The 254,718-nt window shown below is 39.0% G+C and overlaps 6 protein-coding genes across 19 annotated transcripts in view; 3 read left to right on the plus strand and 3 right to left on the minus strand.

Annotated features, from left to right (window-relative positions):
• Positions 1-16,739: 16,739 nt before the first annotated feature.
• Positions 16,740-21,308, minus strand: cmtm8b (CKLF-like MARVEL transmembrane domain containing 8b). The gene is made up of 4 exons (XM_027023210.2): positions 21,084-21,308; positions 19,840-20,013; positions 19,541-19,660; positions 16,740-18,982 (listed from the first exon to the last, which is right to left on the minus strand). The coding sequence occupies exons 1-4, from the start codon at positions 21,234-21,236 to the stop codon at positions 18,896-18,898; spliced, it is 534 nt and encodes a 177-aa protein (XP_026879011.1). The 5' UTR covers positions 21,237-21,308; the 3' UTR covers positions 16,740-18,895.
• Positions 21,309-66,349: 45,041 nt separating this feature from the next.
• Positions 66,350-77,649, plus strand: ctnnb1 (catenin (cadherin-associated protein), beta 1). Of its 3 annotated transcripts, XM_027023232.2 has the most exons (17): positions 66,350-66,516; positions 70,727-70,777; positions 71,163-71,387; positions 71,601-71,854; positions 72,070-72,308; positions 72,632-72,833; positions 72,943-73,087; positions 73,207-73,310; positions 73,421-73,450; positions 73,787-74,125; positions 74,753-74,911; positions 74,998-75,117; positions 75,371-75,521; positions 75,782-75,903; positions 76,144-76,204; positions 76,466-76,687; positions 76,897-77,649. In XM_027023232.2, exons 2-16 carry the CDS (start codon positions 70,765-70,767, stop codon positions 76,672-76,674), a joined length of 2,373 nt encoding a protein of 790 aa, XP_026879033.1. In that variant the 5' UTR covers positions 66,350-66,516; positions 70,727-70,764; the 3' UTR covers positions 76,675-76,687; positions 76,897-77,649. The 3 variants fall into 3 exon arrangements, with proteins under 3 accessions (XP_026879033.1, XP_026879035.1, XP_026879034.1); XM_027023234.2 differs by lacking the exon at positions 76,466-76,687; XM_027023233.2 differs by lacking the exon at positions 73,421-73,450.
• ulk4 (unc-51 like kinase 4) lies at positions 76,895-169,905 on the minus strand. Of its 3 annotated transcripts, XM_027023228.2 has the most exons (38): positions 169,613-169,646; positions 169,194-169,345; positions 168,927-169,026; positions 168,566-168,705; positions 168,101-168,263; positions 167,614-167,715; positions 167,157-167,240; positions 166,991-167,066; positions 166,516-166,617; positions 164,941-165,038; positions 163,885-163,954; positions 163,526-163,592; positions 162,937-163,044; positions 162,041-162,101; positions 161,648-161,841; positions 158,978-159,024; positions 158,238-158,316; positions 154,816-154,923; positions 152,503-152,586; positions 146,590-146,751; positions 146,261-146,443; positions 142,461-142,588; positions 134,296-134,429; positions 133,633-133,754; positions 131,571-131,627; positions 131,353-131,404; positions 131,010-131,104; positions 124,334-124,385; positions 123,062-123,230; positions 122,796-122,888; positions 117,867-117,915; positions 112,985-113,090; positions 107,908-108,074; positions 105,468-105,557; positions 98,785-98,970; positions 95,665-95,850; positions 79,349-79,434; positions 76,895-78,267 (listed from the first exon to the last, which is right to left on the minus strand). In XM_027023228.2, exons 2-38 carry the CDS (start codon positions 169,329-169,331, stop codon positions 78,183-78,185), a joined length of 4,023 nt encoding a protein of 1,340 aa, XP_026879029.2. In that variant the 5' UTR covers positions 169,332-169,345; positions 169,613-169,646; the 3' UTR covers positions 76,895-78,182. The 3 variants fall into 3 exon arrangements, with proteins under 3 accessions (XP_026879029.2, XP_026879028.2, XP_035386823.1); XM_027023227.2 differs by lacking the exons at positions 95,665-95,850; positions 169,613-169,646 and adding an exon at positions 169,797-169,905; XM_035530930.1 differs by lacking the exons at positions 76,895-78,267; positions 79,349-79,434; positions 95,665-95,850; positions 169,613-169,646 and adding an exon at positions 169,797-169,905 and having other exon boundaries at positions 98,770-98,970.
• A 9,289-nt stretch (positions 169,906-179,194) lies between these two features.
• On the plus strand, positions 179,195-215,765 carry trak1a (trafficking protein, kinesin binding 1a). 7 transcript variants are annotated; one of them, XM_027023218.2, is made up of 19 exons: positions 188,186-188,318; positions 188,907-189,019; positions 191,600-191,794; positions 200,116-200,192; positions 200,871-200,987; positions 201,495-201,595; positions 202,241-202,349; positions 203,110-203,188; positions 203,388-203,518; positions 203,626-203,700; positions 205,913-206,050; positions 206,400-206,476; positions 206,697-206,930; positions 207,426-207,721; positions 208,709-208,810; positions 209,399-209,746; positions 212,079-212,181; positions 212,511-212,641; positions 213,170-213,258. In XM_027023218.2, exons 2-18 carry the CDS (start codon positions 188,983-188,985, stop codon positions 212,623-212,625), a joined length of 2,334 nt encoding a protein of 777 aa, XP_026879019.2. In that variant the 5' UTR covers positions 188,186-188,318; positions 188,907-188,982; the 3' UTR covers positions 212,626-212,641; positions 213,170-213,258. The 7 variants fall into 7 exon arrangements, with proteins under 7 accessions (XP_026879018.2, XP_026879019.2, XP_026879014.2 ...); XM_027023213.2 differs by lacking the exon at positions 212,511-212,641 and having other exon boundaries at positions 213,170-215,765; XM_027023217.2 differs by lacking the exons at positions 188,186-188,318; positions 188,907-189,019; positions 212,511-212,641 and adding an exon at positions 179,195-179,381 and having other exon boundaries at positions 213,170-215,765.
• A 5,262-nt stretch (positions 215,766-221,027) lies between these two features.
• ccka (cholecystokinin a) lies at positions 221,028-222,569 on the minus strand. The gene is made up of 3 exons (XM_027023238.1): positions 222,475-222,569; positions 221,492-221,743; positions 221,028-221,291 (listed from the first exon to the last, which is right to left on the minus strand). The coding sequence occupies exons 2-3, from the start codon at positions 221,739-221,741 to the stop codon at positions 221,164-221,166; spliced, it is 378 nt and encodes a 125-aa protein (XP_026879039.1). The 5' UTR covers positions 221,742-221,743; positions 222,475-222,569; the 3' UTR covers positions 221,028-221,163.
• A 30,974-nt stretch (positions 222,570-253,543) lies between these two features.
• cnot10 (CCR4-NOT transcription complex, subunit 10) overlaps positions 253,544-254,718 on the plus strand; it is an 18,227-nt gene continuing 17,052 nt past the window's right edge. For 3 of the 4 annotated variants that reach the window (XM_035531008.1, XM_035531010.1, XM_035531009.1), the window contains exons 1-2: positions 253,544-253,733; positions 254,463-254,557. In XM_035531008.1, the coding sequence (XP_035386901.1) occupies positions 253,715-253,733; positions 254,463-254,557 (114 nt within the window). In that variant the 5' untranslated portion in view covers positions 253,544-253,714. The remainder of the gene's footprint in view (positions 253,734-254,462; positions 254,558-254,718) is intronic. The other variant, XM_035531011.1, reaches the window with a different exon arrangement.

Consider the following 254,718-nt stretch of genomic DNA (forward strand, 5'->3'; position numbering starts at 1 on the left):
TCATCATCAAACATGTCTTCAGAGGTTAGAACCAGGATGTATGCCTGACTTTGTAGGCTTCGCTGCTGCCTATTGAATTTTGCTCTGTTCTCTTTTTTATCTTTTCATATTTTGATCTTTTCATATTGCAGTATATTGTTTTTTACACATGACTCTACACCAGCTCTTTCGCTGACTGATCGTTTCATAATGAATGATGGACAAGTTAACTTGGAGATAATTGAACTTAATTAACCATTCATTACTAATGAACTGTTATACAAATGAATTAATACAAATGTTAGCTATGCCCATACTTTTTTGTGCTTTTCACACACTTGACAATTGTTGAGAATGGTGGTAACAACACAACTATGATAGCTATCTATACATAGAAGAAAACCTTTCAGGCAAAACTGATACAAAGAGAGCTGGAAGCGTTTAACCCCCATTGTGTATCTTGTTGAGAGTGAGATCAGGACTTCTGAATGCACTGAAAGGGCACATTGTGGAAACGGGAATCTGCTGCTCTCCATTAGGCTGCAGTTTGCCTTGCTGCCACTCTGGGTCAGACTCTTCCCCAGCAGGGCCCAGTCCTGTTGACATTTCTAGCCAACCCAAATGGGGAAAAGCAGGGGTGACTTTTCAGCTTTCAAGTTTTAACAGACTGCATTCTAATCTAAAAAGAACCAAATGTAAGTTTTAAACTCCAACAGCACTGCTGCATCTACATTATGATGTGACACGTGTCAGTGTAGATGAGCAAGAACAAAGTGCCTAATTGTGCTGGTGGGAAGCTGATTGTACACAGCCTGTTATGTGGTGCTTGAGAGGTTTTTCACCCGCTTATCTTGGCAGTGATAGAAAGGGCCATGGAGCCTCAGAGAAAGTGAGAGCAACACTATAAAAAATTCAGTCTTGTATGCTTTATTGGCCTTGGTGCACACTTCACAAGAGACTTTTTTTATCAGTAAGCCACATTTCCTTTAATGCCATTTGCAAAGCACATAGTCCCTCTATAATGTGTGGTATATTAAGAGCCAAAATTACATTTATCTGACACTTTTGTACAAAGCAACTTACAATTACAACTGAATACAACTTGAGCAATTGAGGGTTAAGGGCCTTGCTCAGGGGCCCCAACAGTGGCAACTTGAACTAGTAACCTTACAATTACAAGTCAAGTAACTTAACCACTGCCCTGCCATATTATATTATAATAGTCTTTTCATCCAGCTATAGTCTATAAGGTCATCTTTGTTCAAGAATAATAATTATATGTCAGAGTACTTCCATGTTGAGTAGAGGCCTAACTAAAGCCAAACAAAGTGGTGGTGTTATGAAAGTAGGAAAAGTTGAAAAATTGTCCCTTACAGTTACACTCCCGCTTCAACCCATCTCCAGGGCCGGTATGTGATTTCTGTTGTTCTTCCTGGGAAATTACAATTGTTTAAGGAAAATAATGTGTTGCATTCATTTTTCCCCAAGATCTTGTATTGATGATGCGAGATTTGGACCACTGCGCAAAGTCTTCTCCAGCACATCCCAAAGATTCTCAATGGGGTTCAGGTCTGGACTCTGTGGTGGCCAATCCATGTGTGAAAATTATGTCTTCATTTACAACTCTTTTACAATTTGATCCCAATGAATCCTGGCATTGTCATCTTGGAATATGCCTGTGCCATCAGGGAAGAAAAATCCATTGATGGAATAACTTGGTCGTTCAGTTCAAATGAGAAGCTACTCACTGCATCAGTTAGGGTTAAATAACTTGTTGCCAGCAGAAACTTAATTACCCACACAGTAATTATCCAATGGGAGGCTCTTACCTGTTTGCTTAGTTAAATCCAGGTGGTGGCCTTTTTTTTGGCCAGGCAGTATATCTGCAGTATTAATGTTTTGATGTGGTAGAATGGGAGAGAAACATAAAAGATTAGTCAAGTTACGCAGCTTAGACTAAATGTGTTAATGCCACATATCAAAGTTTCAAATGATACTTATAAAATTAGACAGTGCAGGTGAACATGAAAGCTGAAAATGCAGAATGTATTATTATTTTAAATTGATTTATTTTTTTTGTCAGGGACCATGCTTGTACAAAATGCATTCATCTCAAATGAGAAAGCTAGCTAGTTAATTTGTGTCTGAACTCTGTAGACCATAGAAATCAATTGCTATGTTTTTATTTCAGTCAACAGTCAACGTCCTGAGTCAGAATTCACAAGTAGTTTAGAAGTGATAAAAATCCACTCAATGATTATTATTAGATTTTCAGAAAAAGAAGATTAAATATTTTATTATTGCAGACAGATCACTATTTGCATGTATCCAAGGATGGTGTATCTGTTAATTATTCTGTAACTCTTCTTAATTTGAATACAACTACTGACAGTGTATAAAATTTCCATATGTCTTAAATGATTGTTTCCTACATTTTACTAAAAGTCTGAAATTCTATTGTGTGCAGATGATTTCCACTGATCTTGTAGTCATTTAGTGTTTTTTTCTTGTATATGTCAGTATATGATTCAGGGAAACTGGACAGTTTCTATTGGGTGTTTCAGCTGGTTTTCAGAGTCCTTCCAATATATATGATACATTAAAAATATCACTGACAAATTCAGTGACACATTATAAAGGCTTGCAATAAAAAATATACAAATTTGCAAGTTTTTTTCCCCACCAATTTTCTAAGCTGGAATGATTCTCTGCAGCAGAAAATGTGATACAGTCTGTTTTTCCCAAGATGGTAGAGGTGAAGGCTACACCACTGAAATGCAAAATGCGATGATGCAACTCACTGCAATTCTGAGACGACTGCAGCTCTGTATACTTTTAATAACTAATGTATTTAATCAGAGGCTGTTTCAAAACATCTGAACAAAGAAAGGTGGAGCTTAAATAAATCTCAAATGTAGAGTTCACTTTCATTACTTGTGTTGACATGGTTTACCAAGTTGCAAAGAGGGAGCAATCTAGAGTGAAATGTATTTTATGTGTTAGTGCTTCACTTCCCTCCCTGGAATATTTTCATCTTACTGAGGTGCTGAGTGGCCTAGATCCTGCAGCATACAACTAATTCACCTACATGTGTTCAACACCTGTCTATTAATCTGATTCACCTACAAGAGTTCATCAGTTTAAACTAATTTAAAACTCTTTAAAACTAATTCACTTACAAGAGTGCAGTAAATTCAGCATTTTGTTTACTTACAGTCTGTGGTACTCCCTAAATGACAAGGACATTTGAGCACTGTGTGTGCGCGTGTGTGCATGAGAGAGAGAGAGAGAGAGAGAGAGAGAGAGAGAGAGAGAGAGAGAGAGAGATTTGTGTGAGTCAGACCCGTGTGATGGGAAAAGCTTAGGAGTATGCTGCTTTCACAGTATTTTCCCACTCCTTCTCATGCCCACGCAGATTGAGACAGGGCCTTAGGATGGGCAGTTCTTATTTGACACATTTTAGGAGGCTAAACACTAAAGCTTTTTTGGACATCCTTAAAATATGTTGCTGCAAATTCTTTCTTATTTGCTTGCCTTATTGAAATAGCTATGCAATTTCTCAGTCTGTAAAGTTTACATTTTATAGTAATGCACGCTACAGCAGTTTATACTCAGACTGAAAAGGCAAACATTCAGGTCCCTGGAAGTGCTTTGGGAATGAAACTGACATACTATCTATGTGAATTTCCCACATTCATGTGGAATTAACATCCATCATTTTGTGTAATCCATAGACTAGGTGTTCTCAACTCTAAAAGTCTTATAATATATGTGGTTTCCATCCAACCATTCCTGTGTATTTAAGAAATGTAATTCTAGTAGCCTGAATAACCTACTCACTGTATACAAACAGGAAAGACCTACAGTACTGAGAATAGGCTACAGTGAGTGCTGGGATATAGTGGGCTAAATAAATAAATACATATTTTTAAAAAGCCACTTTGCCTTTAAATGATTTTATGCTGCTTGATATCACATTTTCAACAGTACTTTTCTCCCCAAATTCCGGATACACTCTTTTTTCTTCCCTTTTCCTCAATTTTTCCATTTTCCATCTAGCACATTTGTGAAAGATTGCCGAATCTCAGTTCTTCTGTCATTGTAAAATGCCAAGTTAGCTGTTCTTTATGATATAGCTCCCATATCCATTTCTCATAGATTATTTCCTCTTACTCACATAGCCCATATACTTCCAGAGGCTGTGCTGATCACCTTGCCTTCACTGAACTTGTGATGTCACATAATGGATTCTAGTAATGGCATGTAAATGATGTTTGTGTTGTATCAGGTCCAGGGAATGAGGTTCATGGTGTGGCTGGAATGTGCGTGATGGAGCGTACATTTATTTACCCAAGGCTGCATTTCAGTGTTCAAACCACAAGTAAGCATATAGTCTACAACACTCAGGAGGGCTCATAGACTGGGTCTCATTACAGAAGTCTTAGTACAGGGCCTGTGCCAGATTTAATCAAAGATGCTACAACTTTACAGCCAGCTTGTGTTTATTCCAAGATAGGGCAGTCTAAAATAATATTTATGCAACAGCACAATGCCTTCATTTCCCTATTGCTTTAATGTCTACATCCAGTGCCTGAGATAAACTAAACTGTAGACAGTCTATTCTTTTCTGTGCTCAGAAAACTGTGGGTGGGAACTACTTCTCTACTGGCAGGTAGCTGTCCCAGAACCTGCAAACGTAGCTTACTGTGTAGTATGCAGAGCAAATTGGAAATAAAACCAAGAAAACACACACCCCACACAAAGGCTCACAGCAATAATGCATTAAATATAGATGAGTTCTTTTAGGTCTCTCATTAGAAACTGATAACCCAGAGTACAGTGTGGTTAGATACTTATATAAGACCACAGAGCATAGAAACACCAATGCATTTATCTTATAGTGTGTACTTTGCAGATTTATTCAGAGTGAAAATTAGGCATTAGAGAAAAGCTGCAAACCTATGAATTTATAATGTGTGTGTGTCTAAAGTTGCTTTAGTGAGAAGTTTTTTTCATAAAATCCATATGCATTGTGTTTGCATTCTAAACCTATATTTAACTAATGCCATCCAAGTGTGGATGATGAAGTGATTCACAAATACATACTAACCTGTACTCCAACAAATCCCTATTTTTTATCTCTATATATTTTTCTGTAATTGTAACAAGTTTAAGAAATTTGTTATGCATTTACTGTTCTGCATCACATTAGCATGTAACTTCTGTACACCTTTTGTGAGCTTCTTTCCTGAGTGCTGGAAGCCTTTTCATGCTCAGTGATATTTTGAGGTTAGGTGTAAGCATTGTCTTACACTACATAACTTGTTTAATGCCTGTACTTAAAAACAATCTCTAGTTCTATGCTATAGCAACTGAATCCAGAACTGCTATACTGGTACATGATCAGTTTGGTGGACTCTGGTTAGTCCTACATTAACATTAACAGTTACCCATATATTTTCTCTCTTTAAGTCCAAGATTGCAGTTAATTTGGAAATGGACAATTGATCTTTTGTCATATGTTCACTGGGAAAAGAAGAGACCTAAATCAATAAGTACATATTTAAAAATCTAATGAAAATGAATGTAAAAAAAAAAAAAAGCTGTTCACTGCTGATTGTTATGATGATTTGTTGTCATAACCAGTGATGCAGAGGTAATAAAATAAACACCTCAGCAAAATTAGAGGAAACTGGTATACTTGTCACAGGACTTGTGAAGATATCTGACTGAATTACTAGAAACATGATATGTTTGTTGCTGCTTTTTATTCTGAGCCTCACTGTCTTTATTCCATACAGCCCATACTGCTCTCCCCCCCCCAGCTCTCTGTACATCAGAGTACACCAACACATGCTAATTAGTGTTCTCATTTTGTTCAAAGTCCAAACAGAACCTTTTGCGTGCTACATTTTTGTAACTATGTGGAATATATTGAGTAAAGAACCAGAGAGAGAGTCCACCTGGAGCAGGTGAAAGGGTTTTTGCTGGGGGTCTCTTAAATTTCCCCAGTTTCCTATTTCTTCAGTGTCACTCAGTAATGTCCTCATTAGCCTGCCTCAAGCTGCTGAACATCTCCTGATCTCACTACATTCAGCATTTCTCTGCCATACTCTCCCACATAAAGCATTGCACTGATATATGCTAATATAAGATGATTTCCCAAGCCTTTTCAGCAGAAGCTTTTTATATGGAAATGTGTTCTGAATCATCTCATATTTCCTTGTAAGTGCTTTCATTTAGCTAGGTGTAATATTCACCAATTCACAAAGACCCTCTTTTTACAAAGGTTTTATTGGGTGGGTGAAAGTGGGGGTGGGCTCTGTGAAGGTCTTTATTCACAGTGTAACACAGTTTGATCTTTTACTTATAAGTTACCAACTCTTACAGTTCTTGTTGAGGGCTTTCTTTTGGGCCCGAGATCCTGCCTGTTGACTTGGCTCACCATCTGCATTTGTATATGCAGCAGTGCCCTCTTGTGGAGCTGTGGTGTCTCATGCTGTTCATGTGCTTAATCTAATGAAAATAATAAATAGTAGGCCAACTTGCTTATTTGAAAGTAGCATTAGGCTCTGAGAATGTCATGCATTTGACTACAAGTATTCCAAGTTATCTTAAGGTATATATCTCCAATTGACTACTGAGAGTTAAACATCTCAAAAGCTGCAAAAGAGCTAAAAAATCATTTCAAAAGAACTCTGTCAGAAATTTAGGTTCTGTAAGAAAACCTGTCACAAGAAGAAAAAGTTATTGTGATTTTGCTTTTCCTCCAGTAGATGGCATTTAGCAGCAAATTGCACACCCGTATAAATATTTTGTTTTGACTGATGTTTAAATTAAACAGGAAAAACCTCAACTTGCCTCTTTTCATCTGAGACTTTTCATCTGTCTGGTTCTCCTGTCTGAACTGTTGTGAAACCAGAGCTTTTTTTTTTTTACAGTCTATTAGAACTTTGGAGTAATTTTTTTTGTTGTTACAATGAATATACAGTTCTCTGTACCATTAAATATTCTATTTTAACTACTGTAACATTATAACATCCTTTTTTCATATCATAGGCAATATGTGAGACCTAGGATGGTCAATTACCCACCTAAAAATATCTTGGATTCCACATCTGTTGGATGTATTCTACAATATCCAGTTCATCCAGTTCATTTTGATAATTGTTCTATATTCATTATGGAATACCTGTTACATATGATGTGTTCTGTTCTTAATTAGATCACATTCACATAACAACAACAACAACAACAATAATAATAATATGTTTCATTTATATATTCCTTTCTCATACTCAAAGTTGCTTCACAAAAACAAAACTGGAGGAGGGTGATGAAACTACTGAGAAAAGAGGTATGTTTTAAGTTCAGTTTTATAGAAATGGCGAGATTGTGGTAACGTGTACCATAGATTGGGGGTCATGACACTGAAGGATCTGCCCTTTGCAAAGACCAATCTGAATTTAGGAATCTAGAGAAGATCAACATCAGAGGACCTAAGTATACAGGTATGGGTGTAAACGTTCAGCTAAGACGGGGGTGTGAGACCATGTAGAGATTAGTAAAACAAAGTCATTGGTAAGAAAAAAACTCAGTGTAGATGTGGGAGCCTCAGTTCCTCCAGTGGGTCTATGGTGGGTGGGCTGTTTGTCAGCATCGGTTCCTCTACTGGCAGCTTTGGTTCCTCAACTGGCAGCTTTAATTTATCTTCTGGCAGCTTTGATTCATCTAATGGCAGCATTGATTCATGTACAGGTGGGACTGGGACATTTTCTGAGATGGTTTGTTACCAGTGAACACGTCTAGTCCAGTGTTGGCATCATCTCTGCAGTAGCATGCAAACAAAACAAAGATGTAGGTTAGATCTGTAAAGATGAACACCACAATTACAGTCCATATACAGTACATGTACCAGTGATTAACATGTAGCTTGGGTACTTTTATCTGTAGCAGTATAACTAAAAGGGAGGGCTAGATGGTGACCACAGTCTTGAGGGCTCTCTGAGACACTACATTCCACCCTTATCAGTGTCCCAAACCTAAAATGAGTGCATGAAGTGACCACCAAATAAACCACCACTGCCATAAATGAAGGCTCTACCCCCAGCTGAAATCTAACTAATTCTAGGAATTAAGAGAAGCCCTGCATTTTGAGAGGGCAGTAGGTGAGGTGCGTTATAATATGCAATGAGTTCAATCAGATACTGTGGGGTCAGACCATTTAGTGCTTTATAAGTCAACAAAAGAATTTTAAATTGGATTAAAATTTTAAATGGGAAGCAGTGCAGAACTGAAAGAAAGGACTAATGTGGTTGAACTTTCTAGTCCTCTTTAGGACTCTGTCTGCTGCATTCTGAGTTTATTTAGTGAGAAAAACATTACATTAATCCAAGATTGATGAGATAAAAGTGCGGACCAATTTCTTATGAGGAAATTATATGTCTCAGTTTAGCAATATTACATAAATGGAAAAGGCAGATTTAGTAACATTATATATATGAGTGTCAAATGTGAGATCGGCATAGTAGTAAGTCCTACGTTGTTTACAACAGTTTTGGGTGTTACTTTGTTATGTGAGCAGGAAATGTTTAAACTGAATGCATAGCTCAGTGGTTAAAGGTACTCAACTTGTAATCAGAAGGTTGCCAGTTCATGACTGTTGGGCCCCTGAACAAGGCCTTTAACCCTCAATTGCTCAAGTTGTATTCAGTCATAATTGTAAGTTGCTTTGGGTAAAAGTGGGCATATTTTATTAGAATGTGAGAGAATACTAGCAGCTGAATTTTGAACATACTGAAATGAGCAGATGGTTTTGCCGATGAAGAGAGAGTTACAATAATCTGGGATGATATGAAAGCATGAAGCAGAGTTTTAGCATCTTGTTTGGTGAGCATGGGCCAAATATGAGTAGTGTTGTGGAGGTGTAAAAAAAACCCATCACATGGTGAAGTTCACATGGTTTTTAGTGAAATGATCACACATCCTGTGGTTGACATGGAATTCCAATAATACCAACAGTTCAAATATCAGCTCTGTAGCATTTTCTTCTGGTCAGTTATATGGCATCTGAAAGTAGAAGGAATGGTGCCTCTCCCTAACTGCAAAGGCACGGTCTCCAAGCCAAATCTGTGAAGGGGCACACAGCTAACACATCATGACAAAACAACAGTTCAGGCTTCAAGAGGCTCCACATTTTAGTTTACCACTTTTAGATTGTATTTTAAAGTTTATTTTGTTTTTGAATGTTGCAGTATTTGAATTGGATCACCACATTTCCCTAAATCTCCTGCTATTGTTTCTGTAGCAACATAAAAGTTCAAATGCTTTATGAAAAGTTCAACAAATGTGCCACATTATTTGTTTCAAAATGTTGCAAGCACACAAAAAGGTCATGCATTTGTAATTTCTCAGATTTTAATGTATTTGTGCATTTTTCATCCAGTACTGAGGACCAAGTGCACTTTTGTCGTGTGTAGAGGACTATTACATAATTGAGTTATATTGACTAGAACCATACCTTTTATACATGAAAAACATTTCATGGTATAGGAGGAACCTATATCAAATATTTTGAATACTGTTACTGTTAAATGTCCAATATTCATTGAATATTGCCAGAGCAATATAGCACAAGACTAGACTTAATCCATGTTCAAGTGTGACGCTGGCAGCACAGAGGGAGCAAGAGGCGTGGTTGCTAGAAGGTGCTCTTTATTTTCCATAACTAAAGGCACTAGCATATAGCAAGAAAAATTAAACAAAAGGTAAGTGAGCTTGTCGTGGTTTTCCATTTCGGTTCTCCAACAAGTAATCCGCTAATGCACAGCGCCGTTCCTGCTGACCTGCGGGTTGAAATAGTGGAAAGGAGAAACAAGGGACAGGTGCACATGGTTAGTAGGCTGGTGATTGGGAGGGGGGTAGGTGTGTACTGTGGTCCTCCCAGCGAGTGGGCGTGTTCCCCCTGCTGGGAGACCAGCCACCCGTGACATCAGGAAACTGGACTTAGCTGTTTAGTTATCCACAAAATCCAGGACAGAAAATTAGATTTGAGGTCTGATGCATTATTCTGAATTACAATTATACAAGATAACCTTTTCAGCATCTTCTGTTACTGTTAACAATGCAGAAAGTTTAAAACACCCCATTTTTTAATGGATATGAAATCCTATTGGTTGAATGGTTGAAATAATTGCATATTTTAAGTGTTTAGGTTTACATTTTTCAGTGACAGCAAAACTTAAAATTATTTTGTAATTTTGAAATTAAGCTCAGTCATTACAGCACAACAGGCATGCCAGATAAAACAAAACCTTTCTGGACTTATAGGGTTTTTACTTTACAGCAACAGAGGTGCAGTGGGAAACATAATAGACTTATTCACATAGGTTGTGACCAATAAACTGTCTTAAGTAAGCCAATAAAGATCAAATTTGTTTGTTTAAACGCTGAATGCAATGAATAGTGTCATTTGTTAGCATGCAGGTATTAGAAATGGCTTGTCTAGCCTATGAAGAGCAAAGGAACCGAAGAGGTATTTAACTCCAATGATACCATTTTCCAAGATAGCTAGCTAGCTAGTTATATGATAATAATACTATCTCACCTCTAAAGGATCCTCATGCAGACCCAAATCTGTGCTCACATTGCCTCTTTATATGTGGTGTCTGCAAGATGCTCAAAAGGTGCTGCAGACAACTGCGTTTTGAAGCAGAGCTGGTCACTTACAAAGTCAAATCATCTTAAACCACAGAGGGTTAAGTTTAACGTTCGTGCAGGCAAGGGCACCAAGCATAAGTTAATTTAATGCTGGCATACCTTTGTGTTATTAAATACTCTAATCACCCCTCATAAAGTTTAACAGTGTGCATATCACTGTGCCAATTTCATTCATAAACTGAAAATTGTTCTTTAGACAGCACCTTTTCTGCTCAGATTGCCATGTGTGAACATACTCTAAAGAATGTTTTGAACATTCTGTGTGATGCTCAAGGACTTATCCTCGTGCTATTCATCAAGGCATGGCAAATAGGCAAGAGATCTTTGCTGCTAACCTCCTTATGCACCTCAGACTTAGCTAGACACTTAGAAACCCACTGCACAGATGTGCTGAAAAGACAGGGGAGACCACCATATGTTTTATTGAGTATGAGGTTAAACTTCAGTAGCTTATAAGGTCAAAATAAGAAACAGGCTCAAAGATTTGCATAATTGTAGAATTACTAAAAATTAGTCATAACAACACGCATTTGAAAACATTCCTAAAATGTGTTATTTAGCTACATCTTGATCATGGCACCACTAACCTGATGTTACTTATTTTTATTGACATTACAATTGTTTACGCCTAAAAGACGACATTTTTCAGGCATACTCCAAATTTGGTTGTCCAAAATTTGGTTCATTGTTGCCCTTACTATTACCCTGTGTAGGGTTCTATACTGAACAGTCCATATATATATATACAAATTCAGACACATCCACTAACACAAAGCAGACAAGCCAAATAATGTCTGGGTTTGCAACAGTGCTCATTTCAACAAACAACTGTGCCTCTAATAGGCAGTATGGCAACAATAAGAAGAAACATTGCTTAGTAGATATGCTAGGTTTTTAACTCTTTGAGTAAGATCCTATGGAATCTTAAGCTGTGGGTCTTTAAATTTTATCCAACTTCATGCACGCGCACACACACACACACACACACACACACACACACACACACACACACACACACACACACACACACACACACACACACACACACATCATTCCGTCCTCTTGTGCCTGTCTTTATAGGAGGCATGAGCAGCAAGCAGTGTACTTTTACTCTTCTGTGCAGTGCAGCTCTTGTCTTCAGCTCTTTTACAAGGAAGAGAGAGAGCCAGAGCAGGCTTCCACACAGTTTGCACCGTCATTATGCACAGACGCCCTATCTGCAGAACTCCTTCACTGTTGCACTCAGACACACAGCATATATCACGTCTACTCAGAGGTCTCTGCCAGCACCACAAAGCTGGAAAAGTCAATACAACTGAAGACAGCTGGGGAAGGAATGTGCTTACATGTAATTTACCTGAATGGAGTGATTTGATGGAATAGTGTCTTTGGATAGGTTTACCTTATATAAGGCTTGTGGGGTGGAAACTAGTTATACAGGCCTTACTCTACCTTGATTCCCAGAGCTCATTTACATCAGATCCATTTACTCATACTTTTTTCTTATAGTTGCATGCAGTCAGAATGATGAGCAGTGTATTGTCAAATTGCACTCTGTTTCTGACAAGGATGCTGAGGGACAGACTCCCTCTGTCCCTCCGGAACTGAGTCACCAGGTAGCTGTAGCATCTGGGGCAGCTACGGTTGCTAGCAGAGCATGTTCAGCATGGACAGTGCATCTACACCCTCGTCCTGCCAGAGAACGTGTCAGAGCAGGGTGGATGCTGGCTTCCAGAAAACCTTGGTAGAGATGAGGGTAACAGGATTCAAGGAGAGGATCTACTCTGTTTCACTAGCCTAACAGAGACTACAACACCTGGAGGTGGCAGTGGACAACTACACTCAGTGGCTGTAGCGGGTAAGTAATCAAGTAGGTGGATAGGCTATAGCTGATGTTTGTCAGGATTGCAAAATACATGAGAGAGTAATGTCAAGAAAGGTTACTTGAATAGGTATTATGTAACATATTTACAAGGTTTATTATAACTGGATGGCTCCTTTTGACCTATTTGCCAATCCATTTGTGTAGATCTCATTTGGTGACATACAAATTAATAAAAGGTTTTACTTCGGATGCTGTTGGCAATCTAAGGTAGCATGGGAATTGGAATACTGTGTACTGGTACTGATGTGACCTATGGAGGCAAATGTTAAAAACATGAATTTCAGGTAAAATCTATTCATTCTGTCTTTCTATAATTCATTCTATCTTTCTGTTTGCCCTTCTCTTGTCTTACAACTTAATGCAGTGCCCCACATCAGAGTTGAGGAGATGTTGCAAGTCTATTTTTGTATACTTTTTATGTCCATATTGAAATCCACTTTGGCATATCTATATCAGCTTTCTTTCTATTCCTCCCTTTTAAGTGCTGGATAAAAAACACTAAGCCCACTATCAAAACTGGAACATGGCTGAATGCAATGGGAACAGGCTATTCTCTTTACCATTCATACTTAAGCTCCCCAAATAGACATAACTTCCATAACAAGCTCACTGGCAGTGTTATATACACTTTTTAGATAAAGGAGGCCAGTTTACATAAATAAGAGATGAACCCATCTGGATTGCTTCAGCCTTTTGGATCTATAATTTCAGTAGAGACCCTTATTTGCTAGTGACCTTTGAGAGAAGTTTTTTTCCATTTTTCATTGTTTCAATGAACTTAAAATGAGTTTAAAGGGATTTTTGTATGTCAATTAGTGTGGAATTTCTAGAATTCCAGAGGTCTACTTATAAACAGATTTGATAAGATGTGTTTAAGCAAGTGTTTCTTTACTTATGATTGTCCCTCTTACATCTATTTAACCCAAATCCCTGTGAAATCAGACTACAGCCAGACAACATTAAGCATTGCTTAATTTTCAGTAACAGAGGAGAATTTCCACTGAACTGTGTAGTGTTCTAGTGTGAGAAGCCGTGCTGGATAAAGATTAGCCCAGGCTGAAGGGCTTGAAATGGAGACCAGTTGTGTGCTTGCCTCTGATCACCTATGGCTCCTGGCCATAAAAGAAGGGCTTCAAGTCTAGTCTCACATACCCGCCACTGCCAAAGTGACTGTATTTGTGTGGGTGTATGTGTGTGTTACCTAGTTAGTTTCTGCTCTTTTTATTTCACTGTTGGCTCTGCCAGTGTTGAGTTATTGCAGTTTTTGTGCCGTTATTGTGCTGACCGAATGCTTTCGGCCCATTGCTAATTGTCACCCTGACCTTAAAGTGCTACAACAATATTCAAGAAATGAGTGGAAGACCTGGGAGAACATTGGACTGTGTGTGTACTCATTCAGAACCATCTTGGTGTGGCCATGCTGGAACTGTCAGACATATAAGACACAGATTATGGAGGCATTACTGTGTGAGACTGCTTTAAAACAAGCCTACTATTGTATTTTATCTTGATAGTGATGATTCCTGAATGAATAAGTTATACATTTCTCCCCATCTTGTATATGAACATGAGATCAAATGCACCATTACCGTGAAGTAATGTATTGCTTTTATGCATTACATAATCACAAAATGCTGAAGAACTGCTGTGACACCGTAAGGAAACACCACTGGTTTTGGAGGTCTGCACTGGAGTAATATTAAAATAGAGTTTTAGTGTGCTGTTGGATGGTAAGTTGTGGCCATTGTGGTTAATCTGACCTTGAAAAAAGTGAATGGCTGTGATGGAGCCATTAGGAAGGTTAAATGGGTGCTCTGGCTACTATGGCAGGCAGCTGGCTCTTTGGTCCAGTGGTCAGAGCTCATGTTTACCTCCTGTCTGGGTAGGGTGGCTGCCTTCAGCTTTTACAATGGCATGAGCGATTCACAAGGGCAGAATCTGGATGAAACTCCCTGACTGCAAAGGAGCTGAGCATGTACTAAAAGACTTGCTTTGTAAACTTTTGATTTTTTAAAATGATTTCCTTTATTTATTTATTAATGTTATTATTTATTTATGATTTCTCATGCAAGTTTAAATTAAACTGATAATGTGTGTGTGTGTGTGTGTGTGTGTGTGTGTGTGTGTGTGTGTGTGTGTGTGTGTGTGTGTGTGTCCAGTCTGAGGATTATGTTAAGGGCAGCATAAAGAAGCTCATGAACCAGCTGGACCTCGGCAGCAGTTTGCTTTACCAGACTGTTCATTACACAACGCGACTGACAAACATGAAAACACAGGCACAATGATACAATACAAGTCATGTCTGTTCAAACATTAAACCAGCAGTTTACTGCTTGTCTGTGCAAAATCCTAGAGGAGCGGGTCCTGGGCATGGAGGCTTGCCACTGCACTGAGCTGGGCTGAAGAACAGCTGAGTAGGACAGGTTTTGGAGGATCCTCACCTCCCAGAGCTCCACAATTGACAGCCTGGACTTCACTCTGGAACAGGCCACCACCAACAACGCTACACTCTACAGCCAACAGCTATGGGATTCTGTCAGCATAGTGCACCATTTTTATTCTCTGGATAACGATATGCAAACAACACAGGGAATACAAATCTTTTCTGTAATAGTGAATGTGGAATTATGGAATATTAAATAGAGTTTGTAAGACATGAGACTTGAGACTTTGTAACAAAGTCTCACTGTTGAGAGTTTTGGGATGGTTAAATCCTGGAAAAATCAGTATTCTCTTCAGCTTCGATATACATTAAACCTGCAGATGAGAGACAACCTCATCCTCAGATCTTGGCATTTGCTTTTGCAGTGTCTTGAAATCATTTTATTTTGACCATTTGCAATTTGGCACTACTAGATATTTACTATGGCAGGCAGCTGGCTGTTTGGTCCAGTCGTCAGAGCTCATGTTTACCTCCTGTCAGCCTGGGTAGGGTGGCTGCCTTCAGCCTTTACAATGGCATGAGCAATAAGATTTTCACAAGGGCAGAAGCTGGATGAAACTCCCTGTTTGCAAAGGAGCTGAGCATGTACTAAAAGACTTGCTTTATAAACTTAATTTTATTAACTGCCTTAATTAATTTGTAATTTTGCTCCCCAGTAATTGATTTTTTAAAATGATTTCCTTTGTTTATTTATTAATTTATTTCTAATGCAAGTTTAAATCAAACTGATAATGTGTGTGTGTGTGTGTGTGTGTGTGTGTGTGTGTGTGTGTGTGTGTGTGTGTGTGTGTGTGTGTGTGTGTGTGTCTGTGTCTGTGTGTCTGTGTGTGATTGTGATTGTGTGTGTCAAGTCTGAGGATTATGTTAAAGTCAGCATAAAGAAGCTCATGACCCAGCTGGACCTCGATGAAACTATATTTCCTCAGGATGTGGAACAGATTATAAGATTGTGAATTCAGTGAAACAGCATGCCTCAATATCATGAAATTCATTGATCATTTAGTGCATTGCAACAGATAAAATGTTTCTTATTTTCTTCTGGTTTAAAGATTAAATAATGAAGAATATTGTTTATGCATTGTTTCTTTACTTATGACACCTTCACATTCATTAAGCTTTTTGGACTGTAAGTACTGAAGCTTCTTGTAACATTTATTGTTAATTAAAATATCAAATGCTGTCTAGTGCAATGCTGCTTTCATGCCAATGTCATGTAAAGCCTCATATATGTTTATTCAAATGTAAATACTGTGCAGTTTATATATATATGCTTTCTTTTTCCCCTCCCCTTGTTTTTGCTTAATATATGTTTGTTCATGTGCAATTATGTGTCTTGCTACTGTAATGCTGCAATTTCCTTTGGGATCAGTAAAGTTCTTGTCTATCTACTTGTTTTATAGCAGTTATTAAAAACATACAACCATAATAAAAAGTTTAGGATTTTGTCTGGTCTTGTTGGCAGTGCTGAGTGAGCTGTATCATGTCCAAGGAAGTGTAGATCAGTAGTTTTTGATAAACCATATTGTGGTAGGCAACACTGTGCACCTCCCTGCAGCTGTAAATTAGCTTTAAAGCAATGCTTATTTCATATTGTATGTAGTCATTAATAGTCATTAATGCTTGATTTGTGCATTGTGTTGATTCAGCTTGGTCACATCTATTTCTTGTTTGTGAAGGTGTGAGTGTTACAAATCACAAGGATAGGAGAGTATCCAAATGCAAGGTGTAGTTTAATACACAGCAGATGCACAGAAAAACAGTCCCCAAAACACAAAAACAGAAAACAGGCAAAAGGTAAATAAATTAATCAATAAATAAATACTGGAGTTCAGAACAACAGGCAGTAGTACAAAATCAGAAGGCACAAATGGTCAATGGACAAAAAATGATCAAGGCAAACAATTTTTGACAAAGAGAGTGAGGATGACCTGTCAGAGATGCTGGGCTGGACAATCTGGACCACTGTGGGGATGTGACAGTAAGGACAGTCTTTGTGAGTGTCTACATTTTTGGTTAACCTACCCATTTCCCCCATTAAGTGTATTCTAGTTCTGTTTATTGTGTTTGCTCAATAAAGTGTGTGTTAATGAGCAGAAATGATGTCTTTCAAGCCTTTTGCATGATGATTTTCCTCTCATATGTTGGTGTTTGTTTGTTGCTCTGCAAGTTTTATTGCAGGTATTTGGTTCTCTGTCTGGAGAGCATTGTGTTCCAGCCAACAGGTCAGCAGCAATATGCTCTGAGAGTGGAGCTCACAGATGGGGAGGGACAGCAAGCCACTTTGCTCTATATCAGGTTCCAGCTAGTCAGTGAGAAACACAACTACAGGTAAAAAAAAAAAAAAAACTACGACTACTGGGACCAACACATACCAGTTGTGCATGAAAGTGTGGTGCTGGTATTGTGTAGGAGGCCACTATGGACATTGTCTAGGGAATGTTAGTATTGAAGTGTTTCCCTCAAACTCTGCTCCAGATTTCTACTCCACCATTACAAGCCCATCTTTCTGGTTCTACATGTCTCTTTGCTGAGGCATGCTTGTTTCATCAGTCTGGGACAGTTTTTATTTTGCCTTTAAATCATCCCTCCTTTTGTTGTGCTTTGTTGCTTTTATAAAGGTTGGTGATTTGATGCTTGTGGGCCATTGAATCTGAATAGTAGCTATTACTTCTAATGGCAAAACACTGTCAAATATATTGGCATCAAATAGCACCATTTTAAATGATCCAACTACTCCCTGCATGCCACAACCATGATGATTTTACCTGTAGACATCTGAGGCAGCAGGACCACACATCAACCAATGACTATTCATTATTACTTATCCAAGAAACTCATGGCTTGGAATGGTGATACTGCAACTTGTTTTGCAGTAAGGAACTACAGAGTAAGGATGCCTTTACTGATGATTGCCTGTTAAATTAGTTTTACAAAGACTGTGTAAAACCTTTTTGGAGGAGAAAGAAATAATGTGTTCTCATCTGCTTCCTTTGCAATGGAAATGCATACAACTGGATTAGGACAGCACATGGCCCTGCTGGGGCTGAGCTGCAGTTTCCTATATACACTACACTGGGAACTTTACTATTTATGGGATTATGTAGGATGTTGCATAGAGTCAGTGTTTGTTTGTTTTTAAGTTTTCTTTATTTCTTTAAACTATTTTGATTGATAAATACCATTTGTTTTCTTTCTTTTGTTTTGGTATAGACTGAGCTATATGTCTTACTTCCTTCTCAGTCTTCCTAATCTCATTAGACTTATAAAGGCCTGATGTATAAAAAAGAACAGACATAAAATTCATGTCAAGACACCACTGGCTGGCATTGCTCAATATATTTTCTTCAAGACTGTGGATAACTATTTGTGGTTATTATTCACTGTGATTATACCTTTTCTCATTTTGAAATACTTCATTTAGAGATGGTACACTGTATCACTTTAAAATATCAGTATACATAATACACAACCAGCATACTCTCTCTTTCACTCACACCCACACACACACACACACACACACACACACACACACACACACACCCATTTATATATATAGATGTTATATACATCCCATTTTCAACACAGCTGTGCCATTTACAAAAATAGAGTACTATTATTAAAATCGTAAGAAAATTTGCATCTAAAGTGAAAAACAATTGAAAATCTATCAGTCTCTGAACAAAAACCGTGAAATTCTTCACACTTGACAAACTGCACAAGAATGTGGATGTCCTGGATTCTTGCATAAGGTTTATACGATTACAGTTGTAAAGAGACATAAAAAAATATTAAAAAAGAAAGTTACTCTTTGCAAATGAGACTGCAAATGGACTCGTAGTCACTGCATTTGTTCCCCAAGAATATTTGGTTTAGGCATCATCACTTTTGGATCTCCAGGATTTGTAGCATAAATATGCATTTACTGCATAACAAAGCACCACCAAGAATGCAAACACCTGAAAAAAAGAGAAAGTTGTTTTTAATTCAGTTATTGTTATATTCATTTGAAGGAAGCTGTGTAAGGAATCAGCATTTTCTGATTAGAAAGAAGTGTAAGAACAATATGTACAACTACATGCATAATCATTAGCAGAAAAATGACATGTATAAAATGTTTTTATATCCTTGTGTGTAGACCTACATTTCTGCATAACTGGTCCTAAACATTAAACATTACCTTAACCCCAACCTCTAATGCGTTGACCTTGATCTTTAACCTGTTCCAAACTCAAACCTTCACTTTCATCTTAACCTCAATTACAGATAAAAATAGTTATTTCTATTTCTTGTGGGATCAGGATAACTTTTACAATGAATGTTTTTTGCATGATGCTATTCACAAATACGCACACACAGGCACACACACGTCATCTCTTGTAGTTTCTCACATCTAACTTTATCTGTGAAAGCATTAGGAAAGAAAAGAAGGAGAATATTTTACAGTAAATGTGGCCATTGTGTTCAAGTGTGGAAATATAACTTGTGCTGAATAAGTGAAGTGACCCTCCTCTTACCGTGGAAGCCATCCAGCTAGTGTAGTAATAGCGCCCCCTAATGGCAGATGTTACAGATGCAGCATTAATCACTGCAGCTGTCATGTAAAGAACAGTGGCACTGCTGTTGAAGCACAGTCCCTGTGGACAGCAGTAAAGTGGAACATTGCAGTTAAAGCTTCATCAACATTTTAGTTTCTGCTAAATTCTTTTCAATGGCTAAAAATAAGAGCTGAGTTCCACGGCATGGATGCTGACCAAACCCTTTTCCTGGAGTATACAGCCATATGTCTCTTGTTATTTGATGTGAAACTACTTACAAGAAGTGTCCATGGGACTTGGGGCATCTTTACATGGGTTGTGGTCAGGTACAGTAGAAGGTGGCAGACAGTTAGCACCCAGCAAACCACTGACACAAACATTACCCAGCCCAGTGCAGGGACACGAACATACTCGGTCCCACCTAGAAGAGTCCACACCAGGAGGCCACATACCTGGTGAGAAACATGAACAGAATAATATATTACAATAAATAAATAAATAAATCTGATCCTCATATGTGAAATACATGGTGTATTGTGTGTGGTGTATTAAAGTACATTTGTGCAATTACAATAATAAGATACACTTATTCTTGAAATAATTAATGGTATGAAGGAAAAAAATCACAAATATTTAACAAGATCAGTTCGCGCAGATCTAGTTTTGTTATTCACTATGAACTGTGTGAATTCTTAGTAATAAGTCCTAAGTGATAAGTTTCTGTATTACACTATATACACACGGCCTTTCTTCCTGTTATAAGAAACAAAAGAATTTGTCCCTGAAAGCTTGGTGTCACAGGAAAAGCTGTCAGATAGACCTAGCTGGAGATTAAACCAAGTCAACACTTGGATGTGATTCAGAATGGATTGTGGAAGGAAAACGAACAATAAGGGAGAGAGGAAGAGTCTGTTTGCCAAGCTGTTCTGGTTTGTTCTCTTCCTGTCATCTGTGGAATCTAGATACCCCTCCTTTTCATTAAATCCAAGTTGGAAACTTGATTTGGTACAGATTGAACTAATTCTGTTATCCAGTCTTAAATAACCAAGTGTGCTAAAATGCTTACTGCCATTAAAAAGGCCTACACTTTCTATGTCTGTAACTATAATACATAAACACAATGATTATATACAGTTTTTGATTTCTTTGTCAGTTTCAGTATTTGCAAGACAAGGGCAAAGCCAGTGAGTTGTCACTTTAGCCAGACTACTTCTAATTGTGGCCTCGTTTAATGCCATTTAAAATATATATATCACAGCAGATTATTTTTGTCATTGCGATTGTTGCTACGTTTATTATCGCAACAAATAAATAAATAACAAGGAAAAGTCAATCACAAATCACGTGACAGTTCAAATAGTCCACATACCTGACCTACTGTCTAGCCCTACGTACGGAGACTCATTACACAGATTAGTTCAGTTTGCTTATCTTGTTAACATGTTTATTAATTGCAAGACACATTTCTTTTACAAACTGGCTACGCTGCCTGCAAGGCTAAACATTCACAAAATGTACTTACTATTTCTCCAAGCATAAGCACTCCTGACGGAGAACAAACAAAATTCTTGTCATAAGACAGAGAAGAACGTGATAGGCCTAAACTGTCCAAGTTCGAACTTTTACTCGTCCTGTTTACTCTGTTAAGTGTGCTGGCCTCCGGGTCTTCCTCCATTGTAATCGACTGATACAGTGCGTATGTGTCTGATGGGGTATTATGCTTGTGATGATGGCTATGGGTGGAAGTTATCCTTTTGCGGACTTCAGGACTAGCGCCCCCTATCGCAAACCAAATCGAAACTATCGGAGAAAGTGGTTGCAGATCCACATAAACGTTCCACCATCAACACAGCGTACAATTCTTTTCATCTAACGAAGAGACGTGCGTCCTCCGTCGACGAATGTGGTAAGACATTGTTTAGTCCATTTAAAGCTGGCATTGAGTCTAAACCATAAAATAGCATCAAAAAGACAAAACGAGACTTAAACTTGAGAATCTAAAGCCGAAAAGACGTTTTTTTCCTGCGCGGCTTTTATAAGCCGTCGTCATTCTTTCACTTGTGAGAAAATACATTTACCACAAGGGGGCAGCAAATCATTACCACTAATCTCTCCGAAACCGAACTCACTTCGTCTCAAATAGCCATAATCCTGTTGCATTAGAACGCGACATGGGACTATAGCATGCTGAAATAGAGAAGAATAAATGTTATTATATTTAGTACATTTAGTCAAATATGCAGGTTAGATATTAGTGCATCTTTTATTGTCATATAGCTAAGTAGCCTATTCAATTTAACTAGGTGATTTTTAAATATAAAATATATTAACTAATACTTTTTGTTCTATTGTTCCTTAATCTTTATATTGTATTACTTTCTCTCCAGATAACAATTTTTATCTGATTCAACTGTTAAAAATAAAACAGGATAAAAAAAACTCCCGCTTACGAAAAGGCTATTATCAGACGCCACAATGGTGTATAATTTGATGAGACATAATTGTACATAAAAGATAGAGAACGATATTGTTCTACATAATTATACTGTTTTGTGGTCTGGACAGTATAGTGGTGTACGGAGTGTCGAGATACAAAATTGATAACGTCGTATTATGCTATTAGAATGTTTTAATTTGCACTCTACTCACATAACTATCAACTAACTACGACAGTTTCCGTTTCTTCTGTTAGAAAACAAAGTTTATGAATATTTTACACATTAGCATTTCTTCACGTAAATGTAAGATGTATTTCTATGTGTTCAATCTGCTTATTTCACACACACACACACACACACACACACACACACACACACACACACACATATATCATTTTAATTTAAGGGCCTTCCCCCTGTTATACCATATACCCATGCCTGTTCATTTTCATCTAATGAACACACGTAATTTGTACACTCATCTTCTCTTGGACAGGTTTTCCGTGTAGTCTGAGTTGGAGACCAACAGTCCACTACGTTTCTCCATTACAGTCTTTAAAACTATGTTTCACTTTGTGGCTCTGTATTTATGAGAAAACAAGCCACAAATACTCTTGCATGGTTGACTAGCTCTGCACAGCCATTACAATGTAATAGACATGAAGAGAGTGGCATGAGTTATTAAATTAATTGCTTTTGCCTTTTACAAATCATCTAGTTAAGGGAAAAAGCAAGTTTTGTGGGAAGAATTACTGCAGAAATAAAACTGCATAAAAGAAAATGTAAATTGATGTAGGAAATTAGTATTAGGAAATTACAAATGTGTGTATTAATAATGACAACAAAATTGTTAAGAAATGGAAAACATTATGGTTTCATCACTTTATTTCTGTTTGGACCATTGTTGACAAATATAACCTGTGGAACAATGTGAGCCCTCCAGAATAAGATGTTTGTGTCTCGTTGCCCTTCATGCACCCTGCTGGTCTGGTGTTCACAGCTTACTAATAACAGTTCACAGCGGTTGCCTTGTTCTCATTTGTAAAGGCTTCTAATGAATGCATTGTTGCATAAAATGTAATTAAGTCATCCAGTTATGAACACGTGCTGTGACACCAGTCTAGGGACATAGTCTGTTTAGCATGTGCAAGTTACACTTTCAGTGAATGATGTCAAATATACAATTCATATTGTAAATAAATCTTCTAAATACTGCTCTTTAGCACGTAGAAAAATTGACTCGCCACAAGTAACTGAAGCAGAAATTGACTAATTCTCACATATTGATGTAGTGTTATTGGCTTTTATAGACCTCTTTAATCAGGGACTGTTTTTGCAAAGGTTTGATTGCTTCCACTGAAGATTCTGTCACTTATACAACAAGAGAACATCTACTGGAGTAATGAGTGAATAGCAAGGTCATACATTCAGTGTCATATACTACTTCCTTTCTGCAGTGTTATTGTACCTTATGGCAAATTGAAGACTTAGTCAATCTGGAGACCATTAGTTGACCTTGCTTACATTATTACAGACATAAGTAAGATATATATATATATATATATATATTTAAGTGTAAGTAATTTTTATCTCATTAGCTGAAAAATGTAAAATTAATAAAATGTGAAAGAAAATACAACTGTAAATGTATCACAACCAACAAAATATTTTGTATGTAAATATACATATTTATATAAATACTTATTTGTCTAAATGCAAATTAATATGTGTAGTATAACAATATATGAAATACTTAAGAAAAACCTTTCTTAAATCACTGTTGTAAATTATTTCTATTTCTGAAATTCTTTGGAGTAGTCTTCACTCTGATAAAGAGAGATATTAGAGATTATATTTTGGCATTTTAAGGGAGGCATATTCATAAACAACCGTCCCAGATCTGAGATTAATATTAGGACTATAGAAAAGACATCTTAGCAAGGAGCAAGCACAGCCTTTACCAGGAGGATTACTTTACATTCCCCATTTTTACTGTCGTCAGTTCAAAGCCATGACGTGGAATCCAAGCCCATTTTCTTTGTAATCATGGACTAGCCTCTTTAGTCTCTGTGTATTTTCAAGATCTAGGGTACCTGAATTATTTTAGATCTAAGAGACATATCAGATTGGAATTTTCCATATTGAATAACACTTTCCAGTTATGCAAAAGTATTTTTAAAAGTGTCACATAACAAAAGATTTATTTATAAGTAATGGAATACCATAGGGACAGGATATGCAACAATATGTAAAATATAATTTTTAATAGATTTGCACACACTTGTGATATTTACAGACATTTTAAATATAGTAGTACTAAAATATCTAAATAATGTTTAACCATTTAATTAATATGAGTTCTATTCTGTAGAAGTACTTACTAGTACTAGTACTTACTAGATTATTTTTGATTATGAATTCAGTTATAAAATATGTTATCAAACATTTAAAATCAGAGTTATATTGAGTATTGTTAATAATGAAATTTGGTAATGGCAGGTGCATGTCCTCTAATAGTTCAGGAGCTGGTCATTCCCAACCATATTCTCTGTGACTCTAAATGCTCATTTTGCACTATTCCAACTATAAAAATGGTAATTGTGGCACAACAAAGTCCATGCAGCATAATTGAAAAAGGAAATGAAACCAGCCAAATTATCTTTTCTTTATCATGAATGAGGGCTAAGTCTTTCATGCTCTCCAGAGCATGGGGGGGGTTGGATTTGAAGGGGGGATGGAGGGAGCGAGTCCGCATTAAGACGTCCTCATCCCTGATGAATCTCTCCCTGCCTTTTATTTTCTCGGCTCTCCTTCCAGGCTCCGGCAGGCTGGTAAGCCGCTCCGAGAATCACTGAAAGGGTGAAAGAAGAGTCAACACCGAGGGGATTAATTATTCCAGTGTCTAGGACCGAGCTGGATTTTCCAAACTACTCCGAGACACAGGCAAATCCACTCACCTTTGTATGAGGGAAACATACATGAAAACATTTTAATCAGTTCAGCAGTGGACCGAGGATGAGGGCAGAGGACTATGGGAAAAAACATTGGGGAACTTGTACCTCAGAAGTCTGAATGATCTCTGAATATACAAGTCAAACAATGTTAATCTTTATGTCAGGAGTAGAGAAAAGTGAAAACTATTCAGTCCTACCACAGAGAGGAATGAGACCAATATATAAGCCAACAGCCAATCAAAATCACAACAATACTACAAAAATGCATCCAGTAAAAGCCTATAAGGACTATTGATTAAGCAGCGATATACTTTAGATTAACTCTTTGAACACCTCTTCCATGATGGGAAATGTTACAACAATGTTTCACAGTTACTGCAGCTTTCAGAGTGATGCGCTATCACATAGAATACAACTGAATGAATAAGAAAGAATAGACAACAATGTAAATACTCCAGAAAAAGAATGCTACTTATTGAGGCACACAAACACACACACACACACACACACACACAGTGTATATCTCAGCTGATTTAAGCATTTGCTCTCACTATAGGAGACCATTTCACAGTACTAAGTAAGAGCCTCACAACCCCAGTGATTTCACGCCACTCACCTCCCACATACCACACTGTCACCAAGAACCAATCAAGCTGCCATAACACCACCGTACTGTATGACATCATAGGGTTAATGAAAACAAAGCCCTCTGTACCACAAAATGTACTGCCATACACCATATGTTTTATTGTATATAACAGCCTGATGAAAGGGTCAAAGCTATATTAATGTTACATGCCAAAACTGCTCCTCCTTTAGAGCACATGTAAAGGTTGGTTATTTTGTGCATTTGCATTTATAAAATAATGAGTAAAAGATTACTAAAGTGAATCCATGATGATATTGATCTGTTTGACTAATTATTATGTGTATGTCTGTGTGTAAGTATTGTTCTGTATATGATGCAATGATTGTATGTGTGATTGTATGTTTACTTGTGTCAACACTGACCTCAGCCGAGCCCCTGCCCTGCTGTGAATTCAGAGCCCAAATGTGTTCTCCTAAATGCCTCTCTGCTGCCAGAACACAACACACACACACACACACACACACACACACACACACACACACACACACACACATTTTGCCCTCATCCACAGTGAGTTGTCAGCTAACCCAGATGTCGCCTCGTAATTGGCTGATGTGGGCACCCACAAAAGCGAACACATTATTACAGTCTCACTCTCCTCCTCACACACACCTCCCCACCAACCTTACCAAGACACCACTGCACCCCGCCCCATATCCCAGCATGCCTTACTCCTCCCCCACTGCTCACACCAAACCTCCAAAGCTGCCACGCTGCCAATTATTTATTGGTGTACATTCATCTATCATGAATGTTAGGAAAGATTAAATGAATGACAAGGGATAAAAACCACAAAAGGATGAAAGCCATCCAACCAATGAAGCACAAATGAAAAGACAAAGATGGCGGTGCATGGTGGATGAGAAACAGGAGAGGCGGTCAGGTTTGTGACCGCGTTGGTGGATTACTCCCTGACACAGCCGATATGTCAGAGCATATCTAATCAGCATTGCTGAGACTGAGCTGGGCTGAGAGAACAGATCCCAGTCTTACGACGCCGGCCCCCTGCTGCACTACCTGTCAAAGCCAATATTTCCCCTCCAGCTGCCCACAACAAGATTGCACTTCTCCCTCCTCATATATTACTTATCACCATTCCCAAGCCTGCCTTGGATATATACATTTGAAGCACGAATGTAGCGTCTTTGCTTGCATTTTAATAGGTGCGCTTATAAGAGCAAGCAAAAGGACACATGACAGATGAAACATCTCTCTTTTCATTCATAAGGCTGTGGCAAAAATAATTAATGCTGCTACCAAGAGTTGATCAGTAACATTGACCAAAAACAAGGATATAGCAAAAGAATGTGGTTATGGTATATTTATTCAATGAATTCAGTAAAAATAATAAAAAAAGAAGACGGTAAGGACCAATCTGGAAAAATGTGTGGACCGTTGCCCCCCCCTCAGACCCCCCCTCTCCCCCACCAACCACCCCTACAAAAAAACGCATGGGTTCTGGGTAGTGGTGGCTATATTTTATGTTGTTTTGGCAGGAGATTTCTATCACTTGCAGGGGATATATTCTCTCCATGTTATGCAGTGAAAAAATCATTTGCATTTTTTTTCTGCGAGTGTGAAGTATCAAAGGCGGGCCCCTGCTGAGCAGCGAATAGACAGAGCTGGCAGAGGCATGAATTTTTCAGCAGATATGGCCCTCCCTTTCTCTCTTCTCCTGTCGGTTCAGTCGATACGCTGCCTGGACGAGGGCCTGAGCCTGCATGAGAACTAGCCGCGCTGCGTCTCCACAATTTCACCAACCTCACAAACTGGCACCTGAATTAGAAAAATTATAAATAAATCTTGCGAGCATTTGTCAATTTCTCATAGTGATTATCCTTGGCAACAGATGCTCTATGTCTGGAAAAATCTTACATTTCTTTTTCAGCACTGCCTCTGGAGACACTCTAGAGTGTGTATGTGCTTGTTGGGGGGGGGGGGGGGGTGCATGCGTGTGTGTGTGTGTGTGTTTGTGTGTGAAATGTGGTGTTGTTGCATGTTATGTTGTGTGCTTAGTGGCTTTCTCTACCAATGATTCAAATTAATTAGGCTGAATTTATCAGGGAAAAATAACCTCATGTGTAAACACAGTGTTAATGACGTTTGGACTGTTGCATAGAAATGTGGGCTTTATAGTTTTTTAAGTTAGGCTTCCAAGGATTTGATGAAGGGACAATAAATATAGACTTTTGGGAACAAGCAGACTCTCTCCTAAACCAGGTGGCACAAAGCAACACAGATACTCTGAAAGGGCCCAACAACAGCAGGAAAAGCTGTGACTGCCTCACAGCATTTCAACTTGTTAAGGAGTAAATGTCAGTGGTAGGCAGGTACAGGTCTCAAGGGCAGAAAATAGTAATGAATAGTAAATCAAGAGTTCAATAAATATTTAAGAAAGACATTAGGATGAAATGGGAGATTCGTTATAATGAATGGATGAATGACTGAGACAATAAACAAATAAAGCTTTTTAAGAAAAACAGCTCTGCAAAAAGCTTGTAATATTGAAATATTTCTGACCAAAGTATAAACTGCTGTATTAAGGATCTTAAAGTATATCAAACCAATACACATTTAATAATTTAATAATACCACCTTGTAATTTCATCAGAATTCACCCATAATAGTCATCAATGCTTTCGTTACTTTCATCATTTGCCAAATTTCATGTTCATGTATGTGCAAGACAATGTGACAGAAACAAACTGCTGCATGGAATAGGGAGGCAAAGGGAGCACAGCTTTAAAATATAAACTTTCAAAATACTTTCCTTACTAATTTTGTCAATACAGTTCTTTGTACTATATAGTTTATTCTGCAAACATTCAAATATTCCATGGCATGGCCAATTAGGCATATACTCGGCATTCTTCAACATTTTGAAATAACAGTAAATAACAACATTTTGAAATAACAGTGCATTGCATTTTTTGAATCTTAAATGAGTTTTTGGTTTTGACTTTTCTTTTCTTTTTTCTTCTAGAAAAGCACCCAGATCCTAAAAGTAATAATATAAAAACAATGCAATGCAATAAACACAAATGTTGGCCTACTACCACAGTAGGTTGCAAAGCATTATTATTAGTAGTAGTAGTATTATTAGTATTATTATTAGTAGTAGTAGTATTATTATTATTGCTGTTTTTGTTGTTGTTGTTGTCATAAGCATCATTATCATTGTTGTTGTTGTTGTTCAGCCAAAAACCTGAAGTTGGAACAGGATGTTTCAGCAAAGTGCTTTCTTTCAAGAAAAGAACAGTGCAGTAAAACTAAATCCACTTGGCTTAAATTATTAAAAAAAAAACACTGACTGTATAGGGCCCAACAAAAGTGCTGCCAAATATTTCAGCCTTCACATGGTGAACTGCACTCTGCTGTTATTCTACCATTAAGGTGAATGTTAAGAAAATGTTTAATGTTTCACGTCTGTCATTCAATTACTATTATTTATAGTCTGAAAGTTAACCAGGCATTTATTGATCCGAGAATCAGCATGTTAATATAACCATGGGGTCACAAACACTGTAAAAGATGTATTCCTAGGTGACAAGCATGAATCCTGCATCCCTGGGGTAGAACCTATCACTGGACTGCTAACCTGTCCTGGGTATTAAGTAATGGTTTATTACATCTCAAATGTCCAGCTTGCCATGCAAAATGCTCATATAAGGACTATATACCAATTTCAGCAGAGTATAGAAAGCACAGCCACAGGCACATGGTTTCAGATAGCATTTGGCATATGTGACAGTGTCTGTAAACTCCCCAAGATTGAGAGATGGTGAGTGAAAGTGAAGCACATACGATATAGATCATCCACACAGTTAACCATCCATATCTGCTATAATCACCTTCTGAGAAAGCCATAAACATTATCTCAGTTAGTGAAAATGTTATTTAGATGTGTTCAGAATCCCATTAGTGAGGTTAGTAGAGGTTTTGACTAGTGGGAATGTACTCAGAGACCCAGAACACAGTTCTGCTTTGACTTGGGCCAGACTGCTTCACCACTGCATTCAGAGCTTCTTTAAAGTCTAATGGCTGGCTTCACTGTTTCATGGGTGTAATGGGCTGTTCTTCTCTATCAGACAGCCCACTGGGGTTGCTGAACCTGCTCGCCACTGATAGGCACATCAAATATTTCTGCAGAAAACCTCAGGACCTTGTCTTTTTCTAAACACAAAACTCTCCATTTTACATCAAGGCCAAATAAATCCTAAATTCAACTGCTCTCATTGTCAGAGGTTTTGCTGCCCCCTGTCCCCAGGGGATAATCTATTTTTATACTAGAATAGTTCAGTTTTTCAGGTTTTGAGAGAAATTGATCAAAACACCATACAAAAAAAAGCAATTTTGTTTACAAAACTGGAGCAAGCATGACCTTTAAAAAAAGTCACAGTGCGATTATGATTATGAAACTAAATAGTGGAACACTAATGCTGTCGTTATTTCTGCAAAATTCTGTGATTTGTCCTGAGAAAGACCTTCTGCCTGAATGTCACACTAATCCAGGAGTAGAACTCCACTGGCCTTTTCACTGCTAAAAAATGTCAAGTGGCAGCCAAGATTGTCTCAGAGATGATGAGTGCATGGTGCTTGTGTACCTGTGTGTGTGTGTGTGTGTGTGTGTGTGTGTGTGTGTGTGTGTGTGTATGTGCAGGAAACACAGCGGAGAGGAATCTCATCATGCCATATTGACCCACTGGGATTTGGCTGTATTTACATTGCACTGCTGGGCTGTGTATTACATTGCAGCATATTGATTGCTTGCCTCCTTTATACCCACCCTGGCAAAGTTCTTTTTCCTTTTTTGCATATTTATGGGACTTTCCTAAATGTTTACAGAATTATTATTTATCAATGTTCCAATCAGTTTAGCTAGACTAAATAGATGCAGCATTATTTTAAGTAGTTCTCATGAACCTTCAATTTTTTTAAATGTCTCACTGTTGCTTAGACATTTCTTCAGGCAAGATGTGTCTGTGTAAACACAATCAACTTGCCTTTGATTATTAATTACAATAAAATGACCTTTGCCTTGACTTTAATTACTAATTCTAATAAAATTGCACTAAAATTTACTAATAAAAACAAACACAATCTGAAAGTGCATTCATTGCTCAATACATTTGACACTGACCTTAGCAGGCCTTCTGAGAACATCTTGGTCATTGTGTGAAGTTATTTCCAGTCATCTTCGAGGGCAGTCATCCTCCCAAACAATGACCATTTTGTCTCATTTGACATGGAAGCCAAAAGGAGACTAAACTAGGAAAACATTCCAAAAGATCTTATGATCCAGCAGAACAAAGCAGAGTGTGATCAAAATACTGTCATTCTGGGCCTTGAAATTAATGGATAGAAATACACATGCTATAAGCTTAACTAAAAACATTACCTAGAAAACAAGTAGGCTAACCAGAGATAGAGCAGATTTTGAACTGATACATTTATGTATTATTATTATTTTTGAATTAGTTGTTACTAGCAGAGGTAAATGTGTAGAAATTATGAGGAGATACACATGAAACATGGCTAATATGTATTTAGCCTTTATTTTGCATTTATTTTTGTCCACCCTTTGTCAATGATATAGCCAAAGGCAGTGCACACAAACACTAATTCTAGGTGCAGACCTAAGTGTACAATTACCTGTACAATAAAGTGTACAATCAGCTTTCCATTTGCCACATATATTTCCACATGCCACATATATTTGTTCAAGAGCTTCAAGCGCACAAATAGGATATATATTTGGTCTTACAAAACTGGCAGAGACAATACTACTACAATTATGAAATTTCAACAATGCTAAATCAGTGGGTTTTATCTATCTCCCTCACCACAGTGGGAATTGAGCAAGATTCACCTTGAATTCAGAGAGAGAGAAGGGGAAGATTGAGCTAGAATTACAATGGCAGTCACCTTCAATGCAATCAGCTAACCCTGCACAACAAACAAGAAACTGGGCAGAGTCCATCAAGGGCCAGTAAGCATTGATTTCCAATGATGATGTACAGGCAAATTTAGCAGTTCACAACATTGAAAGTTTTAGGGTGGAACTTTAAAGTCACAATCAATGGTTTGTACACATGGCGTGTACTGAGTTATGGTGACATGGGGAAATCTGTTCTTTGTTGGTTTCTCTGGTCTATCTATAGATGTTACTCTGTGTCAAAAATAACAAAACATTTTTTCATGGTTCATGGTATTGAAATAATATTAATATACCAAAACTGAACAGTACTATGTCTGTATCATAGCTATGTTTTAAATAAATGAAAAGCACCTAAGAGAATGGATAGAGGATAATACTGATGTACTAGTAAAAGTGTTGACAAAGCTTGTTGCTATGCTACGAGATGTTTGGTTATATATTTCTTTGAATACCAGGTAATGCAAAAGCTAATGTAGTTAAAACACTAACCTAAATGTCGACATGTGAAGTCTTTAGCTGTTAGAAGTTCGCTTTGTATATCTCCTAATGGAGGCATTTGGAGCTGCCAGGTGTTGTTTACGGCAGTTAACAGTAATTTGCAGCTATCTCGAGCAATCAGGCAGTTGGGGGAGCACCCTGCTGAGAGTGAGCACTGTGTGCCAGGACCTCAGAGTGTCTGTTCTCTACTGCACAGATAACAGCATCTTCCACTCGCTCTCCCTCTTACACACACATACACACACACACACACACACAGACATACACACAAACACGCACACACACACGACAGGGACGGGATGCGAAGAACTGTATTCCTTTTGCATAGATAAGACAGCTTGCTGATCAACCTGTCACCACCTATTTGTCTGGGACTGCCAATATTCTGTATCGCACTGGTCATCTTACAGTGCTAAACCATTAGGCTGTGGTTTCAGTGACTCTTCCATTGTCACTTTTTGTTGCCTGACCTATTAAAGGATGCCAGCTCAATTTCTGAATTAGAAAATTAGAATAGACGCAAGCAGCTGATAACTCACAGTTTAAATTCCCTACAGCCAATCAGGCCCTTTCTGCAACAACATGAGTGCAGTTCCCACTGCAGTATCATTATCCACTGGAGCACTGGTTAACAAGGAAAGGCTTCTTGGCAGCCTCCGTGATCTTTATCTGGTCTTGATATGCATCAGTACGCTAACATATATAGGAAGGCGCTACAGCAGATCTAAGAGTTGCACACTGAGGGAAAGAACATGAACTTCTTTGTTTCTTTCAGAGCTCTCAGTGCTCTATAGTGTCCATGTAATGGAACTTAGACACATTTGTCAATGAGCTCATGGGCTTAGACCCTTCTACAGATCTGTGGGTAGTCTGTGTGATTTGCTGTGTCACTAAAGAGTGAAAACACTTTGGTTTTAAAGAGAACGAAACCATGTAAAAATATATTTTTAACATTGTTGTGTATATTGTTGTTGTAAATCACAACAACTACTTACAAAAGAGAGGAACCGAATGAAAATGAGAAAATGAGATATAAAGCTATTAGTTTGAGTCCAAGGTTAAGGCTAAGGATCTGTCATGAAGCAGATGAAGCAGAAAAGCCATCCATTTGGTGTTCTCATAAGTGTTACAGAACATAAATACATTCAGCAGAGGCCCCAGCAGTCTCTACCTTTTCCAGTATCAGCTGTGCATAGTGGCAGCTAAGCATGTTGTCAACTGTGACTTATGCGTCTCCATAATTGTACTCTCAGTCTCTCCCTCTTGCAATAATAATGTTTGTTAAACACTAGCCCTGCTCAAGTTTGAACTGTGTGCAATCTGTAAAGCTATTTGGCTTACTGACTGCTAGCTCAAGTTCATGTTAAGGAATTTTAAATTTTCAAAATGTTGTAGGGATCAGCATCTTGCCCAGAAACACTTGTGCATCTATACAAACACTGCCAGGGCTTCCCCTCAGGGCTGTGCACTCTCAGGCTCCACAGAGCCGTGGTTCAGGGCTGTCTGACATATGCGGGAGCCAATCACAGAGAGAGCTGGAGACGAGGCGAGGCGGAGGTCAGCTCGTGCCTGCAGGCACGCTCATTTGCATGCGTTTAGGGGCGGGACCTGATGGTGCTCTGTTGCAGGCACACTCAGCAGGACCTCGTTTACATAATTGATGAAATATGATAATAATGCAATCTGGCGTTGGCGTGGTGGGTTGAAGCAGCATCCTGGGAGATGGGCCCAGGCCTTCCAGCTTTGGCAGGGAGAGACAGAAACAGAGAGAGAGAGAAGAGAAGAGACAGAAACAGAACTAGAAAGAAACAGTCACAGAAAGAAAGATGGAGGGGGAAACCCTGGAGCAGAGTTAGATGGAAAGTCTTCTTTTCTGAGACTGACATTCCTTCAAAGATGTCGGTGACAGGTCCAGCAGTGGTTTTTCTAGCTTTGTGATTAGTGTGATGAATATGGAACAGATGAAGCACTATTTTATTATACACCATTGTGATTTGTGATTAGTGTGATGAATATGGAACAGATGAAAAACTATTATACACCATTGTGAGTGATCCATAGGCTACACACCAAAAGACATGGACTAGATGAAGATATGACATTTATGTTTTTAGCAATGTCAGTTCTACATGAGTCACCCAGTATGGACAAATTAAAGCTGACAACCTGCAAATCAAATATGATGAAGTACAGAGCCAAAACAACCAAAATTGTGTCACTGTGAAATGATTTACAGATTATGCGCAATGCCTAATCCTCAATATTTTTCAAGTTCAAACTCATACCTGACAAAAAATACAGATACACAGTCTCTCTTTCTCTTTCTCTCTCTCTCTCTCTCTCACACACACACACACACACACACACACACACACACACACACACACACACACACACACACACACACACACACACACACACACACACACATACTTCCTCTTGAACCCAAGTTTTCTCCACCCTGTTCTCTCCACACCCTGGCATATGTTGTAGGAGAGGCTGGATCATTGCCACATGCTAGCCTGCTGCCCTGCGCTCCTCTCCCAGCTCTCAGCCACCTGTGCTCCTTCCCCAAGCACAGGGCTCCAGGGCCTGTGGTCCCGAAGCACACCTGTGACTGGGAGGGAAGCTGCAACCCTGCGCCCTCCGTCCACCCCAGAGCTGTCACTAATCCAGCTCATCCCTCCCCCACATGACAACCCCACACAACATCATAACCACCACACACCACTTCATATGTTAGGCATCATGAGCCTTGCTCTCTGCTCTTCTGTCCTTCCTCGCACATAGACATGGACCCAGCGGTGGAATGTGTGCACAAGATCTAATCTATATTTTTAAAGAACAAAATATTTGCAAACCAACCAACTTTTTTGTTATCTGTATTGATTCAGATAATTTATATAATGGTTAACTGAAATGGCAACTGAAACACTATGTACTGTTCATGTGCTGTTCATTTGCAACTTACATTTGCTACTTACTGAATTTGTGTTTTAGTGGTTTCCTTATATAGAGAGAGGTCTGCTTTAGCAAACCTTCAGAAAAAGCAGTGCAGCAGTATTTTGAAAGTGATCAGGTTTATTACATTTTTAATTGCTCTTTATATTACAAAGTCATAATGTTGATGTTAAATTTACATTTGTCATAATTCTTATGTTTAGAAACTTGTGGTTTTCTTGTAAAAGTAAAAGCTACAAAGGATGTCAAGTCAATTATCCACAGGGGCATGGTGATAGACAAGAAGGCCGAAGAGACAGTGTGATAATCCTCAGTCGCGGTGACTGACTGGAACCAGAGAGATTTCAGTGCAGCTCCTGTGTGTTGATCTTTTCTTTAATGCACCGTACCACATTATCATTCAGAGGATAGTACAAACGAGACGCAGACAGAGCACAGGGGATTAACGATGACCTTATAGAATGACTGCTTGATGAATTTACACACACTGAAAATGCCCATGAGCAGTGCTTTACACCAATAACGTACGCGGGTCCTAGATACCAGTCCAACGCATTTAATCACCCATCAGATTGATTCACAGGACAAACACCAACTGGCTATCTCTTGACTCAAAAACCTAGTGCTACTTAGAAAGGTTAAATAACAGACATATGTGAGACACGTCAACTGTCTTGTTTGTGGATATAGCACAAAGCACCACTTTCTCCATATAATCTGGCTCATTAAGAAAGTAAAGGCCAAAAGGGACTGTCATCGATACACTTAAGCCCTTGGTACACTGATCCGGCATTGCCCACAATGATCATCATCATTTTAATGTTAGCTAATGGCTTAAGAATGTTTGCAAAAATAACAAGTGTATATCATGTGAATTACTTTGAATAAGAAGGACCCTTTAAACCCTACTTAAAGGCAAGATGCATCAGATCAGTATTAGAGTTATTGGTGTTTGTTGGACAGCTTTATACAAAGAAATGACACAATACCAGCCTCTAAGGGTAAATGGTTTGTTTATAACTCTAATGAACTCCTAATATAACCTTATAAACTGCACATTAACCAGAAATTCAAGGAAAAAAACTTTTATTTGAAAAAGATCACTTTGAGATTTAAGAAATAGTGGTATGTTGTCTCAATACCTTGTCAGAATACACAATACACAAATACACAACAATATCTTGAACAATGATGCTGGGTGTGAGTAATCCTTTTTGTTCACATGATAACATTTGAGCAACTACATCTGAGGTACTTCAGGGAGAGAAAATGTTCACATTTATTCTTAATGTTTACAGGCCAGCACTAGACTGGTAAGGCACATGAACACCTGGTGATCTCATTCCAGGCTACCACCTGTGGCTTTAGTTAATGAGTATACACTAAAAGGGCAACATCTGTGCTATTCTGGCATAATGAGATCTGATGCTATTCATAGAGTAAAATAAATATTTTCAGAATGTCTTTCTTTATGTCAATGAATAGTTGGCTTTGTATAGTCATACTGTGAAATTCCCCTGCTGTCAGTACAATACAATGTTTTGCTACGTTGGTTTGATTTAAACACATTTGTCACATTTATTATGTTGCCTTAGTCATTGCTTAATCTTTTATCAATACTCCTCAAGCCAAAATAACTATTCAGATATTACTATCGCCAAGATTTTTGGAGGTTACTGTATATGTATGGTTTTTACCATACAATATTGCCAGTGGCTTGACCAAATAATTGGAATTGTGAAAATATACAAATTCTAACATGACAGTTTGAGATTTAAAATAAGTTTGGCTATGGCAAATGTCCCAAAGACTACCTTTAGTTCTGTTCTCCATTCTCTAGATTTTATTATCATCTAAACTTTTAATTATTTGTTAAATCTTACTAATGGAAAAATAGGACCAAATAGTGGCTAGACAACATGAAGAAGTTTCGATGGAGCATTGTTCGTTGTTGTAGACCAATATTTCTCTAATCTCATCTCAAAATGTGAATTTGGGTTGTTTGTTTGGGTTAGGGTTATTATGCATCATGAAACTTTGAATATTGAGCCACAATAGCACAGTATTGTTATATTCAACTAAATAATCTAAAGAATACTAAAAATACTAAAATGTTACTAAACACAGATAAGACTGCAAATGTACCCACAAATTAACTGTTGGTTTAAAAAAAAAAAAACACAAACTAACAAACAAAAAACAAAACAAAACTGTGATTATGGTGTTGTGTGGGGTTGTTCGGTTAGTGCTGAGTCTGGTTCATGTAATCTGTGGTATTTCATTATCAGGCATTTCCATCTGCTGCTCTGTAGATCCAGACTGCAGAATTGCGTGCAAGCCACACAGCTAAACAGCAGGCAGGAGACAAGCTTCACTGATTGTTACCCTACTGTTTTCCACATATGAGGCTGGGAACAAAGGAAATGCTACTATATACTGACTGCCACTGGCTAGTACTGCCTAGTTCTGTTCTGGCTGACACAATCTGGAGCAAATGTTGTTCTCAACACAACTAGATATTACATTGAAGGGCATAAAGTAAAACTGACATTAAGATTGTGAGGCTATATTGGCTGTATCACTAATAACGTAAAGTGTTACTTACAATATCTGGTTTGACTTGGGCAGTGGTTAATCAGTCCTCATATCAGGTTGCCCTTATGTCTCTGGATTCCCTAATCTGCAGCACTGATGTCAGTGTGTAGGCACCACATCCTGGCATAGCCACCCTCACTATCAGTTCATGAGTAGCGCTAGTCTGACTATGAGTTTCAGAGTCAGTTATGTTCTCAATTCGACATTAGCCAGAAAAAAACCCCCACACAAATAGGTTAGTTACAAGATTCGAACTGGTTAAAAAGAGGCATATTAATCTCATGTTCCATCAACTTTAATTCCAGAAATTCCTCCAAATCACTGCAAGATCATCCTCTTATGTTATCCTTGCTGTTCATCTAAACCAACCAAAATAGCAATTTGTCCAGACACACCTGACCACTTAACACAGATGAGCCTCCTCCCTATTTCTTTTTTTGTCACACTTCTGTGCCGACAGTTTAAACAGTGTTCAGCTGTCCAAACAAGAGAATAAGAATGGCTGAGACATGGGGCCTCTGGCCCTGGCTCAGATGTTACATCTCATCCTGACCATGGCAGGCCTCCATTAACTGATCTGGAAGTAGCCAAAAAGGCCCTGACTGAATATGGCCATTAGTTGGTTTGGGAGCAGCAGTGGAGGGACAGCTTGGGGTTGAAGTGTTGTCAGTGGCCATGTGTTAGCAGCGTGCGTGCGGCTTGTGACCCATCTGCTGAGATGACAGGGTAGGTCCCTTAACGCAGACATGCTGCTGGAGCCAACAGACTGCCCTCACCTAGTTCATGACATACATTTACACAAAAACGCGATCGGTTCATGAGGAGTGGGGACATATGGGAAACATTCCTTATGCCTCTTCTTTCGATGGTTTAAATATACAGTGGGCCTTGTAATATCACAGCTGATATGTACAATACAAAAATATATATGTATAAGATATATTTTATGTATTTAATAAAGGTCAACATTTTGTTACAACCAGCTATAATTGTAGATGCCCGAAAGGCTTTGAGATTTTGAGTGTCCTGTCACTCAGTGAATTTTAATTAATTTCAAATTTTGAAATTGTAATTATATTGTAATTATTTTCTATAAGGATCCCTTGGTAATTTGAGTGGTTAGTATGTCTCCCACTATGATAAGCATGGCCTTAATTTTCCTCCCAGGGGATGTCCTTGTTTGCACAAGCATAGCAGCAGCTTACCAGGTCCAAGAATATGAAACAAGCCCTCTGGCATGGAATGACCAATGTCTCATTACGCTAAAAAGGTTCTAGAATCACATGGATATTACAGTCTGTCACATTTGCCCTATCTCTTTAGCAAAAATAGTGAAAATAATGGACAGATATATTGGCAATTAATCAAAAAAATACTCTGACAATCCATTTTATTGTGACACAATAAAGAGCTAGAACTAGCATCATATTTATGTCATTTTAGACTATTTACACTGGGATGATATGTGGCTATGAGTGATAAGCCAGACACTATATGATATTATAAAAGAAAACAAAGTGTATTACAGTTCTAACTAGCAACAGAAGAACATTCCTGAGTTCAATTTTACACACACTTACTGATGTACTGCTTGCTGATCTACAGTTGTCCATGCTCCACTGAGCTCATTGAGCTCATATAAACCAGGCTCTCCGGTGGACTCATGGGGTCCAGTGCTTGTTTATTTTTTCCTCAGGGTCAGGAGATGCTTGTGCTTCAGCAGGCTAGCTGCCAGCAGGAGCTTCTCCAGGGCCACTGTATTTTTTGCCCTGATTGGAGGAGCATCACCAGGGGCCTGGCCCTCACCAACCCTGACATCTGTGCCCCCTCTGCAGCTGAGCTGCGGTCGCTAGGCCTGTATAAAGGACTTACAGCAAATGATGGGTTTGTACGGAATCATGGCAGTGACGAATAGTGTGTGGCTAAACAAATTCTCATAATTATAGGCCCAGGCTAAGGTTTCAGGGCCCAGCCGAGTTTCTGGGAAATCATACACATATGGGGCCATAAAGGAAACATTAGGAATACCAGCAAGTCAAGTCCCAAACTATTACAGTTCAATGTAAAAGTACACCGTCTTTGTTAAGAGTCCATTTTTAGATCATGTTGAACTGGTCATTACAGGATGTTGATGGGTTCCTCCTTCTTCTTCCTCTCTCAAGAACACTGACATCTTTCCATAAGGCCAAACACTTCAAGGCAAGTAAAACAAGGTATAGAAAGATTTAGAAAGAGGCTCAGATGGGTGTAAGTGAAACTTTTACATTCAGCAATGAATAATGGAATGCGCTTTGGGAAAAAAAAAGATTTTGTAATTCTTTTCAAGAGTTTTAGGAGATTCAGTAGACTGATTTCCAGCAGGATCCTACTTCTTAAGGTCATTAAACATTAAACACTCACCACAAATTCAAATTAACATTGAATTTATACTTCAGAAACCTTTCCACAATAAAGATAAGTGGCCCTTTATAAATATGCAAGAAATGACTTGCCTGAAAACTTTCCTTTGGATATTTTCACTCTGTAATAATAATTCAATGTTTCAAACATGAGATCTCCACAAGAACTGCCAGAGCTCTGAAGTCACATATCTGCCAGAGCTCTAAAGGTTAGAACAAAGCAGACAGAGTTGCAGGAATGTGGCTTAACATTACACCCAATTTACACCATTTACCGAGTGGTTAAAAGAAGATTAGAAAGAGCAGCTGAACTAAACTGAAGTTTCTGCATCATTGCAGAATTCTGGAATTCTGAAAAAAACAAATGACCCAACCATTTTTTGACTCAACTAGCCCACAAACTGGGTCCCTGCCATTGCCTTGTGTCTATAAGGATATAAACCATTAATTTTTATTAGATAGAAAAATACAATTGATTGTTGTTGATAGAATTGAATTACCTTTGATAAACGTATCTAGTTCTAGCTCTTACAATCAGAATAGCAGCCTCTCAAGCAAGAAGAACTACCACAGCATTCCAAAGTAGTAGTCGATTTAAAGATATAGCTAATGAGAAGAATAAATTAAAGGCTGGCAGTGTTGTGACTTTCTGAACTTCTCATGTAATGAACCAAATGTATTTTGGAATTTGTTCTGTACAGAGTCAATAAGATCTCTGGCAAAGTTGCCTTCTAGTATGGTGAAGCTTACAAAAGATTCAAAAAGCACCAAAATCATCAGTAATAAAATACTAACCAGCAAAAGGGATGGGTATATTATAGTTTGCAGATGCTTTACTGACAAGGAGCTGAGCAATTCGCCCTTGCTGAAGGAGCATGAATTGTGCTCTATGGCAAGAAACGTCAAGGGAACGTAAAATGATCTGTCTATGAGTTAAGATGCACAAAGGTCAAAGGGCTCCACCATTTGTGCATGTATTTGTGGACAATAAGTTCTGCACAGCTGTTTGAAAGACTGATCAGTGAATACATGATGGATGTGGGATGATGGTATCAGTACACTTGATTAGAATAACCAGTTACTGAGAAATGACACCAACATTCACATCTAGTATTTGTCTAATAGGTGTGAAAACTAACATTAGTGTTATTAAAAGATGCTGGTGTTTAAATGCTGTAGTTTTTGTAGCTGTATGCCATTGGACAGAGAAGCTTATTTCAAAATCTTGCTTGACTTATGGGTTGAAAACTATGTATTAGTCTTGGTCAATGCTTTGAAATTTCTGTTCGTCAGCTAATGGAGTCAGTGAGGTGTTGTGGAAAGCTGAAGCCCTGCCATCCCCTTTACTACTCTGGCAGCTAGGGAGCACTTATGTGTGAAACACTGAATTATTAATATAATGAGAATACCATCCAGTGCAACTTCTGCTTTTTCATAATGATTTGAGTTTTCTCACGAATGTTTCATTATCATTTACAAAAGTGTTTATATGTATGCTGGGCATGGAAGTAGGGGGGAAAAAAAATCAATTTATATTATTACCAATTCAGAATTTTCCAATGCTGTATGAAATTATAATAATTAAGTGCGGACTTAAAAATTCAACTGTAATGTTGAACTGATATGAAATATTGATTTCATGTAACAAATTGTGAACTTTAGACAATGAGGACGTCCAATGAGGTCAAAATTTAAATTTAATGTCTTTGCCCAGTAGCTATATTTTTAATAAGTATCTCTACGTTTTGATTCCTGTAGATCACTGTACTAATGAACCATTACTTTCAAATTATTTATAAGCCGTGACCTTAAACCTTTAGTAAACATAACCTTAATGCTGACTCTCTTTCAGTGACTGACCTAAAAAAAAACTTTATCTTCATCCCAATAATCAAAATTTTGCTATAAAAAATTGATTATTGTAAAGTCTGTACTGTACAAAATTTCAAATATCCGACATCCAAAGAAGTTTCAGTGTAGCTTTGCGTCTTAAGTTCAGACATGCAACATTCTACAAAACACCCTCCGTGTCCCTCTGTAGAGGCATCTGTCCCCTTGGGGAGGTTAGATTTACACTCCCTTCCGACTCCACTAGGCTCCTTCACACTCCACCAGCAGTCATTTCCACTGCAGAAGTTTCCTGCACCGTTCCAGCTCTCTGAGACGCTATTCAATTAAGAGCTTCTGTCCCCCATGTTCTTGATTTATCAACCTATTGCACACACACACACACACACACACACACATACACACACACAGACTCACACACACGCACTCGCACACACACTCACAAAAGACAACAGTAAACTCATAAATTAGAATTTGCTCCCAAACCAATTAAGCCAGCTCCCCTGTGCACCATGGAATTAGAGAATAAGAATGGACAGTAAACTATAGCAAATCTCACTTGAACAACAGTACACAAATGTGTTTATATCTCACCCTCACATTATGTGCCAAAAAGGCCTAAAAAAACCCAAACAAAGCCAAACAAATATAAATCATGAACTCAAGGGGACCCTGCGAGAAAACAGTAGTTAATTCTGTTGATATGACAGATGTGTGTGTTTGAGTAAACATAGAGATGACAAACATTGTGAATCGCTTGAGTAGATTTTATTTTTTATAAAACTATACCATTACTTAAGTGGGGTGCAATATTCAGACACTACTAAAATGTGGTGTGCTGTCTTATGCTCAGGAAGTTTAACAGCATGGTGTTTGTACATATATTTCTGAGAGGTTGCCAGAGGGGTAAAATCGGGATATCAGGAAAGAGTGGCCACAGGTCACCTCATTTGCACAATGTAATTTACATACAGGAGGAAAAGAGACTGATAAGGAAATGGGCCCCAGTCCAAATTAAGCCTGCAACATTTTCACTAAATCATAAAAGATCAGTTTCTTGAACCCAGATAGAGCTAATCCTAGACATTCAACTGCGGATCCCTATTTAAAATGCTTTGATTACAATTCATAACATTCAGAGTTGTATTCCTCTCAAAATCTATATTTAACCTAGCTGTCTAAAAATGGCTAAAAGCAATGAATGCTAAAATAAATGTGTCTTAAACAGGCATACCACCTGAGTTTAGCCAGCTGAGTATAATAAAACTATTAGATGTATTATCAGGTATTACCTGTAATTCCCATATACAGTTTGTTATCCAAACTATTTTTTCCAGATCATGCCAGAGGTTTTTTTTGACTGACTGACTGACTGAACCCCTTTGTTGAAACATACACACACAATGCATGTGTGCACATGCACATTTGTCTGGTAGCTAGCTAGTTAGCGGTACACACAAAGTGGGTAGCAGTGATCACTTTTCTCCCATTAATCATGTAATTAGCTATATGGTAAGTAGCTATATGGGTGAATTACAACAAATAATTATTTTCATTAAGGTCAACTAATAGCTTCCTTGGAGATACCTTAGGTTATCTAACATTCTCGCTCGCTGTTAACGTGGGCTGTGTTTGGATGACGTTACAGGTGATTACTGTTATTATAGATGACACCATCTTCTGCTTTACCTGCTTCTCAGGACTTGCAAACACTATTGACAAGCCAACAGGCATATTCATTAGCTATACAATATGAAATAACCACTTTTTAACTTGTCCTGGAATACTGCAGTTAGGTATTTTTGAGCGAAGGGGGTTCATGCTGGAGTCTTTTTTATGAGTGACCCCAGTGCTGAAATATGCATAAATAAGAACCGCAAGGGTCTACCATTTATTGCTAGCTGTGGCTATATAACATCTGCAAAGCACAGAGTGGATTAGCTTTTTTTTTTTTGGCACACTGTGCAGCAAATTAGCTTTAAACATAGCATAGCAGGCCTCTAGGAGCCAAGGCATGCTTTCTCAGCAGCAAGTCACAGAAGACACTCAAATACTGTGTTTCAAATATTGTACTTATGATGCTGGCAGAGAAAATGCAATCCAGTGAAACTAAGCATTGAGGCAGTGCTGTGGCTGTGATCTGGTCAGATCTTTTGTTGATATTCAGCATAACAGCACGGCCTCTAACGTGATATTACTTGTACAAAAGGACAAAAGCCTGAGTATGTGGATATTAGGTAAGTGATGTACAAATGAATCAAAACTGTTGCAAAATGCTGTAAACTTCACATTTTAGTGGAAATATGTATTACTTACATTTGTTTGTCCCACCTAAAGTATTCTTTAATTTCATACAATATCTTACTGCCTAAATTGTAGGTTTAGCTAGCTACTGCAATAGTATTAAAACAAGTGAGTAAGAATGATTTCTTAGTAGAAGAATTATGTCTGAATTAGCATTTGTAGCTTAGGGTTTGCTCCAGTCCACACTGTGCTGGTTCACACTCTACTGGCAGCTTGGTCATGTTTAAAACCTCCTGTAATCTCTGAAGGTTCCTAGGCATCTCAGTGTAGTTATAAATCATTAACATAGCAGAATACATTACATGATATTAAACTCTCTTTCAGCAAAATAGAGGACAAAATGCATTATGTAAAAAGAGTAGGAGATTATATTATACTCGTATTTTAATCAGTGACAGTGTCTGTGTGTTTGTGTGTGTGTATATATATATATATATATATATATATATATATATATATATATATATATATATATATATATATTTGAGAAATTCCCTAATGGTAAGAAGTCTAAGCATAAAATGCTTAAACAAAGATTATACATTTACATTTACAGCATTAGGCAGACACTTTTATCCTTATGCTAGTAGAACTAAAACACCTGGTCACTTGAGCCTGTGCTGAACTTGTCAATATTAAGCTCCTTTACTTCTAATACCTCCCCCTTTCACTTATTGCAACTCTTACATGTTTACTCAACACGACAACTTAAGCACAACTTAGGACAAGTTAATACTTTCTTAATAACAGTTATCAGCCAACTGTAAACACGTTGTAAAATAATCAAATGTTATAATGCAATTCAAAAATGTCTATGACTTCTGCACATTCTGCACATTATCCTTTCTTTTATAATTGCGAATTAACAGTGAATAATGAGGGGGGAAAACATCACTGTATTGATCCAGTAAACTCCTTATGTCCGCTTGATACTCTGTGACAATGATCATTTCTCCTAAATGGGTGTAATTGTATTGTTTCTGTTTGTGCTAGGGTAACTTTAAACAATAGAATAAACAGATCAGCATGGATTTGACAGATGTCAAGTGAACCTCACTGCAGAGTCTTAACTAACCCAGGTCAGTTTCTCCCAAAGACAAACTACGGTGACTAAGCCTATCATAAACATACAGTGGCTGCATGTGTGAGGTGTGGGTGAGACACAAGAGATGGTCCCCAGAGCCAACTGAAAGAGCCAAGAGTCAGAGGCCCACCTGTCAGAAATAAGCTGCAGAGTGTGTGTGTATGTGTGTGTGTGTGTGTACACACACAGGCAATGTGTGTGGCAGGTTTTAAATTGGTCCCTTTGGTGGGCTGCACAGTGTTTCTGAATACAGAGTCTGTCCCATATATGGAGCAGAGTGCTAAAGCTAATACTGACTCCTGTCTCTCAGTGCCGCAGGAACACCTTTGTTGTATGCAAGTTAGTTTTGCGCAAAGATGTCATAGTCTTTGCTGCTGAACTTGTCATGGATCTTGGAGTTTTACTTTTGGACACAGACTAATTATGTAATGTAACAATTTCAAGCACATGTAGCTATAACATTTAGAATATGTCAGTTAATATTTTGCTTCGAAACTAACACCTATCAACAGTAATATTGAGATATTCAGTACACTAAATAAATCTTAAAATTACATGGTAACTGGATATCATATTTTCAGACTCTCCACAGGTCATCAGTGCCTGAGTTCCAGTTAACTTATGTCAGAGTATCAAGATTCACTGGCATTCTGGAAGCAGTCAATCAGTTCATCCAGCAGATATCAGCAAGTGAGAGCTGTTGGTGTAGAGGTCCTCTGAAGAGGTATGGTATGGTATGGTAGAAACAGGCTCTTGCTCTTGCTCTCAGCACTGCACTCATAGGAGACATCACTGTGTTTTAAATGCTGTTTTGGTTGTTAGTGCCGCACCAACCTGGATGAGTAATTTGTTTAAATATTGCCTGTCTACAGCAAAATAAAATAAATGGGATAATCATTTAGACAGTTTATGTCTGGGAGGGCTGTACGAAAAAAATCTAGACCCTTTTTGGCTCTATCCTTTCTAGAAACTACAGTCCAGCTTGTGCTATGAACTACAGTTTTGGCCAAAACATTAGAACCAGACAAGTCAATCATGCAATCATACAGTTCAGAGAGACACAAAAATAGTGATCCCTTTAGGGCATTATTTATTTATCAGTTGCTTCAATAATCTGTGAGCTTCCTAAACTGATCACAGCTATTGAGTATTGTCAGCATCACAGCCCAAACAGGGATCAATATTAAGCTTTTTGCTACTTGAGTAAAGGAGAAAGAATACATCAGTGTCCTAAATAATGAATGGGTGCATTTCTAATAGCAAATTGCAGGGGTTTTTGTATTGGTGTTTTAGACTGGAAACCAAAAGGGATAAACATGCCACCTATATAAGCATTAGTTAATCTAATATACTAATAGCACATGTAATGAAGGTGAAAAACGAGGCAAAGGCTGTTAAAAGTCATATATGGTGATACTTTGTATTCCACACACATAAATTAGTGATGTAATCATAAAGGTAAGAAGACAGATAAACATCTTCACATATATATTACTCCCATGGTAACCACTAAACTTGGCATTGTCCCTCCAGTTCCTGCATGTCCGTTTTCTGTGGACAGTGTTAGAAATTCAGCAATGAAGATTCCTTCAGTAGTCATGGAAAAACAGGGTATAGAGCAGGAGATCACAGGGTATAGAGCAGGAGATCAGGGGGTATAGAGCAGGAGAACAGAGGGTATAGAGCAGGAGATCAGAGGGTATAGAGCAGGAGATCAGAGGGTATAGAGCAGGAGAACAGAGGGTATAGAGCAGGAGATCACAGGGTATAGAGCAGGAGAACAGAGGATATAGAGCAGGAGATCAGAGGGTATAGAGAGGCCATTATGCTGCCAGCATCACTGAGATACTAGAGTCCTTCTCTTGATCAATTTATCACCTCAAAAGTCAGCTAGATTTTAAAAATGACTATTTTTGTTTTTACTGCTGCACAGAATGCTAAAAATGTTAACAATAAGATGTGGATAATGCAGACAGGTTATAGGTTAATGTTCAGTTGGAGCTTGTAGTGGAAATGGCTCATCAATGAACATATCAGTAATAATATTAATTGACAATAATATAATGAGTTGAATTTTTTTGTAATAAGGTTACATGGGAAAAGGGGAAAATATGCATATAACAGTGTAAGCTATATTCCTGATAGGCCTGACAACAATAATAGAATATTACTCAATTACACTATTTTCATTATTTAAACAAAAGGTCTTTTCTTACTGAAATAAAACTGGAAAAGAATACTTCAATGTGATGCCATGTTTATTATCTAATATTCAATAAAAACTTTAGAACCTTCAGGCATTTATGTACCATTTCATATTACTTGCCGACAACACTCAATACACAATTCGGTAATTCTCTAGACATTGATTTTCAAGCTTTAATTATATTAAAAATTTTACAAAACAATATATTTATTGATTCTCTTCTTCACAGTGTATGTAAGTGCTTAAAAATGGAATATGATCAGAGGACACAGATAAATGGAGAACAGATTTCTGGCACTGCAACAAATCGATTTGGCAGCTGACAGTGTCTATACATAAATGTACAGAAAAAAAATCAATGAAGAAAAAAATAAGCAAGAGGTCAGGATGCAGAAACGATGAAAACTCAGCTGTCAAATAATGTTGGTCTCCCTGACTTTTATGTATATAACTGTTAATATATTTGTTAATTGTTATATATATATATATATATATATATATATATATATATATATATATATATATATATATATATATATATATATATACACCCACACACACACACACACACACACACACACGCACACATACACACACATACACACACACACACACACACACACACACACAAATGAAGTGTATTGCTTTTTTGAATATATGATAACCAAATTAGATCTGAGTTGTGGACTTGTGTCCAAGGAGATGCAACACATCAGAATTTGCCTAATCCTCTGGTAATGGAGGTTATCAAAGCCACAAGCCCAAAACTACTGCAGCCGGCCCCTCAACTAAAGACCATTTGCATAACATTACACCAGCCCAACAATGTGCATTATGCTTGTATTGGTTTAGGTTCTCACAAGGTCTGCTGGCACTTTGGTAGCATTCAGGGGGGAAAAAGCAGCAAAATGTCAGTGTGCTTGTTGGTTTTTGTTTTCTGAGAGACCGAACATTCCCTACAAGAGCAGTGAAGTCAGGAAGAGGTTGTGTAAATTTTTCTCTTCTCTTAATGTCTACAGCAAGGGTAGACAGTCTGAAAATGTACAAAATGTCTTGTTTAGATTGAGCTTTCTCTGTCTTTACCCATGAAATAGCTCCACTAAATTAACAATGAACATATTCCTTACTCTTACTGTTTATTTGTAATATTTAACCTGGTTTATTTGAATTGATTGTCCAAATAAAATTATTTATGTATGCATTTTCATTGTCAGTACGTAAAAATAGCTATATACTTTCAGTGATTCTGTTACCTGTCAATAGAACTGCTAAAATTAATAGTCAAAAACAGTGTTATGGATGTTCAAACCCAAATAATGTTCTTAACAGGTTATTTACACAAAAAACCTTCGGAGTCAAGCACATATAGTCCAGTCAAGCACATATATTTCTTTCAATCGACTAAGTATAATTAAAGGCAATCAAGAACTCATAAATGAATATAATAATTTAATATTGAAACTTGTTTTAAATAATAGTATGACCAGGATATAGTACTGGAAAATAGTGTTTCTCTGACATAGCTCACTATTATGTTTGGGAGTGGAATGAAAGACCCATCAAAATCTATCATGCTCAGTGCATCTAAAATAGAACAAGGCACCCAAAAAAGATGAATGCAGACAATGGAATTTGTGTCGAGCAGTAGGTTCCCTCTGCTTTTATCCATTTTTTTTTTAAATCTGTGAATTTCTTCCCTGGTTCAAAGACCATACTGTGCACAGTTGGGGGGCTTCAAAGCTCCAAGTCCACAGAATTAGGGAAGAGAAAGGCGGCTTCTTCAATGCTCAGGGCTCAGAAATATCACAAGGCAAGCAACTAGAAAACCAAACTTTCCTCCCCTGAATCGCTCACAAGAAGAGCAGTGTGTTTTACCTGTCGCTTCAACATTTATGATGCTGAAGATTTGGACACTGCTTTCTCCTTAGGATGACTTTAAAGTGGACATTTTGGACAGAGACAGATGGCCTATGTATTTGCTACATATTATATTCTCATTGAGATGAAATTCAGCTCTAGGTAGGTTGGATTACACTGTGTTACATGTCAGTAACGAATTTATTTGTTTTGTCTTTTAACACTGGAGAATGTCATTGTAATGTTCTGCAAAAAACAAAATACTTTAAAGGTTCGAGTGCTGTTTGAGTTGGTGCTTAAGTTAATGTGTAGGGAAATATCCCAACTAGAAATACACAAATAGATCACTGGGGGTGAGCTATATATGTTCAGTAAGGCACAGTGGACTGCACTAATTCTACACAATAAAAATATCGTATAACCATGAAGGTGTAGAACAGCTACAGCTTGCTGCAAAACGCTTCTGCTTCAAAATGTTTTCTGTAACTCTCTGAAGTGCTTTGGTACATCACTGTGATTATTCTGTGCTACCTAGTTGGTGACATTGACCTTCTCAGTTAACTCGTAGGCACTGTCAGTGCACATGCTAAAGTTGGGCGTGGAGAGGACTGTTCACTCAGTTCTCTCAAAAAGAGCTGCAGTACCATCCAATACATTGCCCAGCCCCAAGCCCTCTCCGCGCTCATAATTATGCATCGCTGGTCACATTTGTAGGGTGAAAAATACTGTGACTGATGTAAAATAATTAGTGCACTATGCATGGGGCTTCCTTGCCAGCAGCATATCAGTGCTAGCTAATGGGGTGTGAAAGGGGATTGCTACCTGGTTGTGTCGTGTCTTTCTCTCCTAAATAATGCAATATGTATGTGCACTGTGTGGTGGAGCACTCATAGAGTGCTGCCGCACCACCAAATAATATCAACGTCATGACAATTTTACCTGCCAAGGTGACACGCCACCTAATGCTAATGGTGCCTCATTACTTTTCATTTCCCTTCATTCTGTCTCATTTTTATTGTAGTCAGAGGTAGACTCTGCATTAGCTGAGAAGAAGCTTATTCAAAAACAAGATGAGGCAATGTCATATCCACTCATCAACAGGTGGAGGCAAAGAGAAAACATATAGAAGAAATGTATATATATATATATATAACTTATGTAAAACAATGCAGATCCTGAGTGTTTCAACCAGTGCTAATCATTATGTGTAACTACAAGCAAGCCAGACAACAAATGAGAAGTCCACATATTCAGTAACCAGTAAATGCCATGCAGAAAATATCTGAATGTATGCGCATACTGCAATATGCACCTCTCATCCTAATTATATATGCCGAAGTGATAGCAAACATTTTTAGAAGGAATAAATACTTACAATTCATTTTGTAGAACATTTTAGGCAAGAAGCCAAATTAATTTGCCTCGCATTATGGCAAGTTTCACTCTACCTACTGCTTTTCTTTCAACTACATTAGTGGTGAATCTCTACAGAATATACATTCAATACTGCTTCAATTATTTATAGTTTTATTTTTACAAAATTATTATGTATATTCTGACTTTTGACATTATAACCATCTTTTTGCATTTTATATGAGCTATCTCTACCACTATGGTCATTGGTTTCAATATTAGTATTCCGGCACATATGTCAGCAAGCAGTCCTGATCTCTATACTCGTAAATATCTTAGAAATTATATTTTCTTCAACATTCATTTGTATTCATTGTATGATTTGGTCTGACATCCTGCTCAACATCCTGCTTATTTATCTGCCCAGTGTACATTCCCTAGCCATGCTGGGCCCTTGAGCACACAACATGCATAGAAACATCTTCTGAACATTTGCTGCTAAAGGGGCCAAAGTCATATCCCCTGCCATCGGAATCCCACAGCTTGGTGCCACAAACTGCCTCCTCACCCTTAAGGAAATAATGTACATAACGTCAAAAGCCTATCACACTCTTCAAAACAAGGGAAAAGAAGCCAAGGAGCAAAACTGAAATGCTTTGTCCATGTTGCTTAATTCACATATATACCAAAAAATTGGTAACCAATGTTAACAATGTTAACAAATATATATATATATATATATATATATATATATATATATATATATATATATATATATATATATGCAAGATTATAAACACAATATACAAAAAGGAAGTAATATATCAGTAATATTCTGAACAGAATTGTTGTATTGTGTCTTTTTAAAGCTCAGTAGTCCTCAGATGTATGTAGTATGAATTTCCCTCCTACTGTACAAGGACAAATTCATTGCTTTTTTTCTGTACAGCAAATATATTTAATCCTAGCCTGAACTAAACCTCACCATGACATTAAACCAGTACTTCATGCTCATGTCAAATATTCTTTATTCACAGTTTTAGTGATGACAGTAGTGACAGGCTCCCTATTCGAAATATAACCCAATACCAAATTACTCATGCAGATTTGGTTTAGCTGGAATTGACTTAATGTGTCACAGTGCTCATATGTTAATGCTACTGCATTACAATGAAAGCAGCTAGAATGAATGTTAGTTTTGTAATCTGCAGCTAAGGTTAAACTGCAATTCAATCTAGTGTTTTCAACTAGACTTATACTGCAGCTAAAGCCATAATTAGAGAATATAAAATCTTTACTGTAATGTCTTAATTTACAAAGGTCTAATGATTGTACTTGCATGATTTGATTGCACAATTTTACACATACACATTAATAATAGTCTCTTCCTTACACCTGTAAGAGAGTGACATATTATAGAAAGAATTCAGCATCTATATAATTCTCTGCTCAGAAACAAAATACAATTTTAAATTGGTATTTAGAATAGATAGGCTTTGAGAAATCCAACTATTTAAATGATCTAATATTGCCATAAAGATTTCAACAGTGTTGCTAAGAATTTTGCAGTCTGTTACACTGACAGATATGGATCCCACTAACAGGCTGTTAAGCTCAGACTTCTACAAAGGAAAACAAAACAACTAATTCTAAGTGAACTGAATAGGTAACTTATATAGTAAAATCCATTTTGAAAACTGAAAATTTCCAAAATGATACATCCTACATTCACATAGAAAATAGAATTTTAAAGTATTCTGGATGAATAAGACTGCAGATCCACAATGATAAAATGGTGATTGACCAATTATAGTTTACAACATGTTCATAAAAGCAATTTTAGTTTTAATTTTCCTTGTCATTAATTCAATATGCCAGTCTGTATAGATGTTCAGGATACTCAGGATTCCTATAACAATAATGTTCTTAAAGAATTATACTGTGACAAAACTGAAATATGAAGTATATTAGATAATGTCATACAAAAGGTTGGCACACTGTAATAAACTGAATGGTGTAAGGAAAGCTTTAAACTAAATGGCCTAATTTATGTCTCTTATAACATGTTATACTTGCTTCAGTTTTCACCACACATGAAGTCCAATAGAACCTTCCTATCTCCGTATCACACTAAATTAAATCCTAACTGCATAAATGCAACATTTAATCCTAGTGAGGAACTTAAAATCTTTATTTTTATAACAACATCAACCTGTACTCTGCCAAAAACAAAGTGAGCTTTTTAAAGCTGATAATTGGTATTATATGGACAAGAAGAAATTATTTTTATTGGTGTCCCAAATATGCAAATATAAACTGATGTAATACTAACCTAAACAAATAGGCTTTATTTTTTTAATCATCCATCATTACAGATTTAGGATACTTATGTCCCATTTGTAGAAAATGTTTAAGTGCAAAAAGGCTAGGATAGAATCTCTAACCTGCAAAACATGTTTTATTTATTTATAAATGAGTATATAATAAGTATAGAAGTATTAGTATATAATATAGGCACTCTCTGTATATAAAACTCTGTCTGCCTTGATATTACATGGAATTCTTTTATATATTGTTGGTTCACACACCCCCATTAAAAGCCCAGTCTCAAATCTTTTATAGTATAAAATGTGTTATGAATGTTACAATTCATAGAGGAGTTGGATGAGAGGACTGTATTCTTAGAGGAGTAAACTAAGGGGAGAGTATTTAGCCTAGAGGTAGAAGAACCTTAATTACAATGGCAAATATAATAATTTTATACTTATTTTTTGTAGGAAATGATAAGTATGAAGAATGGAAGTCTATGGGACTATTCCAACATAAGCGTTTTTTTGCCTTAATATATGAGAACCTCAACTGCACCTCTGAGCTAAATGGGACTTAAAAGGCAATTAGATGGAAAGTTGCACATTTTTATACTAGTTATTTGTGAAGGTTATGTAAACATTCTAATTTATGCATTCTCCTTTGTTTAGCACTATTAGCGCTATTTTGCAACTACACAATGTGGATGCAAAAAGTAAGATAATGGGTAAATGAAAACCACAAAAATCTTACATATCCAAGAGCAAGTGTCATAATGATGTATGTTTTATCTTGTGTCGGAACATCAGGCCTATTCACACATCACCCTTCAGTAGGAACATATTACAGGTTACTACTGATCACATATCTAATCTAACCTCATTGTTGCTGGATCTTTTAGCAAATGCATAGTAGCTTCCAAAAGTCCAGAACAACAACAATTTTATTCAGCTGAAACTTGTTATTCAAGAATTATTTAAAATTTTGACAAAACAAATCCAAACTGAGAAATCCTTGTATGAAAATGAAATATATCAGAATATACCATTCACACACCATTTGCTCCACCATTTAAATGGTTGTGATGTATTACATTCAAACTATAATATTTATGATAATTCTTGTTGTTTCATAATGACTAAACCCTGATACTGTCTCAATTACCATGGTTGTCTCTGTATTATCATTGCTATTGCTATGATTTTGAAAAACAATATTTTCCAGATGTTTGTAATTAGCTTAGTAGAGCAGTTTGAGGCCAAATTGCTCTGAAAACCAAGCCAGTGTCAAAACTGTTTTGTAGTGGACCCACTTTTTTGCATTCACCCCTAGTGAAGTTCTCTGGATAGTGATTACTACTTTGTTTCATCTGGAACTGGTAGAATTGGTCCTTCTCAAACTACTGTTTATGTGCAATACAGTTATTAACTCATTCCTTTACCTAATGAAAATTTAATGACAAATGCGATTAGCATCCTGATTAGTATTCAGTAAAACTAATGATTATAGCGCAACACTGGTGCAAACACTACTTCAATAAGTATATGAATAAATGATGGAAATAGATAGTGTTGGGAAGAAAAAGGTTATTAAAATTATAGATGCCACTATTTTAGTCAAATATGTGCACTTAAAGAATAGAATTCACCTTCATCCAAGCCAGGCATGTACATTAGTGTAATGGAGCCACAAGTAATAAGAAAAGATAAAATGCTTGTAAAAGGGAAAAGTAGCAGATTTTCAGTATGCTAATGATGAAATTTACACAATCTGAAAAACTTTATTTGTATGACCAAGATTAACGTATAAAAAGAATTTCAAATTTCAGATTTACACCAAGAAGTAGATTGTTAATTAAAATGTCATATACAATATTTTCTACCTTACTTTTTCAACTTTAATTTCCTAGATGTTCTGACTTGGGCTAACAAAGCGGATTTGGGGAAATTAAAATATTGTTGACTGATGTCTATTCGCAACTGACATTGGCTACATATGCACATTTGAAAGGCTGGACTTTGGTCTACCTTGTTCTACTTAATTTAAAGATTTCAGTTTTATATTCGACAGCAAGCTCCGTCAGTTTGCACACTGCACAAACTAGAACGAACCTAATGAAATACAAAACAAAAGCACCACTCCCCTCCTTCCCATTTTTTCTTGCGCTATGCCAACATTATGCAGCACCAAAGTGCAATCAGACTTATAAAAATGACAAAGGGGTCTAGCACACACAGACACACACACACACACATACACACACACAAACACATGCACACAAACAAACACAGAACATTACAGTGAGGGTGACCAGTTTCTGGCATACTAATTCTGCTGATTAAAAACGGCAGGGGGTCCAGTGGCTGAAAGCTTGAGATACTCTTCACCTCAGTGTAAAGTCACATACACAAATGTACACAGAAATGAAATTCTGTTTGGGGATGCTGGTAATATACCTCTCTAAACTGGCCTGCAGGTCTATGATAGAAATAATGTCAGAATGTTTATTTAGCCTGAATTTTAATTTCCTGTTTCATTGCCTTTGGTTATTTATGTGTGGGTTATCACATTTGCATCAAACCATTGATAAATTGGTACCTTCGCATCTGAAATTACTTTAGTGGAAAATAGTGTGAGCTATTGACTGATTAAGGGAAGGAGATGACCTGGGAACATACCTAATCATGCAGAAACAAGAGCAACATTTAGAGACAAATGTTCCTGAATGAAAAGAGATCCTGAGTGGCCTAACAGAGGTAATTGCTTAGGTGAAAAGATAAATGAAAATGGTCTGACTCCTTGCTCCATATTTATTTAATTCCTCTCTGAAATTCAGAGTGCCCTGGATGTGACCACATGGAAGAGTCACGTCTCTAATGATATAGAAGTGAATACTATGATAGCAATCAGGAATCATATAAACCACTAGCATATGAAAACGAAGTACCTGACGTGTATGAAAGCACACGATATCTTTAAATCCAAGTGGAGAATGACTGCTTCAGATTGGAGATACTTTAGACAGAGAGACGATATGTGGTAAAAGCACCCATTGTATAAAGCCAAAGCATATATATTAAACAAGTGATATTGCAAATCGGTATATGTGACCTATTTTAGAAGGAACTGCTAGTCAGTTCAAGTGATGATCAGCTGGTAATGAACTAGGCAGCTATGGTGCTGTATCATACCACCAGCACATACTTAAAGTACAGCCTCTGTATATCCTCAAATGTCATTTTTATTAAAAATTTCTTTCTGCACTGTTTTGAGCTGAATAAATGAAATGTATGTAAGATTATATCTTTATATTGCTATTTATAGTCTAACCATTTATATAACCCTTTTAACCTAAAAATGTCTAGGTTTCCTCACATATTTCTGCTACACCATGCATGTGTGAGGGACTAGAGGAAGGGTCCACACTGTAAGCTCCTGGAGGGCTGGCTGACCAGCTCACTTTGAGGCTCTCGCTCAGCCCAGTACAAACAGCAGGGAGTCCTCGACAAAACCCAGGAACAAATGTCACCAGTCACCACCCCCCAGCCTACCCATCCTCCCTTGTTCTCTCTCTCTTTCTTTCTTTCTTTCTTTCTCTCTCTCTCTCTCTCTCTCTCTCTCTCTCTTTCTCTCTCTCTCACTCACACACACACACACAGAATTGGCCTTCAAAAGAGTCTTATCAGGGGCCAGGGACCAGAGAGAAACGAAGGCAGCACAGCCAGCAGGAAAAACAAACGAGATCGAGGAGAGTTTGTCTGTTTTGTTGCTGTCAAATAGATAAGTACGAGATTCAAAAATTAATTTGAAAGTGATAAGAGATGGCGCAGTTGCTGTGTTTATCTAGAAATGTGCTTTACTCTCTCTTCTAGCTTTCTTGTTATCTAAAAACAAGATGGCGGCAACAGGTAGAGAAAGCTGTCGGGCAAAGCTGTTCTCTGCATGAGATTCTTCAAAACAACCACCGCCACTAGGGAAAAATAGATTGAGGGATAGCGATGGTCTTGTTTTTCAGTCTCCATAACTTGCTTTTTATGTCAGCGATGGAAAAAAAGCAGTTCTCTTCAGTGAAAAGCCAATTAGGTTTTTCCGCGTGAGAGTATCTTAATCAGCAGCATAATTGGGAACCCCCTGCTGAGCCTGTGGTTGGGGACAGCGCAGGGTCCCAAGCAGCACACACCCAGCCATACTGAGCTTCAAACCCCTCATGTCCAAAAAGAACCTCTATAAACAATTAAATCACTGTATGCCTAAACCAACAGCGAGAGTCAGAGTAACTTGGCATCATTAAAATGTGTAAGGGCTAAGTAATGAGCTTCACAGGGAATGGTTGGTTATTTTTAGGGACATTTCTCTAGCAGGGTTTATGTTGTAGGATCCCCAATAGTGGACCTATCCTCCGAATCATAAGCATCTGTATCATGAGCATATAGGACTAGGCTGGTGTTTTTCTTGGGTTTGGCTATGTCTGTGAAAGAGTATGGTTAATCAGGTTAGACCTGAAGCAGGTCTTTCTTATTTAAAATGATCAGCTATCTCCCTCAGCACTTACATTTTCTATTGCTGGACTATATATGACTTGTGTACTTTCAGTTTGATACAAACGCACCCTACTATTTGTCTTCTTTGTTTAGCTGTCATGATGTTTTTTAATTAAGCAAGATGGTAATTTTTAATAGTTTCTACTGGATATCTATTGAATTCAGATATTGAGACTTCATCTCAGAATGTGCCCCTTTTGACATGCCATGTTATACATTGTCTACCTACTGTTAACATTTTTAATGTAATTTGAGCACGTATAATTAAGTGTGAATGACCTTGACTCCATGAGCTTCACAAGACATTGGAAGAAGCGACTGTGTGATTGTCAACTTTACATTAATTGACAATGCATCTGTAACAGTCTACAGCCCAGTGTAACACAGTAGACAATTCAAATAATTTACATACTGTGTAATCGAATCTGTAAAATTCACAAGTGCAATTCTAGGGCAGACTCATGTTGTATTTGTTTCATTTAGTTGTACAACTTAAATTAGGAAATACACAAATACAAGAAAACATTTTTAGATGAAAGTGCTAAATGGAGTAAATGCACAAAACTCATTTTCCTAAGATCATTCAGGGAAAAAAATCTGAGCCGTTATTCAACATATTTAAGTGGGGTACGTTCTTGGGATTACACTTAGAATATTCCCAGATATGCATTTCCCTGATAGCAACATGTTTTAAATTAAGGTTACTGTTTGATTTTACACAAGCAGTTTAGTGAACACAGAGCTATAAAAATGTCTTAGAATTCTAAGTTTATAAGTAAAATGCCAAAACATCTTAAATATTCAGCATTTTTGGCAGCAAGCAGGGTAGAATAGTACTTGGAAAATAGGGCATCTTAAAGGGGCTCTCACTTAATAACATACAGGGAACTTCAAGAATCATTTGAACACAACAGATTCTATGTAGTCAATGTGTAACATATGCATAACTGAGCCTTTACCTTTTGCTACATTTATTCATGAAGTCAATCAATGCATTAACTCATAAATTCGTCCGGGCTTAATAGAAAGTTCCAGTGTTCCAGTATATGACTGATTTCCAGCAACAGCTATTACAGCTATTATAAAAACAATTATGTTTGTTTGGCACTTTGCTGGAAGCAGAGCCATAATTTTTGAAGTGATGATATGGTACAGCATAGCTATAAAGAACTCAATTCAGCACTGAGAGAGAATGTGCATTTACTGTGTTTGCCAGAATTAACCACATGGCTATGACATGCTGTATTAAAATGTATTACATGTGCTTCATATGAAACATATCAGATCACTTTGCTTTGTGGGGAGTCTTAATTATGCACCAATCACAACAAAAATGGAAAGAGATAAAATAAAGTGACAGGTTGAAAACAAATTCCCATATCCTTGTACTAAGTCACCATAATTATTTATGGCAGCACAACACGCACACCAGTGGCTGTGTTTTTAGACATTAGTCACTATATGACAGTTCTTCCAAAGCTAGCAGCAGCAGTAGCCTCAGTGGCTGCCTGCAGGAGGCTGAGGCAGTGCAAGTTTTGGGGCCTTTTCCCTCCCTTCTCTTGCGGGAGCTCTTGAACTCTTTTTAAGTCGGCCACCACACCATGTCTAATGGCCCCCGCTGAGTCCACAGTCTTGCTCCCACCGCTTCCCGGCATCAAGCCCATCGTCCCTAAATCAAACCATAGAAAATTGGGCTTAAAATATCAGGGAGAGGCCCCCAAAAAACCCAAAGGCTGCATCTGTCGCTGGTATACATGAAAGTTGAGCACTCAAGGGACAGCATATATCAGTGTTCAGTCAACATATATGGAAAATTACTAAATTTATTTGGGTTAGTGTTAATTTTTTCATAGATGTTGATTATTTTTAAATGATCAGGATGCAATCACATGGAATATGGGGAAGAAGCGATGTGAGTCTACATATAGCCTGCTAACAGCGGATTTGACATACCTATGGTCCTTAACAGTCTAAGAGAGGTGAGCTCCATATTAATTATTACTGATTTATATGAAGAGCATAATCATAGAGTTGCCATGGCAGGTTAAACATTACATTATCCATCATTGCAGCATGCTAATTACTACAGTGCATCCCACAGCAATATGTTCATTATTCAACATGGCTGAAATCTGTTAAAATGTGGAATATAAATATAAATATATTTGGATTTAGATGTCATTGGAGGCAGCATGTGTATTGTTTCCAGATATTTTTTCAAGCTATAAGGCGAAGCCTCTGAATTTGGTTTTACTCAATTCAGTACCTTTTTATATGTTGCTATTAAAGCTGAGCTGCCAAACAACACAGCCAACATTTGCAATTCTAACCAGAGCACAGACATCAAGTTGTCCAAAAATTACAAGTGCAAGCATTTTTCCATGCTGTCAGCCCCTCTGTGCGTGAATGTTTGCCTACATCGTCAGAATTGAGCGGCTACTGTTGGGTTGAGGACTCAGAACAATGCGTCTGACTCAGACAGGGCTGCCTCCACTCCAAACACTCATGCGTGCATGCGCGCACACACACACACACACACACACAAACACACACACACACACACAATCTCATTTTATCTATATACATGTACACACACACACACACACACAATCACACACATGCTCTCATTCTATGTATGTGCACACACACACACACACACACACACACACACAAACATACACACACACACACACACACGCACACACAAGAAAACACAATAATAGGTGAGCAGCTGTCAGTCAACCAATGCTCTCTGCACTCTGTCAGTCTGTGTGAAAAATGCATGCCATGCCCTTCTGAAAAATTCAGGATTTCCAGAATGCAAATCCCTGATAGTGGTGAAGATGCTGTAAATGTAAAGGTTCAGCTAAGTTTGGCTGAGACAAAAGGAAAAGGCTATGTATGTCGAGGGGGATGGGGGACAGCTGTAAGCCATTTTTGTGTCTTTCTGTGTGAAAAGAACAGGGTCGATCATCATGTATTGTTCAATCAGCTAAAGCTATTCTTTTTTTTCCTCAGACAGACAGGGAATCAGACAGACAGACAAGATGGAAACACAGACAGAAAAACAGGCAAACAGACAAGCAGGAGGCAAAAGTATGCTGCAGACCTTTTTTTATTTTTATTTTACCCCTGTAAAATCTAAAACTGAATAATACATTACAAGGTAAAATGACAATAATAATAAACTAGAATAGTTTGTTGCAGCTGTAAATGGAACATCAAACAGGGTGAGAGAGAAAGACTCAGCCTGAAAAAAAAGAGCATGCAAACAGGTGATGAGAAAAACACTGAAAATTCTATAAGATTTGAAATATCCTAAATATTGAAGAGCAGGAGATGTGGCTGGGGTGGGGGTCCACATTTTTCAGACAATCATAAAAGAATGGGAAGGGGGGGCAGTGATGCCATACAAAGAGAAGGTTTTTCATTGTGTAAAAATATAAACACAGATGAGCTGTGTCTTTGATTTGTTCATGCTTTTCACTCTGCACAGCAGGGATGTTCAGGAGGACGTGCCCTCTTTGCATTCGATGTAAATAGGGACCATGGACACTGTGATGAGATTATATTCCCGCCGTTTCTGCTTTCTCTTTTTTCCTTTTTCTCTCTCCCCCTCTCTCTCATCCTCTGTCAAAAAGCACATTTTTCCACAACCATTATAGTCTTTTTGCCTGCTTTGATTGCTTTTTTTTTTTTTCAATTTCTCTGCAAAGCAAGTGTTTTTTTTAATTGAATAGATGTGTAATGTGTTTTGGATGTTACAGTGCAGATGAAGGATACTTATTGTCTGTAGACCATCTAAATGCCTGCCAGTCAGAGTCCTGACTACCAGTTTATTATGCTACAATAGGTTTATTATCATATTATTATACAGGCACTACAGCACAAAACTAAAACTATTACTATTACCTTTAAGTGTCACATCCGAATGTACATTACAGCTAAAGAAATTTAAATTGTATTTATTCATTCAAGCATTTGATTTGACCACAGGACACAACCATCTACCATTACACAACACTCCACTTTGTTAAAATAACTCCACAGGACTATTATATCTACAGTGGTGGAAATGACTGTTAGCAGATAAAACAGAAATAATTCTGAACCATTTTTTGCTGTCAGCTTACCTATTGACGATATTTTTTCAGAACTACCAAACCATGCCGATATATTTATTATTTGGGATATATTATTTAGGATCTCAAACAATAAATAAGAATTCATTAACGTCAACAAATGAATTTTAATTAATAATCTAGTAATTAATCTAGATAATTTAGTTCCCTACTTGTATTTAATAATTTATAATAAATAAATAACAATTTAGTGTAAGAGCAAATGAATTTGCTTTCATGTTACCAGAGAGCTATACTAGCTCATCTTCATACTTACAATAGTTTTACATATACAACTCCAGTTACAAAAAATCTCTCTGATTTTTTCACTGCATTACATTTTACTGGCATTTATATTACCTGTAGAAATCCTTATCTTGCTGAACTTTTACCAAATCTTTGATTTTTTTCATCTTAGGAGGGTGTAACAGTCACTGCTAAATAATAATAATAATAATAATTATTATTATTATTATATATAATATATTATATTATATAATATATATAATAATTATAATTTACTGACAAAATTGAGCAATGTTTTGGGTAATGGACTGTTGTGCATAAGTTAACTATTATTGCTAAAAAAAATTTTCCTTGTCTATGCAGGAACTATATTTAAAAAGAAAAAAAAATGTCTTTGAATACCTATCCCTAGATGATTTGCAGATATTCAGTTTTTACAAACTAATTTATTTATTTTTTTGTATGTGACAAGATTATTAAGCAATTTGGTTAAATAGAAAAATATATCATCAGTCTGACTGGCCTATATTGTCTTTAGAAGGTGGTTTCTCTTTTAGAATGATTCATAGCACTGCTTTGAGTTGGGAAGCTCAAACTTTTATTCGGTATTAAGGATTTCTATGGCATCAATTGGGATAACAGCAGAGCCGATGAATGTGGAGGGGGTGGCTGACCAACTCTTTAATCTGTGTTTTTGAACCCTACAATGAAATGGAACACAAAGGGGGCTGACCTGCGGTCGGATATTGTTGCCTGTGCATCCTTACAAAGCAGGAGAGAAAACTGAAGAGAATTCTGAGTCGAGGTTCTCAAAAGAGGTTTTTGTATTTGTTTTTGTGAGTGAGATTACACTGCAATGTCTGAGAATGGCCAAGTATTTGGAGTACTATGATATGAGTTAAATAGCAACACCTCTTGTATGCTTGCATGTTTGAAAAAAGTTGTAGAACATGACAAATTAATCAGTGAATTTTGATGAAAGCCTTTTTTCTTTGCTGCTGTATTTTTTTTTTTAACAAGGTCTGTTATTCTAAATTTATCATTAATAATAAAATTTATTACAAGGTAATTCTGTTTAATACTTTTATACAATATTATAATATTAGGCCATAAATGTCATACCATCTCTTATGTTGATTGTGTCACACTTTTTTCAACAATCTGTATGAACTTATGAATGACTGGACATCTATTATCCTCTATGTGATTTACAAACATTTTATACATCACATCAGACAATGTTTTTGTTCTGATGTGCATAGGACAAATGTGTGTAAAGAGCATGTTTCCACTGAGGAAGAAATTAGTAGGCTATTGTTGGGAACCATATTCTGCCTAAGCAAAATGAAACAAGTCTATTACTTTGATTCCCCTTCATCATCTGAATTACCTCAATTATCAAATGACTTGTATTTGTTTAGAATTTGCATGTATACATGTCTGATTCTTCCACATTTTTTCAAATTTCAACAAAGCATATTTTATGTTAATACACACACCAGTACCTATATTTTTTCCCTAATTTTAGATTTAACTATTTTATGTCAGCAGGGGTGGGATAAAGATAATGTCAATAATTTGAGCACATTGTTTTTCCTACCTTCATGTTCATTCTGCATCTTATGTGCTAGTGTGCTGTGCCACTTCAAAGTGGTTCAATCATCTTTCTACTGTGCACTGCAATATCAAACATTATAATAAGATCTATTTATAAACACCGCAATTCCATTAAAATATACACTAACAATCTTCCAGCCTATCTGTACCAAGTCCAAGGAGCCCAGTGCTAATGTGTGTATCTGGTCTACATGTTGGCACTATGGAGTCATTAAGTGTCAGGGTCTTGCTTAACGTTATTGTGGATGCCAGGATGTAAGTTCGGGACCTTTAGCTAAGTTGGGGTCACGGTATACAATCGTGTGAGCACACAAGTGGGTTTTAGCTCGCCCCCTCCTTTCACGCGCAGAGAAAGGTGCCCCTCCCCTCTGTATACCGCATCAATTCCTCCAGCTTCCCAAGGGAAAAGTCTGCTTTTTCTCACAAAAACCCACCTCCATCACCTTTCTCCCCATCTCTCTTGGTCAAACACAAGCAAGAAGTTCAATGCATCCCATGGCAGCCTGATGGGATGTGACCTTGGCTCTACTTAGCACTCCTGGCTATGCACAAGACCTATGACTTCTATAGTCCTCCTGAGACTACTGAGAGGAAGCGGGCAGTGCATATGTAATCCTGTTTTGTCTGTACGTACAAGTATGTGTGCATATGGCTGTGAGCTTGCATCCTTTTTTCTTAGTTTTAATTCACGTGATGATTTTTCCAACTATGTTGTGGGAGGGACATAGAAAATAGAGCTTTTGCAAATACCATTTTCCCCTCAACCTCTATTTACCCAATTTATAAGGTTTACCATATACCAACATTCCAAAAATGTTACTTGGGTTAAGGACTGGAATAAATACATTTCATGTCAGGCAGGACAACGGAGACAAGCATTACAAGAATCACACACTCATGATGTGTATGGTCTTTCTTATATTATTCACATGTATAAAACATATCACTTTGATGTTAATAAACAAGTTAATAAGTCACAGTGTCATTATGAATAAGTGTATGTCTACTAGCATTCAAAATAAAAAGTAAACAAATAAACTCATGTGTTGTCACTGTTTTAGTTTGTGCTTCATTTTACTACAGCACATTTAAAGGAAAAACTGCTTCACTTTATTAATGTATTTGAAATTACACTAAACTACAAAGAAACTTTGTGTGAAAACCACATTTAAAATTTATACATATCAAAATGCATAATTATGCCTATACTAAAATTAACTCATTGCAACCATCACTGATTCCAATTACTTCTAATGTATACTATTGGCATCCACTACATATTGTATCTTTGATTTTATATATAAATACAATACTGATCATTGATATTGTGATTGTCCGGGATTTATTACGACTGCACCGTACGGAGCATTAGTGTTTACAACCACTTGTAATGGGTACAGCCTACTAAGGAATACCCATATAGCACGTTGAAGATAGTAAGCAATTAGCGTCGTTATATCACTGGAGGAGGTGAATCAAACTGGAGCTAGAAAAATGTGAAAAAACAGGGCAGACATATAGCTAGCTAGCTATTTTGTATGTACTGAAATCGTGACAATTGTGTTTTACATGCGCTGCCTTGCTGATTAAAAACGGACCTAAGGCAGCAAAAAAATAAACTGACATGCACGATAGCGGTTTGCCTTAATAACGCTAGTACTAATCATAGTAGGAATTTCTTCATTAATTTAACACATGATCAACATATAGTTTTTAATTTAATAACAGCATATATACTATCTTGCCTTTCCCCTGATGTGGTCGTTGAACGGAATTCAGCAGAGAAAATAAATCAAGTTGCTTAAAGATATGTGTATGCCTTAGTTAATTGTTATGATATAGGTTAGCTAGCTAGAGTTAGGAATGTTTATACCTTAAGCCTACTTGTGAGTACATTTTATAGCCTATTGTAAATCATTAGGTCAATATACACTATAACTAAGAATTTTGTCTACATTTGTTACCGCAAAATAACTGAACTAGTAAGATAACATACCAGTTTCTACCTATTTTGCGAAGAAGCAACAAGAGTATTCATCCAATTCTGAGAGTGGAGAAACAGCTATAGGTTAGCTAACGAGCCCAGCGAGCTAGCTTGATGGCGTTAACTTACCTAGGGTTAGCTAGCTAGGTTATGTATCTTAGGTTGCTAGCTATAGAGGCTAACACAAGGCACAATAACCTGAGCTTCATCTTGTTACTATTAGTAAACGGAACAGAAAACATCACTTCCCAAAGGAAACGATGTCGGGTTTTAAGCAGTCTCACTCTATCCAGCTAGCTATTTGTTTATCTCAATTCAGAATGTGAAATTTAACCAGACATGCCGCTGAATTTCCAGCTAAAACTAAGATAATACAGGTTTTAAGTAGCCTGTTGTATTGTTTAACGGAAAATTGACATTTTAAAAAGTTCCCTCACCGTCCCCACAACTAACCTCTCTGATCTGAATATATAGCTACTTAACTAAAAATATATCTGGCGAAGAGAAATTCCTTGTCGCAAACACCCAGCTACCTACCAAATCAAACCCCTTCATTCGGAAACAAGCACCACCGTTAACGCTGTAACAGTCATAAAACTTAATGAGTAGGTGCGTCCTGTGGTCACACTACAGCTGTATAACAGATATATTCTTACGCCAGTGTAAAACACAAACGAGCAATCGAGCGATAGTTTGTGTGTCAGTGTTTCTATGAAAAATCACATAATGAGCACAGATTATATTTGTTTTTGTATTCGTGATTTTCGGCCATTTAAATGTGTTGAAATCTCATCTATGCATGCCAAGGATCTACTTTAATCAAGGCGACGGGATACAGTGGTCGCAGGAGTTTTTATAATGGCTTGCTCTAATGGTTTGACGCCATCTTACTTTGCTTGGTTCTGGAGAAGGGCTAGGGAGTGGATATTCCCATCTTTTCCTTGGAGGAGGTGGAGTGTGTTGCGGGTGATTTGTACACGTTTTATCCGGATTGTCCTCTGAATTATTCACTTTAAACTGCCTACAAAGAAAGGAATATCCACCTTTTATCACAGGTAACTATTGTTTTTAGATGTTAAATAATTATTTTCAAGCAATATTTTCGGTAGCGAACTATCTGTTTTAGGTAGGTTAATCCTGCTTTTTGCTCATGCCAGTACCGTGTGTGTTCTTGCAGCAGTTGGTTAGCTGGCTAGCTCACTAGCTAAGCGGCTAATTGACTCGCTTTCCAGCTGAACAACTTGCACGTCGTCCAAGACAAACCTTTAACAATGTCTAAGTACCTATAGATAGTCGTACATATTTCGACGAGATTTGCGTCTTGGAGTCATATTGTTTTGTCTTAATTTCTGTGACTTCCGAGCTCTGCGCACAGGTTTAGTGCTAGTCGGCTAACCTTGTTTGCTAGCCAGGTTGGCTATCTTGCGAGCTTTTGAAGCGCCTATGCTACTGTTTTGGCATCAAGATGCGCATTTTGCTAGTAGCAAACAAGGTAACTAACCAGTTATGATAGTTAGACTATCAGCATGTTCAGTATGTTAAGTTAGTGTTGGCTGTGGTGTGTGTACTGAATTTACGAAGCAGTATTTCATAGCAAAGATAATTACAACTTGACTTTGGGGGCTGGGTGCTCAAAAGTTAAGATTAATATCGCTAGCCAAGTTAGCTAACCTAGCTAGGTTACAGAAGTTGGATAACTTCTTGTTGCCTTCGATTAGTTTTTGTTCCGGTAGCTTTCTGTTTGGCTGATCAGTTCAAGTAACTAGCTTTGAATTCAATAGCTGGAAAACAAGTTAAGTTTTCTTCCTAGGCGACGTTGGTGAGCTATCTCGGGCAGGGTAAACTTGGCTAATTGAGTGAATTCGCATAATAGCCGGCGCTGGATGCGTTTTGTCGTTTGGTGTATGTCAATTATTTTTAACACGTTCGTTTTGGCTTTGGTTTACTTCGAGGTTGGCACTGTTGAGATAGGATTACATAGTGTTTGGAGGTGCTGGTCAGTGTTGGTTCGTGTAAAATTGTATCGCATTAAAATATACCCTGAAAAATAACCACCCTAAGGCCTCCCCCGTCTCAAACAAAGGTTTTAAAGTGTAGTTTAGCAGTTGTAGTTAGAGAGGAAGTCGAGGAGGAGCTTGAGTGAAATTTGACTCTGCCTATACTGGCAGCAGAGGTCGTGATCGGGTCTGGTTTATGGGGGTGGGGGTCTGGTTAAATATGCGCTCTACGGTTGATTTACAGTCCTTGGACCACAGCGCACTAGTTTGGGAATTCTACCAAACTGTCATCTGGGGCAGCATGGGCTCTGTCGTTCTACAGACTTCATCTTGGACTTAATCCCTCATATCAGTTTCATCACGGCATTTATTCGGAAAATGCACCTTTTTAATTGATGGTCGCATAACAGTGAATTTTGCTTGGTTTCCCACCTTTATATTATGAGCGGATCTCTGACACTACAGATTAGCTGTGGCATCCTTTCCTTATTTGAATTAGCGTTTCTCTCGGTTTGAGTCTTCCAGCATTTGGCACTTGCACAGACGTGCTAAAAACGGGTTTTACTCACCATTTCGTCTGACCAGCCAAAGGAATTTGTATTTTCATTTTACTTTAAAACACACGTTTTATTTCCAATCGTTAATTCTCAAATTTGCTTAATCTTTAAATGGCATAGTCTACAAATAACCTGCTGCATAAAGTCCAACACAGTTCCACAACCTTTTCTTTAGTGCTTGAGAAGGACCATCTATCTGGCTAATAACCTTATTGTTAAGTCTAAACACTACAACACCTTAAGCAGAGTAGACCTTGCCTGAACTTTCCCTTTCAAAACCTCAATTTATTTCATGCGCATTCCTTAAAAAGTCTTACGTGAGTAGGCCAGTGTTCTTTTTTTCAACTGTTGGGAGCCCATGTTGTAGTGTGCCCGTTGTAATGGTTGATATTCAGACACTGAAACATGCAAGAGCACACAGAAAATGTCAGGTTTGCTTGGTGAGCTTGTGAATATTTTAAAGACTTTAGTAGGGTGATTTGTTTTTAGAGTAGTGCTTGTTAAGGTAGCAAGCAATTTGCATGCTTTGCAAAATGCGTCTCGTCAATTTGGCAGAATGAATTCAATGAATTGGGAGTTTGTACTATGACTGTAATTTTGTCAACTTGTACTGTGAAGTTAGTATTTGCTGAAGTTTTTTCTGCCCCTTTTGGCTGTTTAGTGGTCCTCCTGTATGCCTTCATCTGGTCTTCACTGAACTTAACGCAAGCTACAACAATTGAATATTATCCAGACAGCTGGCTGACACACAATAACACAGGGTGTAGAACCCAGGCAGCCCTCTGAGCGAAGGCTGGCCAGGTCTTTGAATGCTGACTCCAGCATTCCACTGGTGTTACAGATGCATCACAGTACCTTGTGTGCTTGGTGCAGGGTCAGTATGTTTAGTGAGAGTACTGAATCCAGTGCAAGATACAAATAATGCACTTTATGTACCTCATTCTTTTCTTTTTTTATTGAAAACTGAAACATGTGATTGTAAACATCTAAAGTTTAGTTTGTGCTGGCTGACCAAACAGTAGAAAATGGGGATTACAACTCATGTTTTAGTTTAGTTTTTCCCTTGATGGCTAACTATTAGAATCAAAGAATTGGCATTTAAGAACCAGTTTTCTGACCCAGCATAACCTGCACTTGTGAAAGTATTTGACTTGATTAAGATGTTTTAACAATTGCACTATTTTGCATGCTGTAACTTCATCGTAATTTGAGTGAATAGTCATGCTGCAGCAGTGGATAGGGCCTCTGTGCTGCTCCTTTTATCTCCACAATTGATTCCAGATGCTGGAACCCTAAGGCTGAGCCACTTGCTGGCTGCTGTGGCCTCTCAACAGCCCCAGGCAGAGGCTCGCAGAAATGCTGTTATGCACGATGCTCCATCAAATGCAGTTCAAATGCTCTGCATTCTAAGGATGGAGAACTACATGAAGGAAGATTGGTAATGCAGGTCTTTATTGTAATACTTGTAGTCTGAATAATGTTCTAGCTGGACTATGAGATAGTGAGGTCACTTGCTGCATATCTGGTAATATAGAGCTGTTTGTGTTGGTGTACTAGCTTGATATTAGACTAGCGTTTTTGATTTAATGTCACTCCCCCCATTTCAAAAACTTAATTTCTGTGGAAGATTGCTTTAAAAATGGATCAAAGCAATGTGAATGGATAGTCTAAAAATTCTAGCCTGTTAAAAATATTAAATTTCTAATTTCAGCTGTGCTGTCCGGTTTCACTTTTGACTCAGTCAGGTGTTGAACATTTGTCAATTTTTTTACCCTGATATGCTTTAAACATAGTCATTGCAGTTTAACATGCAATGTGCCTATTTACTTGGATAATGTTTTTTGAGCTATATAGCTGCTGCTGTTTTCCGCACAAAAGTAACATTGGGAATGCTTAATATAGCCTGTGCAGTAGTCAGATTTTAAGTTAAATAAGGTAAATAATGTATGTAATGTAGTAAAGACGTGCGTACATGCTTTAAATTGTCCAGCACCCCAGTGAGCCTTCATGTGAATGTGGATATCTTTATGGGAAAGGGGGCATTTTGCTCATTCACTTGGAAAGGGCTTATGCATTTGCATTGAGTAGATGGGCTTAGGGCTTATGTTATGGTAATTTCAATTGTGCAATAAAGGAGGAGGGAAACAAAATTGGGCTGTGATGGAGTAAGTAACTGAATGCCATCATGCTTCGGTAGGTGTTAACTGCTTTTTATGGGCAATAGGCACTGAATAGCTAGAACATGTTGACTCAGGTTTGTAAGAGTTGAATGTTGTAACAGGCACTTAATAGAGGTTTCGTTAATTCTTACTGCCTATGTAATTAACGTTTGAGAATGGGGTTTACTTGAAGAGCATGGGAAAAGAATATTCAGAATAAGATGGTTGACAAGTTTTATTTATTTATTTTTTTTCAAATGAGAGCATGCATGGCATTGGTGCCAAGCATTTCAGTAGAGTACTTATTTATCCCCATGGGGAAATTTCAGAATAAATACTGAATACACAAACTAAATATTCTTAATGTGTTCTGGTGTCCATATTAGTAGTAATTGCCTATCTGTGCAAAGGAATCAGAAATTCATTATGGATCTACCCCTGGATATTTAAAAATTTCTGCAAACTTTATTATACAGACATGATGTTTGAGCTCAGTGGGAGATGTTCATGCATCAGTGTGGAGTTCAAATTAAAAATACCTGTTTGTTTCAGATTAGGAAGCTGTGCTGGCAGCAGGCTGAGTGAGGAACATGGCGACCCAGTGTAAGTTCATATTTTGTCTTGGCCAACACTGTCCAACTCTTTCAATGTACTGTGTTCTTCAACTTCCTGTAGTGAAGCCAGATCCCCATTTGTAAACGTTCAATTCCTGATTACATTTCTCTTAATTATGTGGCCTAACTTGACTGGGCACTTTCAGCATGGAGGAAAAAAATTCAAAATGGTCATAAGTGTCTGTATTACTTTGTTCCTACAAAATGCACAATAGTTAATTGCTGATTGCAAGATTAAAGTACTGGAAAGTACTGTAAACTAGCCAAGTAATGTCACTGCAGTGTAGTAACAGGCAAGTTTTAGGTCAACCCTATATTAAAAAAGTAGAGATAGCACCTTAAAACTGGCCTTATCTGCTTCTCTCCATACACAGCTGATCTGATGGAGCTTGACATGGCAATGGAGCCAGACCGTAAAGCTGCAGTCAGCAACTGGCAACAGCAGTCCTACTTGGACTCAGGTATCCACTCTGGAGCCACCACCACTGCACCCTCCCTCAGTGGCAAGGGCAATCCTGAGGATGAAGATGTGGATAACCAGGTGCTGTATGAGTGGGAGCAGGGGTTCAACCAGAACTTCAGCCAGGACCAAGTGGCAGGTAAACATTGTCCTGTTGACATTTGCGTCGCAGGAATACATGTGTCAGGGGAAGATGTCCATAATTTAGATTTTCTAGCATTACAGATTTAAGTCCCGTGAATTAATTGGCCAAGCCTGAGTTATTTGCGTGGTAATGTTGAGATGTTGAAAACCACCAGCAGAGGTTTTGTTCTACTCTGGTGTGGAGCTGAAGTTTTTCTCACTTCCTTAGATATTGATGGCCAGTATGCCATGACCAGAGCCCAGAGAGTGCGGGCTGCCATGTTCCCAGAAACACTGGATGAGGGCATGCAGATTCCCTCCACACAGTTTGATGGAGCTCAGCCTACCAATGTGCAGCGGTTGGCTGAACCCTCACAGATGCTCAAACATGCAGTGGTCAATCTCATTAACTACCAGGATGATGCAGAGCTGGCTACTCGTGCCATCCCAGAACTCACAAAGCTGCTTAATGATGAGGATCAGGTAAGGTTTTTTTGGTGTTGCATCTGGTCTTTTGGGTTTGTTTCCCAATATATAATGATTAAATTTAATGGATTGGAAAATGTCGTAATGGAATCATCCTCTTTTCCAGACACACTACCTAATTCCTAGCCCACAAGATGTCCATGGGAAGAGACCAGTCTAAACTATGGAGCAAGTACTGAATGTTCCTCTGTGGCTTTTTTGTTCTCTTCCAGGTTGTAGTGAATAAAGCAGCAGTTATGGTGCATCAGCTTTCTAAGAAGGAGGCTTCGCGCCATGCTATTATGCGCTCTCCTCAGATGGTGTCAGCCATCGTAAGGACCATGCAGAACACCAGTGATGTGGAGACAGCCCGATGCACGGCCGGCACACTTCACAACCTCTCCCATCACAGAGAGGGCCTGCTTGCCATCTTCAAATCAGGAGGCATCCCTGCTCTTGTTAAAATGCTGGGGTTAGTCCAATAAGCCCTGTGTAATGACTGCATATTCAAAGATCATATTTTCATTCATATTTAGTAGACATATGTCTTAGAGCTTGTATAAATGCATATGCTGATTCAGCTCTAGTATAATGAAATCTGTTGACATTAGATTGTACCCCTTAAAGATGGGGTACTGAACAGTCCAGAGGTTAAGTAATAGTGTTCCCATTGATCAAACTAAAGAATCGAGGTGATTTGATCAATTTAATGTGCAAGACAATGTCTCATCCTGATGTCACTGTGAAAGGGTTTTCCCACTGTAGTACTTGGTCTCATTGTTGTTGTTTCTCCAGTTCTCCAGTGGACTCGGTACTGTTTTATGCCATCACAACTCTCCATAACCTGCTGCTGCATCAGGAGGGAGCCAAGATGGCTGTGCGTCTGGCTGGAGGCTTGCAGAAGATGGTGGCCTTGTTGAACAAAACAAATGTGAAATTCCTTGCCATCACAACAGACTGCCTTCAGATCCTTGCTTATGGCAATCAAGAAAGCAAAGTAAGAGTAAAACCAGTCTAGACAACTGTAGTGCTGTAGTTGGTTAGTAAATTACTAGCTATTGTAGAAATTTTGCACTTGTTAGAGCATCTTATGCTTTGCTTGCCAGCTCATTATCCTGGCCAGTGGAGGCCCTCAGGCTCTGGTTAACATCATGAGGACATACACATACGAGAAGTTGCTGTGGACCACTAGCCGTGTCCTGAAAGTGTTGTCTGTCTGTTCCAGTAACAAGCCTGCCATTGTTGAGGCTGGTGAGTCGGCAAACATTCTCAATACACTGTAAACACTGATGGCTCAGTAAAGGCCCAGATCAGGATTAGGTTTCATTTGAATTTGACATTGTAGTCAGATTGTTTCCTTGTGTGTTCAGGTGGTATGCAGGCACTGGGTCTCCACCTTACAGACCCCAGCCAGCGACTGGTTCAGAACTGTCTGTGGACGCTCAGGAACTTGTCAGATGCTGCCACCAAACAGGTAATTGCCTGACTCTCTTGTTTCCTCCTTCCTCCACCTCTTTTAAACTTTGCTCTGTTCTTCCTACATGAGCGCTCTCTCTCTGTCTCCCCACTTTTTCCATGGAGAAGACGTCCTTAGCTGAAGTAGATGTGCTGCAGGTAACAGTCATTCCTGCCTTTATCTGTGCAGGGGAGGGGGCTGGCAGCCCCTGCCCTAACAGTTAGGACGTTATTCATTAAAGGAAAGCCATAAGATGAAGCATGAACATATGCTACATATGATTATGCTGGCCATTTTATTCTCATTGGCATGGTGGCAGAATGTTGTGGCGTAATTGTCCTTATCTTGTGGTGGTTGTGGTAGGATTACACTTCATGCAGCAAAATGTCAGATGCTTTGGTCATTCAAATGTTTATTGGAACTGAGTTGTCCTTAACATCAGCGTTTCTTGGATTGGGATCGCATTAAGGTTTCCTGTTGCTTTCCACTTGTAGGAGGGCATGGAAGGTCTGCTGGGCACTCTGGTTCAGCTCCTGGGTTCTGATGATATTAACGTCGTGACCTGTGCTGCTGGTATCCTGTCCAACCTCACCTGCAACAACTACAAGAATAAGATGATGGTGTGTCAGGTGGGCGGCATCGAGGCACTGGTGCGTACGGTCCTGCGTGCTGGAGACCGGGAGGACATTACTGAGCCAGCTATTTGTGCCCTTCGCCACCTCACCTCCAGACACCAGGATGCAGAAATGGCACAAAATGCAGTGCGGCTGCACTATGGGCTGCCAGTGGTGGTCAAACTCCTCCACCCTCCTTCACATTGGCCTCTTATTAAGGTAAGTAATGATCCTTTGTAGCCAATAGTTTAATTTACTCAGGCTCTTAAATGACAATCCCAGCAGTTTGTAACTTGATCTCTTGTTTCTTACTCTATCTAGTGCTCAGCCACCACAAGTGGGTTTGAGGCATTCATCCCTGTAAAGAACAGTAATTTGACACTTGTAGCTTAAGGGCAGATAGACTTCTATTATAACTTTCAAGTTTAAGTTTCTTTGAACAGGTAAATGCGTTGAAATTGTCTGTGGTAATCAGCCACATGGCAGAGAGGCAGCAAATAGAGATTTCATGGAAAAATATTCCATATTATCCAAAGGATATTCCTTTAAACAGTCAGCATCTAAATGAGAAGTCCACTTGCTCTTAAGGTTTATAAACATGGTCCAGCTTATGAATGTGGTCTTTGTCTTAGTTTAGACTTATGGTTCTGGGCAAGATTAATGTCTAGCTAATTAGTCCTCAGAATATTTCATAAAATGTCTGTGGGGTTCCACTGTTATCTTGGCAGCCTTAAGATCTAAGTGGGTACAGTTGGGTCTTTAGGGTTGGGCTTTGATGGCTCCCCTTAAATATATACATTTCTCTTGAAAGGGGTAATGTGTTCATTCATTCGTCTTCTCTTCCAGGCTACAGTTGGGTTGATCCGTAACTTGGCTTTGTGCCCTGCCAATCATGCACCTCTTAGGGAACAGGGTGCAATTCCTCGATTGGTCCAGTTGCTTGTAAGAGCCCATCAAGATACCCAAAGACGTACATCCATGGGAGGTACACAACAACAGTTTGTGGTGAGTTCTGTGCTTTTAAATTTCAGTAGATGTAAAATATTGACTTGTGAGGAAAAGTTTTGCTTACTGTCTGGTTTGCTTTGCAGGAGGGAGTTCGTATGGAAGAGATTGTGGAGGGCTGCACTGGTGCACTGCACATTCTAGCCAGAGACATTCACAACAGGATTGTTATCAGAGGACTCAACACCATTCCACTTTTTGTCCAGGTTAGTTCAGTTTCGTGGTTACTGCATGCTATCACTTTAACCAAACTGCATCTTATTTGAATTCATGTTTGTATGCCTAGATCTGATATTTGACCTGATACTGGGATATCGGGCTTTAAGTTTTTGTAGAATTAGAGTAAAACAGAACGTAGTCCTAAAGTAATGAGAAACAAAACCTAAAATTCAGTGGAGCTATGGGTTAACATCTCCAGCAGTGTTCCTGACCTCCCTGCATTTTCTCTCTTCTCACTAGCTGCTGTACTCCCCCATTGAGAACATCCAGCGTGTAGCTGCAGGAGTTCTGTGCGAGTTAGCCCAGGATAAGGAGGCTGCTGAAGCCATTGAGGCAGAGGGAGCCACTGCTCCCCTCACAGAGCTGCTTCATTCCAGAAATGAGGGTGTTGGTGAGGACCCAACTGATTCTTTGATTACCAGTTTTAGCAGGAGTAGGTATATTAAACGGAGGTTTGGACCAAATTCAAAAATTTGGTTGAGTTGCTGAGCTTTTGGTAGATGTCACCAGACAGCAAAGTATTCACCAAGTGACATTTTTGTTTATTTTTAAGTGAGCTTGTCCCTTCCAGTGCCTCCCACTAGAGTCTAGGTACTGGTTGTGTTGAGCTGTGTGTCTGCTTGTACTGATGGCACTATCTAACTCCCCCAGCCACATATGCTGCAGCAGTACTGTTCCGCATGTCAGAGGATAAACCCCAGGACTACAAGAAGAGGCTGTCTGTGGAGCTCACCAGCTCTCTGTTCAGGACTGAGCCTATGACCTGGAACGAGGTAGAGCAGCTCATCCCAGCTAAACCATGTCCTAATCCCCATGCAAGATTATTGCCATAAAATGAATCTTGGCTCAGAACTACACACTGTATTACCATAAATTCAGACGGACATTAAAACAGCATAAAATTTCAAAATGAAATTTAGAAATTTGCTAAAGCTCAGAGTAATTTATGAAGTGTTTTGAATGCTGCTGCAAAGTCAAGTGCTGAGCTTATTCATCTTTTTTTTCTTTTAAAGACTGGAGACTTGGGACTGGATATTGGTGCTCAGGGAGAGCCTCTTGGCTACAGACAGGATGGTGAGTTTACAGCCATTTTCCTCAATTTACTGTTCTCTCAGCATGGGTGTTCGCATGCTCTAATTCGTTGCCTTGAGTGTGGCACATGCTAAACATCTCTTTGATTAGAGAGCACAGTGAAGCATCCCCTTCTCAAGCTGTGTGTGGCTGAAAGACTTAAATACTGAGTTTGCTGTTATGAGCTGCTTGTTTAATATGCTTCTTCTAACGTACGTGTGCGCTATACCTCTCCCTCCACTCCCTCTCCACACTTCCTCACAGACCCCAGCTACCGCTCCTACCATTCTGGAGGGTATGGGCAAGATGCCATGGGTATGGACCCCATGATGGATCACGATATGGGTGGGCACCACCCTGGCCCGGACTACCCAGTGGATGGCCTACCTGACCTTGGTCACACCCAGGACCTGATTGATGGGCTCCCCCCAGGCGACAGCAATCAGTTGGCTTGGTTTGATACTGACCTGTAAATAAACTTTTTAGGTGAGCTACTAAAGTGCTCAGACGTGCTCTTTATACGAATGGCAGTGTTTGGGTTTGCACAGTGCTTAAGCACCCTGTGTGTGGGTAGTTCACAAGATATATAATGCATGCTGTTACCAGAACTAATCTGTTGTGCATTATGAATGTGAATGGAATTGTCCTAGTCCTACGTGGTTCCCAACACTGATACTATTGTTGTTCCTTCACAGCTGTACCGTCTGATCCGAATGAATCTGCATTGTGATTTGGCCTGTAAAGTTGCTAAGCGGTCTCAAGAAAGTGGGCTAGTTTCTCTGGAAGTGCCTGACACACTAATACAAGCTGAGTTTCCTATGGGAACACGAGCAAGTAAAACTTTTTGTTGTGGTCCTTGTTGGTCGGAGTTTTAACCGCAAAGGAGTTTCGGTGGGGTAGCTGACTCAAAGAAAGCTCAAGAGGTGGATCATATATTGGAATTTTCAACCTTATCCTTGCCTGAAATTTCTTTTTACATTTTAATTTTTATTTTTTTATTCTTCAGTATAATGGTACTTATCTAGCTTGCTTTGATACTTGTCCTTTATTTTGCAGTAATTTGTATTCTTTTCAAATCTCTCATAGTGTTAAATTATAGTGGTAATGCTCCATCAATTAAGATTTTATCAAGTTTATGGTGTAGAACACTAATCAGTTGAATTGTATTCTGATCAAGTGTAATATTGTGTAGCTTTTGTATAAAACCAAGAATGGGAGAAATGGTCCAAATATCGGCTTTCTTGCTTTAATGAGATCACTGTTTCTGGTGTCACAGATGTTCCAAAGGGGTCTGCAATCAGAGGGGGCCAGTTCTTTATTTTTAATTTTTCTTCCTTTTTTCTGATGGTAGCTATAGAAGGTTTTGAAAAGAACCCCTAATTATTGTAGCCTGCTGTTTATTGGAGACATGATTATGACATGGCTAAATAAAAATAATGGACATTAAACTTGTATTCATGTTTTGCTTCAGGGTATCTGTTTAGTCTCAATGCTAAAGCTTTTGGTTTAGAAATGTAGTCTACAGGAATATTTTCTGTAGCAGCTGATTTTATAACCAGCAAGACACATTTGTGTAATTCACTTGACATTGGAACAATTACCAGTCATCTGCAATTTCACAAATCGATGAATTGAATGGCATACTTCCTAAGATTACCTTAAAAACTACCACTGTGGACCTGGTCATTTAATTAAATTCTTGTAGCTCATTTAATGTTTTTAACCATTACAATTTTAAATGGGATATTCAAAGTAAACAGCTTGTACATAACAGTTAACAATTTGACTTGGATCTGCTGCCTTGAGTGTAGCTCTAGATGTACAAGTCTGGGATTTTGTATTACATTTGTATTAACCTTTGGGCACACGTCACACACAATGGATATAGATTACTACTGTTTTTAATGTACACATTCAACAGAACAAATACATCCTTATTACTAACATCACAAAGTTAAAAAGTATTAGAAGCTTTACTGGTTCAAAGTATCCTGGCTCCATCAAAGTATCCAAACCCTTTTAGAATCTCAGCAGCTAGAGACCTTACTGTGGTATCTGGGTAGGACCTGGAAAACAGTAGCACTGAATTTAAAGATTTGAGTAGACATCACACAAGTATTATGAATAACATTCAGACTAAGTTAGACATGACTGGAGGTTAGGTCAAAGATTGTACAGTAAGCTTTTCAATGTCTCCTTAAATGCTCATTCTAAATTAAGAGAACATTTTAAATGGCAAAAAAACTGCATGATTAGAACTGGCTGAAATTTTGTACGATGGTTGTTTACTCATGAATATGCTAATATGATAATTTGAACACAGTGCCAAGTACAGGCTGGCTTGAAAAAGATAACAGTTTATACCATATGTATTATTGATGCTCTCTATAGTGCATGAACTTTTTAACTGTACTGCATAAAGTTATTCTGCTCTCAAAACTAATCACTACAGGCCAGATTAGCTCCTCCTATTAATTCAATTAATGCTAATAGTGATATATTTTAGCAATACATTCACTACAATAAATCTATCTATGCTATTAACACAGCAGGTAAAGATGAATGATTTATGGACATAGCCTAGTGACAATGCAACTAAAGGTACTACAGATTTCCATTGAGCATATTGGCTGGATCATTATAAGAGACTGCCTTGGCAGTGCATTGTACACTGCTGCAAAATAACAGTTAAGTGTGTGAAGATTTCTGCACTAAAAGCATTTTCCAAAACAATTTTATATTAATATTGCATGAATGAAAAAAAAAAATCTTTCTGCATTATGAGGACATTGTCTGTGACAAAGCCTAGCAATAATGCACTGCTTGCAGCACAGGTTGCTGCCACTTTGCCAGAAATACAATAATGCTGAAGGTTTGCTTCCAAAGCATGTATGGGCAACTTCAAAGGAATGCCTTCTCATTTTAGCAAAGGAAAGGGAGGGGGACCGAAGGAGACATGAGCTCCCCAACAAAAGGCCCGTATCAATCTCTGGAAGAGGCAACAGCTCAAGGAAGCTCTCAACATGATGGTGCCCTGGCCTCATCCAAAAATGGATCAAAGCACAGGGTCTCACTGAGAAAGTGTAACAGAGGGGCTGAGGGTTCCACTGGAGGCTGAATAGAGCTTGTTTTTCTGAGTTAACTCACCTGCTATCATGGGCCAGTTTCTGGAGCACGAGTGCCAAGCTCTGACCTTCTTCTGAACTCCAGCAAGAAATGTCTACTGTACCCATCTGTGTAGGGAAAACATGCAATGAGGGCACACTGTGAATTACAAACACTAATTTGATACCAAGAAAACATACATTACAGACATTGAGAATAGACAGATATATTATCTTTGAGAATTCACATGGATAATGTCCAATGTGACTATCTCTTCTGACAGAAATAAAAATCTAATAATGCAAAACCTAAATGTTTACAATCACAGAAGGCTCACAAGTCAGCAGTAGCATGGAAATATCTAAAACTACTAAAGGCATCATAAATGGAATAGACAATCACGGAGCAGATAAAGTCAATACAAAAAAATCAACAGTAAAACATGCACATTAATAACTAGGAAGAGTAACTTTAGCAGGAGTTTCTGAGGAATGAGAGCTTATGAGGGGTACAGGGGTACTCTGTGGCAATCTCTGATGTCATCAACTCAGCCTGCTGCTCCTTCGTCTGGCTGCCTGCCTCATGAAGCGCCTGTTACTAAGCAACAGTGTTATGCACCTGGGGAGACACTCAGCTTCGACTTCTTCCTGTTCTCAGTACCACTCCTGAAATCAATTCCTTTCTAATATAGTACACAAACCTTTGAATTTTCACACATCTGGCATTGTCTGCAATACAAAAAACCCCAGATATTGTCAACCCTATTGTCATTTTACAAACACATTTTCACGCATGCAAACATGCGGCTCAAATGATTTTTCAAATCAAGCAAATAAACTGGACCCAATTTTAAAGCTATATTGTGTTGATAATGCAATAGACTTAACCTGTCTGACAGTATTTTCCATACACACCATAATAACATAATACTGTTAACAGGGCTTATATAAACATTGGCAAGTAAAATCCATAGAAAGGCTGCTTAGTGATTTTTTTTCAATCAATGCTATCCATTTAAAGAAGCAAAAGTGATTCAGGGACACACTCTTAGTTTTATGCTGTAAACATACTCAGACAAAAATGTAATTTATTTTAGAATATACTAAGAGACTCATTACACAACAATTACATATAGCAAACATGCTGAAGATATAGGGGGAAAAAAATCACATTACAAAAAAATCCCTATAGAGCTCTGGTAGCTGTTAGAATGAAAGACAAGGAACTGCTAAAAATAGCAGGTAGAAGGTCTTAAAGAAAGCTTTCCAGCACCTGAGTGGCTCTCAGTTCTTAACTGTTTACAGGACATCAGCCCTGACTACTGACTAGGGAAAGTTGTCCAACAAGGTGATGTGGAAAAAACAAATCTGAGCTGGGGACTGCGTTTGGTTGCAGACAGAAAAAACAGTTGTTCCACCATGAGCTCAGTACTTGTCTTTATACACCTTAGAACAAGACAGAGACAGAGACAGAGAAATAGGGATGGGTTAGGGTAGACAGGGGGTGGGGTGCATGGTCCAGCTTTATACAAAGAGAAAGTAGAGACATGAGGAGATAAATATGAACCTAGTCAGGAAAAAGAAAGTTTTAGCTCAGAGTTGAAGGTTATTTCGTTTATCCAGACGACAATAGTGAGTTATTCAATCGAATCCTGTATACCTCACAACTAAATATTTTTTTCATAGCCTTGCAATACAGTAATGCAGTGTTATAGCTGATGGGGACAACAAACTATCTGTCAGTGCTTAGATAAGTAACACCTAATCAGACCTTGAACCTAATAGTGAGTTTTCAAAACTAATAATAAAAACTAAAATATTTTAGAGAAGGCTTACAGAAGAAAATGTATGTTAACATTGTTGAACAGATATTAAATCAAGGAGAGCTATGTTTGACTCCTGAACTTGGTTTAAAGAAAGTGACTTGGTCACTTATAAGCCTGTCGTCCTCCTCCTTCTGCACTCTCCCACACTTGTGTTCATCAGAGTGGAACACTATAGATGAGTACAAATAAATGAGACTCATAAGGAGCCTGAACATTCAATTACAAGAAGATTCTCTTCTATTCAGCCACTAGTGACCTCAACTCTATTAATGTACCAAACAGAAAAAGTGTGTAATGATTTTTCAGACCCTCTGAGACCAAATGAATTTGAAGTGAGGGCAGTGGCCATAGGATAAGACTTCATACAGCACATAATTACTGCCAAGCTTCAACTAAGGGAAAGAAGACTGACACTTTGATTTTACTAAAATAATAGAAACTGATGAAAGCCTTTAGTGCTGGTTTTCAGAGCCACATCCCAGTAAACACTGCAAAATATAGAACATACAAAAGAGACCGCCCTCAAAATGGCAACAGGAGAGAGTATTGTTGAGCCAGTGCCATCTGCTTTTACAGAAGGGATGATGACATTTAATTAACTTGTTGACATTTATGTTGGTGTTTACACAAACAGAATGGCATGGATACAAACACAACTCGATTTTGAGTGCTCAACAGGTGCACAAACACTTGGTTCTGTTGTAATGTAAAAAAAAAAAAAAAGCATTTTGAAGACATTTAGAATTTCTCAGAAAAGCTAAATTATTACATGAAAAAGAGTTTTGTTCCCAAAGTAAATGTCTTGGCTCCAGATTAAAGGTTTTTCTGTATAAAACAAGTTTAGCTAAGTTTTCAACCGTGAGGAAAGCTCTCTGAAAGTCACAATGGTAAATGCAAAATGCTAAAACCCCATGGCAATCACATAAGTGTGCTGGTATGGAGTCCTGCTCTGTTGTGGACTGTGCTTAGAAACATGGTGTACCATCATACCATTTACAATAATGCCACAGCATGATGTTCCCATCCTAAATGAAGGTTTTGTTGCAACCTGGACTTCAACCCCACTCTCTCTGCTTGCTTTGAACTACTGTTTGAAAACAGCTTCAACATGTGTTGTATCTATTTCTGATATTATGAGGCAATTAGTGATCTCTTTGATGCCTTGATAAAAACAGGCATACATAGATTTTACAGCAGCAATTAATGAATAATTAAAAGGGCTTTGTTGTTGGCTGAGTTGAGAGGAAGATGAGTGAGTCTGGTTTTAGATGGCTTAATTAAAACCCATTGTCACTTGCCCACTCGCGTGTGGATAAGTGCTCCATGTCATTTAGGGGAAAGGGGGGAAAAAAATACAGTAATTTGCATGATTTGCATAAATGTAATGCTAATTTGCATAGTTTGTGACAGCTGCCAGATACATACACCCCAAGGAACCACTTCTTCGAAGTTCAATACCCATCACTCAAAAGTCCATCTGTTTGTCCAGTCCCAGTTCAATGTATTTTTTAACTTCTCACACACAGGGACAACAATCCAGTGCTTCTAATTAATGCATTATGAAGATGGAAGTATGTGAAAACAATGAAATACCTTTTCCACAATTTGGAAATATCAAAAACTCTGTTTATATACCTGGTCATTTCTGATCTTGAATATCAGGATACTATGTGGAGAGAGATCAACAACATAAACAACGGTAAATGCAACCAAGAAGCATTTATAATTATTACAATTGTATATGCAACTTTCTCTCAGAGTCATATTTGACCACTAAAACCCCACACAATACATTACATAAAATAATGTAGTTAGATTAACATAATGTAATAGTTATATAATGTAATGTAATAGTTAATGGTTAGTTAATGTAATGTAAACAAAATAGTTAACATTAACATGATATAATAGTTACATTAACATAATGTAGTCTGGGATTCATCTCAAAGTAGAAATGTCATGTACAGTTACATTTTCCAAAGTAGTTTCTAGTAATCAGAAGGTTGCCCCACCACCACCATGTTGACACTGCTGGGCCCCTGAGCAAGGCCCTTAGCCCAAACTGTGTTGAGTCATGACTGTAAATCACTTTGGATAAAAGTGTCAGCTAAATGCCAAACATGTAAATGTAGCTACCAAAATCTAAATAATGAACAGGACAACAGGAACAATACTGGAGTTTGGTTGTAAGGTGGTATGAGCAGATTTGCATTTTACACACAATATAGCAGGTGAACTTCAGTGTTGCTAAAAGGAAACACATTTGACTAAAAGGTGTGGTTAAAGTCTTATTAGTAAACAATCCACATACAAGTCACATGAAATAAACAGTACAGTACCATTTTGGCTGTGAATGTTGAGAAAATGCACAACTGCTCTATGAAAAGATGTATATACATATACATACTTTCATCTACTGAAAATAATGTAAGGGGCTCATGTGAGTGAATGCAGACACAAATATATAACTAGAAATATATAAATAGACAATTATTTGGTTCATCAACAAAGATGTATTGTGCAAAAAATAAGTTTGCTAAGTGTGCTGTTTTAGCAAATCCCAGAAGTACACAGTATATAGCTGCAGCTTCATGTGGTGCAAAAAGTAAAATGATGGACTGAATAGGCTACAGAAAACAGTAGTCATATTTCAGTATAAAATAAAAGCACATGAACAAATGACAAGATACTGTCTCTATTTGGGAAAATGAATGAGATACTACAGCAGATGCAGTCTAGATGATGTCAAGAATGACAAGTAGTTCTGGCGATGACAACAGCAATTTACTGTGTTCTATATATGGACAAAGATTGAATCAAAGCTATAAATCAACATCTATTTGTAATGTGTTTTAATTTATTGAATGTTTTTAATTTCTTGGCTCTCATTACATCTTACATAGATTATAAGTAACTTTATTAATTCCAAAAATGAAATTATTTTAATGAAAACATAGAAAAATACAATTTAGAAATCACAATATCATAAACAATGAACATAAAAACATTAAAAATAGTTCTAAAAATAGATGCACAAAGACACCATTATAAATTAGTTATATGTACCAGGGTTATTTGTGTAATGTTGATTCCATTACTGAACCCTAGGTATACAATCCAACACCAGGTTAAACATGCATTAACAAATTAATTTCAACATGGTAGCATTGCTCAAGAAGATCCCACCCCCACCCCTCAACATGTCCCAGGATAAAATGCCCACACAAGGCCAGCAGCTGTCCTTCAAGCTTCAGCATGTTGAAGTGACCTCTTTCATCTTCTACCAGAGAAGACTGATGCCAGCTTGATGGCAGATGATACAATTACATTTAAATTGGGACTATTTCCTGCCTGAGCCAGCATTTAGTGGTAATTTTCTTCGATAAAGAGCTTAGGTAGTTACTGCCAGAAACTGAGTGGGTGAGCTGTTTCTGAGTACTGATAAGCAGTTGGGTTGAACACTAATGCAGATACGTGGAGATAGCAATGTTTCCCACATCAACACAATGCAGAGCAGATCAGGCTGATGGGATGAAGGAGAGATAAGACTGGCATGAGGTGGAAAGAACAGTGTTGTATCAGCTTTGCTGTTGTTGCTGTTGAGGTAGAGAAAGCAACAGAACTAAGGTAGTTGTGTGCCAATATCTAATATGCACAAGGTCTGAGCGGAAAGCACGGAGCAGTAATACCAAATATTTCCATAATGCACATTGAACAAATTCAGTTTTTTGCTGCTTAGTCAGGATTTATCTTTAGTGTAAAGTGAACTTCAGAGTTTTACTCATTTTAAATGGACCATTAATGGCCTTAGCATATTTATTTGCATAGTTCATTTGATTTTAGGAGAGAAAAGCACTTTGAAATAGTAAGGAAATGATGTATAACCTCAGTTACCTATCTTTTTAATGCAGTGACCTCCAGCCTATATTACCAGATACTGGGTATTGTTCCTGCAGATGCTGTCCTCACTCGGGTATGCTTATGTCATGGCTATAGGACTTTGGTTTCATCTTAGACTTGTGAACTGCATACTCTATTATATTGACTTTTGGTCCTGACAAACTCACTGGTTACTCACTGGTGTTTTACATGACCGACCTACCACAGCTATTCAAAGTTGTGGGACATTTGGGTTTATCGTAGCAGATTCTTCCCATTAATACAGTCTCCTGTCACATCATCAATGAAGGTTAAGGTGGTAGCTACACATGCCTATGTATAACATCATCTTCCTCATGTTTCAGAGATTCTAGGCTGGCTGCTTTGCTACTTTTACCATACAGCAATGGGAGTTGTACTGAGATTCTGCATCTAGTAGCCCTTCACCCCACCAGACCTTTGCTTGGGAGAGTGCTTCTGATCTGTTAAACCTTCTGTTGAGAACTTCTATTTACTTATATTCTTCTGTCATTTAATGTAAGCATGCATCCCTATTGTCACTTCAGAAGTGCTTTCTTTTTTCTTGGAATATCTGATATGTCTAACATTTCTTATAACGTCTCATGATAGTTTGCTTTACCCAATACATCTTTTGCTGCCCATCAAACCTACACATACCAATACCACATCTCTCTAACACAAAACAGCTGAAACTGTCTGAAACATTCTAAAACCTCTAAATACTATGATGATAATCATTAAGTGCTAGAATTTCTAAATCAGTCCTCTGAAGTGTGTGACAACAGCTATAAATTAAAATGGAGTCTGCACTTTGCTCATGTCACTCAATGCAAAGTTAGTCAACTGAACCTCTCACACACACACACACACACACACACACACACACACACACACACACACACCACATCAGTAATTCAACCCACGTCATCTCAGTCCCCATCCATGGCCAGCAGCATCATATCCTACTATGAAGGCTCATATTTCAAAAACAGGCTCCCATCTTCTGCTGGTGGAACAGTGTGCAAATCTGTGGTTGTGAGCCTCACCTGCTGGCCCTAGGCGCTGTACCTGGGTCAATACTCTTTCATGCAGCAGTCAGGGTGGGAGAGGAGGGCCACTGTTGCTGCTGTCGTGCTGTGAGGGGGTGCAGTCTGTAGGGGTGGCCAGAGCTGAGCTAATGAGCACAGCTCTCAATCCCAGGAGTGCGAGCACATTGTGTGTGCGTGTGTGTGTGTGTGTGTATGTGCGTGTGCGCATGCACGCGCGTGTGTGCATGCATGCGTATGCGCGCGCGCGCGTGTGTGTGTGTGCACACAAGTGTGTGTGTGTGTGTCTGCTAGAACCGCTGTCCTGTTCCTGCCTCTGCATTATTCATACACTCAGTACAGGCAGCTACGCACCCCTGTCCTGGGAGCACTGTGTGTGTGCGCGCATGTGTATTGCCATAAGTGTGTATGTCTCTCTCTCCTTCGATCATTTTCACTTCCCCCGCCCCCTTACTGTGACTGTCTCTCCCCCTTTTCTCTTATTAGCCGTCAGCACATGACAGCAGTGGGGGCTGATTGAGATCGTACAGTAACAGCAACAACCGTATCCTCATTAAGAAGGTGAGAAAGCTACACAGGAGAAGAAAACATGGACTTCAAATATAAATTAAATGAACTGTTAAATTAATTGGAGTTAATTAGCATTGGTTTTAATGGCACTAATAATTTGATGAATGGACAAAGACATTTTAATGAGAATAACTGTATTCCTACATGGATTTCCTACACTAGTTAACAGCAGGTAGCACATAGTAGCAAGCTACTTTTAGCAACCTATACCTGAGTGTTGGAAGCTAGATTACTTTATATGTACAACAATCTGAGCAGGAATACCTTCACTGATGGAGTCAGTGAGAAGAACCAGCAGTCACTACTCATCACATATGTGGACTTGAAATGGGACAGTATCATTATCCTCAGTATGCTTCAAAACATTATTGGTTCCTTAGGTGTAAGAACATGAAGGTAAAAAAATCCTTGAAAATAAGCAGACTAGAGAACCCCCGTAGCATGTCCAGTGGCAGTGTGAGAGGGACCGTGCATATGTGTGTGAGAGTATCGACAGGGTGATTTATCTGCAGTAGTCTGGGAGAACAGACAGGCACTGAGAGCATTAATATGACCTGGACATTTCACTCCATTAGCACATAGGTGGCAGAGTCTCAGTTCAACCAGGACTGGGAGAGTCAGCCATGAATTAATAGAGCCAGTTAAACCCAAAGTGGTAGACGCACATGCACATATGCACGCACGCACACACACACACACACACACACACTCCTACTATCAGACACTGAGTCAGGCAGCCCATGCTGCACATACACATATGTATACAAAGCTGCTGAATCCTGTTTAATGACAGTTTGAAATAATCCATAACAAGAATCACCCGCAAAGGTATGAACAATTACAAAATCCATGCTTTGCTTTTATTAAGATACCACCACCCACTGTAATAGATCAACACAACAGTGTCAATCATTTGAATAGTGTATCATCCAATATAAACATTCACATACATGACCATGTTCTTACACACCTAGAAATGGAGACATCTCAGCACAACAAGCTCTCAGTTTCAGCAACATGAAATCAGTGCTCCCTCAGACACAGTGTGGAATACAGAGCTTGACAGATCTGTTGTTGTCCTGCTCTGATAATAGATTTACTGAGCACACACTCCCTGAGCAACATTCAAAGCTAACAAATTAATTACTCCAGTGCCAACATAACTAGTGCTAAATGATAAGAACTAAAATGTAGCATTGCTCAATGACAGGAGTATTGTGATCTCACCCAGGAGTCTAATGAGGCCAATTAGAAACCACATTGGAGAAAGAGATCTGCCAGTAGAATGAGGAGTCTGAAGAAGAGCTGATTGATCAGACATAAAATGAAGAGAATATGACTATAATATAAAGAGGAAAAAAAAGCGAAATTTACCAAAAATTAATTACAAAGGACTGAAACGCAGATATATGTTTATCCTAAATGACACTCAGAAGCTAGGGATTGAAACAGGAGATGCTGAAATTTACATTTGCAGTGTGCTGTAAAAATACAGAAAAAGAACAGAAATGAACACACACACACACACACACACACACACACACACACACACACACACACACATTTTATATATACTTACTTACTCACCTACTCAGCTATTGTGCTTCTATTTTCCCTATTTAGGTTAATTTTCAGGTGTCATTACCTTTACCTCAGAGATAGAAATCCTAGCCAGCATTCACCCCTCAGAGGTCTTTAAAGAAAGAAGAAAAAACCCCTCCACAACAATGCATTATCCTTCCGCCTCAACATGGCGAGGAAACACCTATTATTGTTAACTGTCACAGCAAGGTGGCTGCAACAGCTTCATGTAGACTCATGTAGAGTAATCCTACACATGCACAAAAACAGTTCTTCAGACAATTTAATTCAATTCCATAATCTTCCATAATCATCATCATGAATGCATATGCACAAGCACATGTTCAACCACTCCCACAGGCGCGCACACACACACACACACACACACACACACACACACACACACACACACACACACACACACACACACACACACACACACACACACACGGAGGCAGGAGGTGGCAAGAGAACATGTCTTCTTAGTCAGAGCATTGTGAGATGGTGGCCTTTAAATTGTTGGCATTGTTTAATTGTGATATAATCACAAACTGTGTGATTGTTTAATATCTCATCACACAGGTAGCCCAGGGCTCCTGCCGAAATATTAAAGCTACAACTTGGCTAGAAGATCTGCAGTTGCTCACATACAGGCACACACACTGGAATTCAAACACAAATGCACACACACACACACACACACACACACACACACACACACACACACACACACACACACACACACAAAGTATGAGCCAGAACACTGACAGAGGACTGTTTTTTTTACATTTGGTTTAGTTCCATGTGACAGAGCCAGAAAGATTCAAGTCTAATGAACATGTTCCATATCCACTGTAAACTATCAGATTAACAGACCGGTGTCTCCTTCACAATAGTCATATCTGTCTTGTTGGAAATCTTATTCTAGCCTTAAGATGCATGATTTTTGGTGATTTTTCTGTCCCAAAACATTTCACTACTGAAATGTTACCCTCTCTGCAGCTGAAGTGCCTTCCTGTCAACAACTCTATAATGTTCTGCAATCATGTAATGCAATAATGTAATGCAATCTGAGTTCTTGTAGGCTGTTTATCTTTCTTTAATGTATTTTATGCCCGCACAAAGCGCATAGCCACTTGTTAAGTGTCCCCCATTTTTACTGCACAGTGGTATATGTTTTCTTGCATGTCATTTCAAATCTCAAATTAAAAATTCATAGTGATAAATAACCTATCATTGCTTTTGGAAATAGCAGTGTAACATACAGAACTGCAGATGTCACTTGCTAACAAGACACCAAGATGAGTAATTTATTATTAAACTCAGTAAGTTGGAGTAGGCACTGGATGTATGGAAGAGCGTGGCAGCCTGATGGAGAGATACAAACAAGGTCTCTCTTCAGTGACTAGAACTCAGACACAACATAATGTAAAGTCTGTGTGAGAACATAAACCACCAACATTAACAAGGGACATTTTGCCACCAAAGTCCAAATCAAACAACCCATGATCAGCAGTGTTTGGGGCAAGGTGGAATGTGTAAGGTATGTGTCAGCCACAACAGCTCCTCTCCAAATATCTGCAGTGCCTGAACAAAGATGAAGTCATGATGACCCAAACCTTTCCCTTGGCAAGAAGATAGCCACATTTTATTTTTTTACTACTCTCACAAATACGCATCCGCCCCAACCCCCGGGCCGCAAATGCATGGATACATGCAATGTGTCATTTGCAGTTAACAGTATAGCACTTACAAGCTGGATCACAATTTTAATCCTACATCAATAAACAACATTAAATATACTACTAAATACACAATACTGATTACTGATGAATGTTTACAATCAATTATTGCAAATACATGAGTAGCAAGAATGAAATTATTAGCACCTGAAACCTTAAATGAAATCATACCTGTTTCCACATGAAATTAAAACTTACAATTTTTAATTTAATCAGGCTGAATTGGCTGATAGGTGAGTATAAATGCAAGGCTGATCAGTGTAAACAGCCTTGATTTTATTTTCTCTGCTCTTATGGGCTATTTGTCATTGCTGATTTTGAATGGTACCCTTGTGTCTAGGTGTGTAAATAAGAGACTGAGTAGGTGCAAGACAGAGAAAAACACAGCCTTGAGTTTTGAATTATCTCGTCTTGTCTTCTTGCAGGCCAGAGCCCATCTCCCTCACTTTCCTCCCAACACACAGCATAAACAGTACAGTTCATGCCCCCCACTACACAACTTATATAATATTGAAGAGAAATTTGTGTGCCACACACACACACGCACACACACACACACACACACACGCACACAAGCCCAGCACTTTGGCTCATTTTGGCATTTAAAAGCCAGCTCTTATTCATCTCTCTAGAGGCAAAGTAAAAGTTTTTTTCCCCACCACACTTATAGGTATACCTACTAAAAACATGTAATTGGACTGTGACAACTTTGGCAGTTTTGACTCTATACTCCTGCAAATTAGATTTGATATTAAAATTCGCAATGTCATTGGACAATTGGCTGCTCAATTTATTCTTGGTCAGATGTGAATCATTGCATCATTAATTCAAACCTAAGAAAGCTAACAATAGTGCTAGAGCTGATTCTAGATGTGGTATTTGCACTTGGAATCAAGGACCAATGAAGTACCAATGCTTCCCAGCTTGTGGGCAAGTAGCATGCACCCGCAAATTGCTCCTTTTGCTTCACAGCCATCTACATTTATCTGACACTTTTTATCCAAAGCAACTTACTTGAGCAATTGAGGGTTAAAGGCCTTGCTCAGGGGCCCAACACTGGCAACACTAGCAGTGGTGGGGCTTGAACCAGCAACCTTCCAATTACAAGTCAAGTACCTTAACTACTGTCCCTATCTAGAGGACTATAGCCCTTACACAGAGACTAAGTAGCAAATCCACTGCAGCCTACCACTAAGTGCATGCACGGTCTTCTTCACCCCTTTTTATGGCTCTCATCCACCAAGTCTGCGTACTTTGCTCGCTTCCTTTCATTGGCCTCTTCCATCCTCTCCTCCATGGGTACAGTGAGCTCCAGCATGATCTGCTGCTTTGATGTTTCCCAAACTAACACATCTGGTCTCAGGGTGGTCTCTGTAATGCTTTCAATCTAGATTGCTTCCATAGATGGACCCTCATTTGCCAGTCACGTGCTATTCTAAAAAGTTCTATTGGTACCTTTAGCTGGGTCTGGGGTTTCTCTCCCGTTTGACAAATGCAACTGTCTGTCTTGAGGGTGGAAGTACCTGGTCTCTGACACTGCAGATGGTGTCAGCAATAGCCTTAAGCAATTGGCCATGCAGCCAATGGTAGCAAACTTCACACAAAGGACATGCTAGTGTATTGACCTTTCCCCAGTTGAAGAGGTTAGAAGGACTTAGGAGAATGTCATAGACAGACTGCATTAGAAACTCAGCTTACCACAGCTCGGACCATGATATTATCTGATCCAACACCTGTTCCCATCTTGTCCATGCTCCCTGTTGATTCATATTTACCATCTGGGCTGTATGCAGCTCCTCCACCCTGAATCTCACCTCCTCAAGTGGCTCCTGTCCTTGCCCCCAGATTGGTCATAATGGAAGATGCTGAGCCCTGTTCTTCCTGATGCCACTGGCTCCACAACAGCTTTCTGCTGCAGGCATGATTCCACCTGTACCATTGCATCTGACGCCTTCCATTTTCTCCCCATTCTTATCTCAGTGCTGGCCCAGGAGACAATATTGGTCACAAGAGTCACTTTGTTGCAGCACCTTTCTTGCATAGGTAACCATGAACTGCTCACTTAGGTTGATCATGGGAAGTCTCGCTTGAGGCTTTTCCTTTACAGAGAGATGCTGCTCAGGCTGCATGGCAAACACAGCCATCAGTGCAGGTGCTGACTAATCCTCCTCTCAAAGCCCTCTAACCCTGACAAAAGGAATTCATAGATCAAAAGTGGACACAAAATCCTGGGAAGAATTCTGTACTGATAGATCCAGGCCTTGAATTGTGCTGATAGCACTGACTTGTCAACTGCTGCCAACCATGTCTCCAGCTCCTGTTTTGTGGCCTTAATTGAGGTAGCATCCTTCATAATGCTGTTAAAGATCTTTCTGAGGCTTTTACCCAGCTTCTCTGTGACAGAGTATCTTTGTACATCCCAGATGAAAATGGTCGTGGTCAGTCCCCCTATTCAGCATCAAGAACGTGGACTTACCTGAGCATGTGATGAGCTTCTCTAAGCCCCAGAGAATTCACCTGCATCCTGGCACTGAGGTAATTGTAACGCTTAGACCATCCATAAAAGCTCTGATGGGGGGCAGTCGGACTCGAGACTTTGTCAGAGCACCTCTGCATTCCATCTCAGCTGACTTGACCAACATACACATAAGTGAGGAAAAGAGGATCACTGAAATAGTACATCCAGTGATGAACCCTCTGTCTAGCCAGTACAATTCTGATGTGACTGCCCCTGAGATGACTCTCAGGTTAAAGCAAATTTGGTCTCTAACCTTACTTGGGACAGGGTGACATTTCAGTGCTGCCTCGACCAGCTGTGTGTTATGGATCCATATGCAATGGTGAGGTCCAGCCACAGCATTGTTAAGTCACCTCTTCCTTCTCTCCCACCTCTTCTTCTGGGCCTCTCTGACAAGTTATCACAGCTACTGTATGTTCAAGGCATTCTGGGACATTTAAGATCCCAACCTTCTGACCAGATGTGTCAAGGTATCTATTCTTAATTCTACATTCATTCTATTCTTAACATTGAGCAATGGGATGGTCTTGAACTACACAATCTTTCTTGAGTTCTTCTCCTAAGGAATCCACACCTTCCAGATGTCTCCACTGTTGAATCTTCCACATTCAGAGAAGAAGCCTAGGACACCTCTTATACTCTTTGTAGGGCATTCCACTAGGTCCTGGGGCTGAACTGGCTTTCACCACCTTGATAACCTACTCTACTTCCCCCATCTGGGGTGGGTCAAAGGTGGGCTGAGGAAGGTTAACTGAGGCACTGCCCTCCCCTCCTCACTTGCTGCAACATTGGAGATGACAGTCTATTTCTTCTTTGGAGTAGGTGAAGTGGCCACTACACTTCTGCCCTATTAGATGCAATATCGACCCAAATGGGTTTGAAATGATGGCTGTACATCTCCTGACCCACACTCTTGCCCATCTACTGCATCCTTCAGCCTTACATAGGGACATGAGCTTAATCTTGAGGATCCCATGAAAATTCTCCCAGAGCTTACTTCTCTACCATACCAGCCTCCTTGAACTGTTTCTTCAGTTTGGGAGCTCCCACCTTATCTGGCTGATTCTCTGTCCTACAGTGCTTTAAACAGGGGCTGTTGCTATCCATATTCCGTTTCAATGATCCAAACCTTTCAGCTGCAGGGCCAACAATGATGGTTGTCATAGACTGATATCTCTCCTGTCAGCATCCCCCTTTGAGCTTGCTTCCAGATAACTGTCTACATCATCATTAAACATGAGCCAAACATTTTCCTTGTCTGATGGTAACTTTTTAACCCTCCAATGTTCCACTACTCTGCTTGGGGCTGGAAGGCATCTGCAGGTTCCGGGCACTGTGGGGGTTCCTCCTGTGTCTTATCAGGGAGGTCCACTGTGTGCTGTGCCGTCTCTCACAGCACAAATGTTTGGTCCCTCACCAAACATTTCATCTTGGCCTAGTGAATCTTCAGGCCTTGTGAGTTGTTATAGACCTTGCCACACACAAATATTTTGCTCAATATCATTGATTCTATTGCATTAGTCATTGCCTGTCCAAAATACTATTTATAAGCTTCTAGAATAGACATGCCAGCTTGCAGTTTGGCAAATGCTTATGATCCAAAGCATATACGATATTGTGAAACGTAAGGTTGCCAGTGGAACCCACAGAAGCATCTCATGATCAAATTCGACCAAATCAATTTTTTCATTGTTTTTTCATGGCCAAATGAAATATCACTCACTCACCTGGAACACCACTAAACATGTATTTCACTTATTGCAGACAGGTTTGTTGAGGGCAAAGAAATGCACAAAACAAGAGACCTGAAAAGATCTGCATTACAGGCTTGGCAGAGTAACACCTGGAAAAATGCAGTGTTTGGTGATGTCTGTGGGTCACAGCCTTTAGGTTATGTTAGCTTTAGGCTGTGTTAATTTATCCAGCTTCTTATGGTCCTGTGAAATGAAGAACTAAATGTTTGATTCTCATATGGGTCACCCAATATACAGCTGTAAGAAAAACTTTGGAATTATATGAATTTCTGTATGAATGGCTATTATCTTTTAAGTTGTGGTAATAAAATATTTAGCATAATGAATTTGACATATCTTTATACTACATGTACAAATTTTGTACATAGCTTTATTTTAGCATAACTGTATTGAATAAATGGTTAAAACAATCAAGGTCATTTTTTTGGGTAAGCCTCCTTTACTGACAGTAACTCAGTAGTAACTCAGTGGTTAAGTTACTTGACTTGTAATCAGAAGATTATGGGTTCAAGCCCCACCATTAGCAAGGCCACTAAGCGAAGCCCTTAACTCTCAATTGCTCAAGTTGTACTCAGTCATAATTATGATTTGCTTTGGATAAAAGCATCAGGTAAATGTATATTTTTGGGGAGGTCTTGCTTGGATGGTCTGCTTCAGATCAAGCTGAAGCATTTCAACAAAAATCATTGCTCTGACTTGGCTATTCCCAGCTACAGAATTTCTTATGTTTGAATTTGTGTTTAGGATCATTGTCATGTTGGTTGACTAAACCTTTTTTAACTTTTAGATCACAGATAGTAGTCTTGATATTCGGCTGTAAAATTTCATGCAAGCTGTCTTACCTCGGGCCCTGAGGTAGCAAAGCAGCCCTGCAGCATTATGCACCATATAGCTAGCCTTACAGTTTTGGTGTTGGAATGCAGAGTACCAAAGTTGGTACATTGTTGCTGGTGTTAGCAGTGAAAATCAAACAAATAAGGAACAAAATACAGAATGATTAGTCTCTTAAGACCCTATATACTTACTGGAGTTTCATTTTGTTCTGTTCCAACACCTAATAATCCAAGGACAGGTAATCAACACCATGCAGTGCTAGTCACCTACAAATTGGCATAGTGTTCAACTCCATCACCGAGCATTACTGAGTAATTAAGTCTTAATACTCAGTTCCTACAGTCATACAGCACAGACTGTGACTATTTTTGTCTTTCTAATTCATTAGTCTTCATGATCTGTGTTATGCTTATAAATGTATCATTGTGGGTAGCATGTCTCTTGCATCATTCCTCAGATTAATTTAGGCTGATTAAACTGACTTTACCTAGTATCCACAAGGTGTCCATCTTATTCTGAGACCAGGAATCCAAATACTAAGACATTACTGACTGGCTTCATCTTAGCAAATCACTATAAAGCACTCACCAGACGTTTAAGTACACGGAGCAACAGTCTTTGCTGTCTGGGCTCGGTGTGTATCTGCAGTGTGTGTGCAAGGCTGAGCAGATCTTCAGGGTGCAGAGGGTCAGCCCCATCCCCTCCATACAGCTGTGCCAGCAATGACACACACTGGCTCGCCTCCTCATACACCTCATCATCACCACATGGTAGCTAAGGAGAGAGAGAGAGAGAGAGAGCTGATTCAATGTCCACAGTTCAGTTATGAAGTTTAAGCATATTCTTAGGTGTTGTAAAAATATCTAAGGCTCTTAAATAGGTAAGGCAGCTTCTACCCAAAAAATGCAGCAAAAATATAAATATAAAAGATAAAATAAGATATAATATAGCCCAAGTTGCCTACAATAGCTTGGATCTAATAAGGGGTGTTTACTTGGGGAAACTCTGGACTAAATTATCTAAATACAAACAGCAGCCAACCTCAAAGTCTCCAACATTAACAAAGTTTTGATTATTTTTCTATTGCAAAAGCAAAGTAATAGAATTTTCACAATCACTCTCTCTTTGATACCTACATGACTGGAACAAGTAATCGTATTATATGTTTCACTTTAGCCAGAACAACTGAAGAATCAGTTTGATGTAACTGGCTTTCACCACCTTGATAACCTACTCTACTTCCCCCATCTGGGGTGGGTCAAAGGTGGGCTGAGGAAGGTTAACTGAGGCACTGCCCTCCCCTCCTCACTTGCTGCAACATTGGAGATGACAGTCTATTTCTTCTTTGGAGTAGGTGAAGTGGCCACTACACTTCTGCCCTATTAGATGCAATATCGACCCAAATGGGTTTGAAATGATGGCTGTACATCTCCTGACCCACACTCTTGCCCATCTACTGCATCCTTCAGCCTTACATAGGGACATGAGCTTAATCTTGAGGATCCCATGAAAATTCTCCCAGAGCTTACTTCTCTACCATACCAGCCTCCTTGAACTGTTTCTTCAGTTTGGGAGCTCCCACCTTATCTGGCTGATTCTCTGTCCTACAGTGCTTTAAACAGGGGCTGTTGCTATCCATATTCCGTTTCAATGATCCAAACCTTTCAGCTGCAGGGCCAACAATGATGGTTGTCATAGACTGATATCTCTCCTGTCAGCATCCCCCTTTGAGCTTGCTTCCAGATAACTGTCTACATCATCATTAAACATGAGCCAAACATTTTCCTTGTCTGATGGTAACTTTTTAACCCTCCAATGTTCCACTACTCTGCTTGGGGCTGGAAGGCATCTGCAGGTTCCGGGCACTGTGGGGGTTCCTCCTGTGTCTTATCAGGGAGGTCCACTGTGTGCTGTGCCGTCTCTCACAGCACAAATGTTTGGTCCCTCACCAAACATTTCATCTTGGCCTAGTGAATCTTCAGGCCTTGTGAGTTGTTATAGACCTTGCCACACACAAATATTTTGCTCAATATCATTGATTCTATTGCATTAGTCATTGCCTGTCCAAAATACTATTTATAAGCTTCTAGAATAGACATGCCAGCTTGCAGTTTGGCAAATGCTTATGATCCAAAGCATATACGATATTGTGAAACGTAAGGTTGCCAGTGGAACCCACAGAAGCATCTCATGATCAAATTCGACCAAATCAATTTTTTCATTGTTTTTTCATGGCCAAATGAAATATCACTCACTCACCTGGAACACCACTAAACATGTATTTCACTTATTGCAGACAGGTTTGTTGAGGGCAAAGAAATGCACAAAACAAGAGACCTGAAAAGATCTGCATTACAGGCTTGGCAGAGTAACACCTGGAAAAATGCAGTGTTTGGTGATGTCTGTGGGTCACAGCCTTTAGGTTATGTTAGCTTTAGGCTGTGTTAATTTATCCAGCTTCTTATGGTCCTGTGAAATGAAGAACTAAATGTTTGATTCTCATATGGGTCACCCAATATACAGCTGTAAGAAAAACTTTGGAATTATATGAATTTCTGTATGAATGGCTATTATCTTTTAAGTTGTGGTAATAAAATATTTAGCATAATGAATTTGACATATCTTTATACTACATGTACAAATTTTGTACATAGCTTTATTTTAGCATAACTGTATTGAATAAATGGTTAAAACAATCAAGGTCATTTTTTTGGGTAAGCCTCCTTTACTGACAGTAACTCAGTAGTAACTCAGTGGTTAAGTTACTTGACTTGTAATCAGAAGATTATGGGTTCAAGCCCCACCATTAGCAAGGCCACTAAGCGAAGCCCTTAACTCTCAATTGCTCAAGTTGTACTCAGTCATAATTATGATTTGCTTTGGATAAAAGCATCAGGTAAATGTATATTTTTGGGGAGGTCTTGCTTGGATGGTCTGCTTCAGATCAAGCTGAAGCATTTCAACAAAAATCATTGCTCTGACTTGGCTATTCCCAGCTACAGAATTTCTTATGTTTGAATTTGTGTTTAGGATCATTGTCATGTTGGTTGACTAAACCTTTTTTAACTTTTAGATCACAGATAGTAGTCTTGATATTCGGCTGTAAAATTTCATGCAAGCTGTCTTACCTCGGGCCCTGAGGTAGCAAAGCAGCCCTGCAGCATTATGCACCATATAGCTAGCCTTACAGTTTTGGTGTTGGAATGCAGAGTACCAAAGTTGGTACATTGTTGCTGGTGTTAGCAGTGAAAATCAAACAAATAAGGAACAAAATACAGAATGATTAGTCTCTTAAGACCCTATATACTTACTGGAGTTTCATTTTGTTCTGTTCCAACACCTAATAATCCAAGGACAGGTAATCAACACCATGCAGTGCTAGTCACCTACAAATTGGCATAGTGTTCAACTCCATCACCGAGCATTACTGAGTAATTAAGTCTTAATACTCAGTTCCTACAGTCATACAGCACAGACTGTGACTATTTTTGTCTTTCTAATTCATTAGTCTTCATGATCTGTGTTATGCTTATAAATGTATCATTGTGGGTAGCATGTCTCTTGCATCATTCCTCAGATTAATTTAGGCTGATTAAACTGACTTTACCTAGTATCCACAAGGTGTCCATCTTATTCTGAGACCAGGAATCCAAATACTAAGACATTACTGACTGGCTTCATCTTAGCAAATCACTATAAAGCACTCACCAGACGTTTAAGTACACGGAGCAACAGTCTTTGCTGTCTGGGCTCGGTGTGTATCTGCAGTGTGTGTGCAAGGCTGAGCAGATCTTCAGGGTGCAGAGGGTCAGCCCCATCCCCTCCATACAGCTGTGCCAGCAATGACACACACTGGCTCGCCTCCTCATACACCTCATCATCACCACATGGTAGCTAAGGAGAGAGAGAGAGAGAGAGAGCTGATTCAATGTCCACAGTTCAGTTATGAAGTTTAAGCATATTCTTAGGTGTTGTAAAAATATCTAAGGCTCTTAAATAGGTAAGGCAGCTTCTACCCAAAAAATGCAGCAAAAATATAAATATAAAAGATAAAATAAGATATAATATAGCCCAAGTTGCCTACAATAGCTTGGATCTAATAAGGGGTGTTTACTTGGGGAAACTCTGGACTAAATTATCTAAATACAAACAGCAGCCAACCTCAAAGTCTCCAACATTAACAAAGTTTTGATTATTTTTCTATTGCAAAAGCAAAGTAATAGAATTTTCACAATCACTCTCTCTTTGATACCTACATGACTGGAACAAGTAATCGTATTATATGTTTCACTTTAGCCAGAACAACTGAAGAATCAGTTTGATGTAATTAGCTTTAGATTAGTCTTACTGACAGAGTAAATTTTAGAAGGTTCATAAATCATTTATGTTCCAAAGCACATTTGTGTCCTCTTCGTAAAATGCCTGATACGGGCACTGCTTCACTGATACACTCATTAGGTTTAAAGTAGGTCTGATACAAGCACTGCTTAACTGATACATACATTAGGTTTAAAGTAGGTCTGATTTGGGGAATGTGGTACTGATCCTCAGAGACAGAAATTCATAGCTATGAGCTGAACAGGTTTATCAGGGGAACTGTTTAGGGGCAGCGAATGAGCCCTCGTTCACAAAGCAGCCCTCATCAATGCCCACACAGACAGACAGACAGAGTCATAGGACCATGGGGATTTTCTCTGCCACTCTCCCATTCCCCTCAAAGACTGGGAGTGAGCCCTGGGATTCTGTCTTATTTTTCTGTGCTGATTCGTTGCTGCCCCCTTCCATAGAATCCTAATCCCATGAGGCCACGGGGCAAGGGCCAGCCGCGTCTAATCCCGCCCCTCTTTGTGATGCAGTGGGCCACTCCAGAATGGGCGGAATGCTTAAGGCCTAAACAATGGCCCCCAAAGAGCACTGCCTCTCTGCCCTGGCTGCTTGACGAGGGGTGGAGAGGAGGGAGAGCCCCAGGCTGAAAGGCCTTTGGTGTCTATGCACGGGCTCACTGGCCCAGTATTGTTCACATGCCAACACAGAGTCAGCACAGAACAAGAGTTAACACCTGCTTAGCCAGGCTCATAAAAACCACCTTGTTTACTTAGCAGGGCTAGTGGATGCACCAGGGAAATAGAGCATAGGAGCCTAATGGGAGTGGGTAGCTCAAAAGCAGGCAGGAATCAGAGAGATTAGGGTGTGCTAATGCCACTGTGTGCATTGAAAGGCTGATTGCAGAAGAAAAAGTGAAAGAGGAGAGCCAAGGCCTATAGGGACGTGTAGCGCTGCTGCCCTCTTATGACCCCTACATGTGCTCCATGATGGCCAGCATGCACTCTTCACACCACTCCTGTGTCACATATGTATCGAACACATATGTATATGCCATTTGCATCAATAAACTGTCAATGATACAAATTAAATACAGAAATATTTAACCCCCTCAAACCATGTTATTATTAATTTTTAATACTTGGCATACTTTCACTTGAATATAATTCTACAATGGAATTTCCATTAGAGTTCAAGTAATACTTTTTAATAGACATTGGATTCATTATTAGAATGTCAGTTTAAGTACTTTTCAGCCCTCCATAAATTAAGCCTAGATAGCACTCAGTCACCCCAGAACTATCCATTATGTGCCTGTCACACTAGTAGAGGAGTTTAAAAGAATCAATGCTAGCTTTACTTTGCTTCATTTGCCTCATTCGCCTCATTCCTAGAGGTCCTTGATTTGAATTTTTTCCCCATTGCATACAAAAGCAGAAACTTCTCTCTTTGTTCTATGGCCTATAGCACAATGCAACAAAGAGTCAGACTTCTTTTTCTTCATTCCTTTTCCCAATTTAGTTACAGTCAATTCGTAGTATGAACTGACCCAGATGCAAGTGCTACAATTATGTATGGATTCATTTCAATTTCACAAGTAGTGTAGTTTGTGCTATGCACAAAAGAAGGTGGCAATAAGTCACACCTTGGTGCATCTTGCTTGTTCTTGTTCTGACTTGTGTATGAAACATGCTTGCCTTTCCTCAAAGGGTTATTATAGAGATCGACACAGAAACCTGCAAATTGAAGCTAGTCAACTGTAGCAAGTCCTTAAGTAACTAGACACTGGTATATTTATATTGGATTTCAATATAAATATTGGATTTCAAACCATACATTGACTATTAGAATCAAGTGCAAAACATCAGTTTTATTTCTAGGGTGTTTATTAACCCATCACCCCCCCCCCCCCCCTTTAATGGACCAAAAGTAACTGGAAATTGAAAGTGAAAAAGGAAAAAAAAAAAGTTAAGTAAAGATACTGTGTTTTTGTAATCCTCTGCAGTCAATAGCTATTGGAGGTCTGTGACCCATAGACATCACCATACACTGAGCTAATAATGCTCTGGCAGGCCTAGAATGCAGCTATTTTCAGTTCCTCCTTGTTTCCTGTTGTTGCTGTATGTCTGCTATTGTACAACAGCACCTCAAATTAGAGAGCCAATGGCCAGCACATGCCCAGGAAAGCCTGTCACTATATTTCTTTAAAATGGGTGGCTATGAAGCATTTCTCAAAGTGGAAAGGACACGAAAAGCACTCGAAAACAAAGCAGTCCTCTGTAGCACATGATTACGCAGGCACCTGACTGACAGTTTCAATGTATATAGAAAGCCGGAGAGGACAGCCCTGCCATCTTTCACTTCCTGTAAAAACATGACCAACTGCATCCTTGCTGACACAGTCCCACTCTTGATAGGCAACACCTTTCAACAAACTACAAACTACAGCCCAGTATGACATGACCAATACAAAAATGGGCAATTTTACAAGATTTGGAAAAACATTGGCATAACATGCCTTGTATTTTATATAAAATGCAAAGCATTTTGTATAAAATATGTCTGCATACTAGAGAATCAGTTGACTTAAATCTCTGAATGATATTTCAAATATATTGTATTAGATTTCTCTGCTTCAGTATTACCAGACAACATAAAGTACAAAGATTTTCACTATAATATATGACAATATATTTTTATGGTACATTTTAACAAAGTGGAGTGCTTGAATTTTTGGTTCTGACTTAGGCTTAGACTCTTTAAACTGCAATCTGTTTGCCCCACTATTTCTCTCAGAGAACCCTGGAGAGACATTCTGTTCATCTGCTGAGGGCACCAATCGCCCTTGAACACACACTCCCACACACAAAGACACACTTGTGTCCAGCATCAAGCTCTCTGTTTTCACACAAAGAAGCAGACAGTGCCAAAGCCACCAGGAGTCCTGAGCTTGCTCTTTCCCTCTGCCAACCTGCAGTGTCTGTGAGTCCAGTGGAATGATGGGTACTGAACTGAGACAGGTCTGTTTTAGACTGTGCTGAATATCTGAATACCAAACACGGGTCAAGTACCTTTCTCATATCAAGATCACAGTATTTGTAGAAGGAAATACAAGGGGACCTGGTTTGTCAGGCACTCTATGAGGTGCTGGTAGTGTGTATGTATGAAAGCTGACGATCAGAACCCTGATGACAGTTCCAGTCTGGCAGTATGAGTTACAAATACACACATACGCATGCACACCCACAAACAAAAGCATGAGAGAGAGAGAGACCCAGAGTGAGAGACAGAGACCTAGAGAGAGAGAGAGAAAGAGAGAGAGAGGGAGAGGGAGGGTAAACAGTGTCCGTACTGCATGGCCCTGGGCGGGTGACTGTGCCATCTCCATACAGAGCTTTAGAGCAACTGCCTCCTGGGTCTGTTTCTCCATGCCATCTGTGAGATTTAAACAGTAGAGTGCACTGCTATGCAGAACGCCGACAGCCTCTCTTTTCTATCCCATCTGAAAAACACTCCCCCTTGCTTCTCCATTTTTTTAAATACCTCCATGTCTCACTAATGCATGCAGCCACTAACAAAAGCACTCAAAATATAAAATAAAGTTGTATATAGTCAGCAGGTGATACATTCTAGTTTGTCTGATGAAGGAGCTCCATCTGAAATTCAGAAAGATAGACTCTCCTCATAAAAACAGTCCATGTTTCTGAATACTCTAAGATGTGTCTGTAAACTGTAAAAAGAACAAATAATAGTAGTAGCTACTCCAAATTCACTGACTATTTATTAATGACAATGAAATACAATCAAACCCCCTGTTTATAGATACTTTACAATTGAAACAGATGAAGGTTAAAAAATTATAAAAGCCTCAATGTTGCAAACTGACTATCAAAAACGCCTCTCAAGAATCCTAATGTGGTTCAAATTACTAGTGATTTGCAACAACAAAGATTTAGTATTAAGAATGTTTACCTTCTTTTATAATAAAACAGTACAAACCTTGGGTAAACAAAGTAAATATGTATTCACTTAGAATAAGAACATTTCAATAAGAGCATTTCTAAAGATAAAAAAAAAAGATAACAATTGTAGTTCGCTTATTAAAGATCAAGATGATATATTATGATATATATTACACTAAGGGCGTTTTCACACTAAAGCTTTTTTCCAGACCCAGGTCCACGTGCCCCAAAACTTCCAATACATTTGGTCAAATGTGAAAGCAGTTTTCAAGCCTGGGAGTGGTTCTCTGTTCCTTATGAAATTGGTGGTCCATTTCATAATCTTGTGTGGGGCTATATGATTGGTTCTTTTTGTAACGTAAGTGCTTCAGCTTATCACATTATTTCCCTTTTCAAGTTTCGGGTATTTTCTGAGTAAATAAATGCTTAATATCCAGATTAACCTTTTAAATCCATTTTTCTCAGGTACCTAACATTTTTGCACAACACTGTAGAATATACTTTACAGGAAAAAAACAAACTGTACACGTACAATGCAACAACAATCTCAGGCGTGAACAGCTCCTTGTTTGCAGGTGCTCCTGCATGGTGAAATACCACATGTTCCAAAAGGACTGTTCCTTACTGCTTGAGTGTTTGTATCCAAAGAAAAAATTAAAAAACAGCAAATGGATGAAGCTTCCACATGCAGAAAAGTGACATATGGAATTGTGCAATTGATCAACGGTTTTGAAAGAGTTCCTGTGTGTGAAAGCAAACCAGCGATGATCCCCTCCCTCAAACGAGTCCAGAATCTATCCTGGGTGCAGACTCAAGTATTTGGGACAAGTGAGAAAACACCCTAATTCTATACAGGTCAGAAGGACAGTACCATAAGACATAATCAGAAATAAGTCATTCACCCATTTCCTGCAAGTTTACAAATCCTCCAATTTAGACCGGTTTACTTTCATTGATTTTATGGGATGCATCACCAATGCTATATGCAGGAGTTGAGGAGCACATGCCTTTGAGTTCAAGAACTCTTCAGTACTATCTGCCTATGAATTAACGTCTGTAGTGTTTATGACCAATTCTTGGGGGTTAGAGATCTCAATAAAAATTACAGAGAAGGTAGTGTCTGCTTTATTTATATAGTGTTGTTACACCAAAAAGTTTATTTGGTAATATTTGTCATACATCTGAAGAAGGCCAGTATTTATCAGCTTGAATCAGGCCACAGGCAATATAAGCAAATACACCCACAAATGCCTCCATATGGTGGAATAGAAAAAACCAAACTACTTACCCTGGATATGATGGGAGTTTCTTATATGACAGATATGGGCAGGAGAAAAATATCAGAGCTTCTCATAACAATTACATTACAAATCCTGTCCAAATAGTGATTTATTTATAGACTATGGAAATTACAGTTTTTGTACCCAATGCATTTCCTAGAACACAACTGCTTTTAAACTGGTCTCAACAGGTTCAATGATATTAATTGCAACAATTAAGCAGTCAAATGTTAACTATACGGTAAGTGGACTTGTGTCCCTTCACCTATGTCTCTGTCATTTTTACCTCTCCAGGTTGGAGTCTCTTTTAACCAGTAAGAATATTCTAAAGAGAAGTTCCACTGTGATGTGATGGCCCAAAAAACTGCCTGATAAGCCAGATTAATCAGTAATGTTGTATCCCTAAAGCGGAAAAGTGGTTGACAGCTATAGTAAGATCAAGTAGTTATAAGTAGACCAAAGCCAGATTAACTCTTCTCCTAACTCTCAATTAAGGGATTAATTATTAATATACTCCTAACTCTCTTACTGACATTTTGTAAATTGCTCTGTGTTAAATGCCATGAATGTAAATTATGTAGCATTGTTATTTTTAATAAATGATCCCACATTATTTAGTTGCTCTATTGATTAAGACAGCCAAGAAACTTATTGACAAATGAAATATATCTTATATTTTATGTGTTTTCATCATGGTGCCTTTCAGCAAGCACATTTACTCACTTTGCTTTATATCACACATGCACACACGTACATACATGCACACATATGCACACACACACAGGTGCACACGCACACACACAGTCAGACATGCACATATACTGACCATCTGAATGAGGAGATTGTTGAGGTCTGTGAGTGGCTTGTTGACAAGTAGGAGCTCTTCTGCCGCTTCTGTGTCTCCATCACCGTCAGACTTCAGAGGGGAGATTATTATTATTACATATATATATATATATATATATATATATATACATATATATATATATATATATATATATATATATATATATATATATATATATATATATATATATATACACACACACACACACACACACACACACACACACACACACACACACGACTAAAGAAATTGTTTTGCATTGTTTCAGGTCAGTACAGAACAGTATGGAGACTTTAAAATCAAGCTAACTATGATTCCTATTAGGTTTACTGAAAGTTTAATAATGACCCAACCAAGAGGACTACCATGTAAACTTCAAGTTTCTTTATCTATTACATGATCTCTAGCCTGATGCTGGCCTACATTTAAGCTAAAATCAATCTCCATTTATGTCATCAATAAACTCAAGTTCACTCAAGTGTACCTGGAGCTCGTTGTAATGCTCATCCTTACTACAAAGTTAGCTTTAAAAGAGCTTGCTTTATTTTTTCAAAAGGAAACCTCTAAAACCCTGTTATTTTATTTGCTTATTTCATTAGCCAGAAGATGACGCATGGGGATTCCAGCTGAACAATGTAGCATGCACAGGTGCAGAGCAACTCAGGAGCAAGACAGACTGAGTAAACAAAGAAAACCAGCCCAGTCATTCACTTAGGTCAAGATTTGTTCATAATGACTTATTTTGAGGAGATGTGTGATATGGACATACATGTACATTTTTTAAAGAGAATTCCACTCATGTAGTCACAGGAAGTAGAGTGTATCCTATTTTAAACTGAAATGTTTTTTTAGGTGTGGAGTCTCTGCACTGCCCAAGCTCTGCCACTGTTACGCTAAAATGTGTGCAGCACTGTCTACCGCCAACCACCTCAAAAACAATAACAACCTCCCACTCTATTAGCAGAGCTGTAGAGCTGTCAGCAAGAGATACTTAGTTTCACGGGAGGTGGGGGGTGGGGGGTGGTTATGTGGCGGTTTAAAATAGACACAAACAACACAAAACTGTGTATGGTAGCAGTCAGCGAGAGTGGTGCTAAACTGAGAGAGAAGCATCTGGTTCAGCGGAGTTCAGCTCTCTCCTCTCTCATGCTTGGTTTCTGAGGCTTATTCCCACTCATATTTCTGCCAGGAGCCCTGGAAACCTCTTAGAGACTGATATTCTGGGGCAGCATGATTATTCCCAACTGATGCTTGGTCATATGGAATGCAGTACTTTCACAAGTAAACTTCCCTCATCCATTTCGAACATTAATGACAGTCTGAGATACTGGCTAGAAGAGGGAAGGAGGGAGGGAAAAGTAGAAAGAGGAAAACAGAGCAAGAGAAAGAAGAGAGGGGTATGAGTGAGAGGAGAGAGAGAGAGAGAGAGAGAGAGAGAGAGAGAGAGAGAGAAGCAGAAAGTACAGCGTTAAAGCCCATTTACTCTCCTTATCATTATCACCCAAATGAAGGGTTTGGGTTTTGCAGTCTCTTTTTTAATGAGCTTTGCATTTTCTGAGAAAATGGATTTCCATTACATATTCTCCTTCTTTGCAATGTCCATGCATAAATATGTATGGAAGGGAGAGGGGTGGAAGACAAAGAGCTAGAGCTGGGTAATGAGGGCCAATGGGAGAGGAAGGGTGGCCCTCAGAGGGGAGGGGGACCTTGTAAATCTCCACTGTGTTAGATGTCCAACTTCACTGTATGCTTTCCCATAGAGACAGCACACACACAGGTGCATACAGCATTATCTCAGGTGGGGGTCTGAGCTAAGAACCTATAAAGGCTGAGCATAAACATATGTACACATACACACTCGCACACACACATTTGAACACAAACACCCCCCCCCCCCAAAAAAACAAACAAAAAAAAAAACAACTAAATTCTCATTTAACAGGTGAGGGTTTTTTTTTGTTTAAGTTAAGTTAACAACTGCAGTCTCACAGCTGGAGAGGATGGCAGCAGCAGCTCAGAGCAGAGGTGTGATGACAACCACAGTGACGATTCTATTCTGGTCTTATCTGCATGCCAGTTGTCATTGCATAACAATGTAATCGTCAGTTAGGAGAGGACCCAGACATGAACCCCCTAACAGCGTGCCTAGGGCGACAGAGGCAGAGAGAGACTCCCCAAGGGTGAGAGAGAGTGAGAGAGAGAGTGAGAAAGAGAGCGTGGGTGGTGGGTGGTGACACTAGACAGCAACAGAGTGAGGGATGTTTACTGATCAGAGAGAAGGAGAGTAAGGGGGAAGGGAATGTCAGAGATACAGAGTGCAAGAGTAGCGTGAGGTGAGAGAAGTTGAAGAGGAAGAGAGAGAGAGAGAGAGAAAGAAACAGAGTGTAAGAGCAAGAGGGGAGGGGAGAAGCCCAGTTACCTGTAGAGCCAGTCGGACCACAGCAGAGAGGTGTTTGAGAAGACAGTGGATGACGTCCAGTATGGAGAGGAGCAGAGAGCTGCAGCTTTTCACTCCAGACCGCTCTTCTTTCTCTATGTACAGCACTGCAGCCTCCACAAACACACCACATACCAGCTCTATTATACCTGCCCAAACACACACACAATCATACATTTATTACACTTGATCACATACACACAATAAGCATGATACATGGACACACACACACACACACGCTTGCATATAATCAACTGTATATAGCAAACATCTCTGAGGAGCACCAGGAACAGAGCATTGTTCCTGTACTAATTAACTTAAACATAAAGCCACACAGAGGGGGCAAAAGACTAAAAAACACAATTTAAATGAACCTCAACAACAGAAGTCTGCAAAATGTGACATTCAACAAGCTAAACCACCACAAACAGAAGAGCACTCCATACTTAATTCATCAAACATTCATCTTTCCTATGAAGACCTCAAGGACAGCTAGGAATGTACAATCAGGGTTGAAATAGTCTTTTTATTCATTCATGAAAGGAGAAGGAACATTAGACCACGGATTTTACTGACCTCTGATTCATTCAGTACAAGCTGTGTGACTCTATGAAAGTATGCTGTGAAACAAGCACCTACATACACTCACGCCAAGTACACTTACCCACGAAACATATGAAGGAAAAAAGAAAGGCTGCAAAATCAATTACAAATTAAGCTAAACATTAAAAGAAAGACAATAATAAAACCCTTTTCTCTCCCTCCAAACCATTTATGAAAGGAAGTGGTAGCTCAGTGGTTAAGGTCCTTGACTCGGAAGGTTGCTAGTTCAAGCCCCCACCACTGCCAAGTTGCCACTCTTGGGCCCCTGAGCAAGACTTCAATTGCTCAAGTTGTACTCAGTGGTAATTGTAAGTTGCTTTGTATAAAAGCATCAGCTAAATGCCATAAATGTAAGTAGCTGAACGATACCATCTTCTATCACGCTTTCCTTGTAGTCTTTTTCCATTTCATGTCCGAGCATTGTTGAAACATTAAGTGTATGAATAATCTGTTCATCTTGAAATAATAACCTCTCCCATCTCTCTGTTCTGCTAAGGCCAAACCACTGCTCCAGATCATGGGAGGCACTTGAACTGTAGAATGGCAGCTGAATGTATGCATGGCCCACATGAAACAACCTCCTGTCACGAGCACAATGGCAAAGCTGAAGCACTTCTATCACCACAGACTGGCAATGCATTTCCGAGAAACCTTTCTCCACACCACGAAAGGCCAGATGTTAGATCATAATGCTATATCAGCAGAGAAGCTAGCCCCTAGGCAAGAAAGTTAATGTTGAAGCGATGCTAGTTGGCAGCTCACTCTGATCTGGAATCAGCAATGGTTTGTTGAAAAACATAACTTTCATTTTGAGGATGACTAAATTTTTTAAAACAGTTAATAATTACCTAAAAAGGATGCTCGCTAAATGAACAAATAACCATTCTTTTTGCACTGCTAATAAGAACAAAGACATTGGGGTGTATAAAATATATCATCATTTTCCAGGGGAGAGCAAACAAAAACACAAATGAAAACCAAAAAATGTATCAAAAATGCAAACTCAGAAAAAAATAGAAGACTTTCTCTTTACAGGGGATATCAGCAATGCACTGCACAAAACAGAAGCAAACCAGCTACAGAACAATCAATAAAATAAAGCTCCTACTGAGAGGATGCGGACAGTTTACACCATATAGGAGCAGACCCTCTATAGAGCAGTGCATACAAGCTCATAGAAAATAAACAGAGTATGTGCATGTGGGACACATACTGCGGCTGAACACAGAGGCCAAAACTGAGGAAGGAGAGGGGAGAGTGTACTGCACTGTATGTACTGTATGTGTGCCTTTTTGGTAGTGTGCACCTAGTTAAGCTGTGTGTGCTTGGCTAAGGACAGCTGCATAATATCTAACAGTTCTAAAAAAAGTGAAAGAGACTTTTGCAAGTGTGTGCTTAGCTGGAGTTAAGTCACACACATTACTGTCTGAATTTAGTGCTGTAGCCATGTGCTCAGTACTCTCAGTTTGCCAGATTACAACAGATAAAGTGCAATAATTACCTCTGCTGAGACACACATTGCGAATTCACAGCTACATGAGAAATGATAGTGTCTTCCTAATGAAGAGACCCAGAAATCTCCAGCAGAACAGAGACTGCAGCCTAGAGAACCCACAATTAGTCTCACTACAACACATGCACTGAGTGTGAAAATGCCAGAACACTTGATAAGTAGGCTATATGAAAAAATACATGTAGGCTCACAAACAAGTAGATGCCAGCATGTGCATATGCAGGCATGCTAACAGAGCGGAAAGTGAGCAAGACTCCACTAAACTTGAAGTATAAAGAGGCTGCTGCAAGATGCTGAATATTTATGCTTACAGCTGTACGCTTACTTTTGAGGGCATCTTTCTGAGGTGAATTTACTGCCATTACTTCAAGTCAAATGATCCATGCAAATAATACTTTAGAATGTAGATTCTCCATGAAGAATGCAAAACAAACAAGTCAGTACACAATCCACTGGAAAGCATTTTTCACATTCACAGTAATGCAGTCTGGGAGCAAAAATATGACAACAGAATGCAGGCTATAAAAGTGAGCCTCTATAGCGCCATATACAAGCATCTGAGAGGTGGCTCAGAGGACACCGTGCAAGCCCATTATTTATTATGAAATCAAAGATCTGCAGTCACGGAGATGTTTCGCAGAGCTTCAGCAGGACCTTACCCCTCCTGCACTGAGAGAGGGAAAGAGGAAGAGGTGAGATGAGTAGAGGGGGAGAAGAGGAGAAGAGGGGAGAGGTAAAGAGAGAGAGCAAGAGGGGAAGAAGGGAAAGGGGGAGAGAGAGAGAGAGAGAGAGAGAGAGAGGAGGGAAAAGGAAGAGGGGACAGGGAAGAGGCAGGCAGGCCCTTATAGACAGATTGACAGGCTCTCTTCTTCTTTCTGTTTCTCTGTTTCTTTCTCTCCTTCTCCCTCAGGGATCTTATCTTTCACTCTGGAAAATCTCACCAATTATAAAACTCATCTCTTTTTCTGTCTGTCTCCCTCCCTTCTGCTCTCTCACACCCTTTGTTCCTTTTCTTTAATTTTCAACCTCTCACTCTCTCTCACTCACTCACTCCTGGTCTCTCTCTTACTCTCTCTCCTTCCCTTTCACTCCCTTTCTCCACCCCTCCACCCTCACTCAAGCCTGCGTCCCACATCCATGGCTTTGCTAGTCACACCTAAAAGGGCCAATTATAGCATGCTTTCTCACCCCACTCCCCTCCTCTTGTGGCAGTGCGTAGAGCTAGCCAGCACTAGCGAGATAGCGCTAATTGTCAGGGTTATATTTAGTGCTGGGTCAGGCCTTCCTGAGAGGGGGAGCTGATAAGGTGCATAATGACGATGGATGGTTGGGTTGGCCTTCATGTGACCCAGCACTGTAATGAGTACAGCTGGATCTAATGCCCCCCATCCCCCTTCCAGAACACTCACTGGGGAAGAGAACTAAAGCACTGGCTATGATGTGGAGAAACATTCTATACACACCAATGCAAGAAAATGGACTCAGGATGTACGTGTTAACATGTAGGATTGACAAAAGAAATTTGACCAACTCTCTATTCCTCCATTACTCCAGTACTCTGTAATAAATCTGGGAAAATGAATGATAAATTGTCAGTATATGAAAAACATTACACAAATCTCTTTAATTTAAACCTTCTGTGTTGTCTTGAGCTTACTGTAACAAAACAAACATCTTTACTTTTTTCTGATGTCTTGGATTTTTTTCCCCATCTAATAATGTGAAAATTGCCCAGTCTCCCCTCTTCTTCTTTTCAGTAATGACCTAATTGTATTCAGAGGTGAAACATTTTCCCCATGACTTCATGCCCATTTTTCAGATATATGTATGTCTCAGAGGAGTAATACATAGTGTGTGTAACTTAACAGTGCCACTCTGAGCCTGGGCCCCTGTAGAATCCCCTTCATGTGCTTGAGTGTGTGCGTGTGAGCTAAGGCTCTTGTTTTTTCAAGGTATTCTGCAGTGTGTTGAATGTGGAGTGTGTGTGTGAATCTCTGACTCATCTCTCCTCAGTTGAAACAAACGCAGACCACACACATGCACAAACAGCATGGCGCAGGACTCGCTCTAGCACACAACGCTAACGGGTTAATGGAGAAGCAGCAGAGTGCCGCTGCTAACACACAAGCCTAAACCTGTCAACATGAGCATGGCTAAAGGAATCCATTACTCAATAATTCAGCATAGGGAGGAAAGAGCGGGAAGCAGGGACCACGAGAGCGAGCATGCTGGGCACTCCATGGTGGAAAAACAACAATACAATGAGGAAAAAAGAGGAGAAATCAGATTCCAATGTTTATAGATGAGAGGAGGAGTGAGAGAGCTACCCAGTGGCTGGGTAAATTGCATCAGATGAGAGCAGGGAGGGAGTTGGAAAGGTGCAGGGGTCCATGGAGAGAGAGAGTGAAAGAGATGGAGAGAAACAGCATGTGTGAGGCTGAGTGCAGCCATACCGGAGGCCGAGGGGAGAGTTGAGCTGAGCAGATGGGGGCTGCAGGGCCGAGCCCACACACACAAGCGCACTGATAAAAGGACTCCTGACTGACGGAAGGCCTCAAAAAGCCAGCTGAATGCTCTCACACTTTCCCCTTTACTATCAGCCAATGAGCACCAACCCAGGCAGCCTACACTTTGCACGCGCAAACACATGCACACACGCGCACACGCACGTGCGTGCATGCACACACAGGCTATGCACTCACTGAGATGAGTGCAACAAGGGTCTGCTAATGGAATGAAAACACACTCAAGTAAGAAAAACAAGTGCAACACCTATGAATATAGGGCCTTTTCATGTGTGTGCATACTTGTGCATGTGTGTCTGTGTCTTTGTCAAACTGATTCTGAGTGAACAGAATAGGCTTGTATTGTCTGTGCCACAGGTAACAATGAAGCCTAGTGCTCTATTTTATCACGGACAGTGGCAGTAGTGGTACAAAGCACCTTGCTGGTAAAATGGTTGAAGGTCTGTGTCCTTTTGTCCAATCAGATTAGCAAGGAGAGCCATGGCCATCTGCATGGTTCCACCAAGGATGTTGTTCTGGTGCTCCTATGCAAAGAAACATACATAGTTAGGAACTTTTTTTTCTGCTAGAGGAGATACAAAAAAGCCTCAAATAATCTAAGGAATTATTTTAATGTTTAATTAACTCTCTGCTCCCTCTATTCTATTTTTGTGTTTACAGCCTTTGATTGTTTCAGACAACATGAGCTAAAACTTTCACATGCAAATGTTTGATCCTGTTCAGACAACCTAACTGGCAGTGAACCATACAAACACTTTTGAAGCATTTTTATTAGTTTGTCAGCACATGCGCATGAGACTTCAGAAATATAAGAACTTTAAAAACAAACTGTTAAGGTTTCATCAAAAAGCACTTAAAATAACTTTTATGTGGTTAAAACCTAATGGATACACATTTCAATCCTCAGTGCCATGTATGTTAGGTTTGGATTATAGAGTTTAGTGAGAAAGCAGAGATGCAGGAGTGCTGTCAGGAGTGCATACTGTGCATCACCTTTGGCACAGCAGAGTCCTGAGCCTAAGACAAAATGTCATGAGAACTAGGAAAGGTCAAAGGTGGAAGTAGTCTCACTGAAGACTTGTGTTCTGATGTCGGGGCCGTGGAAATGCTCTAATCATTCAATAGATGGTTCAGAGGCTGATTAGAAGCAAAATAAGTGGACAATGCTGCTAGGCAAAAGGGCATGGATGGAGAGGGGAAAAAAGAAAAGAATGGAGGAAAATCCAGGAAGGCTTTAATTAGACATCCATGGGGGAGGGGGGTACAGAGAAAGAGAGAGAGACAAAGAGAGAATGAGCAAGGGAGAGAGAGAGAGATAGCAAGAGAGATAATGGGTCTAAAAGCCAGATGCAGAGATACACTACTGTCTCAGGGGACTCGCTCTCCACAGAGCACCAACCGCAGGCTAGAGGAGCTTTCGATGCCCAGAAATCATTGCTTTTTCTGCCTTATTTGTGCCTAGAGCCTGGTGGCGGGTAAGGTGAAGGGGTCATGCATGAGTAACCAAACCTTCATTCCTTACATAAATAAATAACATATGCAGACAGAGATCTGATGATGAGGCTCTCAGTATCCAGTCTGTTAAACAGTTTGTTGAACACAGAGAATGGTAGCCTGCATGTCAAACTCCACACAAAAAAATGCATTGAACCCTGATTATGGAAAAGACGCACGTGCAACACAAAAAGTTAAACCTTATGAGGAATAAATTCTTCACTGTAGAAACCATCCAAAAGGAAAATCTAATATGAATTTTAATAACATTATAAAAATCAGTCAAAAACACCTTACTTTCAACTTAAACATACTCTCAAGGGTAACCAAGATGTGTTCATGGTAAGTAGCTGCGAAATTTCAGTGTCACATAAGACACAGAGGCATTTTGTGTAACATTTCATCATTCTGTAGTCCGACAAGCACTCTTCACATGGTGAGGAGTATTACACTGTACTAAAATAGACAGAAATATTAAACACATGACACTGCTTTATTCCATAAAACTCCTAAGTACAACAGTCTGGTCTCGAGCTCAGAGCTCACAGTCAGTGTTGAATGCACACTGTCCTCATATTGACAGCTACAGCTAAAAGCACTCTGTGCACTTTTATTTCTGCCTCAGAAAGCGTGTGCAAGCGGCTCCACTCTCCCTCTCGGCTCGCGGAAACATCAGTGGCCTCTCTCTTCAGAGTGATCCATACTGTCAGGTGACATCATATTCAATAAAAGCCCAAGGCACACAGAGACAGAGGGAGGCTATGTTACAGTAATCCGTCTGGAGTGCACAGAGCCGGCAAAGGAAGACTTATCTAGGATCAGTGTAGTGGCTTACTCTGTAATGTCCTCAGCCAAAGTTAGAAGAGATAAAGCAAATTTCAAATTGACATAGATCACTTGATACCTGGGCTGGCATACCTTGATGAACAACACAAACTAATTACATGCTAATATGAAACTGAAGCAAATGTATGCTGCTACATATATTAGATGGAAATATATGAGACAAATGCCAGTAGTGCTACACCATTATGTAGCACTTTTGTTATAATACCAGGCTAAACATTGTAGCTTTAGCCATTCACAAAATATACAAATGAGAATCCCTAATAGTTAAAATGTTTGGCAAGCATCAACTAAGAGTAAACATGTCCCAGAGCACAATAGGTGCATGACAGGAAACTTCTGTGATAAGCAGTATGGATAGAACATATTCAAAAGGGGGTATAAATAAGATGTGGGCTTCATTTGCCAAATGTGTCAGTGGCAGTCATACATCCTCTCAATCTTTCAGTAACGAAGAGCCATTCACTATTCACTACGAACTTCAGGTTCCTCTCATGTTCTCAGAGAACTATTGAAACAAATTCAGCAGCAGTACACAGGGATTGTGAATGAGGACAACTTGCATTTGTTCCATTAATGAAACAAATACCCTTAATTTACCATTTTAATTTAGTGTTAAAGGCAAATGTACATTTTATAAAGGAAAGGACAAGACATGGTGGGAAGGGGAGAACGCTTCCTTTGATCTTGTAAGCCTTCAAATGCAACACTGCCACTGGTTGAGCAGTCCAAATCTTACCTAAATATTTTTGCATGTTTCTAAAGTTTTTACCCTCAGAGAGTGCTAGTCCCCGAACTGTAAAGTTGTACAGTGTACGTGAAGCTTCTGTCAGGGTGGATACTAGTATCTAAGACAGCTTCTTCTAACCTGCACTTCTGACTTAGAGAAACCCTAAGGTGGTAATGCAAAAGTAATCAGAGGCTTTGACTAAGATTCAGCACAGGATCAATTTTACCGATTGCTGTCACTGTACCCTTGAGCAACGTACTGAATTTCCTAAAGTTTTGTCAGAGTAACTGTGTTAGCAAGTCAAAGTGCTTTAGCTAAATGGATACATGTCAAAAGGCAATGATGATCTAATCAATAACTACTAAGGGTGCTGTCTATCATCATTACGATGTAAATGCACACGCACGCACGCACACACACACACACACACACACACACACACACACACACACACACACACACATATATATATATATATATATATATATATATATATATATATATATATATATATGTACTTATATATAATTCGTGTAAATATATATGTATATGTAGTCTTGTGTTTAAGAGGATTAAATATAAGAGTATTTGGAAAAGTGAGTTTTCTGTTTTAATCCGGTGATTATTTCTCAACTTCAAAGAATGACTAAACTTCAAGGACTCTAAAGAAATACATAAGTAGTATATATTTGTTCTTTGCAGTTGGAGGCAATTTAGCACTGTGAGGAAATTAAATTTCAGTGAGGCAAAAAATAAATCCTTGAATTGTAGATTAATCTTGCAACCACTTTTAATGTAATGGTACTTTTTCAACACTCAGCTGAAATTCATTATGTCTATCTTGCTTTTAGTTCGGCAGTAATTGTCCATCAACTATTCCTATGCAATGCCTGCTAAAGTGTGAGGCAGCTGTCTTCCAGAGTGCTACTCAAATTTACACAGGTGTCTTTTTCAGTGGCATATTGGATAAGGACCAGGTCTGGCTCTGTGCTCATAACGCGTGCAGTGCTAACATGGTGGATTGAGGGCAGGGGAGGTTGACTAGTTGACAGGCAATGCGAGTTTCTGTCTAATGAGAACGGAACCTGCTGTAGAAGAGGACTCACATCTCTACTCCATTAACTCCACAACCCAATTACACATTACGCTCTGATAGGTCAGCCCCTGACTACTTCATTTACATAATAACTCAATAGAGGCTGAGAAATCAACTACATAGCCCTCACTCCTAGGGAGAAGGCTGGTTAGTACATACATGCTTTAACAGGGCTAATATTCTATTTCATGTCATTTTAATATGGTATGAGCAATGCCCTTAGGGCATATACAGGGTCATATAATATTGTAAATTTGTTTTCAAGTCATGTGTTAAAAATGGAAAATGGATAACGTATAAAGCAATAGTTACGTTCTCTAGGAAATTTGGTTTCAGGGGACACATCATTTATTTATCTTGAAGAATTCATCCATGACCTCAGAACACATGCAGAACAGAATGCACATGCGAATGCAGTGGCTAGTGTAAATGTTTCAGGACTGTTGGTCTGTGCACCGTTCAGACTTAGGATGTGTGATACAGAGCCCTGCAAAGGAGTAACCCCATGTGTGTCATTCCAAACAGAACTATCTAAAATTCAAACCCTGTAGAGCCTTATGACATTGAGGAATAAGTGTACTTACAATGAGACAAATACTTTACTGTCATCAAAGTACAGCACCCAAGAATAAGAACGAGTTTGTAAGATTTAGCAGAACTAAGACTGACTGATCTGATACGATATGCATATTCCATATAGTAATTCCAAAAGGGTTTTGATAACTTACTGTTATTTGTAGCCATCAACATATACTAAATGCACCCTGAGCACAGAAAAACACATGCAACCTTTGGCAGGGTACTATGTTTGCTGCAGGAACAGTAATAGGGATGTGATTTAACTAAACATATAAGGCAAATTCTGTGTTCTGATTCATTGAAAATTTCCTTTCTCAAAGGACTTTTCTTTCATGGGGAGTAGAGCATCGAAGTTCATTTGATTTGAACCACACTAAAAGAGATCCACAGAACCACACAAAAAAGGTAAACAGTTTGTGTTCCGATTTCCATAAAGTTTACAATCTTCTGGATTGTTTCTTGTTCACTACATCTGGTGTGGGAAACCCAAGACAATAAATAAATCACCCTAACAGACTGACGATCCTAGAGCCTAGAGGCCCTGAGAATACTTACCGCTATGACTTGAAAGATGACAGGGAGTAGACGACTCTCTCTGACAAGCCTGTACCAGGGGAGACACACACACACACACACACACACACACACACACACACACACACACACACACACACACACACACACTAGTGCATGACACATACATATACCACATGGCACGAGGTCTCTATTCCATCTTCATTATTGTGACATTCATGTGTGCGTTTGGGCTTTGGTACTGTACGTGTGCATTGAGGTGTGAAAGCTCCAAGACACAAAGATCAGTCTTCTGATATAATAACCTTTGACTGATACACTGAGAAGTATGAAAATGAGAAAAAGACGAATAAAAGAGGAAAGGTGACAGGGCAGTATAAAGAGAGACAGGGAAAGTGAGAAGAAGGGAGAGCATTCTAAAAGGCTTGGTGCTGAGGAGTAATGCAAGTCTTTATTGAAAATGACTTGCTTGCTCTCTTATTGATTAAGCCCTTTGATTTACAGCCAATTACTGAATGTATGCAAAGGTGCTCAAAGGAGAACATCACAATACTGAGAGAAAATGAGAGCTAGATTGAATGAAATTAGCTGAGGGGTCACACTCAGAATATTAAATATGATGCCTTGCCTACTTTAAACAATGATGCATTGCATGGCTGGAAAGAAGTGGTCCATTCTCCTCATTGTCCTCTGAGGTTGGCTAATGCTTTTGTGCTGTGCATAAGAGGCAGCAGAGTAAAAGGGTGTTGCTGCTTAGCACCTAAGGTAAGGCTGCCATGAAAGCCTTTAGGAGCAAACTTCTTGCTAAATTACTGCAAGAGCATAAAAGCTTGAGGTAAAGAATATTATATTCTCCCTTTATCCTATGCGTGTGTCATCATTCTCTCCTATGTGTTATCCTTTTATCCTGTGTGTGTTATCTTTCTATGACATATGTGTTATCATTCTATTATACATATATGTGTTATCCTTTTATCCGACATTTGCGTTATCCTTTTATGTGTGTTATTCTTTTATCCTATATGTATGTTATCCTTTTCAGGTGTGAAAAGCCACTCCGCAGTCAACGTACCTCAATATGCAGTTTGGTGTTTATCAACAATGTGTTTTCATATTAGCAACAGGCACTGAATTAGGTGTCCTTACAGTTTGAGTGGCAACTGAAAAAAATATAAGAAACAGTAAAAAAAAAATAAAAAAAATAAAATAAAAATAAAACAATTTTTACTTAAATTGCAAAAGAAATAAAGCATGCCTTCTGCTTTTCCCAAGTACATGCTACCAACCAACAGGTAAGCACCAGAACTCTGCATGATAAATCACTGATTCATATCACAGAGGCCTCTCTCTCTCCCTTTTCCTTTCCTTTTCCGTTTCAATAAAAAAAATAAACGAATCTATCTGCAATCCTACAGCAAATTCTGCACAATAATTTGCCCACTAGAAGGGCCACTATCACCCACCCAATACACACACATGCCAGAATAAGCAGACCTGATGAGTGGGTATACTTTATCTTCCTGTCGTGGTTAGTGAAGGGCCTAGATGGCTGCCTCTCCTATATACACCCCACTTCCCACTCTCTGTAGTCTGGTTGTGCTCCATTAGCTCTTTAAGAGGGACGTAGCCTTGTGGTCAGGTCATCCATCAATCTCCCTCAACAACTGCATGTTTACAGAAGCAAATGGGGTCAAGTGGAAGTGTATGACAGCACAGGACTATATTTGCTTACAGCAGTCTGCCAACCCTTCTCACCGATCCAGTACACTGATCTAATACTGGACCTTAGACCTAACCCAGCATTGTCATGGTCACTGTAGTTACTGTGGCCATGACACATACATATATTCAACCAGTAACTACATCACACTTCAATTGTCCCTAGTAATAAAATCCCACCTCTGCAGTACTGGTTTCAGCTGTGCCAGGTATTAAAGCAGTAATTTCATGAAAATGCAAAGTGCAGAGACTGGCATTTACGGAGGTAAATGTCATCTGAAAGACTCTGAAGCTTCTAATAGAGAGAATGCTCACAATCTCCATGGCTCCAGACAACCTTTTGATGGGATCTGTAATCTGATGGGGAGAGAAGCTGATGGCATATGCTTTCCATTTCTACCTTTAGCTGCCATAATGGCATGCAACAGCCACGGCATTTAGTGGCTGTCGCATTCTTTAATGGGCTGACACACTGTTAGAGGGGTGTATGTGCAGAGTATAGAATATCCAAACTAATAAACCACATATGCAGGCTCTGATAACTTCTATGGCACAATCTATTCATCATAAGAGTCAAGTTAATAAATACAAGGATGGCCTAAGAAATTATTTGAGTTCTGATTCTTGCAAACTTTGTGTACATGATGTGGGGATTCTCTGTGCTGCACAGTTTGCACTAGAAGACTTAACGGTTTATTCTTGTATCTGATGTTACTAAACATTCAAACCTGCCTAAATTCAAAACCTAAAATCATTGTCAGTAATGTTTAGGACATTTGTTGCCTGATGTAAATGTTTACCTGAAAGCTAGAAGAACTCTCCAAGCTGAGGTCAGATTGAGTAGCTTAACCTCCTCCTAAATTTCCAGTCTGAATGTAACTCTAGTATGGATCACATGAAGTAATGATTATACTTGCAAACACCATAATGATAAAGTGTCACATGAAACTGGCAAGATAGCTTCAAACAGAGGAGAGACCTCTAAATTTACTGTACTCATAAACATGTTCTGCATTCACCCTAAAAGAATGCTGGTCACTATTCCATTCGTCTAGGCTATGATTCATCCTTCTATCTAATCCACCAACCAACCCTCTACCTGTGGTTGCCTGCTTATTTCTGCCCACTAACTTTTTATTGTCCATTTCTACTCTCACAGGAGCTGAGTGTCTCTGTGTTGCTGTCAGTGGTTGGCAGGTAGAGCTGCCATGCCAAACCCACACACTGAAAGTCCTCAGTCCCAATCATCCCACAGACTCTCATTCGCTCTGTCACACACACACACACACACACACACACACACACACACCTAGTGACACTGCCACAGCCTGCTCACTATGGACACAGTCTGTTCCCACACACACTTTGTCCAGTCCAATAAGACTCCTGCAGGAAGTTTCCACAGAAGTGCAGGACATTGTGGACAGGACAGTGTCATAGTAGGAATATAAAACCATGGAAAAAAAAATAAAAAATCAACAGTTTAACAAAGAAACTCAATGATGCTGGCTGAAAAAACAGTTATTCATCAAATTAAAAGGATTATTGATTACTCCTCTGAATTATCAGCATATACACCATGAGAGCAAAAGCTATACAGCAATGACAAATATTCCAACCTAACCTAGTTACCTAACAGAGTAGGTAAAAGCTATGCACAATACTATGCACAATGTTAAGATAAAGCCATTAACACTCAGAGCAATGGTTCAGAGCAAACATTCACCACGGTCTGAATAAAGGCGAAAGTAGCCAAAGGGTCTCGATAATTGGAAAGCTTGAACTGCCAACAGAACTGATAATGAAGGAAAGATGATGCTTGTGCACAGAACCTGCTAATGTCCCCAATTTGCAATCTCATTTCGCCTGGAAACCATCAAGTGAAGGTCTGCTCTTTTTTAGGACTTTATCAAGCGGTGGCAAACGCAATTTAATTTCACTATTGTGAACGTAATAGCTCCTCATAGACGACAGGGTTGGGGGGGGTGGGGGCGTGGATGGTGGCAACAGATGAACATTCCCCGATTGCTGACATCAATTTGAACAGTTCAGCTGCACGGCGTGCTCTATCAGCACCAAGAAAGACAATGTGTAGAGAGGCCGGGAAGAGCCATTAGTGAAACAGCAGGGGAATAAAGAGGAGATAAGGGAAACACGCACATACACATGCATGCACGCACACACACACACACACACACACACACACACACACACACACACACACACACATACACACACACACACACACACACACACACACACACACACACACACACACACACACACACACACACACACACACACACACATCCATGCCCACATTCACACATAGACTAGCCATCGTAGCAAGGAAAAGAAAGTTGAGGGGGAGGGATAGGCCAGACAATGAAAATGAAGACTATGAGACAGACTGCTGTCAGTGTGTGTGTGTGTGTACACACGTACATGCATACTCATGTGAGAGTATGTACAAGTATAAACTGGCACAGCAGCAGAGCAGAGATCCAAATAGCATACACACTGAATAGCACTGAAAAACAAGTCTGAAGTGTAATGTAGTCCATCTTATATCTCAATGCCCTTTCTCTTTCTGTTAATGTCTTATTTGTATTTGTTTTCAAAGATGTAAGATGTGCTTTAGCTGCAGCCTTGTGGACTAGTACAAAACCAGCCTGACATCCCTGGACTACTGGATCAATAACCTAATACAAACTACATCCACAGAGACATGGAAGACTTGGCTAATGGCTGCCATGAGAAACCCCCCTAGTTAAAAACTAACTCAATGTCTAGTTAATGATAATGTGGAACAACCTCCCTGAACTAATCTTTAATATTCTCTTTAAACACAAAAATGATAAGCATATTTTTATTACAAATTGTTTAAATTTCACAGTAGCTAAAAATGAAATCCACTATAGAACCGTTTAATGTGCATCTTACTTTGACAGACCTGATTTAAATCATCAGCTAGTTAAAGAAATTAATTAGCTGAATATACTGTTTAGTGAATCTCCAGAACTGGAACTGGATAACAACTATACTCTACTCCTTTCCCCATGTTATAAAATACTCACTGCATCTTCATTACTACTTGTTAAGAAAATTTCCTTCCAAAACTATTATTACTACCAATTATTATTGTTGTTATAATAAGAACAATAATAACAATAATAATCATCACCATTATTATTATTATTATTATTATTATTATTATTGTTAGGAATTTACCTGGTTACAAGTGTGCTGTGTTCAGTGAGGGACCCCAGCAGTTTGATAGCATAGACAGGTATTGGGTCTTGTTCCAAAAGCAGCGACTCATACCTGAAGAGCAGGACAGTCACCAGACAACTTAATACTGCTAGAAATAATAAATTAAAAGTAACATAGGATAAATATGCTGATGACAACAGCAATAATAATAGTTATTTATTTACTTATTTATTTATTCATTCATTTTTTAAGAGGATGGCTGGCTGGCTAGAGGAGGGGCTCACTGTGGCAGAAGGTCCTCTGTAATTAGAGTGAGCAGGCGTGTGTTTGAGGAGTGGCTCTCTCTATTCCACGCTCCTTGTTTTTCTCTCTCTCCTTCCTCCACTGCTTCCTGGCTCAGCAACAGCAAGGTGATCTCTGACAGCACCCGCAAACTCACGATTCGCCACTCCACTGGCAAACACAGACAAATGCACATGTACACGCGCACACACACAGAGAAACCTGTGGGATGAGCTTCATCTACATACACACATATACCCATACATATGTGTGTGTGTGTGTGTGTGTGTGTGTGTGTGTGTGTGTGTGTGTGTGTGTGTATATATATATATATGTGTGTATGTATGTATGTATGTATTTTATTTGCGTGCGCACACACACACACACACACACACACACACACACACACACACACAGAGACACACAGCCTGGCCAAAAAAAAGGTCTCACACTGTAATATTTCGCTGGACCACCTTTAGCTTTGATTACGGCATGCATTTGCTGTGGCATCGTTTCCACAAGCTGCTGCAATGTCACAACATTTATTTCTGTCCAGAGTTGCATTAATTTTTCCCCCGAGATCTTGTATTGATGATGGGAGATTTGGACCACTGCGCAAAGTCTTCTCCAGCACATCCCAAAGATTCTCAATAGGATTCAGGTCTGTACTCTGTGGTGGCCAATCCATGTGTGAAAATGATGTCTCATGCTCCCTGAACCACTCTTTCGCAATTTGACCCCGATGAATCCTGGCATTGTCATCTTGGAATATGCCCGTGCCATCAGGGAAGAAAAAATCCATTGATGGAATAACCTGGTCGTTCAGTTTAAATGAGAAACTACTCACTGCATCAATTAGGGTTAAATAATTTGTTGCCAGCTGAAACAATCACCCATGCAGTAATTATCCAATGGGAGGCTCTTACCTATTTGCTTAGTGTTTATATATATATATATATATATATATATATATATATATATATATATATATATATATATATATATATATATATATATATATATATATAAAACAAAACCACAGATTAGGGGATAGTAATGAAATGGTACAATATATAACATCACAGACCTATGCTTCAAATCTAAATTTTTGGTAATGTATTTACAGTAGTCAAGCAGTAAGACACCAAGATGTTTACGAAACTCAAACTATCCTGGTCCCACTTCTTTGGATGGGTAAAATCTGTAAAATCAGGCCTGCATGTGTTATGAGATACCCTTCAGCCTGTCTACTGAGCCAGTGAAATACAACTCACCATTCTTACTGAATGCCAAAGATGCCAACGGCGGTAGGATCGAATCCACAACCTTGGAGATAGAAAAAGCAGCACTTTATTCCCAAACCAAAAGACACTCACCTATATAGACTAACAATTCATATTCATAGTCATCTACCAACACATACGCATGCGTGCACACACACACACACACACACACACACACACACACACGCGCGCGCGCGCGCACGCACGCACACACACACACACACCTACTTACACACATATTCTGGCAGAAGCAGCTACGAAAGGAAAAGTGAGAGAACGCAGGAGAGCTCCAATTTGCATGGAAATGTGATGTCAGCTTTGCACTTTGATCATGGAGAGTCCATTACAACAAAAGGCCTTACGCCAGCTCTTTTGAAAATTACAATTGGGTTTTATGATTATTACCAACTAGAAACATCTCCATAGAAACAAATATTGCATACAGGAGGCTTAATGTGAATAGCTATGGGCATCTCTCCAACAAAGGATTTAATTCTGAGACTCAAAGTGAGACGAATACCAAGAAAATACATTACAAAGGTTATCTTTTTATGCTTTATATGTGCTGCTTATGTAGGCTTATATTAAGTTATTCAAATATAGAGTATACACACTACACCTGAAGCACGTCTTTCATCTGTCTCTGTACCCAAAGTTCCTGACATGTGTAATGAGAATATTGTAGCTTCAACTATAACCTTTGCCTGTAGCAAACATTTTGAATTTCTTTTCATTTTTCCCTCTTCTAGAGGAAATATTTTATAATATGTATACCACATAAATGCACAACCCCAGTAAACCCAATAAGCAGTTCTAACATACTAATATTTAGACCTAACGTACTAATATTTAGACCTTCATGGCCATCATTGTTTTACTCTGTCCCTAATCGGACACACTTCTTTATTCTTTATGTGTGTGGTGCATTCATGGTGAGCCAGGCCTGACAATGGGGAATGGGATCTAATGACCTCTGGCAAACTGTAATTAAGGCGCCTTCTATTACAGAGTATTACAGGACTGCATCTTCACAAACTTCCTGATGTATCACTCCTACAGAAAGCATGTCAATACTCATTAAAAAAGGCTCAGACAGGTGTGTGCGCGTACACACACACACACACACACACACACACACACACACACACACACACACACACACACACACACACACACACACACACACACACACACACACAGAAACTGGCCCTGCACTATGGTAAGCAATTTCCTATGGCTGAGAGTTAGAGAGAACAATAGCAGTAGAAAAAGCTTGACCTCAGACTGCACTCTCAACTAGGAAAAAATTATGTCTGCTTGAGTGTGGACAGTGACCTTACTGCAACAGTGTGGTTCAAAATGATTCAATTTGCTGTTCTCTTTTTTTTTTCTTGTGCCAATTCTGGACTACTCCCCCATAAGGTACATTCAAATGGCCATAGCTAGGCTTACAGAGACTTGCAGTACCTGTGAGTAGTAATCTGGACCCAGTACTGTTTTAGTGTTTGAGCATCATTTATATACACAGCAGTAAATCCTGTCTTCTCACTGTGTTTACTTAGTCACAGTATAAAAAGCTACCGACATTCCAGCTGAAGCAAGTACTCTTAGTATATTACAACTAAGGACCCTAAAGGACATTCTGAACCACACAAACACGATATAAAATAAATGTACTCCCACATCATTTACAGGACAGGACAGGGCAGGACAGTAAGCTTAAATGAATCAGAATCAGAATGTGTCAACTACAGAAATGCCTATATGTCAAGCATAGGGGTTTATCTTGGCACATTATGAAACCACAACATAGAAAACAATAACAGGTACACAGGGTGCAGCAATACAGTGTGAAAAGTGAAATGCACCCCTATAAACCTGTACACAGTAAGACACTTCAGTTCTATAGTGCAAGATATATGAGGCACGCCAACAATGATAACAGTTCAATGTTTTCCAGCTAGTATGGCATGTTGTGGGGGGAGGATGTTGGTTAAGCAGAGATATGTCACTGGGAAAGGGACTGCTCAGGTGCCTGTTGGTTTTTGTTTTGATGGACCTAAAACGTTTTGCAATGGAAAGCTTTGGAGACAAGCGATGTCCCAAGTGGGAGGCCCCCACAGCAATCTTTATGGCCCAAGTCACTGCTGTAGATTTGTGTAGCTTGGCAAAGGACAGAAAGCTGCAGCTGATGACTTTGTCAGCTTGATAATGTGCTGCAGTTGGTTTCTGGGCTGTGCAGTTGCAAAGCCAAGCCAGATGACAATAGAAGACATGATCACACTTCTGTAGAAGCATTTGAGGATGGGCTGTGCAATGCTGAGCTTCTTGAGTTGTCTCAAAAAACACATGCACTTCTGTGCTCTCTTTGTGATAGAGGTAATGTTTTCATCCCAGCTGGGTGTGTTGGAAATGATAGTTCCTGGTATTTGCAGGATTCTACCACTTTGACAGTAGCGTCCTTGATTGTTGGGAAATACTTCCTGAAGTCTATTACCATTTCAACAGCTCCCGTGGTGCTGAGATCTAAAGTGTTAGTAAAGCACCACATTGTGAGGCAGTCTACTTCCATCTTGTACATGCAGTCTGTGGTGTCTATGATTAGGCCTGGTGTTGTAACCTACATACATAACTAATTTAACAAAAAGGTCCTTTGAAATGAAAGGTCCTTTCAAATCAGATTTGAGTCACTTTTGCATGTGGTCCAAGCTAGGATTCATATTTGATTCGTAGCCATACAACATGAATGAGAATGGTCAGATCAGATTTAATTTGGCTTAGTGCTGTCATGTAAACAACAATGGAGGAGTGCAACAGAAGTGACAATAGTAGCTGCAAAAACAGCAAAAGCTATCCGAAAGCTTTTTTTTTTTAATGTACAGCCGTCCTCCAGAAAAAAACAATACATACATTAACTACTAGCTTGTCCATTTCACCATTTTTAACACCATGAGTCATCTCAGAAATGCGACATTTTTTTGTTGGTAGTGATGAAGGTCACATAAAAAGGTAAAATATATCAAGTGTGCATGTATGCCATTTCAGAGGACAGACGCATACACATTACAGACAGGTGCAGGTCACTTGCAATTATGAATACTAACCACCAAAACAGTTTTTTAAAGTCCACACACATTTTTACATTGTAATAATATTAAGGAACTGAGGTCTTAATCATTCATGGTCAGGTATGCAAGCTTTTACATAAGGGTCTTGAAAATATGGTAACTGGAACCAGGTAGTTAAAATCAATTCAGGTGTGAGTTTGACCTGTTTTGCCATACAAAAAAACTCCAATATGGCTCCGAAAAATCATTTCAGAGGAAAGCTGAAGAAAAGTTGTAAAGGGGAACAGGAAGAAGTCCCAGGTCAGGTAGATAGTATACAAAAAGATGAAATTCAGCACCATCCCTCCTCTCCCTAGGAGTGGGCGTACTTCACATCAGTGCAAGGGTACGATGACAGCTGAGGATCTGCAGGTATCTCCTGCGTTTGTCTGTGTTCAAGGTACAATAAAAACACAACAGTGGTCTTTGTGGGAAGTTATCACAAGAGGAAATCAGGCCTGTCTTAACTTTCAAAATATCACCAAATGCTCTGCACTACTACTGTAAAAGTGTTCTGTGGAGAAATAAGACAAAAGTTGAACTTCTTGGTAAATACACATGCTAGGAGAAAACGTTGCATACCAACACCAAAATGTAATCCCCAAAATGCCATAGGTAGTAAAATGATGTAACACTTTTTCTTGCTTATAGAATTCCTTTTTCTTCCTTGCAGAATTGCAGATTGTATCAAAAAATCATTTTACAGAAGGTCAGGGCATTTCTCTGTGATCTAAAACTCAAGAGGATAGGTCACACAACAACATGACATGACAGTGACCCAAAACATATAATGAAATTAACAACAGTTAATGAAGATTATTCCAGCAATACATGCCAAAAATCCAATATAAAAATAGCTTTGCACAGATTAATTAGCTAAAATACCTCTGATGAACAGTTGCAGATTATTGCCAGGAAATGAGGTTACACTGGTTACTAAACATAATGGTTGGCAAAATTTATATATATATATATATATATATATATATATATATGCAGTGTATGTTGATTGTTAAATAACAATGTGTATGCTGTCTTTATTTAACATATAAGTTAGATAATGATAAGAACACATTAGGCCCTATTCATCTTTTCTGAATCCAGATAAGGATTTACAGATTTTCTTCAGCCCTGAATGCTGAATGAAGGGCAGAGAGCTCAGAGCCTTGTGCTGCATCTCTTCTGACAGAGTGATAGGCTGAGGGAAAGCAGCACACCATTTCTGTTTAGTCAGGAAGTTGCAGGAAGATTTACTTTCATTTGCGATTTACTTAGTGGTGAATCAGGGATGATTATGTTAGGTTATCTGTCCTTGTGCTATTAATAACTTCCAGATCGTTTTTAAAAATTACAAAAATTAGCTATGCTTTTTTTCCCTTTCTTTTTTTTTTTTTAAAAACAGCCTATTCAGCCTTTTTTTTTTTTAGGGTATTAGCTGTACCATGGAAATGGTTAAATAGAAGTGTAGCAAAAAATGATTGAAGCAGAACCAAATCCAAGAGCAGTTGTGGAAAAAACGTAGTCTGGTGAGTGAATTTGGAAGAACAACGAATATAAGAGAAGAAAGTAAGAAATAATTTTTTTGAGAAACTAAGAAAAAAAGCTGATACCTCACTGTAAAGCATCCTTGGGTCTGAGAAAGGCGCTATATAAAAAGTAAATAAAAAATAAAATAATAATAAATCATAGCCTCTTGCTAAGATTAGAATATCAGAACAAGGTTTGGAACAGTTGTGTTGGCGATAAACCAGCAGAGCAATCCAGTGGAGCCCCCTCTGCCCACAACAACCTCGCAGAACCATTAATTCATTTTTTTTTTGACACTTGGTCCACCACAAATCTTATTCGGTTGATTTATTTCTTTTTGATAATTTTGTTTCGTCATAGCTCTATTTTAGAGAATGCGATACTTATGGTCTCAATTAACCTAGTCCTCATTAATTTCTATTATTTCATGCATCCTACCCTATTATTGCTGATTATCCAATAAATATCCTCTTAGTTGTAAATCTTGTGGTTTATGATTTTTCTAATTTTTGGTAGATCAATGACTACATTGCAGAACTTGGGACTTAGGAGTTGAGACTGAATTAACATCTAACTCATTCGCTTTTAATTAAAATTTAATTTAAAATTATCTGGGATCAGAGTGGTGCCTGATTATTTTTAATATAATTTTAACTTCCAGTTTATTGAAGTGTGAATACAGCAACACCTTGGGGCTCGCAGGCAAATACAGCATTTTAGTGTAGCTGAAATACTGTTTTTTTTTTTTTTCTTTTTCTTTTTCTTTTTAGTTTTTTTAAATTTGAATAACCTTAGTATACCTTTATTAGAAAGAACTTGTTAAGTCATGTGGAGGCTCTGGCATCGGATCGAGACAGCTGTGGCGCTGCAGAATGGAGTCTAAGGGTAGGGACACACCAAACTAATACTGAAGAAATATCACTAACTGTGTGCAACTGATGGTCCCCTTCCATCAGCTCACTGTCGCCCCTTGTCACCTTTGTGTATTTCAACTCACACACCAAACAGGCTACGGCTGATGAAGACATGCACAGACGTAGTCTGTGTTTAGTAATCACAAAAGGAAACCGCGGCTTCCTGAATGTGCAGGTGTCTATAACAAGCATTATGAGTTCTGAGAAACTCCCACCTTTACTTGTGCACCTTCTTCCCATAAAATTTAAAATAACGTCAAGGTAATAAAATGCTCCACATGTTCTCTAGATAGATAGCAAAACAAAACATACTTTGCTACATGGAAAGTAGTTAGCCTACCACACTGCCTCAGTAGATCAAGCCACAAGACAAAAAAAACAAAAACAAGCAAAAAAAAAACAAACAAACAAAAAAAAAACTCCTCATGCAGTTTATGTCTATATCATCTCATTTCATGAATGAACAACCAATATGAAAATTCAACATGCTCAATTACTGAAAAGAGTGCTGATGAGGACTAACTAAAGCCAATGGTGCAGAACACACCGCACTGAGTACAAGCAACAGTAAGTCACCAATGTCCTTCACATGGTCGTTGGAAGTCCTTTGTCTTTTAAATTATAAAATTATAAAGTTTGTCTAGCTGTGCACAGCAGCTATTCTTTTTAAATTTGATAATCAGGAATGAAAATGAGTTACAATAACTTTTTAAATATAATTAATATAGTTGATATTGTACAATATGTGTAAGAAAAGAATCAGCATGAGATGACAAAAATTACATTAACAGAAAAAAGAGAAAACAATGGCAAGATAGGGAAATAATGGCACAGGATATTTTGATAAGATCAAGACAGTACAAGATAAAATTTGTAGGTTTTTTGGTCATACTCTAGCGCAGATTTGAAAATGTAAAAGTATCTTAAATATGAGCATCTGCCAAATAATTCCCTGATAGATTTCCATCTGGATGGATATTCTTAAACATAATTATTTATATTCTGTATCAGTTTATTAAGTCTACTATCTGAACCTCACTTGTCAAAAACAGCATATGAAAACAACATATGGCTAACTAGCTCCCATGTGCTGGTGTGTCTGCTGGTATGAGCACTCACAGTGCAGTGGTGGAGGCTCAGAAGGGTTGGGTGCTGGGAGACTGCCTCCACTGCAGACAGTGTGCTCCGGATCAGTTCCTCTGACGCTGCCTGTCCTGCTCATAAGAAACGACTGGTTGTGTACTGGACAATACTTTCAGACAGAGCAACCCATTTCTTTTCAAGCATTCAACTGCTGTTTATGAAGTTTATGTGGTAATGTGTGGTAGTTCTTTCACTTGACAGCATATAAAAACTAGACTATTCTACCATGTACAAACATGACATATTTCAGGATGCAAGTGATATATTTGGCCTGTTAATTTTACACAATTTAATGTCATTGTTCAGAGGAAAAACTTACCTACAGCACTTCCCAAACTGGTCTCATTAGAGTCAATTGAAGTAATGTGATTCTTAAAAGAAAGAAAAAAAAGATAGGAAAAATATTGAAGTGTGACAATCAACATACTTCCTAACACTGGGTTACACAAGAGCCAATAGGAACCTTTAGAAGCTGACATTTCTTTAATGAGTCTATTTCAATTAGATTAGTTGAATTGACGCGACATAGCCACTCACCAGCAGTGCTCCAAATTTAATGAGAAACTCTTCATTCACCACCTGAGGCCGAAAGATCTGCCAAGCCAATTGAAATCAATTAGACAGTGGTCCCTTTGAATGGCTCTGTATTCTTTCCCAGCACTTCTTTTTGAGGGAATGGGCTGTGCTCCTCAGTTAGTTTGAGCAGTTCTTGCCTAAGCTCAACTGGAGCTGTAGGATTGTCATTTAAGTGAGTACTCCAGCTAGGTCTATAGACTTGGAGTGAGCCATAGGCCCCTTGTATCATAACAGTTTGTGCTGCTGTGTCAAAGATGGCTGATGCAGCATGTTAACTGTTACAATAAAAGAAACGGTTCAGTGTTGACAAACCTACTGTCTACTTTACAGTCCCTTTTATTTATTTATTTTACCCTTCTGACAGAGTATCTAGGTTCAGATGTTTTATTACTGACTTAAAGAGCTTGCTGGTTCAAATAGGCAGAGACCATTCTGCTTACCCTCATTTTAATGCTGAGTCTACATTTGTTCAAGCTGCCTATGGAACACTAGTCTAACAGTCATAAGAAGTCAAGAGTGGTTCTAATAAAGCCTCCTGGTGCTGTCAGCTAACAGTCAGCACACTTTTTCACAACTTCCTGGCTGGTGCAGTGCAGCAGAGAAGCTCCAGTTATGGATGAAGTGTGGCGAATTGGGAGGCCTGCTGTGGGAGGAAAGGCAGAGGGAGCTCAGGTGTATACCTGCAGTAGTGTGACGATGATGGAGAGAGAAAGGTCATAGTCGCTAAGGGGAGGAGGCGGTCAGGCTCTTGTCAGTGTGAGACTGAGGCACTCTGGTATGTGCCTCACCAGACAGCTGACCTGCAGCATGACCTGAGTGACTGATGAATGCTCTGAGTGTGTACTGTCAACACTGCGACTGGCTACAGAGATGATGGGAAACAGATAAGACTTGACAGAGGGCCCTTGACATGAATGTATGTATGTATGGATGCGCACACACGCACGCACACACACACACACACACACACACACACACACACACACACACACAAAATAAAGGCCAGGATACCTTTCTAATATTTTTCTAAACAACAAATATTTCCACAGAAGCATATGCATGTACCACCAACCCAGCTTCAGGGAAAAAGAGGCCAGCAAAGCCTGTGAAATAAGAGCATCAGCAGCTCCTGGTAGCACTACCAGCCATGCCCTCCAGCAAATTATTTAATGTCATTCAAATCAACACATGCGTGCATATACATAAATTCCACTCTAATGCACGGTCTACAAATAAACACACATGCTCACGTGTGTCTGTACATGAGCATGTACACACAGATAAAATTCAGAGCCACCTATTACTACCCACTGTAGCTCTCCTTTAATGGACGTCTCAGTGTAACCTTCTCAAATGAGCTAATGGCAGTGGAACCATCAGAGCGACAAGCTATTACCCCCAAAATGTGGCCACTCAATTTGCCACTGCTGATGGAGGTTGAGTCTCCATGGCAAATTATGGCCAATGGAGAAAGGTATTTAATCAGCAGTTAAGCCTCACTGATGCGACTTAGTGACAAACATCTCACAGGGGAGCAATAAAATCCCTTCGTATTAATTTCAGCACAACTGAGTGTGTCAGCACTAAATCCAAATATGCACCATTGGGTAACTAACAATAATATGTGTGTGTCTGTATGCAGGGATAGAGTAATATGAGAAAAGATCAAGCTTTAATGCATCACTCCACTCTGACATGCTCACATCTTCCCTTGATACCACACCCCTTGATTACAGGCAATGAAATGGAGCCGGATATTAAATATCTCTTCTTTATTGCCAGTTCAGATGAAGATGTCAAATGTATCTTTTCATTTCATTCAAGTTCATCTAGCTATTCCAGTTGTATACAGTTTTGAAACTACAGTATTTTTAACAAAAAAGTTATAACATATACGCCCTTCATGTGTATATGGCCACACCCATACGTTCAGCCACGCTGATCCACAGCCCGATATTACACACAGGTGCTTGTCAAGGGTTATTTAAAAGAGAGCTAGCTATACATGAATGCACACACCCACCTGTGAGGTAAGAAGATGCAGCACCACAGCCATCATGGGGAGGCTTTGTTTGAGCTGACGAGTCTGGATGGTGGACGGGTGCTTTCTTCCTACAATGCTTGCTAATGAGGACAGGATGTCATCTACAGAAAGCCGCAAGAAAAGATAAGATGTCATTTCTGTTCCGTAAGAAACTAACAAGATAACTAAAGGCCAAAACAAGTGCTCTTGCTTTGGTTGGCAAAGGCCTCAGAGATCTGTGGGACAGGTAACCCAAGTCCACTGGACCAAGACTAAACTTCCCTGTGAAAAGACATGAACCAGTCTGAACCAGTTCTTGGGAGGAGCCATGTAGCGGCACTGATTTACAACTGAAACTGCAAGAGCAGGTCAATACATGGTTCTCTGCACCTAAATTCAATCAGAAAGGTAATTAAAAAGAGAGGCAGATTAAATTAGACACTGAAGCCACTGACGCTCATTCTCATCGCCCCTGCTCTACCCTCTTTGAATTGTTTTCTCCTGGTACCCCTTCCTTTCTCGCCACTCTCGTTTTCATTCCCCCACATTTTCACTCTCCCCTTCCTTTCCTCTTCACCCTCTTCTTTCTTCCCCCTTCTTACTGTCGCTACCTTTCTCTTCCTCCGCCTCTCTCTCTTTTTGGGTGTAATGTGATTGATTTACCCAGGATGGCTGGCAGCTCTCGCACCGTGTGACGGATGAATAGGGCTAGGCATTTTGACAGGTATTCATTGCCGCTTTGTTGCTCCTTCCCTGGCGTGGCCTTTCGGATGTCTCTCTCAATGTACATCACCAGTCTAAGAAAGAGAGACCAGAAAGACATTATTATTCAGCCTGGAGACACACAACCCTGGAAAGTTGCTAGCAAACACAGAGAAGATGTCTTTCATCAATTATACTCCACGTCTGAAGTAGGGTTGAATGACATGAAATGGTGCTGATTCCACAGCAATGTCTAGCAGGAAATAAACAGCAATCTAACTGAGAAAATGGACAGGGTGTGATATGGCCTAAACCTATATCATACTATTTAACATCACAATGACAACTACACTTAGCAAAATATACAATATACAAAATATACAAAATATCAGAGTTTATAAATTTAGGAATACATTTGTGAAACAAAGTGTATTCTTTAACCCACCACATAATAACGATGAAAACCTGATTTCTAGAGAGAACACCTGAAAGGTGGCTTTGGGCCACTTCCAAGCAAACCCTACTGAAGTTCAATTGCAGTAGAACACAATTAGAAGAAATTGAAGAAAACAAACAAAGCTGGCTAAACGGAGAAGAAAATGGGTTACAAGCTGGCTAAACAACACTACGAGTACCAGGGGAAAGATCTGGAGCAGTGCAGATATTAGGATACAGTATTGTCTGGATATCTGGGCCGAATGTATGTAGTTAGGCAGTAATGTTACAAGTATCAAAGATGTAATTTAAATACATCTTTCAGCAGTGGGGGTTGTAGAGTTATTACTTCTTACATCAATCTTAAAAAATTTTATCAACCGAATAGCTGCGGAGCAGTTATAGACCTTACATTTAATTTTTAGCTACACAATATAGATGTTTAATCAATCAGGTTATGTGGTTGCCTATAGTCGATTGGCTAAAACATCACAAATTTATTAATATCTGGTAATGAGACCAAATTTAATAAACTGTTTGCCAGGCAGATTCTTCTGAATATTAGGGGAGAATGGGGTAAGATGAGTGTTTGGGCTAAGCTGACCCACCAAATTTATCTGAGCAACCATACACAATTTTTGTCTTATGCCCCTAAATTTAGCTTGCATTCTCTATTTCCATCTTTCTGTGAGAGGAAGAACCATGCGGATGGACATATATACAGTGGGTGAAATAAGTATTGAACATGTCACAAATTTTCCAAGTAAAATAATTCTAAATGTGCTATTGACATGAAATTCTCACCAGATGTCGGTAACAACCCAACCAATTCACACATGCAAAGAAATTAAACCATAGATGTCTATAAATTAAGTTAAATTATGTGTAATAATGAGAAATGACACAGCGAAAAAGTATTGAACATGCTTACTGAAATTTATTTAATACTTTGTACAAAAGCCTTTGTTGGTGATGGCAGCTTCAAGATGCCTCCTGTATGGAGAAACTAGTCACATGCATTGCTCAGGTGTGATTTTGGCCCAATCTTCCACACAAACACTTTTCAAATCCTGAAGGTTCTGTGGGCTCCTTCTACAAACTCTGAGCTTTAGTTCCTTGCATAGATTTTCAATTGAATTCAGGTCAAGTGATTGGCTGGGCCATTTATTTTCTTTCTTTCTCTGAAACCAATTGAAAGTTTCCTTGGCTGTGTGTTTGGGATCATTGTCTTGCCTGAAATGTCCACCCTAATTTCATCATCATCCTGGTAAATGGCAGCAGATTTATATCAAGAATGTCTCAGTACATTTGTCCAGTCTTCCTTCCTTCAATTATTATGAAGTGTGCCAGTGCCGTATGCTGAAAAACAGCCACACAATGATCCCACCTCCAAACTTCACTGTTGCTATGGTGTTTTTGGGGTGATATGCAGTGCCTTTTGATCTCCAAACATGCTCTGTATTATGGCATCCAAAGAATTACATTTTGGTCTTATCTGACCAGACTATATTCTCCCAGTATTTCAGACTTGTCTAAATGTTGTTGAGAAAACTTTAAACGCGCTTCAACATGCTTTTTCTTCAGCAATGGATTCTTGCCTGGTGAGCGTGCATACAGGCCATGGAGGTTGAGTGCATTACTTATTGTTTTCTTTTAAACAATTGTACCTTCTGATTCTGTAGCTCTCCATAGGTGGTCCTTGGCTCTTGGACAACTCTTCTGATAATGCTTTGCATTACTCTGTCTGAAATCTTGCGGGGAACACCTGTTCATGGCTGGTTTATGGTGAAATGATGTTCTTTCCACTTCTGGATTATGGCCCCAACAGTGCTCTCTGGAACCTTCAGTAGTTTAGAAATTCTTCTGTAACCATTGCCATCAGTATGTTTTGCAACAATAAGGTTGCAACAGTCTTGAGAGAGCTCACAGGTTTTACCCATCATGAGATGTCTCTTGTGTGGCACCTTGGTAATGAGCCACCTTTTTATAGGCCATCAGATGAACCAGATGATATTACTTTGCACTTAGTGGCAGGATTGCTTTCTAATTACTGATAGATGTCAGCTGGTGTCATGACTTTCAATGGTTTTTTTGCACCTCTCTTTCTTCATGTATTTAATACTTTCTCCTTGTGTCATTTCTCATTATTACACATAATTTATGGACATCTATGGTTTGATTTCTTTGCATGTGTGGATTGGATGGGTTGTTACCAACATCCGGTGAGAATTTCATGTCAATGGCACTTTTAGAAATATATTTACTTAGAAAATTGGTGACAAGTCCAATACTTATTTCACCCGTTGTATCAGATATTTTGTTGAACCAGCATTGTGTAAAAACATGAATGAATTAGCAGAAGTGTAGCTGTGGGCTGCTAGATTAAACAGTTTTCCCAAAATGGAGGCTGTGAGGTAAATGGAGCCAGAGCCATGGTGGTAAGTTGAACCAGTGCTCCATCTGACCCCCTCATGTTTATGATGAAGTTAAGTCAGATATTTGGTGTTTAAATTGGTGTTTCATCCTAACAATGAATAAGTGACATATTTAATATGTCAGGTGTTGCATTTCAAAAGCTGATATGCCACATAGCTAATTAGAAGAAAATAGATAGGGGCTCCATATCCCTGGGGAGCAACACTTCATATTTCACTGGAACCTACACACATGGAATGTTGTATACATTTCTAAAATGTTCTATAATTGATCGCTGTCATAACCAATTATCTGGCCTAATTTTTGTTAAAGAAATTAGGCCTCATTTTTGTTAAAGAATTAGGCTAAAATGTTATACGTCATTATATCAAACAGAGTTGGGAGTCGACACTGAAAATGAAAAACAAATAATCGTTGGATGTTCCTCAAAAAAAAAAAAGTTTAATTCAATTTAAAACTGCCATGTCTATTTCCTAATCCTAAAGACATTTACATGTTACATTTACAATGTAACATGTAAAATGTAGACTTGGCAAACCATTATCAGCTTTCAGAACTGTAGACAAATTATTAATGTAATATTTATCTAATAAACTCCAATATTATCAGTACAATGTGAGATGTCTGAAGGACAGGTTTAATGTAGCTGAACTACACTCTTTGTATAGTAACATGTAAATTCTGACCCTGCCAAACAAACAAACAAACAAACAAAAACATGCAGGATAAAGGGCGAAGAAATAATGTTTGTACATTATTCAGGTATAAATTAGGGGTAAGAGTTTTGTATATCAAGACAAAGTGGAAAAAATGTCCCTTGGTGACAATGCAAATGGACTAATAGGTGAGAAAGAGCTGTCTGGAGTCATTAGACACAAACCAACATGAAAAATGCAGAGTTGTGAGAAAAGCAAGCAATTTTGATGATAACCACCTACAAACAACCAGACAATAACACAACCCTCTCTGCTTGGGCAACTAAGAAGTTAATTAAAGGAAAAATATTTTAGGCTCCTCAATTCACTCTCCTAATTTAGGCTATATTAAACACAGCATGCAGAATTTAAAGTTCACACTAAAGAGTGGGTATTACTCCAGCTATTGCTGAAGAATAAAAAACAAACCCAAAAAGAAATAATTCCATATATAATTTTGTCATATACACTATTTTATATATTTAGGCACACAAAAAAAGTTTTGAATGTTTTTGGAATGTCATAATTCCAACCAGTGTGTCAACAATGCTGCCAAACATAGCATATTGTGGGCAAAGCCATCAATACCCCATTTTCAGGAACCTGACAACACTGATGCCACAAGATGATGGCTTATAGCACAATGTAAGAGAAAAATCTTTCACAGATTTTTGAAGTCTATATTTGACCACATTATATTCGATCTGAAGTCTATATGTATTACCATGAACACACAAGTTTCATGTTTAAAGAATTAATATGCATGCACACACACACACATTTTATTTTTATTTTTTTCCCTTTTCCCCTGTTCAATTCTTCATTTGTGTACTCTACCAGGGGTGAATGGTTAGTGAGGGAAAAGTCAAAACTAGTCTGCAGCTGATTGACTGCTCTGCCTCTCCCATTTTTTCCAGGAAGGTGAGTGTGCTGGCATGTACAGTGAAACCATGGGATTCACTGATCCAGAGCTGACAGTCTGTTGCAGCCTTGAGGCTTGTGCTTATTAAGAAGCAGTGTTAATTAGCTTGTTTCCAACCAGCACAGAACATTTCTGTGCAATCAGTGTCTTCTCTCTGCCAGACAAGTCACACAGACCCATACTTCACATTCTCTGTTTGCCTCTCTCTTTCACCCCGCCCCCCCCCCTTCCACAAGTGTTCTGCTGGGGCATATCTCTCAAATTAGACACAGATGAAAAAGCTAACAGGGAGAAAATTGCACAGAGCAACCCTACATGGGGAAGTGCACCCAGCAATAATTCCAAGGTCTTAAAGTCAGGCTGAGTTACAAAGGACTGGAAAGACTAAGGAGAGCAGGCAAGATTAGCACAGCAGTGACTGTGAAAGAAGCACAATAAGAGAGATGAAGCCTAGGAATGTTCAGACCAATTAAAACCATAATCACTAAAGAGAGATAAAGCCTTAAGTGTACCATAACAATTCCATCTGAAAATCACTTAAGTTTATTCCCTTCAGGGATAGCCTAAATACCATTTATCCTAACTACTAAGAGACAATGTACCAACCTAAAATTCTGATTCTAAACAGAACAACAAATGAATTTGTTTATTATACTTAAGTAACCACTTCTGTTGTATGCAACAAACTTACATCAGAAAATCAAGAAGGCCATTTATCACATATCCCATTGCTTCATCTGAACACCATAACTACTTAGAACAACTTTCATGCAAAATAACAGCACAATGTAATTATTACTATCCTTATGTTCAAGGTTGAACAAAAAAGTATTAATACCGAATACCTTTAATGTAATCTACATTATACCAAGTTGTTTATCTCTGACTCAAAGCCTTGCCACAGGTCCAATAAATAGCACTTGATAAAATTCTCTCCCTCTTTAGGCATTTAGCTCACGGAATGCAGGCCATTGACTTGGCACTCTCACTATCATATGGGGAACAGAACAGTGATAAGATGAAAGCCCATGGATACAGTTGTAACTTTAAAATCCATTTATACTAACAAGTCATGATCAAGCAGGCATTTGGACACAGCTAGGAGACCAATGAGGAAGAACTGCTAATTTCCCAAAAAAAGGAACATTCTCTATGCAAGGAATTATCAACAACTGGGATTACAGAGGATACAATTTCTGTCATTTAAAGTTATGAGTTGATGTTTTGATTGGCCTACCTTGCCTTGGCCCCGTAGGCAATGAGACAATATAGGACAATATATTTAAGAGGCCTCCCAAAAGTCTAGCAAGCACACAACATGAAACTAAGAAAATATGGGAAAAATTACACATCGACTTAACAGATCATTTAGAATTATGCAATATTTATCACTAGTGATTTTGAACTTAGAACCTCCTTAGCTTTACACACAATCCCAACATCAACCATTCACAGAAGCCCAGACAGAACCAGTTTTATAGTATAGATAGTGTTACTTCCATTTTCCCAGACCGTCTAAGTAAAAAGCATCTCCTCATTTGGTTTTAAGTACGCTCCGTGTGTCTGCTTGGAGCAGCGAGACACTGGGCGCAATGTGCCTGGATTGACGCGTCTGCAGAAGGGCTCCGGTGGCTGTCAGAGGCAGCTTCACACTGCCGACACTGCAGAGCTAATTAGGGAAGTGTTTATGAGAGTGGAAAGGAAGCTGCTCTCACTGTGGGAGATGGAGAACAGGGTCAGCTCTGACACACTGCACCAGGGGAACACTTGTAAGAGTCTGAAAGAGATAGAGGATGAGGGGGTAGAGAAGAGAGGGAAAGAGAGAGAGAGAGAGAGAGAGAGAGAGAGAGAGAGAGAGAGAGAGAGAGAGAGAGAGAGAGAGAGGGGTGGGGAAGGAAAGAGAGGAGAAGAGACAGACAGACATAAAGAGAGAGATAAGGGGAATGCAAAAGCAAGAAAGGAAAACATCAAGAGGCATCCAAGAGGGAGATGGTAGTAAATCACTATAGACTCAACATGGCTGTGGCTGTTTGAACGTCAAGGTTGGTGGTGATGGCGTACTGAATGTATAAGACCCATTAAGGTCTTTAGCACAAATGGACATTTTTCATATCAATTATGCATTAATACACAGGGGTTAAAGCAAGAAAGACCTCTCAGAATGAAAAGATGTTTCTCAGTTGCGAAGAGGAGTGGTATAAGGCAAGACTGCTTACACCAAGCATTAAGCAGTTGCATGTCAGTGTCATTTCCAACATGCCCATCATCATTTTGTTTTTCACTATAGAGCTTGTTTCTGCACTAGACCTAATTAACTTCAGTTCTATAAAGTAGTAAACAGGGAATCTGCATCATGGGCATGCCACACAGCAACTCATAGAAAGTAGCTTGTTGTTAACTGGGTAAGAAAAACAGCTTTATTAACTGTTAGAATATTTAATTAATTTAATTTGGCCATAAGCTGAATATATAATTAAAACAAGACATAGGTTAGCTTGTTAGACCAGTCTCTGTTTGGAAGCTGGACTGAAAGGTTTCCTTTCATTTTAGAAACCATTTGAGTAACACCACTAACTATAAAGAGCTATAGAGTTATAGAAAAGGCTGGCAGAGAGTGGTCCTGGGTGAGAGCTTATGCTGCTAGAAAGTGTTCTTAGCCAGAATCCATTTCAGAAAAAAGGCAAACGTATTTGAAGGAAACAGGAGAATGAAACTCATCTGTTTCAGCTTTCCAAGCAGCCTCCTGAGAACTCCTTCCACCTCTGTGTACAGAGGAGGCAAAGATTAATCCATCAACTATTCCTGTCAGGTAGTAATCAAATCCTCAAAACAGCAGATGCTGCAGATTAATCTTTATTTACGCATTTCCTAGGCACAAAGAAAAATAAATGCAGACACTGTTTACTGAACTGTTGACGGTGTTAGAAAACCTCTCTTAAAGGAAAGAAATTCCTACTGTTATCAATGCCTTATTCTGCAGGTTACAAGAAGGAAGTAGAAAATGAGTAGAGGTAACAAGTATGATTATTGCTGTTAGGTTTACCATTATATTAAATGCTAAACATACATAATTGACAAGATTTCAAGTATAGTCAAGAACCTGCAACATCTAATAGTTACAAAGAAAAAGAGGGAGACAGTAATAAGCAAAGAGATGCATGTTCTCATATGATATGCATATGCACTCTTGCTCAAACACCTCAAACGCTATAACTATTGATAATATACTAATAATAAGGGCAGTGGATAAGGTACTTGACTTGTAATCAGAAGGTTGCTGGTTCAAGCCCCACCACCAACAAGTTCCCACTGTTGGGCCCCTGAGCAAGACCCTTAACCCTCAATTGCTCAAGTTGTACCCAGTCATAATTGTAAATCACCTTGGATGAAAGGTAAAAAAACATACCCAATATGTGGGATTTTTTTTAAACACTAGGTACAGTATTTCAAATAAACATACAAATTTAAGACTAAAGAGCAGTAAAGGTGGAAAACATTCAGTATAGCAGGAATACCACATGCTTTCATCCATCTATGTAATATAGGAAATGCAGAAAGCAGGGTATCATCTTGTTGCTCTGCTATGTACATTCCTTTTTTGATATGTAAGGGAACATAGAGTGACTGGTGGTGTTTACCTGGAGTTGCAGCATAGGAGAAGCATTTCCCTATTATTCATGAGAACCTGTAGCAGGACTAGGAAGGCCTTGGCCCGGATGACTGAGGATGGACTCTCCAGAGAACGGATTATCTTCACAACAAAGTCCTGCAAGGAGAGCCGTTCAACTGTTAGCTCAGCTTCATTAGAACATTCTGCCATCTGAAAAGGCTGGGAGTCTCTGGACACTAAGCCTAGAATAAGTCTCCTATTGTTTGACATTAATTTGACAGGTGCTATCACTTACACTGTAAGGTGCTGGAGGGGATTCAAAAGTCCCCCAAACTGCACTTGACATAAAACAGAGGTTAATAAGCTAATGAGTTCCACAGCATTTAGTGGGCAGCAAATTAGGAGGAATTGATTAACTTCCTCTATCTGCATAATTGGGGAGAATGGTCAAAGGAAAACCAATCCGAAACATTGAGATTAAATATGCCATATGAACGAGAGTTAATTAATTTCAAAAGCATCAACTCCCTGCATGAATTGTAATTACATCAACAGTATTTTCAAGCTGCACACTGAGACTGCTGCACATCCTTACCCAATTAGCTGTGTTGCCAGTGCTTCATTGAAATTTAAATTCTATGCGAGACAATGCATGAATAAACACGTGGTCTTCTGGACTTCTATTTGTCAGGGGAATTAGGGAGAGAAATCTATACCAGTTTATAATTGGTGCAGAGGTGATGCAGTAAGTTTCATGCACTAAAAATTGTTCATTCTTTTTTTTTAATTCCAGGTCAAATTGGAAATTTACATGCAAATGAATGCAAGTCAAACAAAATTACCATTGCTAATCACAGGCAGCCTTGAAGGCAGTATGTAGTAGCATTTAAATCAATTTCTACAGTCCATTTTCCAATTGATTACCTCTTCAGATAAAAATGAAACAGCACCATGTCATAAATTTATAATGTGAAAAAATGCCAAGCTCAACTCAACCATGAAACCCTCGGGAACCTAGGGTACCCTAATTGGAACATGGCCACTGTATCTCTAGACACCCCTTCCCCCCTTCAAAACACCTCTTGACAATCCTCTCCCCTTCACAGCACCTCTGGACACCCCTCTCCCCTTCACAGCACCTCTGGACACCCCTCTCCCCTTCACAGCACCTCTGGACACCCCTCTCCCCTTCACAGCACCTCTGGACACCTCTCTCCCCTTCACAGCACCTCTTGACACCCCTCTCCCCTTCACAGCACCTCTTGACACCCCTCTCCCCTTCACAGCACCTCTTGACACCCCTCTCCCCTTCACAGCACCTCTGGACACCCCTCCCCCTCACAGCACCTCTGGACACCCCTCTCCCCTTCACAGCACCTCTGGACACCCCTCCCCCTCACAGCACCTCTGGACACCCCTCCCCCTCACAGCACCTCTGGACACCCCTCTCCCCTTCACAGCACCTCTGGACACCCCTCTCCCCTTCACAGCACCTCTGGACACCCCTCCCCCTCACAGCACCTCTGGACACCCCTCTCCCCTTCACAGCACCTCTTGACACCCCTCTCCCCTTCACAGCACCTCTGGGATTGATTTAAAATGGTTTGATTTCTTCAAAGGTGTGTATTTTTATTATATATATATATATATATATATATATATATATATATATATATATATATATATATATACATATATATATATATATATATATATATATATACATATATATATATACATATATATATATATATATATATATATATATATATATATATATATATATATATATATATATATATATATATATATACATATATATATATATATATATATATATAATAGAATGTACATCTAAATCCAATTTAAAACCAGAGGAATTTATAACATTAATTATTTTAAGAAATCTTTGAGAAAATGTGGTCAATTGAGCAACAAATTGTAGCCATCATGTTTAATTCCCAAAAGTACTATAAGTAAGGTAAAAAGTTGACAAGATGAGGTATTTCTGAATAAGGAGGATAGAGACGGAGAGAGAAGATACACATATAAGACAGATTTTACAGTTCATTCATATCTGCATCTTGCTGTGGTGGACGGCATTCATCTCCCAAGATGGCCAAGCAGCTGCAGTGTCAGCACTAATGGCCAATTAGCTGTCAGAGGAGGTGAGGGAGAGAGTGGCTCACAAGACTCTACTGATTTACCCCCCCCCCCCCAACCCCCTCTGACTGATAAACAGCAGTGTCATGGGGCTTATTTCTATTGCAGTCTTCTGTTAAATTGACAAAAAAAAAGTTAACAATGCTAAAAAAATTAAATTAATCAATATTGTAAAATGGTGCCAAGACCATGAACAAAGCAAGACAGCTTCCCACATTCTCAGCACTGTAAGAATACCTCTTTTGGGTCATTCCATGATTTAAAAAATGCATATTATACAACATCAAAATTAGCCATTTTATTGTCAGAGATACACTGTGGAATTCTGTATAATTGTGTGAGATCTTAGTACTTAGTACTAGATTGGCTTGGGATACTCTGCTATACACTGCAGGGCAACCACAGGAGTTCAAATACCCATGCTCTCAGTCAAAAAACTCCTTTTTCTGTGTCAATACACAAAAATATTAGTGAATGGTTACATGTAAATGGAGCCACATAGATATTTATAGTCAATATCTAACACTAGATGTGTGCTGACTAATTAACACAAATAAATAAATGCACAAGGAATATAGACTTTTTCTTAATTGCAGCCATCATACCACAAAGATATTTATCAAGTGTAAATTTCAGTTCATCCAGTGAGTGAAGAAAAAAGTAGTAAGCAGAGAGTTAAAAAATAGTAAAAAAAAAAAAAAGTTGTAAGCATTTTTCTTTATGAGATTCTAAACCTAAAATCAACCTATACTTAAAACCACCAACCTTTTCCACTACATTTAAATACACTGCCATAGTAAAGTATGTTCTAGTGACATGGGATTATCACCTGAACCTAGTATTGGAAGATTTGAAAAATCCAAATCAGCAAACAAAACTTTGCAATTATACAAATGTAACATTTCACAAATACAATACATAACTTCTAATAACTGAATGCATTACAGTTGTCTCAGTTCTTAAAAAGATGTTCTAAAAATGGGTTTTTTGTTTCTAATTGTGTTTCTATCTTAAAAAAAAACATTTTAAAGTTTCTTAAATTTTCTAAGATGTTAATGTTGAAGCTTTTCAGTTTACTGCCTGTGTGCAGTATAAAATTCCTGTTATCACTCTTCTCTCCTACATGCCCTTGTATACCAGAACACTGCAGACAAGTATATAAAAATAAAAATATAAGAAAGAAAGTAAACATACCTCATGACAAACTAAGAAGACAAATTGATATTCTCCAACAGTCTGGCAAAATGAGGGAGAATTGCTACTACTATGATCTTAAAATTTGAGTTGTTTTATCTGAATGCAAGAATTTAAGAACTGTTTCAAAAACAGTTTCAAAGGTAGTATCCATACTGATGAAATTGCTCATTAAACATTTCACTTGTCACAAGCCAAAGCTGGGATATTTAACCACTGGGGCAGACAGTGGGGCAGACATTCATGTGTATAGTTCTGTCAACTCTAGTTTATATAAATTGTTCTTAATCTGTAAGCACATTAATTTTATAACACAGATAATTAAAAGTTGAAGGTCTCTTAATTTTCCGAGTGATATTTTAGCATCATGTGAGATTATTAAACTTTCAGAAGAGATAGGTGAAATACTGAGAATAATTAATATACATTTAATTTTCAATGTATGTGTGTGGTGTGTGTGTGTGTACATACCCTGTCCTGCACTAGCCTGTGTAAGTGTGCCCCGGAGGTCAGCATGGCAGCGAACATGGTGAGCATATGCTGCTGTACACGGCTTATGCCCGACACCAAGCAGCTGAGGATGCTGGGCAGTCCAACTTTGTCAATTACACTCTGAAATGCTCCTGTTGAGTGACGGGTTATTCTGCACAGAGCCTTGGGTAAGGGAGAAACAGTACCACACTGATTAATCAACCTGGACAATGATGGATGTCAGTCATTAACCTCAAGAACTTAAACAAGCATACTCCATAAAATGGCTCATTGGTATGGTCTGAGAGTAGCCCAGGTGTGTTACTTACTGACATAGCGCTGACCCTAACTGCATCAACGGTGGAGTGTGTGAACAGGTACCAGAGAGCAGGTCCCACCTCTGCTGTGATAAAGCCCTGAGCACACTGACTCTCTCTGCTGCAGACATTCTCTATGATCTTTGCTGCCATATGGTTCACCACCAGCTCTTCCTGCACAGAGGGTATAATCATACAGTATATTTAAAATATTACTGTTAAGTCCGATTCTTTAAGTCTAAAATGCCTGAAAACTCTAACAGGAAAAGCTTTAGTATAATAGACTTTAGTTGTCTACCACAGCCCTTATCATAAACCACTGTTCACATTACAAAGCAGAACATTTAGAAGGTGTTGATTTAGAAAATGCTAAATAAATCATGAAGAATTATGATTTAAAGGAGTATTACTTTTTGAACAATTTCAAATCCATTCTATTTCATAACAAGTTCATTTTTTAAAAATGAAACTGAATGTTAAGTATTGCATTCAAATAAGAAGGATTTCATAACTGTCTATTGTAATAAGAAATATAAAAGAAGCACATATAGTGGTTTCCTGATTTCATACAATTACATCATGGGAATATTCTCCCTCAACAGACAGCACTTCTCAGTGAATACATTTTACTGAATTTTCATGCCAAAAACAACCTTTTCCAAGCAAAGTGAAGGCCAACACATACAAACTCATTTGGGTATTTTTGTCTCTAAGCCCCCTGTCCTTGAGCATATCTTTCTACAGTTGAAGCAAGTGGAAATTAAACATTTAACAGAATTCAACAAGCAGCTGGCACGCAGAATGAGGAAAATACCAAAAGCCGAGTGGACATATCTTTGAGGCAGTTATTCTGTGCACTATACCAATGCAATAGCCATATTTTCACTGCAATAACACTGGCAAACCCTTCCCTCAGTAGAAAGAACAGCTTCAGCTCAATTCATGAAAAAATACCCCTAACAGACACTATATCTTGAAGACACACATGTATAGTATAACACACAAATGCAATACTAATGCGTTAAAGTCTAAGAACACTGCGTCCAGAGTCTCTGGTTTAACTCTGGTCGTCTCAGTGTTTCACGGGAGAGTTTAGGGTGGTGGTTCGGAGTAGGAGCTGAGGAGGAGGACAGGGTAAATGATTGACAGCCTGCTGGAGGGCAAGTTAGGAAGAAGGATGTGGAGCAGGCACTTTTTTTCTTGGTACAGCAGCCTTTTCAGAAAAAGTGGAACCTAGAGAAAATAAATCACCACTCTACAACCTGAGGTTCTTCCATAACAAAATGTATTCTGAATGTAAGGCAGGTCCAGCTTTTTCCCCACATTGTTACTGTAAGCGCATTTCCACGGCGGCCTGCGTGATCGGCTTTAAGCACCCTCTCACTGATGTTACAGAGATTTCTATAGTCTGACCAGACCAATGGAGAGTGCATGCTTTACAGCTTCCAACACAGATCCATGTCCCAGCCCCCACCTTAGCACAGACAAAGAGCCCTGCCTGTGACCTTGCCTCAGTGCCTCAAGACTGACATTACTGGGTAGGAGGACTGCTAGATAACTGACTCCCTTATGGTCATATAATCATTGATTAGGGCACAAAATGCAAATGGAACCAAGAGAAGGATTGCTAATTTGAGATACTTGCTATTATAAAACCCTAAACAATGCAGATAAATACAGGGGAATATGAGGCAAGCCAAAAGTTAAAAGCCACTCACAAAGTCTTGTGCCCAACTACACATGATGATCCAGCCTGACTTGAGCTCCATACAGCCGTAGAGTGGTCTATACGTTTACTTACACCCTTACACAGCACCTTTCCCATGAGTCAACATCCAAAACCCACAGAGAGTTTGGGGCTACACAGGTTAAGAAAGAAAAGGTGAGGCTGGATATTCCCTAGAATACTTCCTTTCTCTCTCTCTTACACACACACACACACACACACACACACACACACACACACACACACACACACACACACACACACACACACACACACACACACACACACACACACACACACACACACACTGCTACTCAGCTCTCCAGCTTCACTCTAGCCCTGGGGCCATATTCAAGCCAAACTTTACCAGAATTATGTACTTTCTCCAAATTCATATCTGCAGAATCAGCATCCACACAGACAGCTGATCCACAGCTGAAGGTCAAATATACATCAAGCTAAATTGATGTATACGAATACGAATCATATTGAGCATTAAACACAGCTCACATTAGCTGAGTAGAAGATTTATAATGCTGAACTGCAAAACACTTATTATCTGAATCTCTTCTGCATTTTTCTTAAGAACACCCTTAGCATTTAATGATAACACAATCAACAATGCACTGACAGCTGAATGGAGAAGTCATTAATTCAAAGTTATTTTTACTCTGCGCAACATCACAAAGTTTGAGAGGTCCAAGTAACATGTTTGGAAGCAACGCTGAATATGCCAGGACAGTAAAGGCATGGGAGTGGGTTAATTCAACATGTAGATTAAGGAAAATGTTTGGGAAATCGGGGTGTTGGCGATACAGCAGTAGCTAAGTAGGTCTCATGCCAGTTTGTTTGTGTGTGTGTGTGTGTGTGTGTGTGTGTGTGTGTGTGTGGCGAGAGAGAGAGAGAGAGAGAGATCATGCATGGCCTGTAAAGTCACTATAGCGTTTCTCTGTAGAATGCACATAAATGTGTGTGTGTGTGTTGGGTGTCGAGAAGGAGAGGGAAAGGGTGGGGGTACTAGGGGTTGTAATTGTGTCCACACCTGGCCCTGAATAAAGAACTATGTAAATCAGTCCTGCCAGCCAGTGCTTTCATTACATTGCTCTCAGTGTTTCATCTGCCCTTCTCTCTCAATTCCATTAATCCTCCCTCACAGCCTATCAGACAGCCAAAAACACTTTCATTAGCACTAATGTGGCTTCAGAACATCACACTCAAAAGCCTCTCAGAGACATGGGCTGGCATATGTTCATTCTGGCTGTACTGTTTTGGAGAAAAAAAAGTCACTAACAAAATAAACAAACTCAATGAAATGTTTAGTATAGGTAACTAGTATATAAGAAATTAATAATAGTAAGAAATAAATTAGAAAAACACGAAATGTACTACACTTTCAACCAGAGGTTGCAGTAACTCAGTGAGTGAAGGTCTTGCAATCAGAAGTGTCTGTTCCTGAATCAAAAGCCCTAAAGCTATGCATATTGCATGGCATGCTCATGACTGATTTAGTAGTGTCTCTTCACTAAACATGCAAGGTTCATGCCATAGAGTGAGATGTCTCATGGCATAGAGAGTGTAGCAGATGAGAGGCACAGATATAGTGGTCTAACCAGCCCAGAACTGATAATTATATAGAGTCATAGCAGGGTCAGCAGGGTGTATGGAGGGGGATTATGGTGGAGGACTAATAGGAGGGGATGGAATATGTGTACTGTCTGTGTGAGCGTGTGTTATAAATATTTAATGGAAGAATACTGTGATGCCCAGTTTCAGCCTAGGGCTCTAATACATGCCACTTAAGGGATGAGTGCATATAGACCTTTCATCATCTGTGCAGAAAACACATGTACGCACGCATGCACAAACACTCAGACACCCACCCACAAACACACACAAAACCCAATCCGCCCACCCACACACGCCCACCTCAACTTCCCCTGACCTCTTCTTCAGCTTCAGTCTGGAGTGGAAGTCTGCATAGTACTCTCCCTGTGACTGAATTCATCCATTCTTACTATGGATTAAGCAACCTTTCCCCCCCATATCTTCCCAATAAAACCCAGGGCACTTGCACATCTCTCTCTCATATATGTTCCAGCCCCCATCCCCATACCCTTCTACTGCACACCACTCCCACTCTTTCCACCTCCCTCCTTCCGTCACTCTCTTTATCCATCGCTCTCTAAAACCTTGATTTCTTATTTCCTGAGCTAGGCCAGGGCCCAATGGTTCAGCACTGTCAGGCATTACAATTACTGCAAATATCAGCCTCATAGCAAATACACAAAATATGCACAATGCACATAAACAAACATTTCCAGACATACAAAATAGACTGTGTATATAGGCCTTTGAGACAGCTTGTCTCACACATGTAAAATTTCTCTCCATTTCCCCTCACATATACACAAGCATATATACAAACCGCCTACATTTATTTATATATGTAAGGTTTGTCGAGATATTCATAATGGTAGCAAAAGTACAGTTTCCAGAGAAACAGAACCTTTCGGCAGAGGTCTTTCATATGAAGGACCTCTGTCCAAAACATTGTTTATACACAGACACAGAGATAGATAGCTAGCTAGCTAGCTAGATAGATAGCTAAATAGATAGAGATAGATAGATAGAATGAGACTTTCTGTGAAAGAAAGAAATACAGAGAGCACAAAGACTGGTGAAAATGTGTTTTTCTCCATGATTACTGAGCCTATTAATGCAGGGACCCAGACTTGCTTATCAGCCATATGTCCCAGAATGTAAGTATGCCTTCGGTCTCTCGTCTAAGAGCAGAAGCAGTTGCTATCTTAGGTGTTAGGGCGCAGTGTACAGAGGTGCACATTCTGCCAGCGCTCTCAACGGCTTGCCTTCTCATTACAGTGTGCTAGCTTCGCAGTCAACAAGTCCCCTTATTAAGCAGGGCGCCTCCCCTGCACCTCATCCACGCATGCTGATGCCAAACAGGAGAGGTAACACTAAAATAAAGTGCCAAGCAAAGTATTTGAATGGCTATATGCAAAAGCCTCGAAAAACATTTCAGCTTGAGAAAACTAACAGGGTTATATGTTAAGGCTGGTTATGTGTTACACATATAGATGGATCCTGAATGGAAAATGTGAGGAACATGCTTTGTTGGAGGATTTCTCTGAAGGCTTCATCAGCTAACGGGTTAAGCAATTAATTGTTTAAACTTTTATATAAAGAATGTGTGGAAGTGTAATGAGAACGTAATTTTGTTTATACTATACATTTAGTAACATCTTCACAGTGCAACTCAACTTCAATTACAGATTACACAAGTCAGCAGAGGGCCAAATGTGGGCACTTTCACAATGTCCTAGAGGGCGCAACTTTTGCCAATTATTGGCAGTGCACCAGTCTGAAACTGGCAACTGGTGAGCCAGTGCTGCAGCACATCAATCAAAAGATGAGAAATTTGTGAACTGAGGAAAAAACCTCACCACAGTTTTAACCCATAGTGAAACATTTCAGTAAGTTTTACTAATATGATTCCTTGCCAGTTCCCCCCTCATAAGATGCACAAGCTTTAGCGGCTGTCTCTGCCCTTCCTTGCCAATAATCCAATAATCACCCAATCTGTAATATCCACAGAAACTCATGGGAGACCAGCAACAGTGTAGACATACAAAGATACTGACAGAAGGAGAGAAAAATGGACACAGAGAAAGAGAGTCAAAGGGGATGGAGACAGGCAGAAAGTGTGTGTGTGTGTGAGAGAGAGAGAAAGTGAGTGTGTATGTGTGTGTGTGTGTGTGTGTGTGTGTGTGTGTGTGTGTAAACGAGTAAGAGATGGGGCAGTACACATTGAGCACTGTTACATGATCTGTGCAGGCAGGGCAGGAAAGCAGGAGAAATGCAGCTGCCCTGCTGAAGCAGAACTACAAAGGGTTCCACCATTAAACAGTGCAGGCTGTCTTAACTACTGCTATGGTGATGAGGAGAAGCGTTTCTGGAAAATTCTGCTGCAGGTGTGTTGTGTGCACGCATGTGTGTGTATGACAGCACTGACTGACGACTTGAGTCTGCCATGCGCCCTTGACTTGCGGCTAGCAAACAATGCCTGTAGGGGCTGCAGAGGATTCATTATCACGCAGATGCCCCCCCCCCCAAAAAAAAACCCCACCACACATACACGTGCGCACACACACAGCAAGTTGAGGACAGCACAGCAGTCTTACCCCTTCCCGAAGGCACCTCATTAACACGGTGTAGGCGGCAGCAGGAACGACCCACAATCCTCCTGGGTGCTCTTTCTTCTCCTCCTGCAGGGAAGGGGGGAGGGTGGGAGAGAAAGTGAGTTTAAGCGGGAGAGAGAAGAGCAACTCATATCATTGGGGGAACAATTAAGGAGGGTGTAAAGCTGCAACTATCATAACTGGTCAAAATAAACCGATGTATTCACAAATAACTCTGTGGCTTCGCACTGCCAGTTCTGGTACAGGTAAGAGATACAGACTAGATGTAGATGCTATAAAACAGGAGAGGAACTCGGCATAAACCACTGCAAACCACACTGCCTACATGTAAATACAGCCTCTTCATGCCAGGCAAGGTCTGTTTTTTCATAAATATATGATAAAGTGTATAAAAAATGTCATGGAATCAAGGAGAATAATTACTTATACTCCCACAACTTTATAATCAACAATTATTAGGAAAAGCCTTAAGCAGGTAGCATTCATTCAAGTACATTCAATATTTGTATGGTTTCATTAAAGAGGAATTCCCGTATTAAATCTCAAAAAATAGTATTTTATTAACAGTCAAAGTAGTTCAAAATGGTTTTAAGATTCAAGTTTCTGTCAGGTGCTTGGTTTTCGAGTTACAAATGAGCCAAAAAATACATTTTACAGGGCATAATCTTTGCATTGCTTCAACTCTAAAATTGAGCATTTAAGATTAAATACTCTAAAATTATTTTTAAATTATTCTGAATGCAGAATAAAAATGCTTTTTTAGGTTTAACACTGGAGTATTGTTATATCACATTTGGCCTACATAGAGTAAGCCTGCTTCATCACTAAACGAAGGCAAGAATTTCTTACTGTCTATTAATGTTCACAAAAATCTAACAAGAAAATTAATAGCCCACGAATTTGCATAATTTCCAGTTTCAGACATGCAAGTGTGACCACCTGATGAATTTTATGTAATGTATTCCAGTAAAAATATTCCAATGTTTTCCAACCTATTCTCCATCTCCGGCATCTGTAAACTAGCTTAATTTACCATGAGCAATAATTTGACACATTTCCCAGAACAAAAAATTCAACACCACATTTACTGTGGAAGTCTAGGGGCAGTTATTGAATTCCATTAATGGACATTTACAAGAAATATGAATTCTTCAGTCAAAAGTATTTTTAAGATGTAAATCTATATAAATTGGTAATTTATTTTAAAAAAAATCACAATAAATGATTGCATGCAACCCACAATTAGTCTAGAAAACCTGTATTGTTGATTTATGCACTCATCATCTCATGTTCACATTCCCACAAGTTTACTTGAGCGGATCTGTGTTCAGGTGCCCACCCATCAGTCTTGAGAACCTTTAAAGAATGATTTCCAATATACATATTGAGGCATCTGTTACTGTTATTCAAAGTCTCACCACCTTAACAGAAAAGTAAGAGAATAAGTAATTAATTTAAACCATCTAGGACAATGAAGAGTCCCTGAGCTTCTCAGCTCTAAGCGCTGATGACATCGATAAGTGCTGTGTGTGCAGTGCACTTTGTGACACTGGCAGCTGAAAAGATATACAGTATTCAAATATCATGTACATTAGGTTTTCGTGTCAAAAAGGAATTCTTACCTGTCTGAAAAAAAGCCCACTAGACATAGTGTCTGAAACTGTAGCGCTACTTGTTTCATGAAAGGTAATACAGACTAGCTTAATAAATCATACAGCAGCACTAAAAATGTAATGTCACGCTATCTGACATATTTTGGTATTTAAAGTAAGGAACTACAGTGAGTGATGGAGGGGAAAAGAAAAAAAAGTAGTTTTACACAGGTTCTAACGAGTGCTGTATTAAACAGTCAGTGGTTCGACACACTTAGGTCTTCAAAATAAGCTGATTAGAAAGGTTGAGTATTTTGCTTGAAACAAGTGTTTGATCTATTTTGAAAATAGATTTTTTAATATGCAATAAGCAGTGAACAAAAGGTTAATGTAATGTAAAGTCAAAGCCTGATCTATCTTTTATTTCATGTACTGATCATCAAATATATCATGTTACCTGCACGTATTTCCTAAGCTTCCAATTTTCAGAAGACACCTTTATATAAAATATGAATGAAGGAAGAACAAACTATAAGTGGCTGAGGAGCTATAGACTGAGGAGCTTGTACTAAAATGAGTAAATCAGGAAACAACATGAATAAAGGGTTTGTATCAGTTTTCAAGGCTGACAAAAAAAAAAAATTAGTATCCCAAGTTCAATATCCGTCTGTGCAAATACTCCAGTTATTTTGATTAGATTCACCTGAGTTGCAACGAGATAGAGTAGCTCCCCTAGTGGTGGCAGAAGGCATTGCTTCAGCTTGCTGTTTCTGAAGTTCTCCCGAATAAGCTCCGTGAACATAGACATTGCCTGGTGAATTAAATTCAAACACGAGTTAAAAACAAACCATAATTAACTAACACACAAATATTTTATATTAAATAAAACACAAAGATGAAATTATGATTCTTAACAATTAAGAATTGTGCCACTTTCATATTTGTGTATGTATTCGTTTAGCAACTTTTATTTTCATTAATACATTGCTGATATAACAGATGCTAACTTTCCCCATAGCCCCGCCCCCCAGCATTAGCATTTCTCTCTCCCTCTATCTGTCTCAGCAGTCTGATGTGAGCTGCTGGTGGACATTCTCTTTCTCCCTTAATGCGGCAGCTCTCACAGCAGGGTGCTATGCAAATAGGACCTCCGTAGTTCCATGCTTGTAAAGTACCATAAATGATGACTTTGCAGAGGAACAGATGTTGGTGACTGAATTTGATGTGCCTTGGCAGCAAGAAGCGCACACTGATGATTCCCCATTACAGAGGAAAAACAAACAGGGCTAAGCTGTTTTATTTCTCCCAGCATCCACACACACCTCCCCTTTAACACATTATTATGATCATCAGCACACATGTGCATGCATGCACGCATGTATGCGTGCACACACACACACAGAGAGAGAGAGAGACAGCCTGTGGCAGAGGTTTGAACAGCACAGAGGCTGCAGGACGCCAGGCAGCATTAAGCAGCCCTGTGTGCCTCTCTTCTCCATGCCTGTGGGTGGAAAACTGGCTCATACAGTTAGTATGGATTGGGCTCTGAACTGCAACTGAGAATGCTGGAAAATCACATGTAGGGGTGGGAAGGCTGATCTAGGATCAGCTATAGAAAGCTGATTCGTCACACCTGCATTGTGAAGATTCACCCTGATGCACAACTGCATCTGAAAATCTGAACATCTCACGAAAACCAAAAGAAAAAAAAAAAAAAAAAAAAAAAAAAAACTTTCAAGCAGCTCTCCTCTTTATAGACTACTCAAATGTAACCCCAATGTTTTAGAAAATATATAGTCGTGTCTGTAAACATGATGTGCAGAGTAATCTTGAAGCAATAATAGCAGTTATTGGAGAGCAACTTCATCAGATGGGTATTCAAATATATATGTGGGTGTTATTTTATAAGGCTATGCAATTTAATTAGCATTTCAAGATGCACTGTTCATAAACAGACTTGAACCTAATATGTGAAATAATATCAATAAGTAAAAAATACAAGATAAGAATGAACATTTGATTTACTAGACACAGTGACAAATGTATGTTCAGGTAGAGCTGGGTTAATCAGTGCTGTTTTCCTGATATCTGCAGTTTGACTTAGAGCTTCTTTCAAGTCTCAGCCAAACTACAGACAGTAGAAGGAACATACAACATAATTTTGATATTTGCTTGTTAATAGCATGGAATTTAATGACTTCCTCAGGCAGAAGTGACCACAGAAGGCAGACACTTCACATATTAATACATTTTAAACTGAGGTTAGATTCTGAAATGGTGCATGATCAGAGAAAGAAAAACATCCAAGCCCCATTCCAAAAATGGGAGCACCATGAAAAACACACTCAGCCTCTTTTACAAAACCTCCTGGAACTACAGTTGAGGCTGAAGAAGATTGGTCAGGGCAGAGATGTTAGGGTTCTTTGAAAGGTGAAGTGAATTATGCTAGTGTCATTAGGCATGGCTTGCTGTGCCAACAACAGTCAGTAATGTACCACTCCATTAGACTGCTGCTCAAGTATTTCTGGAGAACAGAGAAAGAGGGCCTCATGGAAAATCATATGTACAACAGACAGTGATGAACAGTGAGATAATAAAAGAAACATTTGAAACTTTGCCCTACCTATAATTTCCTATGTGAAATGTATTCTTAAAGGCTTTTATTGTTGCCATAACAACAAATTAAGCCAAAGCTTTGGTTTCTGTCAGGAGTGCAAGCTGAAACAACTCTTTAATTGTAGAGACATCACAGCACTTACACTGGAGTGGAGCGCCACACCCTCCACACATGATGACACTGTTTCTTTCCACTATCTTTACTTCATAAACCCCTCACAACTCAAACTTAATTTCTGAAACTGTCTTTAGAACAGCTTATGCCCAACCACAGAGACTTGGAGTGTGGACAGGAAGCATACGAAATCAGCAGTGCCTTTCTCCCTCTGAACAAAGAGAAAGCTGGAGACAGAAATCGCCATGACAGAAGCAGCAGCTCAGACGCGGGACCCCTGTAGAGAGGCTCAAGATCCCCGGTTCTCCCAGCCCACTCTGCCTAAAATGGCGGGTGGCTGGAGCAGAATGTTCTGAGCCAGCACTGGTATGAGGGAGCAGAGAGGAAAGCGGCGGGTGTGTGTCTGGTCTTGAACACTAAGCCATGCTAGACTGCGGCTGCCGGCCATTTTGTGGCATGGTCCCCCCGCTGCTTGCGGAGACACCACTGCGTTTTATTCGGGGACAGAAAGGTGGGCATGTCGGAACTCACAGCAAACCCATATGAGCTCAGGATCAAAAGCCGGAGCATCCGGTCTGACATCAAACAGAATGCTGTTTTTGAAACCATTAACCACAAATACCTGCGTGCAGCACTTTAATGGTTTGTTAATCCCTTTAGAAGCATGTTTGGGCAGGATGCATGCCCTTATAACACTGTGGGATAGTAAGTGTCTTGGCTAATTCACTTTTGCTATTATTGGATTTCATGTGTTCTGGAGTCAGAGGTATAACAAATGATTTTGGTTTTTCCAGTTTTCTTCTGTGTAGAGTATTTGGGACAAATATGCTACAGAGATGTTATGGCGACACCTGCTGGCATGTCTTTCATTTCACTATGGTAACAAATAAAGGATATGAGCTCATGCAACCCTGCCACAGACTGGACAAAGAATTTAGCAAGACCACCATGTTCAAAGGATAAAATATCAGGGTCTATTACTACCATCCTACAGACAGACATGCAAGTTGTCACATACGAATTACTCTAGATAGCAGCACTCTTACGTTTGCATTAATTAAAACACACTGGTAATCAGTTTTTAAACAAACTGCTAATAATTTTTTATTGCTTTAAATAACATGATAGCTATGTGGAGATATGTGGAAAGTTACTCTCCTTGAGACTTTTCAGAACCAACACAACACAACTAACTGAAAAAGATGAAAGGCCTAACCTAGGTGAATAACATGTGTTAGTGTTAAGACTGATCCCTACAGGATAGTCCCTACCCAGAGGAAGGATTACACAGTTTAAGGCCTGGTGGAGTTTATTAGCCACTGTGTAATGAAGATGAAGATACATAAAGATAAATTAATAAATAAAAATACTGAAGTCTGCCCAAACACACTCACCTCTGTGATGGGAACATTGTCTTCGATGTCTGTGCAGTGAGAGGCCAGAAGGCCAATGACCCTCATCACCTTGGTCTTCCTGAAAGACACACAGACAATCAACACAAATGATGCATTATTACAAGGCACACAAAAATACACAAATATACACTATACACAAAGCAGCTTCATTTATTAGTTTTTTCTACTACACATTCCCTTCATCGCACTATACACATGCAGTAGAAGAAATGATCAACATAATTTGGATGATCTAATAGTGTAATGTACACTAAATTGTATGTACATCGGCTAATTATGTACAAAACACTTTAAGACTGACTTAAGCAATGCCTGATAAGACACATAAGTAACATGACACATAAGTAACTACATAAGTACATAAGTTACATAAGTAACTACATACAATTTTATAACTAACTGTAAAGTCTGGTGTCCATACTTCATCAAGGCTGGGTGCTTTAGGCAAGATATAGTTATTGCTTGGTATCAGAGAAGTTAGAAATTTGTCTAATTCAGGCAGTAGCCAGTGTTTCACAAGCCTGACCTTACATCCTTACAAGAGCAGATGTATAGAATGAGCCAGGCACAATACCCAGTGCTTTACTGTTTCACATTCAACACAATATATTTGCCAAAACTATATGAATTACCATGTTGGTGTGACTGTACTGTAAGCTGGTAAAGAATTCATGTCAATACTATCACATACACCATTGTGTGTGCAAGCTCATACTCACACATCCCAGTTAGGGGCCTGCCGCAGCTGTTGGATCAACACCGGTAACTGAGAGAGAGAGAGGGGGTGGGTGTCACTAAATATAATGTAATCATAAATGTAATTACCAAAACTTTGTTCTATCATGAATTATGAGTGATGAATTATGTTTCGAGAAAGTGTGGCCAGTACTGCTACATACAGCCCCCTGGTGGTCAGATGCAGAACCTATTGATTTATAAAACTCCACTAGCTGCACTTTCTTTCAAAATGCCTCAAACAAGGAATGTTTGTTACACGTCATTAAAATATAGAGAATTCTGTAACAATCATAGAAACTATTCAGTAACTACACAGTGAGCTCAAAACCCTATAAAGTGTTGCATGTAGTGATTATTGCAGCATTTCCACGAAAAGCAAGGGAAAAGGAAGCTCATTGTCCGTTTAGAAGGAAAGGAGGCAGTCCTTTCCTTTTAACAGTTATCTAATAAACTATTGTGCTACTTCACATACTGAGAACACCCCCTCTCCCTGAGACATTTGGGTATTGTAAGCCTTGCATACAAAAGGGTAACGATTAGCACACCTGCTCCAGAGCCATAATTCATAATCCAACATTCTTATAAACCTTTAAGATATTGGACTGCTTGCACTGGGTTCAATGCAACCACAGTGACATTGCTGCAAGATCATGCAATTAGCTAGATAAAATTCACATATTTTTCTATGATCAGAAATATGAGGAAACCATATATCTTTGATATGATGCCACTGCTCAGAAGAAAAAATTCTATAAAATGTGTCACATTTATTGGCACCCCTGCATTTAATACTTTGTGCACTCTCCCTTTGCCAAGATAGCAGTACTGAATCTTCTATAATACATGATAAAGTGGGAGAACAGAACTAAAAAACAGATACTGTTCCTCCATAGGGTATCTCTCTAAATCATAGTGAGTTATAGGTCCTTGCCTGAGGACTCTGCTCTTCAGATCATATCACAGGTTTTCAACAGGGGTTAAGGTTTCATCTTTGGTTTCAAAGTACCAGTAAACAAATGAAAACAAATGAAAAACAAAAAACAAGGGTTCACATTTTTGAGAGGATGAAGAGATGCTCCTTAAGGTAGCATGGTCATATGTTTTATATAAAAAATTGGGAAACTTGCATATTGGTAAACTTTGTTGCATCATGAAGGAGGTCTTTACCGTTGCAAATATAAACTATGCTGTAGTGCATATAAACAGGACTGTGAGCTGTCTTTTATACAGCTCGTTTAAACATCTTGGATCAGTTCAACTTCTTATACTGAATAAGACTGACTATTGTGCGCATGTTAAATGTAGTCCGTGTCTTTCTGGAAGTTGCAACCCATGACCCAGTTTAACTTTGCGGTTCAGACAGTTACAATTTTGATTTAAACTCCCTTTATGCTTAAAGTCCATGATGACATGCGTCTTGGTATAAATGGAAATGTTGGTTTGCAGAGCCTTTGAAAGCCTTTTCCTGGGATTTTTAGGGTTAGGGTTTACATGGAAGTGGAGGTCAAAGTTCTAGTAATTTTATTTCTGTTTTTTTGAGGGGTCATTAATTTTTCTTTATAAACCACATATAGGCTTCTCTTAAACTATTATCTACTTAATGAACAATAACAATACCTGCTACAGAAAAGTTTTTGACAGTTTATAATATTAACAATGGCTGTTTTTATTTATGTTTTTATTTTATTTTAACCAAAGCTCAAATAAATTATTGGAAACATTCCTCAGAGATTTGGGTCCATATTACCATGACAGCATTACACACGCACACCATTACATCACCACCACCACTCTGAACTGTTGATACAAGGCAAGATGGAGCCATGCTTTCATGTTGCTACTCCAAATTCTGACCCTATCATCCGAATGTTGCAGCAGAAATTGGGACTCATCAAACCAGAAACGTTTTTCCAATCATCTGTTGGCCAATTTTTATAAGACCGTGCAAACTGTAGCCTCAATGGCATGTTTTTAACTGACAGGAGTGGCACGGTCTTCTGCAGATGCTCTTCTGCACACCTCAGTTGTATTTGAGTTACTGTTGCCACACACTAGATATTTTCTCTTTTTCTGACCATTCTCTGTAAACCCTAGAGACGGTTATGCAAGAAAATCCCAGTAGCTCGTTAGTTCCTGAAATACTCAGACCAGCCTGTCTAGCACCAGCAACCATACCACATTCAAAATCACTTAAATCACCTTTCTTCCCCACTCTGATTCTTGATTTGGACTTCATCTTGACTGTCTACATGTCTGAATACATTGAGGTGCTACCAAGTGATTGGGTAGTTAGATATTTGCACTAATGAAATGGTGTTCCTAATAAAATGGCCGGTCAAGGTATATAACCTTAACAGTCCACAGCAGTCCAGAATGGGGCAGAATGGCACAATATGGCACAGGATGGCACAACTAGTCTCAAACAACCTTAGTAACTGTTTGGACCTAGAGTGGAAAAAGGTTAGACATTTTTTTAGACATCTAGGGTGTCACTTATTCTGGATGGCACTGTATATGTTGCATGTAAAGTGTTTTAGGCATTTGTAATTACAAAAGCCTAAGACACTTGACGTGTATGTAAATACACATGTGTAGTGTGAGCTTTTAGAATGACAGCAGATATTTAGGGAACTCTGCAACATTAGGCTCACCAGCTGGGAGTGCATAATGCGAGTTGCTGTGTCTCTGTGTGCACAGACACAGCACAGATAGCAGAGCAGGTTGAGTTTAGCACGTGGTGCCATGGAGCCTCCAGACCCGGCCCGGTCCACTGACTCCAGAGCAACACAGAGCTGCTGCAGGAACACTGACCAGTCCTCTGAGCTTAGACATGCCAAACGCTCAGCTAAAAAGACAAAGAGATTGGAAGTACATAAAAAAGGGTGGTGAGAAGAAGCCGTTAGGTGTGGCTTTGCATGTGAATGTGACACAAAATAAGCTTTTTACCTGATGTTATAAGTTGATCAAGTTGCAGGTCAACCCATAAAGTAACACTGGAAAATTCTATATGTACACATTTTATATACAAAAACGACACAGTTTACCTGAATATGCTGATACACATAGGGTTTTGGGGTCAAATCTGACAGGAGCAGTTTTCAGAATCTAAGAAAATAAATTAATGAAGTTTGTGTTTCTGCTTCAAGACATTGTTAAATTCTGAAAATTAAAACCAGTCAGAATCAAAACCAGTGCTGAGAGAGATATGACGAGGACAACATCTGAAAAACATCTACAGTGGTGTGAAAAAGTGTTTGCCCCTTTGCTGATATCTTATTTTTTGTATGTTTATCACACTTAAACGTTTCAGATCATCAAACACAAGTAAACACAAAATGCAGTTTTTAAATGAAGGTTTTTATTATTAAGGGAAAAAAAAATACAAACCTACATGGCCCTGTGTAAACCTACATGGTACCCAGGGCTGATTACTGCCACACCTGTTCTCAATCAAGAAATCACTTAAATAGGACCTGCCTGACAAAGTGAAGTAGACCAAAAGATCCTCAAAAGCTAGACAGCATGCTGCAATCCAAAGAAATTCATGAACAAATGAGATACAAAGTAATTGAGATCTATCAGTCTGGAAAAGGTTATAAAGCCATTTCTAAAGCTTTGGGACTCCAGCAAACCACAGTGAGAGCTATTATTATATGTGTGGACCAACCAGTTATTAGGTTTATGGGGCAATCACTTTTTCACACAGGGCCAAGTAGGTTTGGATTTTTTTTCCATTAATAATAACCACCTTCATTTAAAAACTGCATTTTACGTTTACTTGTATTATCTTTGTCTAATATTTAAATTTGTGTGATGATCTGAAACATTTAAGTGTAAAAAACATGCAAAAAAAAAAAAAAAAAAGATATCAGGAAGGGGGCAAACACTTTCACACCACTGTATATCTTTGAGCACTGTAGAAAAATCCAAGCAGGTTTACCTTGGGGTTGTCCATGATGGGAGTCACAATCAGGTCCAAGTCAGTGTATAAGAGCTCTTTAATGCAGGCACATCCATCACTCTGCAAAACCTCCAAACCACTGCTATCCTGATATACATTAAACATAATTCAAGAGGTTTTATGCCCTGTCACTAGAATCTGCTGAAACATTACACAACATTTAATATTATACTACCATTAGTGTCTTATGCTAATATAACACATCAATGACAGTATAAAATGCATTATTAAAATTATAAAACAATAGTAGCAAAACTGAAATATCTGGACATGAAAGTATTTAAATTGTTTAGTTTACATATAAAGATATACAGGTGATGTTTCTTTAAAATGGTTTACATTTTTAAAAGGGCAAAGACATTTGACATATGAGGGTTTCCAGTAAGTACTAATTCCTTGATCCTCCAACAGATGGTAGTGTGGTACCACAAAAACCACCAACAGGTAAACCATATGGCTTACTTTCAATAACCATTTGAATGGACGGAGTTAAAATGCATTGTACAGAGATGGGTCTCCTTCCTGATTTCAAGCACACGCTTAAAGTGGTGTTTATGTGTGTGCTTACTTGTGTCTTGACCTCATAGCTTTCTGTGTCTTTAGCGGTACTGCTTGCTCTTGGAGTTGGACATGAACTGTCAAAGCAAATATACAATAAAACAGGCCAAAAAACCTAATTCTGTTAATGTTTTCACCACATCTAACACAGACTGTCACTGGACAAGGCTCACTTAATAATAATAATAATAATAATAATAATAATAATAATAATTATGATGATGATAAAGAATCATGTTGAATTTGTAATAAAAAACAAAACAAGCCTTATATGTGAATATGAACATAAGCAAAATAGCCAGTCTTTTGCATTCTAACAGTTACTGGTAAACGTATCACTCATCATAAGGTTCACCTAAGAAGACATACCTCAGAAGGAAAATAGACTCTCTGGCATCTGAGTCCAACACAGATTTGGGTCTAAACTCAGTCACATTGTCTAAGACACAAGACAGAACCATTCACAGTTAATTAAGCACAGTGGAAAATGATCTACTTTAAAAAAGAAAACAACCACCATATGACTTTTAAATGGCATTTTTTAAACAGTTCTAAGAGATTCAATGAATGACATATGATTTGATGACAAATTTAAAGATGATTTATTCTTTATAATACAGAATCCATAATACAGAAATCAGAAAAGTGCACATAATCACATATCTCTGTCTCTATGACTCTCTCCTGTGGTTATAACTGTGGTGTTGACCAGTTGCTGTCTAATTCAGCAGAACATGTGAGTGCACTAATGTACAGAAGACTACTCAACTTCCACCGCACAACACAACAAATAATCCAGCATTATATGAACAATTATTGTGCAATTATTTAGCCGCAAACTGCAGCTGCAATATGCCTTATAATATTTTAAAATATTTTGGTGAATGTAACATGACCAAAAGACCTTATTTTGAAATGATTTACATTTGTTGGATAATTTGAATGCTGTGATTCATCACAACATCCACCAACCAATTATGTGGAATGCCTGAAATTGGTCAGAATGGTCACAAACACACAATAAATCATTTTGTGGTTTGTTAAGAGGACTCACTTGCAAATTGCAGCCTTATATCAGAACTTCAAAGGCCAAAATTGGCAATACTATTAACAAACTATATGTTGTGCTGTAACAGTAAGGAAATATTGAAGAATATAAGATATAACCGTCTTCGACAAGTGCCTGGATCCGTGCATAAATAACTACAAACAGAAAAATGTTTAAAGTATGCAAGCACAGGATTAAAGTATGCCAGTTTGCAAGAATTCATTAACATAGTGCTCTACAAACCTCAACACAAACATACTGAATTACAAAAATTCTTACACAACACATACACAGAGGCTTATACACATACACACACTCACAATGCCGGTATGTACATCATGAACAGTATGTGTGGAGTCTCATGCCTTGAGCATTACCTAATGTGAAGGACTTGCTGAGGTTCGAGTTAGCTGATCCAACTGCTACTTTATGGACCTCCAATGCTGCCTGAGAAGACACTGATGACAACTGTACTCTGAGAAAAAGGGACCCCCCCCCCACAAAAACACACACACACACACACACACACACACACACACACACACACACACACACACACACGGGTTAATTTCACTTCTTTGTCTATATTCCATTTGAACTTGGGTTGAACAATACATCTTTTCTTAATTGATATTGCAATACTGATCTCCACAATAACAGTACTTTGCGATATGCAATTTAACTCTCTAGCACATCATATTTCATGTTGTATTCTATCCAATCCTGACCATCCTGACTGTTTTGATAAATCACAGCATTCATATGGTTTAACAAAAAAACAATTTTTGATAAAAAATTATGCAGGCCAATTATTTTTTTAACCAGGTTCAATTTATGGCACTATAACCACAATACAGTTTTTATCTGCATATTATGGACCTCTAATTTGTACAGATTAGTCAAAATGTGGAAAAGGACACAAAAGGTACAATGATTGTAAAACATGCAATTAACATGTATTCATAAGATTACTTTTTGAGAATATGTAAGGTCTATGGTGTCTAAAATTTCAATGCCAAAATCAGAAAAGTTTGTTTAAAAAGCAGAGGCATCATCATAAAACAACATGCAACAAGCCCTCCTCCTCCTTTAGCCTGCAAGGGTCCTCACTGAGATACAGCAGCCTTTGTTATGGCCTACTCACAATCACTGGTGCCAGTGCTGAAATAATCCTGACCGAAAAGCGTTACAATAGCGTGGAGATCTGGGTTAAATTATTAGACTTTTTTAATACCCTCCCCCAGAAATTCATTCATTCAATCTTTTTTTTCCATTCAGTTAATGCATAAGAACTCTTACCATGAATAAGCTTTAGTCACATTAGATTACATTACAAAACATCACTTGGAGATTGCATCACTATAAAAATCCGAACAGACCTAAACTATATAGTGGAGTCTACATCAGTGGTTCTCATAGTCCTCAGGATGCCTTCATGTGTTCTAATATACCCTGACTACCCAGGCAATCATCATGTATATTAAAACAGGGAAACAAAAATACAATTTACAATTTACATTTACACAGTGGTGTTTTGCATACTTCATATAGTTCAGTGTTTCAAATGAAGAAGGATGAATTTAAAAATATTGGAATGACCAATCAACACATTTCCAAATGTAAATAAGGGGAAAAATATACACACACTGTATTAAGTCCAGTTTCTCTGCTAGTTAACTGAATCAACTGCATTTTGTCTAAGGCTATGTCTTGGACGCACATTAGAAAATCACAATCTGTAAATGGTTTGAATAATTCCTTTGGTTATGAATAAGAAAGTAATACTTCTCTGAAGTTTGAAAGCCAAAGTATCAAAGTGCATTGTAATTCCAGTGCAAGCTTCCTTATGAGTATCACACATTTGTTATTCAGTGTTTTGGTATAAGAGACAAAGACATGCAGAAGAAAGTACATAGCACAGTCTATGACACAGTTACACTAAGTAAAATTACCTAGAGCTATGAGAGCAATCTTCAGCATCACCCTCTAAAGAGGTCTCCACTGAAAAGGCTCCTCTCCAAAAAGGGTGCAACAACAATTGTTCCCAGCTCAACCTGCACGAAAATACAAGACAAAACGACTAGTTATGTCAATTGCTATAACTTGCATATGCTGCTAATGCAAAGCAACAGATACAGTGCTGTAGGAAGAATGCATTCTTTACTATATGCTACTTCATTTAATCCAACAAATAATTTTTTTACATGTTCTATCTGGAGTGATGCCAATACAAAAAAGAATATGTTTCTCAAAACTGCCCTCACTTATTATAACACACTAAAATATAAGATGGTAACTTAACAGAGGGCCATATACAATCCTTTTTTCCCCTATTTGGACAGTTGTGTGGCTGGGGAGTAAACATACAAAAAGAGCATTAGTATAAATCTGCTCATTATGTATATTGATGAGATTTGGTGTGGATACCTGTTTAGAGGGTCTTTCTGCAGCAGACCCTGAAGCAGGTTTTGAAACTCTGGACTTGGATGTGAACAAGTGTGACCTTTAAAAATAAATGCATTGCACTGTTACATTTTAATCTAATTCTCTAAAATGAGAATTAAACAGAGTTTTACAATAGCTGTTTGCAAACCTTTCTGCACCAGCGGTGGACAATCATCATGTAAAATTAGATGTATCAGATCAGTATAAGTCTCAGAGAAGAATGGTGGTTTTCCTGCAAATAAAAAAAGATGACATGAATTGGAGTGATTTACTTTTGAGCCTCTGAATATTCTGCATTGGCTATTCTGCGAGTTAAGCATCTGAATAATCTCAGAATTTCAGAATGCTTCAGAGTGCATACAGGAATTTAGCATTTGGAGGAACAAGACTGTTAACATAACCTTCTATTTAAACTAAACCATAACTACAAGCATGAACCAAGCTGCATCCTTAAATCTAAATATACACTTAGTTAAGTAAATTAATTATTGCCCTTACAGAAAACTGTACACTGAGAGTTGTACCTCTAAAACTTTTTGATGAAGTCATTAAAATAATACAACAATTTCATTCTTCAAATAATAAAAGATTTAAAATGTTCCAACCTGTAAACATCTCATAGAGGATGCAGCCCAAAGCCCATAGATCAGTGAAAATGCTGGTGGCCTCCCCTCTCAGCACCTCTGGAGCACAGTACAGCAGGGATCCTGACAATAACATCAAACAGCATGAGGAAGACCTTCCTAGCCATACACCAACATGAACTCTCTTATACCCCTAATAACACAATATCAAACAGCATGAGGATGACCTTCCTAGCCATACACCAACATGAACTCTCTTATACCCCTAATAACACAACATTTTAGACATGCACTATAGTATACTAGCTTATGTTACATCAGAGCCAACAACTTCATTTATTGTGAAAATTAATTAAAAACTCACAGCTGTATCTATTTCTGATCTACTCGTAAAAGGACAGAAATGTCTAGACCTTTTTAGACTTTTGCTGCTAGTTTTTGGTATATCATTCTTACCATTCATACTTCATATCTAGATGTGGTGCAATGGTGTAATGTAAGTAATGACCTTGGGTTCGGTTCTTAATATATTTTCTAGACGTGGAACTCTCTTTGCTGTCTCCCCCCTCCTCTGACATTACAAGAGCAAAAAACTCCTCCAGGTTCTCCCCTTGGGCTTTAGCGAGGCAGAAATTAGAGTACTTCAGAGTACCTGGACCATCCAATAAAACCTACAGGCAAACATACATATTCAGTATAGAAAAATTTGTAGGTAAGAGGTCTATAATGAACTAATTCTAATTAAAATTCTAATTTAAAAACTTTTTTAAATACTTGTAAAAAAAATTAAACCTATTATTAGAGTACCTTTTTCAATTATTTCAACAAACTACTACTGAAGCACTTGCAATATATCAGGTGTTACTGCACAGCCACAAAGATCAAAATGTGCATTCTCTATATGACTTTATATAGACTAGAATACACTCTAGTTGATACTGTGTTATGCTGTGTTGGATACATTATGATATACCTTAGAAGGAGTAAGGTCAGAGAACACTATGCCAGAGTTATGGATGTACTTAAGACCTTTAATTAAGTCCATGGCGAATTTTCGCACATCATCATCAGATAAGCATTCATCCTGGGAAATAACTGCCTCCAATGTTCCTCCTATTAAAATATATTATTGCTAAATTTCAAGCTAGTATTATAGACTTTTTACACTTTACATAAAAACACAAAATTAAACAAGAATTGTATATCTGATTTTTGTGTATGCACAAAAGCATTACTGTCAATTATGCACATGCTATTTAGTAATTGAAAATATCTGGAGTGTGGAAGTAAGCATAACTAAACAATAAATCAAATACCTGCATTTGAGGTCTTACCTGTGCACAGCTCCACCACCAGCCAGAGGTGATTACTAGTCTCATACCACTCATAGAAAGAGACCACATTATCATGCTTAATATCATGGGCAAGTCGTACCTGTTAATGAATGCTATTGTCAGACAGGTAGGAAAGTAACACAGGACATCTCTGCAGTCCATCAAAAAAATCAAACTTAAACTCCATAAACGCAATAAATGCAGAAAGCTTAAACGTTCTGCCTTGACCTGGTTTAAACTGGTTTTAATAAGTTTTATCTTACTCACGTGGTTCGTTAATTCTGGTCTCTTGGATTTCTCGCTACAGATAATTGCCACAAAATGTATACTCCCTTTCCTCCTGCCCTTGTAAACCACAGATTTGCTTCCTCTTCCAATTTCTTCATACAATATGAAGTTTTCCATCTGGAAGATGTTCACTGCCAAGGAAATGTTTTATGTTAACTGTAACGGTCTGACCTGAATATTAATAGCTAGCTAGTAACCCTTCTAACAATACTGAACATTGTTGCTTATTTTCATGTTTGTTAACCGCTATGTGCTAACTACAAATGTGTGTAAAGTTACCGTTAAGGTAACTTTAAACACATTATACATATTCCATATATAGCTAGCTAGCATATGACAATCTAATTATTCGCACACATTTTATATAGATAGGTAGATTAAAAACGCACGCTAGCTACCCAAAAAATCCTGTGGTGTACTTTTGGTGTACACTATTTAAGTCTTCTTTTATCAGGCTAGCTAGCTAGCTATCGTTCGGTTAGCTACTTATATTGCTAGCAAGCTGCAAACAAAAACTGCTGTGATAAAAATAGTCCCTTTTAAAGTCAACGACATGTGTGAAACAAAATGAAAATGATTCACCAGTTTTTTCTTAAATGTGCTTTTGAATTTTTTTTTCAGAGCGCATTATATTAGGTCTTTAGATTGATAGCCAGTTTAGAGTTATAATTCCAAGTTAGTTCTTGATTAACCGCGCAAGTAGTAACAACTGTCAAACGGAAACAAAGTTGGAGCGATTTATTTTCGATGCGGGGTGAACTATCATAACAGTAATTGTAGATTAGGTGAAAATACCCCTTAAAAAATATTTTATATTAGCATCGTGTATATAATAATATTATAAATAAATATAGTTAAAATACAGATAATATTTTGCAATATTGTTTTTTTATTTTGTTTTCACAGCGTTCATGCACACCTGCTATTGAGCCGTTCTTCCGTTACTAGGATACAACCGAGCAAGCGGTTAAAATTTGCTGGCTGGTTAGAGGGTGTTTTCAAGGGTGTAAACTGAGCCAAAACGTTCAAAATTTTAATGTCAATGTAAATATCAGTTTTGGTATTTTCACAAGTACACCGTGAATATGGAATGTAAATTATTATATTTTAGTTGCCTGTTTTCTTTGTTTCCCAGGAATAACTAATTATTGATAATAATGGCTAGTGTATCCCATTGTCAAACAAGGTAGCCTACCACTTGGCAGGGACTTTAAGACAACGCCAGGCAGTAGAGCCTGAGAGATCATCCAGTGGCGTTCTGTTTCATTACATTTACGATATCAAAAACGTTCGGTTTCTTCTTCCTTTGCACTTTCTTGGAATAATTTAAAGAATGAATCATTGATATGCACCTGTATCATGTCTATTGTTTTAAGTTCTAGTTTACTTTATTCTCTGCGTTACATGATTCTTAAATTTAAAATTGACCAACGCTATGCAGTATGCTGCCAAAAACAGTATGCTGTTAAAAAAAACTATGCTGTAAAAAGGTTTTTTTTTTTAAGGGTGGGATTGTTTGGGGGTTTATGTGAATGATTAAACGTGTACGAGATTACTAATGTGATCCATATTATGTAAAGCACAATAATAATTATGTTAAAACCATTGAAGTAGCTAGCAACATATTAGATGCAGCTATCTGGGGGGAAAAGTAGAAAGAATGTAGGGACCATTTGTACCTAAAAGACGAAACACTATGAAGGGACAAGTTTAGAAAACGCTTATCTTTTTTATAAAGATAATATATAGATAATAGTTTGATTTATGAATTTAGACCCACGTCCAAATTTTAGACGCTACTTTAGCACCCCCTTAGATGTGGATGTGGATAGGCGAGTGACGTCACAGTTAGAGAAAACTACTGGATACTGGGTGAGAACAGAGGGTTAAGGGTTATGGCGAGGTGTGCGGTCTGATTAAGAGACCGGCTTTTGAGAAGGGTATAGTTTCGTGCATTACGGTTTTGTTCCTACTGTTCTTCTAGTTATAAAATAACTTTCTACATTTTCTGACAAGACAGGTAGGGTCAATGAACACGGATGTTCGCTGAAAACTCAATGGCAACGTTACTTTTCATGTCTCGCTTTTTGGTTCGTTTGGTTTGTTTTCTGAACCTGTGAAGCCTTGAACCCCAGGTTTCTAGATATTTCGGTGTCACTAACGTTATTTGTGAGGAAGTTCACTGGTTAACAGTGGCCTACATTGTTTTCGGTTTTAGTTAACGGTAAATTCAACACGCGAGTCAGTCAGCATTGTGGATTTGGGTTGAATAAAGGGATCCAAAGGCTGCATCAGGGCGATTTTTCCTGGAAGAACCAGATATTATTAGACTTTCAAAAATATCATCCTTTGGTAAGTTATTGCACTCGCTTGGGAGTGCGTTTTCAAATTGGTGTTGCAATTTATGGTGGTATAGTAGTTGAATGTCCTGTTTCTTCATGGTACATTCGCTGCCATTATCTGTATTAACCTAGCTATAGTCATCGGTACATTATGTAGCCTATATGTGTGCACGTAGTTTTGCCATACTAAATTGTTTCTTTGACATTTCGTTTGTTGACATGACTCCTTTTCAAACTGCAGCGTCAGCCAGCAACTTTTAATAAACTCATTCTAAAGCCCAAGCAGCTTAATGGGGTCTGATTACAGTCAATCTACTTTTGTCTTTAATTTGTGTTATTGCAGCACGACATTGGAGTTAGAATTTCGCGGAAACTATGACAGCGTCCTGACTTAATATTAGGAAGCTGGTCGTTTCCATTGAGCGTTCATTCTAATTTCGTCCTTAACTGTGCTGCTGCTGAGCGGTAAAATTCAGTTAAGGCTGGGATAGTTTTATGGATCGAAACCAAGTTTCTTATAGGGTATAGAAACAGTTTTAAAGTAACTGCCCGACAGCCAGATCAAATCAAATCAACTGACCCCTGCTATTTCTAATTTTGTCTACACACACGTGTGTGTGTGTGTGTGTGGGGGGAATATATATATATATATATATATATATAATATATATATATATATATATATATATATATATATATATATATTCACACACACACACACACACGATTTACAGAAAAACAGGACGTTTTGGACAGAGGTAGACGGACCTCTGTCCAAAACGTCCTGTTTTTCTGTAAATCGTGTGTGTGTTTTTTTCAGCTTTGTTTGCAGTTGATGTTATTGCATTTTAAACAACCTTTGTAGCATTTCTCAGGTTTTCAGGGGAAACTGAATGTCATTTCTTTGTAAATGAGGGTGTTATCACTTGAAGGTTCACAATATGTAGAAAAGTGCTGCTCGTGAATAATTTATCTTTGCTCTTCATAATACATATGAATGATCTACCAGCATATACCGATGATTTGGTAGGATGTAAGATTATATCACATTGATGCCTGCTTGAAGGGCAGTGGTGGCTTGGTGATTGGGGGGCTTGACTTGTGATTGGGAGGTTGCTGGTTCAAGCTCTGCCATTGCTGCTGTTGCGCCCCTGAGCAAGGTCCTTGACCCTCAGTTGCTCCTGTCTAGGTTTGCTGCGTGACAGTAGCCCACACCCGTTGATGGCGTGGCAGTCAGCAGTGGTATTCTGTACCTCTGTTCTACTATGTGTGCAGCGTATCCCTGCCTGACACACACACCCCACCCTGTCCCTGTCAAGCCATGTCTCACTGTATGCCATTCTCCATAATTAGGTGCATTCATATTTTAAGTGTAGTAAAAAGTGCATGTGCTCAGGCCATTTACATTACCCCTAATGTACATATTATTGATTGCTTCAGCCTTCATGGTCTTGTATGTCTACAGCTGAGATGCACCCTCTTTTTTAATTGCTTTAATTCAATCTCTGCATGTTCCGACTCCATTAAAGAACACATCTAGTTGATTTAACGTCACATTTTATGCAGCAATGTAGACTCCATTAAGGAACACATCTAGGAGATTTAACATTTTATGCAGCAACGCTATATTTATCAACTTTTGGCTGTTTGATTTTGTCCATCTTTCTGGCAAGCATATCCTGGTTTAAATGCATTACTGGTAATCCCTCCTGCTCAGTGTTTTCCAGTCATCATCATGGCATTATGCCACAGTTTCTTTGCTATGTGGATGTATGTGTCACTCATCTTCAGCTGCCTTTACTTCAGCTGCTTTGACCAGTTGTGACCAGATTTTGCTCCTACACAAATATCATTTAAAGGCAAACGGACAAACCCAGGACGCACCCAGCTGATATTGAGGGGAAAAATAAACCCCAATTCTTTGTTGTGTGACATGTCATTTCCTTCCCCCAGGTCAAACATGGCCTTTGTTCCAGTTGACTTTTTTCTGCCCTATTCCGCCATGGGCCTTGGGGGTGATTGGAGCTGATCTGAAGTGGTCACAGGCTACTCTCTGCTATTTGTTCTGTATTGACAGAGCAAACATGGATGGCTAAGAAGCAGAATTTTGGCTTTTGCTCTGTATAGATTGTCTTGTTTTGTTTCTCTAGCTTTCTAACCAGTTTTGTAAAACTGCTTTATGTGTTTATTTGGTGTCTTTATTTGTTTATACACTGCTTATTAAGACTGATGAAGTTAACTATGCAACTGGCTCTATGAAAGAAATATAGTATCTACAGGCCACCCTGGTAAAACCCAGCACACTAAGCTAAACACCATGCTTTTAATAGTGCTTGCTTCCTGTTCCTCTTTCTTCACTTTGTATTTGAGCTGTTTATGTAAGAAACGCATTGTATGCTCACAAGCACATGGGCAAGTTGAAGCCTTGATAAACTAGAATTGGTGTTGGTGGTATGAAGGTGATGTGATGGTGAGTAATAAATTATACAATCTGGCTAAATGGTGCAACATTCAGATGTTGTTCAGTAATTAAACACTAATAGTATATTACCTACCTAGTGATAATTTTAGCAACTTTATTCTTGATTTGTTTGTAAAGACAAAAACTAATCTTGTTGGTTATAGGTAGACAATCATAAATCCAAAGGTAGATTATTTCATTGCATTATTTAAAATTGCAATTTGGTTTGGACATCAAAAAGACATTATCAAATGTTTTGCAAATATCAGAGGGTCTGTCTCTTTTGTGGTTTGATGTACTCATAGGCAAACATTTGTTTAGAAAACATGCAGAATGCATCACACTTAGTACTGCAGTGCACTGTTCTGTCACCCTATTGAGGTCCTATATAGTATCCTAGCAACAGTGATTCACTGGATATTTGCTTTTTCCAGTTATGCACATTTTTTTCCCATGTGTGTTCTCATTCCAAATGTATATGTTTGTGACGGGAGTTAAATCTTAGTGAGGCGTATTGATTGAGTGAGGCTGACACTCCTAGTTAAGCCTTCTGTGCTTGATTGGTTACCCTTTGTATCTGCTCTGCTTTGTTCTTCCCTTTTACTAAAATTCTAAAATGGAATGGGAAACACCACATGATCAGTGAAGAAATGCCATGGTGCAAAAGTATAAGCTCTGGCTGAGACACTAGCAGAAGTGTTTTCTGTGTTATACCCACTCCTGTGTAATATCCACTGTGCTTATGCCTAAATGCTATGCTTGAGAAAAGAAGTGACCAAATGACTGGAACTGAGGAAATACTATGGGACAGCTTGATGCAAATGTTTAATTAAAGCATCAAAAAAGCATAGACATAATTAAAGCACAGAAAGAATTTGGTTGTGCTATCCAGTCTCTCACTGATGATTGCTCTGTGTGCACAGAAGTACAGAGGGTTTCCAGGCCTCCCTAAGGCCTTCCTGCCTGGGTCCTGTTTAAGTCAGAGCTAGTGAAAGGCGCCTCTGCATTTGGACACATGCCCTGCAAGACAATGCGAGACGACAACAGGACTCTGTGTGCACGGGTCAGAAAGGCAGACTCTGTGATGATGTTTCCTGCACTTGTGCATATGCTTGTAGAGTACACTGCAGAGTTTTAACTTGGTGCAGCTGATGCAGACGAAAGCAGAGCCGGAGAAGCTGCATATGTGCGTTTGTCCATTAATAGTTAATGGCACGTGACTGTAGGGTGTTGGGTTATCAGACCAATGAACTCTCATGGAGTGCTCTCAGTTCTCATCTTGTGCTTGTAGTGCTTTGGTTAGTAGAGGGGTGTCAGTCCAGTCATGGAGGTCCAGAGTCCAGCAACGTTTATTGATGATTGCTCTGCTCAGACACCCCTACCAAACCTGGCAATTGATTGATGAATTTAATCAGGTGTGTTTAACTAATATTAGTTAATGTAGCCCTCCAGGACTGGACGTTGACACCCCTGAATTAAAGTATATGTGTTTGCATTTTCTGTGAACCTGAGTTTAGGAAGTTACTGGCCATACTTTTGACAAGGTCACAGAGAACTTGATGATCTTCTGAAAAAGCCATTATAAATCTATATAATTTGCATTTTACTTGAAAGATCAAATTAACTGCTCCCTCCCAGAACAGATGATATGTGATTCCTGGCAATGTTTCTCAAACCTGGAGTCTAAGCAGATTTGATCTGCAGCCAGCTGCAATGTCAACAATCAGTTGTGATCAAGCCAGTGACAAAGTGTTGCCTCTCTGTATTAGCACGACAGCTGGTAATGTGTAAGACCTGAAATGTGAAGCTCCATGCCAGCTAAACAATATGAGGTTGCTATGGCAGATGCTCTGTTTAGACTGTGGGCTTTTATTGTAATCACACCAGCATGAGTGCACTATTATTGATCCTCCGGTTTGCCCTGTGGAATTGTGGCCTTTTACCCGGGCTGTTCATGATTAATACATGGTTTTTGAGGTTTTGGACTTCTAACAGCATATATTGGGTGGACACAGCTGTAGTTTGGTGGTTAAATTCACAGAGTTTACAGTTACATAACCCATTCTAGTGATACATTTCTAAAGCTCAAGACGAGACATTCTATTAATACTCGAGTGAGGACTAGAATAATAGAGTGCTTTAAAAGTTATTTTTTTCAAAAATACTTTAACCTCAGTTACTGTATGCAAACTCCTTTGTATGGATGTCAGCTGCGTGCTAATTCTGGAGTACTATTACACATTGGTTTTCATGATCCACTAAAGGGAAAAAGTTCTATATCTAATAACTCGTGATGCCAGTATTATAGGTTGTGAATTTGGTTTGCTTTCCTCATCCTAATGTACCTGTCAGTTAACTGTGTGCTCTGTGTGCATTTTCCTTTGTAGCCTATAAAGTCTCAGGCTGTGCTTTGATAGCCAGTCTTTGGGTGGGTGGAGGTGTGTGTGCGCGTGTGTGTGTGTGTGTGTGTTTGTGCGCGCGCGTGTGTGTGGTGGGCATACGTGAATTGGCACAGGAAGCCTCTGGCAGGCCAATGGTGTCATGTGCATATGATTTCCCCCACATGGGGGCTCATGCTCTAGGCATTTGAGGGACAAAGTGGGGTGTGGGCTGGGTATGCAACAGATGCAATCTGTCAGGCAGAAGGGGAAATTATGAATTGTGCTGCTTTTCCAACTAATGTTGATCTGATAGAAAAGCAGTATTGAAACTAAAAATTAATGATTAGACTCACCAAGGCAAATTGATGTGCACAGCCTTTCCAAAAGTAGGATAAATGGCTGAAAGGAGAAAGAAAGACAGACAGTGAAAGAGATTAAACAGTGAGTAGCTGTTGCAGGCTTCATTGAGCTTTAGCTTTGTTTCTAATGTATTATGGCACACTGGACCTTTAGTAACTCAAAACCTTAATTCTCTGAATTATGGTTTATCATACAGTGTTTACAGTAGCCCATCAAACTTCTCAGCAAGTCCTTCCTGACTAGCAGGTAACCATAACTAGCAGTACCTGTGTTTCTTTAACACTGAAAAGAAGGTCAGTTACCTTAAGTCTGCAGTCCTACAGTCAGCATGAAATTACCTTGGCCCAGCTTTTGAATCTTATTGCCGGTTGAATATCACATGGCTGTGGAGTTTAGTCATGGGGACGTTAAAGGGACATTGACAGTTATGGAAGGCCCTTACACCTTTGATGCCTCATGTGGACTCTCTCTGGGACAAAGGGGTCAGATATGGCACATGCTGATGACAAGAACAATGATGAACTATAAGATAAACATGATTAAAATCCCTTTTTGTACAGTAATGCCATGTCCTTTGGCCTGCTGTTCCTGTGTAAATCCACAAATGTAATACATAAGGCAACGTGATTAAAGAAAAGATTCAAAAAGAAGTAAGGTTATATAGAGCCTAAGCTTTGAGTTTCACCTGCACTCACATGTTCTAAGTGCTTGTGGATTTCACAATAAAAAGTCTTTCAAGATTCCTCTTTGATTATTATTTTTTTGTTGCAAGTAGAACATAAACATACACAATGCATGAATATACAATGACTGTTTTGCTCTAATGTGTTTTTTATGATGACACAAATGTATAAAAATCTACTTTTTTTTTAATATGCATGCATTCATTCATTCATTTATTGTGACCAAACTAGCAAACAAATGCACAGACAGAATTGGGTAATAGCATCAGGCAGACAGGTATGCCTCACTGGGAGAGGCTACTTGTGGTTCAGGATTGAGAAAGTCTAAACGCCCATGGCCAGGGTCACAGCCCATGTAAGTTCAGATTACACGTTAACGTGTTACTGACAAGAAAGAATAGGAGTGTGAATCCGCCGCTATCCTCTCTCTCGTCTCCCCATGACAGCGGGAGGAGGAGCGCCTGCTAGGAAAGGAGGGGGTTTGAGGGAGCAATGTGGTATGAGTCATGTGAAGTGTCTGTCCATGTCTGTGAAACTGTTCCAAAAAACAGACTGGGAAGAAATACACTGCACTGCACCACAGTGCACACATGTACACTTGATAATGGTTTAAAATTGGACTACAAAAACTGTGATTAGTTTGAGTGATTACTTACATATCATGTTTTTATCATTACATTTTTAGCATTTTATCATTACTGTGATCATTATTAAACCATTTCTCTTTGTTGGATTTCAGGAGCCAAAGAAAAGGTGCTCCTGAATTCTCCAATCTACTTAATAAATTCTCATACAGCTTTAGTATACATGACACAGGGCATGTTGTTTTTGAATATGACTAGCATTCCAGCATTGCTTCAGCTACCCATTGTAAAGAGACATGTTTATCCAGTTGTCTACACATCAAAAACCCTCCTTTCTCCATTGTCTATAGCTTCCACCATTTAATAGCTGTTTTTAGTTACATTAAATTTCATTTTTTGGATACCCCTGTAAACATTCAGTGCTGGTGTATCAAACGGGGTTACATGCTTTGACTGTAGCTGGATGTAACAGCAGCAGCTTCAGTGGCCTAGTGTGACCAAGGTAGTATCCAGCACGCGATCAGAAGACTGTGATAGCAGTGAATGCAGCTTTAATGGGTGCTGCCTGGCACGCCAACAGACAGGTGAAACGCTTGTAGTCCCAACTGTAGATCATCAATGTCCATGCCTGGTTTCAGCGCCTGAGTTTAGTCTTGAATTGATTAGGTGTTAAATGATTCTACAGGGCCAGTCTTGTCCTAAGATGGTCCTAATTTGCCCATGGGGCTTTTTTACTTTTCCTTATTTGGGCTTAAAGGGTAATGCAATTAACTACAAATGGAATTTAGTGTAACTGAAAGAGGGTGGGCAGGACTATGCCCTGTTTGTTGATGGGTGAGTTAATAGTGAAAACATCTGAGATGGCACCCAGCTTCATATGTTCTTTAGCCACTCTATTCTGTTTAATGAAAATGCTGTGTGCGTTTGTTTGCCTTAAAATGGCCTTAGTGTCTCACCCTCCTGACTAACTGTCCTCACCAACTCTTTCTCTTTCCTGTGCATGTCCACCCTTCCAGACATGCCCAATGCTGACTGAATGACTGGCTGACCAGCTGAGTGGTGTGGTTCATTCCGGGACTCTTGGTGCCTGCCTGTTTTGGTCGGCTGTGTCTGGACACTGTCCTATGGCTTGTGCAGCAGCTGTGTAAAAATCAGCCAAGCTGGACCCTGCAGCTTTGCTCCCCACCACTGCCTCTGCCTCAGCCCTGCCCCGCTCAGCCAGCCCCTCCAGCCTGCAAACTCAGAGACAGCAACCCCCGGCAACCATCACCCCTGGCGACCACGAGGAACAGTATGTAAGCGAAGAAGTACCCAACCAGGTCAATGATTTCTACAAAGATGCAGGAACCCTCACAGGTAAGGTTCAAAGGTCAATGTCATCCACAGAGTTCACCTACATGAGTGTCTTGCTGATGGTTGTTATTGCCATTTGTGTGATTCAGAGATGTTTCTGTTCCTGCTGTTAGTGGAACCATATCTCGTGTATATTCTAGTGTGACAAACAGATTTTTGCTTGTCTCTTCATTTTCCCCATTTCTTGCATATATCTGGAATTTTGTTTTGTAGACACAAAGTTTCAGTTACCTGTACCCTAACAAAAAAACAAAAGGTTTCTTACAGCTTCTAACTATAGAAACTCATCATTTAGTCTCAAAACAACCAATCACAAGCCACCCATTTTGCCATGACATACAGAAGAAGGCAATCTTGAAAACGGTCACAACAAAACCAGACCCTTGGGAAACACAGATTGCCAGTCCAATAAGGCCTTCACAGTAAACAGCAGCCTATAGCACTTTTCTCCACTGTTTAGTGCCCACAAGTAATTCAGTAGTTCCAAATACAATGTTAAAGTGCCCAGATGAAAAACTTCAGTCTCTTCATTTTCCCCATGTAAGGCTCAGGTATGACTTTGTCTGTTATGTATTTAACTTGATCTTCCATAATTGACAGACAGGAGTCACAAAAATTCCAAAATTGGATGACTCTGAAATCCTGGTCACTGTTCACAGGGAGTTGGCCACTCTTATGTCATTCTTCTTACTAACTGCTTTAAGCAAAACTCTTGAATTACTTTTACGCATGTGATACTATGGACTTCTCTCTCGCTCTCTCTCTCATATTTATATATATAAATATATATATATTTATTTTTTATATATTTTATTTAACCTCACTAGGTGCAGCTGTTCTCTAAGGCTGAAATTAGTTGGAACAACAAAACTCTGAAGTTGGACCACTGCAAAATGATGCATGGAAATATATATATATGGTATATGTGGAATTGTGGAGAGCCAGTTTAGCATGCCACTGGTAGAATCCTGACTGTCTGTCCAGGTTAACACTATACATATCAGACTTTCCATCTACATATGGCAGAGCATCTGTGGCTGAGACAGCCCATTATTTACCCTTACGTGTGGGCAAATTCAATTAATTCTCTTAACATGTGTTTAGAAAATGTTACACTTGTGTTCAAAATAATAGCAGTCCATCATGACTAACCAGATCAATCCGTTTTTGGTAGAAATTGTTACTACATGGCAAATAACTTGCCAGTAGGTGTAGTAGAATCATAGAAAACCATCAAACCCAACATTCATGATATGCATGCTCCTGAGTTTGTGTAATTAATTAAAACAGGTGTGTTCAAAATAATAGCAGTTTGGAGTTCAATTAGTGAGGTCATTCATTTTGTGAAAAAACAGATGTCAATCAGGTAGCCCTTATTTAAGGATGAAGCCAGCACATGTTGTACATGCATTTCTCTCTGAAAACCTGAGAAAAATGGGTCGTTCCCGACATTGTTCAGAAGAACAGCGTACTTTGATTAAAACGTTGATTTGAGAGGGGAAAACGTATAAAGAAGTGCAAAAAAATGATAGGCTGCTTGGCTAAAATGATCTCCAATGCTTTAAAATGGAACACGAAACCAGAGAAACATGGAGGAAAGCAGAAGACTACAGAAGACATTCAAATGGATCGAAGAATAGCCAGAATGGCAAAGACTCAGCCAATGATCAGCTCCAGGGTGATCAAAGACAGTTTGAAGTTACCTGTGAGTACTGTGACAATTAGAAGGCACCTATGTGAAGCTAATCTATCGGCAAGAAGCCCCTGCAAACTCCATTGTTTAAAAAAAAAAACCGTGCTGAAGAGGTTACAGTTTCCCAAAGAACACATGGACTGGCCTAAAGAGAAATGAAGAAACATTTTGTGGACTGATGAAAGTAACATTGTTCTTTTTGGATCCAAGGGCCGCAGACAGTTTGTCAGACAACCCCCAAACACTGAATTCAAGCCACAGTACACTCTGAAGACAGGGATTATGGATCAATTTGCATATATCAAACTACTTGAAGAGGTCATGTTGCCTTAAGCTGAAGAGGAAATACCCTTGAAATGGGTGTTTCAACAAGACAACGACCCCAAACACACCAGTAAGCGAGCAGCATTTTGGTTCCATACCAACAAAATTAAAGTTATGGAGTGGCCAGCCCAATCCCCAGACTTTAATCAGATAGAAAACCTGTGGGGGGACATCAAAAATGCTGTTTCTGAGGCAAAAACCAAGAAATGCAGAGGAATTGTGGAAAATTGTAAAATCATCCTGGGCTGGAATACCTGTTCACAGGTGCCAGAAGTTGGTTGACTGCATGCGACACAGATGTAAAGCGGTTCTCAGAAACATTGGTTATACAAATAAATATTAGTTTAGTGATTCACAGCAATGCTAAATCCTAAAGATTTTTCAGGTATACAGTAAATATTTGAGTTTGTGAAGAAAAATGCAGACACTGCTATTTTTTTAACAGCCAAATATTCACTTGTCTTCATTTTCTGTAAAGTAATTTTAAAAATGTATACATTTTTCTTCATGTTTTTATTTGAAATATAATGTGCAGTGTACGCAATGCATGGAAATAAAAACTATTATAAGGATTCTGAGCTCTACTCACATTTTTAAACACACTGCTATTATTTTGAACACAACTGTATATGCAATTAGAGCCCCAACAGTAAGCAGGTAATCTTTTTGTAGGACCATCTGTGCAGCAAATAAAATTACCACAAGCAAGAGATAAACATGGCATGTCAAACCAGTTTAGACTCCAGTTTGCATTTTTCTTTATTAATGTGGTCACATTCTATAGGCCTCTTATTTTTACTTTATTTAGTTACAGCGAACAGGGACTCTACTAATGAACTTTGACATTGTATTATTTTACCTTATTGTCATTTACTTGGGTTTAGATTAATAATTATATCTTCAATGTATTAAAAAAGGGAATAGTGCATAGTGATCTATGATATGATATTTATTTTCAAACATGTGTTGAGGATATACTGTAACACTGCATGTGCAGTACTGGAATTCTCACCTCTGGGGTAAGAATGAAACACTGCTTTAACATTGTACTCAGTGGCTCAGCCAGGGGAGTGCTGGGAGATCTGCACTACTGCATGCACACATGGCAAAGTGGGCTCCTTTTGCACTTGCATAAGGTCAGCACTTGATTTCCTGCACTGTACCAGCCATAAACTGAACATGAGCTCAGGGTCTTGCAGGACATTGTTTTTTGCTGGCACTGTTCTGAAGAGCTGTGCTCATTATCTTGATCTTCGCTTGCATGATCAGTTGTTTCCAGTTAGCTGGTTAGTAGTGTGTGAAGTTTTTTAACTGATGAGATTTATATGTAGTGAGTCTTTTTGTATGTGAAGTGGCATACAGTATATTGCAAAATGTAAGGTTTTGTTGTTAATATCTTGTCCAGGTAAGCATGTTGGACAACATGAATGCCAAACAGATAAGAAAAAAATAACTCTCTCCAATGTAATCTAAATACCCAGTGTCACTACAGTGACGTCTTGAAATACCTTCTACAGTGATGTCTTGAAATGCAGTCTACAGTGATGTCTTGCAATATTACAGCATCAGTTTAACATTTGTCTGAGCTGAGTTGTTGTGCATCTGAATCTTAATAGACTAAACAATGTTGCTTATCTTACTGTTATAACCACTAGTGGACATTTAGAGAGCATTTACTTTGAGATGGTATGACCAAAATAAAGGCTGTAATGTGATTCATCGAACCCTCATCACTTTCACAAATGCCTGTATTGTAGCTTTTGTAATTCTGACGTGTGCAAAAGATTTGTGCTTTTAATCTGAGCACATGGACCTTTTAGTGTTTCTTATAAGCATTCTCATGATGCCACAAGCTTTTAGGATAATGGCTTTACATCTACATTAAAGTAATACTGATTGTTTGACACTGGCTATGCTGCAAGTTTATGGCATTACAGTAGGGATTTCTCTTACTGCTGAAGAGTGTGCTGATCTGGTTGGATTGTCTCTGCTTGTCTTCTGGGGTGCCTGGACTATGCAATGCTGTTGTGGAACTTTGCGTGTGCAAGATGTGCAGCATACAAACACAGGGCTCTGTGATGTTCTGGGTCACTTCCGTTCTATCAGAGATTCCTTGAAAAAGAGAGAAATTAAGAGAATAAGAACATTTTTCATTAGTAACTCACTCGGCTGTTAAGACCTAGAACTCAGTCCTTTGTTCTGCTTATGCCCAGTACAAACGGTCATTCTCACCACCCGGCTTTCGTTGTAGCATCATTGCTCACCTCCAGACCCATGGGCAGCCCTATAGTCCTTGTGCTCCTCCTTTGGAGAAAGCGTCACCGAGGCATGAGGAGGAAGCTCCGTCGTGTCAGTGTTGACTCACTGGCACAACTAGAGCCGCAGAATGGCTCTGGGGATTAAACTTTTTTTTTTTTTACCTGGAAATTGTTTTAATGACTTGTCTTATCTTGCATAATCAGCAATATTGTGTTGTAGTTGACCACAATAGTTTGTCTGCCAATCAAGTGTCAATGGAAAGCGCATCTACAAAATAACAACGCTTTAGATGTCCTCCAAATAAGGCTTTATAGAGCAAAGCTTCTGTTTTTCAGAGTTAACATATGCCTGTCATGAATCATCCAGGTTGTCTTGCCATTAGATTTGGAAGTATCTCAGCTCTAGACCTTCTGTGAGCTCTACTGTGCATGAGCTAGTGATGCAACAACAAACAGCGGGCCATGAAATAACTCAGCAGCTATCTATTCTGCAGTCACCTCAAGCCTGTTTCAGGTGGGATTAACCTCAACTTGCTTTATTGTTTTCTAATGCAACTAGTTGATGTAAGGAATTAATTTAGCAATTTCTTGACCCTAATGAAACAGGCTCAGTAGGTAGCACACACAGATTAAAAAAACACAAAAAAAAAAACCTTGGTCAACATAGTACAAATATCTATTAAATAAAACCATTAAAAATATAAAAAAAATGTAATAATTTTTCAAAGGTTTGTACATAAAGTGGTGTAGTGTGTAAAGCCCACATGGACCTGTTGTGACTGAGCACACATTAGGGTTGCCAGTATGGCTAGGAACAGCCTTATTCACCAGGGATGCCAGTGTAGGTCTATGTTTACAGAGATTTGATAAGTGATGGGTTTGTGAACTTGGTGGTGGGTCTGGGATGTGACACTTGTGATTTTCTAGAGGTGTTTTGGACTTAATTAGCTGAAACACTGACAAAGAGGGATACCTCCTTGATGGCCCATGTGAAGAGCTTATGATGTAGGGTTCTTAGAGGTTTACTATGAGTGACATGAGGGGGCTGGGCCTTATGTGAAACCCTCTTGGTTCAGCACAGGATATTTGACATCTCATCCTGTGTATAATTACATTGGTGGGTCTTTAGTCTTGACAGGACCCATCTTTCAGCAACGACATCTAGAAACAGTACCGTTTTACTGTGGAGAGCCAAATGGTGATTAATCCTTTTGTGAAGGAAGCAGGCAGTAGATGCCACCCCATTGTGTCTCTGTGGTTTGATTCATTGCAGTTTCACACAGTGGAGTTTGACTAAATCTTTGTGACTTGCTTTTACTTTCTGGACAGACACCACACAGTCCACCAGGTTTAGTTTGTGCCCATATGAATCTGACAATATATTACTGTTATTGATCATTGAATTGCATGTGAATACACTGAAGTTATGCAACATAGATTAGATTCCTTACATGGATTACTTGTGAATTCTGCCATCTTGTGGATATTTAGGGAAATGTGTGGTGCTTCAGAAAGACATTAATGTTGTAATATGTAACTGATCATAGTTGTTACATACCTTCAGTAAAATACAGTTTGGTCTGAAAGATTTCGAAAATACCGTTTCTCGTAATACTGCTATAGTTAATATTCTGCCACTGATGCTTCTTTAAGTTTGTCTCAGACACAAGGCTCTCGCTACATTCTCTGAAAGTGTATCCTTGTTTGCTGCCTGCCCATTATGTGATACAACTTTGCATGAGTGCAGCTTATTGTTAACTTTGGCTTTTCTCTCTCTGTGTGTGTGTGTGTGTGTGTGTGTGTGTGTGTGTGTGTGTGTGTGTGTGTGTGTGTGTGTGTGTGTGTGTGTGTGTGTGTGTGTGTGTGCACGCGCATGTAAAGCTGAATTACTGCCTTGGCACTGCTCTTGTTCAAAAGAATCTGAAGCCATTAACAGCAGCAGTGCTTAGCTCTACATTCAGCTTGTTCTGACTCGCTTGGAGGAAATAGCTTGTGCTGTGTTTCCAGGGCAGAGCTCCTATTTAGCCATCATTACCATAGTGATGGAAAACTGTTATTTGGCCTGAAGAGTAACAATGAGTAAAAACCACAGTTCTAACATTTCACCAATTCTGAACACAACAACCAGAGTCCTATGAGTTTTATACTGACCACCACTGCTGGTTCTACATAAGCCTTTAGCTAGCACAGTTGTAGCTCTTTTAATGTACTTTATTATGGTCTGGATTCTAACTATCCTGAGGTCCTGGATACAGTATCTGGATCCATTGCAATTTTTGTGTGGAGATGAATGAAATGGTGCTGTGTTCTGTGCTTGTTAATCAAGCTAGAGAGACTCTTGTATTTGAAAAATGCTTCCCCCACAGAAAATAGAGGACTGCTCTAATGCTAGTAAATTGGCTGCTTTAATTCTACTAGTGTTTGTAATATTGCTGCTTTAATGCTACTATTAGTAGTACTGCTGTTTTAATACTACTACTATTAGTAATACTGCTGTTTTATTAACACTACTGTTAGTAATACTGCTGCTTTAATACTACTGCTCATATCACTCATATGCCCTGGTTTATCAGTCTATAGGTGGTATTGGGACACATGGTGTCACAAGTGCTCCCAGTGGTCATTTTGTATGTTCTCCATATGATCAGCTCATTACCCCGGTTGTTTGTGTGTCTGCATATGCTCTCTGATAGGTGGAAATACATATTTACACATGCTATTATGTGAACCATAGACACATCTGTCAGTCCTTTTCAGGGTAACTACTGGGACTGCCAATTTGCTGGGTGATCTTGGGGTGGGTATGTATGTGGAATGCATGTGATACAGTGCCCAATTATTAGACAAGAGAGTATTTTGACCATATCATAATTTTTATGCATATTTTCCAACTCCAAGCTTTATAAACTTGAATAGATATTGGATTCGACACATAAGGTGAAACGTTAAAACTGGGCCAAGTAATATCTGAATGCAGATTTTTTCAAAGGTTTTATTCACTGATGAGACGAGAGTGACTCTTAATGGATCAGATGGACGGGCCCGTGTCTGGATCAGTCACGGGCACAGAGCTCCACTTTAACTCAGGCGCCAGCAAGGTGGAGGTGGGGTACTGCTATGGGCTGGTATTATTGAAGATGAGCTAGTTGGACCTTTTCAGGTTGAAGATGGACTCAATCAACTCCCAAACCTACTGTCTAGTTTTTCTTCAAGCAGTGGTACAGGAAAAAGTCTGCATCTTTCAAGAAGACCATGATTTTTATGCAGGACAATGCTCCATCGCATTCATCAAAGCACTCAACTGCGTGGCTTGCCAGCAAAGGCCAAAAAGACGGAAGAATAATGACACAGTCCCCTTCCTCACCTGAGCAAAATGCTATTGAGAATGTGTGGGCCCTTCTTAAATGGGAGATTGATGGTGAAGGAAAATAGTGCAGCTCTCTGAGCAGTGTATGGGAGGCTGTATTTGCTGCTGCACAAAAGGTTGATCTTCAACAGGTGAAGAAACTGTCAGACCCCATGAATGAAAGGCTTACGACTAATATTGTTATTGAGTTGTTTATTTATTATTCTCACGTTAACAGATGAAAATAATCAAGTGAAAAGGGAAATTTTCCCTTTCCCATTTTTCATTTAGTTGCATAATAATTCTGCACACTAATAGTTGCCCAATAATTATGCACATATAGAATGCACACACACATTATGCACTCCTAAGAAAGCCAAAACCTCACTTTTTCTTTCTTAAATATTCAGGTTTGAGGTTCATTAACATTTTGGATTTCCCGGTAAGCACTGTAGTTGTTCAATAATTAAATGAATCCTCAAAAATACAACTTGCCTAATAATTGTGCACACAGTGTAATTGTGATGTTCCCTTGGCTTTCCCATAGATGTTCATACAAAGCAAAATTTAATCCCTCATGTCAGATTATAGTAGGTAATTTAGTAGCTATTTAGCTGCTTTCTAGTTCTGTTCTAAATGAGCTGTGTGGACAGAATGGGATGGGGTAGGGTGAAGGTATGTTTACCTGTTCTGGTGTTTGCTCACCAGGATATGGGGCTATATCACAATTATATGGTAGGCTATTAGGTGTATGTATATTCACAAATTTCTAACTCATTCTCTAAAAGTGCCTCACATGTATAATGATCTATGAATAAGAACTGGAATGAGTGTTTTCAACAAACTCTGGTGAACTACTTTTTATTTTTTACACTCCGTTTTTCTCTCAGCAGCTGCTGTCGGACTCCACTGGCTTTTGTCTTGACTGATCCTCTAGGCTTTAGCAACTTCCCGCCTTTAATATGTTTGGACACTTCACAGTGATCCAAACCCCCACCCCTGGCTCACACCATTGCCACCAGTGACAGGGAAGGGACAAGGAGTACAGCAGGACCCTGCTCATGGAGCAATCCAGTCTATGTTTAGTGAGGTGCATGTGACTGGTGTCATCAGAATACCAGACATGGCTGAGCACTCCGTCTTCCTCTCGCTCCCTCCCTCTCTCCCTCCCTTCCGCATTCCCTCTCCCTCCCTCCCTGATCTCACCCATTCCCTCGCTCCCTCCCGGACTTGTTCTCTCCATGTCCTGCTCTATCCTTAAGGACTGGAAAATGTAAGCTGGGCAAGAGGAGTCTGAGCTTGGGGCTGCAGAACCATGAGTAAGTACTGAGAGCAGACACTTCAACTTTGAGGTTTAACACCGCACCCTTTGGCTTTGAGCCCGAATGAGGGTTTCAGGGGACATGGCCCCGGGCTACGTGGGACCACAGACTTCGCTTTTAGCCGCTTTTTAGCCGATCTATGGCCATGTGACTCTTGAGGTTAAGGTCAAACTGTAATGGCATGTGACCCTCTTCACTCTGACAAGCAGTGAAAATTGTAACAAGTAGAGTATAGTTTTCACTCTAAGTTGTACAGAGTGTGACATTTTTCTTTGTAGCTAAACTTGATACAAACTTTCTGCAACTTTCTGTAAAAATCTAACTTGTTTGAAATTGATTGCTGTCTGGCTAGAGAAATATTAACTTTTTCTTCTATAGCATAGAGAACAGAGAAACACATGAATAAACAAATAAACATAGACTTGTATGTTTGGCAAATGGCTCTAATGCATTTACTTATTAAATAGGCTGGCTAGATTTTGCTGGACCATTTCACATATGAACTGAGGTTTACTAGGCAGGCTTTGTTTTAAAACAAAGTGTGTCCATGCTACCTGATGGTGAGCAGCTGTTTTTTTTTATCAGAGCTCCCTCCCCACTTCTGTTCATCTACTTGGAGCCATGTGGACCGCTGGGCTTTAAGGGAGATGTCTGATCTGGGATGCCATGTAGTACAGGTCGAGGGGACTCGAAGGACAGTAAGCTTTGCCAGTTGACCAGTTCCACTTACACATGAAGTACAGCCCTAAAATAATCACAGGTCGGACGGCACATTTGCACTTTCTAACTCTCACTCTCTCCGGGTCTCTCCATAACCTTTGGTCAACATGGATCCGGTCAGCTGACAAAAGGAGACACTAATTTTGGAAATACTTCTCAGAACTGTAGTTATAGATTATGGTGTTGTAGATCAGTATGTTTGACGGGATAAGAACCCACGCTTTCCATGTGCAAAATTGCTTCAGTGTATTTTGTTGTTATATATTTTAGTTTTGCTATTGGAACAAACCTGGCTATATTGATTTAAATGATTATTTGAGTAGGTGCTAACAAACGTGTTACCTGTCCTGTTCTGTCTAGAAATTGGTCCTGCAGGTTGACTCCCAACAAATCAAATGACTAGTCTGTTTTCTTCTTGAGGAACACACTCCTGCCCTATGTAACCTACTGCTTCTAAACCTACATTCACTTGGGCATAATCTAATCAAGTTCCAGTCTGTCCGTGTCACGCTGTTGGTTAACTCTGAATAGCATTTGCGTCTTTGCAAGTTTTTGTTTTGACAGTTTTTGTTGATTAAAGCTGTTCCAGCTAGATTAGAGGCAGTAGGAGTTCCATGAGACAGTAACACTTGCATCTAGATGTCTTTGCACAGTGTGACGTTTATATATTGTATTTCCAGCATTTTATTTTTAAAACACTCACAGATGTATGCGTATATCGTCCCTTACAAAAGAATTACTACATTACAGGCTTGTCAATCTGAATAACTGAATATGAAATATTGTTTCTGTAGATTCACATTCCTGAAGCACGATGTAGGCTGGAAAGTTTAGAAAGTTGCCACATTCCCTTGCTCCCGCCTCCTAGAACTGTTTTTGTACACATGCCTTAGAACGACCCTAGAGGCCAGGACCCTGCAGACAGTGCTGGATGCTCCTCATCAGCACTGTTTAGCAGTTTGCGCTTTCAAGCAAAACCGAGGCAGTAGAGTTTGGCAGATGTTTTTGCCTGGCCGTTGTTATTTCCATTCTACTGAGAAGTGACCTATGGTTTATTTGTCTCTCAAATTGCATTAAATATGTGTCTATCAACAGTTGCACACCATGATTTGTACCTTCATGAAAACATCAGACTACAGACCCACGGTAAATAATGTTCTGTCTATAGAGCAACATGGGTGAGTTTCTTCCCAAAGGTCATATGAGCCCCCCTTTGACCCTTTTATGTCATGACTCAAGTGCGTTCTGCGAGGTGGGCCCAGTGATTTGACTTGTGCAGCCTGTGTGTTTCACTGTGACAGAGGTCCTGTAAGAGAGAGACCTCTACATCATGTCATCAACCTAACTGGGACAAAGAGGTGTGAAAAAGCTTTATAACAGTTCATGCTAATAGGCAATACCTTGAACTCATAAAATTTGTGTGTTTAATTATTGGACAGCAAATATTTGTTGTTTTTGGTACAGCAAACAGCACATTGGATCTAAAACAAGACAATGACTGTGAGGTTAAAGTGCAGAAAGCTAGCTTTAGTTAAAAGAGATCTATTTTGGGGTTGCCATAATTACAGCCTTTTTATATGCTGTATAGGCAATTACCCCCCTGCTGGATGTCATTAGGTATGTTCTGCTCTGGAAGTTCTCTCACGCCCCTCTCCGTCTTCCTCTGTTTCTGGCCAGGTTATTTGTTAGTAGTGGCTCATTCTTTGTGGTATGAAGGCTGTACTGGCCCAGTATCTCACTCTTCTAATGTGTGTATGCTTGGGTGTATAAAATGCTTTAAAACACTTTTAAAACATGAAGTAGGTCAGCTGTAGTTCATGTCTTGTCTTGTTCTTGCCAAGGGATTGTTGTTTAAAATGGGAGTATGAGGAGGAGGAGGAATGGAATGAAAATCCAGCTCTCACAGAGCTCTTGTTGACCATTTGGAAGGTTTCACCAATGTAGTTGTATAATGTACTAATCTGAACATTAAAGTGAGCAGTGTAACTGATGAGAGCTGTAGAAACCTTGGGCGTTCCATGTTCTTCAAAAGCGACGACATACTTTTCCAACAGGCCACTAGAGGTCACTAGAATAATATATATTGTCAGTTCAGGCATTTCATTGCTGTACAGTATACTGTTTTCTTGGTTTCATAATTTTTATACCATAATAGTATGTTAGAGGTAGTAACAATATTTGTTTAATTTTCTTCCATTGTTTTTACACAATAATGAATTATTTATTGGTTTAGATTTGCAATCAGACATTTGTTTTATTCTAATATCTGTTGTGTTTATTTAAAATGATTGGCATGTTGGTATGGTATTGAATCATGAAGTCCATTTTCTGGTGTACACTGTATTTTCTTATACAAGTTGATGCCCATCTGTTTGTTCTTGTTCTGAACTAGTTTGTCTGTCTGCATGTGATTACATGTTGCCTTAAGCTTTTACAGTTTGAACCTCTGCCGCCCCCCATATTATCATGTTGGTGTGAAACAATTCACTTTGCTACTGATATTTCTGAATGTCTCTTCCCCTCTTCCCCTCTCATATCTCTGTCCTCTCTTGTCCCAGATGTGTGTAACAGCACTGATCTTCCAGAGGTTGAAATCATCAGTCTGCTGGAAGAGCAGCTGCCACACTATCAGTTGAGAGCCGACACCATCTACGGCTATGAGCACGACGACTGGCTACACACACCTCTCGTCTCCCCCGACGCCAGCCTTGACCTGACCAATGAGCAGATAGAGGAGACCCTCAAGTACTTCCGTAAGGCTTTCACTCTTGAACCCTCTCCCACCCCTCCACCCATCTTGTTACCTGCATCTCAATTTCTGTCCGTAGTAAAGCGAAAGTGTCATGTTAGCTTGTCATGACCCCATACTTCAATGTTTATTACATGCAGAATATTCACACACAGGGATGAGGGGATGGATTGTTGCCAGTACCTTGGTATTTTGAGAGTTATTAAAAGTACATTAGTAAGTCTATTTTTTAGTTATTTGAATTTTCTTTCCCAGAGTTGTTCGTTTGAATTCTGCTGTAGAGGCTCAAAAGTCAGTGTGTTGGAATTGCTGCAAAATTAACATCCTTAAATCCTTAGACTCCTTAAAATCACCATGATTGAATTATTCTCTCTAATCCTTAATAATAGGGGTTAGATTAAAAACCTTTGCCTGTTTAGAGAAATTAAGTCCTTCCTGAGTAATTGTAGTAATACTGGGACATGGAGTAGGACCAGGGGAGTTAATAGTTACTTTATCACAGAAAAGTTTGTGTGATTGAGTAGTACTTTCAGTTTCTTCAGAATCAAACCAAAGAGTTTGTGGTTGTTGGCTCAGATGGCTCAATTTGTTTGGAACTAGTAACAACTACATTTGCTACAGCAAACAGTACCCCATAAAACTGGGTACCAAAACTAGGTACCAACATCTATACTGATCTAATTGGATGGCATTTCTATCTGTCAGAGGGTTAATAAGTAGTAGTAGTAGTAGTAGTAGTAGTAGTAGTAGCAGTAATAGTAGTAGTAGCAGTAGTAGTAGCAGTAGTAATAGTAGTAGTAGTAGTAGTAGTAGTAGATAATTGGTCTGTCTTGTCTTTGTATGTCCTTGGGTTTCCTTGACCGGTCCTTGGGTTTGAGATCTGATTGTAGGGTTAGGCCTTTGCATTTTCACCATGTGCTCATGCTCTCTTTTTCAACAATAGATAGGAAAAATTCTGTCAGAAATTTTGTCAGTTGTTTAGTTTTATAACCGTTGAGTCCATGCCCATATCTTTTTACCAAAAGCAAAGAGATTTATTAAAATGATTTGCTCTCTCTCTCTCTGTCTTGCTTTTTTCCCTCTTTCTTTCTTTTTTACTTTCTTTCTCTGGATGGGACTGATTCTATTTAATCTTATCGTAAAATAGTTCACACTCAAACAGGCCCCTGCTTATTTATTTATTTTATTGCATAATACTGAGTCAAATCTCTCCAAATTTTAACTGCACTGCATCTTAATCATATATAGGGTTTGCTTAACCACCTACTTTTAAGCATATTTGTGAGAAATCAGTCTGTTCACAGTTTTGATGATTTATTGACGTGCTTGGCTGTCTGTACCATTCAGTACTACAGCAGGACTTCTGGATAAAATATTGTGGGCCTCATCGCCGCCCCCCACCACCTCCACCAGTCATTCCCCAGCCCCCATGATGTCATCAGCACAAGCCAAACAGCAGTCACCTGGTGAGGTGGCAGGAGGCGAGGCATCTCGCCAGCCACTTCCGGCTCCAGAAAACCACATGGCAGCCAAGCTGTCTGAACAGGGGCAGTATTGGGGTTTAGGTGATTGATTCATTTTCCACGGGGAATTTAGAACAGCCCTGTGGCAGAACAGAATGTATTAACCTAGTTTTCTGGATGCAATGGTTTGAGCTTTGCACTGCTAAAAGAAGAAATTGCTTCTCATGTAAAAATGGAAGAAAAGTTCAATAGGGCAATCTGCCATTCATGCTTTGAGGAATGAATGACCTCTCTGCTGCCTGGCCTCTTTGGCAGACTATAACACGGTCTCTGTATTTCTGATCTCTTTCTGTCCTGCATCCCTGCTGCTCTATTTGGCAGTGAAGATTAGAAATTGTGAACTGCATCTTTTGGCAAGGATCCAGCTGGATCCAGTTCTTTTCTTGATGAGCCTTATAGATTCCATTCATATAGCATTGTTCAGCATCAAACAAAACTCACTGACCTGGAGTAGAATAGGTCAACGAAAAGAGAGGGAGAGGACAGAGAGCTGCAGAGCAAACAAAAAAAGCCAAAGGAAGCCAAAGGATACACATGCAGACACTACCTAAGGCTGGAGACAGAGCCAGTTGCTATAGCAACTACTTTAGAAGTATGAGCCATTGCAATGGGGAGAGCTGTTGGGGGAGGGAGGCACTCTATTGACGCCTGCCAAAAAAGGAGGAACTTGCCCATGACGCAGCGCCATCTGATTGGTTGCTCATCTAGGAAGTTATCTGCCTCGTTGTTCACGATACAACCTTGACTATGCAGTGCTATGTGAGCAGCCTTCCTGCGCACTGCTGCTGATTCTCACCCCTACCATGTCCTCCCCAGCCTGCACGCTTTCCTCTCTCTGCCCCTCTGTGGACGGATACACCACATAGCTACGCCTGCTTGCTGGGAAGAGAAAATGATCAGCTGGGAAGACATGTGTGTGCGTGTGTGTGCGTATGTTACCTCGGGCACCGGACAGCAGATGCTGCGTCGCACGGCTCAAGGAGACTGAGCATGCAGCGATCTGTGGATGCTGACTACTATGAGCTTGACTGGTATTATGAAGAATGCGCTGATGGTAAGATTGCAGGTGCTGTCTGATTTGACAGCTATAGAAGCGGAGGGGACCAAGCATGAATGGAGAGTTCAAGAAAATGAAAAATAGTAATAACAATTAGAGTGGGAGAGTAAATAAGTTAGCGCAAAAAAAGTGTGAGTATGTGCGTGAGTGTGAGTTAATGATTGGAGGTTGGGTGATTCAGACTGATTGTCAAAGACTAAGATTGTGAAGCAAATCTAGAATTATGTAGAATACCTAGCAAGCTAAAAGCATAAATCAAACTATAAGAGTGAAAAAGCAAGCCAAGGAAGCAAGCAGAGGATGCTCACGCAGGTATCTCACATAGGTATCTCACGCAGGTGTCTCTGCAGCCGTAATGAACTTCTTCTCACATGGCCTTGTGTTGCATCAGACAGTGAAGCCTGTGTGCGCTTTGATTTATTGCAGTTGCTAGCACACAGTAAGTCTGTGAGGTCATTTATACTAAATAAAGCCTCCTTTGTACGGGCACTGATCTGGTAATGTTGACAGTAACTACGGTGAAATCCGGGCAACAGTGGAATCAAATAATGCTTTAACAAAGCCACAATATATGGAAACAGTTGTGTTAACATGGCCACAGATATTAATCCTTTATGTGATGATAACCTTTTTATTCATTCATGTGTTCATTCATTTTTGGCTTGGTTAGCTGACAATGGGCATGATTTCATACCCTTGTTAAAATGTGACTGTGAGCATGGCCCCGGTCAGCTGAGCCGATCACTGTGACGCTTGTGTTGTGGTTTGTGACACTGCTGCTCAAGTGCTTTCACCAGGAACAGGTTTCACGCCACGCCTTTTACTGTTTGATTTATTACTGCTGGTTGATTATATGAGCTCAACATGGCACCTTGAAATAGCCTATTGTACTTTAACAGGAGCCTTATATAACACTCATCAGGCCTCAGATAATGAGTTCATACTCAGGAGGATTATGCAGGTTCACTGGTATACATTGTATTACTAAATTGAACTTTTGTTCATTGCTTGTGAAAATATACTGTTCGGAACTGTGTAGCCTAATTTAACAATTCATTTTAAGCAATAATTCCCAGCTATCCATCTGTTACCGCTGAGCAAATTAGCCTCCTTCCCCTCAGCTGGTTCCTTTGGTTATTTATGTGGAAATTTCAGTCCAGTTGTTATTGTACTCAAGCTTGTCTTTCCTAGCACCGTAAATGGCTTGTGCAGTGTCAGTCTGGTAAAAAAACAACAACTCTGTGTTAGTGGTCTGCTAAGAACTCAATACAGAGGGTCTGAAGTGTGGTTTAATTTAGTCCATGTTTTTTGATAGCCATTTTTGGCATAAAATGAACTGAAAAGATCTGATGATGATGATAATTAAAAAAGACAAACCTTATCAAACCATTCCGCTTCTAAAAGCAAGAGCTAATGCAAAGTTTGTTTGAGATCACTGAGGCTGTTCTGTGAGTGTATGTAGTGTAGTTCTGTAAGTGTATGTGGTGTAGTCCTGTGGGTTTATGTGTCATTGGTCTACAAGTATATGTGGTGGAGTTTTGTGGGTGTACATGGTATAGGTTTGTGTTTGTGGTATTTCTTTGTGTGTAGTATAGCTCTGTGTCTTGTGGTCTAGTGTGGGACTGTGTTCTTCCACTCTGGTACCCTGGAGCTGCTGACCCACATATTGATTTGCAGAGCATCTATGGCTCTCATGCTCTCGCATTCCCTACTGCAGACTGTGGTTCCACATACTGATCACCTGAGTATGGAGAGGATGGTATTGACCAGCCTCCACACCCACCCTCTCACAACCACACTCTCTCACGTACACATACACACCCTCTCACAGTTTTACTTTGGGGTTTTTTTTTGGGGGGGGGGGGGTGGAGAGGAGTAAAATAGCTCACACAAAAGACAGCCACCACCACAGCCACTGGGCTTCCTTCTTTTGTGAGTGGCTGTTATTATGTTTCCATAGGAATGTGAGGCCTGCAGCAGGTGAATGCAGACTAACAGGCCAAGTCCTGCAGAACAATTCTAACTGTGGCACAATAACAAGCCTGATGCAGTGCACTGTAGTGATTATAAATAGTTTGGATGTTTAGAGTGTGACGCATCATTCCACATAAAGTACAAGGAAGAAATGCAAGAGGTTAGATTTACCAGAATTCATGTTTCACATTTACATTTAGTAAGACAGAGCCATTTCTGATGTCACTTAAATATGTACCATGTAACCCTCATGTTGTTTTGCTTATTTTTTAAATGTCTACTTGAAGCTCATGGTCAGGCTCTATTATACAAACCCTATAAGGCTTATGCCAGTTTATATTCTGATACTTATATGCCTGATGATAACTACTGCTAGTGCGTGGTACATAAAGTCAGTGAGGTGGATTGTATTTGTACAGATAATGAATGTTTACATTTGTGTATCTTTTTTTTCTTTCATTTGTTTAGTGGTTTAAAAGTTATTATTTTAAGGATTTTAGAAACAACTTTAACTGCACTACAATTTATATTTAAAAAAAAAAAACAACTTATCAGCAGCTATAGTTTCAGTTTGTCATATTAAGTCCAGCTGACTATGCCAGAGTTCCAGTGGTGATTGTTTACCATGACTATAGGTAAACAGACTCACCTGGAGATATTGCATGGCCACACCTACTCAACAGGTGTAGCCTAACACAACTCTGCTACGCCTTGACCCGTTGCTATGGTGCATGAGAGGAAGAAACCATTCCAGTTTCACAAGAGAGGGGTGCTGAGTTTCCTGTTTTGACTAAGAAATGCTATCCTGATAATAAAAGGAGAATGCAATGCTAGTGTCTCATTCAGAAATACTCATTTAAATCATACAGTTTTACCCAGTCATTTTCAGCTATTGATCTTATCAAAATTAGTTTATTTGTTTGTGATACGCTCCTTTTCATTTGTAATTAAGTAAGTGGTAGTGGCAGGGCTCTTAGTCACAGACTGCAGGCAGGTGTGCACACTGGGCAGTGTTCTCTCTCTCTCTCTCTCTCTCTCTCTCTCTCTCTCTGTGTGTTTTCTCCTCTGAGAGCCTTGGACATGGTTTTGTGGTCTAAAAAGCCCTTTTGAATGAGTATTGCTGTTTTGGAAATGGCAGAAAGCTGGCGGCACACTTGCCTTCCTTGGCGTCACTAGCCCTCAGACACCATGGAGTCACGCCGTCCTTCTGCTACGGAAAGCCTTGAGTGTGACTCTTCCTCAGAACTCTTGGATTATGCTGCTCTGTCTAGCTTCATCAGTTCCAATGATGGTGATGAACAGGATGACGAGGAGTCTTGCACACTAGCTGAAGGTAGCTTCTTCACCTCTCAGGATAGCGGGTATACCTCACTCTGTCCTGCTGCTCTCTTTGAGTAGGCTTGGTGTTGCAGCACCCTTGCTGAACTTTGGTGTTTACATTTCTGATAACACCCTGTAAAAAGGTTTGGCCTCCACTTGTAATATTAAGGTTATTTGAGAAAGAAGAACTAAGTTCGTACTTCAGGATTTATGTTTGTCAGCTTTGTATGATTGCCTCCCTCCCACATAACTAGTTTTTTGATTTAACTCCAGATAAAACCACACTACCACATTTGTGATGCAGAATATGTTTGCGCAGTGTGAACATGCCCATTTAGGATCCCATTCTAAGTAGAGGACTCTGTGTTTAGTTTACATTTAAATGCTTGTGATAGAATGACAACACTGTATGCAAGCTGCCAGGAGGATAAACATGGAGGACTGCATGAAGCAGCTCCTATCACCCACACAGAGAGACGTGCCTTCTCATGCCTCGCCCTGCTAGCAACCAAGGCTATCACCCTTTCAGCCAGAATAGCATACAACTGAGCCCAAACAGTCAAGCATTGGGTTTGTACATAACCCCATGCACAAGCTCATTTGATTTCATTTTCACTTTTTTCAATTGACCAGTGTCATTAGATATTGGCCAAAATTGTGCATCATCAGCAGCTTCTATCTAACATTTTATTTGTAGATGCAATATACTTCAGAATACACTCCAAATGATGCCTGTTGTCAGCTCATGTTTTATATTGTGGACCATAGCATGCATAAGTCTATTACAGGTCACATGCCTGTGGGTGTCTGCTGTTGTTAAATTTACTAAGGGAAGTTCATCTCAGGTTTCCACAGTCTTTACTGTATTTTGCAGGTGTGCTCTCCTGCTAAGGCTTGTGTTATCTATTGATGAGTTTGGACTCAGTTTCACTAGGCTACTGATCTAGTCACATCGTCTATGCTGCTGCTAAGACAGATGAAGAGCTAGTCAGTATGCAGGGAGTTTCTGTCTGTTTTTCTGGGTGTGCTAGGTGAAAGTCTGAGGTTTGCTTAGGCATTGTGATGCAGTACCGTATCACTTGATGTTGTACTTTCTGTACCTAAGGTTCATAGTGAGTCACTGTTCTGATGTAACTTTGGATTACTTTATTTCAAGAAACAGTAGTTAATCGTTGTTGTTGGTTATGTTGTCTTTAGTTTAGCAGTTCCGGATAAAACTTAGTGTGTGTGTGTGTGTGTGTGTGTGTGCGCCTGTGCCTGTGTCTGTGTTGTGACAGCATCCTCACATTAGTGAGAGATTTGACAGGCTGTCTGTGGGCCCTTTGGTGTGTGACGTAAATGGCAGTACCTGCTTTGCATTTTCAGCCTGTGCTGGACTACTGGCAGAGAGCAGATGAAGAGCGCACCTGCACTTACCACCACAACTACTGTAGTACTTAATGTGTGTTGGGTGTTCCAGCTATTATCAACAGTCCAGTGTTTAATGCTGATAGACTTTCCTTATTGCTGGTGGATACATAAATATTTTGACTATAAAAATACCTTAACTGTTAATGACAGTGCTACGTTTGGAAGGTATATGGCTGTTCGCAGTGGTCTGTGCCATGTCTTTAATCTCTTATGGAAAAAACTGCATTTGAGACCCGATAACTCTTGTTTTTACCTTTTTAGTGTTGCACAATGAAATGAATTTATGCATTGCCTTTAGAAGAACCTGCTTCATAAAGTCAAGTATTTATTATTCAGTAGAACTTATTTACAAATGAATTTAGTGATTCAGAACTGTTTGTTGGCTGGCATTGCCTTTTTCATTGTGATGGGATAGTTGGTCATTTCAGTATGAATAGCCTGTTTTAATATGAAATGTAACAATCATTTTTAGCCTTTGAAGGTATGACAGGATGGCACCTGACCCAGGGAAGGTCATAGGATTGTGTGAGCTGTCACTCTATCAAATTCAGTTGAAGTGTATGAGAGGCTTTTATACACAATGGCATAATGCAATTGCACAGGTTTGGTTTCTGTGCGTAAAATACTCTATATACAAGTACGTTCAATACATGTTCCTAGACTGGTTATGTAATATGAGGAGGACACCCCAGCTTGTATGCGTTGTATACTTGGTGGTCATTATACTCTAAACACAGCCATGTTTCCCAGAGGGACAGAACAGCAGCTTGGTCTATTGTGATAAATACAGCATGTTTAAGATGGGAAGCCTGGAGAGGTTGGTGTGACTCCGTTAACGATGCCTGGCTCTTCAATACAGATCCTTTCACTCTCCTCATCTTCCATCATTTATTAGCCTGCTATGCATTTCATTTAAGTGACGGGCTCCATTTTCATCTGAAGGGCTACACTTTATTAGCTTTCCATGGTAAGTTTTAATATAGTGAAGTAATAATAAGTCTATGCTAAGACTGAGTCTGTCTTTTTTTGTTTTCCATGCAGTTCTGTGTGCTGACAGAGTGGGCCAGATGACTAAGACATACAATGACATAGATGCTGTTACACGTTTGCTTGAAGAGGTAAGTCAGTCGTGTTGGGGGGGGGGGGGGATTACTCAGGGACATGATGGTTGAGCATAGAGGGCAGCCCAGTGCTCCGTGCACAGTGTTCACCAGCTTCTGCAGTACATGGGACTTATTTTCGTATGAGCACTCATTTTGACCACTATATCCTGCCAACGTATGTGTGATGTTTAGAAAGTTAACGTCAACCATCCTTGCCATGTTGTATTTGCAACTCTAAGCCTGATGCCAGCAGCAAACACACCGTGATGTATTCATGAGTATTGCAGGCTCAAGAAGGCATGTATTCATGCATGACACGTACATATGGGGTTACTAGCACATTGTTTTTCCTGCTCTACCAGGTGAGCTACATGAGCACATATGATAGCCCAGGCAAATGGATCTCCAGAATAAAGAACTGTTGTTGTTGTTTTCTAGATGGCGCTTGGGTTTGTGGTCGTCTTGTTTACTTAGTCAAATGAGCTTAGTTTATCCTCTTCTTTGGATCTTTTCATCCTCCCTTTTACTAAAGGACAAACTTTTTCAAACTTTGTGGTGGCCTGTATGGCCCAAGAGCTGACACATCAGAACTTTTCAGACCTAGTTCTTGTTTTCATAAGAAGTTCTATATTCTAGTCAGTCAGTACACTTTAATATTGGTACTCTTCTCTATCTCACTGTTTCTGTCTACAGAAAGAGCGGGACTTGGAGTTGGCGGCCCATATCGGTCAGTCCCTGCTGAAGAAAAACAAAACCCTGAGTGAGAGAAATGATCTCCTGGAGGTACAGGTGGAGCACATGCGGGAGGAGGTGCGAGACCCGTTACACTGCGGAAGTGTGGCAGGAATAAAGGGCAAAAGTCATAGGGAATGAGCCCGTTTGCTTAGAACCTGTAATTTTTACTGAGACTGTTCTACACTCTCAGTACTAATAAAGACACTGCCTCTTCACTTACACTAATCCATTTCTTATTTAAATCAGTTTAACTGAACACATTCAAGAAATATCCCCCCCCCCCCCCACTTCTGAACTGGTCAGAACTGTACCATGGCCAGCCCACCAGTTTGGTGCATTTTGAACATTCATATACACTTACTAAATGTTGTCCAGGACTTTCATTTGATGCAGGACCATTAGTTAACCTGCCAGTGATGGAGCATTTAATCATCAATAAGCTCCAGTAACACACAGAGTGTGTTGTTCTCAGGCAGGCCCTAAGTGTTTGGCTGTTCCACTGTGCTGTAGTGCCTGAGTGCCCTGCTGTTTCACTGAGCAGTATGTCCTGAGAGTCCTGCTATTGTGTTGTGTGTCCTGCAGGTTGCTCAACTGCGTCATGACCTCTCTATGAAGGATGACTTGCTTCAGTTCTATACCAGTGCTGCTGAGGAGAGTGAGGGAGAGTCTGTAACCTCTACCCCGTGAGTTCTTATTTCTCTTGTGCTTGTGCTCCCTCCATCCTGCTGTGGTACTGTGCTCCCTCTGTTTGTACTCCATGTCCTGTTCCTCCTTCCTTCCTACATTAAGGAACGACTTCATTTTTATAATTCTCCTGTGATCTCTACAATTATATGGACTTCTCATTGCTGAATCACTCTGAGCAAATACTTTTATGATGTGAATTTGTTTTTAGATTTAGTTGTAAGGGAGACCTCTATCTGAAACATTGTGCTGCTTCTGTCGACATGGCTAGCTGGTTGGGTATGAAGTATAAGGCCAAACATTTGTCTCCATCAGACCTTTCTGCTGCCCATGGTGACCACCTCTCCTGACCTCTCAGAAACCATTTAGTGGCATGGACTTGTTCAGGGCTTGGACTCATCTATCTGATATTGACCTTTCATTGTAGGCTGGAGTTACATTACAGTGAAGCAATTTGATTATTGACTGCTGCTGCTAATTATAGTTGGAAGCCTATGACTAGTCCTCCAGTGCTAGTAAAACATTGATTAATGAAATAAGATCAAGCTGACTTCAGTACATTAATTATACAGTTCTACCTAGAGTCTCAGCTAGAGGGCTTCCATTGTTTTTAATAACTCACTGACCATCATTCTGTGTCTCAGTGTCCGGCGGAATGACTCATCTGTGTCAGGGACAAATATCTTCCCTCTGGACTCGCTGCAGAAGAAACTCCAAGACCTAGAGGAGGAGAATGTTGTGTTGCGCTCTAAGGTGAAAAGGGGACTGCCAATTCATTTCACAGGGAAGTTAAATGGTAGAAAAATGTACCCAGGCCTGATATTTTCTTCCTGTATATTTGCACATGCTGCATACCACAGCAATAATGGTAAAAATACTTTGGTTGCCTTATGCAAATTACTTGAAATTAGGCAAGGAGTGTTTGCATAGTTCAGAGTTTTTGGTCGTTATCTAGATTTAATCTTTGGTTCATAGAAAGTTGGTCTATTTTGTCTGAGCATAGTCTTTCAACTGTAACTCTACTCCAGCGATCCCACCATCTGATCTCTGAAAGGGGATGGAATTCCATGCCTTATTGACTCAATACACACAAGAATAGACACAATGAAGCTATTTGTCTGAGTTGTCTAGAAGTAGTAAGAAAAGGTGTCTGTACATTGTCACCTTAGTGGGTAGTACAGGCCTGTAGAAGAATAGTTTGAAACCATTTTATGGACTTAATCGATTCATCTGAGTGCTGGGAAATTCCCTGGTATTTTAAACCTTGTGGGATTTCTAGCAGGAAAAACTGGTTAAACTCATGAACCATTCAGCATTAGGACACTAGTAGAAAAGTACAGCCCAGACAACCTTATTATACAATTCACCATGAACTGCAACATCACAATGAAAGCAAGACAGTATCGTGATGTCTGTATTGTCTGCAACACCTGGTCGTCTTTTCTTAATGTGTGTGTGTGTGTGTGTGTGTGTGTGTGTGTGTGTGTGTGTGTGTGTGTGTGTGTGTGCGTAGGCCTGCCACTTGGAGACAGAGACCATCTCCTATGAAGAGAAAGAACAGCAGCTTGTTAATGACTGTGTGAAAGAGCTGAGTGAGTAGCTCGTAATAGATTAAGCTTGAACAGGTTATGCACATTATCTGTGTCCAATCTTTTGTGCTTTTCCTATTTTGTGATGTATGAAAATGCACCATTCAGTTTTCAATCAAACTTTAAAAAGGGAAAACATTTAGCTTTGTATTGGTGGAGAATGAGTAGCTTTGGCTGTGCCATTTTCCTCATTCCTTCATAGGAGATGCAAACCTGCAGATCTCGTCGCTCGCTGAGGAACTGGCAAGAAAAACAGAGGATGCCTCCAGGCAGCAGGAAGAGATCACACACCTGCTCTCACAGATCGTGGACCTGCAGAAAAAAGTCAAATTTGTGAGTACTCCCCTTTTAGGGCAGCCCCAGCCTGTCTTCATACTGGCGCTCTAAACAGGCACGGGCCTTGAGCTGATATAACTGCTGTGTGGATGTGGGTTTTGCAGTATGCAGTGGAGAATGAGGAGCTCACCCAGCATCTGGGAGCTGCTAAAGATGCCCAGAGACAGCTCACTGCTGAGGTAATGCCATTCTGCACTCCACCTCCAGGCTCATAGCACTACAATATAATACATTATCTAATAATAAAATATAAGATGAGATTTGTTAGTTTTGGTCCTGAATGAGCATGCATCATCAGCTTGGTTCTTTCACTCTCCACCCTTTTATAGAATAAAGGAAAATCTTTTTTTTTTTTTATTCTAAAATTGACTAGTTTGATTTGGAAATTGGAGAAAATGTCAGTCATTTATTTGCAAAAAATGAAAACTGGTCAAAATGACAGATGCATTCTTTTCAGACTCCATGGGGGGGCATTTGTAAACAACCCAATATGACTGTGAACTTGGGGATAGTTCAGTAATCAATATTTAGTACAATAGCCCTGATTTTCTATCACAGGATGTTTCCTGGCATGATCTCCTCCAGTGTTTTACATTGCTGGAGCAAACTCATGCAGCTCAGCTTTGTTTGATGGACTGTCATCATCCATCTTCCTCTTGATCACATTCCAGAGGTTTTCAGTGGGTTTCAGGCCTGAAGCTTGTGGTGGTCTTCCAGTCACACCTTGATTGTCCTGGTTTGTGTGGCATGGAGTATTGTCCTGCTGGGGAAAAACAGTCCTCAGATTTGGGGAACATTGGTCAGAACAGAAAGAAGCAAGTTTTCTTTAACCTTGTATGTGTCGATTCATGTTCACAAAAACACATCTGCCCAATTCTAGCCTTGCTGAAGTACCCTCAGATCCTCACTGATCCTCTACCAAACTTCACAGTGGGTGTGAGACATTATGGTTTGTAGGTCTCCTGAGCTATTCGTCAAACCATTAGACCGCCAGGTGTTTTGCCAAGCTGAAAACTGGACTCTTCATAGAACATGATCTTATTCCAGTCCTCTATGGTCCAATCCTTATGGCTTTTTGCAAACCTCAGTCTGGCTCTTCTTTGCTTCTCATTGATGAAAGCCTTTTTTCTAGGTTTGCACAACTTAAGTCCTGCTCCTAGGTTCAAAATAAGCTAATTTCTTGCTGTGCGCTTCACCCCGGCTGCACTTTGCCATTCTTTCTGTAGGTCACTTGGTCATCCTGTAGCTATTGAGTGACATTTGAATGAGTTGGCATCATCCCGATCAGTGGAGAATTTTCATCCTCTGCCGGTCTATAGCTTTGTTGTCCCCAATGTTTACTGTTTAACCTTGTTCTTAGAACTGTCTCTTTGAAATTTATGAATGGAAGTAAATTGATACTGACTGTGTTCCTCTCCTAGTAAAGTCAGGATTGAGCCCTTCTTTTCTGCACTGAAAATATTTATTTTCCACTCTTTTGGCATGGTCATTTTTTCCAATTATACTACTAGCGCTGTTTTTACCCTCTACCTGGTCCTATCACAAGAGAATAGTGATGTCCACAGCAGTGTTTTTTCTATGCTTCCATGTTAAACAAGATGTGGTTCAGATGATCACCTAATCGGTACCTCATTTAGTATAATGAGGTGTGCCTGTGTTGGAATTCAGTAGACGCTGTAATGGAATGGCTGCCATACAGGTAGAGGTGGAGATTTAAGAAACATTTGGAGCAGTCACTTAATTTTGTCTAGAGCTGTATATTAGGGGTGTAACGGTATATGTACTCATCCTGAATTGTCACATTGCAGATGTTAATTTTGGTGCATGCAGTCATACTTGGAATGCATGGCAGCCGATGCATCTAGATTAAGGAACATCATGCAGGATCGAATTTTACTCAAAACCTTAAGCTTCAAGCCATTAACAAGTTAGCAGCATGCATGCTAAGCTTTACACAAGCTCTGTGGTATCTGATGGTCACACTATTGTTGAATGCAGTTGATGGGCAGGTCTTTTAGCTCCTGTGTGCTTCCAAAAATTTGGGGTTCCTAGTAACCTGCGACAGCTCAGACGAGAACATGGAGTGTGTGTGGAAGTACATGAACATGCTAACACATTTCAATGGAATCACCCAGATGTGCTAATCATTTACAATTCTGCATTTGGTATATGCTGTTATCTATTTCCCCCCCCCCCCCCCCCCAAAAAAAAAAAAAAAAAAACAGTCCCCAACAAGTTATGGGTAGCACAAAAAAAGCAAACAGGAGCAAAAATCTTAACACTTAATTTAATAAGGTTGGGCTTAAGTTTTAAATATTGACACAGCCTAAGTGGAACAAATTAAATCTATTTTGTACTTTCATGACGAGATTCTTTTTCTTCTGGGTGTAGCTGCAGGATTTGGAGGATAAGTATGCAGAGTGCATGGAAATGCTACATGAGGCTCAGGAGGAGCTGAAGAACTTCAGGAACAAAACGATGCCTCTGAGCACGCCGCGGCGCTTCCACTCCCTCGGCCTCTTCCCCATGGTGAGGTTGGCAGAGCAACACAACGTAGAGCAGCACGAAGGGAGCTGCGTCCTCATCGACCCCATCACTGCAACTCCCTTCAGCCCGATTCTTCCCTCCACTCCACTGTACTCGTCCCTGTCCCACCCATTTGCACTTTTGTTAAACTTGGTCCCTGCCCTGGATTGTGTGCATGCCCCCCAAGTTTACGCTGCTGTTAACTAAATGTATCGTTTACTGAAAGCTGGATAGGACCTGATCTCTGTAGGTTGCGCTTAATCAGCCTAGCAATGTAAAATCACCCTTACATGAGCCCAGAAACAGCATTATCTGTTATTGGTGTCTATCGTTCTATATGCTGTTGTAACAGGATTCCTTAGCTGCTGAAATCGAAGGGACCATGCGGAAAGAGATTCAGATGGCTGACCCAGAAGTAGAAGAACAGAGGTATGCATCACAGACATACTACTGTATCAATGAAGTTTGAAGTTTCATTTAAATGCAAGTCTGATTAAGAATAAAATGAGACTGAATAAAATAACATTAAAATAACGTGGTTTAATACATCTAAAGTTTTTGTAGACACAATTTCTTGGTTCTCTTTTTACCTCAAATACTTCCGTGTGTGTGTGTGTGTGTGTGTGTGCGTGCGCGCGCGTTCCTTCAGGTTGCACCCAAAGCGCGTCTTCCAGACAGTGCGCAACATTAACCAGTCAGTTCGCCTGCGCTCCCTGGGCCCCTCCCCCATGAACATCCCAGGGTCCAATCAGACATCGACTATGAATTCTAGGCAGTCCAGTTGTCTGAGCACACCCAGGTCCAGTGTGTATGGGGGAGAGGGGAGTGTCATGGACAACCGCACCAACAGCATGTTTGTGGAGGGTCACTCTCCACAGGATGGGTGAGTGAGAGCATATAAATTTTTGGTTTATATTCCATTCTGTTATAAAATACATAAAAATATATTTAAGCAATATCACGAGAGGGAGTAATGAATATCAGCATTGTTGTATTCAATAATAAGTTAGACAAGCTCAGTTTGTTAGTAGTAAGTGACACATTATGATTTGTTTTAATTTAATGTGACAAATTTTAATAATTTGCTTGGCTCCGCCATCACACACAACTGGACTGGGACTGTATTCTAACATGATACTTTCCTGTATGCTAGTTTGTATAATATACATTTCTGTCTGTTTCCATTGTGCAACCCATGAAATAAGAGTGGGTTGCTTTGGTGGCATGTGATTCGAAAGAGTTAACAGCAAAGTTTGTAATTGGCTCTGATGATGATGATTAATGTAATTAAGAGTTAATTGAACAAACCTTTAAAGCAGAGTGAAGCATATATACATGGTGAAGTACTTTCTCTTACTTTTCTCATTTGTTCTTTCAGCTCAGATGACACAAACAAGAAGGCAGGCACACCGGGCGCACCAGGCTCCTGTGACCTGGAGGCGGCACTGCGGCGCCTCTCCCTCCGCCGCGACAACTACCTGAGCGAGCGGCGCTTCTTTGAGGAGGAGCGGGAGCGCAAGCTGAACGCACTGGCCAAAGAGAAGGGCGAGGAGGCACCCCAGGGCAGCGGCTCACTCACCCCCGCCGACAGCATAATCTCCTTGCGCTCAGTCTGCTCCATCTACAGCCGCTCCTACCTGCCCGAGAAACTGCAGATCGTCAAGCCCCTGGAAGGTGACCGGTCCGAGGGCAGGCCTCTGGTCCTGCTGCTCTTAGACGCACTCTGGGCCATCATGCACCAGCACGCTGGTGACCTGTCCACGCACCACTCCTTCTACTTCAGACACACACAACCACGCTGCTGGTTCCAGATTTAGACGCACACACCCACGCAAGAATTCACACGGATGCACCTGAATATGCACGCAAGCATACCCACACACGCGCATACTCATGCAAGTGCACAAACATGCACAATTGCATACACTCTTTCAGCCCTCTTTGACAAATGTGCATTACTACACTTTAGAGCTTCAGTGCAATTTTTCTTAGCATAGAGAGCAAACATTTACATTACATTTACCCGACGCTTTTATCCAAAGCGACTTACAATTGACTGAGTACAACTGAGGGTTAAGGGCCTTGCCCAATAGTGGAAACCTGGCAGTGGTGGGGCTTGAACTAGCAACCATCTGATTACAAGTCAAGTACCTTAGCCACTGAGCTACCACTGCAAACGTATTCTATAGTTAACTATGTGTAGTGCTGACAGCATATGGTGTATGTTTCAAATACATTCGCTTGTATTCATGCCTTAATATTTCCACAGTGAGTCTAGAGGAAATAACACACAATTCTGGTCTCTGTGGCCCTGCTAATACTTTATCCTGTCAGTGTTTCTTGAAATAAAGTGAGAAGTTATGAATCAAAAGCTTATACAGTACAATTGGTTTGGAAGGACATTTTTGCTTTGGTATATTATAATTTAGCTACAGTAGAAATGTCTGTGGTTGCCAGCATGGTTTTGCTCTCGGGTTGGTTAGGTCCAGCACTTTCTTGATTTTCTTTAGCACTTTGGCACTTTTCTTTTGCTCTGTTCTGTATTAATCTTAGTCTTTCCTGATACTTTTCAATTTATGTTTTGAATCTTGTTTTTCAATTTCAATAAATTCCTTGTTGGTTTTTCTCACATCCCCCTTCTTTCTCTCTTTCTTTCTACAGTTTGTCTGCTCCTAACCCTTAGAGCAATACATGCACAAGCAAAACAGAATCAGCTAGAATTCTGCACAGTTCCTCCAAATTCTGCTTGGAAGTTTGAGAAAGGTCTCCACAGATTTAATGATCTCTTCAGATAGTGTCCCCCTCTTACCCCCTCTGTGGGATGTAATTGACAGCAACTACATTAACTACCTTCACCTTCTTAGTCATTGCAAATTAGACATTTATTGCAGTGTTTAATTTAATTTTTTTGCCTAAAAATAAAGTAAGCCTTTGCTGATTTAGGTCTGACATTATCTTCCTGCTAAGACTGACATACTCTTTCTGCAAACAAGAGGTCCCTCTGCTGTCCGTTTTAAACATTTGTGGTGTGGCTGTATACGGCACATAGAACTCTGTGAGATTTAGATGTATTTGTATCAGAAATCTAGGATAGTTCTGAAGACTGATGGGGCTTAATGACCTCTGTTAGTCAGTTGCCTATACACATCACTGCTTTTCACATTCAAATTTTGTTGCAGGAATTGCTTTCAAGAAAAAAATATAATTAATTATGGTATATAGTATTTCTTTGAAGTACCTTGGAGTAACGACTTTTTTTTTCTTTTTCTTTTTTTTTTTTAAATTTCATTTCATACTATTACAGGGCCTTTTCAGGTCACCTATATCTATCTAATCTCTGCTTTCACTCAGGGTCAGCCACCCTGCACGCATGGCAGCAGCTTGCCCAGCCTAACCTGGGTGGCATTCTGGATGCCCGGCCAGGCGTGGTGACCAAGGGCTTTCGCCCACTGCAGTTAGACGTCGAGGAGGTGTACCAGTTCGCGGACTTGGAGGAGGATGAGCCAGGCGATCGCCAGCGCCTTCACACCACTCGCTCTGCCTCAGGCCTGGACTCAGTTCCATGTTTGCCGGGTCCCTGCCACCAACGTACCACCAACTTCCACAGCCTGGAGGAGCAGAGTGGGGAGACCGGAGGAGACATGGGGGCCTCCACACACCCAGAGCTGCCCTCTGAGGAGGATGAGGAGGTGGCATCTGGTGAGAGAACATCTTAACACTGGTCTAAGGGAGGGTGTCCACATACCCCTCACCCACATAGTCAAGCTCTAGTAGAACTCAGCATGCTGGGAAGATTTGCCTGTTTATCATATTTATCGCATGCAGCAGCGCCTGGTGGCCTGGGATAGGCTGATGCACATCCAGGACACGCCCACCACTACCTCATCCCTCCTTGACATGTGCTACCATGATTGTTTTGAGTATAGTGACTTTTTTTTTTTCTATTTTTATATATGTACTTTCTCCTCTACCTCTTTTGTCTGTGGGGGTATTATGGCAGGCAGAGATATGAAAATACAGTCTCTGAAAACGTACAGCCCCATGTCCTCTGTATTTATATATTGAGCTATTCTTTAATTCTCAGCCACTTTCAGGCTTGGAAGCTTTATCGAGTTATAGTCTACTTTTGCACAGATGTGCAGTGAAGAATGATGAATTTGAAGGAGTAGTAAGCTCCAGTGTAGAAAAATTTCAGACCATGTAAATTCACTTTCTCCCATGGTTTTATGACGGTAATATGAGAATTATTGTATCTAGGGATGGGCAACAATTACAGTGGACTGTGTTCTCATTTCTGGCGCCTATCAGATTCTTTCCTGACTGATTTGCCATTTATTCTAAATTGCCCTTCATTCGGTTCAATGCTCCACTTTGACCAGAGTAATCTTGCTTTAGATATCTTTCCACCTGCTTGACAAAGTCCTGACAGCTTCCAACAGTGCTGTTTTATACAAAAAAATTCATGTTTCATAGCTGAATTTGATTCACCTATTGACTTCTGTGAAAAGAGCACTGATGCATCACTGAGATGTTTGAGATTAATCATCTGTTTAAGGACATAGTATGGTGAAAGGATAAGGTGTGTGGACATGTATTACATACACACTCCCCTAAGGGGGCCCCAGCACATTGCTAGTATGCAGTACAAGGTCATGGAGTAAAAAGGGGTGTGTGCGTTAGTTCTAATAAAAACAGTCTGAGCATACTCACACACAACTGAGAGAGAGAGAGGGCAACCTTAGTCCATCAGCAAAGGACAGGTCACATACTTAGCTACCCACACGCACACCAATACATATGGTTTGGGCAGGTCCTGTTGTGTGCTCACACTCGTTTATCCTTTTCCTAGTGCCTATGCAGTAAGTCAGTCACTGATTGCAGTGCATTTTGCATAAAAAAATATTACTTGCAGATTATTGCCTGGATTCCAAAATGCAGGTCAACAGTCCCTGGAATGCAACTATAATCAACAAAACAACTGTGTATGCTGCAGGCTAGTTGGTAGCCAGTGCTCTCATAATTTGCCTTGTGGAAACTTGCATAACTTTTGCTTTCTGATTTATAGATGGAGTTGGCCAACCTTGCTGAATTATTATTGTGATTATTTTCATTGAAGGGCAGCCTTAAAAAAGGCTTTTCAGTCAAGTGTGCCATAATGTCTGTCTCACTTGTCACCATTCAAAATTAGCTGGCTGCAGTAGTAAGTACCTAGACATTGTACATACAGGTACATGGACAGTTAAGTTTTAATATTGCCACAGCCCTTTCTTTAGAATGCTGAGAAGGGCCTGGCTCCTATAGGCCTGCCCAGAAGAGAAAATGATAAATTGCACTGGTCAGATTTTACCAGTAGACTTGCATTACTTGAAAACGTGTAGAAAGACTTGAAAATATCACAGGAAGTGGCACGTGGACGCAGCAGCAAGTACCTGCAGGAATACTAATGAGCAGTTTTGATTGGTTACACTCTCTGATTGAAATGCATCCTATAGTAGCCAAGACCATGTAGCCTTCATGAATAGGTTGATATTTCAAAAATAAAAAGTAAAATAAAAAATATATTTTTCCGTCCACTTTTGTTACTCCTCCTCTGAAGGACTGCATGCCACTGTTCCACACAGACACACAATTGTCTTTTTAGAGTGTTATTGTTCAAAGCATTTTTACTGTTTTACTTTGAACTGGAATGGCTGTCTAATGATGTGATCAAATGTCTCGCTTATTGTTCCGTTCTGCTGTGTCCGTCTCTTTAAAACTGCATCAGGATAAATACGAGCCATGACATTTTCTGCTCATAAAAATTGAATTAATACAACTGTAAACACCACAGTAATTCACTGCATCTATATGGCAGCAGGAACAGGGAGTCTAGGTTTTATCTTTCTTCACTCACTTAAACAGGTTGAATTAAAACTGAGTTGTGCTCTGTCTTGTTTCGTGATGCAGTTTTAACCTGGTCTTTGGTCTGCTGGGGTATATGTCTGCTTCTCTGTGCATTCATATGTTTTGTCTCCTCTTTTGCTGTTCACAGTGCATTTCCCTGGTAAATGTATGTCTCACACTAGCTCTACCTACACCTTCACTACCTGCCGAATACTACACCCTTCAGATGACCTGACCAGAGTGACGCCCAGGTAAGAGCCATGCACTGCCTTTTCCTGAACACCAGAGGGTGCTATATATTGCACACACGCTTGTTCGTTCCTTAAAATGTGTGGTTATAGTAGGACCCTTTTAGTGATATTTTGTAGCGCTTATTTGAGCTGTTCGTTATTATTGTACTTGTATAAGTAAATAGAACCTAAATATTGAGTTGTTTATGGTTTATTGTAGTTTTTTCCCCCATTATGTGTACAAAACAAGCACAGTATGCCTTTATAGTGTAGGCACAGAGAATTGGTTCCCTGGATTGGACACTGGTGTGTGCAGCAAACATGCAAGATATTTGATTGGTTTCCTGCAGATCAGGTGGTGATGATGATGATGATGATGATAGTGGGGAGGATGAGGATGGAGAGGAGGGGGAGGCAGCACTGTACCATGTTGTTTTGAGGCCGGGCTTAGAGCAGGCTCTCTGAGCCATGCCCACTCAGGGTGAGAATTGGTCACATGACCCCAGCATGTGTGCACATGCTGGGGTCATGCGCATGCCTGTTTTAACCAAAGCTGCACTGTTCTAACCCTCTAATGGTCCTGAAGGGGTGCCTATGGCTTAACACAAGTATTTTTGACAAAGTCTGAGGGATAACTGTTAGTCATAGTAGATACAGCGGATGTAACCAACGGCCTAATTGTGCTGTATGGGATCTTAAGTAATGATGAATGCATTTGGGGTTATTATAAGCACTAAAGGGCAGTAAATAGACATGCATGTGAAAACAGAGATGCTCCTTTTGTGAGAACATTTCTTTCCACATAATCACTGAGAATGTTCTGGAAGTGATGTGCAAATAATACATTTCTGTATTAAGAAAGTAAAGGCAGTTTACATCAGCCTACTGCAGAATGCAAGTTTTAGAGGATCACAGAGCTCAAGTTCTAGCTCTGAGAGTATCTGCTTATCTCACATATGCTGGATTGGTAATGTAATTGTTGCTTGGTTTGTTTTGTGCTGTGTGCCAGCGTGATGGCAGCAGCTCCGTCACTGGCCTCCAGTGTAATGCCCAGCTGCAGTCTCCTCTCCACCCCAGTCTCCACCCCCTGCACACCACGCCGCCTCAGCCTTGCTGAGAGCTTTACCAACCTGCGTGACCACACAAAGACCACGAGCACCTCTCTGGGCCTGGTGCGTCTCCTACAGGAGCGAGGCATCTACGCGGCCGTCTACATCCCGTGCAGCTGGGACCGGGCCGAGAGAAACCCTGTACCCAAGCCCTCTTCCTCAGGTACAAACACCCCTGAGGCTGCAGGCCCGGGCATGCTGCCATCGACCCCGCCCAACTCACCCATCAAGTCCAAAGCGACCTGCCCTGTGCTGCCTGTAGACTTCAGCCCCTCTGACCCACCCTATGAGAACTTCCTGGCCTCGCGGCCAGCCAGCTCCATTCTGAAAGAGATACGGGGGGCAGATGCCAAGACCCGTTCAGACTCCCAGTGCCAGACAGAGGTGAGTGTGCAGAATCTCTGCCTGGTGGACAAGGTGAAGCATTTCAGTTTTGGGCTGAGAGCCACAACACCAGAGCCTGTGCTGGGCCTAGCTGGGCCTCCGTTTGGAGCTCATACTGGCGTTACCAGCTCAATAGGAGGTCTGCCAGGGATTCGAAGAAACCGAAGCTACCCGGTCATGGTAGGGGCCAGCATGGCGATGAAGGGTCCAGGGCCAACCAGTGATGACTTAATCCTGGCCCCAAAGTTATCCACACAGACAAGCCTCAGTGAGGAATGAATGTTGCCTTTTGTTCAGTCCCTTTTCTTTTCCTTGCTGTCTTGCAAACTTTTTTCTGTAAAAATATTAATAAAGAACATTACTCTTATGACAGATTGACAGTGCCTGTAAATAATCTATACAAAGTAATTTGTGTGGATTATTTTGTATAGCAGCTGTGACTGTAATAGCATCAATGTCTCTTGTTTTCTACAGTACAGTTCATTCAGAGGTCAGTGTGTCATTTCTGATTTTGTGCTACTGGATTTCCCTACTTTATCAAATGTGGAATTTTTGTGGACTGTAAGAAAATGTAGCATATTTAACTATGAGGGAATCTTATGGTCCCTTTCCCTGGTTAAAACACCTTTTTAAGCACTTTTTTGATTTTGGAAACATTGGAATGACTGTAAAATAAGACGATATCTTTGTATTCTCATGTTCAGCTCATCATTGTCTTCCTGAGTTTGAGTACTATGCGTTTCAGAGTTTGGATGCCTTTTTCAGTTTGGCTAACTGAGTAACAGCTTAGCTATTCGTGGTCAGAATGATGGACAGTGCAGCTATGCCAATTCAAGCCATCCAATTTCAACCCTCACCCATTTCTCTCAAATGAATGTCATTATATTATTACCCTTATAAGCATTTTAAAAAGCTGTTTCAACAGCCCCACTAATATACCTAACTATGTATTTACAGCATATGCATTTCTTTGAATGGGTTGGTGTAAGTGTTTATTACAATGTAATAAACATTTGAATGGCCCTTAATAGAGGGTGATGTTAGGAAATGTATACAAGTTAGCACTGCAAATGGAGATCCCTATACTGTAGCGCTTCTCTCAGTCCAAAGTTCTGATAAATAACTAATGAACTGTAGTGTGCGAAAGAGGCTGGTGCGTGAATGATCACATTAGTAGGTTGCTTTAATCTCACTTTATAGACTTGATGTACTAATTTTGCTGACAGACCAATATTATTATTTCTATGTGTATGCACAAATGCAGTGGATCAAGTAATCCATGCAGTCGAGGTATGAGGCACTTGAGGAAGGCAGACATCTCATACCCAGATGGTTTGAAGACGGTGTCCAACTCTTCTGACAGACACTGTAACTACAGAATCTTGGGCCTGTATTATGACGTGTCAAAGTTGCAGAGTTTGTTTTTGTTTTTTTTGTGTGTGTGTGTGTGTGAGGTTATTTTAAGCTCTCTGAAGAATGAATTGTAAACTTTAAATGCATTATAGTAGTTGAGTGTCTGCGGTGTGACTGAGTTCATTGTGCCTGATGAATAGTGAATTATTTAATCTTATTTTGACTGATGTCCATCTGCCTCATTACACACTGGCATTTATACTGTAACTATAGGGTTAGGGTGACTGCAAAGAAGGTTTTTAACTAGCTGGCAATGCTGATGTCTGACATAATAGCCGAAGGATATTTGATAGTAAACATGATGGAAGGCATGTGTCATAACTGTTGTCAAGTGTCCATATTCATAATCCAGTTCTTTTAAATTGCAGAAAAAGGTCGTCTAATATGTGTACAATTAACTTGAATGTGTCATTTTTGAATGTATTGCTGAACCACAGAGGTGTCCCACATGATGACTGTATCTTCATTTCAGTTATGGGCTTCATTTCCTCAGATCACAAAAAGGGACATTTTGCCGCTTGTTCATTGTAAATGGTAAATATGTGAGGACTGCTAACTTTTTATATAAAAAGTCACAAAAGTCACTTAAAAATGAAGGGAACTAAAATTATGGCAAAAGATGAGTTAAACAGTGGGTTTTTGTATCCAGGAACTTCAGCTTATATGCTGAAAGTCTATCAATAAACCACTTGGTACAAACTCATGTCTTCCTCTTTTTTTTTACACGAGCACCTTTTATCAAGCTCATGATATAGCTATCCAGTTTTAAAACAAACAATTACAAAACATTTATGGTTTGTTCAGTGTGATATGCTATCACAATGGGTTTTTTTTTTCTTTTGTCCGAGAATGCACCTTGTTTCAACTTTTCAGTTAAGACACAATACTTACCAATCTGCAGGAATAAGATGCTATACAATACCTTGATACTATACTTCATTTGTCTTTACTCTGCAGCTTGGGCGTTGTTGTCGTTGAAGTGCTAACTGGCTAAGAGAATGTAGTGCTTTTAACATGTTAATAAATTGTCAATCACAGTTGATAAGGTTTACTTGGAGAACCAATCTAACAGGGAGAATTAATTTTTACTAAGATATTATTAATTTATAAACTAAGTCAATTTATGAAAGACGTCAGCTTGATGACGACTATTTCCCGTCTACCAAATATGGAATATAAATCACTCTGTAGCTCTCAGACGTAATAACTAAGGCATGTATTTATTGAGTAAATAGAGTTAGGTAAACATGCATTAAAATCATTGACTACGATTCTACTAATGACCAGAGGTAATGAGTTCACTAGAATCGCTATAGTAAAACAAATATTTTACATTTGTGGTGGACTAAAGTAGTTAACTAGGCTAATGAGAGAGAGAAAAAAAATGTTTTAAATGACCAAACGGGCAGCCTACATTTCAACCTAATAAAGACCAACAAAGGAAACTTAACCCATCGATTCGTGGTGTATAACGGGTATAACAGAAAGACTTGAGAGAAGAGGAAATTTTTGAAATAGCCGGAGGAAAAACTAATTATAGGACTGAGACGTCTGCATTGCAGAGGAGGGGAAAGAGTTAGGGGTCTAATTGTGATATATAGACTGTAGGCATTAAGTGTCCGTTTTACGCCGAAACCGTCTGGATGGCGCTGAGAGTGTCCGTTCTCCATTAAACCGTCTGGAAGGCACTGAGTGAGTGTCCGTCTTACATCACGTTGCTAGCTCGAACTTGCTCGACCGACATATGCTGATAATGAGACGACTAGGCTTCTTGATCCACGGATTGGATTTTTTTTATTTTTATATATATATATATATATCTACTGGGCCTTTCAGAAGTAGGAGTTTTGGGTATCAGTGGCCAAGTGTTTCGTCCTTGCTTTTGATGGCTATTCTGGAATTAATTTATTGCCAGCCATAGGATGAAACCTTAGTCACAATCGACACAGCAAGGTGAGCTAGCTTGATATCAGCTGTGGTTAGTAAATTCCAACAAACGCAAACTAAAATATAAGAAATTCCTGTCGGACATTCTAGTAGGATCCACCACAAATCAATTAAACAAAGAAAATCACATATTTACTACCAATTTCTACCTTTCTAGTTTGTAAAAGATTAGATATCATACTTTTTGATCCAGAAAGAAACTGCAGCGTCACAGTAGTGTTCAAATGGCACATGAAAAGACTTGAATTTAGAATAAATAGTGCAGGGTTGTAGAAGTGAGCATCAGACCCTAGGATGGGAAAAGCAATTGCATAATAAATTTAATTTCTTTCCTGTTGTCTAGAAATTACAAACTAGATTTTAAAGGCTAAGCACCATCTAATGGACCACCCTGAAGATTTCCCATTATCTTAGCTACTGAAAAAAAAATGTATATGTGAATTAAGTTGAAAATAAAGTGTTCATTTTTTTAAAAATGACGAATTCAAGTAAATTGACGGGAAAAATCCGGAAGTCGAAATTCCAGAAAGTTAAATTGACGTCACTGGTGGACAACAGTGAACAACGACGTTGTTATCAAACATTATGACTGACGGACTGGGAATTTACCAGTAATGGTTCTTCAGATTCCGAAGATATTTTTGAATTTGATGAATCAGCAGTGAAAGTGTCGGTGACTGTATATCATAAAAGTGAAATTCTATCATTTATATTTGAGCCAAAGATAGAAGAAGCTGCAGCAGAGAGCAACGAACAACCTAAGCCAGTAGTCAGAATTGGGAATTCCGACTGGTAAAAACCTATGTTAGCGGTTATACTCAAAACTGAACCTAAAAGTAAAAATATTACTAAAAGTAATCTTGACAATTACAGTTATATATAGCATGGGCATTTGATTATCTAGCTGGTTATATTTCTCATTTTATTAGCTTGTCATGTATCCAAGTATGTATATAGCTAGCTAACCCAGCTAATGCATTTGCTTTAGTGGTCTAACATGCATTTTTTGTAAGTTAATCATATCTGTCTAGGTTATATGCGTCCAAGCCTTAAAATGTATGCATCATCAACACCTAATCTTCTGCGTGGCTGACTTCAGTGAAGGTCTAGTGCTAATTTCATACGTTGAAAAAAGTGAAATAAACTGACAGTACTCAAGTGTTTGGAAATTTGCTGGATCATTATGGGAAGCGTAGCGGCTATCTAACCTAGGTTAGCTAGCTAAATAACGAACAGAAACTTTGCGCTGAGCCATTAATGACAGTAACTATATTAGCTAACCTAGCTAAAGGCAAATGTTGAGGTATCGTTGTTTCGGTAAAAGCGATCTACGTCGATTTAACATTCATAAAATCCAATATAAATCTTCGTAATGCAACCACGTTTTAGCCTAGTATTGTTTGAGCCACCAAGCTGAGCAAGTCAGTCAGTTGGCTACTAACCTAGCTAATGTTAGCTAATGTCAACTAAAATGGGCGAAGTAATTTCACTTACCCTGTTTACCGTATTTCTTGAGTTTGTAAAAACGTTTTCTAACTATCGATCATCACAAGCTAGAAACTCGCTGTGTGTATGTGTTTGACACAGTCATATTAGGTGGTGCTTAGCCTTTAATTTATTTTTGTCTAATTGGTTCATCTAAAGTTCTAGTAAACACAATTAGGAGTGGTTAACAATTTGTTAACAATTTATTACCAATTTATTTATAATGAACATGAGGTAAACAATAGACAAGTGCATTGATTTGTATGAATAATGCAAATTAATAAGGAACTAATAATGAAAAAATAATAATCTGTGGGACATGTATTTGTGGACTTATCTGTATGAGATGAGGTTAAGGTACTTGACTAGTAATCAGAAGGTTGCCAATTCAAGCCCCACCACTTCCAAGTTGCCACTGTTGGCCCCTGGGCAAGGCCCTTAACCCTCAATTGCTCAAGTTGTGTTAAGTCATAATTGTAATTTGCATTAAAAAAAATGAGGAAAATTTGGTTGTCTTGGTAAGGGTTTGAGTCTGATGGAATTTATGGTCACAGTTCCTTGAAGTATAACCAAGCTGTTAAGAGTTATGACACCTAAGAAAAGGGGAAGGGTCAGAAAGCCTGATAAAATAGGCCGTTTTATGGCTTTATCACTCAACATCATGGTGCCAGAGGGGTCCTGGTTCCTATCTGTGGCCCAGGGGTGAGAGAAAACCCAGATCAAAGTTTCATCAGATGGATAATTTATAGTCTATCTTCACTACAAGAGCTACCCCATTGGGGTTACCCTGCCCAGGGGCTGGATTCACATGTCTGAGGTGAGATGTGTTTACTAGATTGACACTGTGGAAATACTGGGACAAAACTACAAAATAAATGTATTGGTCAGTTCCCCTCATGTAGCATTTAATAAAAGGCTTTTATTTTGATGTAATATGATATTATGTATTTCAGTTTGGCATTTCTAGTTCACATTTACAGGCAGTTGCTTACCTTTTTGACCACAAGAGGGCATATTTTAATGGACACTGCAGCCACCTTTCCATGTATGATTTTGCTACACCACTATTCCCGTTTTAATTGTTTGCAAGATAAATGTATCCATATTCAAACTCATCACTGGTGTTGCTCAATTTTAAAATTGATTGAACCCCAGGTCATGGCTGTTGGTGAATGTGTATGATAAAGATTACTAGAAGACTCAGTGACTGAGTCCTCCAACCTCAGAGGATTAATCCCAGAGCTCAGGAAAAAAATGGTGAAAAACATTTCATGTTTCATCTTAAGGGCTATAAGCAAACTTGCTGAAAGCTTCAATATACAGTTCTAATTTAGCAATTAAAGTCTGTACAATTCAGATTCTGTAAAGCTAATATCTTTTTGCTAGGTCTTCAAAGTGTGTCGGGAAATCAGGGGAAAGGTTAAATTACAAAAATGATTGGGTGTCAAATTTAGACTTGTTTTGATGCCTTAATTAATTCACCAAATGATTGATTGCTAAGTGAAGTCCTTTGGGTCTACTTATTTTCCTACTTCTGTGTGGGAAATATTCCTGGTCTATTGATGTGCCTGTGGTCATTTCTGCAGCAACTTAAATAATCTGTTTGTGAGAGTCGCAGACTGTGTTTGAATTGGTGTGACAGCTAATTGCACCGGTAGCTTTTCATGTGACTGAGCCTTATGTGCATGTGTGTGACTGCACATGTGGGTGTGTAAGCGTTCGTCTGCATTTATTGGTTCAGAATCAGAATCAACCCTCTCTCATTGAGGCACACCTGGGGCATAATGGTGCTTTTTGTTCACTATAAACCACTGCGCTCTCATTTGCCATTCTTCAGTTCATCCATTATGTGCTAACTCAAGTGGTTTACACAATATATGCAGCAGGAGCTTGGGGCCCAGCCATTTTCTCTGCTGCTTGTACATTGTACACGGTAAGAACTAACCTTTTATTGCCTGCAGAGTGATCTGTCCCCAAGGCTGTTGGGGGAGAAATAGGATTTGATCCGGCCCCTTACACTCACTAGCTGTGCTGCTTTAGGGGCTCAATAACAGTCTTCATAATATAAGGACATTAGTTGTAAGCTCTCTTCCCAAATCCTCAACAAATGGCTGCTCTGGGCTTTATAACATTAAGGGAGGAAGCTTTGTGTCTGTGCTGTCAGTTTGCTGTTGTTGTTTTTTTTTTCCCCATATCACTGTGTAGTGGAATGCCTAAGATGTTATATTTTGAAGTAGTAATTAAGATGTCTGAAGTGACTGGGCCTTATCTTTAATCCTGTCCCTCTCTCAAGCCCTGTAGCTGCTAGCAGTTCCACTACAGTGCCCATGCTAACACAAACTAATCTAATGAGTGTTTCCATGGCATCATGCTTGCTTGTGAATAAGTGAATAGGTTTGTGCTGCACCCCCCGTTTCATCTGATTCATTATATTTGAAATTTGATTGAGTTTTACTTGAGTATAATAGCATCACGGCCATCAGACCATTGCTGGACACTGAACTCTGGGTGAATGAGTTAAGGCAATTATTTATTCTGGAATACTCAATATATTTCTAATGAGATGACAAATCATATATACACAAGTATGTGAGAAAATAAATAAAAGATACCACTCTGTACAGATGTTTGGCTGGTAGATAGAAAATTCTTTGTAGGTGCGATATTATGAAGAGTACTCATACTCTTCTGCACTCCGCCGGCCAAAATCCATCCAGCCCAGGTAGTCTCTGTCCTTTATTCTGTGGTTGGGGCTAGGAGACCTGCTGTTTATAGGACTCCTGCGATATGATCCTAAGAGGCAGATGAAACATTTTCAGTTCGAAACAGTACAGCAGGAGAAAGTGCTATAAAATGGCAATAGAGCTCGTAAATGTAGCCCATAGGGAGACTCATGGGAAAGTAAGCTTGTAGGAGAAGAGAGGTGAGCTGGAACATTTTCTATCAGTATACTGATAATGAATGTGATTGCTGGGTGGAAAGAAGGCACCTACCTTTCCTGGAAATGAGTCTGACCAGCAGTTCATTCAGTCTCCGGGCAGGGTCTTCCTCCACCTCCTCTTCCTGTGTTTTAGACAACAGATTGAGCTGTCCACTACGGGGTACTGCTCGGGTGTGGCGTGTGCGTGCAGCTACTGCCCCACTGTCCGACTGCCCCTCAACGAATGAGTGTGTAGGGAGAGCAAGGCACCCACTGCTGGAGAGTGCCGCCAGCAACATGCACACACAGATTCCAGTGTTCATGGCTGAAGCACACACACATACAGATGTTATAAATCCATATATTAATAAGTGAGAAATACTTTAGGGTGCATAATAATGGCAGTATGTTTACAGGTTTGTAGGAAATACTTATTTGTCAGGGAGAGCATAAATGGTAAAACAACCAAGAAGAAAACAGCCGTTTATGAGGTAATAGTAATTTGTTTAAATTAACCAAACAAATAACAGCTATAACAATTATGTTCATTCAATACAAACATAATCACAGTAATTTTCTTAAAAAATAATTTGCATTACACTTTAATGCACACTCAGTCAATGTACTTAAAGCTCTTCTTTCAGAATCCCATTTGCCTTCTTAGATGTTTTGATATTATTATTATTATTATTATTATTATTATTGCTACTACTACTACTATTACTAGACAGTTGCATAGAACTAGCAAAAAAAAATTAAATAAAGAGCAAAACAGAGGCATGTGAATAGCTGTAAAAATTTGTATATTAAAGATCTACATTATTTATCTGACCTCATAATAATCCAATAATATCTAATTATGGATTCTGTTTGTGCTCCCTACTCTATCGCATGCATGCTAATGTATATACTACATTAAATAGAGATGACTGACCTAATTCAGCCAGATTTTTAAAAATCTTTAATTAAGAAACATCCCCAGAAAAGCACAATTACTGCTCACATATACCACTCTACACCTGGTTCAAAAGCAGTAAAGAAAAGTGAAAGCAGTACCTTCAGCTGAGCTTGAGGATGAGAATAGCAGTGTTGAGGAGGAGACAGAGGGAGAGCCCTGCTCTGGGTTGCACCAGTGTGGAGGAGAAACTTCAACTTGCTGTGCTGGAGCAGCTCTTAAATACCCTTGTGTAGTGGGCTGTCTTTGGCTGGCCCACAGAGCAGCCGGCGCACTGCTGCCTCGATCGTGTGTGTATCTGCATGCGTGTGTGCATGCGTGTATTTGCGCAAGCCTGACGCAGAGCGGAATATTTTATTTTCACAGGATACACACTCTGACATTGTCATTTAGGGGAACAGGGGCCACCAGAGGCCAGCAACATCCCAAACACACGCACACACAAACACACATTCTTATCAGTAATCCTCTAAATAATCCTGCGTCCAGCTCATTATTTCAGGCAGACAACAGTGAAAATATTTTTGATAGATAAGTGAAACAAGTGAAACAGGATTAACAATAAGACAAGTAAATTTGAACCAAAAAGAATAATTTTCTTTGACATAAGACCAAACCCTGCAGTAAAAGTTGTACACAACATGACTTTTTAATCATTTTCAGTATGAAGATGCAGCACAGTACAGCTATTGTGCTTGTCTTTCATACACAATCCAAACATAATTTTTCTCTACAGTAATCAAGTGGACACAGTCTTAAGAATGTGGAAGACAACAGGTTGAATGGCTAAAGCACTCCCTTTAAAACCCGTATCTGGCCCTGAGTATACGAGCTCTGTGGTGCAGCGGTAAGGGATAGGAGAGGAAATGGAAACATTCTTATGAATGTTAACCAGTTGGAGGCGCCCATCTGTGTATGCAGAACAGGCCACATCAGGATGAAGAGAGTTGGAAAGGAAAAGGGAGATCAGAAGGGAAGAGAGCTGAAATGAAGGTCAATTGGGAGTGGAGTGGATAAAGGGTTTCCACAGGCCTCTTTTATATCTCATTATATTCCTCACACTCCCTGCCATGCTTTGAGAGTGTGTAGTGCACAGCCTCTGTAGGAAAAGACGCTACACTCTTGGGATGGTCAGGTGAATGTTCTTCCTGTACAGCCACTTTTGTACATGCCATGCTTTTACAGTCTGATTCTCTGATTGACTTAGTTTATGTTTAGCTTACATTTATACATTTTTGAGGGGCGTGCAAATAGCAACTGCTATTCTACATGTTATGCAGCCCTCCAGAACCACCAACTAAAGTTTCTAGAAGCCTCTGAGCAGATCATCATCCCCGGTTTACTAATCCAGCATACCTGTGCATCATTACAATCACCGTTATATATGCTGCTCACATGCTTCCTCATTGCAAAGTATTACCGCTAGTTACCTGAGCATACTGAGCATTGTACATTGACGTACTGTTTATTTGTGTATTGATCTATTTACGTTTCTAGTCTGTTTACAAGTTTTGCCTTGCCTGTGTTACTCCTGTTTGCCCCTGTCTTACTGCCTTGCTTTGTTCTACTCTGATTCTTGATTTGCCCTTTGGATGTGACTCTCTGCATTTTTACCTGAACTGTTTGTGAAGTTAATAAATTGTCTTTTGTCATCCTCGAGCATCTGACCTGTCTTGCTACGTGCCACTACACAGTCTTAATCTACTGAAGAATTGTCGAACTACTGTGTAAATATAGGTATATTTAGTTCACGAGATCTGAATATTCTTTCCTGGACATTTTACTATTTGATGATTTGTATTTTTTTTTCCAGAACCTGCTCAATGCATAAAATTATACATATGTCTCACGTTCAAAGCATAAAATTGTACAATGTATTACAGGAAACTTTAACTAATTTTAAACTTTATTCTTATTATTTTATCACATACTGGTAGTTTATAATCGATACATGCATGGATCCATGCATGCATGGATTACCAGTTGAAAACAAAGCTTCCAAAAGTGTATTATTTAAATTTACTTCAATAGAGCTTCATTCAGTTCAGAATAAAACCAGGCTCCCACTGGTTGTTTTAAGATGCCATGTACTCTACTACAAGAGCTTGCTCTTCATAATGGATTTCCTTTCTGTTTGAAACAAACCCAGTGGCTGACCAACACCTCTTGAAGATGAGTGTACAGATATGCCCTCATGTTTGAGGGTCTCTGCTCTTCATAAACAAAACTAACTATTATCTCTGCATTACATCACCACATATGTAGTCCACTGACTCTCAAAAAAACAGCACAGTGTGACAATGGTAATTAGTTATAAAATGTTCCATTATTAAGTGTAATGATTATAGTAAGGGTTATTCAACAGCTTTTTAATTTTAGATTTAATGTGGCCACTTCAGTGTGACCCATAAAGAAAGGTAGCTGGTACGTATTCGATGAAGAACAACCTCAGAACTGTGACATCATTAAAAGTATTTCCTGACGTTGAGTTGCCATCAAGAGAATTCTGTTACCACAAGTGATAAGTAAGATCCTATGACAATTCAGAATAGCATAAAATATTTGTCATTAATATTCAGAAGGTTTGGACTAAGGAGCCACAGTTTAATACTTGTGTTACTCATAAAGAAAAGATTCAAAGTCATTGATTGAGCATGCTTGGGGTGATCTGCATTAGACCTGCATCAGATACAGCTATGAGTATTAACACATGTATTAAACTGTAGCTCCATAGTCCAAACCATCTGAATTACAGTAACCTGTATAATGCTGGCAGTCCTGTCTGGTCAGCTGTGTTTCCCTTCTCCACACCACTTATCAATGTGAAAATCCTCATTACACAATGCAAATAAGTGGGCTCCAGTTAGCTAGTACCAATAATTATACCATTTTTGGATTTTCAGATTATTTCTCTGTCTTCATAAGATCAAAAGCCTTACTGGGGCAATTAAACTTGTGGATAAGGATATAGCCTTCCAAAGCAGCTCCCAAGCCAGGCAAAATCTCTTCTCATCGGAACAATAGGAAGATTATGAATACCAATGAGTCTAAACCCAACAGAGAGAAGCCATCCTTCCACACTCCACACGGTCTCCATGAGCGAGAAAAAGACAACATGATTCATTAAATAACGCCAATTGCAGAACCCATCGTTTGGAGTGGGTACAGAACACTGGCACATGAGAGTAGCAATTACTTAGAGTGTGTGAGTCAGAGGACAGACAGCCTTTTTACCAGCACTCTCTCCTACCACCACATGGATACTTCTGGCCTTCTTGATGCAGTCCATCGTCAGGGCAATTTGGGAGACCAAATCTCACTGTGTTTTCAAAAGGACAGATAGAAAAGAACAATGCCAAAGTAGGAAGGCATTCTCTTCAAACACCTTGAGTATGATGACCCACTATGAACTAATATTAACAAAAAGGTGAGTCAAGGTGGACATTTGTAAGACTCTAGCATCCAGTTTGTGCTATGTATATACAGGCTGTAAAACAGTTTTAATAGATTATAACCTGATTTGTTAGTAGTAGATATTTTCTACTACTCACAGAAAATAACAAACACAGTGATGTTGGAAGCTTTAAAAATACTAATTTCTGGCTTTCTGGCCCGCAGGCTAATTTCTGGCACTTTGCAGTATTATGGAGTACTTTGGAAGACACTGGAGACAATCTTGACAGTGGCCTGGAAAAACAACAGAGTTGCTTCACAACTTCAGGACTTCACAGAGTAAGTGGGAAGGTGCCTGATTATAGTCCTGAGTAATTAGCTTGAAACAGCTGTGACTAATTTTACAGAGGCAAAACGGGGACGTGCCAGTCCAGGTGTGAAGCTGCGACAGTTGGGCTTTTCTCATCCACTACATCAACCGGTTCTGTAATGTCTATAACTACTTGCAATAAGGAAGGTTAAAACTGATAAATGAATTGTCCCTTAATTATAACAGAAATAAGACAAAAATGCTACAACCATACAGCCATTTCATAGAACAGCCTTTAGAGCTATCATCATCTTAGAGGCTTTAGTAACACCCTTTACCTGAAAAATCATCTGAAGTCTGGCATTCTGTTTTATTGACGTCCAACTGTTTTCCCATGTTTGATCGCAGGCAGTCTTTCTTCAGTTCCTCATCAGCTCTGGCATTCTGGAGAGGTAAAGGCGAATGCACTCCTCCTCCCAGTTTAATGTGACCTGGACTGCATCTTTTACATCTACTAAACCTTAACTGTTGAGCATCTCAAACATTTGCTTCTAGTGTGCAGCCATGTAGATCCTTGACTGGTATGTTGCATAGCAACAGTTTGAGCAAGTGACTCTGTCGTTCTTCCTTGCTGGCAGGTAGCACAGCTGGGAATCAAACATGTTTCTCTATCCTGCTAAGTAGTGTTTTACTGGAGCACAATTTCAGGGCCTAGAAAATGAGTCTTAAGTAAATTTGTCTAAAACAGACACACAAATGCTGTAATTGGTGGACAGAAATGGTCGGCATTATTGCTGGGTTGCTACTGCAGTGCTTCTAGAAGTGGAAGGAATGAATTCCCTAACAATATTAAGTCATTTAAGACATCAACATTTCATAGCTGAGATGGGAAACAGATGCCATGCACTGCAACAACTAAACTCATAATGGCAGAAGAGAACAATAGTGATATTAATATCGGGTTTCTAAAGAAGTGCAACCAAGTAGTCATTATCCCAAGTTTATACACTAGGGTAGATTGTGTAATTATGTATTTTACATAATGTCTTGTTAGAGATTGTTTCTATTATAGAGAATTATTTATTTCCTTTTGCTACCCAGTTACACTGTTCCTTGTGAAAGACAACATTATCTGTGCCATTTCCACCCACTGTTCATGGTTCACCAGTTTTGCTGGACACACAGCATTGTCCTACAGCTGTGTTTACAACTGCATAACATAACTACACTAAAGCCACTTCTATGATCACTGACATAACACATCATTGACATAATGATATTAGAGAGTCTATGGCAAAGGTCTGTCTGCTTAAAGTAATTATGCCACTCAATCTTCCGAGAGAATTAGATTTACATGGTCAGCTAAAAAGCTTAAACAGCTAAAAGTAATTTCTTTGGATCTACATGTTTATATCTTAATATTTGCTTAAGCAAATAAAGAATTGATGCTCATACATGTTAATTTTAATTCAAATCCTGTTGCAGAATATATTTTGTCTATGTCTCTTTCAAAACACACACACACATTGTAGTCTTCAGTATTTTTTAAAAACTTATTTTAACAGCTTATTCCTATTTCAAATTCAAATCTAATATTCTTAGGCTCTCTCAGGACAGTCCTGGCTATTTCAACCCAGTAAGCCTGAGGGCCTCCTCTTAATCCAGCAGAGGACTGTCAACCTGTTTCTGCACATCATGGCCTCCCTCCTCTTTGCCTGATTCACCACTTCAGTCTGTCAGGCACTTCTCACAGAGACCTCCCCGGAGACGTCACTGCCTTCATACAGTGCTCTCTCTCTCCATCCCCCGCACTCAGAGCACACACACAAACTCAGTGCCACATTTCCTGCCCTTCAAAACAACAAGAAGGCAACACTCAACAACACCACATGGTCACTGAAATTTTGGGAATAACTTGCACATTGAAGGACAAAAAGACAGGAAACAGTAGAGTGTTACAGAATGCTTACATTTGGACTTTAAGGGTTTATGGGTCCTTAAGGGTTAATATTAATGAATTGTATGTCATCATTTAGTTCAAAGGTAAATCAATGAAATAAGAATATGAAAAAGAGTGTTATCGTATTCAAGGAGTTGAAGGAGCATGAGACTACATTCATCAAATACAATGTAAGTGTGACGCTGGCAGGGAGGGCGCCATACTCAAATGTGGGGAAGGATTTTGGAATAGTGAAACAAACTGAAGAGCACATTGGTGAGCAACTAAAACAGTAAACAGCGATAGAACTCAGGACACTGAGACGCAGTAGAATAGCAGCAATCCTCGAGACGCCTTGTAGAGTGTGATAGGTGAAATCACAGGTGCACAGGTAATCAAGCAATTGAGAGCAGGGCAAGTGCAATGGGTCTTTGTGTGCATGTCTGCGTGTGTGTGTGTGTGTGTGTGTGTGTGTGTGTGTGTGTGTCAGTGGGAATGTCCCTCAATCTGAGTGCCTGGCACACCAGGGCAGTAAGATATAAAATCAGTTTATATCCCTATCTTCCTACATTTGTCTGTTCTGTAGCAATAAACTCTAAGAATATAATATATATTCATATGACTGCTTTTGATTTTGGCAGATGCAGAAAGAAGGATTAACAATGATTCTACAATGATTCCCTTGCAGTACTTCAGCAAAAATCTACTAAGAATTAAAAGTACTAATTTAGTAAACTACTTGACAAAGAGAGAAAAAAAGAAATCCTGAAGGATAAAAGAGAAGAAAAAGAACTCCCTGAGGAAACAATGACAAAAGTATAATGATTGAAATGAGGTGATATGGAGCAATGTTCATTCTGCTTCGAACTGCAGGAGTGCAGTGCTCGTCACTGGCCTTGTCCATAGCAGGAAGCAGAATGATTCTTTGTTGAGGATGAATGTTTGTTTGGAATAGGACCAACCACAGAAGGCCAATAAAAAGTTAATGTCTGAGCAAAATCTCTAAAGTGAATGGTTTGCCTCGGGCCCCTGTGTTCCCTGTGCTGGAGCATGCTGTATTTCACCGAAACTCTTGTGTACCACAGTGCTATCATTTTAACATGCCTGTTATATAATCTGGCAGGTAATTATTAATTTCACATTTCATGCAAAATTTTAATATTGTAACACTCTGATCAATGGACTTTCATTGCATTTCTACTTCCATTGGCTTGCGGTTTACAATATTTTTCCTTTTGTTTAACTGGCCGCTAGCAAAACCTCACAGTTGTAAAGTTACCAGAAAATTATCTGCCTCTGAGCCTCGGGCACAGACAAACTAATCGTTTGCTGTAACACTTTTAATGGCTTCTGCCCTGTCTGAGAGGAGAAGTGTGACCTCTGTAACTGATCTGAGACCTGTGCTCTGCTCTTGCATTTAATGTTTGACGTGAAAAAAGCGAGAACTGCTAACTGGAAATGTACTGTCTAAGAGACTGAAGAAAGTTTTTAGTTATCCAGTGAGAAAACATGAACATGCCATGAAACACATTTCACCGTAATTGTAGTATATTAGGTTATATTTTAAAATAATACATTAATAATTTAGAAAGGAAGGAACTAAACTGTGCAACTTGCGTCACATTCAGCCAACACTGAAAATGCATTTCAAGCACTTTTTTGTTGTTTTTTTCTTGCATTTTCAACATATTTTCAGTTTGATCTCATCTTTGATAACTCCATTTTTAACACTGCACACAATAACATTGATCCTCTAGTACATTATGAGAGCCCTAAATAAACTCTAATATCTAAAACCTTTAGGCACGGAAATTAACTACGCATCACCTGCTCAAGAGCCATGCTGAAGGGTGCCACAGCATTATTATGTGGGCAAACCCTTGTTTGTAATCCTGTCATCTATCATTTATAGGCAAGTGTTCATTATATAGTGCTGAGTGGTTATGCACCATGTGTATGAGTTGGAGCAGGAGCAAAGCCCTCCAGGGTCCACTACTCATGGGCACAATGTTCCAAGACCAGCTTTTGGAGAGATGAAAGAGAAAGCCAAAGTGACATTGTCAATGAGAAAGCACTGCAGAATATATATATATATATATATATATATATATATATATATATATATATATATATATATATATATATATATATATATATATATATATATACATACACACACACACAGCAGCAAAAGCACAAAATGGCTAAATGCTGAATGGCTAAAATTAAATCAAAAATATAAAGTGATCTGGTATTGCCTTATGTTTTGTAAGTTTGTTTCAGCAGTTAACTGCTGATCTATCATCTCCTAGCTAATGGGAGCACACCCACAGAAAGAGAAGAAGAGGGAACCTGAGAGAGAGCAAGAGAGCGAGAGTGAGAGAGAGGGGACGATTGAGTGAACAATCCGGATGCTATGAGGTCTAATAGAGAATGGACTATAGTTCAATCACTCACCCATGCTGCTCTCTGCCCTGCAGTGCTCGATAAGGCTAGTCACAGGTACACAGAGCAGAAAGTGTGTAATGACCAACCGGACACCAAAGAGACAGAAAGCAAATTGGCTCCCAAGGGCAGCAGAGTGCTGTCTGGAGCCCGTGCAGATCATTGATTTGGCAATGTAGGGCAAGAGCTTTGACAGAGGATAGAAGTGTAATTGTGGACAGGGGAATAAGGTTTCATACAAAAATATGGAGTCTTTCAGGGTCTTTTTTAGGGTATTCTCAACAAGCAATATATTGTGGTTTTTTTATTGTATTTTTTTCTTTGGGCATTAGAATCAGTAACAAAACATTACACGTTAGCATTAACAAACTGATATTCAGAAGAGGTATTACAATTAACTTTTGTGATACCTGCTCTGTGTATTGCCTTTCAATATAGAGGGTGTCATGTACTGCCATGTATTAATTATATTGAGTAAGTATTTGAGAGCTTGATGTCCACATGATATAATTTCTTGTGTGTGGCCAGATAAAGACAAGTAGGGAGTGGAGATGAAGCCTGTGAAAAGCACTTGAAGGATCCCCACAGACGTGGGAATAACAATAGACCATGAATGGAGGGTGTGAGAAAGGCCAGTGTGATAAAAAATCAAGAATGCAGGTCTGGCAGACCAATTGTACATGCACAAAATAAGGCTGGAAGGTGCACATTTAATCTGATCTATGTAGGAACCCCCCTCCTTTCCTCCTTTCATCCTCCCTCTTCCGATTCTCTTGGTTTTATATGGATGTATGCTATGAGGGATCAGCTGGTGGTATTCACCACACCATGTAAGCAGAAGGCTATTTACAACATTCTCCATAGAGTATATGCTACCACAGTCAGGTTGTATGAGTATATATGCACATGTCTCTTCCTGATTTAAATTTTGTCTCAAAGCCAGCCACTGCTCTGAAATATGTGCTCAGACAATATTATTAACAATAACATTTATCTGAGCCATAATTAAATAGGACACTCTCATATAAAGGACAATTACTATTGTACTTGTAATAATGTTCAGAGCATGCAGAGGTTTGTCATAAAGAAGTCCTGGAATGGAGCAGAGCCTTCTTAAATGATTCATTACATGATATCAGTGATTTGAAGCAATTGATACAGAGTGATGTCAGAAGTGCTTATTGGCCTACTTCTGAGCTGTTTGATGTATTAAACATCTCTACCTGTGAGAATATTCTGTTAAGCTTAAGGAATTATTATTGAAATTTGCAACACAGTTTCTCAAAACACAATCTTTATTCCACAAATGTTTTAAACAGTCACTGATGCAAAATGCAAAAAGCATATGAGCTTCTAGAATTATTACCTAAATATATAAATACACGTTTTTTCTTCCTTGTTCTTTATTATGGCAATATGGTCAAAACCATTTTTATTACAGTTTTAATTAATGTTTTATTCACTAAGACTTGAGAATCAGTTGACACACTGTTGCTCCTCTCCCTAAGGTTAGATGTCCTACAAAGATCAGTTGTGCACTGTGTGCATAATTATTAGTGAGTATTTTGACCATATCATCATTTTTATGCATATTTTCCAAATCCAAGCTGTATGAACTTGAAAGCTTATTGGATTTAAGTGCAACAGCCCGAGTGCTGCAGAGCAAGGAGCAGGACGTAGACTCCTTCAGCGTGAACAGACATTTATTGACGACACATGATACGAACGAGAAACACAATGGCACTCGTGCAGAACATGCAAGGTGAAACGCAAGTAACATCTGACACCAACACAACAAACAGAACCAAAACCAGAGACAAAGACAGACAAAGACGAACATACCAACAGGGATTTAAATACATACAAACATAACAACAATAAACCTTGTGCAGGTGTGTGCCAACAACAGGGTTGTGCTTACAAACAAGATAGTGTATGAACTCCCACTGCACGCGGCGGTCCGTACCACATGAACAGTGGGAAGGGGAGCGTTCCATGACATAAAGCATATCAAGTGATGTGCATTTTTGTAATGAGGGAGGGTGTGGCCTAAGGAGATCAACACCCTATATCAAGATGTGCATAATTATTAGGCAGCTTCTTTTCCTCAGGCAAAATGGGCCAAAAAAGATTTAACTGACTCTGAAAAGTCAAAAATTGTAAAATGTCCTTCAGAGGGATGAAGCACTCTTAAAATTGCTAAGATATTGGGGTGTGATCACAAAACTATCAAACATATTGTTGCAAAAAGTCAACAGGGTCGCAAGAAACATGTTGAGAAAAAAAGATGCAAATTAACTGCCAAAGACTTTAGAAGAATCAAATGTGATGCCACCAGAAACCCATTATCCTCCAGTGCTGTCATATTCCAGAACTGCAACCTACCTGGAGTGCCCAGAAGTACAAGATGTTCAGAACTCAGAGACATGGCCAAGGTAAGGAAGGCTGAAACCCAACCACCACTGAACAAGACACATAAGGTGAAATGTCAAGACTGGGCCAAGAAATATCAAGACAGATTTTTCAAAGGTTCTATGGACTGATGAGACGAGAGGGACTCTTGACGGACCAGATGCATAGACCCGTGGCTGGATCAGTCGAGCTCCACTTCGACTCAGATGCCAGCAAGGTGGAGGTGAGGTACTGCTATGGGTTGGTATTATTAAAGGGGAGCTAGTTGGACCTTTTCGAGATGAAGATGGACTCAAATTCAACTCCCAAACCTACTGCCAGTTTTTTGAAAAGTCTGCATCTTTCAAGATGACCATGATTTTTATGTAATGCTCCATCGCAGGCATTGAAGTATTCAATTGCATGGCTAGCCAGTAAAGGTCTTAAATATGAACTAATAATGACATGGCCCCCTTCCTCAACCTGACCTATTGTTATTGAAAAGAAGGGTGGCTATACTGGTCACAGAAATTTTTTTTTTAAAATGTCAGAAATGTTTATTTGTAAACTTGGGCATTATTTGTTGTTTTATTATTCTCATGTTAACAGAAATTTAAATAAATTTGTTTTTCATTTAGTTGCATAATTATGCACAATAATAATTGCTCAATAATTATTATAATTAAAGGTGTAACGGTCAGCAGTAAGGAGGCGGACGCATGTGCGGAGAAGTGCGAGATTTAAGGGCAAATACAGAGTCGTAGTCGTAAGGGTAGTCCAAGGTCATTGAGCCAATACGGAGATTACGGGGATACATGATCAAACAAACAAAACACACGAAGGCAAACAGGGGAAGCAGGCTATAACAAAGGCTAGGAAACACGAAGGCACGGAGTACAAACTTAAAAAAATCTTTGAAAGTCTTTGGTGTGGGGATCTTTGTGGGGATCTTTGAAAAAATTCACTAAACATATAAACGCAATGAACAGCAAAAACACAAGGAATCAGACATGGCTTAACTACACGAATTTAACAAGGTAGAAACCGGGACTGGTATGAGCAATCAAACGAGGGGCGGTGAAAACGAAACTACGGCATGGAATTTAAATATACAAGACTAGGAAAACATGGAACACGAAGATGGGAGGGACTAACCGTGACAGACGGCAAGAAGACCTGGGGGGCCACTAGAGATATGCATGCATCGCTTTGCTTGTTCTTGATAATGTGTCTGCCATTATAAAATCAGTAAACAAATGTGGTCTCCATGGGAAGTTACCAAGGAGGAGACTGTTGCTGTCGATGACAAATCAGACAAAAGGTGAACTTCTTGGTCAATGTGCAGTGTTGTGCTTGGAGAAAATAGAACACTGCATAGCACCACCCAAACCTTATCCCAATGTGAAGCAGGGTGGAGAAGTGTAATGGTGTGGGGATCTTTTCCTGGCCCAAGGCCTGGATGGCTTGCAGTCACTGGAGGAAAAAAAAAAAAAAGTATAGTACCAGAGAATTCCACAACAGAAGGTCAGGGCGTCTGTCTGTAATCTAAAATTAAAGAGGTTGAACCAACAAACATGGCAATGATGCAGGAAAAATCTAACAATAAAAACTCTCAAACAAAAGAAATTTAATATTTCAGAAAATATTATATATTTATTTTAATATGCTACATGGTGGTGTAACTGAGAGGCTAGCTTGTCACCAGGGAGATTTGGCCAACATAAGCACCACTGTGAGAGTGTGTGCATTGGCATACAGATGTCAAAATGTCAGCAGTAATAAGAGTCCTGCATGCAACTGAACAGTGATCTCTGGTAGTACAAGTTGATGTGTGTCACTTGGTTTTAATCAGGCCTCTTCAAGAATAAAATGGGAACAAATTGGTTTTGTTCCCAGGTCATGCAGTGGGTGTACTTTAGCACAAGCAGCTGCTGGTGCGAGGAGACAAAATCAGGCTACAAAACCCATGCAAACACAGCTCTCATACTGTAATGTTCATCATTGACATCGTGCCCTTGCCCTAATACACTTTAATTTAATACACTTAAATTGTTCTTGTTTGTTTACATGTTTTGGCTGCTTTTGATACTATGTTTATGTTGATTTCTGAACATATTTATTCTTTTTATATTTATAATTTTTCTTAATATATGTTTTAATAATATATATATATATATATATATATATATATATATATATATATATATATATATATAATTATCTGCCTTAGTGAGTTTACTTTTATTGTATTTTTATTATAAGCTTTAAATGTTCAGTGATATCTGTTACTTACAGAGGCTGAGAAGACAAAATATGAAAAATATGGCAATTTGAATTCAACCCTTCTCTTTAAACTAAGGAAGATCACATTCTCTGTCAAGCATGTGATTTATTACAGACCCCTCAGGCTGATTCCAAATCAGATTCAGGAAGCCATTGGAAAGATAGTAATACAAAAGCTGCAGTAAAAGCCTCTTTCTATAATCAATAGAACACAAAGCATTATTAAGGAGCATGAGTATAATTCTTAATTCACTGACGACTTTGATAAGGAGCATCTGTCATGGGGTAAAAGTGTGGGGTTACATGTGTTTACCCAGAGCTCTAAAATGTCAAGTCTTTATTGGGCAATCATACAGTAACAGTCACACTGGCCACACACACTGTTATTGTGAAATTAAAGAAACTATGCTATATAGCAGGTGTGTGTGCTTTTCACTAAATGATCTTGCACAAGCTCCACACAGCTATCTGAATACTACCAAAAATGTTACCACTATCAATCTTTTCATTTAGTTACCAACAAAAATATTGATAAACCTACTTATCTAACATTATAGATTTATAAAACAGAGAACTTTCATATACAGCACATAACTAACAGCAACAGAACAGAATTCACTAAAAAAAAACAAAAAACATACAGTGTATCGTGTAAATGGAAGGTATACTAAGGGTATGTGGTACATAAGAGCCAATTCCAGGGCTCCATGCACCTAATGCCTTCCCTCACTCATGCTTATGTGTTACATGAACACAGCAGCACTGACATGTAGCATTTATGTAACAGGGAGCTCAGAATAGAGCCCTGCTTCAAAGCAGCTTCTACACCACATCTGTAGGAGTTATGTTACTGTAGTCAAATCTGTTGTGAGACAGTAGGCAATGAAAAGAATGAGATTAATATTCCTATTATATTTTGTCCGTTTCCTCACACTGTATGCTGCTAGGTCATATATCAGAAACAATGACACAAAGGCAACAACCATTTCATAGATTCACTTAGCTTTATGGCATTGCATTTTACACTTACTTTGTACAGCTGTGTTCACGGAAGTATCTTTAACATGAAAATGCTTCATAATATTTTCCAAGTCTATTGTGTTTTGTATTTAAATGTTCGTTTGGTAATAAAGTATGTATTAGAGTTAATTCTAATTTCACTTTTTCTTTCCTTGATGTAGACACAATATCAGGTGGTTTACAGCAGTGGATGTGTGTGAGTATTGACAGAGAATTAGATGTATTGAATTTTAACCAACATAAGGATGGATAATGAGAAATCAATCAAAAAATCCCTGTGGACCAGGACAGAGGGCCATAACTGAAGTTCTGCACCTGGATATGTTATTATTTGACCAATAAATCATAAGTGCGAACTATGAGGGAGAGGTAGTGACAGGAAAGTGGTGTAAAATATTAAAAATGCTACTAAAAACAGGGACTACATGATTCGTGCACTGTTGGCCACACCATATATGAACATGCATATACACTCCAAAAGGTAAAATCACTTTGGGGAACCATTTCTAAAGCCCATTTAAATAGGTTCAATGTGGGGTCACTGAAGCATCTCTCTGATGACCAAGTATTCCATTAGGAGTTCAAATACTACTACTAATACTAAAAATAAATAAACATGTATGCTGTGGCTCTAACTTCTGCATAGGACAGCATCACCAGTATTACTCCTTCTTTGAGAATTCTAGCTTTCATACGTCTGGCCTGAGATATTTATAAGAGATCAAATGATTCTGTATTATATGTTATTACCATCAGCTCAGTACTGTTATTGTTTCATTTATGTGAACATATCTCCCCTGCTACCTTTGAGCTAAGCATTTGCAGTACAAATGCAGGGAAAATGTTCAGTCATTGCTTAAACAATTAATGTAGACCCTTCTCTCTATGTTATCTGACAGATCTTGCATGGCAGCTGTTTAGCTGAGTTCTTTGTAAATAAATTGTGATAATTTATGGACATGTACATTGTCATTCTTAGCAATTACTTCATATTCTGTGATATGTGGATGAAAACTTACATACAGTTTACATACCATAAACAATTTAAACATGAATTCAGAAAACCATTAAGAATTAATTCACTAGCCATGTCATTTTCTTCACTTCAGTACATCGTGATTTCTTGGTTTGTCATCATATTCAAGCATTTGCAGTCTGAATTTAAGGTTAATCACATATATTGTAAAAACAGGTTATATAGCATATGCTTATTTATTTTATTCTGGGTGTAAAAGGTTCATGTCATTTATTTTAAGGTTTGTTTCAAGCAGGAAATAAAGGAATTGCATAAATTGGGCAAATTGGGCTAAAAGCTTCACTGGTTCTGGCTGTTAAATCTGGTTATGAGAACAGGGAATTAGGATGACAGGTGTCTGCCTGATTGTCTGTGAAGGGAAATGAACTGTATACGTCCCCTTAGCGTAACACTCTTTTGTTACCAAGAAGCTCAGTTGGGTGGATGAAAGCAGAGTTTAATTAGGGTTGAGACAGAGAAATACAACTTCACACTCCCCATTTCAAAATACACTGTGAACGCATTAGGTTAAAACACAAATGCAGAATCCAGGCAGCCAAATCCGAATACATAATTAATTACAGCAAAATCCATAAACAATGTAAAAACCAGGCAATCAAATGCATTACCAAAATATATCCTCAAAAACCAAGTCACAGGTGTATGTGGATGGTAGCAGTGGTCTGAAAGAGAGGGAAACCGAACCTAGAGAGGTTTTTAGGGGGGATAGAGAGATATTTTCCAAAGAATAGGTTTTACATAGTACTGTTTGCATATTTCTGTCTGCTTCTCATAATCTGTCAGATTTGAATAGTAAACAGCCATTTAGAATCAGATTTTTTGATTTCAGAAAAAAAAAACTTTCTCCTTGTAATAGAATAAAAGACAAGCATTTTTACTAGTACTAGTAATAGCTTTCAACAATAATTCTTCCAAATTCTCAGGTGAATAAATACAAATTATACCTGTTAATCAGGTTTTCTTAACTGGGATTCATATTAAAGCAATTGTCTTTGGATTTAGTATCCACCCATGGTCTTTAAGGCTAAAGTGCTTTTTTGATCTTATCACTTGCATTTGAAAACGTGTAATTTTGTTAACAGAGTTTTAAAGCATAATATGGATGTGCATTGGAAAGAAGCAGTCCAGGTTCAGTTCAATCACTCATCTGATGTGGGATCCAGGGACTTATATTCATAATCCTGAATATCAACATTGACACACACACCTCCTTCTTCTTAGTCAGACACCATGGGCATTTTAATCGGTGTGCAGTCCAGATGGATTTTTTTTTTTTTTTCCATTGACCAGACACAGGAAAAAGACTTTGAACTTTAAGGCTTCTCCCTGACTTAAATGCTGGTATGTGATATAAAACCTACATTTCTAATGTTCCTTTTGATACTTTTCTTAGGTCTAGTTCACCTGAAATATTTTTAAATTATATTGATTGTAGAGAGTTTTATGTGTGAAAATCTTCTAGTTTTTAAAAATATTTTTACCCTTGGCAATGCACATTATCCCTTTTTACCCTTATAAATGTTAAATTAGGTGTACACTGAGTTTTCAGATGGCACATCATTCCATTCAAAGATTTGGTTAAAAAAAAAGAGTTTTGTGGTGGAAAGAGAAGTATTAGACTTATTTTTCTGTGTTACCAAGAGTTAAACACAGTTTGCAGCGTGTAGGTGGGCATGCTACAGCTGCTGTGTATATGAATATGGACAAACTTATAGTTTGTAGCCAAAGTTTCCAAGCCATAAAGAAATGTGAAACTGACCTGTGGGATTTGTTCTAAACAGCAGACAAATTGGGTATACCACAGTACCTTTAGGCAATGGTCATGCACCATATATAGGGGTACTTGAGTTTTGGTTGATCAAATGATCAGAGAGACCTCTTTCCCTCTCCGCCTCAGAACCTCAGTTTTATAAAAAGAGCCCCTCTTCATGATCTCTCACTGTTTGTGGATGTGTAGTATACTGAGATCCCACATCAGCTGAGTGATTGAACTGAATCTGGACTGCTTCTTTCCAATGACCAGCACGGATATAAAATGATGTAGCTAGGCCACATGATGGTTTTAGTCCATATTCAAGGGCAGGGGCCAAAATATCATGTCATGTTTTGAACTATATAGAGTGTGAGTTTTAGTTATGGTCTAGACTGAGTCTTGCACCTTTTCCTTCCCAACAACCATAATGATTAAATTTCCTTTTCTTTTCAATTTTTGGACTACCTCCTTTAACAATATGTGTTTCATGAAAATGTTAACATATTGAAATATAGAAAATGCTACATTTTCATTGCGTAATATATAGATAATATTATCAAAATGAATGGTATTACAGAATGTTATAATACTCAACAGTATTATAATTTTTTTCAAAGGTGCAATAAATGAGTGATAAAATGTAAGGTAACATGGACATGAAGATCAGAACACATGACATCTCAGTGGCATATGGAGCTTGGTGCCTATATGTACAAACTGCATTTTACAGATATATAGCATGCTTAACTATTAGTTGAATTAGTTTGCTATTTTTTTGCCTCTGCTTTATTTAACCTAAAGAAGCTGCAGCTTTCCTCACATAAATACTTTTATGATTATTACTGGTTTATCACTTCCTCCAGAAGCTCACTGATATTTCTATAAGCAGCTATGTGTTTTTACTCTCTACCTATTAATAAATGAATGAGATATTTTGATGCCATACCACCATGTAACAATAATTACGTATGCGTTCTTGCATTAGACATGTAGTTCAAAGTTTTAGTTTTAGCAGATTTTAGCAGAATAAATATCTGGTTTTAACGTGTGTGGCAGGAATGTGGGGTAATAGCTCTCAACATGCTTGCATTCATTTCCAGGGCTCAGCCCTACCACTACAAATGCACACTGAACACATGCAATAGGTAAGATTCCTCACACAGGCTCCAGAACACACAATAAGACATGATGTTTAGATACAATAGTTAGGCTAACCATCAACTTTCAAAAATTCAGTAAAAGTTTTGAATGAAAACAGTAAAATGAAGTTGCTATAGTCTCCTAATGGATTAGTAATCAAACTGCTTGATAAAATTTATACATATTGCTAGACATCTAATGGTTTCTATTCATTAAGTTCAATTAGTTACTCTTTGGTATAGAATTATAACTTCATATTTGCATTGTCAGTGTTTCTGCAATATTATAAAATGTGAAAGAATATTGTGTTAATAAGGAAAAGTGCATAGACATAGACATGACACCATTGGTTGAAACTGAACAACCAAAAGAAGAGAGGTACAAATATACATTATACAGAAGGATGAGCCCAAATGCAATCCTTCTTTGTCTGTCTTGGGCACTTCCAAAAGAGCTTTAGTGTATAATAGTGTTTCAGTAGAGTTGCATAACTGGTTCCTTAGAGTTCATTGCATAAAACTCGGATCAACATCCGAGTGTTTGGAGCCATGGTGTCTCAAACATCATACACTAACAATGGCTCCTAGAGACCTGCTGCAAGACCTAAAGTTACATATTTACTCTATGATTCATTGCTGATGGCTGAGCTCATTATGGGTTATGACAGATTCAAAGCAAATATAGCTGTTTGTTTATGAGGCTCATCTGTCATAGGCTTACAAGGGCATGCACAATAGTATTCATCTTATTCAGATCCTCATATGGCAGGAGTGGTTCCATAGGGCTATGTGAAAGGCTAAAGTTTTGACATTAGTTTGTTCTAGGGTCATTAGATATCATTTAACAAGAATCCTTTCATGAAATTGAGTTCTAAAAGATTTATCGTCATCTACAAATGATTCTATTTCCTTTCTACATTTGTTTTACTTATGGTTCCAGTTGTGATTATATTGTTTGTTGTTGTTGTTGTTATTGTTAAAATTATAAATAACTGAGTGTAATAATGATGTTATCAATAAGAAATTCATAAACAAAACCATAACAAAAAGCACATGGTGATATCACCATGGGAACAGGAGAAAAAAATAAATAAAACAAACAACATAACATGGCTCTCAACACTGTGGAAACCATAACACCAGAGAAGCTGTGACAGTTTATCCATTTATTAATTACTTGACAACTGTGAATATGCAGTTTCTAAAAAGATTTATACATATTACTTAAATTAAACAGAGTCTAAATGAGGGTAGCCAGGACTAAAGTGTGTAGAGACAGTGGAGTCATAACAAAGGCTCACATAAAAGCATGGTTTCCACCAACATTTTTATCTGCTATATCAGATTACGCTGTATTTTGGATTTCATATATATTTATTTCTAAAAATGAATGATACTTTTCTTTAGGTGTATGGTGAACAGGTAACTCATTGCAATTGTTTTTCATAAGTTTACTGAGCAATGGATTTGCTTTTTATGACTAGGAAAGACTTTAATCCTCAGTTTACCTTATCTAAAAAACCATTTAATGACTCAATAATTTATTTCTTTTTTCATGCTACTTGTGGATCATGCAGAGCATTCCCACAAGACATGTACACGGTCTAAGCCACTTTGTTGTGACATTAATTATCTGAATAAATAATGTAATTACATAATATGGTATAAATAAATAAATCTTATATTGAACTATATTGGAAGCTACTGTATTTCTATGATTTAATTATAATTTAAAGAAAGATTTATAAAGAAAGACATTTTTTCATTACATCTATTGTAAAAAATAAATAAATAAATAAATAAAAAGGTTCTAGAATGGGTCTCGGTGTTTTTATGCTTTAGCTAGACATTACCTTTTACTGTTGGACCACCAATCCAAACCCATCCCTGCCCAGTGCCACCAACCCAAACTCAGCCCTTCCCAATAACACCAACCCAGCCCTGTTCAATACCACCAACCAAAACTCCGCCCTGCCCAGTACCATCAACCCAGCCTTATCCAATACCACCAACCCAGACATGCCCAATACCACCAGTTCAGCCCTGCCCATAAGCACAACCAATCCTTGCCCAATACCACCAACCCAACCAGCCCCAGTATCACTATCTCACCATTGCCCAGTAATGCAAGCTGGGAATTGCCAAAGGACATTTGTATTTGGTCATATCTAAAAGCTTTTCAAGAAAAATAGCTGGACAACTCTCCCAAAAAACTACTATTCTCACTGACACACCAGTGAAGGAAGCTCTTGAAGTTAAAAAGAAGGCACAATCAACCCAAAATCTTTTCAAAAAGAAATGGGAGAAACAGGGATGGAGAGCAATAATCTAAAATGTGGTCACAAAAATTAACTCTAGATTAATGACTCTTCATAAGATGAAGATGCGTGCCTGTGCCTTGTTTACATTTTTCTACAGCCAAATGAGACTTGAGTGTAGTGTGTCACATGCAAACAGTGGGCACATGAAGAGTACACCCCAAGCCAGACAATTTGTGTGTGCCAGAATTGTGATTTTGATTATGAGTCTAATTAGTGAAGTCTGAGATCCAATATCCTAGGCTATACTAGAATAGAATAAAAAATCCAGATGGCTTCATTATTTTTGTTAGAATACTTAAAATACTTTTATTTGAAAGAATGTTTGAAATTATTTTACAGTTGTTGTGGCTGTTTTAAGGAGCCCTACTATGCTCAGAATTGACCTAATGATTAATAATGAATTATGTTTAGTGATCAAGCCTTTTTTTCTGAAGTAGCATTTAATATTGAATATGAAGTAAAAAAAAAAAAAAAGAAAGAAAGAAAAGAAAAAAAAGAAAAGAAAGAAAGAAAAAAAAGCTCCACGGCTGAGATGAGAACAGCTGGAAAAGAATGACCAGGGTGTATGTGGTCATCCATGTTTCACCCACCCTCTTCCTCATCCTAGATGAGTAAATACCTTTGAAGGTGCAAAACTGATGATATTTTCTCTGCACATCACACAACTACCTACAGATTATGTTTACTGTGTGAAGATTCAAAACTGAATCAAACAAAGATGGCGGAAGTGATAGATTCTATTATGGCAGTGTAGAACTGAACCAGTAGACATTGAGGCAGCCCAAAGTTTTTGTTATAGGAGGTAAAGATGCTAATGGGCCTTCTGTATAAAAGCAGTGCTGTGTCTGTCCCATGTGAGTCTGCTGAATGGTGGTGCCCAGGAATTTGTAAGACAGAGCTAACATCTACAGTCATGGCCAAAGGTTTTCAGACTAGCACAAATTTTGGTTTTCACAAAGTTTTGCAAAGTCATTTGTTGCCATGAAAATTAACTTAATCACAATAATTACTGCATTTCAGCTACTGCCACAAAAAGGCTTGCTAACAACATTTCTGTGATCTTCTCATTAGCTCAGGAGAAAGTGTTAAAGAGGACAAGGCAGATGATTTAATTAAACCTTTTTTCAAATCATCAAGAACTTCAAGGAGAAAGGCTCAATTTTAGTGAAGAAGGATTCAGGGTGCGCAAGAAAGTCAAGAAAGCACCAGGACCGTCTAATAAAGAGGATGCACCTATGGGATTGGGTCACCACCAGTGCACAGCTTGCTCAGGGATGGCAGAAGGCAGGTGTGAGTGCATCTGCATGCACATTGAGGTCAAGGCTTTTGGAGGATGGCTTGGTGTCAAGAAGGGCAGCAAAGAAACCACATCAAGGACAGACTGACATTCTGCAGGAAGTATAGGGATTGGACTGCAGAGGACTGGGGTAAAGTTATTTTTTCTGATGAAGCACCCTTTAGACAGTTTGGGACATCTGGACAAATGATTGTCCGAAGAACAAAAGGTGAACGCTACCATGAGTCCTGTGTCATGCCAACAGTGAGGCATCCTAAGACCATTCATGTGTGGTGTTGCTTCTCATCCAAGGGAGTGGGATTGCTCAAAAATTTGCCTAAAAACACTTTCATGAATAAGGAATGGTATCAAAGCATCCTCAAAGAGCAACTTCTCCCAACGATCCAGGAGCAATTTGATGATGAACAATGCTTTTTCCAGTATGACAGAGCACCATATCACAAGGCAAAAGTGATAACCTAGTGGCTCGGTGAACAAAACATTGAAATTTTGGGTCTATGGCCAGGAAACTCCCCAGATCGCAATCCAACATGTGGTCAATCCTCAAAAAGAGGGTGGCCAAAAAAAACACAGAAACTGTGATCAACTCCAAGCACTGATTAGGAAAGAATGGGTTGCCATCAGTCAAGATTTTGCCCAGACGATATCCAGCATGCCAATGTGAATTGTCAAAGTCTTAAAAAAGAATGGTCCAAAGAAGGTCCAGTTTGCTTAAACTGGATGTATTTGTCAATAAAAAGTTAAAAACAACTTGCTTATAATTGTACTTCACTATACCATATAAACATCTGACAAAAGGATCTAAAAAAAAACTTTGTGAAAACCAAAATTTGGGCCACGACTGTACAAACAGTACATGCACAAAGGTTGTAGGACTATGCAGGTTTTACAGGATGTAGTGCAAAGGCCAATTGATTGTGTCATCTATGCACCTGTTAGCTCTGTATGCAAATTGCAAAGGATCCTGGAAACTGTTAGTCATGATTTTGAGATATTTAAATGATGACATATAGTACAATTAAAATATAAAACCAACAGGTAGGTACACCTGAAACATTAGCCATGTTTGATATTGTGGATGTTACCACACTGCAACAAAGCTGTCTGATTAATGCTTCATTTTTAAATTAATTTTATAGTTATTAAGTTAATACCATTAGCAGTGTAATGTTATTTACCGTCAGTCAGAGGCAACTTGACAAAATATAAGTCAGATATTAGCTAATCTTGAACCTGGGTAGTTAGCAAGTTAGCGTGGTACAAGGAAATTACCCAAAATGCATTTTACATGATCCTGCAATGCCAATTTACCATAGCACTATGCTAATGATATGGTGAAGGTCTTTTTTTACCCAGAAAAATGGGAAAATGCATGGAAAATTAATACTGAAAGGAACATCAATGGAAATCCTGATGAAACAATTCATTAGAAATTTTACATTCTCCTTTCTCCAGCTGTAGTGCCACTGTCTGCAAAGTAGTAGTAGTGGACTAGTAAATAATCATGCAAAATAAAATGTATCCATTTATTAGGGCTGAAAGCAACCACTTCATATGCACAATACTACTTGATCTGAGTCACTTTTAAATTACAGGCAAGAAAAGGAAAGGTTTTGCTATTTTTCATAGTTTATTATTATTATTATTATTATTATTATTATTATTCATAGTTTGCTATTTTTCAATGTTTCATAGTTTCCATAGTGTTGACTTTTAAACTTGTACAAAGATGTGCACTTATTAAGTTTGTCGGGGTTTTGAAAACAAAACATGTAGTTTATGGAGCTTAGTTTGCAGAAATGTTTTTAAATGTGTCTAAAATGAAGTTTCGATATCTCACAGATTATAAAGATGTAGGTGATGTCTTCTCCCCTGTGTCCACACACCCTCCAGGAGAGCAGAGTAATATTCATGGTCTGGAGCCAGTGGATCATGATAGGTCTCAATGGTTAAATTTCATAAATAATTCAATATCTTTTGATTATTTTATGAAATTTTACATTACATATTTCATAACTCATATTATTATTCATGACATTGTGTTGTCAGAATTTTACAATTGACCTTCTGTCTGACATTTGACGCTAGAGACAATTATCCAATGAGAAAGCAATTAATATTGGAAAGCAGTTATTAAAATGTCAATGAAATCTAGCAAAATCCATTCTGTGAAAATGCTGAGAAAGGCCAACTAATTACAAATTGGCCACTACCCTACAGGTACCCTGAATGAGACTTTAATACACCCATATGATGTAGATGAGATGAGACCATTAGCATGGCAGTTATTCTGGGACCAGATTGAGGTGCCGGTTTTCTGTGTTAACATTCAACAGGGTAAAATAAAGCTCATCAATTGTATCAGCAGTGTGGATAAAATGAACAGTATTTCATCATCCAGTATACTAACATTTTATGGAATTATTTATATGGAAAAATATGCCCTAACTAACTAGAAACTTTAGGTCAAGTTGTTATGTGCAGATGTTTTATTTAGTGTCTGGCCATTTTTGTATACACACATTTAACTTTACTTTTGTGCCTGGAGAAAGGTATATAGTAATTCCTTTTATGAGTCATACGCCAGTGTCCATGAGCCAGTGTCCAATGCATAATTCATAGTATGTCATTACCAGTAGATGGAATTTATATTGAGACCCTGTTACAGACCCGGTACTTCCTATTCAAGTGCTCCTACCACTTTCATACTTGTATCAGTTGTTTTGAAGTCCTGTGAGACTATTAAATTTGATACTCATAATTTTGATTTGCTATTAAACTGTATCCTTTTTAACAACTGTGGATCATTCATTAAAAGACATTCATGAAGTGAGCATGAATGAGAGCATATTTTTTTCTGGAGAGTCTTGTTATCTTAGAAGAAGATGCTAAAGCTCCTAAAATGATGAAACAAGAACAAAGAGAGTGGATGAGTATCTGAGTGGAAGAGGGACAAAGTGGGATGGTAAGAGCTAGTGATGTGGGTTTTCTATTTCAGATTCTCTGGTCAGGATGTCACAAAATGCACCCATCTTCATTTATTATTATGGTCAGGTCAGCAAAAGGGTAGAGAGAGGAGCAAAAATGAATGCAGGAAATATATTGTTCCTACAAAGAGTGTAACTTGCATCATTTCAACATTTCGTTTTGGGTCAATATGTCTGAAGAGGGGGTTTAATATATTGTTTTCTTGTTCTATTCCTTTCCTAAGAACCAAATATACAATCTGAACATCTATATTTGGATGATGATTGTGTGTATCTGGACATTGTGTATTACTGACTAATTTTAATTTGCATCACCTTGACATTTGTCATTCAGAGATTATTGTAGTAAATTTCCAAGCCTGATAAACTGAACAGCACATATAAATTTAATTTAAAACATTTAGGAGGGAACCAACCAGTTGATTTCCCTGTTAGAAGTTTAATTGGTTCTGAACCTACTGACCTAAAAGCAGAGAGAAGTTAGTGCTGAGACAAACTTGTTCATTAGTTTCACAGGATCTTTAAGAAGTCCAGTCTTAATTGTGTGCATTAATTACACGATTTAACTTTAAAGCAGAAATAGCTTCTTGGTCAGAATGATAAGAGGTATGACATATTAATCAACATCTTATTTGTGATATAATTTGCTTGCATACATTCTTTAAAATAATATAGTCATATTAACAATTCTTCAGAATAAATTTTCATTTACATCAATTTAGCAAATGTTTCTATACAGAGCACAGTGCATTCTTGTCTCCAGAATATTTTTGAATCTTGGCACAGCACAGGTGACTTCAAAATATCAAACTCTAATGATCTTGAAATCTGTATTGCCTGAACTACTTGGACCTACTCCCCTTTTCAAATTCAGAGGCCTGGACTAAATATCTACATATATTTTTGTAGAGGTGGGTCTGCAAAAGCCAGGTCAGTGGACCAAGGCCACATGTAAAGTCAAATTAGGATTATTTTAGGATTTTTAGAGAATAACATTCTAACTTTATTTTTTAAATAATGTCATGTGGTATACTTCCTTCTTATATTTTATTAGATATAGATGACATTACAGATGAATGCTTAGAATTAGATAGCAATCTATAACAACATTCTATGCTGACATTTTAAAATTCTACAATATTTTCTGAGTGATTAGAGTAAGGGAAGGATATTAGTCTATAATGGCAAATTACTCTGTAAGAATTTACCACATACTCTTCCTATTGACCTGTCAAATGGCTTGGTCATCTCCACACTTTAGTTGTTCAGTGATTTCCACGTTGTAGTGTAGCTCTGGCAGATTGATAATAGTGTTAGTCTCTAAGCAGCCATGTATATAATATAACTCTTTCTCCTAAAGTCCAGAGCTCAGCTCTCTGCACTCATTTGTTTCAGCTGTGTCTCAATGCCCTCTGAGCCCAATAAAAGCCTCCTATTCACTCCATTATGACTTCCTTGTCTAGTGCAAATAGCAATCATTCAGCCTAATTGCCATGATTGCATATTACAAGCAGTGCAGGCACAGCCCCAAAACATGAGCACATCAGAATGAGAAGGTGAAAGCTGGACTGGCATATCATCAAGTCAGTAAAGGATACAGGGTAGACAATTACATGTCAGAACATAAATTGGTATAAATAGTTGTCATAATTACAAGCATAATCTTCCTTGTGTTAAAATATATAAAGTCACATAAAGTCCTTAAGGGCCCCTAAACTACACAGAGATACTTGAGATATTTGATTGGTTCATGAATTGAACTGCTTGTCAACTAAATTGTGCAGTATTAGGTTTCTCCAAGCCTGTAGTTGCCCACCCCTGCAGTATGACAATGCTTTTGTAATTTGTTTTAGGGCTGTTTGCACCTTTCTTATTAGCTGGAAGTCCTCCTGTCCATCCTCACAAACCTTGGGATTACTGGCACAGCATGGCAGTGGTTTCCTGCATACCTTGAGGGCCGGTCATATCAGGTGAATCCATATACGCTTCATACAAACAATCTACTGGTGTACCACAAGACACACACTTGGTCCACTACTGTTCTACCTCTATACCAACTCTCTTAGTGAGGTTATATCCTTGCTAGGCTTCTCATACCAGTTCTAGGCTGATGATACTGAATTGACTTTCTCAATTGATTTTCTCCCTCTGACACTCAGGTTTCTGCTGGTATCTTGACATGCCTAGCAGATGTCTTTTCAGGGATGGCAACTCATCACTTGACACTAAACTTAGCAAGACTGAGCTCCTATATGTCCCTGGAGATGCCTCTCCAGGTCAAGACCTTGGGCTCTCATTAGAGAACTCTTGGATTACTCCATCTGATAAGACAAGGAACCTTGGGGTACTACTGGATAACTATCATTCTCTCCTTATATTGTGACCTTTACTTGGTCGTGCAGGTTCCTCCTTAGCAATATTAGGAAAATCCAACCATTTCTCTCCATGGAAGCCACTCAGGTACTTGTTCAGTCCCTTCAGTCATCTCAAAACTGAATACTGCAACTTGCTCCTGGCAGGCCTTCCCCTTTGGGCCATCAGACCCCTTCAACTGAATTCAGAATGCAGCTGCACAGCTTTTTTTCAACCTCCCGAAGTTTTTCCACATCACCCTCCTGCTCTGTTCCCTCCAGTGCCTCCCTGTAGTGGCTCACAACAGATTTAAAACACTGATACTTGCCTACAAAGCCATAACTGAACCAGCTCCCACATACCTAAAGGCACTAATCAAACTCTGTTCTGCACCACACTAACTTTGAGCCTCTGTTACTGCTTGACTCGAACCACCATCCTTCAAGACACAAAAAAGACAATCTTCAAGACTCTTCTCTGTCCTGGCACCCAGGTGGTGGAATGAACACATATAGCTGTGTCACTGGCTGTCTTTGAATAAAGACTGAAGGCTCACTTCTTTACTGAGTCACTAAGAACTTAAATATACATTTATATTTAAAAAAAACTCTTACTTTCTACTCTCGCCAGGGTTTTAGCCTCATAGTATTCTAAAAGCTGGCCTATCTATCATCACATGAGAATATGCATTTCATAAAGATTACAAAGTAAGTCACTCTGGACAAGGACATGTCCCAAATGCTGTACATTTAAATGTAAAGTGTTAAGAGACTTGCCACAACATCTCCTGAATCACTGCTTCATGTTTTCCCTCTCATGAAATCTCAGCAGAGAGAAATGTGTCCACTGCTCTTAATCATGGTGGAAATGGTTATTGAAATACCAGGGGCTTGTAATATGTGTCATATGTGTCATGTTATCAAAACATATAAACAGATTTAAAAAAATTAAATTGTTCATTTGGTAGTTTAGGGCTTTTCAGTCTGTCTGGTTCTGCCAAGGCCAGACCAACTTTGCTAAAAATGACTGAGGATATTGAGTCATATTGTTGGAATGCTCCAATTTCCTACAAGCCTGGAGAGAAGGATCCGTCAATGTTACAGAATCTCCAAATAACCAGATATTCACAGGCAATCAACTAGCCTTCTTCCATTCAACCATTCCTCTTCCATTTTGCTCTTTCCTGGTGCCAATTAGTAAGACGTTTTTCGAGCTCTCTAGGTACTAGACTCAATTAGACTAATTGAACTCATAGGGGGAAATAAACAATGCTGAAGAGAGTATCTCTTGCAGGAGGACTCAGCAGCTGTTCTATAACATTTAAAGGACACGAACTGTGCTTATTATTCAGTGCTCATTTGGAGTGACACATGTCAGATACTTTATCATTTACAGAAAAAATTCCACTCTTTGTCCTAATAATGACTGTGTTAACTAAAATTGCCTTTCTAAGTTTTGCATGTGTAGTTTTGCACTCTGGCTTTGCAATTTTTATAAAAATATTGATTCCACTAATGAATATGCTCAGAGCCTCAGCATAATAGCTAATCTATTAAAGCTAAACAGATGTTCATTGTTGACTTGTTCATTATCAGCTAATTTATATGGGTGAGGCATCATAAATATCAATGCCAATGCATTTACTATCAGTGTACTGGTGAGCAAAATAAGGGATCTATTTTCATGGGTGCACATAACTGTCATTGGGCCCTGAGCTCAGCATTACCAATGATATATTCATGACTGAACAAAGTGCATATACTTAGTATATTTACATGTGTTTTATAAACCAAATTTAAAGTTAAAGTTTCAAGTTGTATTGTCATTTCTCCATATACTTATTATACACTGGAAAGAGATGTGGTGCAACAGAATATTAGTACTGCAGCACAGGGCATGGGACTACAAAGTGCCAATGCACAACCCAGTGCAGGACATGTGCAAAATAAGCAGAAAATACAATAAATACAATAGACAGAATATTAAGCACAAGGGACAGTAACAGACAACAAGGTACCCTGGCAAGTAAGAGTAACAAAATGATGTACATTTGGTGCCTGCTTATGTGGTGGTTTACAGAGGTCTGAAAATTGTGATAAACTGTACACTGTTTGTAAAAATATAGACCGCGTGCATAGGGACATCCCAAATAGTGGCAGTAGAATGGGCTGCAGAAGCCTTGACTCTATGGGCATTACAGTCCACAAGATAGTGCTCTGGTTTAAAGTACAGGTGTGCAAAAATGTGCATGTTCAATTGGATGATGGTGGCAATGGAAACTCTTGATTAGTCTAGGTTGGTGGTGGAGTTAAGAATGTTAAGTAGTCTGACTACAGTCTGAGACTGTGCAGTTCCCATCGACACTGAGACACAGATGGTCCGCATGCTATGTAGGAAGTGAAGGCACTACCGGCTTTTCTTGATTCTGTGAACAGTTGTGCCTTTGATTTCAGGTAGTGGGTGCTCACCACGGGTCCTCCTAAAGTCAACCATTGTCTCTTTAGTTGAATGAAAGATTGTTGTCTTCAAGTTACCTACCTGCTTCTGTATGTTTAATGAGAGGTGTAAATTGACCTGATGGATGATACACTATTCCAGCTGGTACAATAAAAAAAAGATAAATGTGCTATTTTCTGCATTACACTCGCTTGATTTGTTCAATTGAACGGTTTATTGAACGGTCTATCTCCCGCTAACACGTTGTGCTTTAATAGGGAGACAGAAAACATTATTTCAGATCCAAATATTTTCTCATGCCAGACTGTACTTCAATGAAACAATAATCCCTAATGCCATCTTTTCTGCCGTTCCATTAGTTTATTACCTAAAGTGTGTTAGATGAGCCCCAGGTGGAACGAGTCATCGCCTCAATAGAAACATAAGAAAACTGCCCAGAAATCAACGCGTGCTGTTGCAGCTTCTTTTTCAACCTCTTCAATAATAGTTGGTGAACAAAGACGTTTGGATTAAAAATGAAAAGAAACAACAACAACAAACACTTCACAGTGCTTAAAATTATACAATATAACATAACCATATAAATACGTTCAAATTAGGCAATATTCAGCAAAGTAGACTACTCTATGACTGCTGATGTTCATTACTTTGCTATGTAGATAACCAATACTAGTTTTTCCATTTAGTTTACTTTCCCTGTCATAAAGTTTCGTCTGTTTTATTTTTACGGTCAGAATTGTGTACACTGCAAAAGGCAAATGCGTTTCGATTGAAAAATCAGCTTTCTGCTCTCTCCTCCCCTCGATTTTAGCGTGGCAATTGTATCATTTGCCGGGAAGATTCAAATTAATTACACACTTCTACTTGCTTTTGCACGTTTGAATGCATCTGCATAACAATTCATCTTCGGGACAAGATGACCCACATACACAGCTGGTATTATATGCTAGCTCTTTTTTTTTTTTAGCACCTTTTCTGTTTTCTTATTTCTGCTAATCTGATTACGGCCTATTCCAAGAAATTACAAATAATTTACAAATAAATTACAAATTGTTGTGTAGTTCACAATTCTACTTGTCTCCAGTAAGCTCTGCCCACGGAGAGATGGAATGATGGAATGGAAAATAACTAACTGAGACTTAGACTTTTTATGTTGCATTGATTAGAAAAACGTAAAATTTCCAAGTATAGTTAAATCTACAGCACATACGATTGCTGCAATTGCAGTTACTTACACTGCATTTTAAGTAGAGGGTCTATGACACACTATTGCAAGATACAATGAACTGCCAGACTGTTCAACACATACTCTATAGCTATAAAGTATAGGTCATTTTTTGCTCAGTTTAATTTAAAGGTTTATTTGCTCGTTTATTGGTAGCCTGTCTGATTTTTCTCAAAACTGTGTCATGTTTCAAGTGTCCTCTCTCAAAAATAGCCTTCTAATAAAAAGGCATGTGATATCTGGAAATGTTGCGTTTGAATATATAAACACTTATAAAACAGATGATTCTATATGCATAATCATTTGTATAAATAGTATTTACAAGTCCATTTAAAAAGTATGGGAAAAGCAGCTAAGACCTGAACTTTGGTGAAATGCAGGTCACTAATGAAGGTAACCAATGAAACCTTAACACAGCGTGTTGGACTCCAGTAAAGTCACTGAAAAAGTAGAATAGTTGTGCCAGAATTTACAGTTGACGGTAAAATATATGGAAGTGTATCATTATATTTTTAACATGGTAGAGCAAGGTGCTAACAGCATCAAGGACATGGGTTTGGTTTCCAGGGCACACAAATACTGTTATACTGCTAAAATATATAAATTGCTCTGGATTAGAGCCTGACAAATGCTGTAGAGTAAGTGTGTCTATTAATGTGATCATTCAATGTGAAACTCCCGTAAACTCACTGTATCGACATCTAGTGGTTGGTCAAAGAACTGAAATCTCAATTTTGATCGCTGCATAGGCGACTGTTATACCTCCAGACCTGCAGATGGCTGGAGTTTTCACTGTCGCGAGTAGAAATGGCCTGTTTTGTCAATAGGAGACTGGGTAATTTTCATGGCGAGGTCCTGCGAAATATGATAATAGTGGGTACGGATTTATGGTCAGTTTGTCTAATAACTGGTTTACAGGCGAACATAGTGAATCGTTAAGTTGCATCGTGTGCTACTGGTATAAATAAATAAAGTATAGTTTACTTTCAAGAAATGGCAGAAATGAACTCCGGTAAGATGGTTTTATCATTAGTTAGCTAACGCTATCAAGCAAAGTCTAACGAGCTGATTTTAGCTAGCTAGTGTTAACTAGCTGCCAAAATTCAACATGTAAATACAGCTAACAATTTAACGCTAAAGCACTTAATATCGCCTCTGTCCACCTGTGGCTAACGACTGTCTGTCTAGCTAACATAAACCGTTTAGCGTTTGTTATCCATACAAGTTAGTAATACAGATATAAGCAATGTTAATTTAGTTGTCTTCTACCTAGCTAGCTAGCTTATGTTAGCTAGATAGATAGCTGGAGATAGCTAACGTAAGCCACAGCAGCTAGCTGAATGGCTAAGTTAGCTAGCTTGCTAGCTCCCCATTTCATCCCGAGACCAACTTTGAACAGTGCTCACTGCACCTGTTGTATATTAGTAAATGGTGTATTTTAGCATACTAACCGAAATTATACCCTATACGTTTGAAGTTTATTGATTTTAAAGTTAACAGAAACGGTATCGACGTTAGGAAGGTAACTAGCGTTAGGTTAGCTAGATCAAAGTCCCAAGTGGAATATTGTGTATATCTTACGTTTTTTCCTAGCTAACCAGATTGCAGAAAAGGGAGTTTGATTTTCAGTCTTAGCGGGCACGCCCACTTGAAACTGTCGATTTTCGAATAATTTTATATTGCATGTATCAGGAAAAACAGTTCAGTCAGATAATTGCAGAGCACATTTATTATTTTCAAGACCAAGTCGCTGACATGAAACATGACAACGCTGCTTCCCCTGGGATTTCAGACCAAGAAAAGGAAATGGCTACAAATGCGTATGAAGAATTTACGGTATTATGCTCTTTGTATATAGAGCTGATTTTTAGCTAGCTCTCTCTCTATATATTCTATTATATATTATACTCTTTTATATACATCGTAGCGCTTTTGCATGACGGATCCATTATTAAATATCAGTTGTAGCCTTACATGTAGTCTGTATTTTTAAATTG

The sequence above is a fragment of the Electrophorus electricus genome, chromosome 10 (assembly GCF_013358815.1).
Source record: "Electrophorus electricus isolate fEleEle1 chromosome 10, fEleEle1.pri, whole genome shotgun sequence".
Taxonomy (NCBI): Eukaryota; Metazoa; Chordata; class Actinopteri; order Gymnotiformes; family Gymnotidae; genus Electrophorus; species Electrophorus electricus.

Coding starts and splice junctions, on each gene's coding strand:
- ctnnb1 (XM_027023232.2), top strand. Junction 71,855..72,069: donor TGCTTAATGATGAGGATCAG/GTAAGGTTTTTT, acceptor GTTCTCTTCCAG/GTTGTAGTGAATAAAGCAGC. Junction 75,904..76,143: donor AGCCTATGACCTGGAACGAG/GTAGAGCAGCTC, acceptor TTTCTTTTAAAG/ACTGGAGACTTGGGACTGGA.
- trak1a (XM_027023213.2), top strand. CDS start 188,983: ATGCCATGTAGTACAGGTCGAGGGGACTCGAAGGACA. Junction 200,193..200,870: donor TTACACGTTTGCTTGAAGAG/GTAAGTCAGTCG, acceptor TTCTGTCTACAG/AAAGAGCGGGACTTGGAGTT. Junction 207,722..208,708: donor GATCGTCAAGCCCCTGGAAG/GTGACCGGTCCG, acceptor TTCTTTCTACAG/TTTGTCTGCTCCTAACCCTT.
- ccka (XM_027023238.1), bottom strand. CDS start 221,741: ATGAACACTGGAATCTGTGTGTGCATGTTGCTGGCGGCACTCTCCAGC. Junction 221,292..221,491: donor CAGACTCATTTCCAGGAAAG/GTAGGTGCCTTC, acceptor TCTGCCTCTTAG/GATCATATCGCAGGAGTCCT.
- cmtm8b (XM_027023210.2), bottom strand. CDS start 21,236: ATGGAGGAAGACCCGGAGGCCAGCACACTTAACAGAGTAAACAGGACG. Junction 20,014..21,083: donor TGCTTATGCTTGGAGAAATA/GTAAGTACATTT, acceptor GTTTCTCACCAG/GTATGTGGCCTCCTGGTGTG. Junction 19,661..19,839: donor AAGTCCCATGGACACTTCTT/GTAAGTAGTTTC, acceptor TGCTGTCCACAG/GGACTGTGCTTCAACAGCAG.
- ulk4 (XM_027023228.2), bottom strand. CDS start 169,331: ATGGAAAACTTCATATTGTATGAAGAAATTGGAAGAGGAAGCAAATCT. Junction 142,589..146,260: donor ACAGGCTAGTGCAGGACAGG/GTATGTACACAC, acceptor CTCTCCTTGCAG/GACTTTGTTGTGAAGATAAT. Junction 78,268..79,348: donor AAACTGGCCCATGATAGCAG/GTGAGTTAACTC, acceptor ACTGTTTTCCAG/GTCCTACCCAGATACCACAG.